At 38.6% G+C, this 288,358-nt stretch overlaps 14 protein-coding genes and 4 long non-coding RNA genes across 21 annotated transcripts in view; 5 read left to right on the top strand and 13 right to left on the bottom strand.

Moving 5' to 3' along the window:
• Positions 1-33,930, top strand: part of LOC108166091 (uncharacterized) — a 52,915-nt gene extending 18,985 nt beyond the window's left edge. For 2 of the 3 annotated variants that reach the window (XR_014084809.1, XR_001776373.2), the window contains exons 2-4: positions 15,381-15,471; positions 23,516-23,668; positions 29,912-33,930. This is a non-coding gene — a long non-coding RNA (uncharacterized LOC108166091). The remainder of the gene's footprint in view (positions 1-15,380; positions 15,472-23,515; positions 23,669-29,911) is intronic. The other variant, XR_014084808.1, reaches the window with a different exon arrangement.
• The window catches only part of LOC103481242 (dachshund homolog 2), a 102,961-nt gene extending 67,747 nt beyond the window's left edge, over positions 1-35,214 (bottom strand). The window contains exon 1 of the mRNA XM_081599813.1: positions 33,920-35,214. Within this exon, the coding sequence (XP_081455939.1) occupies positions 33,920-34,530 (611 nt within the window). The 5' untranslated portion in view covers positions 34,531-35,214. The remainder of the gene's footprint in view (positions 1-33,919) is intronic.
• Positions 35,215-75,907: 40,693 nt separating this feature from the next.
• On the top strand, positions 75,908-89,784 carry LOC103481235 (FERM domain-containing protein 7). Of its 2 annotated transcripts, XM_081599811.1 has the most exons (12): positions 75,908-76,234; positions 81,679-81,783; positions 81,857-81,899; positions 82,506-82,584; positions 82,810-82,907; positions 83,017-83,131; positions 83,611-83,758; positions 84,329-84,424; positions 85,309-85,472; positions 86,830-86,898; positions 87,172-87,247; positions 87,718-89,784. In XM_081599811.1, the coding sequence occupies exons 1-12, from the start codon at positions 76,106-76,108 to the stop codon at positions 88,912-88,914; spliced, it is 2,319 nt and encodes a 772-aa protein (XP_081455937.1). In that variant the 5' UTR covers positions 75,908-76,105; the 3' UTR covers positions 88,915-89,784. The 2 variants fall into 2 exon arrangements, with proteins under 2 accessions (XP_081455937.1, XP_081455938.1); XM_081599812.1 differs by lacking the exons at positions 75,908-76,234; positions 81,857-81,899 and adding an exon at positions 76,853-77,669 and having other exon boundaries at positions 82,528-82,584.
• Positions 85,206-89,370, bottom strand: LOC145548815 (uncharacterized). The gene is made up of 2 exons (XR_014084810.1): positions 89,278-89,370; positions 85,206-88,813 (listed from the first exon to the last, which is right to left on the bottom strand). It is a non-coding gene; the product is annotated as an uncharacterized LOC145548815 (long non-coding RNA).
• Positions 89,785-91,742: 1,958 nt separating the features above from the next.
• stk26 (serine/threonine protein kinase 26) lies at positions 91,743-127,300 on the bottom strand. The gene is made up of 12 exons (XM_008435744.3): positions 127,009-127,300; positions 105,318-105,386; positions 105,001-105,162; positions 103,386-103,442; positions 102,693-102,801; positions 101,283-101,440; positions 95,128-95,313; positions 93,900-94,042; positions 93,718-93,814; positions 93,538-93,600; positions 92,617-92,744; positions 91,743-92,277 (listed from the first exon to the last, which is right to left on the bottom strand). The coding sequence occupies exons 1-12, from the start codon at positions 127,027-127,029 to the stop codon at positions 92,262-92,264; spliced, it is 1,209 nt and encodes a 402-aa protein (XP_008433966.1). The 5' UTR covers positions 127,030-127,300; the 3' UTR covers positions 91,743-92,261.
• Positions 127,301-128,430: 1,130 nt separating this feature from the next.
• On the top strand, positions 128,431-140,450 carry LOC103480669 (palmitoyltransferase ZDHHC3-A). The gene is made up of 9 exons (XM_081599440.1): positions 128,431-128,595; positions 129,354-129,442; positions 130,097-130,170; positions 130,459-130,571; positions 130,948-131,009; positions 133,553-133,673; positions 133,756-133,828; positions 134,473-134,644; positions 135,779-140,450. Exons 1-9 carry the CDS (start codon positions 128,471-128,473, stop codon positions 135,868-135,870), a joined length of 921 nt encoding a protein of 306 aa, XP_081455566.1. The 5' UTR covers positions 128,431-128,470; the 3' UTR covers positions 135,871-140,450.
• A 126-nt stretch (positions 140,451-140,576) lies between these two features.
• On the bottom strand, positions 140,577-149,077 carry LOC103480668 (uncharacterized). Its single transcript, XM_008435716.3, has 11 exons — positions 148,626-149,077; positions 148,364-148,548; positions 147,910-148,050; positions 146,449-146,587; positions 146,190-146,367; positions 144,318-144,459; positions 143,597-143,740; positions 142,063-142,115; positions 141,877-141,956; positions 140,896-141,028; positions 140,577-140,811 (listed from the first exon to the last, which is right to left on the bottom strand). The coding sequence occupies exons 1-10, from the start codon at positions 148,740-148,742 to the stop codon at positions 140,924-140,926; spliced, it is 1,284 nt and encodes a 427-aa protein (XP_008433938.3). The 5' UTR covers positions 148,743-149,077; the 3' UTR covers positions 140,577-140,811; positions 140,896-140,923.
• A 2,226-nt stretch (positions 149,078-151,303) lies between these two features.
• Positions 151,304-161,063, top strand: LOC108167191 (uncharacterized). The gene is made up of 8 exons (XM_081599787.1): positions 151,304-151,475; positions 151,669-151,810; positions 152,125-152,262; positions 153,265-153,323; positions 153,411-157,379; positions 157,712-157,912; positions 158,214-158,290; positions 158,568-161,063. The coding sequence occupies exons 1-8, from the start codon at positions 151,358-151,360 to the stop codon at positions 158,661-158,663; spliced, it is 4,800 nt and encodes a 1,599-aa protein (XP_081455913.1). The 5' UTR covers positions 151,304-151,357; the 3' UTR covers positions 158,664-161,063.
• Positions 161,064-162,957: 1,894 nt separating this feature from the next.
• On the bottom strand, positions 162,958-167,610 carry LOC103480663 (uncharacterized). Its single transcript, XM_081600060.1, has 10 exons — positions 167,446-167,610; positions 167,175-167,362; positions 166,839-166,979; positions 166,436-166,574; positions 165,673-165,850; positions 165,267-165,408; positions 164,516-164,656; positions 164,114-164,172; positions 163,935-164,017; positions 162,958-163,830 (listed from the first exon to the last, which is right to left on the bottom strand). The coding sequence occupies exons 1-10, from the start codon at positions 167,560-167,562 to the stop codon at positions 163,735-163,737; spliced, it is 1,284 nt and encodes a 427-aa protein (XP_081456186.1). The 5' UTR covers positions 167,563-167,610; the 3' UTR covers positions 162,958-163,734.
• A 2,181-nt stretch (positions 167,611-169,791) lies between these two features.
• Positions 169,792-176,368, bottom strand: LOC103480660 (uncharacterized). The gene is made up of 11 exons (XM_081600065.1): positions 175,762-176,368; positions 175,489-175,676; positions 175,202-175,342; positions 174,548-174,686; positions 173,080-173,257; positions 172,628-172,769; positions 171,933-172,070; positions 171,134-171,192; positions 170,421-171,044; positions 170,259-170,335; positions 169,792-170,044 (listed from the first exon to the last, which is right to left on the bottom strand). Exons 1-11 carry the CDS (start codon positions 175,885-175,887, stop codon positions 169,949-169,951), a joined length of 1,908 nt encoding a protein of 635 aa, XP_081456191.1. The 5' UTR covers positions 175,888-176,368; the 3' UTR covers positions 169,792-169,948.
• Positions 176,369-176,577: 209 nt separating this feature from the next.
• Positions 176,578-179,690, bottom strand: LOC103480655 (uncharacterized). The gene is made up of 3 exons (XR_536135.2): positions 179,362-179,690; positions 177,671-177,804; positions 176,578-177,598 (listed from the first exon to the last, which is right to left on the bottom strand). It is a non-coding gene; the product is annotated as an uncharacterized LOC103480655 (long non-coding RNA).
• A 2,075-nt stretch (positions 179,691-181,765) lies between these two features.
• Positions 181,766-190,455, bottom strand: LOC103481229 (uncharacterized). Its single transcript, XM_081599921.1, has 11 exons — positions 190,145-190,455; positions 189,891-190,072; positions 189,168-189,305; positions 188,603-188,738; positions 188,020-188,197; positions 187,152-187,293; positions 185,922-186,059; positions 184,118-184,176; positions 183,892-184,020; positions 183,705-183,781; positions 181,766-182,966 (listed from the first exon to the last, which is right to left on the bottom strand). The coding sequence occupies exons 1-11, from the start codon at positions 190,250-190,252 to the stop codon at positions 182,874-182,876; spliced, it is 1,380 nt and encodes a 459-aa protein (XP_081456047.1). The 5' UTR covers positions 190,253-190,455; the 3' UTR covers positions 181,766-182,873.
• Positions 190,456-193,497: 3,042 nt separating this feature from the next.
• LOC145548906 (uncharacterized) lies at positions 193,498-199,158 on the bottom strand. Its single transcript, XM_081599993.1, has 11 exons — positions 199,014-199,158; positions 198,758-198,933; positions 198,406-198,543; positions 197,944-198,076; positions 197,127-197,304; positions 196,690-196,831; positions 196,331-196,468; positions 195,771-195,829; positions 195,179-195,685; positions 194,241-194,317; positions 193,498-193,962 (listed from the first exon to the last, which is right to left on the bottom strand). The coding sequence occupies exons 1-11, from the start codon at positions 199,119-199,121 to the stop codon at positions 193,867-193,869; spliced, it is 1,752 nt and encodes a 583-aa protein (XP_081456119.1). The 5' UTR covers positions 199,122-199,158; the 3' UTR covers positions 193,498-193,866.
• An 18,543-nt stretch (positions 199,159-217,701) lies between these two features.
• On the bottom strand, positions 217,702-225,182 carry LOC103480610 (uncharacterized). Its single transcript, XM_008435629.3, has 11 exons — positions 223,670-225,182; positions 223,389-223,570; positions 223,004-223,141; positions 221,719-221,851; positions 220,940-221,120; positions 220,545-220,686; positions 220,087-220,224; positions 219,379-219,437; positions 218,957-219,277; positions 218,676-218,752; positions 217,702-218,025 (listed from the first exon to the last, which is right to left on the bottom strand). The coding sequence occupies exons 1-11, from the start codon at positions 223,772-223,774 to the stop codon at positions 217,930-217,932; spliced, it is 1,572 nt and encodes a 523-aa protein (XP_008433851.2). The 5' UTR covers positions 223,775-225,182; the 3' UTR covers positions 217,702-217,929.
• Positions 225,183-225,280: 98 nt separating this feature from the next.
• LOC103480624 (uncharacterized) lies at positions 225,281-232,498 on the bottom strand. Its single transcript, XM_081599920.1, has 11 exons — positions 232,350-232,498; positions 232,092-232,264; positions 231,730-231,867; positions 230,741-230,873; positions 229,620-229,797; positions 229,171-229,312; positions 228,356-228,493; positions 227,154-227,212; positions 226,905-227,069; positions 226,073-226,149; positions 225,281-225,792 (listed from the first exon to the last, which is right to left on the bottom strand). The coding sequence occupies exons 1-11, from the start codon at positions 232,455-232,457 to the stop codon at positions 225,706-225,708; spliced, it is 1,398 nt and encodes a 465-aa protein (XP_081456046.1). The 5' UTR covers positions 232,458-232,498; the 3' UTR covers positions 225,281-225,705.
• Positions 232,499-233,223: 725 nt separating this feature from the next.
• Positions 233,224-237,614, bottom strand: LOC145548865 (uncharacterized). Its single transcript, XM_081599929.1, has 7 exons — positions 237,254-237,614; positions 236,858-236,999; positions 236,545-236,682; positions 235,887-235,945; positions 235,767-235,805; positions 234,292-234,368; positions 233,224-234,093 (listed from the first exon to the last, which is right to left on the bottom strand). The coding sequence occupies exons 1-7, from the start codon at positions 237,366-237,368 to the stop codon at positions 233,995-233,997; spliced, it is 669 nt and encodes a 222-aa protein (XP_081456055.1). The 5' UTR covers positions 237,369-237,614; the 3' UTR covers positions 233,224-233,994.
• Positions 237,615-270,606: 32,992 nt separating this feature from the next.
• Positions 270,607-277,533, bottom strand: LOC145548862 (integrin beta-like protein A). Its single transcript, XM_081599926.1, has 9 exons — positions 277,408-277,533; positions 275,824-275,959; positions 273,393-273,570; positions 272,997-273,138; positions 272,684-272,821; positions 271,869-271,927; positions 271,732-271,782; positions 271,580-271,656; positions 270,607-271,396 (listed from the first exon to the last, which is right to left on the bottom strand). The coding sequence occupies exons 1-9, from the start codon at positions 277,485-277,487 to the stop codon at positions 271,298-271,300; spliced, it is 960 nt and encodes a 319-aa protein (XP_081456052.1). The 5' UTR covers positions 277,488-277,533; the 3' UTR covers positions 270,607-271,297.
• LOC145548869 (uncharacterized) lies at positions 274,341-275,260 on the top strand. The gene is made up of 4 exons (XR_014084847.1): positions 274,341-274,434; positions 274,503-274,566; positions 274,638-274,704; positions 274,973-275,260. It is a non-coding gene; the product is annotated as an uncharacterized LOC145548869 (long non-coding RNA).
• Positions 277,534-288,358: the final 10,825 nt, after the last annotated feature.

Below are 288,358 nucleotides of genomic sequence, written 5' to 3'. Positions count from 1 at the left end.
AAATCACTTGAAATGATAATGAAACAGTCGTGGCCGATGCGTTCACGTGGTAAGAGTGAGATCACGGTTATGACTTAATCCCAGCGTTACAAAAGGTTTTCTGCAAATTATTTAAAAGCCCCTGAACTGCGTGAGTCAGATTTCCAGGAAATAAAACTTGACTGAAACTGATACCGGGACGACTGGACCGAGTTTTAACCGTCAAAAACGTAATTATGAAACAAAATGAACATAAACAATAGACTCAAGGTAGAGCAAAACATTTTTATGATTATTGTACCAGTTTCTTTTTAAACAGAAACCTTAAAAATAAGATTAAATGCTTAATAATTTATGAGGAATTGCTGTTACTATTGCTGTAATGAGGTGGTAATTAAACTAGAAGCATTTCAGACAATAATGAGCTGCAGCTTCCTGCTCAAAAGAGTTTAATTGATTACTAATATTTTATTAGGACCATTGTAGATAAAAAAAAGAAGAAGCAAGTTTCTGCCAGAAAACTTTCTAGAAAAAAATACAAGAAAATTATGACATTAATCTAAAACATTTTCTACAAAAATATGAAAATGTTTTGACTTTAAAAAGTCAAAAACCTTTAATTTTTTAAGTCTAAACAGTTGAAAATGTTCGATTTTTGAAATTTCCAGGGTTTTTCTAGAACATTTCTGAGATTAATTTCATATTTCCAGACTATTTTCCGAGCAAATGTTCAACTTTTCAACCTCAGACATTTCCAAATCCGATTTTTTTCATGACAGTCTGAGCAGCGATCCGATCCGATTCCAATCTTTTTAACCCCCCAACAAAAAAAATCCAATTTATGCCGCTTCCACCAAGTCAAAAACATTACAAAAGCAATTATGTCGCATTTTATTCGACTTTACGTAATTAATGTGAGACATGCAACATAAATCTATACCAGAAGAAGCCAAACCTGATAAAGACGTAAACAATGACTCAGCAACCGCTGATGACACATAACTTTATTTTTTCTTAGCTTCCTTCGTCTTGTTATGATTCTGTGACAATACTGTCTGATTCACAAGTTTGAAATCGATCTGTAAACATCTCAGCCCATCATTACTTCTGTAAACAACGTGCAGCTGTGTGACGTCAACGTTCTTTTTCATGTGAGTCGCTTTGGGGTCGTAAAACGTTCACACAGAAGCCTGACTGCAATCACATTTAATTAGCAGGACGAAGCCGCTAAAATAAATAAGAAAATATCAGCAGCAAATGGGAATCAGGCGTCAAGAACTGGTGTGTAAATGAATCCCATCTCCAGCTCTGATGCCAGTGGAATCAGAGAAAGATAATTTGATGTTTAGTTTGTCGTCTAAAGGAAGTAGAAAGGTAAAAAAAACAAAAAGTATCTTTATCTACTTTAACGGTGTTTTCACACGATAGTCCAGTAGATTCAGTTCAATTGGGAACAAAAATTGCAACATCAGTAAAGTTTTCAGCTGCTGTGGTTCACTTTCACTCTGCATCGATTCAAGCTAACTGAAATTCCCTTTCTCCTCCTCGCCTGCGGGGGCGCTGCACCAAGAATAAAAGGAGGAAACGACATAAAAAATTCAGAAGACGACACTGAGCGCAACTTCCTTCTTCACAAAATGTAAACAAGAATGGAGTACCAGCAAATTTTTGCGATTTACCCAGAATGCCGTGTGCTCCAATCCACTTCCTGCTTTTGGAGCAGTCGCTGGTCCACTTGGATTCACATGTGCATTCAAACTGTGCCACTTCAACCTAATAGAAACAGAGGTTTGTAGGCGGACCAGAGTTCACTCTTTTGGTTTTTTTTAGCATGTTCACATCATCATAAATGAAACAGATTTTCTAGACAAAACTAGATTTGGATTAAAGCGAACTAAACATTGCTGGTGTGAACGCAACCCGGATGATTTGAACTTTCTGTTAAACTTGATATGTTAAGAGAATTACAAATATGAACTGGGGTTAATTTTAACATATTGTTGTGTAACATGATCCATTTCCTCATAAATGTTTGTTTGTTGCCTTTAGTGTAAAGTTCAGTAAAGCTGAGAAAACAATTTGATCTGTTGTTTTCTACTTTTCACCAGATGTCTGTATGAGGCCTAAAACACGTTAAACTTGGTTTATTGAGCAGAGCTGATTTAGGACGCGACACAAAAACTGTCCAGAGCTCATCTGTTCAGATCAAGAAGAAAACAAAACACACATGAAAGACTTTGCCTTTTGTCTCAGTATAATTGATTTCAAGCTTTAACTTTAGCTCTTATTTCACTAAATATGACATTTTTATGATAAAACACAAGCTGCATCGTTTAAATCCCGACCCTCCTGGATGATTTAGCCTTTTTACAGCTAAAGCTTTGGCTCACTTTGAAAGGGAATTCCCAAAACAAATCTAATGAAGTTGACGCAGGTGTAGCGGGCAAAAAAGTTGCTGAGTTGAACCAAAGCAACCTAATATTGCTCAGTAAACCTTATTTACAGCAAGAGAAACCACAAACTCAACAAGCTCATTAAATGAAGATTATTTGATCTTTTCAGAGAGTTTGGAGGAGTAAATGTGAGCGTGATGTTCGACGCAGCGACATTTACCTTCAAACATTTTGGTTTTGCCTCATTTGCTGCTGTGCGGATCAGGACTTTCCATTAAAAAAGAAAAACTTTTTTTTTTAAACGATTTGTTTGGGGTTGACGGTGAGCTAGCCTGGTTAAAAATGTCGCTGGTGTCATGAAGCAGAGGAATGTCGGGTCTTTTTTTTTTAGGTCATTCTAAACAAAGCGCACGAGAACAAACCGCCAAACTCTTACACACAGGAGGCTGGCAACTAATCTACAAGCACTGCATTAGGAAAACACACACAGGTGCCCATGTTGCCGCTGACACACACCATGAAGAAAGCATTCACACAAACGCTGGAGCCTGTGGTATTTGTTGGCCTCAAGTGGGTCAGTCACACACACACACACACACACACACACACACACACACACACACACACACACACACACACACAGGACAAATAATCATGCAGCTTTCATCCTCAGAGGCAGGAAATGCTGCTTTTAAGCTCTGTGTGTTTGAGTTAAAAAGACCCTCAGACACACACACACGCACACACACACACACACATACACACACACACACACACAGCTGAAACTCATAATGAAAAGTCGTCTCACAAACTCGTAAAGCTGCGTTCAGGATGTTGATTTATTTTAAAACACGTTTATTCTCTCTTTACGCTCCAATATGTGAACAGAAGGCTCTAAAAACTACAAACATGGCTGGGATTTGGACGAAATCCTGAAGGAATCCAAACAACAACAGAGCAAAGATTTGATAATCCAAACACAGGAGAAATGGATAAAAGTTTTAAAACATAACAAAAAGGGGAAAAAAGTTGGGAATTTATTTTGTGTTTTCAACAGAACTTAAACTATCTGGTCCGTTTATTTCATACAACTCCACTGTGGGGAACAAAACTGGACCGTTTGATAAATTGTGTCCATTATCCTCAACCAGTCCAGAATGCAACCAGAAACAGTCAAATAAAACCAACACAGAATTAGCTTTAGAGTTTATTCACATCGTTTATGGCTTAAAAACGACTGTGAAGAAATGTGTAACCAGAACAAAGTGTTAACAGGAGAGAAAGCAACAGATTTCCAATTTTGAAAAGAAAAAGCTGAAAATTTTAGGGTAAATTCACACCAGTCATGTTTAAAACGCTTTAATGGAAATACATTTTTATTGCATAGAAAGTTTGATTCGTTTATGGAGGTTCAAATATTCAACCAAACTCCAAGAAGCGACTCTGATCGGCCTAAAAATCAAGGTTTCTATTGGGTTGAAGAGAATTCTGGTGCAGTTTCAATGCATATGTGAACGCCAAGTGGACCAGAGACTGCTCCAAAAGCAGGAAGTGGACTACAGCGCAAGGAATCCTGGGTAAATTCAACCAAAACAAAGAGTGTAGCGCTAGCAGGAGAAACGTCTCCTGGTCTGTAGCCAAAGACGAAAGAGAAATCCTACAACTGCTGAAATCTGATGTTTGTTTAGATTTTGTGACGAAGGTTCAGTGTCTTCTCCAGAGGTTTTTAGGTTGTTTCCTACAGTAGCTCTTGTTGCAGCGCCCCCACAGGCGAGGAGGGTAACAGGGTTACCAAAGAGTTTGGTTCGATTGACACAGTGTGAACCATAGCAGATAAAAATGTAACAAATGTTTTAACTTTGGTCCCCAATCGAACCAACTCTACTGGACACACATGCAGCAGCAGCAACCTTTCATAGTTCGGACACTCCAGGATTTTATGATTGTTTTTGTGATTTTTTTCCACACAAATTTGCTGATGTTCCTCACTTCAAAAGTCTGCAAGTAGCAGAAAAGCTATGAGGACAAAAACAACAAGCAAACGAATCTTTATAGTGATCGTCATGTCGATCACAAACTATAACTTGACATCAAGAAAGGCTGAGGCAGCAGTTAGAAACACTGCCACCTGCAGGTGGAAGTTAGAATCACATGATCCCAGGATTTTTGAACAATTTTCCACAAAATTTCCAATAAACTCGCAAAAAAAAAAAAAAGTAGAAACTTGTTGGTTTCACGTACATTTCTGCAATTGCAGAATCGAGAAAAACTGGAGGGACTGACAAACGCTGAAAGCAAAAATCTATGCTTCATTTATTCCACATCTCCAGTCAGATTAGCTGATTTTATTACTATAAAACATTTAAAATTTCTATTTTAATATTCTGTCTGCAAGCAACAACAAAAAAACACACTCCAATAATGTCATTTAAAGTAAATATCAATGTTACTGCTTTCCTAATTTGGCCATTTTGCGTATATTAGAGTAAAAGAAACACCGGGAAAGGTTTAAATTGTGGAAAAACAGCTAGAAAGAAGAAATTAGTTAAAAAGATTGGATGAAAAAGAAACAGAATAAACAGAATAAATAAAATGAAGAAAGCAGAAAAATGAAAGAAGACATCAGAAGAAGATTCACTACAGCAGGAACTGCCCTGTCTTTAAAAGAAGACGACAAGATTTTATCATAAATCTGTCTCCAGGTTCTCCTGCTTTCTTTCTCTAAGGCCAAAGGTCACCAGTGTTGAGGTAAAAAAAATCCCGTCTCGTGGAAACATCAAACGCAAACTCATCTGTGTTCAATATAACACTCAGACTCTGTCATCTCAACGAGGAAGCCGCCCCACCCTGTTGACTTTATGAAGCGCTCTCACTCACATCTATATATAAAATATCTATATATTGGATTAATTTTCCTCTGGTGAGCCAGATAATGTCGGCCGTGTTTTTGCTGGACGGTATTTAGGTACAAAAAGAAAATAAAGAAGTAAAATCCAAAGTAAGTGAACATATCTGGGTTTAAATAAAAGCGGCGGACTTTATCTGGACTCGCTGAACAGTTTCAGGCTCCAGCTAAAGAAAACAGTCCCAGAAGATGGATAGATTCATTTTAGGCTCGTGAGCCACACGCTGAGAACCACAACAAGCTACTTCAGGCTAAAGCAAAACAACTGATTATCTATAATAAACCACCTAATTCTTCGGAGGTCGCTTGGTTTTTTGCAGGTAGATGAAAACACTCTGCTGTACGTTTGTGCTAAGAGAAAAACAGAAACTACCAAACGAACATTTTGGTTTTAAAAGATAAAAATGACGCATTCAGACTGCTTTTAATCTTCTAATTTACCTGGAGTTGTTTTTATTTTCAGCCTGTCACGATAACAGATGTTACTGGATGATAAATTGTCCCAGAAGTTATTGCGATAAACGATAATATAGTTGCTTTGAGACCATTTTCATGTAAAATAATGGTAATAATGCAAGAACATTTTCTCACAGATCAATAAACTTGAATTTCTAATGAAAATTTAAAACTGAAACTGGAATAAATTTTAAATATACAAAACAACCAATAAAACGAAGTATGAAGCCTCTGTAAACAAAACTCTCCGTCAAAAACCGGTTTAGTTGAGACCGAAACACTTTTATCATCCAGGTTTTTGGTAGAAATCTTAAATCGTTTGTTTTAATTTATCATGCGATGAATTAAGTTATTGATCACTGTGACAGATCTAGGTTAAATTGTTAATTTAACTGAATATGTATGCTGGTGATGTAAAACTTCCTGGTTAGCGTTGCTTTTGTTATTTCTGGTCAAAAACAGGCAGTTAGATGAAACTGAAACTAAATTTGATCAAGTTTGGCACCAAATACGCAACCAAAAGAAAGAAAAAGCTCAACTAAAAGCGGAGTTTCACCTAATTGAGTATCTATCTTCCTGCCTGTCTGTCCATCAGCGTATGTGTAGCAGCATTGTTGTAGTTAACACAACCTCAGACAGGCTGATAATAGAGCAGCTGGAGCATGAAATCTCTGAGAAAGGAGGATGAGAGAGAAAGAGAAAAAGACGAGCCAGGCCAGGCAGAGACGCAGATAAGAAACAGGAGGATGAAACCAACATCTGAGTACAGAGAGAGAAACCAAAACGCACAAGAACAGAGGAGCGGGGGGTCGCCGTTTGGGCCCAAAGAGTGCGACTCGGGGTCAGAGCGAGAGGGCAAGCAGGATGGGGGCGGGCGGCGAGAAAGAAACAGACACCAAATTCATTGTTTTCATTGTCTAATTCGAAGAGGGAGACGGTTCTGGACGGACGGGGGAGGAAGAGGAGTAAAAGCCATTCGCATGTTCCCACTTCGGAGTTGTGGTTTTAAAACGTGAGACTGGTTCGTCTTCAGAGCAGCTGGATTCCCACAGCTCCAAATGCTCTTTATTTACATTCCTATAATTCAGCTGCTGGGTTTTCTCTTTTTACTGAAACTGTCCACGAATCATCTGATGACCTCCGAGGGTCAGAAGCATTTAGACGTTACAATAAAGTGATAAGAAGAAGGATGAGACCAACATCTGGTGACGAAAACTCAACTTTTAACCCGACTTTGCTTACGTGACTTTTTAGAGAAGATCCTACTGGGACTTAGTTTACTTTATTTAAGGAGGCGATTGTTTTTAGTTGCTATGGGAGATTTTTTATTTCCGCAGAAAGCCCTCCTCTCTGCCAGAAACCTTTTGCCTCAACAATTAGCCTGACATTTTCCATCACAGCTTTTATTAAATAATAAAAAAAAGAAATATACAATGTTTTTAAGATTACAGCTCACTATTAGACCTTCCAACTCAAAGGCAACAGATTCTAGTTTTTAGCATAAAATTAAGAGCCAATCCTCTAAAATATTTGCTCCATAAACATAAAACAGCTCAAACTTAATGCCAATATATGGACAAAATTCATACTTTTAGTGCAATTTTTAAATTTTTTTGGTGCTTCCAAAGCCTGAACAATTAATCATGATTTTTTAAATAACAGTCAACTAATCAAATAATCAATCGTTTGCTGGAGTATACAGACTCAACAACAACACATTTAGTCGTTATTAAACTAAAATTGTACAAAAAGTACATAAATTTTTCACTTAAAATAAAAACATAGTAAGTATGTTCTACAAAAACTCCTCAAGTAGCAGTTTGATCTTCACCTGGTTCAAATTTTGTAAAAAATAAATTAAAAAAAGAAAAGAAAAAGCACCTTTTGCTATTCAATTGTTAATCTGTTAATCCAAAGATTAATCCGTAGAATAATCTACTGAACTGACAGTAAGTCAAGCGGACATTGCTGAACTCTTAGAAATATTTTTGTTGCTACAAATTTACTACAAATGATCAAACTTACACTAAAGGACTGAAGGGAATTCTGGGTAAATTCAACCAAAACAAACACGCTAGTTTAGTGTTAGCGGCAGAACATTTAACAAAAGAGAAATCCTACAACCATTAAAATCTGACGCTACACCATTTTTGTTTACATTTTGTGAAGAAGGAAGTTGCGCTCAAGTGTCTTCTTCAGAGGGTTTTGTGTCGTTTCCTTCAAACAAAGGAGCAGCGCCCCCACAGGCGAGGAGGGGAACAGGTTTCTCAATTAGTTTGGTTTGTTTGACACGGAGCAGTTGAAAAATGTAACAAATGTTGCAATTTTGGTCCCACATCAAACCGGGTCTGCCAGTGTGAAAACAACTTCAGCAATTCTCTGGATTATTCAAAACATTTGATGATTAAGTATCTTGATTTATTAATATCCAGTTGATATTCAGAATAAAACTAATTTGTACTGTAAAATTAGTTTTTTTATGGTCTAGAAACTTGAGGTCCAACTTTTGCAAAAATCCTCTGCAAGTCGCCGGGATTTTGACTTAGACTGAAACATGAGAAAGACGGGATATGATAATTCAGTGTTATTGTGATCCATCATGAATCATGTTAGATTTAATGGAACAGTCTTTTCTGTCTGAATGAGCGGCGTTCATGGGAGTCAGACCCGTACAGACAGGATGTTGCAGCAGTAACTTGTTGCAGAAGAGCTAAAATGCGTCTCTTCTGGTCACATCATGAATGAAGCAAGAAGCTACAGTATGTCATAAAATGTTCATTTTCTGTGTGTTTCCGCTTTTCTCCTGCAATGTTACATAAACTTTTCAGACTGGTGAAGCAACCTGAAAACGGTGAGAAGAGTTTTAGTTAGTTTTGTTGGATTTGATTGCTAAACGGAGTTTAACTTTGCTTCCTGATGACCACAGCGCGCCCCCCGTCTAAATGTCCCAGGCAGAGGCTAAATTTATCCAGTCAGGGGGAAAAAAGGCTAAAAGCCCCTGACATAGTCTGCATAAACACACACCGCCTTTATTTCTGCTCCAAGTGCACTGACTCTTTAAGAATGGCGCTGTATATATATCCAGCAAAATGTTTCACGAACATGTTTACAACTGTTTTTTTTAATGACTTCCTGTTGCACGTTCTCACACTCCCACTCAGGCCCGGCTGGGCTGGGAGGTCGCTGCCTTGCCCACTGGCACGGCGGTGAACCTTACACAACAAGAGGAAGTCTTTCATTTCTACCCTCATTAAGAGAATTAGCTTTGGATTCCACTGCACACCACGGATGTAGGTAATAAACTTATTTTTTCCCACTAAAAGCCAACATTTAAAGCAGAAATTAAACTTTCTTCACTTTTCCACAGAAAACCCATGTCGCAAATGATAAAGCTCTAAAACTAAAAATATAACCATTATCAAGCCCAAAACATTCTTATCACTTAAAGTCTGTAAATTATTGCCAACTATCCCAAAGTTGGATGAATGGAAGAGGCAGAAAATGTAGGTCTGATATGCAAACCAGTGAACTTTTACCACCATAACAACCCTGAAAAAAACAGTCTGTTATTGGAATATCACTGGGAAAGCACTGTATTCATCCAGCTAATGGTTTGCATAATAACCTCTGCAAACAAGCACACAGCACTGCATTTATACTCGGTGACATTGATTAAAAAGAGACAAGATGCAGAAGGTAAAAATCCTTAAAACTCATGTATTGAAGTTTTATTGATGGATGAACATTAGTTTAAAGCAGAAAAGTTTAATTTAGTCCATAATTTCTACATTTGTGTCACTTCAGGAGAAAATTTTCTTTCTAAAATGATTTTTAGAAAAAAAACTGCAGTTCTTCAAATGGCCACAAGGAGCGAAACTCAACTCACCGCCTCCTCTATGGCAAGACGTTTTAACATTTAATAGCCATGCGGGTGGTCTTTAAATCAAAAAGTTAATAATCAATTATTTCTAGTTAGGATTAACAGATATCCAAATGGACATCAATCATCTCCGCAGTGAATATTTCAGTTTTCACCAACATTATTTGTCATTATTTCGCTACAATTATCCACAAATACATTCCACCTGCTTAGAATGAACATCATCATACATATTAAAGTAGAAACTGAATCTTTGCAACAAGAAACTTTCACTCAGTTTGGATTTAAATTGGAATTAGCGATCAGTTTGTTTTTGATTAAATTACAATCAGCTTGCCGTATCTACTTGTTGCTAATGCAGAGTCTTATGTTAGCGACCCAAACAAGCAACTGCATGAGATTTGTTGGGCTTTTTTCAATCACAACTTGACTGGCATGAAGAACAAGTTCTTCCTTTTGGAGCGGTCTCCGGCCCACTTGGCGTTCACATCCAAACCGCACCAGAGTCCACTTCAACCGAACTGATATCTAGATTTTTAGGCGGACCAGAGTTCACTTCAACCGAACCGATATCTAGATTTTCAGGCGGACCAGAGTTCACTTCAACCGAACCGATATCTAGATTTTCAGGTGGACCAGAGTTCACTTCAACCGAACCGATATCTAGATTTTCAGGCGGACCAGAGTTCACTTCAACCGAACCGATATCTAGATTTTTAGGTGGACCAGAGTTCACTTCAACCGAACCGATATCTAGGTTTTTAGGTGGACCAGAGTTCACTTCAACCGAACCCATATCTAGGTTTTCAGGCGGACCAGAGTTCACTTCAACAGAACCGATATCTAGATTTTCAGGCGCACCAGAGTCCACTTCAACCGAACCCATATCTAGGTTTTCAGGCGGACCAGAGTTCACTTCAACCGAACCGATATCTAGATTTTCAGGCGCACCAGAGTCCACTTCAACCGAACCGATATCTAGGTTTTTAGGTGGACCAGAGTTCACTTCAACCGAACCCATATCTAGGTTTTCAGGCGGACCAGAGTTCACTTCAACAGAACCGATATCTAGATTTTCAGGCGGACCAGAGTTCACTTCAACCGAACCGATATCTAGATTTTCAGGCGGACCAGAGTTCACTTCAACCGAACCGATATCTAGATTTTCAGGCGGACCAGAGTTCACTTCAACCGAACCGATATCTAGATTTTCAGGCGGACCAGAGTTCACTTCAACCGAACCGATATCTAGATTTTCAGGCGGACCAGAGTTCACTTCAACCGAACCGATATCTAGATTTTCAGGCGGACCAGAGTTCACTTCAACCGAACCGATATCTAGGTTTTCAGGCGGACCAGAGTTCACTTCAACCGAACCGATATCTAGATTTTCAGGCGGACCAGAGTTCACTTTTTTGGAGCTTTATTACACATTCAATCCTCTCCAAATGAACCGAACTTTCTATAAAGATGCACCGATCCAATATTAATATCGGTACCGATATTGAAAAATATTCTAGATTGAGCATCGATGACATCCATGGGGGCGGATCTGTTCAGTCTAGCTCTATTCGTTGAGCTCTGACTGACGTCACGTTTTATTATTTATTTTAAATTTAAAATTCCTAATTTCACTTTCTGAACCATCTGAAGGAAGATTTGTTGCAGTTTGAACGTGGGAGGCAACCCATTATTTTGATCAGTTTCTGCATCATTTCTTTTGCACTGGTTGCTACTGGGTTGAATGGTTTTAAATGTGTGACCAAGCTTGTGAAGCCACTGGTGTATCTTAGTGTGCTGTAGTGGGGCAGAGTTATCAAACAAACATGTAATTCAGCGTGTTTAAAAAGAGAAAGAAACGTTTTAAGGCAACTTAGCTCTATTTTTCTGTCCCAGATTGGCATCGGACGATACTAAACCTCCGATATCAGAAGCGAAAAAAGCGGAGTCTTACGTTTTAAACAAATAAACTACAGTTCGATTGAAGCGGATTAATCAGAACTGGTGTGAATGCAAGAAGAAGAAAAAAAAACAAAAAAGCTGCTCCTGCTCCAACATTTCAGACCATCTGGCTAAAGATTAATTTGTCTGGAGCGTTTCGGATCCTTTGAGAAAGTTTCCAAATGAAACGGGACGATCCACAGTGAGCAGAACCAAGCTGCACAAACACGGGACACAAAGAACCAGAGGTTACAAACACAAAGCAACAACCACAAAAATAAAAAAAATTAAAGAGAAAGTCAGGCAGAACACACACACGGCTCCCCGCCTCACACACAGATAGTAGTTGTTGCTTACATAGACGCTCTTACCATCCTGTAAACTGCAATAAAGCCAAACACACACACAGACACACCGTAAATCTCACCGTAATACGCCCTCCGAGTGTACGAGTGTGTGTGTGTGTGTGTGTGTGGATGTGTGTTTTATAGGTGTTGTAAATTTGGCTGCCGGCGTTGTTTTTATCAGCATATTCGCAAGCTGTTTAGCCAACGGTGCAGATGTCACTGTTACAGCCACACACACACGCGCACACACACACACACACACACGCACGCACACACACACGCTGTTTGACGCTGTTTATACAGTGTGGTATGTGTGTCTAATCCCATCTAAATTCACCTGGCTGCGTGTGTGTGTGTGTGTGTGTGTGTGTGTAAGCAACATTTGCATCTGCCTGCGTAAGCCCGACTCGTTTTCAAACTTATGCGTGTTCGCAGTGTGAAGGTCAGCGCAGGAGTGTGAGGAGAGTGTGTGCGCGCTCGCCGATGTGTGTGTGAGTGTTATTTGATTAATGCTGAGAACCGTGGAGTGTTTAGAAAGAGGTCGTGACCTTTCAGCTTCCATTCAATCAGACAGCCAGGCAGAGAATACCTCCATCCTCCTCTTTTTTTCCCCTCTTGCCCCTCTCTTTCTTCTGGCTTTTTTTTTTTTTTTTTTGGCCCCTTGAGAATCTGATAAGCCTTAGTCAGCACACACACACACACACACACACACACACACACACACACACACACACACACACACACACACACACACACTTCACAGATATGCTCACACCAAATGCTAATAAAACAGAGACACGTTTACCTGAAGTGCAGGGATGACGCCTAAACGCCCCGGGCTCAAAGGATTTTAGTGTTTCATGTGGAAATCGGGGGAAGATTTTAGTGGTTTGTTGGAGAAAACGAGAATAAACTGAAACATTTTAATTTCTAAATGTTCATGGACGATCACACTGCTACTGTTGGTGACCGATAATGACGAAGCACCTTGATAAAACCAGTCCTGATCAGAGAGGTAAGCGCAATAAACCCTCGGTGATTACCCAGGTTCAGGTTTAGTCCAATTAAGATGAATATCAAACTTTAATTTTGCTACAAACAGTAGAAATAGTGTTGACATAATTAAACACTTGACCCTAACCACGTTTTATCAGATTTTTTTACCCATTAAATGTTTGTTGCTTCATTGGTCAAAGGTCATAATGGTCAAATCGATCAGCAAAGCACATTATTACTGTCAATATAAAATCAATAATCGTCCCTCCAGGAACGTATGATGTTGCAATCACAACTTCTAATCTCAATTCAATTATTATTCACAAGTTTTTCACAGGTTTGCAAACTTTTCACCAGTTATCGCAACGTTTTTGTTTCCGACCAATCACTGAAACTCGGCTGAACTTCGACCAATCACCTTCCAGCTTTACTTCCTGTTTCATGACCTGAAAGTTTAACCTGAAGTATGAACGCATGTTTTGCTTTTGCTGCAAAAAAGCATTTTGAGATGATTTGTAACAAAGTGTAAATATTCATGTTCACTTGGATGACCAATAAAGATTCTTCTTTTGAACTTCAATGTAAATAAAATATCCTGAGGAGTTTTTAAAGTTTCCACTTCAAGAAGGTAAAACATTATTTTAAATTGAATATTAACGGTTTGGGGGCTGCACAGTGGCGCAGTGGCGTTCTGGGTTCGATTCCCGGCCTGGGGTCTTTCTGCATGGAGTTTGCATGTTCTCCCTGTGCATGGTGGGTTTTCTCTGGGTACTCCGGTTTCCTCCCACAGTCCAAAAACATGACTGTCAGGTTAATTGGCTTCTCCAAATTGCCCCTAGGTGTGAGTGTGTGTGTGCATGGTTGTGTGTCCTGTGTGTCTCTGTGTTGCCCTACGACAGACTGGCAACCTGTCCAGGGTGACCCCGCCTCTCGCCTGAAATGTTGGCTGGAGATGGGCACCAGCAACCCTCCCGACCCCACTGAGGGACAAGGGTGCAAGAAAATGGATGGATGGATGGATGGATGGATTAACGGTTCGATTCCTTAAGCTTATGTGCAGCAATTCCTACTTTTCATAAGACCAGATAACGGCAGAAATAGAGCTTAAAAAGAGTTGCAACATTTTGAAAATCAGTAATTTTAGGCCACAACAATGAAAAAACATTGCAACATGTTGGAGGGACTGATAAATGTTCTTTTAGACCATCTAGTCAATTTATTATTAGCTGCTATTTTGTACAAACCCCAGTGTCTTTCTTAAAGATGTATTCCTTTCTGCAGCTGTAAAAAATAAAAATCAATAGTCAGATATTATAGCAATTCCGTTTGATTCTCATCTACCTTCAGCGTTTCTCCCATTGAGCTAAATTTCTCCAGTTGAATTTCAACCACACCAATCAAAGAAAGAGAAGAAGTGAAATTGAAGACACTGAATTTTTAAAAAAGGAAACGTAATTTGCCTGTAGTTGTAGTTTGACGCTGCTGGAAGTGAACAAAGTTATTGAGTTCATGTTGGTCACACTTCCAAATACCGAGCAAATAAAGTCGGAGGCAGAGGAATGCTTGAGACGTTTTATTGCTGGCAAAGGCGTCGTTTGATTGGTCACTTCTGGCTTCGCAGTGGGAGATGATTGAACATGTCTGGTATCCTTCATAGCGTAGATTTCTTCACAATCGATACAAACTTCACAGTCAAACGTTTGCAATTTGGCAAAATTTATACTTCAAATTCAAATTCAAATAATACTTCATTGATTTCACAGGAAAATTAAACTTTTCAGCAAGAAATTGGAGTTTGTTCTAAGTAAATACTTCCTTATTGTCTTGTTTAATCTGCACTTTTTCATGCAAACTAAGTATTTATTGACTTAAACTCTTATATATTGTGCTGAAAAGTTAGTTTTAATCAGAGGTGGGCAAAGCAGGTCAAAAATTTAATCCAAGTAAGAGAAACTCTACTTCAACATATTTTTACTCAGGTAAAAGTAAAAAGTAGCCGACCAACAAATTACTCAAGAAATTAAAAAAGTATTTGGTAAAAAGTTCACACAAGAAGTGAGTAACTGGTCAAATTATCAGTCATTTAATATTTAAAAATTACATATTCAGATGGACCAAAATATAAAGTTAGGTGGACATTTTGGTATTTTAAGGACAAAAATTACAATAATTCATATGAGCAACAAAAAAATAACAAAATCAGGCAAAAGAAAAATGTTTCCAAATCAGTTTCTTTCAATAAACTAACAAAAACCGCAGGCGTGTGGTAAACGTTTGGTTAAAACATGTTTCTTTTTCACTCAGCGGGTAGAAAATCCAGAAATTTCACTCAAGAGTAAAAACACTTCATAATGAAATTACTCCAGTAAATGCGACTCAGCTTATAAGTCAGTTTTCTTATTCCAAGTGTACCAGGATGTTTGAAGTTCTAGAAGCTCTAGAAGCTAAACCAAAATACTTGGTACATCTTTTTGTTTTTACAGTGTAGAAATGACTGCAGCCAGAGAAACCGTCCAGATGAGCCCGAAACGTCTCCAGGTGATGAGATGTTCTACAGCCACAGAGTGGCGATAGGTGAGCTTTTATCCAACCATCTCGTCTGAGTCAACACTTTCTTTTTCGCTCACGTTTCTCCCTCAGTCATCTCTTTCCCTTCCTCCTCCTCCACTATCTGTTAATTTGCTCTCTCTTTGAACCTCTCCTTTAGCCCCTGCAGCCCCAGCCAATTACCCACTGTTTGTCCACCCGTTTTCAATAAAAACACCGCTTCCCTCCCTCTATTCCTTCCCCGGCTTCACTCCTTTTTTTTTTTTTATTTCCTTCCTCCCTTCGTCTACCCCTCCCTCTTCCGTCCACTCCTCCCGCGCCCCCTTCGTTCTCTTTTTTCATTTTTAATTAACTTCTTTTGTAAGTTAGAGGCGACCCCCCTCTCCGTTCCTTCAACATGCCTCTTGCACTCCCACACTCGCCTCGCCGCCGTTCTCACACACACACACACACACACACACACTCACACACACACACACACACACACACACACACACACACACACACACACGCACACACACACACACACTCGTTAGTGTGGGGCCGCGGCGCACAAAATGCCGCACATGTAAATGGAGGTTAAACATGCTATTTACATATCAATTACAGCCAGACACCGAATCAATGATTAATGCGATCTAAGATTAGCGCAGAGCCGCTGTCTGCCGCTGTGTCCAAACAGTTTGAGATTTCGTGAATTTGATTAAGATTTGAAGGGTTTATATTCAAAGCTAATGGATTTTGATTACTTTCGGTCCTTGAGTCGCTGACTTGTGTCAGCTGGTATCATTTAGGGATGAACTCAGTGTCTGACTGGAAGCTGGTGTGTCAAATGTGAAGATTTTACACACTAGATTAAGATTTTGTCAAACCAAGGGCGTTAAAAAAAAAAAAGCGATGCTTTCGAGAACAAGCTTTAAAAAAATAAATAAATATGAAAGTTTTTACTTAAATAGAAAAAAACGACCCAAATAGCTTTTATCCAACATTATCCAGGCCTGAATCAGTTTGATGAAGATCACAAATGAAGATAAGTGACAAAGTCCTCTTAAAATACATTTAATTATTTTCTTCAGACACTCCAGGAATAACAAAGTGGCCATAACCAGTTATGGCCACTTTGGCGGCCAGATGTTTGAATATTCATCAAATTATGCATAAACTGAGATCATCTACTGTTATTACCTATGAATATCCTTCATAAATAAATATTTTTAATGGTCATTTCTAAAACTCTGCAGTTCAGTTATGCTTAATTTTAAATTCTTTGTAATAAATGTGGTTACTTCAGATTAGATCATAAAATTAACACTTTAAAACACCTAAACTTCAAACTTAAATTCTTTTAAAGCCTTTTTTTGCCCTAAATGGTAGAAATTAACCAGGGTTTTGTTTTCTAAATGTTTTTATACTAATTGACGTGACATCCTAATGGGAAAAAGTGGCTTTTATAAATCAAATTGTTGCACCATTGGATTTAGCTGAAGTTAGCATTCAAGCTAACTGCTACATGCTCTATGAAATTTATTATTTTAGTGTTTCAGTCATGAATTAGAATATTTTAGTTAAATAATAGGTTACACAGGGTGTTTATAAGATAAAAGATGATTTTAAAAAATGCTTATTTTAAGTATTTTCAGCTTTTATCAGGTTAGCTAGGTCTAACCTAGCTAACCTTAGCTAAGTCTTTATGAGACATAAGAGACATCAAATCTATATTCAATGTTCAGTATAGATTTAAAATCAGTTAATAAAATGGAGCAACCATTTAGCAGAAGAAACTTTTGTGCTTGTATTTATGATTATTTGAACCTCCACGCTTGTAAAACAGGTTAGCTAGGTAAACCCGCTAGCTAGTTGTCAGAGTTAGCTTCTTACATCTGCCTGTAAATATTTACATTAACACATAATTAAAGCAACCCTTCAATCAATATGACTGAGCAAAATAAAAAATATTTCAAATTATTAAAAGTAGATATTTTTTTAGATTTGACATCAATCAATAAATCAAAAGGTTTCTATAATTTTATCAATAATTTGTGCTTCTGTTTATGGTTATTTTCACCTCAAAGCTAGTAAAAACCGTTAGCTAGGTAACACAGCTAGCTAGCTAGCTACAGGTAGCTTCTTATGTCTGCTTGTAAACATTAATATTTACACAAGATCAAAGCAACACTTAAATCATTATGATTTAGCAAAATAAAAAATATGAATCTTTGGCAAACAATTTGTACGAAGCAAGTATTTTGACTTATTTTTTCCAATTGGAAATTAAATTATCTGCTAAATCTGCACAATGTAACATCTAATTTTTTTTTTTAAATACAGTTTGATCTGCCAAACTTACAACTGAAACATTGTTTGTAAAAATAAAAATAAAGCTGGAAGCGGACTGCCAATTAGCAGAAAAAATGGTCAAACGAAACCATTTAAAGTTAAAACAACAGAACCAGACATTTCCTATATAAACCGGCCTGAGCCGTAATTAAAAAAACGCAGTTAATGAATGAACAGTTTGGGTCTTTATGAGTGACTGCTTTCATGTTACAGTATGTGGTTTTATTGGCTTCACTGTGCTTTTATGTCAGGTTGCACTATGTGACTTTACTGGCTTTACCTGTGGTTTAATTTCACTTTATTATCCTCCTGCAAGGAATTTATGCGTTATGTTTTTACTTTGATTCTTTATAACTAACACACTGGTGTGTGTTTTTTTTTAACCATCTTGTCAAAGAGCAGCGTAATTTCACTTAGAACAAACATTTTTTCCACGCAGATTCGTGTGACACTAATATGTCAAGGATGTAGAGAAATAGCAGGAACAGAAATAAGAAAGAGAAATAAAAAGACTCCGAAATGTTGCACAAACTGGGGCCAGTTGTATTGACACAAGCAGGAACACCCACCAAACAAACACACACACACGCAGCATGAAGGGGTTTTTTTTTATTTTTGACAGTGAAGTATGTATTGTTGCATTGTTTCCTTTGAGTAGAAAATTACAGTGGGCCGTATCGCTTCAATGACAAGCTATCAAAACGACAGCATGTCTGCCAGCGCGCACACAAACAGCAGCATTCAGTGGGAAATCACATATATGGGCGAGTTAAGATGCAAATACACTTACACACACATGTACCGCGCGGCTGCTGAATGACAAGCTCATGGCTAAAAAAGCTACGTCTTCACATATTCACACGACGAACCCTTCCTGCTGTTGACGACTGACAAAGCAACAGAGAGGGCTTTACTGGCTGCAAAAAAAATAAAAAAATAAAAATGTAAATGTAAGGACAGAAACAAGTCATTTTTATGCTAATGTGCAGGTGTGGGTAAGGTTTCAGTAAGTCGGGATGACATTTTAAAACACCGTTCCTGATTCCGGCATGGCAACGTTGAGGAAGAGCGTAAATGTTAACTTCAAAAGCGTTTCAAGGGTTCATTGTGTCTCATAATAGGACCACAGAGAGATTTGGGCTTTTAAAGTGAAAGGACGAGGCTTAACCAACCAGAGTGAAGCTCATCTACGGAGAAGACAATGGGGGATGTAAAACAGACAACTGTTGACCAAAACTAGCTCTTTATGTTGGCTTGGGGCTGAAGGGGGGGGGGGAGAAGTCCCAGCCCGTCATTCAGCTGCGGACAGGTCACCGCCGTCAGAGCGCCCACACACCACGGACAAAGGAGCAGCTCTACACCATCACTGAATCGGCAGTCGTGTTTCTGGACCAGCTATCGGTTCACCGCCTCGAGTTTCCGTCCCAAAGGCTGGACGTCCTTCGGATGAGATGCAAGAGAAAGAGGCAACGTTGTTTGGATGGTTCAACCGGATGAAGAAAACTCTGATGGTGCTGAACGTTTCCCAAGCATTTAGGCCACTCAGAAACACACTGAACAGCTTCAACCTTTCAGACTGAGGATCCCTTCACCCATCAACTCTCGCAGTCCACATAACTTTAAACTGTCCCACAAACACATGAACTGAAAATATTAGCCTCTTTCTTAACTCGCTGTCTTATTTGTTCATCTTAATCAGAAGGTGTTGCTGTTTTCTAAATGTTTTTACAGACTCTGAAAACGTAGATTCTAAGCTTTGCAATGAAAAGTTGCTCTTTAGTACCAAGTGTTGTGTGTATTAACCTTTTAGGGATATGTGTGATTTACAAGCATAACAAAAGAAAAATCGACTTGAAACAAAAGTCCTCTTCGGCACCATTCAATATAAAATGATCATTTCTGTCCATCGTATTCGCAGATTAAACCGTTTTAAATAAAAGCAACAAGAGCAGACGTGTGAGCAGAGCATTAAAGTGGTAAAAGCGAAGAACAGTTCTCCCCAGCTGAGACTCGTTCACAGCTTAGAGCCGTTTAGTTCATCTGTCTAAACCAGTGGTTCTTAACCTGGGTTCGATCGAACCCCAGGGGTTCGATGAGTCGGTCTCAGGGGTTCGGCGCCGCAGAGGTAAAGACACACTTGTGTAAAGTCGTGATGACGCCCCGCTTTGCCATCACTTGCTGCAGAAGACCACGTTACATTGCTTAGCCAATCAGAGGATCACGTTACATTGCTTAACCAATCAGAGGATCACGTTACATTGCTTAGCCAATCAGAGGATCACGTTACATTGCTTAGCCAATCAGAGGATCACATTACATTGCTTAGCCAATCAGAGGATCACGTTACATTGCTTAGCCAATCAGAGGATCACGTTACATTGCTTAGCCAATCAGAGGATCACGTTACATTGCTTAGCCAATCAGAGCTGCGGAGGAGCCCTGATTGAATTAGCTCCTCTCTCAGCATGGATTTGAACTTGTGTCTTTATTTACTTCAGCAAAGCTCACAGTTTTTACCACATTCTGTAGCTTTCGGTGAACTTCTAAATCTGCTCCATAGTCGCATCTTTTCGGGGTTGGTACTGCCTCTAGTGGTGTGGGGTGGTAACACAACTAATATAATTACATTACTAAATCAGAATACAGCAAAGTCTTTGTTATTTATTTTTTTTTTTCATTCTCTTAAGAATGTAGAGCTAACTAAATTATCTAAACAAGACCTTAAAGTGGCTCCAGTTTCTCTTGATGGCCAACCTGTTGATTCTGTGGCAGATTTTAAATACCTTGGGTCGTTCCTGGACAGTCAGCTCAACTTTGCTGAAAACACTGACTGTATTTTGAAGAACTGTTCTCAGAGACTCTACCTTTTAAGAAGACTTTGTGATCTTGTCTTGAATTTAGGGAAAAAAAATCATATTTTATTTATCACTACAGAAGGGTTCGGTGAATGCGCATATGAAACTGGAGGGTTCGGTACAAAAAGGTTAAGAACCACTGAACTAGAAAGTCCAGTTTGTTTGGGGAGGAGCGATCCAACTCTTACACATTTCTGTTTACATTTCGTGAAGAAGAAAGTTGTGCTCATGTCTTTTTTGAACGTGTTTGTGTCATTTCCTTCAGTGGCTCTTGGTGAAGCGCCCCCACAGGTGAGGAGGGGAACAGCAATGGGTGATTTTTACAGATTTGCGAAGGTGGATTGGATGGATGGATCAGATCGGTTTCCACATGCAGCCAATCGTCAAATTAATTCAGATCAGGGCTGATTTATCAATGAACTCAAACTCCCACCACTGAATTCAAAAATTTTATCAATAAAATAAGAAGCAATTATTCCGTCATGGCAACTAAACTTCATAATGTAAATATAATGACTGCAAACTGATTTCAGAGACAGTTTGTGATCCATCGTCTGAGAAAGTAGGAGAAACAGATCTAGTCACAAAAAGTTTGAGTTTATTTCACAGCTTTTGAAACTGAATGAATTCATAGAGAAAGTTTGTAGCATGTATTTCTCAAAATCCATGCTACAATGTTTTGAATCCATCCATTTTCTTGACACCCTTGTCCCTCAGTGGGGTCAGGAGGGTTGCTGGTGCCTCTCCAGCTAGCGTACCGGGCAAGAGGCGGGGTCACCCTGGACAGGTCGCCAGTCTGTCGCAGGGCAACACAGAGACACACAGGACACACAACCATGCACACACACACTCACACCTAGGGACAATTTAGAGAGGCCAATTAACCTGACAGTCATGTTTTTGGACTGTGGGAGGAAACCGGAGTACCTGGAGAAAACCCACCATGCACAGGGAGAACATGCAAACTCCATGCAGAAAGACCCCAGGCCGGGAATCGAACCCAGAACCTTCTTGCTGCAAGGCAACAGCTCTACCAACTGCGCCACTGTGCAGCCTTATTTCTCAAAATGCCGTTTGTAATTTTTATTACAATACAAACAGATTAAAACCACAAAACTTACACCGAATGACGGTTTTATTCCCCAAGTATTACATCTCAACCGGGACGTTTTTCAAGAATAACTTTCCCGTTTCTTTGTTTATGCTTCAGTAATCTAGTCAAACCACAGGGGGGCAAATAACGGCTCCAGAAAACCTGGAAAAGGTTCTTACAGTGGAAAACAAATCTGTACAAAGTCATTCACTGCGTCAAAACTAAAATGTTGGAAACCAGTTTTCCTAATCCAGTACACCAGTCCAACAAAAATACATCTGAGCCTCAAACGCAGGCCGTCAATATTCACAGTAATGAGAAACTTCACTGATTTTAACAGCATAATTTCAGTTTCGGGTCTACCGACTTCGATTTCCCAGATTCAGGTAAAGACTTCAACTCTTGATGAGAGAAATCTGTAATTTTCATGACTAACTTGTCAAATCCCGAGCTGCACTTGGCGGAGAGTGTTTGTTATAACTTCATTTTCTTGTCCCGAATCTTTTTATACGTAAACAAAAGAAGAAACAACAGAAGTTTGGAAAGTTGGCAGTCGACTGAAGCGCTAACATGTTTGTTTGCTCTCACTCACACACACACACACACACACACACTTAGCCAAACTGATGAGAACTCCTTCCTCCATAAACGTCTCAGTCGGTTTAACCACTGTTATTATTCTAATCATGATGACATGTTTCTAAATGGATTATTATACGTTTGCATTAATAACAAGCTGTCTGGGAAGGATTTTTGACGCGCGGGGTGGTGATGAACGCACACACACACACACACACACACCCACACACACGCACACACGCACACACACTCTGAAAACCAGGCGCTTTCTTAAAAACTGAAAAAACGGAGAATGTTTTGAAGGAAAAGCGTGTTAAATCCGCTACGAGGAAGAACACTTGTAGGCTTCCTGACATGTTCCTGCTCTCCTAATTACAAATTACAAAGTTTTAAGTGATAATTTGGTGAAGTTGCTGGTGGGCGACACACACGTGGATGTGCATGTATGCTCTTGTCATGTTTTTAATTGATTTCTGCTATAATTATGTTTGTAATAACACACTGACAAACAGACACTCTGCCTCTCTCAGAGTGGATGATAATTACGTTTTCTTCCTGTTTTTATTAATAACATGTTGTCTGTTGGGGGAGCACACACACACACACACATCACCCGTCATCCCCTCGCTGCCCTCTCTTTACCCTCTCTCAACTCTTCTCCTCTGCTCTCCTTTCATCTCCTCCTTCGCCTCTGACCTCCTCGCTCTCCTCCTCCTCGCTGCCTCTCTCTTTGATATCGCGGCTCACGGACGCCGCTCGCCGTAAACTGTAAATCTGTCGCCCGCTTTTCTTTTCCTTTCCCCTCTTAAAACGCGCGCACACGCGCACCTCTGACAAGCTGTCACAATAAATAGAGATAAGACCAGGTGGAGGGAGGGAGGGAGGGAGGGAGGGAGGGAGGAGTAAATGACAAGAAGATTGAATAAAAAACAGAACGGAGAGGAGGAAGAGATAAAACGAGCCGAACGGGGGAAGAAAGAAGAGGGGAGAAATGGGATTAAGCTCAGCGAGAAGAGGAGGTGAGAGGAAGAGTTGAGATATGACGGAGGGAGGAGGCGGGATAGAGAGATTACCAGGTGAACGAGAGGAAAAGCTGTTGCGACACTCCCTAATGCAATTTCTAAACCAATCTGCTAAGTGCACCTAAGAGACTGTGTGTTTGTGTGCTGAAGTGTGTGCTCACAGGAATCTAATAATCTTGTTGCAGACAACAACCCATCCTCCTTCATCTCTCACCTACTCCAAGCCTTCATCTCTCCCTGCTGCCTGGGCTGCTCCCTCTGCAAACCAGACACATCTGGGGAGGGAAGAAAGACGTTTCTGGCAGCAAACCGGAGCCGTTTTACTGGGGAAGATGGAGGTTTGTGAAAAACAACTTTAAAAAGTTCAAATAAACATTAAACTTTTGGCTCTCAGAGTTTTTGGTACATGAAAAACTCTGAAGATTGAACATGTAAGCTTGTTTTTCCAAATTGTGTGACGGTTTTTTAAATACTTTTTAAATATTTGAAGGAAATGCAGCTGAAATTCATTAGCGCAAAATTACTTGACATCCTATTGGTTGTTGCTTGAAAAGCAACCACTCCAAGACCGCCATTCATTTTCCTCGTCTCTGATTGGCTGCAGCCCTAAGGGGGAATAAGGAAGACTTCAGATATTCTGCAGAAGCGCTGAGACAGTTTCCACTGTGCGTATTGATGCATATTAAGCTATATTTGGTGATTTTAGATATTTACTCCCTAATCTACACAAAACCCCTAAAAAAATAAACATTCTTTGTGATAAGTGTGTATCAAAACATTTTGTTTAACTTCGCTATATAACTAAATTTAGCTTGTGTTTTATCTATATTGTGTTGCTGGGTATTTTTCTGTGAACAGATTTAAAGAAATGAACAACGTTTCTCTTTACGCTGATGATTAACTGCTATTTATTTAAAACCGCCAAAACTTTGCTACCATTTCTACCGTCGTTTCTTGCCCACGTTTCTAGGTATAAATTTGGACATTGGTGATTTTAGACCCCCTCGTTCTCCTCAACATCTCCTCAGCAACGTCTTCTTGCTTTATCGAAAGTTTCAGACGCACCTCGTTCATTAAAACGCCGTCGTTTGGACTAGCCGGGTGTAAAGAGCCTCACCAGTCTGACTAATCTTTTGCTGCTCCAAACCAGAAGGTTGAAGATTATTAACTCAAGACCAAAACATCTTATTATCAGTTTATATAAAAATTAAGATCATTCTGCTGGTGGATGTTGTTGTACTTTGTTTCTGTGCCTAATAAATGAGGCTAATAATTATCTCTGCTGGGGTTACCATGCAGCTCAGACTCTGCCCTGCAGCTGCCCAGATGTTGGCTGCAATAAATAATTTACATGTTGGCTCAACTAAAAAAAGAAAGATGAAGAAACCAAAAAGAAGCTGAGAACGCGCATTTTCTGAGGTTTTTTTTCTTCACGCAAACAAAGAGCAGTTTCAGTTGCTGAAAACTTGCAGACTGAAACAGCCTTTGTGAAACATTATCTATTTCCAACACACACACACACACACACTGACCTGCCTCTCCCCTCTCGATGTTTTGTTCAATCCTCACACACACACACACACACACACACACACACACACACACACACACACACACACACACACACACACACACACACGAAGAGGATCGGTTCTTTTCCATGGTGACAGAGGGTCATATTTCTTGCTTTGATCTTCACCTCTCCCTCTGTGATCCTTCACTCTCCTGTTTTCATACAGAAAACAGAGACAAGGGGGAGAGAGAGAGAGCATCTCCGCTGCGTCTCTCGCCCCGGCCGGTCGGTAGGACGGTAACTGAAGCATGAAACCACTTTTTCGGCCCCTGAGACACGCAGGCACACACACTCAGCCACCAGGTTGCAGGATGGCAAACTGTGAAAAACATTAAACTGAACACAAGATGTGAAAAAGCTGCTCACTTTACACCAGACATGTTGGTGATAACCCAGGATGAGCCGAGCGCGATTTAAAGAGACAGATTCAAACAACGAGTTGAGGCAAAAGCTTTTAAAAGGAGGAGAAGAAAGAATCTGGAGTAAATGTTAAGTTTCCTATCTAAACACTTTTTAACAGTTATTTATGCTTTTAAAGTTAAAGTCGCAACTTTAGTATTTATTGATCAAAACCAAATGCAACGGAAGAAAAAGTCAATCTGAACTTTTTAGACAATTAATATATAGACAATTTTTTATCCCGTGAAATTACACACTATGTAATCATAATAATTTTTGGGCACCCATTTAATTCTTATAGTATTACAGCTTTATTTTTTGTTGTCTTACAACTTTATTCTCGTATTACAACTTTTTCTCATTGTGTTACAACTTCATTCTCATAATATTTACCATTTTTGTAGAATTATAACTTCATTCTCAAAGTATTACAACTTCATTCACATTATATTACCATATTACGACTTAATTCTCAAATTATTAAAACTTTTGTCTAATATTATAACTTTATTATCATGTTATTACCACTTTATTCTTGTGTCATTCCAACTTTATCCTCGCACTATTGCAACTTTATTCTTGTATTATTACAATTTTAGTCTAATATAACTTTTTTATCATGTTATTACCACTTTATTCTTGTATTATTATGACCTTAGTCTTGTATCATAATTTTATTCTCATCACTTCAAAAACTAAATTCTCTTGGTCTGGCCCCAATACTGACCTGAGTTGCTTTAGCCAATCAAATCACTCCGTTTTGATCACATGACATCAGGGCGTTGGGCTGGGCCAGAGATGCCCAACCCAATGCTAACTAAATTAGCATCTCAGAACAGAAGCGTCTTCGGATGTGAGTAGCGCTCTATCAGCTCAGTCAAACATTTCACCCACTTAATACTCAAATGTCCGTCAAGAAGTACCTGCTGTTCTGATGACATCATCTTCGCTTACTTATCCTCATTAGCCATGCTAACCAGCTAACTGCTAAGAGCTAACACTGGCCTAGCTCAACGTACTGGTGTGGCATGTTCAAAGGAGCCTGATTTGATTTGCTAACAGCCCAGAAGGTCATCATCAGGTCAAGTTTTGCAGGTGTACTTGAAGTAAAAAAACAAAGTTAATAAACTCGATGTATCCGATTCTGAGGCTAGATTTCTTCCATAAAACACAAACAAGGACTTCATTAAGCTAGGTAGAAAGCTGCTGTATTAACCGAAAATCGTTTTCAAGATAATCCCCGACTTCAGCTGCTTCAGAAACGACCCGACGCGATCCGACCGGCCGGCTGCTGGCCGCCAACACACTCCGTCACACTGCAGCGGGGTGACCTCGGCTCCCCGCCGGCCAGCGCTTTAACCTTTATCAATTAACCAGCAGCACAAAGCGGAGCTGAAACCAGACACACGGACAGAAACGACGCGCACGAACCCCGGCGAGACACACAAAACCAAGCGCACACATGTAACCAGAGCCAGGGTGACAACTGATAGCTCTGTTTGTGCTTTCTAGATCGTCTCTCACACACACACCTCGACAAGCAGGCACAACAACTGACCACATTTCAGCCCGTGTGTGTTTTCACAAGCCACTGTGTTCCATTAAAAAAACTTAATGCTCCATGCAAAAGAATGAACAACAGCACAACGACGGAAAGAGTTCACGCTGCGTGTGTGTGGAGCTTCTTCTGCAACGCTTCAACAAACCAAAACGACTTCTCCCCCCCCTGAGTTACAGACAATACAACCTCCATCATCGGTGTGGGTGTGTGTGCACCGCTGTGATGGCTGTGTGTGTGTGTGTGTGTGTGTGTGTGTGTGTGTGTGTGTGTGTGTGTGTGTGTGTGTGTGTGTGGGCTCTAACAGCCTGTCGTGATAAGGAGAGCCCAGAATAACACTCCGACATCAGCAACCCTCCCTCCTGTCACTCACTATCGATTCCTCCTCTCACACACACCCGGACACACACAGCAAACCAAAGAGGTGACAAGGAAGCAGAAAACACTCCGTCGCTCCCGCTCAGATCAAAAGCGGCGCGTCCTTCAATTAAAAACTACGTGAACACGGGCCAAACTTTAAATCGGGGTTGCCACACTTATCGTACTTCAACTTCAGAACAGTTGACTTCAAATTTACATGATTTTAATGTATTTTTTAAACATAAAGAACAAACTTTATGTACAGTATTGCCATTCAAAGAGTCGAACGTGAGGGAAAGTCGTTGGTCTGACTGGTTTATGGTCCAAATCACAAGTTTCAGAGAAAGTCTGTCTATGCTTTATAGAAAAGTTTGTCTAGAAAACAAACTTTTCTCACCTTCTGGCCATTTGACTGCAGCCAGTCTTGGGAGGTTTTGCCCATTCAGAATGAGAGAAACATTTAATAAACTCCTGACATGTTTAAATCTTGTTTTATCTGCCTTTAGAATCGTCACATCCAGCTTAACGGTGTTTGGCACCACCGAGAAATTTAACTTTCTTTAATATAAATGTGGAAAGCTTATCATGTAGCTCAGTTAATATACTGAGATCTATTTTTCACCTTCTAAGATGAGTGGGATTTTTGTTTTTTGTGCATAATTTATTAATTTTGATCAGAGATCAACCTGAAAATCAAGCTAACAGAGCCCGATGGAACAAAGGGGCTCTGTTTGTGATCGTTTATTTGATCTTTTAGACAGCATAACATGGCGTACAGTCTGTTTTTTGTTCACTTGTCACAAATTTCCATCATTTTAAAGCTTTACCAGGAAATCTGTCACATTTTCCAATAAAACTGCTCCAATCATTATCAGCAGGGATAAACAAAATATAAACATAAATCATCTTGCTCCTGCTGAATGATTTAAACCGTGATCGTTGCAGGATCTGAGGCCTTATTGTGTCTGCGACACCTCTGAGCGTTCACACCTCTGCAGGAGGCCACATCAAAATTAGCCCAACAGTGTCCATCCAACGTCTGCGTTATATTTATTCAGTTCATTTTGGTTTGCGACTTTAAAATCATAATTGATTCAGGGTTAGTGGCTAATTGAAAATAATTCTAGTGGATTTGTAAACCAAATTGCCCCCAATGTATCACAGTTCAGACGTTACTTAAAGAACATAATCAGCTTCATTGAACAACTTTCTGCACACAAAGCCACAAAAAGCGTCGGAGGATCCTTGTTATATTGTTCATCTGGCAGGAGTTTGGTTACCTGGTAGAAAATAAAAACAACAGAAAAGATAAACGATTTATATCCACTTTAATTCAAATAAAAAGAAACTGTATTGATCCCAAAGGAAAATTAAATAAGAAGAGAGTAAGAACACATACAGTCACTGAATCGTGCATTAAGCTAATGCGCTAATAGGGTAGCTAATGTTTCATTTAGCGTTTTTGCTAACTTTGAAAAACATCGAGCACGGTTTGCATCTTCAGATTAATTCTAATTTACTGATTTGCTTTCATTTGAATAAAGTTTAACATACATGTTCAAGTTTTGGTTACCAACTCTTAAATTTTCTTCAAGATAAACTTTTACATTCATGCTTTTATTCTGAAGTGGGTGAAGACTGTTTACACAGCAGTTCCACTTCCTCTCCTCACGTTTATTCTATACCCAGCATGCATTGCTCCACAGTAGACAGTTGAAAATCTACTGATGTTCAGGGCGCTTCTGACCACAATGATCAGTTAGGCTAAATTAGCAACAGCATTAGCATTACTCCACAAATATAAAACTGAAACTATGAGTGAAAAGTTTGTTCCAAAGCGTCACTTCCTGAAGCCTAAACATGCGGATACAAGTGCAGTAACAAATTTGACCCTGTTGAGGGCGACGTAACGTATTGAAGTTAGCGTTTTAGCATTAGCTTCTGCTAAATTCCATGTTATGTAGCTCATTAGCGTTAGCAGATCTAATGTTTAGGTTTAGTGCTTTACAGTTAACGCAACTAACTTTGAAGCTAGCAGTGACGGCTTCTAATCCACAACTTTATATAAATGTCAAACTAAAGAAATATTTCATAATTTTCTAAGAAATCTGAACTGCGTTTTGTTGTTTTTAGTTCAGTCTCACTCAAAGATCCACGAAGGCTGAAGTTCTAAACCTTTTAGATGCTTCAACACATCAGATTTAAGTAACCAAGTCATCAACAAGACGTGGTAAAACTGGATTCCCCAATTATTCAGACTCCTACAAACCCATAAATGTTAAAAAAAGTGAAGAAAAATAAATCAGCGGACTTAATAAAGCCACTGAGATGACATCATCGGCTTTAAATTGCTCTCCTAATGTTTGGTTTCTCTTCAAGACGCGTGGGAATGTTGTTTTTAACGGCACAAATTTCTCACTTTTCCCCGTTTTCCCGCCCCGGTGACGCGGCGGATCCTTAATAATCCCGCATCGAAACCACTTCAAATTAAAAGGAAACAAAACACGGGTCAACGAAAACCGTCGTCGGGGAGCAAAAGTGGATTTAGGAGGTAATCGTGTTTACGCGCACAGAAACACAAACACTCGCATGGATTACAGAGGAGATGAAGTATGTTGGAGCACAGCGGGAGTTTTCTTTCTCTTCGTTTGTGTGTGTTATTATTTAATTTCTTCGCTTTTCTTTTCCCAGAGCTTTAAAGAGGGCGAAACGGAGGAGGAAGAGGAGGAGGAGGAAGAGGAGGCATTAGAAGAATGTCAATATGATTGGAGGAAGAGGAGTGTGTGTTCGCTGCGCGTTCAGCAACAATAGCTCTCCAGCCGTGTTGTTCCATGTGCATTCACATGATCCATTATTACCTCTGACATGTACCGCTGGGCGAGCGAGGGAGAGAGAGGGAGAAAGAGAGAGAGAGAGAGAGAGAGAGATGACTGAGAGGAATAAAGAAGAGACAGAGATGCACCTGTGATTGTGTAAGTCAGCAGAAGACAAAAATGACAACATTCAATCCTTTATAAACTGCAGGACAGTGTGTGTGTGTGTGTGTGTGTGTGTGCGTGTGTGTTTGTCTGAAAGCAGAGGTCACACACCAAGGATCCACAGCAACGCAACTCGGTCAATTATTAGCCGAAAACCGACCGTCTGTCGTCTGCAACAACAAAAAAAGCCCAACTGGGACCAGAACCAGAGTTCCCAACAAAAGGAGAAATTCCCAGGACTTTCCAGGACGATTCCAGGATGATTCCAGGATTACAGTGAAGCCTCATTATGTTTTACACCTGATTTATTTTATCAGGGAGGAAGAAAAGGAAGAATCTGCAGAGCATTTCTAAAAGATTCTCCAGATTTGAATGAAGGAAGAAAGAAAATAAAAAAATAAGGTTTGAGGGAAGGATGGACAAAGGAAAGGAAGGAAGGACAGAATGTTAAGGTATGATGGAAAGAAGAACTAAAAGATAGAAATGAAGAAAGTATGGAAGAATGGAAAACAAAAAGAAATGCAGAAGGAACAAAAGGAAGAACTAAAAAAGAAAAGAAAGGCAGGAAAAATAGAAAGATGTAGGAAACACTAAAGAAAGAATGGTGAAGAAAGGATGGAGGACGGGTTGGGTGAAGGACGGAACAGCAGCTGAAAAAAAGAAGGAAAGTCTGAATCAAGGAATAAATGATGGGAGGAAACACAGAGTGAAGCAACAAAGTATTGAAGGAAGAACTGATGAAAGGAAGGAGATAAAGTTCCTTCTCTTCTCTTTTCCATAACTGGAACAAATTTCCATCAAACTTCTCAGGAACTCTGAAGCGTTTCCACAGAGGAACAATCTTCAGCTCTTCAGGACTTCAGGACTTCGGGTCGTTTCTGATCCAAACGGCTGAATCTCCATGGCAACAGGTCGCCCTGTTCTGCCGATGACCCGTTTATTTAAATCATGTCTTTGTTAAAGCAGAGAAACACCTGAAACCTGCAGAAATCCGGTCCCTCCAGAACCAGAACCGCCCACAGACCTCTGGCCAGAGGATCACCAGAGGAAACAAGAGAACCCAGAAGTTACTCCAGTAAGAGTAAAACAGTATTTGGTAAAAACTCTGCTCAGGTACCGAGTAACTGGTCAAATTATTAATCATTTAATATTTAAAAACTACATAATCAGACGGACCAAACTATAACGCCAGGTGGAAATGTTGGTATTTTAAAGGTAAAAATGACAATAATTCATTTAAGTAATTCAAAAATAACGAAAACAGGTTAAAAAAAAAATCTGCAAATCAGTTTCTCTCAATAAAAAACTTCAGAAACTTTAACAAAACCTGCAGGCATGTTTGTGATGAAATCATGGTTAAAACATGTTTGCTTTCATTCAGTGGGTAGAAAATCCAGACATTTTACTCAAGAGTAGAAATAATACAATTACCCAAGTAAAAGTAAAAAGCACAGCGTAGTAAAAATATTCCTAAAAGTAAATGTAACTAGTTACTACCCAACTCTGCACATTACACTTAGAAGATTTCTCTCCAATATCTCAGACATGCATGAAAATAACCAACCAATCAAATCAAAAATCAGTGAAAATAAACCCAAAACGTTTCTCCCACATTTCTCCGCCCGCTCGACGTTTCGCCTGCTTCCTTTCCAGAGACGGAGCGACGGAAATATCCCGCTCCGGTGTAAAAATAAAGCCCGTTATCAGTTCTGTTAACGCAAACAGAGTCCTCTGCACGCTCCAAAAGCGACTCCTCTGCATCCTGCTGCCAAACACACGCTCTGCTAATTAGCTCTGTTCCTCACAGCTGACACAGAAAAACACCAAATCTGGAGAATTCGACAAATTAAAACACTTTTAGCACCAATTACAGGAAGACAGAAACAAAGATTTTGCTCTTTTTAACAAGAGATTTAAAAAAAAAACACTAGTTATCATCAGAAACAGAGGCTGCAGCGTGTGTTCGCACACTGACTCGCTCTCCAACGCTGCATTTCTGAGAAAACATCAACATTTTATTTGTTTTAAACATGCAAACCCTTTCTGACACTCACACGCACTCACATCCAGATAAAGTCTCCAAACTGCACCTCGTTTGCTTTCTGTGGTTCTACAAAAAGAAACAAACTCGATTATTTTCCTTCTTCCTTCAACGTCTCACACGACCAGCTGCAAAGTTCATCTAGAACTAAAGATACGGATTCGCTGCTCTCTTTGAGACGTCTCCTTTTTTCTAACGTCTCTAAACACACAAGAGGCAAACATGGCCGACCGAATCTCCATGTGATTTTTACTAAAAACAAAAAAAAGTGTTTTTAAAAGAATGCTGCTGGTTGATGTGTTTGTAGACTGAAAACAGTGGAAGTTTAATGCATTTAATTAACACTGGATACAATTTTATTGTTTGGAGTATTTCACCTGCTGATCAGCAATCAAAGCAATCGACACAAAAATGGCAGATTCTGAGCAGTTTTTAAAAAATAATCTGCACAAACTTTACTTAAATATCTCATTTATTAAAGATAATCTATTAAATGATATTATTACCTACAGAAACATGACAAGTTATATACAAAACTGTACTCAGATTTCAAGTCCCAATTGAGCAAAATGTTTTCTTAACAGCTTCTTTTCCAAACATATAACTCAAACTTGAATTGAATTACTGTAAAAAATAATTAAAAAAAGACTTTGATAGTGACAGTTTGGACTCTTTTACACATTTACTCTGCAGTAAAAACAACAAAAGCAGGAAAACTGATGCAACTTGGGTTCTTTTCTTTTTTCTTTTTTGAGCAGTGTAAAAAAACCCCACAACAAATAAACGCATAAGGACAAAATCCAAATGAAAAGTCAATTAAATGATTTTAATCTTTTACATAAAAGTTTGGACTCAGCTGACTTGGAAAATTATGACATAAAATTGCAACGCATATCAGATCTTTGAGTCCTAACAGGCAGATTGGGTCGAAATGGTGAACAGCTACTCCAATTGCAATAAAAAAAGACAGAAAAATGACTGAAAGTTGCGCAAAGTGCGTTTCTCCCGTCCTGAAACTCAATATGCCTCCCTGAACGTTGCGCTTTGAACCCAAACCGAGCCCGGTTCTCTGCAGGCTAATTGCAATATTTTTCCAGAATGAGTCGGAACCTTGATTTCGGTTTGGGTCGAAATGGATCATAAACAGCGCGGAGCCGCTTCCGCTGCAATAAAAACGACAAAAGAAAAACTTTTAAGTTGCGCAAAAGGCGTTTCACCCTGTCCTAAAAATCAAGTTGCATCCCTGAAAGTTGCGCTTCGAACCCGAACCGAGGCGGTTTCTCTGCTAGAAAACATAATTGCAATATTTTTCCCAAGCGGAGTCGGTCGGAACCTTGAGTTCAGATCGAGTCGAATGGATAATAAACAGTGCGGAGCTACTTCCCCTGCAATAAAAACGACCAAAAAACAAACTGTAAGTTGCACAAACACCTGAAACTCGAGTTGCATCCCTGAAAGAACCCGAACCGAGGCGGGTTCTCTGCTGGCTGTTTGCGATAATTTTCCAGATTGACTTCAGATTGGGTCGAAATGGATAACAAACAACTACTTTCCTCGCAATAAAAACCACAAAACAAAAAGTGCAAGTTGCGCAAAGTGCGTTTCTCCCGTCCTGAAACTCAAGTTGCATCCCTGAAAGTTGCGCTCTGAACCCGAACCGAGGCGGTTCCGCGGACTGACCTGGCGCTGGTGCAGTCCTGGTACAGCGTCTCGAAGTCCTTCCTGGAGATGAGCTTGCAGCGGTTCACGCCGGGCTGAATGGCGCCGAGCCCCCGCAGGACGCGCACCTGCTCCACGGTGCACACCACGGGCGTGATGTCCAGCCTCTTCAGCTTGGTGTAGACGGTGTGCAGCCCGCCCACCAGGTGCTTCAGGAAGAGGTCGAACACCTGCGGCAGGCAGATCAGCTCCTGCCCGTCCACGTTGAAGCTGGCCACCTTCACGCCGTGCACCTCCACCAGCTTGCACTCGCTGCACAGACCCGCGCCGGACGAGGTCTGCACCAAGCCCGGCGAGCCGGGGGTCAGGCCGCTCAGCGAGCCGAGCCCGCCGAGGGAGCCCAGGGCGCCGCCCGGTCCGGGCAGGAAGGCGCTCAGCATGCTGCTGGTGAGCCGCGGGGACGGGGACAGCGAGTGGGAGTGGGAGTTGGAGTTGATGTGCGCCGGGCTGGAGGTGCTGGTGGACACGGCGGAGGAGGTGTGGAGCGCCTCCGGGGCGGAGCGGTAGAGCCCGACGGGAGTTTGCGTCCCCGAGCTCGGGGAGAGCAGCGGAGGAGAGCCGGTGAGCGACATGGAGGCGCTGGAAGTGGGATGAGTGGGACAGTTCCCAGCTGGAAACCACTTGTTCCTCTGTTTTCCTTTTACTTTCCCACTCACTTTTCCTCTTCCTCTTTTATTCCTTTCCTCCTCTTCTTCTCAACTCTTCCAATCCGGGACAAAGTCTCGCCGTGGAAATCCGTGCGTGGACTGTCCGGTCTGTGCGTAAAGCAGCCTGGATCAGACTCCAGGTCAGCCTCCGCCTCCCGCGAGGGTAACAGACACGCCGATGGACCAATCAGAGCAGACCTGGAGAGGAAGGACCCGCGCGTATGTGCGCGTGCGTCTATTATCGGTCGCATCTCTCTCTTTCATAAACTTTCTCACGAGCCGCTTCACTCTCTCCAAAACGGGAAGTTTGTGTTTTTCTTCCGCATCATTTTCGTCCCGACCTCGAACAAACAGCACGTGTTTGCTGAGAGCGCGCGCACGCGCATGCGAGCGGCGCGTTTTGGTCAGTTGTTGCTCACGCGCGAGCTCTGGTGGCGGGACGGACGCACGTTCCCTAAATAACGACGATGAAGGCGAGTCAAAGTTTGGGAGAAGAAAAGGACGACGAAGCAAAAAAGGAAAAAAAGATGAAGAATAAAGAAAGAAAATAAACTAAATAATTATTTAGGATCATTAAAACATTGAAGCTAAAAGAAATTAATAAGTAAATTCAGTCAATTTACTTTTTAAAATGTATATAACTTCCAACACATTTTTATTTGAAATCTCTCATTTTTCCCCATCCCAGAAAGGCTAAAATAATGCCATGTTTGACTTATTTTGTATAAATACAAAAGTTTACTTTAAATATCTAGGTTCTGTACGCAAAACTACAAAAACTACAAGAGGGAAGGGAAGAAGGAAACAAAACAAGAAAGAAGGGAGCAAAAAGTGAAGATAAGGGAAGGAGGAAAGAAACAGATTGGGGAAATAAAGAGAACAAAGAAGAAATGAAAAGCAAACGAAGGAAGTGATTGAAGGACAAAAAGGGAGGAAAGAACGAGAGGAAATAAGAAAATAAGGATGGATGAGTGTCAGGAAGTCAAAAATAGAAAAGGAATTAAGGAAATACAAAAAGAAACTGAATGGAGGAAGAAAAGATGGAAATATGGAACTGGAAATAAAGTTTCCAGTTCATAAAATCCTTAAATCACTCTGTAGATATTACATATTCAGGAAGCTATAATATTTGTGAAAAGTTAATTTAGCTCTCCATCACACAGGGAAACACATTGCATCGACTTACTACAGACTTGTGTTTTAAAACCATTTGTTATGATTTTCTGCTTGCAGCGAATGAAAACATTACTTTTAACTTTAAAATATTCAAAATGTGACAAAATGTTCCTCAGAACATTTTCAGATTTATTGAATATGAACTACAGTGAGAGAAGTTTTAACCATTTATTACTGCAAAGAAAAATCCTAAATTAAAGTTGCTGGCCAATCAGAAACAGTGACAAAATGGTCAATAATTTTCCGCATTTTTAATTTTTGTGGTGTGGAAAATTAAATTTGCATCTCCATAAAATCTGGCAGCGAATGAAATAATAAAATAATTCACAAAAAAAAAAAGTGTTGATGTCATTTTCCAATTCAATAATACGTCTGCGTTTGGTGGCTTTACAATCCTCTCATAGCTGCAGTTACCACTCACTTTCTCCTTCCACTAAACTTTCCAGTAATTTTGAATGCAGTACTATGTGAACTGCCAGATATTTGTTTATCAAACAATAACTATAATCTGTTGGCAATCTTGACCCTAAATTGTAAAGATTACAACTTAAGATGTGTGTTAGAATCTGTTTTTATTTTGTCATATTGAAAAATATGTTTTTATTTTGTAATTAAACAATCATCTTATTTAACTGAAAAAGAGTGTTAAGTCAGTTTTTGTCATCTTAAATGACTAAAATAAATTACTTTTTAAGGTTTCCCTACTGTTCTAAACATGATAAAGACAAAAAAAATAAAAGAAAAAAAGAGATTGTATAACTGGAGAGAATAAAACTGAACTGGACGGAGAGTTTAGGATGAAAATGGAAATCTAAATGAGCCTGGGAGGATTTATACCACAGAAGAAGAAGATGAGGATTAGAGGAGAAAAGGCGACAGAAGAACAAAACCCAGAGAATTAGAAGTGAGCGTTTAAAGCAGTGAAATGGGATTGAGTGGTGTGGATTACAGGCAGACTGGGTTTCATAATCCAGTGTAATCTCATTACTCTGAGAGAGCCTGACTGAGCAGAAGAAAGGAAACAGAGTGGAGACTGAAGGAAACGTTAAAAACACATCAAGCAGGAAGTTGTTCTTTATCGGCTCAAATCAGTTTCACTGAAGTTAATGTAGAATAAAAATACTTCGAATACGACGTTTGTTTCCCAATAAGTTACTCAAGTAAAAGTAACTAGTTACTACCAAACTCTGCTCAAGTAAGAGTAAAAAAGTATTAAAATGCCTCATTAGAACAACCAATATATACCTTTAAGTGGAAATTTTGGTATTTTAAGGCCCAAATAAGAATAATTCATATAAGTAACAAAAAAATCAAGCAAAATAAGATTTTTCCAAATATGTTTCTTTCAAAAATAAACTGAAAACAGCAAATTTCTGGTTAAAATATGTTTTTTCTCAGTGAGTAAAAAATCCACAAATTTTTACCAAAGAGTAGAAATACTTCATAATAAAAGTAAAAGTAAAGAATAGTAAAAAAAATAAAAATACTCCTAAAAGTAACATTTATTTTCCAAAAACAAAAAGCTATTCAAGTAAATAAAACCAACTCTAGACATTTTCACTAGAAACTAGACCAAAAATACTTTTTGCAGTGTAACCTCTGACTGGAAGTTGAAGGAAAAGGAGAAGAAGGTGAAGGGTGGAGTTCAGGTCAGAGAAAGAAAGAAAAAAAGTAAAACAAAGAAGGAAGAGGGGCAAAAAGGAGAGTCGGAGGGTAATCATTTGTCTCTCAGGACTAATAACGATCAAACAGAAGCTGGACTCAGAGAAGACAGAGAGAGATGAGCTCTTAGTGGAGGTGAATATCTCTCAGTGGGGAAATAACGACCAGTATGAACTTGAAGCTGGACTTCCTGGAGTGGAGAGAGAAGAAGAAGAAAAAGAAGAAGAAGAGGAGCAGACAGAGAGGAAGAGGACTCTGAATGAGGATGAAGAGGTCAGAATGAAAAGGATCCAAAATGAGTCTGACTTTTTTTTCCTCTTCTCCAAAACAGCTGGAGTGGGAAGATGAAAAACAAAATCCACTTAATTAATTTTAATAAAGAACTTTAGTGATTTTGTTTTCACTTCCAACATTTTTTAGTCTTAAAATTGTTAATTTTTTTAACCTTTATTATGTTTCTCTTGGTTTCTTTTAAGATCATTCTGGCGTAAATGTCACATTTATTTACAGCAGCTGTTGACCAAAAACAAAGGAATACATGGCATTTCAAAACTTGAGAAATATATTTGGAGCAGTCTCTCTGGTTAAAAGCATAAAAGAGTAAAAGTCTTAAAGCGGGTTTTATAAATGTCTGATGTCGGGGGAGTTTGTTCTGTTTTAAATCTGCAGGATGTGACTTTTATAAACTAAATATTTTTTCACATATTTGTTAAAATTCTTACTACGTCATGACAGTTTCATATGAAACAGATAATCTGTCTCCACATCCTCCTGACCTACTATTGCAATCGGCAGAAAAAACAACCAATGAGAGCCAGGAAGATGATCTTAGTGCTGTCAATCAAGCACATGTACAGGCTGCTAAATATGCTAATGGTGTGAGAAACAACTTACCTTCATATTAAAACAGTTTATCCACCTTTATGGGTGGCAATGCTAACTAGCTTTAGCATTCCTACCTAAAGCTAGTTAGCTTTCGGTGGCTTCAGATTAGCCACCTAACCTAAAACTAGGTTAGCCACCCAGCTAAACTAGCTTCAGGGAGTTAGCTATAGCATGGCAGAGAGAAAGGCAGAGGTGTGAGGACTTTAGGTGACATACATTTATTTAATTTGAAGTTTAGTGAAAAGGTTTTAAAACAATGAGACGTGTTTGATGTGATGCGTTTTGTTTTCTTTCAGCATTGTGTTTTTTTTTTCTTGTGTATGGAAATGTTAAAAATGACCTAAATAAATAAATAAATAAATACATTTTAATCTATTTACTGTTAAAATTGTAGCTGAATTCTGGTCTGAATGCTTCTCACATTGCTGATATGTGCGGATTATTTTAAATCATAAACACCGTAAAGCACTTCCTTCAGATACACGAAGGACAGAAACTCTGTGCTGCTCCATGATAAATCCTGGACGTTGTAAACCAACAAGGTGGAAAACACAACAGATTGGATCTTATAAAAAGAAGATTTTATGTCAGCTGTGTCCAAATTAACAGGCATATAACTACCAGTCATTCAAAACGAGCCCCTCTGAATGACAGGAGCTTAAATCTTTATCACCTTCCTTCTTATTAAAGTAAAACACCTGATTTTGTACAAAGGTGTTGATAAAAATCTTGTTTCAAGTGGCTCAGAGTAAAGCATCCTTTTCCTTTGAATGGTGTCTTTGTTTATCACTCTGTCCCTTTAAGAGCATAAACGACAGCATGGAGGGGTAATAATGTCATTTATCAGTGCAGAAACTCTAAGGGCAGCTGCAGGATGTACAGGGCCACCTGACAATGATTTATGTTCAAGGAAAGTTACTTGGATTGAAAACGAACTAAAGTAGACGATGACAAAGTTATAAGCAACAAATCTACTTTAGCTGTTATTGATGGAAAAACTTTCTTCACTTAGTCTGTGCATAGTTGTAACACAAGTTCCTTTGTTCTGTTTATCAACATGGAAACGGATTTTTGGAAGAAAAAGCTGGTTTAACATTATTTAATTTGTGTTTATGACAAACATTTGAGCCTGTTTTGTTACACAGCTACAGATTTTACTATAATATCTGTACAAATTTCTCTGGTTTTTCAAAAATCTCCAGCTAATGTTTATAAATGTGTTGTTTCTACACTGTAAAAACACATTTACATTTTTCGGTCAAAATTACGGGTACAATTTTTTTTCGTGGTTAGATGGGTTTGTTATTGGTGATATGGTTAAAAATGGTGCTGAATCGGTGTTTTACTTTAAAAATATATTTTTATTTATATAAACACAAAAACAACATAAAATGAATATACTAATGTAAAATGTATAAATTACTGTTTATGTCAATTAATTTATTTACAGCAACTTCACATCAAATCAACAGTTTTAAGTTGTTTTATATCATTTATGGGTGTTTCCTGTCAATTTAACAGTTTATCAGCGCCAAAGCTATGGATATTTTTTACAGTGTTTTTACATTGTTTTATTTCCATAGAGTTTTGTCTTGTGTGTGTTTTTTTTTCTTTTTTGTGCATAAAAATATTTAAAAAATGACCAAAAGTAATAAATAAATAAATTAATTAATAAATAAATAATAAATAGTATTTTCAGCCATTGTTTACGTCTGGCTTCTTCTGGTTCAGAATTATGATGCATGTCTGTCGTCAATGATGTAAAAGTTGGACAAAATGGGACATGACCCGTCAGACTGCAGACAGCTTAGTACCACATGTGGAAATGGCACAAATCAAAATTTGTGGGGGGTGAAAAAGGTCAGAATTGGACAGTTCACACTACAGTGGAAAAAAAAAAAAACTGGATTTGGTTCACATTTGCCTGCTGTGTGAATGTAGCCTAAAACATTTCAGCTCCATTCACAAGTAGCAGCTTTTGGTTAAAACTGTGTTCATATATTCTGTTTATATTGAAACAAAAAAGTTATTTCTGTAAATTAACTTCTTCCCTGCACTCAGAATTGTTTTATTTAATTTTTTTTCGGTGGTCATCATACTTGATAGTTCTCACGTGTCGTCACAGTTCTGTGAACTTTGTAACTGACAGCAATCTCGGCTGCCGTTGCTATGACAACAATAAACAAGCTCTCAACTAGCTCTCACCTCATTCCTAACTTATAAACAATACAAAAGCATTATTGGTTGATTATTGAGTACTTTACTCACCTCTGTGTAATACTACAATAAATATTGGATATATTTACTGTAGTACTGCAGAACTAGCAAAATTTGCTTAGCTAATATAGCTTTTACCTGCTTGCTAAGACGGACATGTAGCCTACGTTTATGTTACTGCATGTACTCACTCTGTCAGTCACCAGAACCTTATTATTCACACATAGAGTTCGTACGTCCTCTATAAATCCACTTAATCATTGATTGCAAGGGTCCATAGATTACTTCCATGGAGTATGAACTCTAACTATATAGTACTATGAGATCAGAGGCAGCTTGTCCACATCGTCTCACGTGTTTTTCTTCTCTTGTCTCATTCGGGTCGATCACGACAGCAGCCATTTTATTTATGTTTCTGTCTCCCGCACATTGGTCAAGAGTGTCCTCATATTTAGTTTCTGTTGGTCTAGAAGCCATGGGCCCACCATGCATTACATGAGTGCTAGCCTACCAAGATGGCGCAGATCACTTCTGGTTCAGACTTGTGGGAACTATGTAGAAAACCATTCCTCGTTTTCTCTGTATGTCATCAGGTGGTTATTGTGTTGGTCTGCGTTTACTTTTTGTGGCTGTATGGTGAAAGAAAATGGAAACAGAACGGATATTTATGCTAGATGCTGTTGAGTGTTGCATACTGGACCAGTTAAGCAATTAACCGATACTCCAACATAAACACTCTTTGCATTTTGATTTGAAGGACGCAATTATTTCATCAACTCAAGCATCATCTGCTCCCGATTGGTCTCAACATCTACAAATCCATTTTCCACCCCATGTGAGCGTGAAGCAGGAGATTTTTATTGAACGTTTGAGATGTCCAGTGGGTTTTAATTTAGCTGATGATTGTTAGAGAAGATAAAACAGCCTGCGTGGAAACAAAGCGTCGCTGTCACGCCGTTCGGCCCTGAGACGCTCGCTCTGCAGCTTGACACTTGGTAATTGTGTTGTTGAATTAGATCATTAAAGAACACAACTTTGGCCGACCGTCGTCAACATCGGCGCTCGAGGTGCAGTGGAGGATGATGGGAAAACCCACACACACGCACACAAACCCAAAGTGTCATCAAAGACTTACTGTAAATCAACACAACTTGCTAACATGCACATGGTGTCATCTACAGCACACACACACACACACACACACACACTGTAATGAAAGCTTCAGGCTGTTATGTGTGAGATGGATGGTTTGACTTTAAGCTTGTATAAATAAAAGCTAAATAAATCCTGATGGCCTCGAGGGATGACTCACAAACAGCGGCTGTGTGTGTGTGAAGGAAATGATCGTATAGAGGAATTTTAGACAAAAAGTTTAAAGCGCAACACACACACTCAGCCTGAGGCTCCGTTTCCTTCATGTTTACGTCCCAAAGTGAAGTGAAAACATTTCAAAAAGCCAGCAGACCAATGTCACCCAGTTGAAAATATTCACTCTTCTGTTTTTCATCCGACTCACCCACTGTTTAGAGCCATTTATCCACTCTGTAACCTTCAGTTTCTTACATGTGGAGAGAACTAATCCTGTCTTTGGGTTTGGTTCAGGTATACCAAATATTACTCAATTTGTTTAAACTTCTACAAATTTATCTGCTGCTAAAGTCTTTACAGGATTCAAATATGTATGTACAGTGGCTAAAGTATTCTTACACCTTGAACTTTTTCACATTTTGTCTCAATACAGCCACAAACCTGGATGTAATTTTTTTGTGATTGACACAAAATGGTTCATAAAGATGAGGAGGAAGGAAAATGTTGGTCTTACAAACCTACAAATAAGATTCCTGGAAGGTAATTACATCTCCAAGCCTCTTATTCCTGGTTCACACAACAAGATAATTATGCAGGTTTTACCTTTCTGACTGTCTTAAAGCTGCAGTATGCAACTAAAACTATAACTATGTTGTAAAAGTATTTGACTGATAAACTGTGAAAAAACTGATCTAGGTCAGAAACAACCAATCAGAGCCAGGAGGAGGGTCTTAGCGCTGTCAATCATGCTCATTCACACCTTCCCCCTTTCTTTCTGCCATGAATGCTAAGGCTAGTTAGCATGGCCATTAATGACGGTGGATAAAATGTTTTCCAAGGACGGTAAGTTGTTTCTCCGCCATTAACACATGGAGAAGCGCATACACAAGGAAGATTGAGTTTCAAAAGTTGAAAATGTTCTACTTTTGAAACTCAGAAATTTCCAAGTTTTTGTAGAAAATTTCAGATATTAATCTCAACATTTCTGAGTTTTCTGGTTGAAATGTATCCTTTTTTTCCATCTATAATGGACACATACGCGTCGTATATATCAGACTGTCAGGACATAGTGACAGATATGTAAACCACAAAAAAAAAAAAAAGTTAAAAAACTGCAGTCTTAAGCTATTAGTTTTGTGCCACTAGATTTCAATATATTTAAAACTATATCCCACTTCCTGCTTCCGCCAATATAATTACAGGAACAAAAATCTCCTGTTTGGCCTGTAATGAATCTTGGGATACGGTGGTGAAGCACAAAAAGATACATTTGTGGGAACCTATGAATGTGGACGGTCTTCGCCGCATTGCTGTGACGTAATCGACCTTCAAATGTGACCTTCGAAGGAAGCAGCCTCCAAATTGGGACGCATCCAGTGTCATCCACCTGCATAAAATGCTAAAACTTAATTCAAAATTTCTTAGATGTTCCACAGTACCATTGGTTTACCAAGATACGACAGTTTAAAAATACTACTACAGAAAAATCCACTGCGTTTCGCACCGATGGCAGCCATCTTGGATTTAAAGGGAACCAGGGAGTTTCTGTTCGTGTCGCTAACCTGAAACTTCAGAGCACAAATTAAATGCACCATGTCCTTTATTGACTGCCCTCTAGTGGCCAAAATAACTTCTAATATTTTCTGCAAAGTTTGAAGCGTCAACAATTGTAAGATAAATACCTAAAGTTGAGCAAACCTGCGCTCTACCGACATTATTCAAGTTAGACCAGAGTACCGTTTAGGTTTCACAAAGGTGACTATACAAGCGACTGATTTTTATTAGAAACAGTTATTTAATATTGGTTCATTAGTAATAATGTAAATTTTCTAATGATTTTCTAATACAGAAGCTCAGCTAAAGACCTCTGTGGCATGTGCTTTGAAATGACAAAGGCATAAAGAGTCTGAAAAGGTTTTAATTAAGTATAGAAATTGCAAAGCTTTTATTTAGTGACATTACAGACGCCGTCTTGATTATGTCCTGTCGTCTCTTTCGCAAACGAGCCTCAAAGTTTCAACTCAGACATGAACCTTGAGACAGAGACGTTTTATAGCATAAAAAAAAATGTTGGGTAATTTCCAATCTGGTGTAACAAAGCCAGAACTAAACACCGTTTTGAGTTCAGTCTGTTCCTCATCTCTCTCTCTTTAACTTATTCTCTTTTTTTTATCTCCGTCCCCGTCTGTCCTCCACCTCTCCTTCCCTCTCTGCCCTTCATTCCCCTTCTCTTTATCACTCAGCTCATAAAAGCTGCTCATCCAGAAAGAACAGAGTTTAGGAGGAGGATGGAGAAGAGAGAGACAGAGAGAAATGAATGAGGGGAATAAGACAGATAACAGACGAAAGAGGGGAAAAAAAATCAGGGTGTCGTTCAGAAACTGGGGAGATCTCCATCTCATATTTAGTCATTTGTATACATTTTAGTAAAATAAGTAAATTTAATGTCATGAATCAGCCTTCAACTGTTTTACTGTCTAAATTTGATGAGCCTTGCTTTTAAAAATTGTATCAACTGCGTCCAGGTTGACCTCTGAAGGAGCAGAGGAAGCATCGTTTTGGGTGTTCGCATCATTTAACTTCACATAACCTGCTTCTCTGCACGATAAAATGCTCCAGAAAACAGCTGCAGGACGGTCTGCAGCCTCTTCAGTAACAAGTGTTCAAACCTAACGCATGTTTTATTATTTAACTCCATTTCCTCTCCTGAACAGTTGGTATACAAACAACCGTTTGATTGTATAAAACGTTACACAATTCATAACTAAACATAAACAGGTTGTTACCTTAAATTATTAAACTTTCTTTTCAGGAGGGAACACATGTTCCGGTGAACTGCTAGGTAACCACTCCCCTCTGTCACTCCTCTGCACCTTTCTGCAGCTCCTTTCTGCCTGTCGGTGAGGAGAACCAGGTGGACTCAATCTTCAATCTCCTAGCAATCAGAGTGCAGCTACTTTTGGTGTGACTGACTTGTCAGTCCTGGTTTGAGAGCATGAGATGCAAACAGTGCTGGAGCATTTAAGCTCAGAACTGTGTGAAAGTTTCAACAAGCTGTGAAAGACAGCCGGTAAGGCTCAATGCTGCTGCTCATGCTGGATTGTTTGTTGTATTAAGTTGTTTAGTCTTGTTGAGATCAAGTTACTAGGTTGAAAAGAAAAAAAAAGAAGGAAAATACACGTGGTGTTTATTGGTTAAAGTAGAAAGAAAAAGGAAATGTTGGCTGTAATGTTTGAGAGTATTTAACAAATATCGATAAAAATGCCAATTTATTTATTGCTGCTGAATTTACTATAAAATATTTTCTATTATTCTTTTGAAATAATTGGCTTGAAAGGGTAGAAATCTGATTTCACAATGTATTTACCTTGTTAATTTCATAATGTAATAGATGTGTTTCTGTTTCTTTTCAGGGTTTTCACATATGGACTATTGAGCTATTGAGATTTGAACTATGTGGACCATCATGAAAAATAAAGATGAGTCAATGAAATTAAAGTCTCTGAGTGAAATCCAGTTCAAAGATCACAATGGAAACAATCCCTTTCAAGTGGGGATCGCACAGTAAACCAAACCGGAAGAAAACTTGACATTTGGGGATAAATGAATCTTTTAATAAACATCAAACGATAATTGGAAAGTACAGCAGAAAATACGTGACTCAGAAAGGTCGCAGTAAAAATAAGCAGGAAGTCGCAGGTCGCCTGACCCACCCAAAACCGAACCTTCGCTCTGCTTTTCAAGCCATTCAGAAGAAAACTTGCTGATGTAGCGCAGTTGATTCTGCATATTTTAGTGATTCCCTGTCTGACTGTCAGACCAAGGCGACCCTGGATCTTCTCTGGCTGGAACTACGAAGCAGACGTGAGTAAGCGTTGTACTTGGTAGGAGCTCAGAAGTGCAGAACAAGAAGGAGATCATGAATCTGGGATCTTGTTTGAGCTTGCTCAAGACGATTCGACTTTCAGGCTGTTTTCACACCTGATCGTCCGGCAGACTCGGTTCGACTGAGGACCAAAATTGCAGCATTTATAAAATTCTCAGCTGCTGCGGTTTGCTTTCACGCTCTATTGTGTCAAACAAAACAAACTCTTTAAAAAACTTGTTAGCTAGGAGGTGCCATACCCTCTCCTAGCCACAGGGGGCAGAACCACTGACAGAAATGACAGGAAGCCTCTGAAGAAGACACTTCTTCATTTGTTTGAAAAGACATGCATGTTTGTTTTGGTCTGTCATTCAGAGGAACTGTACTTTTTTCTACCAACAATACATGTTTGTACACAGAACAGGTAACAGATCTAATCACTCGCCACATGTTTCAGATTTTACGGCCTGGACTGAACGTTCAAGTTGTCCCGTTGTGATTTCATCACCGCTTTTTACCATTAAACTTTGATCAGGACTTTTAAACCCAGTTATGTGTTCAGGGTGAACCACTAGGATGAAATTAAAGAGAGAACTCTTCATGACATTGAAAACTTCGGTATTGGGCTCAGCATACTTTTATTGATTTATCGTACTTACAGACGAATAAACCAACTCGGTTTTAGGTCGGGCTTCGAGTTTCTTCTGAAATGTTGCTCCTCTTCATGTTTACTTTCTACCTAAACTGAAAAATGCGCTTGGCTTTAGGTATACGAGGAACATTTCTGTGGTGTTTCACCAGGTTAGTGGACTCCTAGTTTCAGTCACTTCAGAGAAATCGGCTGCTCCTGCTTTTCATTCCTGCCTGGTTTATCCTGATTGTGCTACTTTTTGGCTTTACAGAGAAAGAGAAAGTCAGTGAAAAGAGAGAATCAGAGTCACAGCGCAGGTCTCAAGGTGACCAGTCATTGTCCTAATTCCTTTTTTAACACAGTTAAAGAGGCCAAAAACACAAGTTTTTGTTTCCCCCTCTCCTTCCACTCCTCCTACATCCCTTTATCCCAGCAATCCTCCTCGTTGTATTTATATTCAGCTCATACTCTTTCAGCATTCCCATCCCTTCATCCCGATGCTCCCTGCTCTCTCTGTTCCTGTCGTCTTTGCCAGCAGCGATGTCTTCAAACTCTGATTGATGATGGTTGCCGTCGGTTACTGTTGTGTCCTGCTTTCTGTTTATACTAAAATACTCCATTTACGGTTTCCACCTTTTTTTATCTCTCCTCCCAAAAACTTTTCAACTTTTTCTTTTATATTTCTTGAGCAAACATTTGAGAGTTGTGTCCATCCTGCTGGGTGATGTTTTCGCAGGACGGTGCATCAAAGTTAAGCAAAATCAGATCGAGGTGAATTGATTATATTGATACGATGAATTTTTATCATCTCTAACAGCTGTGTTTACTTGACCATATAAATTGCACAAATTGGACATCAGTGATTCTTGAGAATAGGGACAAAACAGGTCCAATGGATAAAGCACAAAATTTGAATAAAATATACACAAAACATATTTTTTTCAAATATCTGACTAAACTAACCTGGGTCATCTGAGCACAACAATGTATATTTCCCTGGTGTTGGCTGAATATTTTTTTATTTTAAACATTGTAGTCGGTGGATGATGCCTGTAAAATCCCTTGTCCTGGACCAGAACTCAGTACCTTATAATAGTTTAAAACAATTAAAGGAATACTAAAATTACCGTATTTTCCGCACTATAAGGCGCACCTAAAAACCTTCAATTTCCTCAAAAGTGCGTCTTATAATCCGGTGCGCCTTATATATGGACCAATATTGAGCCACAACAGGTCTAACAACTACGGTAAGCAGCCGCCGACTTCATTTTCGCCTGTAGAAGAAGAAGCGTGCGGTGCATGCTGGGAAAGTTGTCAAAAAACTGGTTTGTTAATAAAGTTTGACTGACCTGTCTACCTACGGACCTGATAATCAGGTCGTCTGCAGGTCATGTAGCACCACGTTCTCCACCAACATGCTGTGTGCGAACGGAGAAGGGTGACCATCGTCCGGCCACGCCCGGCCCAGTCTGGAAGGCTCTCCTCGCCGACCGGAGTCGGACTGTTTTGTTGACATTCTTTATGTCAACAAAGTGGCTTTAGATATTCATCCAGGGTGCTTCGACTAGGGTTACCAAGGGACCAGCCCTTATACATTTAAAGCCGGGGGGGTTGGGAGAAGAGAGACAGAGACTGCGGAGGCAGCGTGTCGGTTGGTCTGTGTTACCCAGAAAGCAGTTGGGCACAATATTGCAACACCAACACCGTGAGTGAAACAATGACTGGGGCAGACTACTATATAAAGTACTCGGGGACCACTTCTTTAATATTACACATCCACATTTGTAGAGTACGGAACAAATCACATCCCGGATTGCAGGACAGGTGGCAACCCTAACTGTAGCGTCTATTCTATGTGCCTTATAATGCGGTGCGCCTTATAGTGCGGAAAATACGGTATATATTATGATAATTAAGTATAAGTAGTCATATAAATAATTATAAAAGTATCAAATTGAATTAAAAATAATTTTTATATATTTTCCAACTCCATTGAAATTTGTCCCTAGTTTTTGTCAACACCGTCAGAAATGAAAAGAATGTAAAAAAATCAGGCATTATTGGGGGGCACCAGAACTTCTGAGGACCCCATGACCACTTCCTCTTTCTTTGCTAAGAGGGCTAGTTAGCTCTGGTTAGCTTATGTTATTCTTTAGTTTTTTATCTTCTTTTTATTCCTAAGTTGCTCGTCACAACCATGATGTGTCAACACCATAACTGACAATTTACAAAACTTTGATGAAATTTTGTGAAATAAATGCTTAATTTTGGTTTACTGTAAAGATTTCATGGACCTGAAGAGCTACAATATGGCCTCCTTCAGAATAACATCATATAAATTGAGGTAGTTTGGCATTTTGTCAACTCCGTCAGATGTCAATCCATCAGTTTTTGTGACTCTTTCAGTGAAATTGTTGACAAATCTCACTTAAATGTGCAATTAATTCATTTAAATATATTTTACATAAATTGCATTACTTCGCATCTATCAAATTTTTCTTTTTACTCATTAGTTTGTCACCACCTTCAGTTATGTCAACTCCGTCATGCACTGTCAACTCCATCAGATGGACTTTTTGTTGTATTTTGTTTTAAATAATATTTTTTTGTTTCGTGAGATGCATTTGTCTGTAAAATGAGTAAAAATATCACTAATAGGGTATTTTAAAAATCATTTTATATTTATTTTTGTCAGATGGTGACGACAAAGTTCTAGGTCAGGTCGATTAAAAATTAAATTTTTAAAAAAATGTTGCAACTCGGAGCCTGCACCTTAGCATCTTTACATTTCCAAAACATTATTTGCCAACCTTATACACCTTATGTGTATAAGGTTGAGAAATAATAAAAAAAAAATTAGGGAAAATTAAAACCCATTTTGTCCCTATTCTCAAGAATCACTGACTTATTAAAATAAAGTTGCTTAGTGGAAACAACAATTTTGAAAAAAACAAAATGATGTTTGATAAAACTTTTTGCGCTGTGACAAGGTGTGTTTTTTTTTTTTTTGGTTGTATTGAAATTAGTGTATTTTACAAAACTGCAAAACACTTTTTGAATCACAGAAGTCATGTGATCAACAATCGGATGTTACTACTGGAGGAAACGACAAACAAGACAACGGACATATTATGAATTAGGAAGAAGTGAATTTATTATATTGATATGATTAATTTTCAAATTCTCTAATACTGTTACTGTATTTTACAAGAAAGAGACCAACAGAATCAGACAGCGCAGACAATAATTGTGTAAACTGGACTTATGAAAATAAATTTGCTAAAAGGTTGATAAAAGGTTTCTGTGCCAACATGTGGTGACTTTTCACTTATATCTAAATTGGTTTATTTCACAAAATTTAAACTCTTTATTCGCATCACACAAGTCATGTGATCAACAACCGGATATTACTACCGGTGGAAACGACGAACAAGACGACAGGAAGGGGTAAAAGGATGTTTTTTTTAATGATTTATTGCATGAACAAACTTATTCACCGTTGATTGTTATTGTATTCCTTACTTAACAGAAACAACACTTTTTTTTTTTAGATTAACGGAATATCGTCAAAGTTTTACACACACTTGTGATGGAAACGCAGCTCGTAGAAAGCCAACAACTACCAAGGCGAGAATGCATGCAACATAAAAGAGACAAAAAAAACTGTATAGTTAATGACAACAACAGCAGCAGCAAGCATAATAATGAAGAGTAAAGAGAACAGGATGAGGAGAGGTGCTCAGTTCATCATAAAAACAGAGATTCTTTCAGAGTAAGACATGACTGATAGCTGATGGCTCTCCATACTATTTTAGTATGCTAATTAAAATACCAAAGCCTACTTAGACCAGGCATTTACTTTCAAGTCCTGAAAAAACTGCTTCAGCACAGATAAACTGTTGATGCAGCAGCTCTAACGGTCTGCCAGGGAACGGGAGAGAGTCATCATGACATAAAGCAAATGTAGCATGATGTAATTGTATCTCATTTTTATGTTTTTGTGTTTTAATATTTCCTATCATGACTCAGCAGGCGCTTTGGGTCAGTTCGTCTTTTCGCTAATCCCTTGAGAAACCTCAGTTTGAAAAGTAAGTTAGCCCTAATTGTTGTCATCCAACTATAATTACAAAAAAAAGCAACTGGGACACCCAAAGGGCCCATTTATCCTCAACATTACATAACGCACATACAGATGGTGACATTCTGTCCGTCTTCTGCGTTTATTTAGTGCACATTTCAAGCTGACATCATGTATTTCCAAAGGTAATAAGCTTAGCAAAACCACCTTGAGTTGGACACATGTGGGGGAGATTGGCAACGTTAGAAAGGGGGGGTCCTATTTACGCACGACGAACCAGGAGCATGAAAAGGCCTTTAGTTCTTAGCATACATTTGAAGAAATGTAGCAGTGAAGCTAAATGCTAAATTTTTCTAAGAATAAACCTTTGTTTTATGTTGGGATACTAAGGAAGTACAAACTCTTTAGGGGTGTTTTGGTTTGATTGGGGACCAAAATTGCAAAAATTTGTTATATTTTCAGCTTGTTGCAGCTCGTTTTCATACCCTTTGTAAAACCTGTTCCCCTCCTCTCCTGTGGTGGCGCTGCACCAAGAACCACTGATGGAACGACACAAAAACATCAGAAGAAGACATGAGTGCAACTTCCTTCTTCAAGAAACGCAAACAAAAATGTAGTGGCGTCAGATTTTAATGGTTGTAGGATTTCTCTTGTTTTTGGCAAAAGACCAGGAGCCATTTTTCCTGCTAGCGCTAGCCTAGCGTGTTTGTTTTGGTTGGAGTGTCTTTAAAAACAGCTTCTATGGATAATGCTAATATCTTTGTCATCAGGATATTTGTGGTAAAAATTGGTTAATGCCTAAAAAGTGTCTATTTTACAATTCAACAAGAACTTACTTTTGTAGCAGGTCCAACTGCAGGTTTCTAGCAGAATCGCCCGGCTGCTCATAATCCCACCGGCCGCTCTGGACTTTTATCAGCTAAGCATAAACATGTGCTGGTCTTGAACTCTTGCAGGAACCATGAATGACGTCTTCTCCGTAGAGGCCTGGGACTCTGTGCCAAAGATAAACCAGTTGTTACATTAGTCATCCAGATTGTTTTAAAATAGGATTTTATCTGTCACAATGCCTCAAATCCCCATTTTTGTTAGGAATCCATTAATGCTATGACCCCAGAGTGATAAAAACTAAAGGCTAAGACAGGGATTTTTATATATTATTACAAAAGTTTTATAAGAATTTACAGATATTTACCATTTCTCTCTAAACAGATAATATGCATAGTGTATCAAAACAGAAGGTACTTGAAAGCATTTTTCTTTACTGTTTATTTAATTATTAACACATAATCAGTGCCATCAATCACTGTGACAGCCACCTATTGTCAGCCTGGCTGTCATGCTGCACCACTGCTAGAGAGCAACTATGTGTGCATTTGTAAGGGAAGCACAAGCAAAAAGAGAGAAAGTGAGAATATTTTATTTTAAAAAATGAAAAAAATAAAAAAGTGAAGACGGAAGATGTAGTGGAAGGAAAGGAAGACAAAGGTGGTCAAGATTATCTACACAAACACAATCATGATGCCTGAAATGATTAATCGTGATTAATCGATCATTGAATAATTGATTAATTGACTCAAGTTGCATTTTTAGCTTCCTCTGGTTCAAATTCTGTTAAAAATATAATATTAGGCGCCTTTTGCAATCTACTTATTAATCCAAAAAACAATCAGCAGCTTAATGGACAGTATTTTTTAGCTGTTGATGCATCCTTTGCTACAAATGGACAAGCAAACATTCAAGGAATGTTATGTTATTGCATTTTAGGCATTACATATTTCCATTTTCTATAAAAAAAAAATAAAAAAAAAAAAGGAAAAAGAATGAATTATTTGCTTTTGTCTTTTAATGTATTTCTAGTGTTGCGCAGAAAAAGGCTCAAGTGGTTAAATGAAAAATCTGCAGAATGTGATTTTTTTATTTTATTTTTTTACAACCAATTAATCGTCAGAATTAATTGTCAAAACATTTTCCTATAATGTGCAGCAGTGACTCTAAAAGTGAGGCTGAAGTAAAACAGAACTGATTTCCAATCACAGTTGGAAATCGATGGTAAAAGCATGTTTTCAAATGATCAAACATTGCAAATATTTCAAATAAAGTTTCTATTTAAGATGACAATATTTCATAGTAAATATCTGCACAATAAAATAGATCTATTTAAACATTATAAAGCATGAATAGACTTCAGCAGACTGGCCATTTTCTTCCATGTATTTATTGAGCTGTGTCTGGAAACAGAGAGGTTTGCCTGCTTCAGGGATCTTCTTGAGTTTTTTTTTTTTTTGCTTAAAACGTCCTCTTAGCGCAACAAAGACTCCACAACTGGAGTCCTGCTGTGTGGGAAGCGTTTTGTGTCTTAAGGTCTTGATTTATTCGCATTTTGGTTCAACACCTGCTGCTTTTTATGCTGTGGATGTGCCCGTTTAGACACTGCTGCCGCTTTGTTATGCACTAAAGGTAGTTGTGAAGCACCGTTGTTTCTCATTTATTTCATAAATTGGGCATAAAGAATATGGGAAAGAGATAAAGAGTGTTTCAAGTGGACTATGGTCAATCAATCAAAACCTACAACAAATTTACCCTAGTTTTTGTTTAAATTCGTGATAAATGATCTGCACTTTATGAAGTCAGGCGACTCCAAAGACAAGAGAGGGTGAAGCGTCTTGCCCAAAAACACAACAAAGTGACTGAGACAAAATGGCGGCTTGAACCAGTAACCCAAGGTTGACATAACTTCACCCCCAGACAAATTTAGAAAAAAATCCACCAAGAGACACTAAGGGGCGTGGCCTGCAGTAGCCACCGTTCAACCCACAGAGGGCACCACTGAGACTGTTACCGCTTTTCTTTAAACAGATAATATATGCAAAATATTTCACAATTTTCACAGAAACATAGAGATAGCATCCTTAAAAACCAATTTATAGAGTTTATCGGCAAAAAAAAAGTTGATCTGGGGTTTAGTTGGTCTTTAAACCACTGCCTTGGTCACAATTTCCAATCTTAATGGGTATTGTTATTTCGTAACAATACCAATTGGATTTACCAATTTCTTGCTGGGATTTATCATATATTAATAATTTTGATAATTCTAAATGACCTAAAACAAGAAAATTATAGTCTAATTTAACTCGAGACATTGGGAACAAAAAAAAAACAAAACGTGTATTTGTCTTTTTATTAGGATGTGAAAATATCTGGTCTCAGCTGTCAATAATATTTTCTAAATTCAGGTTTTAAATCAAACGTTAGATTGAACTTTACTGCAAAACTGTGCAGTTTTTAATACCAGGCACTTTCAATCACTTTCCAAACCTTAAATTTCAAATATTTTCAAGGATTTCAAGCACCTGTACAGGCCCTGAAGAAGTTTTAAAAAACAGAAGGAATCTGTAGGGTGCAAATACTTTTCCAAAACATTCAAATCCACTTACGTTTTCCAAAACGAGGTAAGGAGCAGAAAGTCTTACAAACATTTGTTTAAGGAGATCGCCCTTGGTTGCAGCGTTTAACCTTGTCACAGAATTTCTTTAGAACCGCGGAAAAACAGTTGATACCAAACTGGGAACACTGGCCAAAAAAAAAAAAAAAAAGACGACTCCCTTCTGTGGAATAAATCAAAACCAAAGCTTGTTTACTGGGATCAGGTGGGGGTCACTGCGGGCCCCCAGGAGGGGGCTGCTGTTTTCATTTCCTCAAAACTACAATAATTAAATTAATAAAAACTCAATGGGGGACAGGGAAATGGCAGAGGAAGAAGGAAAGCATCTGGACGAAGGCTCGGATTTCAGATTTGCCTCGGAAAACGATATTGATCCGAGTGCCAAACGGAATTAAGGAACCGAACGTGGCGCGCTTTGAAGAGAAGTTTCTCTGTCGTTATCGTAAGCTGCTATAATCCATCATATCTGGGAATCAAATTAACATATATTTACATGAACACACACACACACACACACTCTTTTTAATGCCCACACGTAAGTTCTCCGTCTCTTTCTAAGACACGTGCGCTAACACACACAAACACAGGGGCCAAATCATTACTGTAGGTTAATTAGTGTTATAATTAATAACCCAGCAGACACGCACGTGTGTGTATGCGTGTGTGCGTGTGTGAAGAGAGGTCGGGAGTTAAATCATATTAATTTCAACATTGATTAAGCAATAAAAAAAGACTTTTAACTAGCGGGGGTGTATATCACTTCGCCAAGCAGGCATCGCAGTTTAAATCTATGTATTAATTAAAATGTGTGTGTGAGTGTGTGTCTCGCCAAGCTTGACGCTGTGGTTTCTGGAGCGAAAAGGGATCAACACTCTTTAAGTGAGATAAAGCAGATTTTGGGGGCAATGACAGCAAATCGTGGATCTGATTCAGAGAAAGGAACGGAGGAGGGGAGTGGGATCCCGGGAAAGTGTGAGAGGTGGAGATAAAGTGGAAAAAAGGAACAAAAAGGAGGGAGAGAGAGAGGCTGACTGCTGTGTGATTGGATAAGCAACAGTGACTCTTTGAAATTTTGATTTCCTCAGATATGCATTTCAACGTATAGCTTAACTTTTCTCATATAGATAACAGCTTCGTTAGCCGGTTACCAACTTGAAAGTCTTTCGGCTTTAATTTCTAAGAAGACAGGAAGTTGGGACTGATCAGCTTTGAAGAGGCGTTTTTTTTTTTAAGCTGCTGAAAGTTGGGCTCGTATGGCAGCAACTCTGAGGTTTCCTCCAGCGCTGCTGGGGACGTAACCGAGGCGAAAAATAATTGAGTCTTAACAATGCTGCTGGAGAGCCGCGGTGAGTTATTGGCTATGTGAGGCTGCCAAGGCTTTCCCAAGGCCCTGCAAGGCCTTGCTGAAGGTGAGCGCGATAAAACATGGCGGCCTGGAAGGTCACACCTGCAGCAGGTGAGATTTCTAAGTCATTTTATCAGCACGAATCACAAAGTCTGCAGAAAGGACAGGCTTTAAAGGTGACCCACTATGCTTCCTTGAACAGGCTGGGATTGTGGCCTATACAAAACATGTTCATTACAGATTCTGCACAATATCATTCTTTTGATTTTAGTCCATTTTGAGCTCCTTTCAGGAGCCAATTTAAATCCAAATAAGATGTTGTTGGTCTCGACTAAAATGGCTGCAAACAGACATGCAATTACACAACTGTACATCTTTGAAAAGCATAAGTGGAGCCTTCTGCACAACCACGAAGAATGCAGTAAGTTGCTTACCATCCTCCACTGCGAAGACAGAAGAGCAGAGCCAAATGTTAACTCAATATTTGTAAGCGATGGTAACACGGACTGAACGGCTTTGTTCATTTTCTCTGCTGCCATTTCTAAAACTACAGATGATGTCATCGTTGACAACGTCTCCTTCTGTTCGCCTACTGACTCAGTTGAAATTCTACATTAGGGAATCCAAGTAAATGAGTAAAAGGCCAGACTGTGATGTGAAGTGAGATTAGAATCAAGTGGAAATGCACAGGAAGGCTACAGGAAGGCGGACGCAATTTCTGGTAAGCTTCATAGCGTCATGGCCAAACGAGGAGTTTTTATGAGTGAGGCCCATCTCAGTTCCCGAGGTTCGGTGGTTTCTAAGAACCGGAGGCGATCCCGAACAGTAGTGGACTGCACCAGTGGACCAGATGATCCACTTCCTGTCTGCATGCAGAGGCATGGTTATTCTTCTGTTAGATTTACATGTTATTTTGGTTGTTATAACTAATTAATGCAAAACTGGAACCAGAGCTGTTTTCAAGCTCATTTTAATCTAGCTAGCTTGACTTGTATTTCTTAAATACGACTAGTTGTGTTTCCATCACAAATGTACTCAAATCTTTGTCTACAAATGTTGAAAAAACACAATTTCACAATTGCATTGTTTAAATTAAATAAAAATCCTATGTGAATAAAATTACTGATACAATAAGTCATTGAAAATCATGACAGTGACGACAGTAAACAGTTATATGTCCATAATTCAGCCATGGCGCTAGCGCTCATCTATTAGCCAATCAGAGAAGATGTCAGCTTAATATTCAGTATTTTGGGGAAATTATAGTCTGTGATTTTACAGAATACTCGACACATTACAACATTTTACAAACTGAGTAAAGCTGTGAAAGCTCTCGAGGAGCCAGCTAAACATTATATGGAAAATAAAAAACAACATTCTACTACTTCCTGTCGTCTTCTTTGTCGTTTCTGCCAGTAGTAATATCCGGCTGTTGATTAAGTAACTCATCTGATGTGAAAAATACAGTCGAAAAACCACCTCAGCTTAGTGAAAGAAATTTGTTTTTTTCGAATTTGGTATGTTTCCTTCAAGCAATTTTATTTTTCTCACTTCAATTTGCGCAATTTCATAGACCTTCATTCTGAAGCTCCCTGTTCTGGAGCAAAAGATGATATTACAACCTGAATAAGTTCAAAAATATGCATAACAAAGCCTAACTTTACGTCTTTTGAATCATATTTTCATAAATGCAAGTCTTTAACGTTAAGAATGCGAACGATTCTCTGCAGAATGAGAAGTGAAGTGAGGTTTAAGGACACACAAACACTTGCGGATTTCTCACTTTCACTCACGCATACACAAATAGTCACTGCAGGGTGTTGAAGGGAAAACTGATGAGAAGATCAATCATCAGCTGTCAACAGCAGCTAATAGAGTATGAGAACAACATATTAACAAAATTGGCTGGATTAACACTCACACACATACATACACACTTTAAGTGAATCAAAATATCAATTAAAGTGTCGATTATTGATCAGTTTAATGGCTGATTAGATTAGCAGCAAAAAAACCCCAAAGAAAACCCCAGAAAGAAACATTTAAAGTTAAAACTGGTAGGAAACATTCAGATCAAGATTTCCACCCAGGTGCAAAGATTCACTTAAAAATGCACCGAAAATCTACAAATCAAACTTCATTTTACTGCTGGTCAGTGTTTCATTTAGTGGAAAACACATTATTCTCCATGGAAAAATGACTGGCTCTCCTGCAGTGTTTTCTTTTCAAACATCAGGAGGGCGGTTCAGTTTTACTGATGTTCATTTTTACACTGGAAATGAAAGTCGTGCCGAAGGAAACGGTGAAGGCTCAGCGCAAACGGCAGCTTGTAAACAGAGTTGGAAAACTCTAAACTGAACGTTTAACTCAAGCATCGACATTTTTTAATGCAAAAATGTAGAAAAATATGGAAAAACAGTTAAATAATCCCAACCCCCAGTGAATATATGAAACAGAATAAAGCAAAAAATGTCTTAGCAGCAAATTTTTTATAGGTAAACATCTGGAGAAGTGATGTTTTGTCCAGAAATATAGATTTAGTAATAGTAATGTTAATGTTTTACATGAACTATTTTGCTTTTACTGATCATACCAGTCCTTTGGAAATGAGAACATGTTTTATATGCCTTCAATTAACATTAAACCAATTAAAATGTGCACGTAGCAGTGGGAACGATGGTGACAGATTTGATCTAGTTTCTTGGCTCTCCTATGATTTTTACACATCCTTACATATTTTACATACTTTATCAATATTTAATTCCTGCTTCATTCCATTTTGTTACTCCATCGCTTAATTTTTGGACAAATATACTTTGTATGTGTGAGTTTCTCTATGTGAATTTCATATCAATTAAAAACTTAGAAATATATTTCTTTTGTTATTGCTAAATGTATCATTTTATGTTCATTATTTTCAGAGGGATTTTAGTCTTTTCCTAGTTTATTTCGCATGTATATTAACATCAAACTGTTGAGGGAAAAGCAGATGGAAACTAGCCGTGGGCTATAATCTGGCATATTTACAAACAAATATGAACCGTCGCTGTTTTACATAAATAAATCTGAAAACAAGGATTATTTTTTGTTATCTTTGTCTTGTAGTGTAAAATACGAGGGTATTTGGTAAAACTCTGATAAAAGTATCCATTTAGTTTTAAAATGCAGTTAACTACAGAAATTAATTATTTTCTGCTTTTTCCTGTCAAGATTTTTAAAACAAATATTAGACTTTATAAATTATATCCTCATTTTCTTCTTGCTAAATGAAAAATGTGTCCATTTGACATCTGAGTTAGTGTGAAACTCGTTTTAATAAAGAAACAACGCACTAAAAATAGGACTGGGTCTTTAACAGCAAACTAAGGCAGATAGATCTCCTTTCTTTGACCTCCTTAATGATCCACCGTGTGTGTGTGTGTGTGTGTGTGTGTGTGTGTGTGTGTGCTGACCTTTCCCCAGTGTTAGCCAGTCTGAGCCATCACAGGAGGTATTAATGGACTAATCACATTAAACAGAGAATCATTAATCATCTCCCCTCAGCGCTGTCACTTCCACGCAACGCCTAATCAACTCTATTGTTTACACACACACACACACACACACACACACTCGCGCGCTTATGAACACGCACAAATACAGGAAACAAGTGTGCAGCTGTGCATGCAGAAAGACACAATGAGATGAAAACTATGAACTTCTTTTCTGTATCTTATCTTTTTTTATCGTTTTTACGGCTTTTTCCCCGTTTGATTCACTAAAATCTTCTCTTCTCTCCTCCCTGTCCATCTCTCCTCCTTCCATCATCATCCTCACTCCGTTTCTGCTCATTCAGCAAGGGGCGTCATTAAGATGCCAGCTAAAAGGCGAAGATGCACACACACTTTGCATCTTTAATGATCACACACATGGCTGGAAGTGACACAGTGCTGAACCAAGCTAAAAACTTTCATCGTAATCCTTCCTCAGAAGCCCATTCCTTCGCATGAATTTAATCAAATATCCAGCAGAGTTACTGATCAGCTGTCACAACTCTGAAGGGCCCCTGTTGTTTTCTAAGCGCATTATCAAAGATGCTTGATGAATGCGTACCGAGGTGATTTTGCTTAAGTAGTTTGACCTGATGTGGTTTTTAAGAATGTTTTACACCAAAACCTGATAGATATTTTCTGTCCTGACAGGAATTAAAAACGGTTCTGCAGAGGCTTATTTACTGTCATAGTTTAAAAAAATTAAACTTCATGACATGGTCAGATTGGAGGCTTTTAGGAAAATACTGGATAATAGAGTCAGACACATCTGGCAGAATTTTATTGATTCATTTATTGATTTTATTTAAATGGGACAGTTTGTATTAATGAACGTACAACGTTGTTGCAAATATACCAGATTTAGCAAAATGCTAATTTCCATCTGTAGCCCCATGAAATAAACTACACGCATACAATTTCATAGCAAAAAATAACACAATAAAAACTAGATATACAAATGGATAAGCTATATTAAGAAGGCTAGTATCTAAATACAATTTTGTTTTTTAAATGTTTGTAAAACTATGTAAACATAATTTTCTAAACTCACAAGAAACTCAAACTTTGCTAAAGCTAAATTATTAAATTTTAATTTACTGTTAAATACCTGCTAGTTTTTGTTTTACTTATTGTTATTATGACCCAAGAAAAAGACAAACTGAACCAAAACCAACAAGGTTCCAGCTGAAACCACAGCTGCATGAACAAATGACCAAGCCAGCTCCCTGCGTGGGCTAACAAGCTAGCAAGGGAGCTAACAAGTAAGCTAACAAGCTAATAAGTTGATTCAAAATAACAGTCGCTCAATTATTTCTTTAATGATGGTTCTGGTTCAAGAAATGTAACAAAGATGGCTTTGAAACTTTAAATTTCTCACTATTTGCTGTAAAAATCTAAAAATTTCTTGTTTACATCACTTTCCCAATTATGCAAAACATCAACTTTGTTGGCTGCACAGTGGCGCAGTTGGTAGAGCTGCTGCCTTGCAGCAAGAAGGTTCTGGGTTCAATTCCCGGCCCTGGTCTTTCTGCATGGAGTTTGCAAGTTCTCCCTGAGCATGTGTGGGTTTTCTCCGGGTACTCCAGTTTCCTCCCACAGTCCAAAAACATGACTGTCAGGTTAATTGGCCTCTCCAAATTGTCCCTAGGTGTGAGTGTGTGTGTGTGTCCTGTGTGTCTCTGTGTTGCCTGGCGACCTGTCCAGGGTGACTCCGCCTCTCACCTGGAACGTTAGCTGGAGATGGGCACCCTCCCAACCCCACTAAGGGACAAGGGTGTAAAGAAAATGGATGGATGGATCAACTTTGTTCTAAATGTTTAATTTTCTTGATATGCAAGTCCTAAACTGCATTTACATTTTCAAAAATTGAAAGTTGAACATTAAAATATCCCTTTGTGTAAAGAAAACAAAGCATAATCTCATTTACATACATAACTTTTTGTTTTTGTGCTGTTTTTACATAAGATGAACTAGAGACTCATGATTTACTTTTAATCTAAGTCAAGTTTAATTTAAAAGTCTCTAAAGTTTTCTGTTCTTTGATTGATTGCCCATGTGTGCAAGGAAACAAGCTGTACTTCTATGCATTTAAAGTTACTTAAAATGAATTTAAATTGGAAACAATATTGAATAATTTCTTTTTTAGAATCAACAGTGAGCATTTGGTCTCTGAAGCATTGTGACTGTGATGTGGCTGAACAGCTCCCTCTTCCTGTTTGTCACTGTAGTCATTATGATTTCAGAGTCCCGCCTGATCAGGAAAATATCAGTAGATGAATCTGAAGCACAATGTTACGACGAGAAACTGGAGGAAGAGTCCACATCAATCGAAATCACATCAAAGATTTTAAAGCTGCTTTTTCCAGATTGCAAAAACATTTTTCTCTCTCTAAATTCAGCGTTTGTTCACTTATCCTACAGTGAAATTCAAGCACTTTTCAAACATTTTCAAGGTTTGAATGGAAAAAACCCCCCGCAGATTTAAAAAATACAGTTTCATTTAATAGTTATATAACATCATTAATTACCGTTAACATCTTGTGATAGTATTCTACATTTTACAGCAAAGATAAACTAAACAAAGCAAAATGTTATTTAAACGTCTCTCACACCTTCTACACCTAAATGGTTTGAGAACAAAACATCAATTTCAATAACATTTTAAAATATAAGTCAAACTTTATATCAGTTATACAGATCAATAAATCAATACTCCATTAGGAATAATAAATATTAGCTACAATGAAACAATCCAACCAAACTGTAAGTTAAGTGATCTTCCTGCTTAACTCAATTAAATACCTTTACAAAATTCTTGTAAAGTTTTCTGGTTTTTACCTAATTGAAATAATTTTGGTAATTCTACCTGACCTTAATAACATTACAGTCTTTTTTAACTTTAGACAGAGAGAAAATAATGTATTTTTATTATATGTATGAAAATATCTGGTTTCAACTGTAAATAACGTTTTCCAAATCCAGGCTTTTAATCAAAACGTCAGATTGCACAACAATATCAAGCAGGAATCCAGAACTTTCCAAACCTTGAAAACATTTTTAAGGATTCAATCCACCGTATGAACGCAGAGGTGCCAGTTAGCTCAGCTCAGATATTCCACAATCTGTTTTCCTGGTGTCATCCAATCTGACCATCAAAGTCCTGGAAAGTGTGTGTGAAAGATTAGACATGGATAAATGGAGGAGGGAAGGACCAGGGGAAATTCCTTCGCTGCAGATGTAAAGTGGTTGCCCGGACCGACGCAGATAAAAATATCCACGGACGGAGAGACGTAATGAAATGAGTGATAGGAACAGACCGAGCATGAGAAAGGCGATGGAAACACAACACAGGCGCAGCAACCGGAGACGAGGACGGGGCGAATGACGACGCGCGACAATTACAGAAACAAAAACATGATTTAATCATCATCCTAATGGTTTTTTTCTTTGGGTTTTGATAGATTTAAAATACAAGTCATGAACTGTTTAGAAAGCAAAACATTAACATCTTGAAACAATTCCCCATGAAATATGTCTTTAATTCAAAACATAATGGTATGGCAGAGTAAAAGGGCCATACCAACAAAAAAATAACAAAACATAAGATTATGAATGTAGTCATAAAATTAAGAGAGTAAAGTCATATTACGAGAATAAAGTTGTACAAGAAAAAAGAGTCGAAATAATAAGAATACATCCATAATATTTTGAGAAAAGTCATAAAATTACAAGAATAAGATCATAAACCTACAATAGTCATAATTTTATAGGAACAAAGTCGAGAGAAGTCAAAATAATGAGAAAGAAATAATTTTAACATGAGAATAAATTCATAATATTATGATTTAATTTTCATATGACTTTGTTCTTGAAATATTATTACTTTATTCTTGTAATTTTATGAATTTATTTCCATAATTACATTTTTTTTATGTTTTAGAGTGGCATAATAGCCCTCCACAATTACCAAAAAATAAATAAATGTTTTCTCTTTTAGTGCTGACCTTCATGTTTCCACACACTTTAAGCACAAACATGCTTAAAGTTTGTTTATCTGACTGTCAGTTTCATTTCCAGCAGGTCAACAACCCTAAGCAGACACCCATGACAGTACAATGGCTAAGATAAACCATTATTATATGTATAAGAATTGTCCTAGTTAAAGTCCAGACCTAAATTTAACCGAATTATATGTGGCATTGATGCTCTCAATTCAGTACAACTGATGTCCGTGAATAATTTGTCCACAGAGGTCCAGGGTTCAGCTTTTCCATGTACTTACATCCTAAAGGAAATTCTGTATCGAATAGAGATTAAAACAAAACAAATTGAAGATAATCGGTCGTATTTCTTGGTGAAATTTTAATAAACAAGCATTTCAATAAAAGACAGACCCAAAAGCAGTGCAGAAAAACAGAAGAAGCAGCTGGGAGGAGCAGATCAGGGTGTAATAATAGCAGCCATGTCCTTATAGCGAAGGTCTAATTTGTAAGATGAGACACAGAGAGCTAACCAAGTGGAAAACACCATCTAGAAAACCATGATTAAACCCATCCACGGTAATAATGAAACGTGCTCCAAATCCTTTTAACACATCCTTCACACACACGCTTGAATCCAAGATGTTTCTTTTTTAAACCGTGAAAATCTGAGGTCAGTTGTATAATTTGGGTTTTAATCACTTCTTAGTGTGACATGACTGGTGTCTGGATCTCAAATGGTAAAATATGACCAACAACACCGTTCAACCTACCAATCTGTTTCCAAAGTCTGAGCCAGGTCAGAGAGCTGGATTATTTAATAAAATTATTCATTTCCACACAAAAGTGAAAAATACGGCTACATAAGAAATCGGATCTGTACATAAAAGACAAATTACAACCAACTGCACAATTTATACATTGCACATTTTCCCTACGACTGCAAGTAGCATTTTCCAATTCAATTAATGACTAAACAAAAATGGCCGCCAAGAAACCCAAAGGAACAGAGGGTTTCTGTAAACACTGTGACCATGAAAACCTCTTCTCAATGTCAGTCTGCTTGCCAACAAATAATTCAGCATCAAGTTTCCATTGACAACTTAACACAAGAACATACAATCAAGTAAATAACATTTATAGGAAGTGTGAATTCCTGGACTGACCTGAATTTGGGATATTGTGGATCAAATCCAAAAGTTCAAAACTCACAAAAATTTTACATTGAGTGCGTTTCCTCACCTGATAAAAAATTGTATTACATTTTTTAACTTGTGTGGTTCACTTTCACACTGCACTGTGTCAAACGAACCACAAGATTTGAAGAACTTGTTCCCCTCCTCGCCTGTGGGGGCGCTGCACCAATAACTATTGAAGGAAACGACATAAAAATCTCTGGAGAACACACTGAACACAACTTCCTTTTTCACAAAATGTAAAGAAAAACAGAGTGGCATGAGATTTTAACAATTGTAGGACTTCTCTACGTCTTTGTCAAAAGACTATGAACAATTTGCTAGTGTTAGACACCTTTTGTTTTGGTCGTTTTTACCCAGAATGCCCTGCGTTGTAGTCCACTTCCTGCTTTTGGAGCAGTCTCCAGTTCGCACTGCATTCAAACCGCACCAAAATTCACTTCAACCGCACCAAGACGTGGGTTTTTAGGTCTGCGCTAGAGTTAAATTACGTGTTCACACCTCACCAATAAACTGGACTTTCAAAACAGCAAACTAGAATTTAATTTTTTTTTTTTAAGATTTTTTAAAAGATTTTAGCCTTTATTTGATAGTTAATAGACAGAAAAGTGGGTAATGAGAGAAGGGAGAAGACATGCAGCAAAGATCGCCAAGGCCAGGAATCGAACCTGCGACGGCTGCGTCGAGGACTAAGGCCTCCATATGTGGGTTGTGCTTAACCCCTGCGCCACCACAGCACACCCACCTAGAGTTTAATTAAAATGGACAAAACAGGGCTGGTGTAAATGCAGCCTTATTGTGTACCTTAAAAATGCTGGATCCTGAAAGGCTAAATATTGGGGGGGGAATAACGTATTTTCAAAGAGTGCCCAAAAGAGCCAGGAAGAACAGCTTGTGTGAAATCTGACATTATTCTGCACATCAAAGCTAAACGTCTTGAAGAAGTCTCATTTCCTCAGTGTGAAATCGTCCGTTTGATTCCTCTAACTGGCTTAAAGATTAGTCTTTGGTGTCTCTTCTTGTCAGCTTCCAAAGAAAAGGAGAATAATCTCTGTGGCAATGAGTAAATTAAATCAAGTGTTGTGCCGACATAATTAGGGTTTTTCTCTCTAATCTTTACTTTCTGTTGTGACTGTGGCTCTATTTTCTCAGTGTGAAATAGGCTGTTTCAAACTCCTAACTGGCTTATGACTGCTCTCCTCTGAGTCAAAGGCAAATCCTGTTTTCTGCCCTTAAAATGAGAGAAAAGGATTCCACCTCCCAAATTAATGTCAGTTTTTGTCCTTTCTGCTGCTGCTAAATGATTTATGTGCAGTTTAAAGCACACTTTACAGGTTAATTTCATGGCTAAATTACACATTGGGCTAACATTTTCCAATGGTTCTTTCTAATGAGACACCATATCTGCTCAAAGTATAAACTTGGTTTCTTTTTCACTTATTTTCTCATGGTTTATCCAAACTTAAACTTGGCTTGGTTTAGTGGCTTCACTGCAAATTGCCAGTGATTAGGCCAATTCAAAACCTGACGACATACAGTAATATCTAAATTGCCCTTGATTACCTAACAAAAATGACAAACATCAATCCGTTCCATCTCTGGAGAAGGGATGGTGAAAGGATAAGTCCATATACCGAAGTCTAGCATTGTCCCAAACAGGCTACACTTTGTGTTTTGAGTCACTATCCTATTGGGACATCTAGTTGAGTCCAAGATTCAACTGAGATAAAATATGTTGCTTCAGCTGCTGTCACAATGTTGATTTAGCCACTTATGTTGGCACAGGTGGCAAAACAAACAAACAAACAAACAAACAAAAAAAAAAATTTGTTGGGTCTAATTATGAGGAGCTGAGATCCATCGTGTGAAACATCATCTAGTCGTCATCTGAATGTCTAGGAATGTTCTGCTATCATTCTATTAGTGCCCCCATGTGGTCAAATATTAGATAAATGTATCTGAAAACAGCAGGTGAGGTTAATATCGCCATGGCAGCAGTGCACTGCACAACGTAACTACATTTCCAAACTATATTGCATTTTTTTCCCCATACTTCAGCGACTTGTAGTCAGGAGCGACTTACGTTTTGCTTTGTTTTTTGTCATGACGCACTTGTTCAACTAATGCATTAAATATTAACCAATCATTAACCAGGGTTTCCTCCAGGTGGATTATAAGCCTGGCGGGTCACCAGGCTTTACTTCCCACCAGTTTAGTTTAAGTATAGTTTTTTATATACCAGTAACACTGACAACAAAGACAGATTAAGATAGGTTTATAGTTGACGCATTGAACTGGGGTGTGGACCAACTGTGGCATCCCTCATACATTATTATTTCCAAATTATGCTTGTGCACCTGTGAATTTTTGTAACTTTTAAAAAATGTTGACGCAAAGACACGATGGACAGTGTGCTTACCACTGGGCTTAGCAGGTTTTCTAGGAGAAACTATGCTAAGCATTGCAGTAAGTTACAGCTGGGGGAAAAGCAATCCGATCTGGTGACTCCATGTTCTATCAGCCGTTGCTACACAAACCAGCCACATTTTTTAATGCACATTTTGAAGTACCACTATAGAAAACACATTTTAGGCTAACTTGAGGTGGTTTTCAGCTTTTCCAAGAAAGAAAGAGAGTCAATGTCCTAAAGCAAAGATGGAAACACATTAGATAAATAAGTCTGATGTAGTGAACTTTTAGCTCTTACGACTGATCAGCTGTTTCTGTGTTAGAACTGCATTTCTTCCTCTAGGTCTCTGGACAAAGTATGACCAAAACAAGTTGACAAATCAATTACAACTTTCCCAATAGCAACACATTCCTGAAAACCTCTCTTCGTATTTGTGAGATTTCTGGTCCAAACTTCAACTTCCTGTTCATTATAGTCGCTAGTAACATCAACATCTGACAAAATGATGCTTTGCATAGCCTGGTTGATTCGCTCCAAAGCAATAGATGGAAACTGTGTGACTCTCACTCAGATCCCTGAAGGTTTGACAATCGGTAAGTTAACCAAAACTAAACATTTCACAGCGAGCTATGCTCTCTACTGTATTAAAACTGGTACCTTTTTATCTGTGTTCTCAGAGTGAAGCCTTTTAACTAATGTCTAACACCGACTTTCATTTCCTCCCTGTGAAATGGGTTCTGCAGTCATCTTAACTGGCTTACAGGCGTCCTCTTCTGTTTCTAACATAAATCCTATTTTCAGCCCTCATCAGTCAAGAGCAAACGCAAGGATGTCTCTGTTTCAGTAACTCATTTAGACACACACATGCAGCCTGTTGCTTCAGCTGCATTTGAAGACAAATCCCTTTTTCTGCTTTGCCCTCTCCGACAAAAACCATTTATCTCATTTCCTAAAGCTGCCTGTTGCATAAGATAAAGGACGACATTGTACCAAGACCTTTATGTGCTGCCTTTCATCTTCTGCGCCCCACTTTACATTTGATTTTACTCCTCTTCATGCTTTCGCGGTGCCAGATGGTTTACATGTTCGCTGCTGGAACAAAGTCTGAATGCTGCTACTGTAAGAAAGCCCTTGTTAATTCAATGACAGTCGCTGCGTTTCCATTACAAACATTCCACTAATGATAAAAAGAAAACACAATTTCGCAATTGCGGCATTTCCATCAAATAAGAAACGCAAATATGAATGAGCTTGAAAGTCATAAAAAAAAAAAACATGTAGCACCATCGTTGTCCAACTACTTCCTGTTGTCTTCTTCGTCTTTTCTGCCAGTAGTAACGTTTGGTTGTTGATCACATGGTGCAGCTTCGATGCACCACAAATCTAAACCAAACTTCAAGAAAACTGCAAACAGCTGGAATACTGAGTTCCTTTGAATCAAAACTAAAACCCACCAGTTTAGAGCTGCTTGGAACCTCAATACATGGATGATTGACCACCATATTTGATGTCTACAGATGTTTTTGATGATTGCACTGGACTAAATGTAATGTTTGTTGCTGGTTTCTCAAATTGGTGACTTTTTATTTTTTGTTTTCTTATGATGTAAACTCTTGGAACTGCCTTGTTGCTGAAATGTGCTGCACAAATGAACTCCACTAACTGACATGACTTATGTGATGTGAAAAAAGTGTTTCTGTTGCAGCTTTTTGAAATACAGGCGGAAAACCAAAGTGAGTTTTGTCGAAATTGGCATGTTTGCATTAAGCAAATTTATTTTGGTAATTCCAACTTGCGCAATTATATGGTCAATGGCAACACAGCTAGTGTTGTGAATGCAACCGATATGTACAATTTGAAGTAAAAATGGACAAAGGCTTCCATTTTCTTTGCAACTACATGTCACTGAAACAACAGAAGAGACTTTTCCAAGCAAATACCCATTTTGCAAGCTTTGCATTCAAGAAAGAAAGCTTGAACAGTGGTGGAGCAAGCTGGTTTTTCCCAGCAGATAGAATCTCGTTCAACAGCTTCCTCTCAGTTTTCCCACATCAGATCCATCCTGCAGCACATTACAATCAGACCTCTATTATCTCCCATTAAGCCGCCTGGAAACTCTGACTTTCTCTTCACCTTTTCCAGCCATTAACTCCTCAGTCTGGCTGCTGATACAAGCGTGTGACATAATCACATATATGTTTTAGAAACCAACTCGGCCCCGTCCATTCCCATTCAGAGCAGGAAACGATTCAGACGCCGAGGCTCATCCATCACTGCCACAGAAAAACATCCAATCACAGCCATTTAAGTTCAGGGACGGCAGTCGCATTAAGTCTATGAACTGCAAGTCATTCTCTTGTCGCCATTTAATGTCTGGTGCAACTTTCAGCTGTTATTAAAGCCGCTTTTGTCCAGCTAGTAATAAAAAACTAAGATAAAAATCCAGAAAGTGATTTTTTTTTAATAACTGTTAGATGAAGTAAACTCAACTTTAAAAATCAGGTCATGTCCAGTTCTCAAACTTGAGCTGTTATAAAAGTTAAACTGCAGTTTTTGCTTAACTAACAACCCTAAAATGATAACACAGACACAGATAGGACTGTCCCAATAAGCAATTTATCAATTAATTGCATAAGAAATTAAAACAAACTCAAAAAAAATTCTTTACATGATTTATCATTTTTTTATTTTCTCTTTCTACCAAAAACTGGATGACAAAAGTCCTCAGTTTGGTGCTTTGGTCTAACCTAGCCGATTCTTGAAGGACAATTTTGTTTAGAGATTTCATAATAAATTTAACTTGTTTCTGTTGTTTTGTTTATTTATCTTGGACATTTAAAATGTCTTCCAGTTCCATAGTTAAATGTCCATTAGAAGTTAAACTTTTTTTATATTTCAGAATACGTTCTTTTATTATTAAGCCACTACGATTATATCACTTGAAAATTGTATCAAAACAATATTATCGCAATAACTCCAGGGACAATTTATTGTAAGGAAGAATTCTATATGGTGAAGAGTCTAGACACAGATTTCCGCTGCTGGATTTTAAAGATGTAATATTTTTAAAAAGCGTGTGAAAAACTCCCATTAAGAGTCTTTTCACACCTGATAGTTCTGCAGACTTGATTTGATTGAGGATCAAAGTTTCAACATTTGTTACATTTTCAGCTGGTGTGGTTCACTTTCACTCTTCACTGTCAAACAAACCAAAAGAATCGCAAAACCTTTTCCCCGCCTCACCAGAAACCACTGAAGGAAACAACATAAAAACCATTACAGACACTGAGCGCAACTTTCTTCTTCACAAAATGTAAACAAAACTGGAGTAGAGTCAGATTTTAGCAGTTGATTTCTCTTTTGTCTTTTGCTAAAAACTATGAGATATTTCTCCAGCTAGAACTAGACTTTCGTATTATTTGCTTTGGTTGCATTTACCCAAAAAGCTCTGTGTTACAGTCCACTTCCTGCTCTTGGAATAGTGTCCAGTCCGCTTGACGTTCACATATTCATTCAAACCGCACCAGAGTTCACTTTAACTGAATCGAGACCAACGTTTTAGGCGAACAAGAGTTCGCTTTTTTGGTCCGCATCAGAGTTGGATTATACATGCACACCTCCTCAAACCAACCGGACTTTCTACAGAAACAAACTAGAGTTTGATTAAAGCGGACTAAGCATCATTTGTAATTCATAGAGCCTCCATACAAACGTTGAGTTATTAACGGTTTGAATACAATATGATCATAACCTAAGATATTGTTATCATCTCCAGAAACTTTTCTGGGAGGAAAACCAAACAGCTGATGAAACTGTGGGACGTGAATAAGTTCACTCTGAGTATCCCAGCAACAGCTGTCTTTCCTTCAGCAATTTCTTGTATATAAAGTACCCAGTTTCACTGAAATGCTACAGGGCACATTGTGTAGTCATGGCACCGGAACATATGACGAGATCTCATCTAATAAGGCTTTTTAGCAATATTTAATTCCATTACATGAAACATAAACATCTCACAGAAGACGTTAGGTAAAAAAGAATAAATAAATTAAAAACTCTTTAGGTTGTTAGTTGTTAGTTTTGTCAAGACAAAACGACTACTGCTTAATTCAGATAAATATTCCTATTATTTTACCATATTTGATGAGAATATCTATTTATATATATAATATATATCTAGACAAGAATGCAAAAATTCCACCAAATATTGAAATTACAATGATATACCAGCAGGGGACAATAACATATTTAATTTTTATTTTCCTCATTGTTATTCTTCTACATATTTTGAGATTTGCCAAGATAGACCAGCACAGATCAGTGCATAAAAGTGATATGAAAAAAAATATATCTCAAAAGTGACATTTGTATTCAGCCTTCTTTACTCTCATACCCCTAAACCACAGGGGTCAAATTCATTTTCATTTTGTGCCAAATCAAGATAATGAATGATTTAAAGGGCCATTTGTGTCAGAATGTATTGATGAAACCCATTAATCTGTTAAAATATCAATGAATTCTTAAAATTAAATAATATTATTGAAGATCTTTACAGTCCCTCTTATTTTTTGTGATTTTTTTTTGTAAGAAAAATCTAAGTGTTTGTGGTACTAATTTGGAAATATAAGTACGTTTATGACGGTAAATGCAACTTTTTATTACTCGCTGTATATCTGACATCAGTTAAGACTGAGGCAGCTGTTTAGTACAAAGATGTGCTCTGAACAATATCCTTAAAAATTACAAAATTAGCAAATAAAGCCCACCTGTGTGCCATTTATTCTAAATATAAATGACAAGATAAAACAAACACCAACAAAATGAAGACCAAGAAACGTAGCAGAAAATTGAGGGGAAAAGCTGTAGAGAAATTTTAAACGGAGCTGCACTAAAGCTAATTTTACTAAATATTTGCCAATGCAGATGAGATTAAACAATCTGAAGCCAGAAAGACAGGAAACAAAAACTGGAAAACCGGCAATGAAATGTAGAATCATAAATAAATCAAAGTACATTTTATCTCTTTACAAGCTTCTTTTTCATTTGAATAACGCTCCTAGCAGCTGTCTTAGTTAACACGGACAGGAAAATGCAACTTCCTGATCTACTGCATCACTCTCATTGGACAGTGGGTAAAATATGAACCTGCCAACAAGCTGCTGCTGCAGTCGAAGAGTGAGTGAGTGTGTGTGTGTGTGTGTGTGTGTGTGTGTGTGTGTGTGCGTGCGTGCGTGCGTGCGTGCGTCTCAGGAGAGAGGCAGCAGCGTGAAGATGCCAGATGCTTCAGTGCCAGCCAGGTTAGAAGTGTGTGTGTGTGTGTGCGTGTGTGTGTGAGAAGCAGAGAAAGTGAGCTGGTTGAAGAGGGGAGCTTGAGACGAGGGATGGAAAAATGAAAGGTGTGTGTGAGGCAGATGGTGAGTGGAAGACGGGTTCAAGTTTCAGCATCAGAACTACTCGAGTTAACGCTCCGCCTGTTTACCCCTGTGAGGAAACGTTTCACTCCCCCTGTAGCTTTAAACATCTAACCAACAAAAATGGTCATTTTGACCTCTTTTCTTTTTAGGGCTGAAATGATTAAACATAAGTCTTTAGTCATTAATCTTTTTCAGGAAAATAAACGACAGTTTATTTTTATCTTTAATTTTCTTTAAGGTCAAAATGAAACAGATGGGCTGAAATAAACACATACAACCAGAAGTATTTGTTAAATGTCTCGTATTAAGCTGCGCCTTGGCCACATGTTTTCTGTAGCGTTCAACCAGCTTCTGGGATAATTCTGGCTGATAAATTTGGCTTCTTGTCAGGACTACAAGGGTTCATTTAGTTCATTTAAGTTGGTAGATTTCCAAGTGCAGACTTGGCTTTTCACCATAGTTCACATTTATTGAGAAAAAGAGTAATATTCGCCTGCTTTATCCATCCCAAACCAAGTTTAGATTTTTACTTGGTGAACTATGTCCACCCTAAGAAACCCACAAAGAAAATTTTAAACCAGAGTTATTATTTTTGGGTTATCGCTGTGAGGAAAAAGCAAAAGTGAGGTTTTGACTTTCTTTGGAGATCGCACAACTATTATTTTTAAGCGACCACCAGTTTTTTATTTATTCTTTTAAAATAAAAATACAACATCAAGTTATTTTAAGCCACTTTCTCTGCTCAGCTTAAGCAAAAAATTATTATAATCACACAGTAAAACTCGCACATAAGAATTTATCATGCAGACAGATAACTAATTAAACATTAAGCTAATTAAACTAATTGAACACATGCTGAATAATTTGAGGCTAAATTTTGAGACAGTAGTCATGTGTTGCTTAGCAGCTTTAAGAACGTTTTAACATTTTATTTTCAAAGCATACAAAAGTCAGTTTTCACAGGGGTAAACGTTTAAACAACCCAACAAGCTAAACCTTCAGCGGTTGGCTAAAGCATTGGAAACGTTAGCTTAGCCAACGCTAGCTAGCTAACCGGGGTCAAATAACATAAATATTTAAATATACATTTAAATACTTCGTTTAATCTAGTATAAAAAAAACTCTAAAGTGAATAAATATAAACAAGCTTAATAATAAAGGATTCAGTTATTAGCTTACCTCTTGTGATACCCACCACCGGAAGTCAGCAGCTTCATTTACGGAAATGTGATGGAGAACGTGGAAGCTTCCGGTAACGGCTGCGACTGAATTTCTGTTCTTTCTTAAAAGTGACTCTTCTGTGGATAACTTCACGACAAAGATGTTCATCAACAAAGACAGTTCTTACCATAATATTTGTGTTTGTTTGTTTGTTTCTTTTTCTGTCTGCTTTTTTTCAGAAATCTCTTAAATGAACTGATGTGCTGGGTAAGCGGGTGGCTGCGCATGCGCTGCAGGTGCAGAGACAGAAGTCCTGGACTCGGTTGTCCCGAGTACGATTCCCGGTTTCTGCCCATGTGCAGCTTCCTTGTCCTTTCTCCATTGTATTTTCTGTCAATTTAAATATCGCTAAAGGAAATTAGTGGCATGAATATATTTGAAAGCATTTTTTTTTTTTTTGCTTATTAAAATGACTTTGTTCAAAAATAAATTCTAAACGTTTTGTACAGTCATCAAAACCCTAAAAACAAAGTGACTCAGTGGAAGTCAATGGGTATTTTGTCCACAAAGGTGTCAAATAGTTGCAAAAGGCACAATTATAGAATAAAATACAATAGATCTCAAAATTCAAAAGAAAAGAAAAAAGCAGGAGCACAAATTATATGAAAAAATTATATATATTTTAACTCTTTCCTGCAGCTACAGGTCCCCAAATGTTTTAAAGTTAACATTTATTATTGTTTAAATCTGCTAGCATGGATTACTTCAGTATCAGATTAGAGTACACACTGTTGGCATGTAGTAGCTATGAGTCATTACGTGCTTTATTCGGTATTTCAGACTTAAACAGGACATTTGGAACAGCATTTCCAAACTATTTTAAGGTTTTAGTTGAAGTTGCCAATTTCACATCATGTCATGCTTATAGAGGTAATCTGTTTAGATAGTTTTTTTGGTCTTTATCTCCATCTAGTGGCTTCACTGTGACACCGACAAAAAGAAAAAGGAGATTTTATTTTGGGACAGATTTCATGTGAGTGCGTCAGAAGAATTAGACCATTTTTTATGTATTTTTTTAAATATTTGATTTACCATCTCAAACATAGAGCCAGTGTTAAGCAATAAATATAATGACAGAACGCATATTAGATTATATTTATAGTCTAATTAGTAAACTTTTCTCACTTCCTTGGTAAAATAAATGTTGACATTGTTTGTTTAAACCTTCAGAACAAATCTCACACTGTAAATAAATGCAATATTTTCATCTTAGTAAGTCAAGAGTACTTGCAGACCAAGAAAATAATGATAATAAACAAGAAGTCTCTTCATTGTAGAGCCAAAACTTAAAAAGCATTATGCACTTTTGCTGTATTAAAAGAAAGTATTCTCAGTTATAAGAACAAAATTTGGGACACTTTTCTTTCAAAAAGCTTGTTATATTACATAAAAGCTGATTTGGATACAGTGAAGTTGGTTTTTCAGTAAAAATTTCCTTTTACTATAAAAGTTTGGCTGTGAAAAGTGTTGTATTTAACGTTTTCCACGGTAAGAAAATTATGTCTATAATAGTTTTATACTGATTAGAAATAAAAGTTAAACAAATTCGCATCTTTCTTGAACTGGAGCTGCGGGCCACAGAAATCAATCCGAGGGCCACAAATGGCCCCCAGACCTTACTTTGAACACCCCTAACCAAGACTTTGTCCCTATAAACTCCCAGTCAGGTTCCTATAGAAACTGCATTACCACAGTAGGACTGGGCTTTGCACCCAGTAAATACTTCTGCTCTCAACAAGGTCAGTAATCACAGAAGGAAATGTTCCTGTGATGTCACAAAAAAAACATCTACACACTCTCACACACACTCTCACACACACTCTCACACACTCACAGGCCCAAACATTAAGTGCTCAGTCGTCAACGCCGCTGCAGGCGGGTGAAGGATCTGCACTACTGGCCTACTTTTGAACAGGTCAGCTCTCTGAAAGCATCCAGCCACCGTGAAATTCATATTATTCTTATGGAGGACACACACACACGCACGCACACGCACACACACACACACACACACACACACACACACACACACACACACACACACACACACACACACACAGACACGCTGTGGCCTCATATAGATTTTTTCACATTCATACAGTTTTGGACACTACTGTACTAGTCAATATATGTTGAATATTTTAGCTTATTGGTCAAAATGGCCTCATTTCAGTGACATTCCTGTTTTTGTCTCTTGTTAGTTGTAAAGCAGTAACAGAATATGGCAGTGAAATAAATTAAACATGTTTCACTTTAACATGTAGTAATTAATTTGCTCTAATCTGTCAGTTATCCATAAGTTCTTGTGAATATTTGATTTACACAAATCAAACTGAAGAATATACACATTTTAGCATGAATGTATTATCATTATTGAGCTACATCTACTAGTTTTTTATTATAGAACATTATAATGATATATCACTCAATTTCATTCAATTTAACACAAATTTACGGTATTAAATGTAACAAAACAGTTTATTATCCTATGTTTGGACTGTAAGCTGGACCTTAGAAAGAGTTGCCAATAAGTCCAAGAAAATAAAAATATAAGGAAATGTATATCAAAAATATACGCTTAAAGAGTCTAAAGGTTTCTGCAGATTCATTAAATAAATCAGATTAGTGATGTAAGAAATACATACATAATAAGTAATAAAAAATTCAGTAGGGCAAAATTTCCATGTTTCTTGGTGGAGAATAAATATGGAACATGTCAAAAACGATAAATATCTATAAAAATCAATGAAAGAAATAGGCTAATGGCTGTCTTAGTTCGGGTTTAAATATATTTACTGATTTAAATTATAGGGGGTAAATGGGTTATTCTTATAAATTTACATTTAAACTAAAAGTTCATTTTGCGGTGCAAAGTTTACGTTTTTTTCCCGTAAAGTCTGATTTTCAGGGCGCCACAGGAGGAGGCTCTCAGAGGCTCTTCAGACTCTGATCAGCGGCTCAGGACAACATCTGCCGCGTGCCATGACGCATCCGGACAGCGCGCGCTCGCTCGCACAGCAGCTTCAGCAGCCGCGAGGATGACGAGGGTGAAGAGGAGCGCGTGAAGCCTTTCTCTTTCACTCTCGTGAAGATGGATTTACTGTCGTAGTTTGTGTTTGTCCTGAGAAAATCGGACGATGGGAGACCGACATCGGCGGACTCGAACTCTGGGAGGTCTCGCGACCAAGCCGCGGGTCTCCAAGGAGACCAAACTCCGGCTGCGCGTGATCTTCCTGGACGACAGCGAGCGCACGTTCGAGGTGGAGGTAAACACTAAATACCCTCATGTGTTTCAGCTCTGTAATAACTTTTATATATTTTTCTTTTGTTTTTTTAAAAAAAAATAATGGGTTGAAAAATTAAATCAGGATGATTTTTTCTACAATTTAAACCAGCAGTGCCAAACTAAATTAAATTTTGGGTCATATTAAGATCATAAATGTTTTCAAGGGCCGATTATACAAGAATGTACTGATGAAACCCATTAATTAATAGCTTCTCTGCATCAGATAAGTACTTCTAAAGTAGAAAGATTGATGTTAGAAGTAAACGAGTCACTGCTGTGTTTTTGCATTTTAATAAAGGAATTTGCATTTTTTTAAATTTATTTCCAGTAATGTATAAAAAAAGGCTTAAGAGGTTAAATGAAAAATGTGAAGAATGCGTCAATTTTTTTAACTTATTAATCAAATCATCAGAGTAAGATATAAAATAATCAGTTACTAAAATAATATCTATTGCAGCCCTAGTTTCTGCAAAATATATGTTTTCGTTGTCAAAATAAATACACGAGGGCGAAAATTCCACACACGTATTTATAAAATGATAAAATAAATAAATACAATTTTAATGTAGATTTTTCCTTTAAATGTCGGCTGTTAGCTGTTGTTTGATTACTTAAGCAACAGGATTATTTAGTGTATTTAGCTCTTTGGTCAGCAATGTTGCTCCTACAGCATGCGTTCCGTCTCCATGGTAACCATCCAAGACCTTAAGCGTTCCCTCCCACATTACTCCCTTAGGTGCTAGCTCTGATACGCACCACAGCATATTCAGGTTATATAAAGCAGAGCTGCCAGATGAGCATTAGCAAAAAGTTAAAAACAGCTTGAGAGGGAATAAAGTTAGACATTCAATCAGAAAAGGGATCAAGTGATGACTTCCTGTACTCTTGTAGCCACCTGATGCCTGGTCGGCTTTCATCCAGCCCATATGATCCAGGCCAGGGGATGAGGAGGAGTGGTGGGAAGTACAATTTTCGTGTATCTGCACTTTACTTAAGTAGATTTAATAATGATACTTTCTACTTTTACTCCACTACATTTTACAGTAAGTACCTGTACTTTCTACTTCACTACATTTCTACAAAACTGTCGCGTTACTCCTTACATCCAAGTCGCGTTGCTCTTTTTTTCTGTTAAAATGTGAAGTTCAGAGACTTATGGTGGCGCCGTAAAATTCAAGCAATAACGTGACTTAGTGTCTGTTGTCACCCATCGGCTCCACCTTTACTCGCACGCGGAGCTCCAGACATGCGCAGTGGTTTCCTCTGAGCGGGAGAAGATGTCTGTCTAATCGTCAGTAATATAATAGCGCTGCATAAATTGATATGGCGACATGTAAAATCAGCAGCGCTTCGCTTTCACAGACGGTGGGACTTCGTCCAACTTTTAGCCACTTGGAAGGAAAGCTTAAAGAAAGGTAAGCTATGTGGACGTGTTGCTAGCAAAGCTAGCTGTACAGAGACACGTTGCATCTGCCATGAAAAAAAGTGTGGAGGTGTTGACTGAGGTGTTGCATATATGGGACAACGCTGTGACCAAAGTGCAATATAGTGATATGACATTCAGGAACGATCCGATTCTTCTGGACGGATCTTTACTGATTAAATTTATTTAAGCTCCAAGTATTTAATATCAATTTTTTTTATGGGAATGTGGATCTTTCAGATCAATTTCAGAAGCAATTTTGATAGGTAAAACTTAATTTTTGTGTCATGTAGTGCGGGGTGCTGGTCTTGACTTGGTCTTGGGTTGGTGGTCTTGACTACAACTCTGCTACTGGCTCCTTGGTTGCCTGTCCTCTCCCACCCACCTTCTTTCCATCCCCTTTATGTTGGATTTCTTTAAAAATAAATGCCACTAGAAGCAAAAAAAAGTGAAGTTTATGCTATGTTAGGACAGGAGACAAGATGTTTCCATCCATGAAATTATGATGCATAGAATCACATATCTAAGTCTAAACTATGTTACAGAGTAAACTCAATAAAAACATGCTTTATCTGTGGCACTGTTCATTAAAATGGCACATTTCTGATGTATTAAAATGAAATACGATCGGTTCACTTAATGATATTAGTGATTAGGTAATCCATTCAGCAAGTACTTTTACTTTTAATACTTAAGTATTTTAAAAAGCCAGTAGTTTTTTACTTTTACTCAAGTACAAATGTTAATGTGGTAGTTTTACTTCTACTTTAGTACATTTTTTGAGTACTTTCTCCACCACTGATGAGGAGTAAACAGCGTGTATGTTTTTAAAACCAGCGGCGTCGCCTGCGAGGCAGCAGTGCAGTTTTAGATCCAGATTCTCAAGAGTGTGTATCCGTTTCAGCTCGCAGTGTTGTGTTTGCAAAGCAGCTCCATTTACCACGACCTCTGGGACATCAGTACAGGCTTAATGATAGGAGGCGAGAGGGATGAGGGAAAACCAAACAGCAGAAGAAGAATGGGTGGATGACGAGAAGTAAAAATAAAACAGTGATAAACACAGGTTATGTGTTTGCAACCCGTCTTTGTTTGTCTGAGCTCCAACATGGCCGACTTCACAACAGACGCACTGAATTTACGCCAAGAGAGAAAATCAAGTTGGTTGTTAACCAACAGCTTCTGCCCCGTTACAATAAATCAAACACAATAAATAACCCTAAACAAACTACAAAGCAACAGCTGAGCAGGTGACGACAGTTAATGGTTATAAAATTGACCAGCTAAAATTAACATTAATTATAACTGTTAAAAATGACATGACTAAATTACAAACAAATCCCTGAATATAAATGCCGTTTGTCTAAAATGTGTTAAAATATAGCACTTTTAAAGAAAACACAGTGTTACAGACGGCAACAGAAAAGGGGGAGGAGCTGTCGGTTACTGGTTGCTATGGTAACCACCAACCGTCAAGAGCAGCGCAGCACAACTTTTACACCAATAAATGTCAGTAGAAATAGCCATTTGACTAAATAAAATGAATCTGAAGCATAAATAAACCAATTTTGACAAACTTAACATCTATAATATTTTTAAAATAAAACCTTGTCACATGTATAAAGAGGATAATGAGAGCAAAACACACGTCCAGAAAGTGGAACTGGAGATGCAGCTTATTTTCTGTTGTTCTAATTACTAGTTTGAACTGCAAGAGTTGTAAGACCACTGCTCCTTCAATAACCTTTAACCGTTTTAAATGTGAGCTTAGAATCAGGTTTGTGATGTCAGAGACGGTTCTTAGAATCAGCTTACCTCAGAGATGTGCGTGTTAGACGAGAGGAAACAGGTTTTTTCCTCTGACCCCGATCCTTCGACCTCCAGGGCAAAAACACAATTAATGATCAGACAGGATGAAAAGGAAAAAAAGGCAGATTGATGTAAAGAACATTAGCAAGCTATGTTACATGTATGGGAGATCTTCTTATGGATGGCAGCTTTTTATTGTCTCAGAAACCATTAGAAAAAATAAAGATTTTTGGACGATACCAAAAATTATTTTGCATTTATGGCGTCTGACTTCTTTTATATCATGTTATATCTCAATTTTTTTTAAATGGATAATTATGTGAATGTAATACAACCTGTTCTGAATAGTCCACTGGTACTAAATATTGAAAACGTTCAAGCAAAATTATGTCAACATCCAAATGTCAGTAGGATTTTCCCAATAAAAAAGTAAAACAATCTATTAAATCACTTTTATTGTCAAAATACAAAACATAAAAACATCTGTACACATTGGTAAAGGGCTGGTAAATGACAGAACTTATCAGGAAACAGCTCTAACCCTACCCCGTCACCCCAATATCATAATCAGGCCTTGCTAGCATGCTGCTAGCCGTACTAGCTAACCGCTACGTTGCTGTTGTTTACCCTACTACTGGAACACTTATATGATTCAAGTAACATTTCATTTGTAAAAACTACTTTATATAAACACCCTGCAAATAAACAGATATCTTAATAGTTTATGCTTTATACATTTTCAAAAATAAAGCGCTTTACTGTAGCTAGCTGCTAACTAATTATGCTAACAAAACAAAAATGGTTTGGGTTTTTATTTCCACCTATAAAAGCATGAAAATAGTCTTGCTGCATTTAGCAAAGTTTAATAAATGGACATGACCAATCTGTTTATGAGCAACTTTTCCCTGGATGTTTAAAAAAACAAGGCTAACTAAAGGACAGTACGTTTTATTGTGCTTGTACAACCTACCTAAACTGTGCAGCAGATTTGAGGGGAAAATTGTCCAAATCTATTTTGTTGTAGTGTTTTACATGAGTAAAACCTGAGAGTACAAATTAGCAAATGCTCTACAGATGATTTCCCATCTTACACGTCATGTAACGTTGTTCCTGTCACCAACTGCTCCGAGGCTGGTCATTTGTTTCCAGTAATCATCACTTTGTCCTCTGATCTCTCTATAATCAGCAGCAACTCTTCCTCTTCCTCCTCCTCCTCCTCCAAGACAAGTTAATGAAGGTCTTCCAGTGAGCCACTCTGCAGAGTTAAACACCATGCAGCAGCCAGAGAAAACTAAAATAAACCTCGGCTGCTGGAGAAAGTGAACAATGCACAAACATGGCTTTTATATTTAGGCAAAATATAGATGTGCAGATGTAACACAAGCAGAAAAAAATGCATTTAAAAAGTTAAACTCAACTGTGAAGAGTCTATTTTTTTGGCTGAAAAGAGGTGTTAAAAATCCAAGCCATCCAGGATAAAACTGGAGTAAATTTGATAACTAAAAGCCCCATTTGCTTAATAAATAATATATTCTGCAGCAATTTGGAAGAACCGGATCTGCACAAAATATTGACTTACAGTTGTCTTCGCAACTAAAATGCACAACATTAATGATTATAACTGTTAAAAATGTAATATGGCAAAATTACAAAGCCCTGTACATAATTACAAAAAATATATTTTAAAATATAAAGAAAATGCAGTGTCTCACATTTGAGACACTTTAGATGAAAAACAAAAAAAAAAACAGAAATTGCTATACAAAACTGTCAAAACAGTAAAAAAAAAAAAAAAAAAGCTAAATGAAATAATCAGAACAAGCATCAGAAAACAGACTAAAATGACAATCACACCAGTAATATTTTAAATTTATCTTAGCCCTCTATACTTGATGAAATATTGTTTTTCCATCTATTATTGATTTAGGCTGTTTTCAATTTATCATATCATTTATCATAAGAATTTTGATTTATCGTTTTGATAAATTCATATTATTTTTAAAAACAAATATCCATATTTTCTCTCAATTAACTGCTACAAACATATTATAAACTCTCATCACGCATTAAGGCCTGATAATTAAAGTTGGTATATTTCACCAAAACACCCATTAAAAAAACTTCTCAATTATGAGAAGCCCAATTATTCCCCTTCTCTCTAACACTCATTTTAACTTCTGCACTTCTTTTGACAGCAAAATGTTTTAGGTGGAGATTTTTTCAACAAAGTTTGTGGACATCTGAAGCTGCTTGAGAAGGAATACTTTGGACTGGAGTTCAGACACCACAGTGGCCATTATGTAAGAAACACAAACTAACACAGACCCAAACATTTTAGATGCTGTTGAGTCTCTGAATAAGTTTCTGTTGCAGGTTTGGTTGGAACTGCTAAAACCTTTAGTCAAACAGATTAAATGTAAGTCATTTTCTCTTCATGTTTGAGACCACTGGGGGCATTAGAGCTAATTTTAGCACTTCAGGAACATAAAAATAACTAGTCATCCAGTTTCAGCAAAATTAAAAGCAGATTGTGAAGTTTTAGAGAAAATACATTTTAAGGCATTTCTATTGTTAATTGTATAGTCAGATTCCACAGTAAATATGACTAGAAAGAGTTGTAAACAGCTTTTTATTTTCTAAAGCAGCTAGCTAACTGGCTAGCTAGCTTGTAGCATGTCATTTCAGTTGGTGAAGTTATATGAAATCCTGGGAAGAAATATCAAGGGCAAGGTTACAACAAGTAAACAAATAAATTAAAGAATATTTTTGATAATTTTGGTTTTTTGTTCTCCATACAGCTAGCTAGCCATTAGCGCAGAGTTAGCTTCTAAGCTACAGCATTTTGATTGATGCTTTGGCTAGTCCTACAATAAGTGGCCTTTTACCACACACAATATGGTTATGAATTAAAAAAAATTAGGAAATGCCAGTTTAATTTTGCTCACATTAGCAATGCTTGTTATTTCAACAGCAAATTTAGCAAAAGTAATACATTTTCTCTCTCTTTTTTGTTATTTCTCAGACACCAATGACTTATTCTTTAGGTTTATAGTCAAGTTCTTCCCACCAGACCCTGGGCAACTAAAGAGAGGCCTTACCAGGTACAGTCTGAATCAACAGGAAGTTAAAATTATGAACATTAGCAGCAATTCAACCTTCTTAAATAGCTATGACTCAGGTTATGGTTAGCTCTCCATTGTATCCATATACTGTACATGTGTGAGGTCTCTCTTATGCTAGCAAGCATTTTATAAACAATATAAAATGCTTACAGTGAACAAATTCAAAATGCAGCTCCCACCTGGTTAACTGCTTTGTATGCGCAGGTATCTTTTTGCCTTACAGATCAAGCAGGATTTGTCCAACGGTAGTCTGACATGTAATGACAACAGCGCCGCCCTGCTGGTTTCACACATACTACAATGTAAGCATGAAAAGCACAAACTGAAGCAAACTTTAATTATTCACAGAAAATCTTATCCTTAGAATGGATTCAGTCAACATAGGAAGAAGAGCGTCTCTTTGTTTTACAGCAGAAATAGGGGATTATGATGAGGATCTGGATTATCAGCACCTGGAGATGAAGCACTACGTCCCTAACCAGGAGTATCTGGACCACAAAATAATCAAGCTTCACAAAAGACACAGGTATAAAGAAGCAGGATATCAATCTACTCTAAAATGTAATTTTCCTGGACAAAATCATTTCCAAAAACACAATACTGACATTATGCCTGAAATGATTAATCAGATTAATCGTGATTAAATGATTAATCAACTGGAGAATAGTCTGGAAAAAAAAGCCATCAAAAAAGTAATTATGCCAAAATTGGACAAAAAAAATATAAATTTTGCATTTAAAATAAAATCTTTTTATACTCAGAACTCTTCAAGTAGCATAATTTTAGCTTCACCGGGATTAAACTCCATTATTTTTTGCTATCAAATTACTAAGCAATTAATTTAAAAAATACTAAACAGATCCACCCTTCACTGTATTGATGCTAAATCAAATATAAAGAGCAGAGCTTTTCAAAATTTATAATTTTGAAAAAAATTTTAACTTAAAAAATGAAACTTTTTCATTCCTAATATAATGTGCTGTTTTTGTTTGTTCCTGTCCTTAGAGGAGCCTCTCCTGCAGAGTCGGACGTCCAGCTGCTGGAGGTGGCCAGGAAGCTGGACATGTACGGCATCCGGCCGCACGCCGCCAACGACGGGGAGGGAATGAGGATCAACCTGGCCGTCACTCACTCCGGAGTGCTGGTCTTTCAGGTAAACGCTTAGCGGTTTTCAAAATATCTCAACATTCAATTAAACTACGTCTTCATAAAGTCAGAGCCTACCACGAAGGGATTATTTTATCTCGTTATGAAGAAGAATTTGTTGAATATCTTGCAAAGTAAGCAGTTGATTGAATTATTTAGTGCCACAAACAGGTAAACATAGACTTTAAAATACTTGGTAATAACTAATAAAACACAAGACTTTGGAAAAGTTTTTATATTCCTGGAAGTTTTTATTATTTTGTGAGATTACAAACTATTGTGCACGGTCGGACTCTGTTTACTCTTGCATGGCATCTGAAGGCAATTGGTTGTAATGTGTTTTATTTATGGGTGTACAAGGGGGCTAAATACAAATGCAGGCCACACTTTTCAGATAATTATTCAATAACTATTCTTCCACTTGAAAATGATGCACCGTTTTCTGCTGCTTGGGCAGAAAACAAACATTTCTGACTAAAACAATACATGAAATGGCTTTAAATGACATCAAAACATCTTTGATCATAAATTGATGTGTAGTTATGCGGATATTTGTTTGTTTTTCATTTTTTTGCAGGGAAACACCAAAATCAACACATTCAGCTGGGCAAAGATCCGCAAACTGAGCTTCAAACGCAAACATTTCCTCATTAAACTTCACGACAGAGTTGGGGTGAGAACCTTCTGTATGTGTAATTTTTCTAGTGCTTTTCAGGTTATGATTGTCTTCAGGAAGAGCTGAACATTACGCTAATCTCTTTAAAAATGTTCCTATGTGAAAGTGATGTAGATATGTAGACTAAAGACTGACATTTGCGAGGAAACAGCATGTTGGAAACTGGCAGCAATGGTGGCCACCTGTTTGGATTCAGGAGAAACACGACAGGTTTTTATGCCAGTATGAGGAGGTTTTTCGGCTGCATCAAAATTTATACATTTTGCAAAATTGCAATGGAAAAACATTTTTCGCATCACACAAGTCATGTGACCAACACATGGATGTTACTACTGACAGAAACGACAAAGAGGAAGACAGGATGTAGCTGGAGGCTGATGGTGTGGCGTTTTTTAAACGACTGATCACATGAACAAACTGTTCCACGTGTGATTTTGGTTTAGTTTCTTATTTAATGAAACTCTGCAAATGCAAAATCGTGTTTTTTCTGCATTAGCACAATAATGACAGCTAGTTTTGTAATGAGATATTTGCACAAGAAACTAAACCCAATTTACTTGATGAGATTTTGTTTGCTGCACTTCAGTCCTAGTGTTGACTGATTGTTGGATACTATCAAACTACCGTCACCCCATTACTGACAGTTACTGGCTTAATGCCAACACATGCTGGGTGTTTTGGATGTTTGCAGTTCTTCTGTAGAGTCAACTTCCTAGATGCTGAGAACATCACTGAACAACAACCCAGGTGGCACAAACTATAAATGACGACACTGGAATCAACTAAAATCTTGATGGAATATTTATGTTTTTGAGGGATTTCAGAGTTAAAGTAGTTATTTAATGTTTGATTTATCAAAGCAATGTCTCCCGTCCATGCAGGCTTCCTGTAAGGACACGCTGGAGTTCGCCATGGCGAGCCGCGATGTTTGTAAATCGTTCTGGAAGATGTGTGTGGAGTATCACGCTTTCTTCAAGCTGGCAGAGGAACCGAAGCCCATTCACAAAACCCTGCTGTCCTGCAAAGGCTCCAGATTCAGATACAGGTACACCAGTGTAAACCGTCATGGATCCAGGTAATCCCACATGTTTGAACAGAACTCAACTGGACTTCCTGTCAGGTGATAGACTGGTGGTGTCAGTGTTGTTCATATATAAAATACGTAATAATAATTTAACCTTTTTGGTCCTTTGGACACAAAAATGTCTATTTTTAAGATTGTTAATTTAATATTCAGTATTAAGTTGTTGTTTTTTATAAATACCATCACTATTTTCATTTCTTTGAATACCTTGCAAATTTTTGTGAATTTGTTCTATTTTAAGCCTTTTAAATACCAGTTTAACAGTTAAAGTTATTTTATTTTTCAGAAAAATCCCAATGAAAGTGGATTTTTTTCCCCCTCATCAATATTTGCTAATCAGATTTTTCTAGTAGTCTGAATCTAGAAAATTCTTAAAATGAGTAATATTTCATCTTTTTGTTCAAAAGATGTAATTTAAAGTCAGTACATCAATAGTTCATTTTTCTTTTTAATCAGCACTGCAAAATCATAAAATCTCACCATGTATTTTTACCTAGTTTCTCATTCATGCAGTTACAAAACCAACTTAAAATTAACTCTTCAACAAGATATTTGAGCTCATTTTTAGTCAATAATTCTTGATTATATTAAAAATAAGGACCAATTCCACAGGCAAATTCTCACTTATAATTTTAGTTATAAGTGAACATTTGGAAATCCAGTCTTTTCCACTTTTCCCATTATAAGTGGAAAAGACTGCCAGTGGAACTAGTACTTATTTATAATCTATATTTAAGAATTATCTACTTAAAACAAGCTCGTATATCTTGCTGAAAAGTTGCTTTTAAATTAGTTTTGCCTTATTTTGAGTACACCAAGACATTTCAATAAGAAACTAGTTTAAAAATGATTGGTAACATTTTGTGTTGTCACAGTGCATCGCTGATGGATTGGTACATTTATAGTGTTTAAACAAACAGCTCCACCTAGTGGAAAACAATATGAAATCAAATTAATGTGATTGCAGAATTAAGAAATCTAAAACGATCAAATATTAAAGAACGGTTACAATGAAACAGCATTCAGAAATATTCTGAGATTGCAGAAGAAATGTTGAAGGATCACAGATTTATCCATTTAGATTAAGAAACAGATGAAAGGGATGAAGAAAATCAGAAACATTTACAATTAAACAAAATACATATATACCCTGACCATGTCTCATGGATCTGGTCAACCCAGTTAAAGTAATAAAAACAAAATAACCATGGTCACAGAAGAGTTAATGTAAGGTTATTGAAATTGTGAAGTACACCTGAGGCACCTGTGCAACTGATAATGACCAATATTTTATTTTTATTTTTTTGCTACCTTTCAGTGGAAGAACCCAGAAGCAGCTGCTGGAATGTATGGGATCCGGAGAAAAGAAACCGTCACGCTTTGAAAGGTGAAAATCAATCAGAAAAAAATATAAATATATATTTACATGACTTTTCCTCAAAAGTAAGGTTTACTTTTTCTGAATTTTAAATTTGGATGATCCTTCTCATAGAAAATACTTTAAAAGTAATAAAAACATTTGTATAGTAACTTAAAAAAGCAGATTTATAAAATAAATGAATGTTATTATGAAATATTTTTGCTCAGCATTTCACATGGCAGTGAAGAAAAAGGGATTTAAAAAAAAAAAAATCACTTTTGTTTTTTGTTGAATGTCCAGAACCCACGGTCAGTCGGACTATGACCCCAGACAGTGTCGATCTTCTCCGGATCTCCTCACTGAGGTTTCCAAAGAGGTGACCTGACTTTAATCTTTATTATATCACAACTTTATGAGACGTTAATAGTAAAATGATAAACAGAAAAAGTTAAACAAAAGACGTTCTACGTTCACACAGCAGGTCTTGATGCTTAATTGATTTGTGTGTGGTCGTTGATGCTACTTATTAAATGCGACCGGAATCCGACTTCTGTGCGACTCGCATGCGCAGGAGAACGTAGACGTCACCAAGTATTTTTGGTCTAGTTTCTAGAGATTATATTTTAGCACACTTGAAATAAGACAAAACTAAAAAGTAACTTTTTAGCAAGGTAGAGGAGCTTGTTTTCCTTAATACTGATGAAAAAGTTCTAGTGGCATTAGCAGATTGTCTTGTTGAAAGTGAAATAAATAGTACTGTTTCCCCAATTTTAAGGAATTACTTTAGAATAACTAATGATAACAAGTGGGTATAAAGCTCAGTTAAGTTGTGTTTTGCCTCCCCAGGTATACGAACAGACACGCCCGTTTCCTCGGACCACTCGGGCTCTGGCGGTTCACAGTAACGATGAAATGGACGTACGCCGGCGACGTCTAAATAACGCAGACCTCAGCGAGGGAGGGGCTAAACGCAGCCAATCATCTGTTGAGGTCAATCAGAGGCCACACTCCCTCGCTCAAGTCACCCCGCTCTCTCTGTCGCTCCACCAGTCGACCACTTCGCCGAAGTTCAGATCGTCCTCCGTGTCTTTAATGGAGGAGACGAGGGCGCATCGACAAGCTCAAAGGCTAGCGGGGGTCTACGCCAACCGCTCACGGCGCCGGCCCAACCCGCAGCCACATCCAGATGCCGCTCAGCAGCTGGTTCTTCTCTACCCCAACTCCCCTGCCTACCAGTACCACCCCGTCCTCCCTTCGTTTCCCTTCGTTGCGCCCTCGCCTCTAAACCGACACCACTACTTGTCTGACTATGTCGCCATTTCGTCGCTGGAGCGTTTCCCGCAGGTAGCGAGGCGGGACTATATGCCAATGGATGCCGGCGTCTCGCGGCCGGCTTTCTACCCCTTAGCCCACGATTCGCCATCCATATCGCCAATTAGGAGGAACTTTCGCCCTTGTGGATCAGGAGGTCTTGGACTGGCACGGGTCTACCAAACAGGAAGCAATGGAGGGAGGCTATTGGGTGTCGGACACACGGAGGCGGGGCATTACAGTGACGACTCCAACTTCTTGCCTGGGTTACCTCGCCGCGTTGCCAGCCAACCGGATGTCAAGTTTCACCTATCCAGGAGCGCAAACCCGGCCTTTAACCCCGCCTCTGAGTTCAGACCCTTGGGTTACTATCCTCACCTTACACGGCCCTCCAGACCCACTTACCTACCGCTCAACTCTTCGCCGCTGCCTGATCGGCCCGCCTCCATGTGCATGATCGGCGGTGCCGCAAGAAGCTACAGCGACTCCGATCCAGAGGTTTTCTACCCGTACTACTGCCCACCTCATCAGCTGGGGAAGATGGTGGGGTCCGCCGGGTTGGCCAGGATGAGGTTTTCCTCCGGAAGTCTTCAGCTGGACGAGGAGGATGAGGAGGAGGAAGAGGCTGTCGCTAAAAAAGAACCCAAGGTTGAGGTTGAACAGGACAAGAGACAGACCAGCGAAGGAGAGAAGGCAAAAACCCAAGCTAAGGTCACGCAAGTCTCTCTCTGAAATGAGAGACAGATGAGATCAAAGTCTCACCCTGCAGGTTGTATTTTCATACACATCAACTGTGGATTGTATTGAAGACACTAGCTGCGTTTCCATTAACCATGGAATTGTGCAAATTGAAATTACGAAAGTAAATTTGCTTAATGGAACACTTATATGAAATATTGTCAGTTTGGCCCTTAAAATATGAAAATTTCCACTTAATTGTATATTTTAGTCCAGCTGTTGATGTAATTTTTAAATATTAAATGATTGATACAAATACAAATTAATAATTTCTTGAACAGCTTATTTTTCACTTTTACTTGAGTAAAAATACGTTGAAGCAGCGCTACTCTTACTTGAGTATATTTGGCTACCCACCTCTGCCCAGGAAGCATTCTTCTTCGTGGTTTGTATTTTTGGGACAACTTTTAGCCGACTCCATCTTCAGCTCTCACATAACCGCAAAACCCATAAAAAGTTGTGTGCCATGTTGAATCCGTAGCCCTTCTGTAAAATGGCCGACTATAATTTCCCCAAAACGGCGCAAAGTGTAGCCGCTCCAACGTCTGAATGCTAATGCTAACGCTAGCACCACGGCTGGATTACGAATATCTCATGTAACCGTTTACATCCGTAACTGCCATGATTTTTAAAGACTTATCGCGTGATCTCGCGTATTCACGCGTGGTTTTAACATTAACGTAACGTAGACAAAGATTTGCGCTCATTTGTAATGGAAACGCAGCTAATAAATGTGATAAATGTTAAGGTGGAAACAAAATGCATTGTTGCCTTGTTTAGTGACACTTAGAAACGACTGATGTTTAGTAATTGTTTGATTCAATATATTCAATAATTAAGTAAAAGCTCGAGTTTTGATCATTTTTTTCTTTTGTTGATTGATTTTGTTGATTACAGTTGTGATGAATCTGGTTTCTAAAAGTGGTTTGTAGCTGATTCAAGGAGTTGGCAGTTTTCAAGATCAAGTTATCAAACATCAGTTTATTTTGCAAAAATATAAAATAAGAATCTGGGAAAGATTAAAGTTAAGTATTTGTGCTGCAACAGTTGACAAAAAGAAATCCTTGATGGTTGCTGCAGTTACGTTTTTCCTCTTCAGACTGGTAAATTTCACAGTATTGATCTACGTCTATTAAATAAAAATAACCGTGGTTGTATATTATATTATTAAATTTTGGATTTGTGTAAATTTGACTTGCTTGAATCCAAAACTCTGTCAGCGATCTTAAAATCTATAAAGTAAAAACCCATTAATTGTATTAAGACAGTCAAGACACTTTATAAACCTTTAAAACAAAAAGAGGTGAAAGGTTGTTTTTTTTTTCAATCAAGCTTAAATATTTATTCATAAAACTCTAAAGTCCTGCTACAAAAAAAAAAGTCTGTTACTGTAAAATCTTACATCTGTAATTTTACATTTCCCCCTTTAACAAACTTTGTTAAATCCCTTATGGTATATATATAAAAAGAAAGAACAAATGTACAGAGACCAAGTCTTATAGTGTCTTTGGTACAAACTGTCAGTAATATGTTTAATTACAGTTCCCAGGATTCTCTCAAAATTTTGTGGATTGTAGTTTTTTACAATTAAGTTTTCTTAGTTAGAATTTATTTAAGTTGGTTCAGAACCAAAATCTGTAATTCATTTTTATATTTGGAATTGTTTAATTACGTTGGTAATTGTTAAACCCTCCCATTAATTTGAGTAATTAAAAACACATGGGAGGTTTTGTAAATGTTTTTTTTTTATTATCACTTTTTAGAGCTTGAAAGGTCAAATTAAGATTATTTTCGTTTTCAAATAAGTTGCAAGACATTTTAGTCGATATTTTGTTGCTATTTTTTTCAAGAAATAAAGGATCTATATTTTTTACAAAACAATCAAGTCAGAAGTGCGTGCAAATCAAACCACCTGTTGGAGTTTTTGGTTCTGGAACATAAGAAGGTCACGACAGTATTTAACAGAATAAACAGTTTCTTAAAAATATAACTTTCTGACAATATTTGTCTACAGATCCAAACTGTCCATCCCGAAAGTCTGACTTTCCACGACTATGGAAGACGTTTCTTTCTGAACAACAAAAAGTTTTACAGCAAAATAATTATTTTACAACCTGAAGTGCAAACAAAGAAACACAAACAAAATAAAAACCAATTGGAAGTACCTACTTATTTTTACTTTATTTACAATAACATACTTACTAGTTAGCTTAAGAGGCTAATCTAGCAAATTGGTTAGCAAGCCACTAGCTGCCTAGCTCGGCTAGTTTCTGTTGGCTCCCAAAACACCTGGATTTTTAACCCTAATAAGTTTTTTAAATATGATGCTCCCTGGACATGAAACTTGCAAAAAGTTTGAATTTTTTTGTAGAATTAGCTTCATTTCTTTTTGTGTATTATTCTCCAACAACTTTGCTTTTTTTTCTTTCTCCTTCTTTCAAGTGGCCAAATAAAATGAAACAATATTGCTTTAGAATATTTTCAAACATCAATCCTTTTCACTTTGCCTGCATTTGCTGATTTACCAGTTAGCTTGAGATGCTACATTAGCTAGCTAGCATGTCGCTAGCTGCCTAGCTCAGCTAGTTTCTGTTAGCTCCCAAAAATGACTGGATTTTCAACCCTGGTAGGTTTTCTAAACTTGATTCTCCGAGGGGAAAAGGAGGACATAATATTTACAAATTTCAAAATTCATACAATTAAATTGCAAATTTACCTTCTTGAACGTTTCGGACAGCTCCGATGACAAAATGATCGTAATTGTGGGCAATTCTGACTTTGACTGAACTTTAGTTTAGGGAACTGTAATTAAACAACCTTACTGAGAACTCAAAGCAAATTTATTATTGGCATAAAATCTGTCTCAAGTGTTACTGAGCAAACATACAGACATTTACAAACTTAAAGCAAGTCATGAAACAAAAACAGAAGCTACCACTGCTGATGGACAAAAACCTTCATCTGAGTTGTATTTCTAGGAGTTTTGTTGAAACTGAAATCAATGAAGAAGCTGAAACTAGAAAATTATATAAACAAAAAGTAAGGCACATGGTGTTTTTCCCATCAATCTCCTTTTCTAGCAAATAAAAACATCTGTATTTCAAATTAAACTGGAAGAGGGGAAACGTCCTTAACCAGCAGCAGTAAATATATAAAACATAGTGTATATATTACATTATTAGTGTGTGATGAGACGTTTGTGTACAGGGAGGAGACATCGCACCGCAAATCTCCTGTTTTCATCATCCAGCAGCGTCACCCTACAGGGACAGTCTCTTCCTCATTTCCTTTTATTTATCCGCTCATCCATCCATCCATTCATCCATCCACTTATCAGTTTATCAGTTTGTTGTATACCTGCAACAGAAAGATTTCATAGTTTTAATACTTTGGAGTATTTCAACTCCAATTGTTTGTCCTAAGCAGTGACATAACCACACTTGAACACTAGAGCAAGAAATCCCAGGTTTTTTTTTGCTCGAGTGTAATAAAAGTGCCTGTTTGGTAGGGAAACGTCTGCAGACCATGAAATGAAGAAGACAATTTAATCACACATGCCTAAACAAAAAGCTAAGTCTGTGAAATGAGCAAGCTAACCACGAATAACACACAGCTAAAAGACAGCATGCTAGAAAAGAAAAGCAAATTAGTAAAGCAGAAAATAAATGAAATCTATGGTGAAGGTATTTTTGGTACCTTGCAATGATGTGTGTGACCATCCTGTCTGTGATGCCCGGACAAACTTTTTCAGCCATCTGGATGTTTCTCTCCAGCTCTTCGATAGCCTCTCGCTGCTCAGAGTGCTCCTTGTGCTGCAGCTTCAACTGCACGAGACAAGAGAGACACTTCAGTGTTTACATTTGGAGCAAGATTAAATATTCTGTAGGCACCACTGTTTTTAACTTTCTCTAAATTAAATCAAATATGAGTTAGCTTGACAGGCTAGCAAACTGGCTAGTTTCAGTTAGCTCCCCAAAGTAGCTGGAGATCATAACCCTGACAAATGTCCAATGAAAACTTTAACATGTTTTATGTTTTAGCCACAGTACTTAACTAGCTAGCTAGGTCAAGAGGCTACATTAGCAAAGTGGTTAGCAAGCTGCCTGGCTCAGCTAGTTTAGAAATCTAAGAATTAGAAACCTAAACCCTGATAGGTTTTTAAATATGAAATTTACAGAACATCTGACCAGTCAAAAAACAACCAGTGTAAGGAGGCGGGTCTTAGCGCTGTCAAACTCATATATTTGCTGCTAAATGTGCTAATGGCGGAGAAACAACAGAAAAACTGTTAATCTGCCATCAGTGTTTGCCATGATAAGTAGCCTTAGCATCCATAAAAGGCTATGCTAGTTGTAGCCTAGCAAGGGGAAAAAGGGGGCAGGCTGAAAAGCCCCACAACATTATGATTGACAGCACTAAGTCCCGCCTCCTGGCTCTGATCGGTTGTTTCTAGTTAGCAGAGAAGCTCAGTTTTTTTCAGATTGTCCATCTCATAGCATGCTGTCACAACATAGTGACAGTTTTGGCAGATATGTAGAAAATATACATGTTTTTTTTTTTTAATGAAAGTTAAATAATGCAGCTTTTTAAAGTTGTACCAACAGAGTTTATACAAACCTCAGAGAAGATGGGAGAGATGAGTGTGGACAAACTGGACGATTTACTCAGCTGATCCTGGGTCTGCAGAGATGAAAACAAAAGAAAAACAGAAGTTCATCCACTAAAAACTGAGCTGTTTAGAGTGATATAAAACTGAAATGATCATAAGACTAAATCAACAAAGTGAAGTCAGCTGACCGTTCCATTGAGGACCTTCCTGCCTTCAGGCTTCTTCTTGCGAACCGTGGTGAACGACCACTCCGGCGACTCGTTGTTCTCCTTATTGCTGGATTCGCTACACATGAAAACAATCAAACTCTTCCTGAGGGGTTCCAGCTCTCAGTTTGAGCAGCAGTGAGGTTTCTGTCTGCAGTGCTCACCTGTCTGAGTCGTCGGAGCTGCTGTCGCTGTGCCCCTCCTCCCTCCACCGCCTGTACCTGTCGATCAGCTCGCTGAGGTAGGACGTCTTCTTGCAGTGTTTGACGATGAACTTGTGTTTGAGCAGCTCTTTGGCTGTGGGACGCTGCGTGGGCAAACGGCAAACTCCAATAAAAGCTTCGCTTCAATTTAGAGAGGAATAAATACAAATAAAAAATCTAAAATGTATTTCATTTCAGAGCTACAAAAGGACAAAATAAACTCATTTACCAGTTCAGGCTTGTTTTGTGAGGATCATAAAAGAGATATTACAGGTTTAAACCACTAGATGGCAGCAAATTTAAACTCATTACACAAAAGGAAGCTGTACTATTATCAGTTAATGCATAATGGTACAACTTTATGCATTTAAAGTTATTCAAGGCAACTTTCAGTTACTTTAAATGTTAACTGAAAGTTTTCATATTGTACATAATTTACTCACATTTTAATTACGACAGAATATTGGGACAATAATAAAAAAATTTAATAAAACAAAATTATGAGAATAAAGTCATAAAACTACAAGACAAAAGTCATAATGTTAGAGGATTAATGTTGTAAAATGACTATTACTGATTATTTTTGACATTATTCTCTTATGAGTTTATTCTTATGATATTACAACTTTATTTTTGTGCTATTTTAACTTTATATTCATAACTAACTTTATACTCATAATATGATTTAAGACTATATTCTTGTAATATTACAAATTTACTCTCATTTTTATGATTTTATTCTAATAATATTTTGACTTTACTATGGTAAAAAAAATAATAAAGAATTTGGTCATTTTTTTAACTTCATTTTTGCAATATTCTGACTTTTTTCTGGTAATTTTATGACTATTTTTTATAATATTTTTATTTTCTTAGCATGGTTTTAATACCCTGTTATATTTAATAAACACATATATGAACATAATGTTTTTTATTATACTTAAAACACCAACTTTATTAACTTATGATTTTATTTCCAGCTAATAATTTGCTGTAAAATATGAATTAGCTGTAAAATATCCCCAAACATGGCCACTGAATTCAGTTTGTTCCATTCTAACAGTTGGACCTTAAACGCTGATAAGAAGCAAAACGTGTGTGTGCGGTGTGTGTGCGGTGTGTGTGTGTGTGTGTGTGTGTGCGGTGTGTGTGCAGTGTGTGTGCGGTGTGTGTGTGTGGTGTGACTTACAAAGGACGGGTCCTTGTTGAGGCAGGACTCTGTGAAATCTTTGAAGCTCTTTGAGAAATCTCCGGTCAGAGTCGGAGGAGGAGATTTGGGGATGTGGAACAGAACCCTCATGGGATGCATGTCGGAGTTCGGAGGCTCTCCTTTGGCGAGTTCGATGGCGGTGATGCCCAGAGACCAAATGTCCGCCTGCAGGGAGACGCAGAGGTCGGTTTGTTACGCCATGAAGCTTCACACAGAGTTCACAGAAAGAAAACACTTCAAAATTTAAAACGATACATTTATGGCAAATGTTTCTACAGCAGGAGGCTTTTAAAGGAGTAATCTGCAAAAATATTAAACTGGAAGGAAGGAGGAGCCAAGGAGAGAAAGAAAGGAAGGAAACAAGGAGCATAATGAGGTAGGAAAGAAGGTAGGAATAAAGGAAGGAAGGAAAGAAGGAAAAATGAAGGAAGGACAGAAAGGCATAAAGGACACAAGGAGGAAGGAAGAACAACGTAAACGAGGAAATGACGACAGGAAATCCAAACATGTCTTTACACTTTTCACGCCTTTTTCCAAATTAAAAATCAATTTCAGACTTTCATGCTGAACAGGAACCACAACCGTTTCACCGAAAGCAAAACTTAATTACAGCGCAAACACACGTCCACTCCTGCAAAAAGAAAAAAACAACTGCAGCATCCGCTTCTTAGATTTCACGCCTTCTCGTCTTGCTTCGACAGCAGGTGAGAAACACACACCTTCACACACACCATAACGACACCTTCACACACACCGTGACACCATCACACACACCGGCGAGCTGATCCAGGGTCACGTTACCGCAGGTCGCTCGGTTACTGTCTGATTCAACCGTCTGTCGGCTCTGTTACGACCAAACACGCCCACCATATGGCGCCGTGTCGTATGGAACACCAAACATGTCCAAACTAACATTAGTACAGCTAGCTAAAACTAACAAAAACTGAGAAATGTTTTTAACTGAAATAAAATAAAATTAAAAAAAACGGTAATTAATCTAGAAAAATTATAACCAATCAGAAATATATTGTGCATTTAACACAAAAAATACTGAAATTATCGATGTAGTACAGTCGTTTTTGTGTTTATGAATCCATTTATTAGCCTTTCAAACTCATGTGAAATAGATTTTTTCCTCACACAAGCATTTAACATCAGCTGCCTGCAAATTACAGCGTTCCATACTCTACATCCACAAAATGGCGGCTGCAATAGTTTGGCGAAAACACCAGAATGAGGTTTTGTTCAACAATAACTTAATATATAGACTTTTTTTAACTGTTGAGTATTTATTAAACAATCACAATACTTTAATCTTTTTGAATTGTGCACCTAAAAATTGACCAAAGTATAAAAAACCTAAAACTATTACCATAACTAACAAAAACAATACAATATTTTACTAATAAAACTGGCAAATACGTTCTAAAAACTAATTAAAACTAACTGAATTGGACAAAACAAACTCAAAACTATTATTTAAACACCTTCAGAAAATCAGGACATGAATGCATTTTATTTTTGTTGAGATTTTGCTTGAAAGCAGCCGAGAACCAGACAGACCAGTTTGCTACAGATTAACTACTAATTAGTGAGCGTTTGGGTGAGAAACAACATTAAGTTAATGCTAAGCTAAACATTAGATTCTTCTTACCGAGCAGACAAGAAACTCAAAGCTGTAAGTAAAAAAAACACACTAACCATTTTGTTTTTACAAAACATCTGGTGTTATAAATGTTTTATGACCTGCGTAGCTCCGCCGACATGTTCTCATGTCACTATTTTCCCCTTTAGAGTGCAAGAAAATAAAAATAAGAGAGCTAGCACAGCCAAATAAAAGCCCAAAAGCAACTTTCACAACCAGCTTTGTTTTTATAATGAAGCAGCCTGAATTTCAATCAGGTACGTCAACACCACTCAAGCAGGAAATCAGCTGACTTACTAAGCCTCCAGAGCATTAGAAAGTGGGAGAAATGAGAGTTAAACAAAATGCTGGGATTTTTACACCAAAATATGGCTTTAATTTAAGGAAAACAGTCGGGAAAAACACAAAATATCTAGTAAACGGCAGTTGTGTGGATGAAAATGCCTCAAGGTCGAACAAGGAGACTGGTTTAGATGATAGAGAGCACTTTTTTACAACCAAGGTATAAAAAATATATCTTTGAATGTAGAACATGTTGAGCCTTGAAATCGATGACCACACCAGGTGCCAATTCACGCAGGATTATTTTTGTTATTTTCACTGCAGCTGTTGTCATTTTTAAACCTTCAGTAAAAACTGCATTCATTGCCTCATTTGTTCGTACAGTCATGGCCAAAAGTTTTGAGAATGATTCAAATGTCAATTTTTTACAAAGTCTACAGCTTCAGTTTTTATAATGGCAATTTGCATAAACTCCAGAATGTTATAAAGAGTGATCAGCTTAACAGCAATTAATTGCAAAGTCAATATTTGCCTAGAAATGAACTTTATCCCCCAAAACACATTTCAACTTCATTGCAGCCCTAAAAGGACCAGCTAACATCGTTTCAGTGATTGCTCCATTAACACAGGTGTGGGTGTTGATGAGGACAGGGCTGGAGATCAATCTGTCATGATTAAGTAAGAATGACACCACTGGACACTTTAAAAAGAGGCTGGTGCTTGGCATCATTGTTTCTTTCTCTAAAGAAACATGTGCAGTCATCATTGCACTGCACAAAAATGGCCTAACAGGGAAGAGCAGCTAGAAAGATTGCACCTCAGTCAACAATCTATCGCATCATCAAGAACTTCAAGGAGAGAGGTTCGTTCCATTGTTGCCAAAAAGGCTCCAAGGCGCCCAAGAAAGACCAGCAAGCACCAGGACCGTCTCTTAAAAGTGTTTCAGCTGCGGGATCGGGCTACCAGCAGTGCAGGGCTTGCTCAGGAATGGCAGCAGGCAGGTGTGAGTGCATCTGCACGCACTGTGAGGCGGAGACTCTTGGAGCAAAGCCTGGTCTCAAGGAGGGCAGCAAAGAAACCACTTCTCTCCAGGAAAAGCATCAGGAACAGACTGATATTCTGCAAAAGGTACAGGGAGTGGACTGCTGAGGACTGGGGTAAAGTCATTTTCTCTGATGAATCCCCTTTCCGATTGTTTGGGACATCTGGGAAACAGCTTGTTGGGAGAAGACGAGGTGAGCGCCACCACCAGTCTTGTCTCATGTAAAGCATCCTGAAACCATTCATGTGTGGGGTTGCTTCTCAGCCAAGAGAGTCTGCTCTCTCACAGTCTGGCCTAAAAACACAGCCATGAATAAAGAACGGTACCAGAATGTCCTCCGAGAGCAACTTCTCCCAACCGTCCAAGAGCAGTTTGGTGATGAACAATGCCTTTTCCAGCATGATGGAGCATCTTGCCATAAAGCAAAGGTGATAACTAACTGGCTCAGGGAACAAAACGGAGATTTTGGGTCCATGGCCTGGAAACTCCCCAGATCTTAATCCCATTGAAAACGTGTGGTCAATCATCAAGAGACAGGTGGACAAACAAAAACCTAGGAATTCTGACTAAATGTAAGCATTGATTGTGCTGAATGGACTGCTATCAGTCAGGATTTGGTCCAGAAGTTGATTGAGAGCAGGCCAGGGAGAATTGCAGAGGTCCTGAAGAAGAGGGGTCAACACTGCAAATATTGACTTGCTGCATTAACTCATTCTAACTGTCAATAAAAGCTTTTGTTACTCATAATATGATTGCAATTGTATTTCTGTATGTAATGAAAACATCTGACATACACACACGAAAACCAGAGGGCAGCAGATCATGTGAAAATATAATATTTGTGTCATTCTCAAAACTTTTGGCCATGACTGTAGAACGTGGCGATATCAAATAGGATGAAATATTTCATAAAGTATATTAGCCATGGTCTGTTAAATTTGAACAGCGCCAATTATGTAAAATTAAACTGACACATTTGCTTAGTCCTCTCTTTAAATCGGGTAAGAAATAAGGACGCTACGACCATTTTGGTGACAAACTTCTGCTTATCCCGAATTGTAACGGTCTGGTTTGCGGACGTGACTCGGTAACTCACAGTAATGGCGCCTGCCGGAGCGCCGCTAGCGTTAGCGGCGCGCCTGCCGGAGCGCCGCTAACGTTAGCGGCTACTAGACGATGTCCAAACTAGTCAATGGAGAAATCCTTCAACCGCTAAAATCTGACGCCACTCCATTTTGTTTACATTTTGTGAAGGAGGAATATGCGCTGGTCTTCTTCGGCGGTTTTGTGTCGATTCCTTCAGTTGTACTTGGTGCAGCGCCCCCACAGGCGAGGTGGGGAACTGCTTTTTCATTTAGTTTGGATCGTTGACACAGTGCAGTGTGAAAGCGAACCGCAGCAACTGAAAATGTAACAAATGTCACAATCGAACCGAGTCCACCGGACAACAACAACAACGTGAAACTGACACAGGATGAAGCTTCTTGCATGCACACGCTCAGAAAATTAAATCTGAGCAGAAAGAGTTTTGCTCCTTCTGTCAACTTGTTCTGACAGCTCAAGTTTTACAGAACAGTGTATTACCAAACTACATGGTATTTCAGCAAGTTGCAGTTTGTCTCCCTGTGCTTTGGAAAGTAAACAACTTCGCTCTAATCAATGCAGAAATACAGCATAAGATTTAAAGCAAAAAAATAATAATAGTAAAAAAGGCAACAAAATAAAATGTTACTCTTTAAACCAGAGGTTCCTAAACTATGACATCATTATCTTTTTCAAACTCGCACTACAAAATATTTTAAAAATATATTGAATTCTACAATTGTTTTCTTCGCTATTCAATAATTATTACATCCATTTAGCACATTCTTTCATAAGAAAATATGTACTATTTTTATATTAAACCCAGCACATTTTATTTAATCTCCACAGTTTAGGATTTTTGCAGCAGAATCCTCCTTTGGTCTTTTTCCATTTCTAGCTTAAGGAGCAAAGCAACTTGCAAATTGAGCTGGTAGCCAATCAGAAACATAAATGTGGCAAATAACGTTTTCCTGACAGTAAATGTGATTTATTGACACATTTCCATCTTCAGTAACACATATTACATTTATAATTTAGAAATGTGTTGGATTCCATTGGTTTTTCAAGTGACACTGCTTTTAGACATCAGGTTAGGCACAGAAAACACACAGACAGCAGGAGATGATGATCCACACACACACTCACACACACACACACCCAGGTGGATTTGCCTGGTTTGGACACACCCTCTGCAGACGTCATCCTGCTTTGTAATGCCATTACTAAACCAATATTTACCCTGCTATTCATCAGAACCAGTTGGTGCATTTCATCCTGAGATGGACCGACTGTGGTGAAAATGTTTGAGTCAGCTGGATTCAGAGGCTGCCAGGGAATCCCAGTGAACAGGGGAACCTCTTTGTGTGGGGGGGTAGAGGTCAAAGGGCACAGAGTTTAGAGTGGGGGGGTCGGTACTTTCAACCATATGCAAATAAAACTGCAAGCGCTTCGGAAATAATGCAAAACGTCCTCAGGGAACTGCACACTGCAGCAGATTCGCAGGGCAGCAGTTACCACGGCAACAAGCAAACTAAGTGAAAAAGAAAACAGGAAACGCCCTCAACACACACCTCAAAAAAAGAAAAAGCTCAAAAACTCAACTTTGTTTGGGCCGAACGGACGAAACGCTGCGTCCGAGATTCAAATGAACTTCCTGGTTGGTGCAAAAAAGTTAACAAGGCGACAGTGTGAGGCAAACAATCAGCTTCTGATGTCACACAGAAGTTAAGCAAATAGCCTTCTGCTGAAACTAATGAATGCCGGCGGCACTGCTACCATATTTTGTTTTATTTACAACTGGAAACACCTAATTTGAAGGTGTCAAGTCTGATATAACACCTGTAATGAAGGAGTTTCCATGAATGGCCATGAAGTGTCATTTGGTAATAATAACACTTTTAAAGCAAAGTTGCATTAAAAGTGTTTATTTACCAAATGCACTTCATGACCACAGTCAAACATTTATGACGACTCCTTCCTGTTTTTGTCATGTCAGTCTTATGCAGAACCCTTTAAATAAAGTGTTACAAAAAGATCCAAACCAAACAAACACTGAGGCGATGAAGGTTTGGGGTGTCTGACCTTTGAGTCGTATGCGGACTGCTGGATGACCTCCGGCGCCATCCAGAACGGCGTTCCCACAAACGTTTCCCTCTTGATCTGCGTGTCGGTCAGCTGACCGGCCACGCCGAAGTCCGCCAGCTTCACCTCGCCGTGTTCGGACAGCAAGACGTTAGCAGCTGCAGAGAAACGTCAACGTCGTCGGATTTTTTTCTTTTCAGCAAAACTTACTTCACAGTCACAGTAGCAAGTTCCCAGAAGTCATTGCAAAAAAACAATATTGTTGTTTTGACACCATTTTCAAGTAATATAATGCTAATGACATTTTAAATATCCAATATAAAAGAAAACATCAAATAAAATTAATTATGTCTCTGTAATCAAAATTGTCCTTCAAAAAATGGGCTTGTTGAGACTTTTGTCATCAAGTTTTTGGTAGAAAAACAATAAATTATTCAACTGGAAATTATAAACCTTGTCTTAATTAATTATGCGATTAACTGATTTATTGATAATTGCGACAGGCCTAGTCCTAATGGATCAAGTTTCACAAAATTTTGGACGGTGCTTGAAAAAAAAAAAAAAAAAGTCACCGAATGATATAACATCTCTTAAGAACTTCACCAAAAGAAACAAATTTTAATTAGCTTTAATTTGTTGTGCATTGGACTTAATTTTCTATTGTTTTAATAAATCATTGTTTGTTTAGGATTTCTGTTTTATTTTATTTTCATATTGAATTTTTATGCTGTATTTATGTATACTTTATGTATATTTATACTTTAGTCGGAGTTTCTTTGTTCTTTAGAAGCTAAGCTAACGAAGCATCAGTTAATCTGATCTCATTTCATCTCCTATAATGAACCGTTAGTCATGTTTAACCCTATGCAGTCGTGCCCGATGTGGAGCGAACAAGCATGTGACGCATTTATAAGACTTCGTAATAACGGACGGCATGCCAAGTTTTCATTTCAACTCTGTTGGACAGCACAGACTTCAAACTTTATAAAAGTGGTGTTTTTATATTGGTTTTGTGGTTATTTACTTCAAAATAAAGCCAGAAATAAAATCGATCATTTCCGCCTTATTTTGTGGGGTCTAAACGTACCACATTTCGAAACAACCAATGAAAATTTGTTGACGGTCTGTTGCTAGGTAGAACGGAGAAACACGAAGAGAGGCGAGGGTTGGTGGGTGTGGATACGGCAAGAGACTAGGGCGCAGCGATGCTGTGGATTTTACTAGTTTTTTAGACTATAAGTGTGTTAGTTTGAGTTTGTGGAGTGTGTGCAGGGTTAGTAGTAGTTTTGCTAGCTATCGCTACATGGCTTCATAGCGAGCGCTGACACACTGAGAAGAGAGACTGGGATGGCCATTTAGACCTGCCTCCAAAGGGTTAATAAACCTCAAAGTGTTTAACTCCATCCAGACCTTTGATGTCTCTGTGGATCTTCTTCTCTGAGTGAAGGTAGTCGAGTCCCTTCAGGATCTCCTTCAGCATGGTGGCGATCTGCGCCTCGTCAAACGGACCCGCCTTCAGCTGCACAAACAGACAAGATGGCTGATGACCAACGTCCAACACCATCAGCTGTCGGCTCATCAGAGGCACTTCGCTTTCCCTCCAGGAAAATGGCTGTTTTCTCTGAATTCTGACTTTAATCAGAGATCAAAAGTCACAATTCCTAGGAAAAAAGTCACAATTCTGAGAAAAGTTTCAGAATTCCAAGAAAATAAGTGAGAATTCTGAGAGAAGTTGGAATTGTGGGGGAAAAAAAGGTCAGGATTCTATTTTTTTTCCCTGATCTTCTCATTTTAATCCCAGAACAAAATGAGAAAATTTCAGAGTTTTCTCCTTCTCCAGCTTGTATCTAAATATCACTGGTAGCATTTTTATTTAGAGCTTTAACTTGAAAAATCTTACAAAAGCAACAAACATCCAACATATCTTTAACTTTTAAGTCACTTTTAACAGGTTGTGCTAAAAGCAGAATGGTTTTATTTATAGTAGAAAACAGAAACATTTACTACACATAATAAAAAAAAACTATTTTTGGTTTTATGAAAATTAAAAAGCATGATTATATTCCAGAAATGACTCCGTCTGAAGTTTGTCTGCAGACTCACCAAATCCAGGGCTGAACCTCCACCCAGATACTCCATGATGATCCACAGTTTACTGCCCTGAACACAAGTTACAGAAAATGTTCAGTAAATACTGATTCATCTAAAAAACGCAGCAGTTATTTACAGTATTTCAGTAATTTAAAGAAAGAACAAACTACTATCCTACATAGAGAAATTACACCAAGAGTTATTTCCATTTCGGGCAGTCATTGACACATTTTATAAGGAGGTTAAAACATAAAAGCTTATTGTGACAGTGTTCAAGCATATAAACTGAAAATTGAGTGGAAGGAAAAAGCATAACATAAAAAGAATTTATCGAATCCAGTTTTGAAGAGTCTACCTTTTACCCCAGAGGCCAAAACTGGCAAATGTAAACTAGTGGTGGGTCACAAAATTCACAATATTAAAAATGCAAAAAATTGTTTGTGTTCCATTTTTTTGTTTTATATTCTCAAAAATAGAAATTTTTAAAATGGAATTTGTATATCATTAAACTTCTAAAACATAAAAAGGGCATTGGACAACAGACAACTTCCAGATTTTTGATGTTATTAATTGTTTTCCATCTTGTTGGCCAAATTTTGTACCATTCTCATCTTAAGATTGAGTTTTTCTTATTAATCTGTCTTCCGTATAAGTTTCTGTTTTTATCTAGTTCTTCAAATTTAAACTGACTTTAACCATTCATATCTCAAAAACTCACCTTCTAATGAGAAAAAAAATGCTATATCTCTTGGTAATTTCATCTTTTATGCTTTTTGTAAAATTGTAAGTTTTATGCAGTATTTAGTTCTATTGAAATACATTGGAAAATATACAGAATTTCACAAAATTCAGCAAAAAACCTTTTACTCTAACAGTCCACTACTTTTGACTACTTCAACCTGGGAACTCCATTCAATTTTTAAACAAGTCACAAGATGTTTGGCTATCTTCAGATGATTTAGCTTTTTGATATCTCTTACCATTTTTCTAAAATCACGATTGAAGTTTCATGAAGATTTTCGGCCGTTTTCAGTTTTCCAATGTAATCCAATGGCGGAATTCTTCAACTGACAGAGTGCGCACTCTAGCAGCTGACGCTTTTTCAAATTTGACAGATTTTTCCCCAAACAAAATGCTGCTGTTAATGCATATTTCACTGTACAGAAATAATTTATACATCAAAACCTTGCTAGAGGTGTCTGCTTTGAGGAAATATGAACAATTTTGCTGTAAGTCTTATGGGTTTCTTTCAAACACTTCTGGAGTGGAGCAATGTCACCCATCTTTCTCCATTGGGCTCCATATTAAATATTCTAATCTCCGTCTCGTTCTGCAGTTCTTTCTCTTCATCAGATTCTGGCGCTTCTTTCACCAGATTAGCGTTCTCACGACCGTTTCACAAGAAACGGCACTTTTTCTGTTTGTTCTAAAAGTTGGGGGAAACCAACAGCAGCCATTATCTGAGCTAACACACATTCCTTCCACGTTTCCCTTCAGCCGCTCTGCTTCCCGTCAAACAGCTTTTCACACTTTCATCATCGGCCGCTGACTGTAACTCCTGCAGATTTCCTCCAAGCTCTGACTCAAACCTGCCTGGCTGAGGGAAAACACGGCGACGTTTTATTACCTTCAGGTAGGAGCCGAAGTACTTGGTGATGTAGGGACTGTCGCACTGGCTGAGCACCGTGATCTCCTGCTGGATGTCCTCGATCTCATCTTCTGCCTCCTCCAGGTCGATGGTCTTGATGGCAACAACTTTCTGGGTTCGATTGTCGATACCTTTGAACACCTGGAGGAGAAAATGAAGAGAAGAGGAGGTGAAAGCTAAAACTGCAGGAAGTGCTGTGACAAGAACTGAAAAGTAAATAGGAAAAATTATCAACTGAGATAAAAAGAAACAAATAATTAAAAAAAACCTGAAGAGTGTTTGAAAAGCAGACCCACCTCTCCAAAGGATCCCTTTCCGATTCGATCCAGTTTAGTGAACAGCTCCTCTGGATCAATCTGGGAACTCTGAGAAGAGAAAAAACACAATATTAAATCTCTGCTGAAAATAAAATGGGTTCCAGTTATCTAAACAACCTGCATACAGGAGATCAGACTGGCTTTCCTAAATGCATAAAGGAGCGTCATTATAGATCCTTCCTCCCAGCAACCATCACCAATCCCAACAAAATCTACATCTCTGCTGGTATTGCGCAGGTTTTATTTATTTTAAATAATATTTCTGTTGTTATTGCACATGTAAAATAGTGGTAAGCTAATTATTTTGTTCTTGATTATGTATGCACATGTCTTCCCTCGTCTTTCTGGTTACTTGTTTTCTTTGTTTTTGGCGCTTTTTGACTATTTGTGTGAACCTATATGCCACAATTCTGCTGTCAAATCTGAATCTGCCGAAAGTGGGACAATACAGGATACATCCGTTAAACCCCTTCAAGGCAAACTCAGTGTTTTTCTATGGTGTGCATATTTTCAAGTAACTTTTTTATTTGTGCATTTATTACTCACTTTTAATTTATATCCAAGGTAATATAGGCTTTTACATCTCCAATGTTTAAGTTGATGATTGAAGTGTAAAAAGGAGCAAAAGAGGGAAAGCATATATTTTACTGTTAAAATTTCACCCCAACTATTACAACTTTTCATATTTGATTGCAAAAATACATCCTAAAAATCCAAAATTTACATTTTAATAATTTTTTTAAACTATGAAGTAATAAGCTAATTTCAAAATGTCATTTCTGCAGCATAAACAACAACAAGCCAAATGTTTTTCTCATAATCTTCAACTAGTTTCATCATGTGTGTTTTTCCAGCACAAACCACTCGGAGTTGTCGCACACAGAAAGCCCATAAAAACACAGAAGGAAATAAGTGTGACAGTTAAAGATAACAGGAACTGAACACACAGCTGTCTGACCACACACACACGCGCGCACTCACGCGCGCACACACACACCACACATCTCTAAGGAATCATACTCATTTCCCAAACAACAGCTGCAGGGGTTTTCGTCAAAGTGTTGCACTTTATCTTCCACATATGAGACCCTGAACGGTTTCTAAGGGCCTTTTAACAACCAGCGTTTGTTTACGTTGATCCAGATCATTTCATGAGGAAACGTTTTCCGATGCTTCAGTTTCCTTTCACACAGAGAAAACTCGCAAGTGAACCAAAGGCAGTCACAAAAACATTATTATTGGTCGGATGTGTTTGGGGCGGAGCTATAAAACGTAATTACAGGAAGAAGACACCATGTGCCATTCTTGCCAAGAATACGCAAAACATAATTATCCTTGGCTTGAAATTTGCTCAGGGATTTACACTTTAAGAAAAAGATGCACCGTCTTTGTTTATTAAGTTTGTCAGTTTACACTCAATGCAACGCACACCTAGCAACGGCCTTAGCAACGGAAACTCCTTACGTCCAAAAAATACAGCTGAAACATTTCTTTTTTTGATGGTTAGATGATTTTGGTGATTTTATGGTTGAAAATTGTGCTGGAGTCAGTGTTTTAATGTAAAAACATTTTTAACTTAAAAAAATAAAGTTTTTCTTAAAATGAACATGAAAACAACCTATAAAATGAATGTACAAATTACTGTTTTCATTTATTTTCTGCAACTTCACATCAAATCAACAGTTTTACATTAGTTTATAGTTTACAGATATTCCTTTTTAATTTTAGTGTTTATCACAGTTTTTACAGTGTTTGACTGCCGTAGGATCACATTCACAGTGAATCTAATCCAAACGGTTGTTTGAGTCTGACGGCTGTGTTTACTTCTAAACCAACTAAAAACGTGAAACAAGCCAGAGTTGGTTTTAAATAGACTAAACACCTCAAGTGTAAACATCCCCACTGAACTAATTATTACACCCAACAGTTTATCTCAAAATGAACACCAGTGTTGTACTACTAAACAGAAAGAACAGTGTTATTACTGCTGGCAGAGTTAAGGTGGAGAGATCGAGTTGAACTGAAGTAAAAGTGAATGTTTTCGTTTGAAATTATATTATCTGAACTGATACTGGATGCAAACTGAAGCAAAATATAATTAAACTAAAAAGAGTTTATAAACACACATAATAATAATAATACAGCTGAAATCAGACCTCCAGTGGATTACTGTGAAGTTTCTGTAAGAAAAACTAAAAACGTTTGACCCAAACGTCCTACACGGCAAAAACACAAAACGTTACAAAGTGTTTTTGTCCAGTTTCTAGTGCAAATATCTGAATACAGATAAAATAAAACTAACTCACAAATAACTTTTCAACAAGAAACAGGAGCTGGTTTTAAGTAAATAATCCCTTAATATTGATGAAACAGATTATTTCTGAATAAAAAAATGTCCTATAAGTGAAATAATCTGCCAGTGGAACTAATAGTATTTTAAAAATCAATATTAAGGAGTCATTTACTTAAAACAAGTGTTTTTATTTATTATAAGTTTTATTTCAAGTGTATTAAGATGCTCAAACTATAAAGCAGGCCAAAAATACTTGGTATAATTTTTTCAGTGTACGATTAAAGGTTGAGAAAATGAATGTAATGTTTTTATTTTGAAGACAATATGTAAATTTGACATTATTTCTCTGACTAGTCTGGAATTTAACAAAAATTATTTTGATCATCCTAACAAACCTAACACAAAATAAGTTTAGCCTCATTTAACTTCAGTGAGAAAAGAAAAAGTATTTTCTTATTCATGTACGTAAACTTCAAGATTCAACTGTAACTAAGCCTCATTTTTTTTACACTCAAAAAGAAAATAAACAGGCCGTCTATCAAAAGCAAACCTGCAGATCAAAATCCACCTGCAGAGGAAACAAAAACCTCTGGAAATCCAACTCAGAGTTCAGTGAAGCTCTTCGGTGTTGAGGATTGGTTTAGTCTGCAGATTCGCTCGGTGCCACCTGCGTCTGAATCGGTGCATTCTGCAGCTGTGGTGGGAGTTTCCTCCAGGTTTCTGCCAGCAGAGCTCTTGGTTCAGCCACACATCAGAATCAGCAAAAAGCTCCTCTGGATTTAGGTCAAAGCTCAGAGATCAGCTTTAAGACTCTGCCTTTCTCCTCTAAGAATGGATGGACAGGTTTGGGTTCTGTCGCTTCCCCCTCATATAAGTTAGAATTGGACAGTAGAATTTACTTTAATGTGCAACTTGTCAATGACAAACTGAAGTCAATGCGATAAATAATATTGTTCCGAGACCATTTTCAGGTAATATAATGGTAATAAAGGGATAATAATGCAGGAACATCAACTTTAACATTTTAAATAGATAAACAAAATCCTAAATAAAATGAATTATGAAGTTTCTAAACTAAATTATCCTTAAAAAAAGACAAGTAGAGACCAAAACACTAAACCTGAAGAGTTTTGTCATCCAGTTTTTGGTATAAAGAGAAAAACAATAAATCATGCAAGTGGAAATTATTGAGCACGTCTTAATTGATTTGTTGATTATTGTGACAAGCCCAAGATCCAAACAAAGGTCTTATAAAACATTTTTTATTTTATCATTTGGTGTATTTAAACGTCTTTGCTGCAATTTGTCTGTCTCCTCAGTAACAGCTTTAGGGCTTCCTGAAGTCTGAGAGAATTAAAATATCTTGTAAAATTTGGATTTTTTCTCATTTTAAAAGCCAGTAAAAACAAACTCACATTTTACCCCCCGACATCTAGAACTGGTGACAGAATATTTAATAAACAGCCTCACAGAAGCGTATGATATTCCTGTGATGCTGCATGAGTTTCCGCCTGGTGCTATAAAAAGCGCCGCGCAGCAGCCACAGCGCTGCCACACCCTGAGAGCAAATACAGAGGCTACTGTCTGCTGGTACTTTCAGCCCGGAGCGACGGGTCCAAAATAAAGACGCCAGATCCACGGCCGAACAATAAAACGCTCAACAATCAGATTAAATCACGACGATTCAGCAAGTTTACTGCGGACGTCGCCGACAGCTGGTGTGGCAGAATGAGATTCGCTTCAGTTCTGGATTTTTTAGGTGAGATGAACAAAATGGAAATAAGTTTTTGTTGTAGATTCTGTGCAAACTGACAAAAACGGTTCTGAACGGCAGACGACAAAACCCAGAGAGTCGGTTCCTCACAAACCAACGAGATGTTTGATCCGTCCGTCCGTCCATTCTTAATCTGTCCAAACATCCATCCATTTATCCATCCATCTTTAATCTGTCCACCCATCCATCCATCCATCCATCCATCCACCCACCCACCCATCCATCCATCCATCTGTAATATGTCCATCCATCCATCCATCCATCCCTCTTTAATCTGTCCATCCATCCATCTGTAATCTGTCCAAACATCCATCCATTTATCCATCCATCTTTAATATGTCCATCCATCTTTAATCTGTCCACCCATCTATCCATCTGTAATATGTCCATCCATCCATCCATCCATCTTTAATCTGTCCACCAATCTATCCATCTGTAATCTGTCTATCCATCCACCCATCCATCTGTAATCTGTCCATCTAACCATCCATCTTTAATCTGTCCACCCATCCATCCATCTGTAATCTGTCCATCCATCCACCCATCCATCTGTAATCTGTCCATCTAACCATCCATCTTTAATCTGTCCATCCATCTTTAATCTGTCCATCCATCCATCCATCTGTAATCTGTCCACCCATCCATCCATCTGTAATCTGTCCACCCATCCACCCATCTGTAATTTGTCCACCCATCCACCCATCTGTAATCTGTCCATCCATCCACCCATCTTTAATCTGTCCATCCATCCATCCATCCATCCATCTTTAATCTGTCCATCCGTCCATCTAACCATCCATCTTTAATCTGTCCATCCATCCATCCATCCATCCATCTTTAATCTGTCCATCCATCCATCCATCTTTAATCTGTCCATCCATCCATCCACCCATCCATCCATCTGTAATCTGTCCATCCATCCACCCATCCATCTGTAATCTGTCCATCTAACCATCCATCTTTAATCTGTCCACCCATCCATCCATCTGTAATCTGTCCATCCATCCACCCATCCATCTGTAATCTGTCCATCTAACTATCCATCTTTAATCTGTCCACCCATCCATCCATCTGTAATCTGTCCATCCATCCACCCATCCATCTGTAATCTGTCCATCTAACCATCCATCTTTAATCTGTCCATCCATCTTTAATCTGTCCATCCATCCATCCATCTGTAATCTGTCCACCCATCCATCCATCTGTAATCTGTCCACCCATCCACCCATCTGTAATTTGTCCACCCATCCACCCATCTGTAATCTGTCCATCCATCCACCCATCTTTAATCTGTCCATCCATCCATCCATCCATCCATCTTTAATCTGTCCATCCATCTGTAATCTGTCCATCTAACCATCCATCTTTAATCTGTCCATCCATCCATCCATCTTTAATCTGTCCATCCATCCATCCATCTTTAATCTGTCCATCCATCCATCCATCCATCCATCCATCTGTAATCTGTCCATCCATCCATCCACCCATCCATCCATCTGTAATCTGTCCATCCATCCACCCATCTTTAATCTGTCCATCTATCCACTCATCCATCTTTAATCTGTCCACCCACCCATCCATCCATCAATTTCTCAATCCATCTTTCAACCATCCGTCTGTTTTGTACTTAAAAATTGTGATGGAAACCAGTTGATAGTGTTTAGTTTTCATCATTCTGGTGAACGTCTGTCGTTCTCCTAAAAATAAAATCTGCACAGTAAAATAAAGCAAGCAACCGTAATGAACTGTTAACAGTAATTACAGCCAGTGTTTTACTGTCAACATGCTGTACTTAGCTACACTAAAACCCCATGATTACATCCAAAAACAAATCAGACAGAGTCCATCTTTGGGTATTTGTGTCCAAGTCGTTGAGAAACGACATAACGGGCTGGTTGTTTCATAACTCTCTCCAGGGCCATAAAGTACTGAAACCAGCTCATCAGACACCATTTATGAGATAATTAGCAACAATTAGTGCTTAAAAATCTGACAGCCTCTGGTTTAAATACAGACAGATATGCAAGAGACTGTGTGGATTTGGTTGTAGCATAAAACCTACTAAATACTGCAAAGTTGCAGTAATTTAGTAGAATCTATCCTAAAATATGTTCCCAAACAGATGCTTGGTCTGCGTTTTCACATTGATTTGTTTGGCTGAGACTGAATCAACAACTAACAAATTGAAGAACTATACTGAAGGTCTTCAAAACAAAGAGAATCATTTCATTTTCACTTTTATTTTCCTTTTCGGAGCTGCTAGGCTGTGGTAAATAAAAGGTGTTTATAATGTAAACTGAACAAAAACGAGAAACAGAAAACCAGGAAACTGCGCAGCCACAGGAAGTGATTTTTAAATGGAAACCTGAGGTAACACATTGACCTTTTAACATCACTGCAGCACAAGAGCAACACTTTGACAGGACCAGGAAGTTGTCAGTCATTGACTCTGTTGTTTTGGAGCAAAGTTTCTGTGGAGTTTAAAGCCCACCATCTTCCTCGGTTCCAGTTAATGTTTCACTGCAGGTCTGGTCAGAGTCGCAGTCTGGGAATCTTAACAACATTTCATCACTCAGACATTCAGCATCAACAACAACAGATGTCAGTCATTTAAGTCCCAGATTCAAAAACATAGCTCACTTTTCAGCAAACACACGTCTCTCAGATGTGTTTTAACAAAGTTACTCAAACAGAGTTTACTGTAAATTGTCAGGTAGTTGGTTTACTGGTACTGATGCAACGTGGACCATTAAACACTGGTGAACATCTGTCGTTCTCCTTCATGGTCTGTTTTATTGAGAGTATTGAAGTGAGTCAGAGCAGCTACAAATGTTTGAGTCTTACAGGGAGGTGTTGGGTGGTGTTGAAAGCATAGAGGGCTGGACATTAATACGTTATTTATATAAAAATGTGACTCGGCCTTAGTATATCAGCAGGGAAATTTCCAGCAAAACTCCATCCAGACGTTTTAAGGAGGATCACTTATGCAAAATTCAGACTTTTTGAATTTGGGTTTCTACTACTTCAGAAAACAACACTAAAGAAACGAACAGTCGATTTTGGCAATAAATCAATGTCTTTTTGGTGTTTGGAAAATGAGCCGTTTCTATAAGCAGGCACTTCCCATTGCCTAGTAACCCCAGTGGCATTCCGCCCGTCACTTAGCAACCCAAGCTGAGCTCCAGCACCTTTGGTTAGCTGGTTTTTACAGCAGTACAATGGCTGCTGGAAATGACAAGAGTTTTCTTGTTGACTTACCATCCAGAAACCACTTTCTGCATTTTTGTTGGTTGTGCAGGCGATTCCACTTTTGCTTTTCAAAGATGTGCAGTTGTACAACTGCATAATTCTCACGTGCGAGTGTAAAGTTGAGTTGGGGGCCGTGGCAAGCAGCAGCTTATTTGGACTTAAAGAGACAAGAGGGCCTAAAACAGCTCATTTTGAAAGGAGCACCAAATATTCAGAACTAATCTCATTATGTAAGATTAATTTTGTGCAAAAAAATATATTGAACACGTTTTGAATCGCCCATAGACCAACCCCAACCTGTTAAAGGAAGTATAATAGCTCACCTATTAGACACACAGGTTGTCAGTTCTGATGTCATCAGGAAAAAGATCCTCTGAGCTGATATGTTGGATCTGAACTATTTGGCAGAACTCCAGGCACCATTTCGAAGGAACGCCAGGTATTGCTGGTCGCATGCAGAAATTATCAGCAATTAGAGCCAATCCGAATTCACCACTCGGCTTCAAACGGCTCGGCTTCTTCTACAGGCTTCAACAGGATGTAGTTCACCGACTAATGCCAAGGAATCTTATGAATGCTTAACGAAACTAAAGCAGCCAAGCTTACCTTCACAAGGCAGGACTTGATGCTTAATTCAAATCTTTTGCTAAAATGTGATTTTTTATTTTTTCATGGTCGTTTGAGGTGCTAATTTAATCCGACCGGAGTTATGACGCGTGATGTCGTCTAGGGATCAATTCAACAGTTTTTTCAGCAATGAGAACCGAAAATATAGTTAAAAATAATAACAAGATGACACTAATAGCAAAAGAGTTTTGTCAACTGCAACTTCTGTAAAGAAATCCGTTCAGATGCTCGTCGGTGCCCAGAGTGGTGGGATTGTGATCAGTGGAACAAACTTCATTCATAATTTCTGCCATTGTTTACATCTAGTCTGGCTTCTTCTGGTGTAGAATTACGATGCATGTCTCACGTCAGTGACGTAAAAGTCGGATAAAATGCGATATGACGGTTCTGACTGCAGACGACTGTCGGATTATTTTTACTGTGCGCAGAAACTGAAATATTTGACTAGTGATTCTCTGGTGGCACCTCGACTTCTTTGTGACCCAGAGAAAATTCAACTCTATTAATTAATAAATTATTAATCACGATTATTAATAGTTACATGAGTCAATCATTGATGCATCCTGGTCTCCAAACACAGATAACACCAACACATGGCTGCTTTATTACAGCTGTTGCATAAAGCAGCGTGACTGAATCGTATTTTCCTATCTAACGATTTATTATGTGCTCTTATGAAACCAAAATTTGAGAAAGCGACTTCGAACAGCAAAAGAAACAATCCAAACCAAACTCCCAGTTTTTTGGGCTTTGATGTTCATTTCAAAATTGGTCTATAATATTTCAAATGCCAACTCTGCTTTCCATTAGTTTGAAGGTACCAAAATTATATTGAATTCAAAATAAACACATCAAGTTGTTGTAGAAACGTGGATGAAGCCGCATGGACAATTAAGCGACTCAAATCAGGGGCGTCTAAAGTGCAGTTTGCCAGCAATAGAAAGATATCCAACAAAAATGGGTGAAAATACTTTTTCATTTTGCAGGGTTTTCTACTGCCAACTTCTTAAAATTATAGAAAATGTTAGTTAAAACAAAGTATTTCTACTTTATAGGGTCATGAACGTGGATAAAAATGACGGTTTGGGACATACATCAGTTTTAAAGAAACAAATGTTTGTCTTTGACCTTTTTTTTTTAGCAGTGAACAAAGAACAATAAAATACGACAATTTGATTTTGTCAGAACGAATAATTGTTGTTGTTTTTTTAAAGTCGATACAGAAGTGACTGTAGTCTTGGTTACCAGTTGCCCCTGAATGCACCACTGAAGGGTAACTGTTGGGAAAGACCCTGTTGCTGGACCGACTCCCAGCCTGCCATCAAATCAGAGCCTGGTTTAATGCAACAAGCAGCTCGGTTTTTTCTTAAGTAATTAAGAACCAACTATCTCATCCTTGTTGAAAATCGCTGACATGACGCTTTAATTCAGTCCATGTTCCTTTAATACAAGCCTTTAGTGGTAGCTGGAAATGTAATCTATGCGTTTTGTTGTTGTTTTTAAAGTTAACTGCACTTTTGGTAACTTTTCATGGCAAACCGAAAGGCTGTGCTGAAAATATTCAGCACAAATATTTGAATCATTAGCACATCTAGTGTTTGACTAATTATGTTTTTTACTTAAACAGACTAAAAAGAAGATGACAAGAAAAAAAACACTGTTTTGTTGTAGTTTGAAGCTGTATAATGATTTTCAGATCACTTTTCTACAAAAACTTTGCTTTATTTCAATAAATTATTGAATATTTTTGTGGGGTTTTTTTGGACATTGGATACTTTAAAATTGAGGATTTTGGCTCTCTGCTGGTTTGGATGATGCCATTCTTGTTTGACAAGGTTCTAATGATCCTCAAAGCTACTTTACTTATTTAAACATCAGTGTCAAACACAGCTGTTTGTCCAGGTGTGACAACAGAAGACGTGAAGAAGCAGAGACTGAAGTTTTACAGCTGGAAGTCGGTTTCAGAGGTCAGTGAACTCAGCCCAGCCCATCAAACACGAAGCTCCTGGGGAAACCGTTTGTACCGGAGAGTAACGGAGCGAGAAAGACCCACGTTTCCACCAGCGTTCAAAAATCTGCACAAAAAGCTCTGTGTGCTTCGGGGGTCAGAGGTCACAGCTGCTAAAAGAGGAAACCCAAACAGAAAAATGACCTTTGCGGAGCAGCATCATGTGAAAACCTCACTGGCCTTTAACGCTTCCTGTCGCTTCAGCTTCATGTCATGACACGATGTGCCGAGTCATCCTGCATGACGAACTTCCCAAAACAAAAGGTTTTACTCATTCAAAGAGGAATTTGTCAGTGAATTATTCAAAACACTGAACTAAATGTTGCACAGAAATATCTGCTTGGTGGCAGTTTGGATGTAAGACACCAAGGCTGTAAGTTTTAGTAATGGATTTTGTTTGCTTGTTGGCTTAAAGTTGATGAAAGTACGCTTTTATATTAAATAATCAGCAAACAAAAGTGCATGTTTTTACTCTAAATTTGTGAAATTACAACATTTACTAAATAAAATTGTAGTTCTGGTTCATGCAAATTCAAAAAATGTCACCAATCTCCTCAATATTTAATCTTAAGCACCACATGTTGCATTGTGAACACGTACCAGACGTCTTGGTTCACATTTTTGGAGACAACCAGACAGTTTACTAATTCAGACTGAAAAGCAGAAGTCAGACCAGACAATATGAACAATAATAGACGGCTGGCTGACTGATAAAACTCCTTCTGCGTTTGCTTTGTCTCAGTTTCAAAGCCTCCAAGTGACACATTACGACAGGTAAGCACGGCACACTTTACCTCAGGTAAAATGTTAAAGTTCCGTTAAGGCCGCTTTAATCAAACTCCATTTCTAAAACGTTTGGTTTGTTTGGGGAGCCATGAATGAATAATCCAACTCTGGTCCGTTTACATACTGAGGTCTCGGTTCAATTAAGGTGAACTCTGGTGGTTCGAACGTAAATGTGAACGCCAAGCGGACCGAAGACCGCTCCAAAAGCAGGAAGTGCACTGCAGCGCACAGCATTCTGGGTAAATACAACCAAAACAAACGTGGGTCTTCAACTAGAGAGAGAAATGACTCGTTTTCTTTTACCATAAACATAAAAGAAATACTACAACCTCTAAAATCCAGCTTTGTTTACATTTTGTGAAGAAGGAAGTTGCTTCTTTTTTTGCAGCGCCACCGCAGGTGAGGAAGGGAACAGCTTCTTCAAAAAGTTTGGTTTACTTGGTGCAAATGTAAAAAAAAAATAAAAATAAAACAAAAGTTGCAATTTTGTCCCCCAATCGAACCGATTTTACTGAACCATCAGGTGTGAAAACTCTTGAGAAAGAAACTTTTATGTATTTAAAAACATACAGTAAACAAACAAAACTATTCAACTCAGTCATGAACAAGTGATTTATTATTTATCGTTCTGACTGCTTGTATGTCCAGATGTCATGTCGCTGTAATCCTGAACGCTGTGAGGCCGACAGAACCAACCGTTTGGATTCAGGATGGACTCCCAGTGGAGCTGCTGCTCCTCCGTCCAACACAGCAGCTACGTGTGCAGTCATGTGGTTCTACTTTAAACTGGGAGAACTGAAGAGCCGCATCTAAAAATGGTTCCCCAGCGTCTGATTCAGCCCACAGGAAAACTGACTCACCCACCATAATCAAAACTTGCCGGCAGCTGCTGATAATTTCTCACCCAGGAAGTCAGAAAACTCTGCTCGCTTTAGAGTTTGGGCTTGGCGGAGCCTATGATTATGTGTGTGGTGATTAGTAGAGGAGAGTTCAGGAGACAAGAACACTCCCTGGGTTTTGATCCGGTCCTGGAGCCAAACTGAACGGCTCAGAATCGGGCCGGGTTGGGAATATCGGGTTCTGGGTAAGAGCGCGGGAAAACCTGGCAGAAACCAAAGAGCTGATCCCCTGCTGGAGCTACACAGGATGTCATGTTTTCTTTATCAAGTGGGGTCGGAACATCAAGTCCAAATCCTGGAGAGTCAAGAGAGAGCAAATCAGCTGCTTCATGTTCTCGACAGTCTGGATTTCCGCTGCCGATCAAACCTCTGACAAACAGATTAATCTCAAATAAAACGTTTAAAAAAACAACTACACATATGTCTGTCACAATAGTCAATAAATCAATTATTCGCATGATAAATTAAGATGTGCTTGATCATTTCTATTTGAATGATTTATCATTTTTCTCTCTGTAGACTAAAAGCTGGATAACAAAAGTCTCAACTAACTGTGTTTGAAAGACAGTTTTGTTTCTAGAGCCTTTATATTTCATTTCATTTGTCGTTTCTGTTGTTTTGTTTATTAATTTTGGATATCTAAAATGTCTTCTGGTCCCAGTGTTAAATTGTCAGTAGAATTTAAAGTGTATTAATCTTTGAGAAAAAGTTCTTGCATAATAATGCCTTTATTACCATCACATTACCTGAAAATGGTCTCAAATCAACAACATTGTCATTTATCGCAATAACTTCTGGGACAATTTATCGTCCAGCAAAATTCATTATTGTGACAGGCCTACGTACCGTTTCAATACGCTTCTGAAAATCAATAAAAATACAATTAAACAGGTCAGGATAGGTTTGTGGTCTACACAAAACATGTCCAGGTCTGCCTACTTGAGCTCCTTTCACAAGGAGCCGTTTTAAAATCCCCAGGCAGGCAGAGCTCCGTAGGGTTGCTAGGTAACGGGCAGAGCTCTACTGTGGTTGCTAGGTAACCGTCTGGGCTTTGCTGGGGTTGCTAGGCGAGGTGCCGCGCCTGCTGATTTGTAGCGTTACATTTGGACGGTTTTTGGAACGGCTCATGTTCCTGAAATCTAAAAGTATTAACTGATTGCCAAAATACATCTGGGTGGTTTTTATTTTTAATTGTTTGGGTTGTTTTTAGAAGCAGCAGAGACTCAAATGAAAATGTTGCATGATGAGACCCCTTTTTGCATAAATTACTGGCTGAAAGAGTCAGTCACAGAACAGTTACTTTGCTTTTTCACCGTTTTAATAAATCTTATAGTTTGTTCCGGATGTTTTCAGAGGCCTCCTGCTGGATGTTAGTCAATTGTGTAAAATAAGCAAAAAATCAGGAAAGACCAGAGATATTTCCTCATAAAAACTTAATAAATATTGAAAGACACGAAGTAAAATACATATTGCAACAGATATTGGAAAGATATTATGATAAAAGCTGAATATTTGGGCTAAACCTGGTTGGTGATATGGCTTAAAAGTAAAATTTACTATATTTAAATTCAGATTTTAATTTTCTGCTTTTTTTTATATAAAGAAATGAAAAACAACTGCAAATATTTTCACAAAATGGCTTTCATTCCAATAATTCCTCCAGTAAGTAGATCTGAATTCAAAGTCCAAATAAACACAAGCTGTAAATCGAGCTTGTAAAACAAGATGGCTGACATCGCTCTGAACTACAGAAATCCAAGGTGGTGAAAACAAAAATCTAGGACTTCCCAAAAGTTAAATCTTCATAAACAAGAAAAAGGCAAATCGATGAAACCAAATCAACTTGTGAAGTTTGTGATTTCCCTCCACAAAACACAAGAAAGGTGATTGTGTGCAATTAGGAGTATTTATTTAAATCTTTTCTGACATTAATTGGAGATGTTCTCAAAGATACAGAAACAGGCAGCATGAAATTTCCTGTGTCTCTAATACAATCTGTTGTTTTTGTCCAAGCACAAAGTTGCAGACAGACTTTAACAACATTACGTGTGACAGACACAAATTCACAGAGGAAGCAGGAATGGATGAGACAAACAGGTCAGATGGTGCGACTGGCTGTTAATGTAATAACTGAACACACAGGTGAGTGATGTAGACCTAAAACACCATCATGATCTTGTGGTGACGTTAAAAACGATTATAAAAACACATCCTTTGCAGTCTTGTTTAGCTTAAAGGTGGCTACCATAAATAAACTGAGCATTAATTCAAACTGAGGCATTAAGGTCAGTTGGGCGTCACACATCTGGCGAAGCACATGGTTTATATACAAAGTGTGAATGTATGACAATTAAAAGGGTTTTCTACCAAATGTTGAGTCTGTAGTCTTTTGTAACTGCAGTGTTGCACACAATGATCCTGTAATGACTGAAAATATCTATATTCTGCAGGACTAATTTAGATCTGTGGTGCAAGTCAGACGTCTCATCACAACTTTTTATAAACAAAGCAAAAAAAAAAAAAACTACTACAAACAATCATAATCAAACCTTGTTGTATTTGTGATTTTCATGCATTTTAAGTTTAAAGACACAGTCAGTTATTCCACATGTGAATCCCTCTAACCGAAGTACATTAAAAAAAAATAAAAATCTGGCCCGACCTTCAGTTTTTTAAACAAACCATTCTCTGGGAACTGAACAGCAACACTGGTTTGATTTATATGATAAATCATATAGATGCAAAGAATGATTTCACATAAAAATCTCGAAAATTATGGACATCGTCTCCATGAGACAGAGTCTTCAGTCAGAGGCTTCTTCATATTTGATGTAAAATAGACTGCTACAGATATATCACCATTTCTTTGATTAATATAAGTTGCAGCAACATTTACTTTCTCTTTGCTACCAATGAAGGAGTTTTTAATTTTAGCATCAGCCTTCTGAAGCACAAAGTTTATATATACATTTAAAAAACAATTATAAAGTGAATAACAGTGCAATATTTGCCACCTTTTGGTTTTCTTTTTATATAAAATTTATTAGAAATGCATATTTCTAATGTAATAAAATTCTGGGAAATTTTGACGTAAACATGCAGTCAGGATCTCATGCTCACATGAGGCAACACCCAAGAGATGACAAAAAAGAAACTAAAAACAGGAAACTCCAGTAACCACTCCAATGACATCAGTAAAATTACCCCAACGAGTCAAATCACTGGGTTTCCTGCCAGCATTTCATCAATCAGTAACACAATCTGATCATCTCTCTGCATCAAATCAGCTGAATCGTCAAGATTTCACAGCCTGCAGCTAACGGCTAACAGCTAACAGCCATGCTTCCTGTTGGCGCCCTGCACAACCTGCAGCTCTACGGTAGTTTCACTTCCAGCAGACCGAAGCAGCACTTTTCCCTCGACCTGAGGGTTTGACTAGACAAACATCAGAGAGAAAAGGCGCTGAAGCGTGAAGACGGTATTTTGTGTTTGCTTTTTCACAGCGACAGGAAGCAGTGACATGTAATTCGCCTTGATGTGCAACATCTTCCAGGACTAGGGTAATGGCTGAAAACCGTTCTATTCAGGATGAAATTAACACATTTTCTCCTCAAAAAAGTCAACATTAACAAGTCGTTTTAACTTCAGCTTTACGTAAATGTTCGAGTTTCAGAGAGGAAAATTCAGTCACAGCATCTGAAGGGCAAAGGAGAAACGATGTGTGACAGAAGGCAGCAAATGTTACAGTCCAACAATAAAGCTATTGATAACAGACCATAAATGCATTAGAAGTCATGGAGTCAGATGGAAAACTTGTGCAATAATGTCACCCTTTATAAAATTACATCAAGCTAATTTCTCTGCATTATGTAATGTTCCTTGGAAAAAGGGAAGAGAAACACGGGGAACAGCGTCGGTCAGAGTTCCCTGATGCCTCAGCAAGGCTCTGCCATCTGACCTGCTCTATAAATAATCTGTTTTTAAACCAACATGTTGCTTCTTACTACTAAGCAGTGGTTCAAAACACCAGTGCAAAAAGCTGCTATTAATAGGGCTGAAACGATTAATCGTGATTAATCAACAGTTGAAATAGTTGTCAACTAATTTAGCAATCAAATCATCGTTAACTGGAGTATGCAGACTCAAATAAAAGGCCAGTTGCTGAAACGACATCGCAGTCAAAGAAGTAATTATATCAAAACTGTTAAAAAATATATACATTTGTATTTTGTCAGTAAGTATTTTCTACCAAAAACTCCTCAAGTATAGTCCTAGGTTTAAATTATGTAAAAGAAATCTACTATTAATCACCTTTATCCAATTAATAATCAGTTAATCCAAAAATGAATCAAACAAATATTTCTAAATGGATGTTAGAAGGATTTGTTAACTTCAGATTCATCCTTTGCTACAAAAGATAAAGTGTAAACCAAAAGAGTCTAATTGCATTTTAGGAAGTAAAATGTTTATTTACTTTTTACTCAACAAAGGAATTGAATTATTTGGTTGCTTGTTTGCATCTTTGACATATTTTTAATATTTTATAAAAGAGGTTTAAAGGAAAAAAACTGCAGAATATGCCAACTTTAAAAAATCTGATTAATCGATTAATCATCAGAATAATAGATTCATCAATAACTAAAAAACCTCTAGTTATTTTCCTAAATGCAAAACGTCATTCTCCCATTAAATGAGAATAACTATCCTTTATGTATGCGTTTTAGATTGCACTCCGTTTCCATTTGCTCTGGTTAAAATATGGCAGGTAAGTTTAAAAACTGCAACCCAGAAACAACAAGCACAGAATTTAATCTGATCTGTTCCAGAGAAGACACTGATCCTGCCAGACCTGAATCACCTCATTTGTAATCCACAGTTTGAAACCGTTCATGATGACGTCACTATAAACCACATAAACAAACAACTCGATCTTTAGGCTGTCTGATTGCCATCAACCACCTCACAGGACACCTTTCTTGGCTTTTACAGCAACCAGTCAGAAAAATTGAGGATTTCTTGGAGTGAAAGTAGCAGGAAACGCTGGGGATCAGTCTTTCACCGTCTTATTGTTACGATGGATTTTGTAACTTATTTAGGACTGAAACGATTAGTTGGATTAATCACGATTAATCAATTATTGAAATTATTGTCAACTAATTCAATAATCGATTAATCATTAACTGTCGTATAGAGATAGGAAAAAGGGACATTTGCTGACTTGCTAAATGATCAATGCATTTTAAGCAGTGAAATGTTCATCTTCTCATTTCTTCAAAAAGGAACTGAATTATTTATTTGTATCTTTTAATATAGTTCTAATATTATATAAAAAGGTTTAATTAAAAATATGTATTGTTTTATCTGAATAACTGGATAATCTTGACCGATAAATTGTCCCAGAAGTTATTGCGATAAACAATACTGTTGTTTTGAGACCATTTTCAAGTCATATAATCATAATAATGGCATAATAATGCAAGAAAGCATATTTAAGACCTAGAAACTTTAAATTCTAATAAACAGTTAACACAGGAACTGGAAGACATTTTAAATATCCAAAATAAATTAATTACAAAGTCTCTGTAAACAAAACTAAAAAAGGGTTAGTTCAGACCAAAGCACCTTGAGACTTTTGTCTATCAGTTTTTGGCAGAAAGAGAGAAAACTGAAAAACAATAAATAACAAATGTAAATTAAGCTTGTTTGAATTCATTATGTGATTAATTGAGGGTCAAAAATTATATATTCAATATACAGCTACAACTAATATTTGTTATGACAATCGATTAATCGATTATTCTGCCGATTAATCAGATTTTAAAAATGTCATTTTACAGATTTATCAACTTAAGCCTTTTTTACACTATATTAAAAATATATTAAAAGATGAAAATAAATAATTTAACTTCTTTATTGAATAAGAAACCAAACATTTTATTGTCTAAGATGTCATAACAGCTTTCCTGGAGTGAATTTGAATCAGGTGAAGTTATAAGGAGTTTTGGGTAAAACATGTTTACAGGCAGTGTTTTTTTTATCTTAAGAGTAAAGTGTGTTTATATTTTCTTCAACTTTGGTTTAATTATTGCTCTGAACATGTTGTTCTTCAAGTAAGCAGCCAGTCTCTATGCTCCAGTTAACGATTAATCGATTACTAACTTTCTAAATGTAATGTTTGTTACTGGTTTCTCAATAACAAGACTTTTTGTTTTGGGGTTTTTATAATGTAAAGCACTTCGAATTGCTTCATAAAATGGGCTTTGCAAATAAACTTGATCGATTAAATTAGTATTCATTGATCCAATTAATCGTTTAAGCCTTAAAATAATGAATCTCAATTTTCTTAAGTAAAAGAATATAAATATAGCTCATCAACGCCACAACAAACTGATTCTGATTGCAGAAAAAGTAAAGCATGAAGTATTTTTCTACTATTGTGTAAAAAAGTAAAATACTTGACCTTCATTATTAAGCTATATGTGTTCATATAACATTTTGTAATCTTTTCCAGTCTCCTGCTGCAGCCTGTTCATGCGTAACGAGCTCCAGATGCGGTCTATAAAAAGTGACTCCTATTATGATAAGAGCGAGTTACATCCTGACAGCAACGTTTCTGAACGTCAACGGTCGCTCAGATAAAATATTTATTGCGGAGACTCTCCGCTCATGTTGGCCTCAGTGTCCTTCAGATAACTTCAAACATCCTTATTGCATTTATAAAGAAATAAAGCAAAAACAATTACCACTTTCCTGTACATCTGAGTAAAAATACAAGGGAAAATGACTAATATCACTTAATTACACCCTGCAGCAGGCATGGCTGCTCTTCCTGGCAGGTAAACGAGTTGCTGCGCAGGCGTTGACGCTGCAGCAGCTGCCAGGTGTCAGGTGCGTGTTGACAGCACATTCGACCCACCCACCTGGAACAAACAGAGCAGGCAGCGCGAGCAGGTCCCACAGGTAGACACACCTGAAAGCCGGCCCAACAGGAGGCTCGTAAATAACTCCCATCCCTTCTTACTGGCAGAAACGCCCACATGCACAGTTGAAAAATAAAAAATATAAAATAGATTTTTCAGGTATCTGAACTTTACTTGAGTATTTTTTTTCCCTTACTTTTACTTCCTACATGTTAAGAGAAATATCTGTACTTTCTCCTCGTTATATTTTAAGATATGGCTTGTTAGTAAAAAAATAATGATGGAAAAAAATCCACTTTAGTAGCGGTAGATGCAACCACAGCAAAACAGAAGAAGAGCACACTGGGAAAAACAACATGGACACATCAACACGAGTAACATCACAAACAACAGAGGAGCACAGTCAGAGATGCAACACATTCATGCAGTTTTATTTAAATTAAAATCCTTCTTAACAAAATAAAGATGATTGTTCTTTCTTGACTCAAAGAACATTTAGCGACGTGTTTTGTGCAATTTAAATGATCCTGATTGAGATTTAGTTTGAAGAAAAACTAGATAGTATCAGTATTTTCTTTAAAGATCTCTATTCCAACACAGAGCATGTTGTGAGCAAAAGAAAACAAAAAATTAAAGTATTTTAAGTCATTTTGTATTCTTGAAATTCAAAATGACTTTTTGTGCTAGAGTACGTATCAAAACTTGTGCTTTTTTTTAACTTTTACTAGTATTTTTTAATACAAACATCTGAGAACGTGAGCAATACTTTTGACACCACTGATTTATGATTTATGTCCTAGAAAACATTTTGCGACCTACATCTGTACACTGTATGAAGAGATTGAGAACAATAAAACCCAAGAAGGTCCAATAAAAACATAACAATGCAGGAGATAAACATGGACACAAACTGGCTTTCCTCACCTCAGACACACCCAGAGTCTTATCTTTAACCCAGATCATGCTGTAGGATTCAGAGGCTGAGCTATTAATATCCCAAATGGTCACCGTGGAAACGTCACCAACAAATACCAAGCTGTCATGAAGTCACTTTAACACGAGTACGGGTTGAAACTTTAAACACAAGGATAATGGATAACTAAAGTTCAGATTACAGGTTCCAATAAGAAAATGATTGGTGTGACGTAAAATATTCAGGCGGAGAGGAAGCAAAGTCCAAACAAGCAAGGTCCAACCAAGAGCACAGAGCAAGGCTCACTGAGGAGCTTTAACAATCATTCAGGATCAACATGATAATACTGTAAATAAAATCTGTCTTGGAATAGTTTCCAGTAAAGTTGTAAAAAGTTATGATTTCAAAACCTCTAAAGGTGTTTTCACAGTCCAGTAGATTTGGTTCGATTGGGACCAAAATTGTAACATTTGCTACATTTTCAGATGTTGCGGTTCACTTTCACGCTGCACTGTGACAAACGAACCACACTAATTGAAAAACCTGTTCCCCTCCTCGCCTGTGGGGGCGCTGCATCAAGAACAACTACAGGAAACGACACAAAAACCTCTGAAGAAGACGTTAGTGCAACTTCCCTGTTCACAAAATGTAAACAAAAGTGGAATACCATCAAATTTTAGCGGATGTATGATTAACTTTGATGTTCTTCATAAAAAAAATTAACCAAGAGTCATTTCTCCAACGCACCTCTTGCGCCTACTGTGGTTGAATTTACCCAGAATGCCCTGCGCTTTAGACTGCTGCTTGCTTTTGAAGAGGTCTCTGGTTATACTGCATTCAAACAGCACCAGAGTTCACTTCACAGCTAGGTTTTTATTGCACCAGAGTTCACTCTTTTGGTCCACATCAGACTTCAATTACGCATTCACACCTCCACAAACAAATCAGACTTTCTACATAAACGAACTAGAGTTCAGTTAAAACGGACTAAACGAAACTGGTATGGATGCACCTAAAATGTTCCCTTGATTCCTACAGTTCAAAGTTTGTTTAAGGGGATGCCAGAGAAAATCAGCTGTTTGGAAAAACTTCTTTCCAAATGGTTGCTACACCAGCAGACAGCCTGACTAATTGACCAGCTAGTAACAGCTTGTGACTTTTTAGAGATTAAACCGACAGAAAATAACAATATTCTGCAAAATAATCATGAGAGAACCAATATAATTCATTAAATTAATATTTGAAGATGAAGATTAAACCCTTTAAGTAATATTTTAAACTCAATTTGGACACAATGAAGTAGCAATAAACGTCATCCAGGGCAGCAGCATTACTTAATAAACAGACAGCAAATGAGATTTTAGCGTTATGTTAGTAGAGATTATTCTGGAGAAATTACAACTCTACAAAGTCTAATGATTTAAACAGAATAATTTCTTTCCACTGTCCCCCTGTGCATGAACACGAGACTCAGAGGTTTAATACAAACTGTTTGTTTTCTTTGACAAATTGTTTAAAAATGAACATTTTAAGATTGAGTATTTACACCGAAACATGACTGGATGCAAAACTGTTTATATTTTAATATGAATCTGACTGTAATTTAGCAAACCGAGCTAAAACAAGGTGCTCTGGTCTGTATTGGACCAGTCCTGTCCAGCAAAATGCCACAACTTTTGTTGTGAATTGGTGTAAATGCAGCTAAAACGGAATACGCTGAATAAAAGTACAGATTTAAACCTTAAGATGGAGTTTAAAAACCAAAATATGAGCTATTTAAGGCAACATTTGGATTTATTTAAAGAAGTAAGCACACAGACGTCACCGCAACACCAAACGTTGAGGCTCAGAGTTAAATTAGCTTTAAGAGGGCAACCAAATTAGTATAAACACCAAAACAGTCTCTATGGAGAAACTCAGTCAGCTAACGTGAATGATGTCAATTACAGAGCCGAGGCAGAGCATAAAGGACATGTATGAATGGAAAGCTTTCTGGTCGTACTGGGTGTGGAGGCTGGAAGGTTTATTTGAATACAGGTTCTGTCTTCAGGTAATGACAGTGGAAACGGCCTGTAGTTGCACAACCCCTTCTTCCTCGTTGCCAAATTGCTTCTTTTTCCTCGTTTGAACCCAGAAAACAAACTTCTAAATAGTAAAAATGAGCCAAAAACAGAAACGCTTCCGTCCACCTTTAGACTTACCTGCATACCAGGGACGTCCATAGTTACTTCGACCTCTTTTCCTCCTCCTGGCTCCTCTGCTTTCTTCCTTTCTTTCTTTCTCTCTCCTTTCAGCTCCTGATGTCTTATTCCTTCTCTTCGTCGGGTTTTTACTCCACAAAGTTTCCTCTGAAACGGCTGAACCGGTTTGACGTCGAGGCGGAGAAATATTTCCGACACGCAGGCAGGTTTGTTTAGCAGCAGAATGAAGCGGACAAACTCCAAAACTCAAAAGTGTGACACAGAGAGTCTGCAGCGAGGAGGGGTGGGGAAAAAAAAAAAAAAAAAGAGTTGTTGAGCAAACAAACGAGGAGAAGGACGAGCCTGTCTGAGGGAGGAGCGACAGAAAGTTCAGTCTGAACAGGAGGGAGAGAGAATCTGCTGCCTCCCTCTGCTGGACCCCGTCTGGCTGAGAAAGCGCGTTTCTCATGTGTTTTTCACTGTGAAATATTTCAGATGATAAAAAAAAAAAAAAGACATTAATACACAAAAATAAGACGATTTGATATAAAATGTTAAAATAAATAAATAAAATCTTGCCAAGTAATTTTGGTTTCAATGAAATGTGAAGGAATTATTGACTTACAACTTGCTGAAAAGGTATTTGTGGGTTTGTTTTGTCTTATTTTAAGCGTATGAAGATATTTGCACTAAAAACTAACACTTTATAAGGTTTTGTGCTTTTGCAGTGTAATTTCATTTAAAGCTGCAGTACATGACAGTATGGTATGAGACAGATAGCCTGTAATAAAATGATCTCTGCTTTCTCTGCTCCCAGTGTAACTAAAAAAAAACAACAATCTGAACCATAGGAAGGTCTTAGCGATGTCAGTTATGCCTGTGTGTGTGGCTCCTCCCCTACTCTAAGTAGAGCCTGTTGGCAATGCTAATGCCAGTTAGCATGGCATCCAATGATACATTAGCACATATAGCAGAGCATTCACGAGATTGGTTTATAGCGCAAAGACCCTCCTCCCGGCTCCTGATTGGTTGTTTCTGACTGGCATGGTGCTTTTTTTTTTCACATGGCGATAGTAGCTAAAGGTGAAAGTGTAGAAGATCTATCTTTTCAGATTAGACGGGGTTTTCTCATTATATTATGTCTATGGTGGTATCAATCCGAGCTCTTGGGCTGTTAAATGTTACAGACACAAGCAAATAATTTTGAATCTAAATGTTTTTTTAAACTTGTATTTTTGAAACAAAAGAAAATGCTCTTTTAAATATTTTACTTATGATTAGGGATTTACTTGACACATACTTCAGTGAAGCAAAACGTATTTGTTGCGATGTTATTTTGGTACTTTTTGTTTTAACTTTTAAAACTAAAATACAGGTAAATACAGTTGATATTCTAGTTTCCTACGGCCCGCGAATGCACCGGCAGGTTTTCGTCATGACGTAATCGATAAACGTCCAGAAGGGGGCGGAGCCCGGCGGAAAGATGGCGTTTTTACGCTGTCGGAGAGATCCCTGTGGTGTTATCTGCCTGGTTTTAACTTATTTCAGCGTGTTTTACGCGGACTATGTGGTCATACAGTATGTTCTCATCCCTGCCTATGCTGACAGGTCAGTAATGGAAGCTTTAATCCCGTTTAAACCGTTTAAAACAGCCGACATGGCGTCTGTTCCTGTTCGCTGCCTCTCCATTCATTTAGCAAACAGGTCTGACAGCATCCCGAGTCTACTCCTCCGAAAACGGTCGTTTATTTATATATGTTTTACTTTTAATCACAAATATCAGTGAGTGGGTGAATTTAAGGTGGATATTTGTAATAATTAAAATCAGAGACATCCTTGTAAAATCTACCTTCGAGGCAAAAAAGACAAAAACATTAGCTGTTTGCTAACTGTGTTTACGCCAGCTGATGTCATCCTGTTTGTGTATTTTTATAGATCAACAAAAACTATTGAATGTGAAAAAGAAAAAAATAGTTTTAAAACAGTTTAACTTAAGTTTAAACTCGTTTCTGATGCAGTTTGTTGACGACAGCTTTGAACCTTTTTTAAGCGTTGATTAAAACCAAAACCAAAACAACATCGTGCTGTTTTCAGTTCTCTTCTTCTTTACATGTGATCATTTGACCCAGTCATGATGGAAACACTTTCTTTTATTTCCAATATACATAAAATGCTGGTTTATATACATAAAATCCTGGTTTATATACATAAAATGCTGGTTTTAAGTTAACAAAAACACTCAACAGATTGAACCGCACATTGTTTGTTACACAACAATGAAGCTGCTATATAAAATCCATGTTTTCAGTAAATGTTTGTTTTCTGAGACACTGAGTGAATCTTGTCCTGCTGCTTCTCCCCGGCAGCGTTTGGGGAATGCTGCATGGATCCTTGTTCAACCTGATCCTGCTGCTGCTGCTGGCCTGCCACTACAAAGCCGTCTTCTCAGATCCTGGTGGGTCGAAGTCACCAAAACCTTCAGCTACAGACTCTTATCTTCAGAGTTACTATTGCGATGATTGGTCGCCAGTCTGTCGCAGGGCAACACAGAGACACACAGGACACACAACCATGCACACACACACTCACACCTATGGGCAATTTGGAAAGGCCAATTAACCTGACAGTCATGTTTTTGGACTGTGGGAGGAAACCGGAGAAAACCCACCATGCACAGGGAGAACATGCAAACTCCATGCAGAAAGACCGGGGCCAGGAATTGAACCCAGAACCTTCTTGCTGCAAGGCAACAGCTCTACCAACTGCACCACTGTGCAGCCCCCGTCCGTCAGACTTACTTTATTTTTTAAACCAACTACTTTTATCTGATGTTTAAAATATTTGCATTAAAGAGAGATAATCAGGTTTTTCCTAGTAGTTTAATTTCAGGTTCAGCAAATTATCGGGTAAAACGTTAATATCGCTTAAAACTCAGCTAAAACATTAAAAGTGCTTATTTTAGACAGCACTGCAAAAACATACAATTTTACCAAGTATTTTTGTTTCTAGTGGAAATATGTTGGTACATTTAAAATAAAACAAAACTAACTCAGAAGTAGCTTTTAAGAAAAACCTGTCTGTGTGTTTGGTGTTTCATGTCCGTCTCCAGGCATGGTGCCGCTGCCGGACACGGCCTTGGACTTCTCAGACCTGCGATCTCAGCCGTCTCGGATGAACGAGCGGGTCGGTTTCTCAGCATCTGTTCAAAAGTGAAGGAGGTTCTGATGGCTGGATTTGATCAAGTTGAATTGTTTTCTTGTTTTAGCGTCTTAAATGTTGAAAATGTGTCGGTTTCTTAAATTCTGATTGGATCCTGATGGATCCGTTAGGTAAAAAGTTACTGAAGCTAAAGTGTTTCAGCTGCTGATGCTGCTGGGTTCTGCTGGGTGTATAAAGGTTCAGGGAACCCGGTCCGACTCGGTCGGTTCTGCAGAACCTCAGTGAGCCTGTGGTGGTTGTTGTTGTTGTCAGGGCTGTGACGGCTGGACGGTGTGCAGCCGCTGCGAGATCTACAGACCTCCCAGAGCGCATCACTGCAGGGTCTGCCAGCGCTGCATCCGCCGCATGGACCACCACTGTCCCTGGTGAGACCACACGCGTCCGGACGTCTGTCCAACCGCCTGTCTGTCCAACCGTCTGTCTGTCCAACTGCCTGTCTGTCCAACTGTCTGTCTGTCCAACCGCCTGTCTGTCCAACCACCTGTCTGTCCAACTGTCTGTCTGTCCAACAGCCTGTCTGTCCAACCGTCTGTCCAACTCAGTCCAACTGTCTGTCCGACCATTCATTAGTTTCATATCCATCCATCCATCCATCCATCCATCCATCCATCCATCCATCCATCCATCCATCCATCCATCCATCCATCCATCCATCCATCCATCCATCCATCCATCCATCCATCCATCCATCCATCCATCCATCCATCCATCGTTAAATCTTCCTCCTCCTCCATTTTCCAGGATCAATAATTGTGTCGGGGAGTTGAACCAGAAATATTTCATCCAGTTTCTCTTCTACACCGGTGAGTCGCTACAGAAAATCTGTTCTCTGCACATTTACTGTCATTTAGAAGTAAAAACCCAGCAGCTCTTCCCAGCTCAGTTACTGAAGCTAAAGTGTTTCAGCTGCTGATGCTGCTGGGTTCTGCTGGGTGTATAAAGGTTAGGGAACCCGGTCCGACTCGGTCGGTTCTGCAGAACCTCAGTGAGCCTGTGGTGGTTGTTGTTGTTGTCAGGGCTGTGACGGCTGGACGGTGTGCAGCCGCTGCGAGATCTACAGACCTCCCAGAGCGCATCACTGCAGGGTCTGCCAGCGCTGCATCCGCCGCATGGACCACCACTGTCCCTGGTGAGACCGCACGCGTCCGGACGTCTGTCCAACTGCCTGTCTGTCCAACCGTCTGTCCAACTGTCTGTCTGTCCAACCATCTGCCTGTCCAACCATCTGCCTGTCCAACCATCTGCCTGTCCAACCGTCTGTCTGTCCAACCGTCTGTCTGTCCAACCGTCTGTCTGTCAACCGTCTGTCCAACTGTCTGTCTGTCCAACCGCCTGTTCCACCGTCTGCCTGTCCAACCGTCTGTCTGTCCAACTGCCTGTCTGTCCAACCGTCTGTCCAACTGTCTGTCTGTCCAACTGCCTGTCTGTCCAACCGTCTGTCAAACTGTCTGTCTGTTCAATCATCTGTCTGTCCAACCGTCTGTCCAACCGCCTGTCTGTTCATTCACTAGTTTCATTATCCATCCATCCGTCCGTCCGTCCATCCATCCATCCATTGTTAAATCTTCATCTTCTCTCTCCTCCATTTTCCAGGATCAATAATTGTGTCGGGGAGTTGAACCAGAAATATTTCATCCAGTTTCTCTTCTACACCGGTGAGTCGCTACAGAAAATCTGTTCTCTGCACATTTACTGCACATGAACTGGCTCCCAGCTCAGACTGACTGGGATCTGACCCGAACTGGCTCCCAGCTCAGACTGGGATCTGAACTGGCTCCCAGCTCAGACTGGGATCTGACCTGAACTGGCTCCCAGCTCAGACTGGGATCAGACCTGAACTGGCTCCCAGCTCAGACTGGGATCTGAACTGGCTCCCAGCTCAGACTGGGATCTGAACTGGCTCCCAGCTCAAACTGACTGGGATCTGAACTGGCTCCCAGCTCAGACTGGGATCTGACCTGAACTGGCTCCCAGCTCAGACTGGGATCTGACCTGAACTGGCTCCCAGCTCAGACTGGGATCTGACCTGAACTGGCTCCCAGCTCAGACTGGGATCTGACCTGAACTGGCTCCCAGCTCAGACTGGGATCTGACCTGAACTGGCTCCCAGCTCAGACTGGGATCTGACCTGAACTGGCTCCCAGCTCAGACTGACTGGGATCTGACCTGAACTGGCTCCCAGCTCAGACTGGGATCTGACCTGAACTGGCTCCCAGCTCAGACTGACTGGATCTGACCTGAACTGGCTCCCAGCTCAGACTGGGATCTGACCTGAACTGGCTCCCAGCTCAGACTGACTGGGATCTGACCTGAACTGGCTCCCAGCTCAGACTGGGATCTGACCTGAACTGGCTCCCAGCTCAGATGACTGGGATCTGACCTGAACTGGCTCCCAGCTCAGACTGGGATCTGACCTGAACTGGCTCCCAGCTCAGACTGACTGGGATCTGACCTAACTGGCTCCCAGCTCAGACTGGGATCTGAACTGGCTCCCAGCTCAGACTGGGATCTGACTGAACTGGATCCCAGCTCAGACTGGGATCAGACCTGAACTGGCTCCCAGCTCAGACTGGATTCTGAACTGGCTCCCGGCTCAGACTGGGATCAGACCTGAACTGGATCCCAGCTCAGACTGGGATCAGACCTGAACTGGATCCCAGCTCAGACTGGGATCTGACCTGAACTGGCTCCCAGCTCAGACTGGGATCTGACCTGAACTGGCTCCCAGCTCAGACTGGGATCTGACCTGAACTGGCTCCCAGCTCAGACTGGGATCTGAACTGGCTCCCGGCTCAGACTGGGATCAGACCTGAACTGGCTCCCAGCTCAGACTGGGATCTGACCTGAACTGGCTCCCAGCTCAGACTGGGATCTGAACTGGCTCCCGGCTCAGACTGGGATCAGACCTGAACTGGATCCCAGCTCAGACTGGGATCTGACCTGAACTGGCTCCCAGCTCAGACTGGGATCTGACCTGAACTGGCTCCCAGCTCAGACTGGGATCAGACCTGAACTGGCTCCCAGCTCAGACTGGGATCTGAACTGGCTCCCAGCTCAGACTGGATCTGATCTGAACTGGCTCCCAGCTCAGACTGGGATCTGAACTGGCTCCCAGCTCAGACTGGGATCTGAACTGGCTCCCAGCTCAGACTGGGATCTGAACTGGCTCCCAGCTCAGACTGGGATCTGAACTGGCTCCCAGCTCAGACTGATTGGGATCAGATCTGAACTGGCTCCCAGCTCAGACTGGGATCAGACCTGAACTGGCTCCCAGCTCAGACTGGGATCAGACCTGAACTGGCTCCCAGCTCAGACCCGGCTGAGTGTTTGGTTTGTGCGCATGCAGGCGTCGCCAGCCTGTACTCCATGGTTCTGGTGGTGTGGGCCTGGGTGTGGCGGATCCGGAACGAGAGGGAAGGCGACGCCGACAAAGAGGGAGAGGAGTCGCCCAGCAAACATCTGATAGTGTGAGTTGAGTGGCCAGCAGGGGGCGCCCCTCTGGGTGTGGAAGCCTCCTTTTGATGCCGTTTCCTCTTGTCTCCGGGTCAGAGCTCATTACCTCATCCTGCTGGTGGAGTCGGTGCTGTTCGGGGTTTTCGTCATGGTCATCTTCTACGACCAGGTAGGAGCGACTCTGTTCACGGCCTCTGAACTGATCCTGGACTCGTTCACCTCCAAAGACACAACCAAGTCCAGTTTCTAGGAAGCATCATATTCCACTTAACAGCAACTTTTCACCAACATATAGGCACATGTTTTAAGTCACTAATTGTTGAATATTGATTAAATAAGTACTAGGTCCACTGGCAGATTATTTAAAAATTTTTAAAACATGTAACAAAATGTATAAAATGATGGTTAATTGCAGCTGTTGTATTGTTTTTGTCTCTAACGTTTGGAAACGTTTGAGAACTTGAAAATGCTTGAATGGTGCTTTTAATTTGAAATAATTAAGAAACAACAGTTTTGTCTGTCAGTATGTTATAAATTAAAAATCATCACCTGGTCCAAATTCTGTAAAAAAAAAAATAAAAAAGATAAAATAAATGTTGATGTTTGAAGCATTTATTTAATCCTTTACTACAAATGATCAAGTTTTCACTAAAGAAATTAGACAGTAAAATGTTTCATTTCTTATTTCAATAAATAATTGAATTATTTGTTTATTTGCATCTTTTCAGGCACGTGTTTCATTTTATATAAAAGGCTTAAATAAAAAGATAATTATTTGATTAACGGTCAGAATAATCAATAATCTCCCCTCAGCTGATCTCCATCATCACTGATGAGACGCCAATCGAGCAGATGAAGAACCGGCTGATGATCAGAGAGCGCGGCTCCTCCTCCTCCTCCTCGCCGTCCTCCGCCGCCCCGCAGCAGCAGCCGCCCGCCACCCGCAAGCCCAGGCTGGCTCTGCTGAGGGAGGTCTTCGGTCGAGGTGGGTCTCCGTCCGTCTCTGTCCGTCTCCATCCATCTCCATCTGTCTCCGTCCGTCTTCACCAGAACTGCTTCCCTCTGCTTGCCTAACGATCCGGCTCATCGGCTCCCGTAACGTGAGGCGAATTCCTACGCGCTCCGTATTTTCATTTGGAGGATAACCAAGATAACCCTCATCTATTGTCATGAGCTTTGGGTCATGACTGAAAGAACGTGATCACGGGTACAAGCGGCCGAAATGGGTTTCCTCCGCAGGGTGGCTGGGCTCTCCCTTAGAGAGAGAAGCTCGGTCATCCGTGAGGGACTCAGAGTAGAGCCGCTGCTCCTCCACGTCGAGAGGAGCCAGTTGAGGCTCGGGCATCTGGTCAGGATGCCTCCTGGACGCCTCCCTGGTGAGGTGTTCCGGGCACGTCCCACCGGGAGGAGGCCTCGGGGAAGACCCAGGACACGCTGGAGGGACTATGTCTCTCGGCTGGCCTGGGAACGCCTTGGGATTCCTCCAGAGGAGCTGGAAGAAGTGGCTGGGGAGAGGGAAGTCTGGGCCTCCCTTCTGAAGCTGCTGCCCCCGCGACCCGACCCCGGATAAGCGGAAGAAAATGGATGGATGGACAACCAAGATGGCGTCGCGGCAGAAACGCTCCGAAATATGTTTATATTTCACAGAAAAGGGAAATTATGGCTCGTTGCAGAATGTTCAGAACTTTAATCACCATAAAAAGACGAAATACCTTCAACGTCCTCAAACGGTTTACTGTATGATGCGTTGCTTAGCAACTCCTCCTCTTGCTGTGAACGACACAGGAGGCGTTAAACTTCTCCTCATCCTGGTTATTATTAATGTTGGCACCACACTGAATGAATAATCTCCTTCTAATATTCACATTTACTTTCATATTCAGTAAATAAGACACATTTTCCGACGAGGCTCATTTATTATGTTGGAAGCTCAAAAACTGTTTAGCTGCGTTTCACGTTGAAATGTTCATTTTGAAGGAGGGACAAGCTTTAATTTTCTCTGAATCAAATTCATCGCGTTTTGAACTAAAGAGTTTATTTCCCGACTCGGCGAGAATCGGTAAATCCCGTTCGATTCCCTGAGAACATTCCCGACTCACCAACTTCCCGCTTCGTCCAGGTTCGGTTTTCTGCTGGCTGCTGCCGCTCCACACAAGCCCGCCGTCGGCCGGAGGAATCAGCTACTCCGCCCTGCCCGACTACGACGTCTGACCTCCGGCCTCTGACCTCCGACCTCTGGCCTGCGAGCGGAGGAGCGAACGTTTGTGTGCGAAGGAATGACTTTGCTGCCTAAAAATGATGCCTGGTCTTTCAGCTGAGAGGTGAAAATGAAGGGATGACTGAGCAGAGCGTGTTTTAATTCACGTGATGAACGAATTAATGGATGGATGAATGGATGGATGGATGATGCACTGAGTCCTAGCGGTTTTACCCTGCAGGACCTGAAGAAGCGGATCAGCTTCAGACTTATTATCAAACACTTTTTACCGAAAACGGCTCTGAGCGTCTCGTGAAGTTTTCCGACCAGCTCGTCCTCAGATCTTTCTCTGTCTGTTTATAGCAGCGTTTCTCTGGAAACCGGGAGAATCGATCCGTTTTTAATGACTGCTGTCCTGGTTTCCACGGTAACCATGCAGAACTCATGCAGTTTGTACGTCAGGGATGGACCGAGTGTTTCAAACTTTAACTAACATTTCAGTACTTTACTCTTTAAAAGTCACAAAATGCAAAAATTAATGGGAAAATGATGAATTACTCAACAAAAACTACTATTTGGTATTAAATATTAATCTTGTTTCACTGCTAAAAACACTTTCCAATAACAATAAATCTAATCTAAATACTGATGATCCGTATTCCTGTCACAATAAAAAACTTTTCTGGACGATAAATTGTCTCAAAAGTTCTCACGATAAACGATTTTATCGTTGTTTTGAGACAATTTTCCAGTAATATATTGGTAATAATGGCAATGATGATGCAAGAACACGTTGGCCGAGATCAATAAACTTTAAATTCTGATGAACTTTTAACACTGGAATAGGAAGACATTTTAAATATCCAAAATAAATAAACAAACAAAATGATTCCTGACATTTCTGTAAACAAAAATGTTCCTCAAAAAAAGCAACCAGTTGAGATTAAAATCCAAGATTGCAAACTTTGATCGTCCAGTTTTTGGTAGAAAAACAATAAGCTGTACAAATGGATGCAGAATCATTGAGTTTGTTTAAATTTATTACATGATTAAATAATTTATGATCATCTTTTATGATAAATCTCCGTCGGTCCGTCCCTGGTTTGTTTTTCTGTATGATTGTTTCCAACAGCAAACCTTTAAACTCCCAACAAGCCTAAATATTTCAGTTTCATGTTTTCATAAATTAGTTAATTTCTCTTTTCAGCCACCAGACAGTTTGTGCTAAATTTCACTTCAGCATCAAGGTAGAAGAAAAACATTTTTCTCAATCAATTTAATTCCTTTCTTGTTTTACATTTTTTATGACATCATCAGTGAACGGAAAAATTATGTTTCATCGCCATGATTGACTTATTTAGCTGTTTTATTTATTTACATTGCTCAGCAGCGCCCCCTGCTGTTTGACACAAGGGTTTTTGGTCCCTATAGATAAATTTGACAAGTTCAGAAACTCAGGAAACTTCTGTAAATGTGGATAAAAAATGATTTACGTTTGAATATACATAAAATTAGCAGGTTGAATTGGGAATCATTTTGTATTTTAGTCGTTTAATTTTGTGTAAGTAAATTGATTAATCTGTCAAGTCTTAATGATTTAATAATATTTTCATGATAAGTCGATGTTTATGTTATATTTACAGATTTACATTAATGCTAAACACAAACAGGTGCAATTCAACGTTAATGAAGAGCTTTGTTTTCTACTTTTATTTTTATTTTTTATGACTCTCACTCAATAAGAATACACTCACTCTCTGTTTTCTGTTACACAACTGAAGAAACCATTACTTACATTATTTCTAACTGATTATAAATGTTTATTTTTATGTAAGGGATGAAGTTGCCTTTCCACACACAAAATACATTTGAATTTCTGCTTAATTTATGATAAAACAGTTCATCCTTTAAGGGTTCTGCTCATTTCAGCCCTTATTTGTACTTTTCCCTTTTTTTTAAATCTGATTCCCACAAAATGTTTCACAGTGTTAATTTATCTGACTAAAACTACAACACAAATATTTTGTCAAATTCTTTTTAGCAACTTGCAGTTTTAGCTTCAATTTAGGCTGAACTGATTCACAAAACATTACCAACTTAATACCAATTTTATTAAGATTTATTGTCTTAAACCAAAGATTTAGGTGTAGAGAATTAGATAGTTTGTGTTTTAAATGTCATAAAGAAGCTAATCAGTGTCTTAGAACTCAGCTAGCATTTCTAGCTAGCGCTACAGCTAACTGATTTACCTAAACAGCTTTTAAATATCCAGTATTTCAAATGTATTAGTACAAATAAGCCAACCAAAGATGGAAACCTAGCAAAAATAGCATATTATGTTTAAACAGGTTTATTTAATACAGTTGAGCAATTTTTTGCCTAGCGTAAAACTAGCCTAGTGTAGCTAGCCTTCAGTTAGCTATTCAGTCATTTTTCATTTAGTGATGAAGGCCAGTATCTGTTGTTGCTAGCCAACATTTGGGAGGTTTTAACCTGTTAAAATATGACAATATTTGTAATCATGTTAGAAAAATGTGGCAGAGCACACAAAGGGAACCTAAAAACTCAAATAGATAATTTTGAAAATGTTTTAAAACAAAGGCAACTTCATCCCGTTTGTGTTTTTATATAAATGTGTTTATAGTTATTTTGAATCGTGTGTCCAGCCTGGGTTCAGACACACAGGTGCTTTATTGGCTTTTAAATTATTCTCACATAAAGCATCACAAAAAGAGCTGCTAAATGAAAAAATAAAATGATTTGTAAAAATGTTTTCAGTGAATTATGTTGATTTTATCACTGCACCAATAATGCACCACTCAGTGTAAAAATGTGGTGAAAATATTGGAAGGAAATTATGAGAAACTTGCAGAGATTCAAATTTATACTATAGGTTAAGTTTTTTAAGGCGTGTTTCATGTTACATATTAGTTTCTTTCTGCCAGAGTAAAACCAGACATTTGGTTAAAATATGAATCAAAATGAGTCGGATCACTAAACTGGACCTGAATAAATTCCTCAGTTTAAGTTGTTCTGAACAACAATGAAACAAAACTTAAAAAACATAAAGCTAGTGAACATTATTTAACTGGAAACGGGTTTAAAACTGAACATTTTGTATGTTTCCATTCATTTTCCAGTTTTGGGACTGGGTGATGCTTTCTGAAGGTTTCTCATAACTTCTGTCTGCTGTGGTAAATCCTGGTCCGGTTCTGGTTCTGGGTGTGAAGGCTCATGTTTTATACCGACTCATTATGAAGGAAAACATCGATGAATCTCTGATATATTTATTATGACTTCTAACATTATTGTTGTGTAAAAAGGTTTGAAAGGGAAGAGAAAAATCAAAGTTTTGTTATTTGAAGTTGAATTTATTTTAGTGAAGCACCTGAAAACATTCCAGTTTTTGTGTACGTGTGTGTGTGTGTGTGTGTGTGTGTGTTTTATCAGGGTGCTGGTTTCCTTGGTTGTGATAAATGCAGTTGATCTGTTTCTCCATTTATTTTTCATTTTGATTCCTCTCTTCATTACACTGCAAAAACTCAAAGTCTTACCAAGTATCAATGTCTTAGTTTTGTCTTATTTCAAATGTACTATTTTACAGGTAACTTTTCTCCAAGATATAGGAACTTGTTTTAAGTCAGTAATTTCTTGATATTGATGGAAAAAGTTCTGGTAGATTATTTCTCCTTATAATGAGGGAAAATTCTGCCAGTGGAGCTGTTACGTTTCCTGAAGATTTAAGGAATGTTTTTACTTAAAACAGGCTCCTATGTCTTGCTGAAAAGTTATTTATAAGTTAGTTTTGTCTTATTCCAAGTGTGCTGAGATTTTTAAACTAGAAACTAAATGGAAAATACTTGGTAAGAGTTTGTTTTTGCAGTGTAAGTTTATTTTTTTAAGTACGAGACCATTTCACTTAACAATACAATTTTCCCATGTTATAAGTGAAAAACTCATCAATATTTAGGAATTATTAACTTAAATCAATTTCATATTTCTTGCTGAAAAGGTACTTATAAGTTTGGTCTTATTTCATTTGTACTGAGACGTTTGCACTAGGCGACATTTTTGTTTTTGCAGTGTAACGACCAACACAGGTGAACAAAACAAGCGCACTGAAGGGACGTCTGCACAAACAGAGAAGCTAACAGTTAGCCGCCACTCAAACAGTCTTTTGGCTCATAAAACTTGTTTTTTTTTATTTATTTAAATAAACCCAAAAGTGTCTGATCTAGAACTGCTGTCATTAAAACCCAGTAAAAAAAAACGTTTTTAAGCTTTTATTTTGAAAACTCTGAGGGAAACAACTTACTGTGCAGTTTAGAAGAAGTAGTAGTTTTAAAGCTGACAGAATGTCTTTTTTTAAATAAAGGTCAGCGTTTGTTTGTTTGTTTGTTTGTTTGTTTCTCCTGCGGCGGTTAGTTTCGAGTGTAAACTGAGTTTGATATCTTGTGGTTTCTTGATGATCAAGTTTACAAACGAACTCCGTTTGCTTTAAGATGATGTTACGATCTTGAACCTGTGTATTTTCTTTTTTCTTCTTGACATGCTGCTCGTTAAAATCCAAATAAAACCGATGTCTTTTAATCTGCTCCGCCTCAACTTGACGTGTTGACTTGCCTCATACATTTAAATATACAGAAAGTTAATATTTTTCATATAATCTGGTTCATTGAGAGAAAGGGAAACGAATGCTTATGAAATATTAAAGTCAGAAAATAGTCAAAATGTTTGATTTTATTGAGATTATTAAGTTACAAAGAGTGTCTTCCTAAAACTATTCAGCATGTTTTATCAAAAAGCAGAAAAACATACGGAAACCTCAGTAGAATCTAAAAAAAATACAAATATTGAGTAAATGGATCGAAACGTTAGGCATAAATTGTGGATAAAATCAGTAAATATATTCACTCCAATGATGAAACGTATAAAAGCTGCAGCAGTAAAAACCCCTGAAATGAGATCAGAAAGAGAAAGTTTAAGGAAATATGCTGGAAGATGTATGTAAATAAAAAAGTAAATAAAATCACAGTTACCTGTGTGGACACGTTGCACTTTCCATGATTAAACACCAGAGGCCGCTGTTGCATTGGCCAGCGCACTGCTGCTTTTCAGCAGAAGCAGAGAGCTGTTGGACGGCAGACCCAGACTCACCAGCTCATCTTTAACCTGGAAAATGACAAATCTGTCTTCAAAAAACTCAAATCTGTCACTTTGTTCAAACTCACAACGTTTTTGCTTTTGCTTCCAGACTAAACACAAAATAATTTGAGGAAAATTTTATTGAACTTATTAAATGTAGCAAATATTGACCCAATGGATGTTGGACTCAATTTGAAAATGAAGAGATTAACATATTATAATTCATTTCTTCACAAAGTGCATCAAAGATCATGATGTTTGATACTCGAGTAAAAGTAAAAAGTATTTGATGAAAAGTCGACTCGAGGCCTGAGTTTAAAATGATAGTTTTATTTAATATTTAAAAATTACATCATCAGACGGACCAAAATATAAAGTTAGGTGGAAATTTTGGTGTTTTAAGGATGAAAATGACAATAATTCTTATAAGTAACTAAAAAAAATAACAAAATCTGGCAAAAGAAAATGTTTCCAAATCAGTTTCTTTTAATAAAAAACTGATGAAACTTTAACAAAACTGCAGGTGTGTCTGTGTCTGCTGAATATTAGGTTAAAACATGTTTGTTTTTCATTCAGTTGGAAGAAAATCCAGAAATTTTACTCAAGTAAGACTAGAGATACTTCATAATGAAATAAATCAAGTAAAAGTAAAAGTACAGCGTAGTAAAAATACTCCTAAATGTACATTTAAAAAAACGTTATTTGCATCTATGTATTAAACTTGCATCATTTTTGAATTGCAGTTTGTTGGGCCACACAAAAGTCAGCCCACAGCCCAGTAACGGCCCCCGGGCCACAGTTTGGACACCCCTATTGCAAGTGACAAGAAACAAGGAAAACCAGCAACACTCTGTAGTTTTCAGACAAAAACTCACCTTCTGCAGGACGACTTCGTTGACGATTCCTCCCTGTGACAATGAAGTCAGAACCTTCATGTTGACTCGAACCACCATCCCTAAAGGTTGAAAGTGGAGATTTGATCACATGTTTAATAAACATAATTATCAGGTTCATCACAAAGTGAACTGACTGACCAAGATGAGATCAGGGAGTTTACTCACCAAGCTCGACCTGCACAATGACGCATCGAAGCTCAGAGTGGTACTTCTCTGAACTGTGAAGAGAGAGAATCAATGCAATAAACTGGAGGCCAGGGGTGTCCAAAGTGAGGCCCAGGGGCCATTTATGGACGAACAAAATGGATTGTTTGGCCATAAATGGATTTTGTTCGTCCACAAGTCAAGAATGATAAAATTTGGCCAATTCAACAGAAAACATTTAAGGTTTTTCTTTTTATAAAGCAACTGTCTACTAATAGTTTAGTCTTGTTTCTGTAGTGGGAATATGTTAGCACACTTGAAATAAGACAAAACTATGTTAAAAGTGAGAAATGGAAGATTGTTTAAGTTAATTTTGATGAAAAAGTACTAGTTTTACTGGCAGATAAATTTACTTATAACGAGGCAATTTCCACATAAGTGAAATAAGCTGCCAATGAAACTAGAAAATGTCCATTAATAATAAGAAATTACTGACTTAAAACAAACTCCTATATCTTGCTGATCGATTGGTGTAGATCATAGTTCACTTCCTTGCAAAAAGCTGAATGTAGATCTTAGAAAATTTTGAGAATTTGAGTCAATCGAGGGTTAATATTGGAACAGGGAACCAAATCAAACTGCATATATTGAACAAACAACCTTTGGTTTGTTGCAGATCAGATCATTGCCTTTCCATTATCCCACTGCTTACCTGCCTGCCTTTCACCTAGCTTGTTAAAAAATACTTTTTAACACTATTGGTTCCTTTATCCAGAGATTAAAACACACTTTCTTGTGTCTCAACATGCTTGAAACCAGACTTTCTCAAACTGTGCACTGGTTATTTGACGTAGCATGAGCTTAAAGTGCAACAGTTAGCTTATGAAAAGGGTTGTGTTAAAAAATAATAATGATAAGTGGCTTATCACCGGGTCATTCAGAAGAAAAGCTGAAGATAAAAATAAAACAATGCCAACGGCACACAGATCAGGAATGTTTATGTTAAGATTTGAGCGCTATGAGCCCAGCAGTCAGGTTTTATCTCATCTTGCTGGCCTTAGCGGGAACATGAAGCAGGAGATGGATGGATAAAAAGTAACGAATGCGATTTACTGGCATGTCGACGTTCCGACCCTGATCTGAGGTCAAAGGATCATGACCAAAAGAATGAGATTCCAGATAAAAGTGGCTTTAGTTGATTTTCTTCAGAAATCTACCAAACAAAACAGAACCAAGTTCAGTAACTAAACTATGTCTTCAGTGCAGGTTGGCATTCAAATACTTTCCTGTTTTTGAGAAAAATAAAAAAATTGCCAAACAACCAATCAAAACACAGTTCTGAGGATGGCGGAGCCACTGAGAGTGAGAGCTGAGCACCGAAAGGGAAAAAAGGTGGAAACCTGCTTATTTGACGGGAGTCGGCTCTTTTTGTTCACTATTATAAAGAAAAGATGCTCAGATTTAAATAATTTATGGGCTGTTTTATCCTAAAAAATAATTTCTGTATTTATCTAACATCACATTTCACATATTGGGGTTATGAGAAGATATTCACTTTAGCGTTGCCTGGACGACGAAGCAGATGGGGTGGCTCTCTCCTTCTTCACTAACTGATGGCGTCCAACTCAGAGTGAAGTTTCCAGATCCCGATGAATTCTTAACCACATTGGCCGGCCCGCTGAACAGCAGCTCAGAGATTCTTCAACAGAGAAAAGAAAATGTAAATTTCATAGAACAATGACATCAACAAGTTAACGTATGATTACAGCAATATTATCTGTCATATCTAACCTTTGATTCACATTTATGAAGTTATTGTTTGTCAAAAACAAACTACTTTGTTTGGTCCTTTGTCTTGATTTAACCTTTATTTCATTGAAAACAATTGAAGTAAATTTTTTTTACTTGATGACATAGACCTGTGATATTCTAATGACAGGTTGAATACTTAAGATTAAAAAAAATTCAAAGCAGTGAGAAGTTTCAGATGGCATTTTCAAAGAAACAGGGCTAAGCTATCACTAGGAAAAAAATTATTTCAAAAGTACCAATAAAATGTGCCAAATATATACCATCAGAGCCTGTTGATGCATATTTTACACATATGAAAGACTGAATTGGAGGGCTAATATTCAACTTCTACAAAATAGACATTAGTAATATTAAAACTTATAACTTGTAAAATAATTTGTACAAAAGGTACAACTGGATTGTGCATGAAGTATTTAAGGTTAAACCACATTTTTAATGGAGGAGATTATTTGGTTGTCACTCACGTAGCATTAGCAGCCTCGGCAGCGATGCTAATTTCCAGGGGTTGGTTCACCCTGGTGGACATCTTGGCTCTGTTTGCTGGAGTTGGAGGTAGAAACTTTGGAAGAAACAATCCTTCTGTGCAGGATGGTACAACAGGGTCCACTGTAAAGAAACAGAGAAAACAAAAATGCAGGTGATATGACCTAAAATCAATATCGTGATATACTGGGAGGATCACCTTGAACTTCCCATCAAATTGGTTCTTCAAATGTTTTATCTCAAATGTTTTATCAGACTGCTGGTGTTGAAAGTGTGAGGTTTTGTTTCTCCTCTTTGCTGAACATAATCTGCACTCTGCCGTATCTTTTGTCACCTTCGTTCACCGGGAAGTGCCTCCATACCGCTGGCTCAGCTCCTCCTCTTCTCCCCGGCTGGTTAAAGTCATTCTGCCGTTTTTATCAGCTCCTCTGCGTACATACTTGTCTTATCCTTTTTCTTTTTATGTGTCTCATTTGTGGGAAATGAAGCTCCCATCATGCTGGTATCAGGGTCAGCAGTATTTATAAATACTAGAGATGTGCCGATACCGATACTGATCACCCATGAGGGCCAATCACCGATATCGATCACCGATACCGATCACATAATTATTATTATTATTGTTATCATAAACACTACCGGTTACATTATGTGGAAAAAGGAACCATGAATTCACCTTAATTTAGACAGAAACTTGTTTTTAATAACTTTTTCCAAGAAGAAAACTAAACAAAACTGGCATTGTGCAAATTGTACTGCTATGGGTAAAACTATCTTTAACAGACTGATAACATATGGAGGCTCTGAAGAGGCTAAATAATGTAAAGAGTCAAAATAAAACCTCTCAACATTGCCAAAAAATTCAAGTATAAAACTTAACATTCAAAGGCAAATACAGGATCCCTTACAATAAACAATCCTGAGTTACTGAATGAAAACTTCCTGATAGCATGGCGGCTAGCTGATTACTGCTAGTTCTGAGTGGCTGTTTCTGACTGAGCGGAGTAATTATGCAGAGCAGGGAGGAGATTGATTATTTTTTTAGAGATTATGTGTCTCATGTTAGGACAGCGAAAGTTTTAATACGTATGTAAAATTTATTTTTTTAGGTTAGATGCTGCAGCTTTAAGCAGAGGTTCGGTGTGAGAGTCACTGCCAGGTGGAGCAGAAGCGGCGCTCCGTCTGTGAAATATTACTACCTGTATTGCGTAGCAGCAGTTCAACAGCGAGATCAGAACCAGTGTCTTACATCGCAGCTCGAAGACTTAAATAATTTTGCGGGTTATTTGTTTAGCTTTCTGACCGTCATGCTAATAATCCAGGTGAGTGTTTGTAGCTGTGTGCTGCTTTACCTGCTATCTGATCCTCCATATGTCTTTTTTACTGCAGTGAGCCTCGATGTAGCCAAACTCCGTCATGTGTGGCATTGTTTTTATGTCGTATTAGATTCATTGTGTTGATGCATTTTGACCTGCTTCAATTTTCTGCTGCAACACGCAAACTTCCCCATTCACTCAGTGCGTTATAGTTCCACATTACTTAGGATTTGTTGCTGCGAGTTTGCGCAGTGTGAAGGAAAGAGGAGACCAGCTGCACAGGCAGGCTGAGAAATGAGATGCAGGTGATCGGTATCGGCAACAAGAGCCAATGATCGCTAATCACCGATCATGCACTTTTTCACGAAAATCGGCCGATTATGATTGGTGACCGATCGATCGGCACACCTCTAATAAATACAGCACAACTTCACACACAGTATCGGACATATCGGACGTATCGGACATATCGGCGCCTCCCTGTTTAAAGTCACAGTACCGACCAAACTGCAGAGAGTTTAAGATAGAAACTCTTACCATGTAAAACAAACTGGAGTGGTACTTTGCTGATGGCCTGACTGGTCGTTTTGGTTGTTTGAACCCCGTGAACATTGGTCAATGTAATTGTTTTCTTTGGGAAATCCTCCAGCACCAGCTGCACTGCATACTGACCTTCACTGGTGCTATTGGTTCTGTTGAAGGAGAGAGTGCAGGACTGCACAGAAAAACATTGGTTCAGTCTCAGGAAGCATTTCATGCTGCATAAACCTGCAGAGAGGCAGAAGGTTTCACTCACTGATGACAGGTTTAGGATAGACGGAGGAGCACAAGGGTTACATTCATACAGTGAATCAGATCCAAATCTGCATTCAACATTGTCTCCGTCAGGGTCAAACGCCATCAAGTCGTAATCTCTTTGACAGTTTGAAGGAACCCTGAAAGACAAACGTCACTGGCTGTTATCTTCCCTCAACTTTCCATTCTCATCTCAGCTTCTGTCTGTCAGCGTCGACGTGGAACATAAACGTCTTTACAACTCGCTGAACCTGTCATCCTTCTGGTTTTCTCAAAGTGTCTGCCTTCTTGGCGCTCTGTGTTTTTCTGGCTTTACTTTCGATTTTTATTTAGGTGTTATCCATCTTTGTCTTTCTTCAAAGTCACACATTGTCACCCTCAAAGCAAAAGCACATTTTTGGCAATTATCCTCAATAAGATCAAAACAACATCTCAAATTCCAATCCACTGACTGATCTTGTAGTTGTTTTAAGTAAGTCGACTAGCAGGTTCATCAAGGAAGCCTCAGTAAACATATTTGAAGAGTTTGTCACATAATACTGCTCTTTTTTTTAGTTATTCTTAGTTTTCTCTGTAAACTTCATCCAAAAAACATGTACGCTGCAAAAAAGAAAAGTCCTACCAAGTATTGTGTTAGGTATTTTCTGAAACCTACATAGAAAAAGAGAACCACAGACAACGTATATGAGTTTTTAGCCAACTTCTGCAGAAGGAGAAAAACTCTGTCAACTGCTCCTCCGAGCCGTTCACAGAGCGTTCTGCCAATCTTTGGATACAGCTTGTCTTTTATTATCAAACTTCAAAGAGGGAGGAAAGGCAAGATAAGACAGCAGAGGAAACAGCTGAGGTCGTAAAACATTTTACCTAAACACAGCAAAGGTCGTAAAACAATTTAACATCTGACCCATTATCAAAGCCCGGTTCAAATCTCGGTCAAACTGTTTCACATGAAGATAACAGGCAGCTGTGACCTCCAGGTCAGTTCACACATACAGTTTAAAGAAGAGAACACTTTAAACTGACTAACATTAGACTGAATATGAACTAAAGTAACAACAAAATGATAATACCAAAAAATCCCTATCAATTGTTGGTCTAGTTTCTAGTAAAAATATCTTAATACACTGAAATAAGACAAAAGTTATAAGTTACTTTTCAGTAAGATACAGGATTATGTTTCCAGTTAGAATTTCCTTAGAATTGATAAGGAAATACTAATTTCATTGATAGATTATCATTACAAAACCTGTTTGCCTTGTTATAAGTTAAATAATCTGCCAATGGAACAAGAACATTTTCATCAATATTAAGGATTTACTTGCTTAAAACAAGTTCCGATTTCTTCGAAAGGTGACTTGTAAGTTAGTTTAGTCTTATTTAAAGTGTATTTAGGATATTTAGAAACTGGAGCAAACATACTTGTTAATAGTTTGTGTTTTTGCAGAGTAGAGACGATGCATACCTCACCGCTGGCATGATGGTGCTCTGAGGGGAAGCGTTTGGCTTCCTGGTATCCGATCGTTTTCCCAGTTCCACAAAAGTCAAAGCTCTCCAAGACACAACATTATTTTGGATGTAATATATCCAGTTGCCACCAGCAAACCTTTAGTGAAAAAAGAAACTCATTATGTAAAAGAAACATGGTATTAAGGCTTCTTCTGACTTGAAAATAATCATATCATGTTCTTGTGCTTCCTCTGAGAACTTTGTGGTTCCAGACAGGAGCTGGTCACAAAAAAAAGTCTGTTCACTGCTAGAAAAGTAACTAAAATGTTGTTTTTGGCAAAAGAAAATGAAATAAAAATCAAAACCAATCAATAAAAACACCATAACTCAAAATATGTCTGTCTATAATCCAGACAGTTTACTCTCAAGATATAGAGAAATGTTAAAAGCCTCTGTGTAAGCGTCCTTACACAAGCTGGGTTAAAGAGCTTGGAAAAATGACCGTAGTCACGGTTCCTTCTCGCTGACACCACTCTCCACTGGGCTCCATGTCGACCTCCTGCAGGGTGGGAACCAGGCTCCCACAGGAACCATAGCAGCTCCATATGTCAAAGTGGTAGCAGGAGGTGAAGCCCAGCTTGTAGCGTAAACTCACCTGCACAGGTAGAGGTGAAAATGTTACGATAAACCCAACCCCACCTGCAGATGCTAGTAAATGGCGTCATTACGCACCGTTACGGATCCATCTGCATGAGTTTGCTTTGGGTAGTAGGTCATCATTGTGCCCAAAAAGTGAGAGGCATGTGTGGCGCCGAGCAGCAGCAGCAGCAGCAGCACCAAGCGCAGCATCGTGAATGTTGGAGCTCAACAGGAAGAATGTCGAGTTAAATGAACACCTGGTTTTCTGCCACACCTCCAGGTGACAGTGAGCGGTCAGGTATGACGAGATGTTTGTCTTTTATCTGCTCTGCTTGCAGTTTTAGTTAAATTCACCAGCTTTTACTCTCAGGTGAAGCTCCCCAAACATCTGTACCCCTTGGTTTCCTCTTTACTTTGTTTGGTCCAAAGTTACTGCCAGGCAGTCCAAAAGTGTTTTTGTCTCCCTTGATGACAAAAACATGTTTGTTTTCCTGTCGAACTCGATCACTGCAGCCTTTTGAAGAAGCGTCAGCTCTGAGTTCTGAGAATGGTTTTACCTGGCAGACGCCACAGAGAACAATGAGGAGATAAGTTTATGGTACTCCACCCATAGAGGAGCTGTCAGTCTGGGCCACATACCATCCGAACCACAACGTTCTGCTACAAACACAGCAGAGAACTGAACCAGTCATAACATAAAGCTGCACCGTTTCACTGTGGTTCTGATATCAACCAGTAAAAACAAACAAACACATATTTAAATTTGTCTTGTATCCATCAATGTGCATCTCACTCGTGTGTATGGAAGTTTCCCAGCAGATAAATGTTTCCTTAAGTTTATTTTTACTTTTTTCAAATTTTTTTTACTAGATTTTTTTTAGGTTTAGGTTTACAAACACATTCGCATAACAATAGCAACAACCCACAGAGTTTTATTTTAACTGAACCTTTTTGATAGAGTATAAAATACATTAATGTGTTTTAATCAGGTGGAGGGCAGGAAAGAGGAGGAGTTTCTTAAAGAGACAGAGGCCCATTTTCAGAGTACTTTTAATGGACGCTACTAAGTATCAATAAGCTGGAAGACTTTAACAGTTTTATTTTAAAAATCCTGTTTACGTTTTGAATTTTGTTCACAGATAAACTCTTAATGGATTTCTGTTTCTAAACAAAATATTTGTGACCTTTGCAGTTACCTCATCCGACCATTTTCTGTTTCCCCTCATGAATATTTTCTCTCGCTTTCAGAGAGTTTCCCCAAACTAGGTAACATCCTGGTCATAATGCAAATCCAGACCAGGACATTTTCCAGGAACGGACCAGAGCTCGTCTGGTGAAGTTTAACTGCGTTTGGCGCTGAAAACTTTTGTTTTTCCTCTGGAGACTTTGACTCTGTCGACATGTTGCCGTCTGTGTTGCTGCTGCTGCTCATCAGTGGAGCTCAGGCTGCTTATTATGGGATAGTCTTTACCTACTCCGTTGGAAACGGTGGATACCTGGTAAGTTGAGCTTCCTTGTTAAACACTGTGTTAGATTTTATTCTGGTAAAAAAACGAGACGTATTTGGGAACTCTTCACTGTGAATCCACAGGCAGTAAAAGACTTTAAGGCGAGCTTCAGCTCATGTGACGAGTTCGACTCTCGGGTTTGTTATGGAGACTGCAGCGGGATGCCAGTTTATGCAGGTGATGAAGTCAGAGGTGAATGGTGTCAGAAGGGATACACCTGGAGTTACTACCCTTCATATCTGGGTGAAAACAATGGAGAGTAAGTGGAAACTTATTTTATTATGTTCATATTATTATGATGAAGAACAGTGTTTCCTGATTCATCAGTTGGGCTGATTAGGTTATAATCAGGTGATAGAAAGTATCTGGTTGTGTCTGTTTTTAGAGAGTGAGAGCGTTACATGCTTACATTGCAGAACTGTACCATCCACTGCAGGTTTGATGCTACAAACTGGATAGAAAACAGAAATGGGATCGAAACGTCAAAAGCAGTTTTGCACTTTGACTACAGAAAACGCTCCGACATCAACAAACCAAACTCATCGCCCCAAACCGCCGTCGTCCCCACATTCAGGTAATTCTGTTTATCATTATTAATTTGATTAAAAACAGACCATTTCATTGACAGCAGAGTATTTAGATGATTTTTGTGAATCAGTGATCCTGAACCAGAGACATGAAGCAACAGATTGATATCGTCATAAAAATTTGACAGTTGTTCCTATTTCTTTAACCAAGATCAGTTAGACGAGTTGATTCTTTAATGGGAAAATTCATTTTGGTTCAAAGTGAACATTAATCAATGTAAAACAAGTGATTGGATAAATCAGTGTAATATAAATGTAACTAAATGTGTTCTGTAGAAACAGCTCACTAAGAAACTAAAACATAAAACGATGAGGAAAATTACCTTTTTGTTTTAAATGATCAAACACACTCATGTAAATTATGTTCCGTGTTTCTTTTCTCTCAGAGTTCCTTCAAACTGTCAGAGAAACATCAACTTGTTGGTCTCTGACCCGGATGGAGACGTTGTTAGATGCAGATATGCAGCTGGATCAGAGTGTAACATCTGCACTCCTCCATCTGTCCTCAACGTTTCATCAGTGAGTATCAAATGTTGACATTAAAGAAATCAGATTTGCAGTCAGTAACATTAATTAGGCACCAGCAACTCTCCTGACCCCAATAGGGACAAGAGTATAAAAGATGGATGAGTATTTAAATTCATTTTTACTCCTTCCTGTTCTCTTCCAGTCTTGTTCTCTCTCATTCAGTCCCGCTAACAGCAGCGATGAAGGTCCGTATGCGGTTCAGATGATGGTGGAGGATTTTCCCAGACAGAACGTCACTCTGACTGACAGCAGTGGTTTACAGTCGGTGAAAACTGTCAACAGCGCCATCAGCAGAATCCCTGTCCAGTTTGTTTTCAGAGGTAAAGCTGCATCATTTGATTCACCCAAAGTACATGAAGGAATGAGAAAACAAAATTTAGCCACAGGTGAGCTGGAGAAATATCTGGTTATATTAAATACTCTCCTTCCAGCATTGTGATGCTTGAATTAATGACCAAACTGACCAGTTCCTTTCAGCTTGAATTAATTAGTTTCTTTGTTATTTTGCTCCAGTGGATCCTGCAGCTCCGTCCTGCACAGCAGGTGAATATCTGCCCAGGTTTCTGCCTCCAACTCCTGAACATGGAGCTCAGATCTACACCAACGTCAACCAGGCTGTGGAAATCAGCGTCAGAGCAGAAGCAACCCAGGCTGAGTGAGTGATCAATACATCAATACATACAACTTTTCAGACAGAGTTGAAGCTTATCTGGTGTATTAAATAAACCCAATTCATTTAAGTAACATTGATGCTTCAAAAACAAATTAAACTAGCAAAATATTTTTGGGTAAATTTCCTCTAACCCTAAAAAATATTATTAAAAAACCTATGAAACTTCAGGAATTGTCCAAACATTACTGATGTTATTGAAGACATGCTGCCAGTGGCAACAAAAACTTTTGTTTTTGCATGTAGAGATGCTTTGGAAATGTTAATGTAACAAACTGTTTATTTCCTGTTCATTAAAGGACCACTGAGCTCCTGTTCAGTGGACCACACAGATTAGCCAAGAGTTCATCAGGATCAGGAAACTTCAGCCTGACATGGACGCCATCAGCCATTGACGGAGGACTGAAACACACTATCTGCTTCGTTATCCAGGCAAAGTTAGTGTTTTATCTTATTAATGCAAGGAAAAAAGCTTAAATTATAAATCCAGCTCTGTGCAGCTTATTGAAATAAGGCTGATTCACAGCAGAGGCTTTACAGAACATGAGTCCCGTTAGGTCCAGCTGAGGGTTTGCATGTTTGGAACCAATGATAATCACTATGGTCTGTATGAAAATGAAGGATATTCTGACCCATCTGCTCATTTAAATTTCAGAAACACTGACTGAGTGTAGAGACACCAAGACATAAAGTTATGAGTTGGCTGGAAATGTGGTTCTCTATCAAAGTGGTCCAAGACTGGAACCCTGTGGAACCCCAGAAATAATTTGAATTCACCCAGATTTATTCTTGCCTAATGACAAATAAATCATTTTAACACAGTGTCAGAAAAAAACTCCCATTTTCATTAAAAATGCGGTGACCAGCTGTAGAAAATCAGCCCTGGATGCAAATGAACTGGGAACACTGCTTATTATGCTCCGGATCAAAACATAAGGAAAAAAAAACTCACCTAACTTGTTTTTTCTCCCCCGAAGGGGAGAAAAAATTCTAATGAGTAAACAAATTAGTACCTGTTTTATTACTTTGCATTTACTGTATAAAATAACAAATGTTAAAAAAACAGTTTTAATTAAAACATGAAGTCTCGTGTGCTGAAGCTTTTTACTAGGAGTTAAAATAAAACTTAAGTTGCAGGTTTCATGGATGTACAGTCTCATATTTTGACTCGTAAAGATTAAAACTTAGACTCAGCAGCAGTTTAAGCAGTTTAACATGTTAACCTGATTACAGCCAGAGATTAATTTGCACAAATTTAGATGCTGAAGCCAAGATTTAAAATTTTTACATTTTGATCACAACAGAATCATAACAGTGTTTAGCTAAAATATTGTATCTCTAGGAGAGATTTTTGCACAGTATTGATTTTGTTGAAGTTGCTGTTTTAAGACTTAAACTGAATTGATTAGTTGTTTTAATAGTAATAAATTTCCTCCCAGTTCCTCTGGCTCTCTGTTCCAGTCTGACCTTCGATGCGTCTGTGTGAAAACTGAGAACAGTGAGTGGAAATGTCTGTTTGGTCTTTAGATTGAATTCAATTGGATATTTCCTGAAATGATAAGATTAATCTGCTGCTCTGTTACAGCGCCTGTCCCCCCTCCAACTGCAGCTACACCCACACCACCACCCAGTTATAGAGACCACCCAGTTGTAGACTCTAGTTCAATAACCCAACCTTCAGTTACCCCTCCACCACCAACTACACTCCCAACAACAACTGCACCTCCACCAACTACAACTACAACCAGCCAACCTACAACAACAAGTACAACTACACTCACAACTACAACCAGCCAACCCACCTCAACTACAACTACACCTATGCCAACTACAACTACAACCAGCCAACCCAACACAACCCACCACAACAACTACTCCTCCACCAACTACATCTACGGCTATGCTGAAAAATACTACAAGTCTACTCCACCAAATATGCTCACAACTACAACCAGCCAACCTACAACAACAACTGCAACTACAACTACAACCAGCCAACCCACCTCAACAACTACAACTACACCTATGCCAACTACAACTACACCTATGCCAACTACAGCTACAACCAGCCAACCTACAACAACAACTACAACTACACTCACAACTACAACCAGCCAACCCACCTCAACTACAACTACACCTATGCCAACTACAACTACAACCAGCCAACCTACAACAACTACACTCACAACTACAACCAGCCAACCCACCTCAACAACTACAACTACACCTATGCCAACTACAACTACAACCAGCCAACCTACAACAACAACTACAACTACACTCACAACTACAACCAGCCAACCCACCTCAACTACAACTACACCTATGCCAACTACAACTACAACCAGCCAACCTACAACAACTACACTCACAACTACAACCAGCCAACCCACCTCAACAACTACAACTACACCTATGCCAACTACAACTACAACCAGCCAACCTACAACAACTACACTCACAACTACAACCAGCCAACCCACCTCAACTACAACTACAACTATGCCAACTACAACTACAACCAGCCAACCTACAACAACTACACTCACAACTACAACCAGCCAACCCACCTCAACTACAACTACGCCAACTACAACTACAACCAGCCAACCTACAACAACAATTACAACTACACTCACAACTACAACCAGCCAACCCACCTCAACTACAACTACACCTATGCCAACTACAACTACAACCAGCCAACCTACAACAACTACACTCACAACTACAACCAGCCAACCCACCTCAACTACAACTACACCTATGCCAACTACAACTACAACCAGCCAACCTACAACAACTACACTCACAACTACAACCAGCCAACCCACCTCAACTACAACTACAACTATGCCAACTACAACTACAACCAGCCAACCTACAACAACTACAACTACACTCACAACTACAACCAACCAACCCACCTCAACTACAACTCCACCTATGCCAACTACAACTGCAACCAGCCAACCTACAACAACATCTACAACTACACTCACAACTACAACCAGCCAACCCACCTCAACTACAATTACAACTATGCCAATTACAACTACAACCAGCCAACCTACAACAACTCCACATCCACCAACTACAACTACACCTCCACCAATAACAACTACAACCAGCCAACCTACAACAACTCCACCCCCACCAACTACAACCAGCCAACCTACAACAACTACACCTCCACCAACTACAACTACAACCAGCCAACCTACAACAACTACACCTTCACCAACTACAACTACAACCAGCCAACCCACCTCAACAACTACGACTACACCTATGCCAACTACAACTGTAACCAGCCAACCTACAACAACAACTACACTCACAACTACAACCAGCCAACCCAACACAACCCACCACAACAACTACTCCTTCACCAACTACATCTATGGCTTTACTGACAAATACTACAAGTCTACTCCACCAAATACGCTCCCAACTACAACCAGCCAAACCACAACAACTACAACCAGCCAACCTACAACAACTACACCTCCACCAACTACAACTACACCTCCACCAACTACAACTACAACCAGCCAACCTACAACAACTCCACCAACTACAACTACAACCAGCCAACCTACAACAACTACACCTTCACCAACTACAACTACAACCAGCCAACCTACAACAACTACACCTTCACCAACTACAACTACAACCAGCCAACCCACAACAACTACAACTGCAACCAGCCAACCCACCTCAACAACTACAACTACACCTATGCCAACTACAGCTACAACCAGCCAACCTACAACAACAACTACAACTACACTCACAACTACAACCAGCCAACCCACCTCAACTACAACTACAACTATGCCAACTACAACTACAACCAGCCAACCTACAACAACTACACTCACAACTACAACCAGCCAACCCACCTCAACAACTACATCTATGCCAACTACAACTACAACCAGCCAACCTACAACAACTACACTCACAACTACAACCAGCCAACCCACCTCAACAACTACAACTACACCTATGCCAACTACAACTGCAACCAACCAACCTACAACAACTACACTCACAACTACAACCAGCCAGCCCACCTCAACAACTACAACTACATCTATGCCAACTACAACTGCAACCAGCCAACCTACAACAACTACAACTACACTCACAACTACAACCAGCCAACCCAACACAACCCACCACAACAACTACTTCTCCACCAACTACATCTATGGCTTTACTGACAAATACTACAAGTCTACTCCACCAAATACGCCCCCAACTACAACCAGCCAACCTACAACAACTCCACCAACAACAACTACAACCAGCCAACCTACAACAACTCCACCTCCACCAACTACAGCTACTACCAGCCAACCTACAACAACTACACCTTCACCAACTATAACTACAACCAGCCAACCCACCACAACTACACCTCCACCAACTACAACCAGCCAACCTACAACAACAACTACAACTACACTCACAACTACAACCAGCCAACCCAACACAACAACTACAACTGCAACTAGCCAACCTACAACAACCACACCTTCACCAACTACAACTACAACCAGCCAACCTACAACAACTACACTCACAACTACAACCAGCCAAACCACAACTACAACTACGCCTATGCCAACTACAACTACAACCAGCCAACCTACAACAACTACACCTCCACCAACTACAACTACAACCATCCAACCTACAACTACACCTACACCAACTACAACTACAACCAGCCAACCTACAGCAACTACAACTACACTCACAACTACAACCAGCCAACCCACCTCAACTACAACTACACCTATGCCAACTACAACTACAACCAGCCAACCTACAACAACTACACTCACATCTACAACCAGCCAACCCACCTCAACAACTACAACTACACCTATGCCAACTACAGCTACACCTCCTCCAACAACAACTGCAACCAGCCAACCTACAACTACACCTCCACCAACTACAACTACAACCAGCCAACCTACAACAACTACAACTACACTCACAACTACATCCAGCCAACCCACCTCAACTACAACTACACCTACACCAACTACAACTACACCTCCTCCAACAACTGCAACCAGCCAACCTACAACAACTACACCTCCACCAACTACAACTACAACCAGCCAACCTACAACAACTACAACTACACTCACAACTACAACCAGCCAACCCACCACAACTACAACTACACCTATGCCAACTACAACTGCAACCAGCCAACCTACAACAACAACTACAACTACACTCACAACTACAACTAGCCAACCTACAACTACAGCTCCACCAACTACAACTACAACCATCCAACCCAACCCAACCCACCACAACTACTCCTCCACCAACTACATCTACGGCTTTACTGACAAATACTACCAGTCTACTCCACCAAATATGCTCCCAACTACAACCAGCCAAACCACAACATCTCCACCATCTACAACTATGGTCACAACTACAGCCAATCAATCCACCACAACATCTACATCGCCTTCATTCTCCATCCTAAAATCAACGCTGGATCCAGAATTGTGTAAGTGAAGCTGAAGTTAGAGAGCATCACAAACCTGGTAAATGTTCACTGTTTCCTGAAGCCTCTTTTTATCAACCTTCTGTCCGTTGGACACACAAAAGTATATTTATTAACTGCCAAAGAAACACATGCCTTGTCCTTTTACTGAGTGTCATTATAAATAATGAAAGACAACAATTGGGAGAAACATTGACTACGTTTTTGTTAATAAATGGACCAATCTTAGTCCCTGGATTACAAAATAGCCTCTATTCATGTTTCTTATTCAAATATTATTTAGCTGCATATTGTCTTTTCTACTTGAAAGTGATTAACTTCTGCTCTGTCCACAGTTGCAGCTCATGTTGCCCCTCTGACTCCTGCTGCTCCACAACCACCTATGTTTACATTCATGTCTAATATAACAACCAAATCTTCACTCGTGACCAAACATCCACCAAATAAGACAGCAGCCTTACCTACAACCGACCAAACAACAACAACTGCACTTCCTACAACCTCCATTCTAAACTCCAAGCTGGACGCAGGACCATGTAAGTTGATGTTAGAGAGCGAGAGCATCACCAAACCTGGTAAATGTTGACTGTTTCCTGAAGCCTTTTATTATCAAATTTATGTCCCTTGGACACAAAAATGTGTTTTGAAATTGTGTAAAAAAGATGGACAAAATAGCCACTATTCATAGTTCTTATTCAAATATTATTTAGCTGCATTGTATTTTCTTTTTTACTTTCATGAATGTGATGAACTTCAACCTGCTGCTCCTGTTGCCCCTCCTGTTACATCTGCACCTCTGGGTTAATTATCCTGGTGAAAACCTCTCTGTGCTTCTAGATTATGTTTTGGCTCTGAATGCAAAGATCTCCACCACACTGTCAATGGAGACTCATTCTGCAACCATTCTGAACCTGGTCAGTAACCTCCTTCACTTTAATATTAATGACAACAGTTTCATTCTAATCCAACAGGTTTAACTGTTGGACTAGACAGACAACTACTTTGTTTTCATCTTGTGGATTGAGTTATTTTACTTGAATAGGTAAAAATATTACTCTATCTTGAGAGATTTGTAAGTGTTGAGCCCATTTAGCTCAAAGCACCAAAGCACAAATTTTATTTTTAGCATGAAAATGTACTTTAGTTTCGTTCTGTGTGGCTTATTATTCATATAATGTGTTTTTCCTTCAGATCAAAAAGGAGCTGATGAGACAAGGACTGCCACCAGACATAATTGTGGAGCTGCTCAGCAGTGGAGCAGTGAAATTTACAACAGCCTCCCCCTAGTGGCCAAACATGAGAATGAACTTGATCCTGAAATATGATTTAATGTCACTTGTTTTTCTTTAATCTCTCATCTGCATCATGGAGTTATTCTTATTTGAATAGCTGAAAATGAAAGGCTATTATTCTAGAATACTCTGATAGAAATCGTTCACCAATTGATGCAAACAGTAAAATGTCCCTTGACCCAGTAATAAGCCTTTTAAGGGACAGTTTTTGGATAAATAAATGGTAATGTTATAATAATGACAGGACACATTCTTAAAGAAATGTAACATTTCACACTGTAACTGGAAAACATAATATCCAAAATAAATAAACAGCAGAAACAACAAATAAAATGATTTATAAAGTCTCTAAACAAAATTGTCCTTCAAAAAAAGGGTTAGTGGAGACCAAAACAACAGACTGGAAACCAAAACAACAGACTGGAAACCTTTCTTATCCAGTTTTTGGTAGAAAAAAAAAAGAGAAAAACAACAAATGGAAAGGAATTTGTTTTAATTTATCAAGTGATTAATTGATTTATTACTTATTGTAAAAAGTTTATTCAGGCATTTGACTAAAATGCAACTTGGATGTTTTCTAGTAGAGACTTTCTAGTTGGACAAACCATGGAATATATTAACAAATACCAAGTAAATGAGCAAATACCTGGTTTATTTGGTATGCCGCAGCAGTGACTGAACATGTCAACTTTAAATTGAATATTTGTAGACTCTGAAGCAGAAAACTGGTTGCCCATTGATCCAATGTTTGGGAAAAGGGGCTGCACATGACAACGGCCATTTTATTAACCATTCAGTCTAACAATACAATAAAGACACAACCAAAACCGTAACAGTCCAAATAGTGAGGTGTGTTTTTATTTTTTTCTTTTACAGAAAGTTTCTGTCATGTTTATGTTTTAAAGTTTACGTATGGATGGAAAGCCCATGTTTAAATCCATGTTTAACTTGTTTTATCTCTGGCATTTTGCACATCGGTTCATGGTGAATCTTTTTAATACACCAAAAGAAAACAATATAAAATTTCAGATGTCTCACAAATGAGATACATGCAAAAGCCTTACAAAAATCCTATTTGTATCAGAAAGTCTTTTATTTAAAGTAAGTATTGCAAAAGAACAATTTCCCCATGTCCCTATAGGGGGCAGCATTGTTTATGATCAACTCAGACACCTTCTCATCTGCCTCACCTTTCCTAAAACTGATATTCCTCATTAGTGTCAGTAAATAATCCATCATAACAAGATATTTGCATTTTTTGATGTCCTCTGTTTGCATGTTTGTTTAAATTTGCCTTTTTTATGCCTCCAAGGTGCCAAATGTGTCCCCGAGTACCTGAACCCCCTGCTTTCCTCTTTTCGTTACTCGGTCAGGTTAAATGCTGTGAAATCTGTCTTGATGACACAAACATGTTTGGTTTCCTGTCAGATTTCATCATTCATCATCATCCTTTTGAAAATGTCAGCATTAGTAGAACAGCTTCACATGACAGACGCCACAGAAAACAATGAAGACGGAAGTTCAGCGCTGTCCATGTTCTCCACCTGTAACAAAGCTTTCAGTCGGTGCCAAATACCACGAAGGACTCATTATGTTTGTGTTCTCTGCTGTAAAACTGACTTTAGAAATATTTACCGTCAGTAAATTTCCTTTTAATTATTGATGACTCTTGTGGCTCTTAAAAAAAAAACCTAAGGATCAAATGATTCGGTTTTTAAAATGTAAACCACTTTAGTTTTAATTTAATAGATTTTTGTGGGTGTCGTTCACAAAAAAAGTTGAATCATCTGTATCAAGTTGTTTTTCTGTTCTTACAGAAAAATTATGTATAAATTTTCATAAAATATAAAGTTTCTAAATCTGAGTGTCAAACACACACAATAAACGTGTTGTTTGAATAAAAAATATGTTTGTGCTATTTGTAAAATACAAGCAAAAGGAAAATGTAACAAATAGCAGAGGAGAAAAGTGGACTTGAGTTGCTTTGGCAGGAATAAAAATCATCTTCTGCACAATTAAATAATTAAGACAACGCACTAAAGGTAAACAACACTCAGCCAAAGAGCAACAAAGAAGAACGAGACAACACAAAACCGTCCTCATCTTTTCTCTCCAGTCTCTTCTTTTTGCCTATGTATTTTTATATGTGTCTTCTTTAAAGTGCTGTACCAATGCAGAAACCTTAAACACTATAAGACAATATCACTTTGTTGTATTTTTCCTTTTCCTCGTCGCAATATTTGCTCTTTTTCCTGCCTTAAGCCTCACCATTCATTCATTCACTATACTCATTTTGGTCATTTGTTGTATATATTTTGTACAAATAAAGATTCATGAAAAAAAAGAAAGCCTTTAAAAAAGAAATAATCTCAGTTCATTTCATCAATGTCCCGACAAAACAAGTTTTTCCCTTTCAGAAGAGTTTGAATAATTTTAGGTGACACAGTGAATGCTCATTTGTTCACCCAGAAAAGAATTCCTGGCTGGGAAATAACATTTTTATGTGGCTCAGGTTTACCTCTACCACAAAAAATAAATAAATAAATAAAAATACAATAAACGATCTGTTCCATTGAACGGTTGGCAGCAGTAAAAATTAAACATAGCTAAAATGCACAGTAATCAGTGGCGCAACTGCACATTATTCAGGTGGATGCGAAAACATCCCCCCCGCCCCCAAAGGAAGGAACGTAGAAAACTCGCTTCTTAAACACCAGCCAATCCAGTGTAATCCAGTGAAGGAGTGTAAGGCGCGCTGAAGTGTATGGGAAAACACCATCGGCGCGCCGCCCCCTCCAGACGGGGTTTTGGCGCCCCCTCTGGTGCTGCGCCCCTATGCGTTGCATGCGCTGCATACCCACTTTTTGCGCCACTGACAGTAATAATAATGTTAAGTTAAAAACACAAACAAAACGTAGCAAAATTACTGATGAAACACTTTATGAGATTAAATGTGTCTTAAATATATGTTAAAGATAACAGAGTCGAGTCTAATGCAGATCACAGTTACCGACAGCAACAGTAAAGGGGTGGGGGGGGGGGGGGGGGCTGTCAGTTACTGGTTGCTATGGTAACCACCAACCGTCAAGAGCAGCGCAACCAGAACTTAAAACACCAATAAATGTCTGGAGAAACAACTTATTGACTAAACAAAAATACATTTGAAGACTAAAACAATTTTTTTTGACAAACTCCACATCTATAATACAGTTAAAACCCTTTTAGAGTTACACACAGACAGACGTTTGAAAGCCTTTATTTTCTGGTAACTGTGAGTGTTGTAGCTAAACACAAAACACAACATTATGGTTCACTTCACACTGCACTGTCAAACTAAAGCAGACGCGTAATTAAAGTGTAGAAATATTACTTACAAAATATTATAAATACATATGTGTTAATATATTATACAGATATTTAATGTTTACATTGTAAAACATCTCTAGTAGAAATTAAAATGACACAAAGCAGTTTAAAATATGCAGCCTCCATCTGTCCCTCGGTTCTGGGTCAGCCACCTCCTTCACTTTGATTTAAGGAAGCGGTTCTGTAACTTTCACCTGAGAATCGCAGCTAAAAGTGCAGGATCGGCCTCGACTATGATGCTTTTTAGCACACAGGCTAATGAAGCTGCAGGGAAGATTGTATCACTGAGATACAATCAGTAATATTCAGAATCACATTGCTGTCACAGAGGACAATAATTATATTGTGTATATTGTGAATATATTACTACTGTTTGTAAATCAAACCTTATTTGTGAATGTCATAGTTCTACAAACCCTGAACTTCCTTGTTTTCACTTTGTCTCTTGAACTCACATTGTTTGGACTCAGACCTTTAATTCTGGATATTTTTTTGCATTGTGTCGTCTGTCTCTCTTTGCACATTCTTTTGTTGGACTTCTTCAGTCAGCTTTGATTTTCTTCAAACTGATTTCTTCTCGCCCTCAGGACAGAAGCTTTGTGTTTGCCAACATCTCAACCTGCTGGGAGTTCACCTGTTTTTGGGTTGGGTTCCTTAAAACCTAACGAGTCCAGAAATGTTCCACCTTCCAACCTAGTGACTCTTATGCAAGTTACAGTAACTGACTTGACACACCGTTTTTTCCCAAGATTAGAACCAGGAAATATTTCTACTTCTGTAAACTTTAGAATGAAGTTGAGATAATTTAATGGGTTTTGCAAATTAAGATATGCTTTTTTTTAGAGCTTCTTCTCAGCTGCCATTCCTCCCAGACACTAGGTCGGACAGTTCGGTAGGTCTTCTCTTGAGATGAGAACCTCGGATCAATCAATCAGTCAGGTTTATTTGTATAGCATATTTCAGAAATAAGGCATTTCAAAGTGCTTTACATCAAGAAAACACAAAAACATAAACACACCATAGTGAAAACCAGTAATTGACATTACATTTAGTGAAGTGCCATTGTTAGAATCATCGGTACACATCAAATATGTTGATCCATGTTCCATTTTTTATGGTTCAAACTCAATCCTAAACAGTGTCTTGATTTAAAGGAACTCATTGTTTCAGCTGTTTTGCAGTTTTCCTTAAGTTTGTTCCAGATTTGTGGTGCATAGTTGCTGAATGCTGCTTCTGCATGTTTGACGTGAGAGGTTCTGGAAGGCCGATACAACAACATCAGATCTTCAACGCATTGTGGTGCTAAACCGTTCAGTATCATTAAGTCTGTTCTCTCAGCTACAGAGAGTAACTGGAAGGATTTCATTCTTCATTTTACGGCTAATTCTGCTTAAGATGTCTGACCTTGGGGAGGAGGTTGAAGGACAGATGTTGAAAATTGCCACTGAGAAATTGTGAATATTGTTAATATATCTACTTAACACTACTGATAACTTTATTTAAACCCAGTACCTACAGCTAATGCCCAGTGTTTTAAAAAGGTAACCTCAGCTCAAATTAAAAACTGCATTAGCAGTTCTAACCACTGATCATTATCATTTATTTTTTTGGATAAAAATCATACCCCCCAAAAAAAGGTATTTCTGTCTTCTGAATATATATTTCCCTTTAGAGATCAGTTAGTTCGTCATGATGTTCCTCTAGGGGCTCGGTGTCGTGACGACCACTTGACCGCTGCTCAGAAGGCGAAGACTTATGGTTGAAGGCAGCCCTTCATTAACCAGTGTGCTTTTAATCTGCAGAAGAAAAGACATGATTGGCTGTTTGAGGCGCTGAGGACTTTACAGGACAATCAGCCCAACCTGCTTCTTTATTTTTTGAAGTCAAGAGGTTTACTGACCAGAGCCATGATGGCGTCAGAATCATCCTCCATTAACAGCGTGGTAGATATCATCATGTTCAGAGCCGTAATATATGGTGGGCCTGTAAACAGAAAGCCAGATTTACATTAACCTCAGGAATAGAGAAAACCCCTGATGCACTTTAAAACATGATGATTTAAGAGAGAAATTTACTCACCATATCCAACCGTCACGATAACACACCGAAGGTCAGAGTGCAGCAAAGTAGCAAAGTAACTGTGGAAGTAATTTAAAACAAAAGTTTTATTACTAGATTGTATATAAAGTATAACAGTGATTTCAGAAACAAAGTAAGTTTATCTATGAGAGCATATGAGAACATTTTTTCTCATGTGCCATGTTTTCTGCAGTTAATTCAGGATGCTAGCATAACAACGAGCTAAACCAATTACAACCACGTAACTCTAGTTTGTACCTTACTTACATCCTCGGCCTGTAGTGGGGCATGCTGGGATTGAAAATATTCCCAATTCAAGCCTGTCCATCAGACATCTCTAAGGTAATATAATTGAAATTTGAATTATTTTGTAATCATAATTGGTCATCACAAGACACTGACCTTGCCTGGACAACAAAACAGATGGGGTGGCTCTGTCCATCCTCACTGGCAGACGGCGTCCAGGTCAGAGAGAAGTTTCCCTGTCCCGGTGATGAAGCCTTCACCACGTTGTGAGGTCCACTGTACAGGAGGCGGGTGATGCTTTAACAAACAGAACAAACAGATTGGTTAGGTGTCTCTTCAGCTCTTAAGCTAAATGATCTGGAGAGTCAGATGAATTTCCTTGACTGTGGTTTTCTCATACTTAGCAGGAAGGAGTGTCACATACATTTCTTTTGCTTTTGTGACCTTCATGCTTCTGTTGTGGAGTTAAGTGACAGAACATGTAGAACTGAATTCCTGACTCTGAGTAAAACCTGCCAAGCTGGTATCCAGTTTGGAAAATGTTGTGACTTTCATAAACTGTAGGCTGGAAGTTTGGAAGGAAGCCAATGCAGGTCAAGTCTAGAGAAGCAACTTCAGATTTCTGCTGGGATCCATTTAGTTCATAGTTAAACTTTACTGTTTATGGTTTCATTCATTTTGGTTTTGGCAGAATAAAGTTTAGGAAAGCAAAAGAAGGGCTTAGTTTTTGGGTTGAGTACTTTGGTTTCTTCATCGTCTTACTTTAACAGCAGTAGGTTATTAACAAGTCTAAGCAAGAAAATGCCTGAAAGTAAACTTGTATGATAACCACTTTATTCGTCAATTATCTAGAATTCAAACTTTGCTCATCAGTGAACCTCTTGAAATGTGTTTTGATTTCTCTTACTTAGATTGAGTGGCCTCAGCTCTGATGTTGATTTCCAGAGTCTGACCAGCGGGGGCGTAGAGCTGAGCTCTGTGTTCTGGAGTTGGAGACAGAAATCTGGGCAGATATTCGCCTTCTGCACAGGACGGCACTGGTGGACCCACTGGAGGGACAAAAGAAAGAAACTGAGCTGAGATGTCAAGAATATCTGAAAAAAATAAATTATTTCTCTCTTTCAGGAAATGTAAATGTCACTTCAGAAAATCAATCTGCAAGTTCAACTCTTTGCAGCTCAACTTTATTTCCTGTCTCAGAAGTTGAAAATATATTGTATCCAAATTTCAGTGAGGATCATAAATTGACTTTTTGAACTCCAAACCAGCTATGTATGGCTGTAAAACCAGATGCCGTCAGTGTGGGCTCGGACCTTTCAAAACAAACTGTAGAGGTATCTTGCTGATGGCATCATTGGTAGTTTTCACCTCCTGTGATCCGTCAGTTTGAGTCAAATTTATGTCCTGGGTGGGAAAATCCTCCATCACCAACTGGACGGCGTATGGAAGCTCAGAGTTGCTGTAGGTGGGGCTGAATGACAGAGAACAGTTCTACAAGGAGATGGAGAGAGACAAACACATGAGGAAAAACTCATTTTATGGTTGTTATTTCAACGTGTAATAATTAAACAGTCCTCCACTCATACCTATGTTGTCTACATTTGTAAAACTGATTGCATACCAGGACATTCTATACACAGAGTTTTTATTCATTTATCAGTTGGTAACTTTTAAAACTCTACAACTAATGACCTGAGAGCATTATGAAAATCCAGTTTGTGCAGAAATCAGGATGTTGTATTTAGTATTTATTAAACATCCGGGTTTGGATGATGTTTTAAGTGACTTTTTTAGTTCTCATTGTTTTCTTGTTGCTGTTTTTAGATATATCTTCATTTTTGTTGTAGGATAAAAAAGAACGTCACAAATTTTTTTGATTTTTATCAACAACTAAGAACCGTCTGATAATGCTTCCAAGAGGGAATGACTTAATAACTGTGAGAAGGTTTGACGAAATACTTACTTTAAACTGCAAAGACGTTCACAACAGGATGATCATAAATGTGTAAAATTATTAAAAGATAATTAAAATTCACTCCAACTGTTTGGATCACCAATAAATAAATTGTTACTTACAGATGAGATGCTGAGGACAGACGGCGGTGTACACGGGCTACACTCTGAACGTGATGTGATTCCATATCTGCATCTCACTTTGTCTCCATCAGGGTCAAAGGCCAATAAATTAATGGTTTTTGCACAATTTGAAGGAATTCTGGGAGAGAAAAAAAATCCATATTAACATCACAAACCTAAATTTGTGGCCCAGTTGGTAGAGTTTTTGTCTTGCAGTCGAAAGGTTTGTCTCCAGATGTAAATTATTTTCCATAAGCAAATGTAATAAAAATTAGAAAAAGCACTTTTTCCCCCAAATCAAATCCTCTGTCCATTGTCTGTCTTTTGGGAAATGCCTGTATCATTTATGTACAAACATCCATATTTCCTGGGTTCAGTGAAGCATCCATCCGTCATGTCGTACCTCAGAGCAGGGAGGATGGTGGTCTGTGGGGATGTGTTGGGTTTTCCGATGTCGGACCGGTTCCTCACTTCAACAGCAGTCACAGCTCTCCAGGATACAATACTATTTTGTATGCTATTGATCCAGTTTCCACCAGCCAACCTGCAGTGGACATTAGTGATCAGGTTTCAGACATATCAGGTGTCTGAAACCTGGAAAAAAGCTACTGTGGATCCTGATCATATTTGTAAATATTTATTTTATTTTGATAGGAAGTGTTTTTTTATTGACTGAATAAAGTTGTGAAAACAGATTCTCAGATTTGGTTACTTCTCATTTTTAAAGTGGAGGACTCACACAGTCTCAAATCCGGTGTTATTTGGGAGCAGATGAGTTATCGCTCCTTCTCTCTGACACCATTCACCAGTTACTTCATCAACCACAGACAAAGCGAGTGTCTGGGTTTCTGTTCCACAGTTCCCACTACATTGCCATGTATCAAATTCTGAACATAAGACAAAATTCAGCTTGAAGCGAAGGATCCCCTGTGGATTTAAAGCAAAGAGATTTTGAGTACAATCAAACCCTAAAAGCCAAATACAGAAATTGACATAGAATGATGTCTTACTGAGACTGAGCTGTCTGCACGAGTTTCCTTTGGGTAGTAGGTCATCATGGTGCCCAGAAAATGAGTGGCTTGTGAAGCGCTGACCAGCAGCAGCAGCGGCAACAAGGAGAGCAACATGGTGAAGGAGTCGACGTCTCTCCGCAAACGCTGAAGACAACAGAGACGAGGAAACATTTATACTCCTGTTTCCCATCATCTCTTTGTGGTTTGAGAGAAAGATGGTGGAATGCTGTTAAACTTGTGGTTAAACCCTGTAAGACCTGAGGGCTGTAACACAAAACCAGGGCAGCGGATTAAGCCAGGGTCTTCCGCATATCCAGGATGAGCTGAAGCTATCACTAAGTTGTGACAATATGGTATGAGACAGGTGATCTGTGAAAATACTTCTCCCAGCTCTCCCAGTGCTCAACAACCAATCAGAACCATCCGTCCTCATCCTTCTGCCATTGATCAATATATTTTGGCATATTTGCCTGATGATTTTGATTATGGCATTTGGTTGAAGGTAAGGTTTATTGCTTGTTTCATGATTGGTTACTGTATTAAGTTTTTATGATTTGAAACACTTCGAACTGCCATGTTGCTGACATATTCTATACAAATAAACTCGGCTTGATTTGGCATCTGGTCCAGTAAAAGGAATATTTGCAAGGACTAAAGGTGTCCAGACCCAACTATCAAAAAACATTTTCCACCGTAAAGTCAACTGGATTAATATTCACTTTAGGAAAAGCATTTTTGTCCCATAATTAGATTACATTATCATTATTGTCCACCTGGGGTAGCTGTTGTAAATTTTATTGTGCCATCATGCAAACACTTAACCAGAGAATACATTACATGATTTTCACAGTTTTCACAGGATTTAAGTGTGGAGGGATCACAGATGACAGGATTTATAAAACCAACTAAAACTATTTGGAAAACATTAAAACTCTTGTTGAAGCTTTGTGTTACAGCCCAGGATGATAGTGTAAAGGAACGCCATGTAGGAAAGTGGTGAAACACTTTGTTAGATGTACTAAAAATATATTACTGTGAATTATTTTCATTCACCTGCTAAAAAATTAATCAACCCTCTCCCTGAAGCAACCCTGAAGCTCATTTTTGTATTTTGCACAAAAATGAGCTACACCTGGGTCTAGATCTATTCCTAGACCTAGCCCTAGGTCTGGGAAGACATAGGGAAGACCGAGACCTCAATGGAAGAGGTCTAGGTTTTCTAGTGAAGACCTTGTAGAGGAGAAAACTTTCTAGGGAAGACTTAAGGCAGGGGTCCTCAAGTCCAGTCCTTGAGATCTACCGTTCTTCAGCGTTTAGATGCATTCTTACTCCAACAGGCTGGGATCAAATGGATGAATTCCCTCACCAGCTGTCATTCAGGTCTGAACAGGCTTGGTAACCAGCCATTCATTTGATTCAAGTGTGTTGGAGCAGGGATATATCTGAAAGTTGCAGGAGGGTATCTCTGGACTTGACTTGAGCTCTGGACTGGATTGAGCACCCCTGACCTAAAGAAGACATAGACCCTTTAAGTCTATTGAAGACCACAGGCTTCTCTGTCTTTTGTAGTGAAGAGTCTAGGTCTAGTGAAGATCTGAAGACATAGACCCTTAAGGTCTAGGACCTTGACCTTCTGGGTCTTCTGTAGTCAAGGGTCTAGGTCTAGTGAAGGTCCTTAGGTCTTCCCTAGATTATCTAGGGTCTTCCCTGGACCTTAAGGGGTGTAGGTCTCCACTGGACCTACACTCCTTAGATGTTCCCTTATAGACAGTCTAGGTCTTCTAATGATGACCTAGACCGTCTGATTAGGTCTTCTAGTGAATACCTATTATCTCTTCCATTGAGGTCTAGGTCTTCCCCAGGGCTACATCCTCAAACCTAGGTCTAGCTCATTTTTGTAAAGACCTACATCTACGTCTAGGTATTCCCAAGACCTAGAAGTCAAAGCCTAGAAGACCCTAGGTATAGAAGACTAGGTATAGTCTATACATAGAAAGTCTTCCCTCCATTGAGAGCCATGTCTTCCCTCAGTCTTCCTCAGGACTAAATCCTCAGATGACTCTTTTTAATTTGGAGAGATAGTAGTTCATTTCTCCCCACTGTAACTCCAAGACTTCAAGATCAACAGTCTGAATGTTGACTGAATAGCAACATTCAGACTGTTGCTCAATAGCTAAAGTTATTGAGCAATAACTGTAGCTATTGCTCAATGTTATGACAATTGATCCTCACCTGACATTATTCTACATCCAGAAGGCAACTGCCTCTTTATTGGGCAAAAAATTTAAATCAAACCATAAAGAAATAAAAATGACATTACTATATTAACAGTTTTAACCACTAGTCATTTATTTCAACATATGAATCAAAGTAAAGAATTATACAGGTTGACTGATTGTTTTACAAATGCAAGAAGATGAAAATCATCCCCTTAAAAATATATTTATGTCTTCTGAATATATTTTCCTGTAGCGATCAGTTAGTTCTTTGTGATCTTCCTCTAGGGGCTCGGTGTTGTGACGACCACCAGACCGCTGCTCAGGAGGCGAAGACTTATGGTTGAAGGCAGCCCTTTCTCAATCAGTTTGCTTTTAATCTGCAGAAGAAAAGACAGGCTGTTACCATGACTCATTGAGCTCAATCGAAACTGCTCCTGAAAAATGTAAGTCATTTCCCAGTTGGCATGAGCTGCTCATCTCAAGATGCAAAGGTTCAGAGAAGGAAGACGAGGAAGACTTCACGGGATTATCAGCCCAACCTGTTCGGCTGAAACTGCTTCCTTATCATTTGTAGTCAACAGGGTTACTGACCAGAGATAAGATGTAATCAGAATTGTCCTGTATCGACAGCGTGGTAGAGATCTTCATGTTCAGAGCGATAACATATTCTAGAAACAGAAAGAATCAACTTTATGATCTGGGCCAGTAAAATATAATTCACTTTGTGACAGAAGCTGCAAACGCCCAACTTACCAGGTCCTGGAGCAGAGGTTGTTACGTTTGCTACGGCTGAAGCCAGAGTGGTGGGGGTTGGTGTAGTTGTAGGTGGAGTTACGGCGGTTGTTTGGTTTGCGGATTCTACAGGGGAGGTTGGTGAAGTTGTAGTAAAAGTGGTTGAAGCCAGGGAGGTGGGGGTTGTAGTGGTTGTAGTTGTAGTAGTTGTAGGTGGAGCTACGGTGGTTTGCAGAGTCGTTTGGTTTATGAAAACTACAGGGGAGGTTGGTGTAGTTGTAGTTGTAGTAGAAGTGGTTGAAGCCACGGTGGTGGGCGTTGTAGTGGTTGTAGTTGTAGTTGTTGTAGGTGGAGCTACGGTGGTTTGCAGAGTCGTTTGGTTTGTGAAAACTACAGGGGAGGTTGGTGTAGTTGTAGTTGTAGTAGAAGTGGTTGAAGCCAGGGTGGTGGGCGTTGTAGTGGTTGTAGTTGTAGTTGTTGTAGGTGGAGCTACGGTGGTTTGCAGAGTCGTTTGGTTTGTGAAAACTACAGGGGAGGTTGGTGTAGTTGTAGTAGCAGTCGTAGTTGTAGTTGCTGTAGTTTGGAGAATGTTTGGGATTGCGGTTGATACGGCAAGGTTTGGTGTAGTTGTAGTCGTTGTTGGGCCTGCAAATAGAAAACCAGTTTTGTTTTAACCTTGGGAATGAAGAAAACTACTAACTCACTTGAAAACATGAACGGAGAAATCTACTCACCGTTTCCAACCGTCACGATAACACACCGGAGGTCAGAGTGCAGCAAAGTGTTCGAGTAACTGTGGAAGTAATTTAAAACAAAAGGTTTATTATTCTATTTTTACAAAAATTACTATGAAAACAAATTAAGTTAATCTATTATAGGGTGTGAAAAAACTAAATTGTTCTATTGCATTTGCACTTGAAAAAGTCATGAATTTTTGTCATCCATCCATTTTCTTTACACCCTTGTCCCTAGTGGGGTCAGCAGGGTGCTGCTGCCTGTCTCCAGCGAGACATTTCAGGCGAGAGACGGAGGTCACCCTGGAGACGGACAGGACAAACAACCACACACACCTAAGGAGAATTTAGAGAAACCAATTAACCTGACGGTCATGTTTTTGGACTGTGGGAGGAAGCCGGAGTACCCGGAGAGAACCCACCATGCTCAGGGAGAACATGCAAACTCCATGCAGAAAGACCCGGGAACTAGATCTTTTTAATCAATACTAAGAAATTACTGACTCAAATCTACATTTGGCTGAAAAGTTACCTGTAAAATAGTTTTGTCTTATTTCAACCATACTAAGATATTTGAACTTGAAAATGGATCAAAAATACTTGGTAAGAATTTGTGTTTTTGCAGTGGAAGCGGAAAATCTTTCTGGAAATATGTTTGCTCTGTTAAATGTGAAAATGCATTGATAAATTAGCTGATTTTCAAGAAACACTACTTTACTCTAACAGCAGCACCGGACACATTTACAGCACTGGTTGAAATTACATCACAGTCATAAAGTAAAAGAGAAGAGACACTGACTTTGACTGGACCACAAAACAGATGGAGTGGCTCTGCCCTTCTTCACTGGCAGACGGCGTCCAAGTCAGAGAGAAGTTTCCTGAGCCTGATGAAGTCTTCACCGCGTTGTAGGGTCCGCTGTACAGGAGGTCGGTGATGCTTTTAACAGAAAACAGACAGGTTAGGATCAGTTCTTATCAGATTATCATCTAAATGATCAGGAGAGTCAGGTGCGTCTCCTTCATGGTGGTTTTCTCACGATTTGTCCAGCGTTCATGTGTCTGTGACCCAACAGATAAAAACCAAATTCCTGGCTCATCAAGCTGGAATCCAGTTTGACAAGTTTTGTAACTTTCATGAACTACAGACTGAAGGTTTGGAGGAAAAGCTAATTCAGGTCAATATTTAGAAGAAACTTCAGGTTGCCGCTGGGATGCATTCGATTCATAATTAGACTTTGCTGTTTTTTTTATTTAAGTTTCCCCAGAATAAAACTTAGCAGAAGAAAAGAAGGGCTTCGTTTTTGGGTTGAGTGGTTTGCATATCTTGTCAGTAACCTGCAGCTGTTAAAGAAGACAATGTTACTTTGAAGCCTAAGCAGCAAAACGTCTACATTTACGTAAAGTGACTCTTTGTAGGACAACCAGGTTTATTCTGTTGAAACGTACATCAGTGATCTAGAATTTAAACTTGAAATGTGGTTTGATTTCTCTTACACAGACTGAGTCGCCTCAGCTCTGATGTTGATTTCCAGAGTCTGACCAGTGGGGGCGTAGAGCTGAGCTCTGTGTTCTGGAGTTGGAGACAGAAATCTGGGCAGATAGTCGCCTTCTGCACAGGACGGCACTGGTGGACCCACTGGAGGGACGAAAGAAAGAAACTGAACCAAGATGTCAAGAACATCTGACAAATATTACATTCTTTCTCACCATCAGGGAATTAAAATGTTATTTCAGAAAATCAATCTGCAAGTTCAACTCTTTGCAGCTCAACTTTATTTCCTACATTATTCAATATATGAATATTTAATTCCCTGCACTAAATGTCTATCTCAGAAGTTGCAAAGATATTGTATTCAAACTTCAGTGAGGATCATAAATTGACTTTTTAAACTCCAGAGCATCAGTTCATGGCTGTAAAACCAGACGCCGTCAGTGTGGGCTCGGACCTTTCAAAACAAACTGTAGAGGTATCTTGCTGATGGCATCATTGGTAGTTTTCACCTCCTGTGATCCGTCAGTTTGAATCAAATTTATGTCCTGGGTGGGAAAATCCTCCATCACCAACTGGACGGCGTATGGAAGCTCAGTGATGCTGTTGGTGGGGCTGAATGACAGAGAACAGTTCTACAAGGAGACGGAAAAGAGACAAACACATGAGGAAAAACTCATATTTTATGGTTGTTATTTCAACGTGTAATAATTAAACAGTCCTCCACTCATACCTATGTTGTCTACATTTGTAAAACTGATTGCATACCAGGACATTCTATACACAGAGTTTTTATTCATTTATCAATTGGTAACTTTTAAAACTCTACAACTAATGACCTGAGAGCATCATGAAAATCCAGTTTGTGCAGAAATCAGGATGTTGTATTTATTAATGGGTTGGACAATGTTTTAAGTGATTTTTATGGTTTTTATTGCTGTTTTTAGACACATCTTCATTTTTGTTTTAGGATAAAAAATAGTTTCATTAAAATTTTGGTCATTTATCAACAACTAAAATATGTCCGACAATGCTTCCAAGAGGGAATGACTTAATAACCCTGAGCAGGTTTGACGAAATATTTACTTTAAACCACAATTCGACAAGGAGACGGAAAAGAGACAAACACATGAGGAAAAACTCATATTTTATAACTGTTAGCTCTAGTGGATTGTCACATAAAGGATTAAATATATTCAATAATTAGCTGTGCATTTTTACAGTGTTTTTGTACATTTCTAAAACTATAATTACATATCTAGACATTATATACAAACATAATAAAGTAAAACATTTTTACTTTCATGGTTAGAAAGAAAAAGTCACCATAAAGTCGCTGGTGATTTTATGGTTAAACATGAAAACAACCCAACAAATAAATGTAACAAACCAAACACTAATGTTTTCATCGATTATTTAATTCACGGCAACCTTAAATTGTTTTATAGTTCACAGATGTTGTCATTTTTACTGTTTATCACTGCTAAATATATAGATATATTTTTTACAGTGTATGTCTAACATTTCTCTAGTGGTGATGTTGGTTGACTGTTAAATTAATGTCATGGTCTTAATTTACATAAGCTACTAAATTTCTATTCAGGTACTGTCTTTGAGACAGGAGGTCTCACTCTGTAAAAAATGAATTAAAGTAAACAATAACATGCTGCAGGAAAACCTAATTATACTTTATACTTATACTTTCATTATACATTTATTTTGGTTTAAAGACCAAAAAAACTTTTATTAAATGTTTGTAATATCAACAGGTAAAAAATGTTAAAGTTTCCCAGATGGAATGACTTTCATTACTCGATGAAAGTAAGAGAAAAGTTTATTTTAAAAATAAAATGTGTAAAATTATTTAAATATAATTAAAATTCACTCCTACTGTTCAGATCACCAATAAATAAATTGTTACTTACAGATGAGATGCTGAGGACAGACGGCGGTGTACACGGGTCGCACTCTGAATCTGATGTGTTTCCATATCTGCATCTCACTTCGTCTCCATCAGGGTCAAAGGTCAATAAATCTATGTTTTTTGCACAGTTTGAAGGAATTCTGGGAGAGAAAAAGCATCCATATTAACATCACAAACCTAAATTTGTGGCTCAGTTGGTAGTTTTTGTCTTGTAGCTCAGACACTTAAAGTTGCCGACTGATCTGCATGATCGATTGAAGATGATTTTACTATAAAGCTGCAGAAACAGTTTCCCAGAGTTAAAACCAGAGGATCTGTGGAGGAACCTAAAGATTAGGGTGATGGCAAAGACCCTCAACCAAGATCTATAGTGCTAATTGTCAAAGATAAACTTTGAAAATTGAAGTCATGCAAAACTCTTGTCAGAAATTAAAATACAAAAACAAACAGGGCTTTTCCATCGGTAATTAGGAAGAGTGTGAATTATTTTCCACCAGCAAAGTTTTGCCAAATGTAATAAAAATGAGAAAAAGCACTTTTCCCCCCAAATTAAATCCTCTGTCCATTGTCTGTATTTTGGGAAATGCCTGTATCATTTATGTACAAACATGAATATTTGCTGGGTTCAGTGAAGCATCCATCCGTCATGTCGTACCTCAGAGCAGGGAGGATGGTGGTCTGTGGGGATGTGTTGGGTTTTCCGATGTCGGTCCGGTTCCTCACTTCAACAGCAGTCACAGCTCTCCAGGAAGAAATCCCATTTTGTATGTTATTGATCCAGCTTCCATTAGCCGTCCTGCAGCAGACATTATTGATAAGGTCTCAGATGCTCCTTACTAGTGAATGATGTTAAGAGTAGCAGCAAAACTTTGAATAACGTTTTGAAAGTGAATTTTTAGATGTGGTTAATTCTCAGTGATGTTTTCGAAGTGGAGGACTCACACAGTCTGAAATCCAGTGTTGTTGGGGAGCAGATGAGTTATCGCTCCTTCTCTCTGACACCATTCACCAGTTACTTCCTCAACGTCGGACAAAGCGAGCGTCTGGGTTTCTGTTCCACAGTTCCCACTACATACCCATGTATCACTATATACGCATGAATCATAATTCAGCTTGTATCGAAGGATCACCTGTGGATTTAAAGCAAAGAAGTTTTAATTACAATAATAAATACTAAAAGCCAAATATAAAATTTGCCATAGAATCGTGTCTTACTGAGACTGAGCCGTCTGCAAAGGTTTCCTCTGGGTAGTAGGTCATCATGGTGCCCAGAAAATGAGCAGCTTGTGAAGCGCTGACCAGCAGCAGCAGCAGCAGCAGCGGCGACAAGGAGAGCAACATGGTGAAGGAGTCGACGTCTCTTCACTGGGGGACAACAGAGACAAAGGACATTTATACTCTGTTTCTTATCTCCTCACGGACTCAAAAACGGTGGAATGTTGTTAAACATGTGGGTAAAACCAGGAAATCACCTGGTGTGTGAACATTTGTGGGAACTGGGACGTAAAGATCAGAGATTTTTACCGAACACTAAGCAGATATGAAGATTATGTTTCTTTATACACTCAGAGAACAAAACTATTATCTCTGATTAAAATAAAGCTGTTTTTGTCTTATTCTTTTTCTACTGATAGGTGAAACTATTCTCATTTTATTTAGATTTAGAGAAGACAAAGAGAATGCAGGTTCTATCCAACTTAAAGATAATATCATTTTGTGTTTTTACGTAAATCTCTGACGTGCATTTTTCTTTCTGCATGAATAGTTTTGTTCAATGTTGGTTTAGAAACAAAATCCACTTCCTCATAACTTGACTCTGAAAAATCTTCCCTTGCAAAATTAAAACAACACTCTAAAGTTTCTCCAGCACCATAAAATTAGTTTTTTTTTACTGTTTTAAGTAGTAATAAGAGGCAAAAAATGAGGGTAATAGAAGAAAACATATTTTCTTTCTTGTTTTATATTTTTCATTTACAAAGAAATACATTTAGGTGAAAAACTATTTCACATAAGAAACAAAATCAAGGTAGATACAGGTAAATGTAAAAATAGTTTATTCTGGCAAACCTAAACATTTAGCTCCCTCACCTGGAAAAGTTTTTACCGCCCTCAGTAGTTGTCTTTGATTTATTTACATCATGAGAGAAGTTTACAAACATTCTTTAGAAATATTAGAAATTCTTCCAGGTTAGGAAAAAAATAACAAAAACCATTTAAACTACCAACTTTCTATATAAAACACTTTAAATATTGATTCAACAACCAGAAATAAAAGTCAACTATCCACATTTTATTCACATGTGATTTATAAATAAACAAGCTAAATGTATGTATAAACTTCAAATAAAATATAGTCAACAATATACAGACAGGAGATGAAACAGTGAAGCTGAATAAAAACATCTGGAAACTCATTTCCTGCAGAGTTCAGTAACATTCCGCTTTTTGGCCACTAGGGGGCAGCTGTTGTCATTTCCAGTGCACCGTTTGTCCGATGACGTTTTGCGGTAATCCTTGATCAGTCAGTTCATTTTTAATCTGTAAAAGAAACAAAAGGGTTAGTTATGATTCAGCTATGTTTGGATTAGACAGATTATCCAGTTTTTCTTCACCAAACTGGTGGATCCGTCATTAGACCTTAGAAACTATCTCATCCATTCATCAGTTTGTCAGCTTATGTCACAGTTTAAACATTAAGTAACTTTAAATATCTTTTGCACACAAACAGATGCATGAATACTGCACAAACATACAAAATGCTTTTGTTCATTAATTTTTACACGTAGACATGAGTTTCTGAAAATACAGTGATAAACAGTAAAATTGACAAAAAGTTTCCATGAAACTATAAAACAATTTAAAATTGCTAACTTGATGTGAAGCTGCCATAATGAAATTAACAACAGCAATTTGTACATTTTGTATTTGTACTTTCATTTTATAGGTTGCTTTTCAGCTCCACGTCCGCCGTCTCACATCCACGGTTGCCGCTGCAGCTCCACGTGTCGTTGGCTGTACAAGAAACGAAGCTCAGCTTGTAGCGAACGTTTACCTGTGGATTAGCAACAAGAGGCGTGAGGGGAAGTTAAAGTTTGGAGGGTTTTTTTAGGGAGTCTCAGCTTACCAAGAGAGATCCATTGGTCGTCATTTCCTTTGGGTAGTAGGTCATCACGGTGCCGTAATAATGGACGGCTTGTGGTGCGCAAACCAGGAGCAGCAGCAGCACAGAGAGTAACCTGAGTGAAGTTGCCCCCCCACCTTCAAATCAGACAAAATTGGTGTCAAACGTTTGTGCTGGTTTGTGCAGCAATCATTTTAAAGATATAAAGAAATGTTTCTAGAGGTCATCCAAGGTCAACCACACCCCCACCTTCTTCAAATCAGACAAAATGGGTGTCAATCAACTCGGCTACGTTTGTGCAGCAAGAATTTTCGTTTGTGCCGCTATCATTTTAAAGATATAAAGATATCCAGTTTCTTAGAACATTTTGAAATGGCAACGTCGTGGTTTAAAGGTTGATCTACTGAAGAAGGGATAAATAAATAAAAATAAATGTGCACTCACTTTGTTGGCTCCTTTTACATAAATTACTGCATCAGTGCAGCGTGGCATGGAGGTAGAAATACTTCATGATACCATTACTCAAGTAAAAATAAAAAGTACAATTCAGTAAAAATACTCCTAAAAGTAATTTAAAAAAAAAGTTACTTAAGTAAATGTAATTAAATAAACCTAACTAACAATCTGTCCCTTAATCTACTAAACATGCACATATTTTTAACCTGAGCACCAAATCACAGCTGAATGGATAAAATTATATGAATTATTTATTTTACATTAGTTGCTTCCACCCATTTGGTTTTTTTATGAATATTTGACGTCAGAACATAAAGTCCTGTCTTCAAATACCTCACTTAATATCTGACATTTACCTCGTCGCCTAGCAACACATCTTTTACTTTGGTCACGTAAACAATGCCAAGCCTTCAGGGTAGCTGCTTTTACTTTCTGTTTGTTACAAGGAAATATTTTGCATGATCAGATTAGGCGAACGACTGCAGAGTGACCAAAGTACAACATTATTTAAAATATTAAAACAGATTCAGTTCAGTTTATTTTTCTAGCTTCAATTTACAATTTGTCTGTTTACAAAACAGGTCGATCCAAATAAATCATACAGATTCATCCTGACCATAAAACACTACAGTAAAGTCGTAAGGTTTTTTTATTCAGATTGGTTTAAGACCTTTTCTAAGGAAATTTGCAACATTCACTCCTGGAGAATCGAGCAGCGACAGTTTTACTCAACGTAGAAACTTTACATAACAGAACAAGCGGTGGAGTAAACATGAGGTTTGATTTAGCAGATAAAATCAGACGAGTATGTAAGAGACCAGTCCTGTTTATCAGAGCTAATATTAAAATAGACACAGAGGAGAAGAAAGCAGGAAATAAAAGAAAAAAACCATGAAGTTGTCTTGGATGTTTTCGTGAAGCCTGCCCGGACCAGTTCAACCAGGTGAAACCGTGACGGTCTGTTCATGAAGGAGGCGGTGACCCGATTCACAACAGCCTCATAGTTTTAGACTCTTAGTCATTTTTAAACTGCTGCTCTTTAGTTAGAGTAAAATATGAGGAAGTAGACCAATTCTTACTTCAGCACAATGTTTTGGTTCTCTACCTTCCTCTGACAAACACAGGAAGTCATCGTTAGATTAGTCTAAGACATATAAAACAACCTCTGACAAAATAAACAGAAATTCCCAATGAGCTGATGGAAGATTTCCAAACATTTCCTTCATTTTTCTTCCTACCTGCAACAATGAAAAGCTGCCAAGCCTCCAGAGTTACACGTCATTAACTTCCTGTGTTACTTCACGTGAAGCAAAATGGCAGCAGATTCATGTTCTGCAAAATAAGCAGATTTTTTTTGCAACTTTATTGCTTGAGCCCTGCTTACATGTAACATGTCTGATTTTCTTTAGTGGTTTAGTTTAATTTAAAAATTTTTTTTAGATTCATGCATGTCTCTTTGACTTTGAAGACACAAAAGATATAATTAAATTTCTGGCTTGTTTACCTTAATTGCTGCTAAATATTGCCAAACCAGAATCTTTTCTGAATACCAGCAGCTGTTTATTGGCATCCAGCTTTTAATCATGTTTTTTTTCATGTTTGTAGATGGATTTTCTTCTGCTTTTACTTCACTCCACAAAGTCTGAAACATTTAAAGGTCATTTTAAAAAAGGGAAGCATCCGTGAGATTCAGTCCATGCAACAACCGCAGGGTTTCACACAAAGTAACTTTAAAAAACTCAAACACAGATCTGAATGATCATATTGTGTCACTTACTGTATGTCAACCACAATCAGATGTGTTTCGAGTGGCCAAAATGGAATAAAAGCAGAATTACTTAAAACATATTTGTCACTGTAAGTTCACAGGGGAAAAAATGAAGAATCTAAACAACGACACAAGTAGAAACTTGTTACATTTAATTAGTTACAATTAGCTGAGAAACCTTTTGGAAAAAATTCAGCTTTAGGAGTATTTTTACTTTTTGTTATAACTTGAAATACTTTTATTGTGAAGTTAGGGTTAAATTAGGGTTTGGGTAAAATTTATGGATTTTCTACTCAGTGAATGAAAAGCAAACATGTTTTAACCAAAAACTCACCAGACACACACCTGCAGTTTTTGTTAAAGTTTCAAACATTTTTTTATTGAAAGAAACTGATTAGAATTTTTTACTTGATTTTGTTATTTTTTTGTTTCTGATATGAATTATTGTCATTTTTGCCATTAAAATACCAAAATGTCCAAATGACGTTACATTTTGGTCCGTCTGATCATGTAATTTTTAAATATTAGATAATTGATCATTTACTCAGTACTTGAGCTTTTTACTAAATACTTTTTCAGTTTCTTGGTCAAATACTTTTTACTTTTACTTGAGTAAAAACATGTTGCAGTACTTCTACTCTTACTTGAGTAAAAATTTTTAATACCGAGTAAAGAAAAGTATTTGGGGAAACCAGTATTCAAGTATTATGTAACTGTTTGATCTGAACTGATTTGTAAAATTCTGCAATTGTGTTGTAATAATTTTATCATTATAATGACTCATTTCCAACAACTTCACTTTTAATTTCTACTTGTATAAAAAAGTTTAATTAGCAAAGTTATGAAACACATTGAGGGCAAAGATGGTGGGAAAAAAGCAAAGTTGTAATTTATTCTCCAGTAATTCTGTGTTTTGTTTCTGTTAGGGTGTTTCACCTTTCACCTTTCACCTTTCACCTAATGACTTCTGCAGATTTTCCCCAGCTGCTTCACGCCCGTAGAAATGCTTTTAGAAGTGGTAAAGTAATCAGGAATTAAGTAATTATTTTAAGAAGACCAATAGTTTATTATGCGCCAGTAAATCTGAATCATTCGGCTTCTATTATGCTCATTAGTTTATACTCTCACCTGTTCTCTTTTAATTGACCAATTATAATCCTCTGTGACATGATTTTAGATCATTTAGTGTTTATTACTGTTTTTGACGTCTATTATATCAACTTCTTTCTGATAATGTGATGACAAAGGCATATTCCCAATTCTAAAATTACAACTAGTCATTGAGAAAGAAATCATAATGCATCAAAATATGGACTCATTATTTCACCGTTTTCACCACAATGTCGACTTAATTTCCTTTGAATTTTGATTCTGATCAGTTGATGACAATGATTGATTATTGGGGTCTTTCTGCTGATTTTAAGTGATTTTGAATTAATTTTTTATGTCAAGATGAGTCAATCTAATGTTTCAAGTTAAACTTTTATGTATTTTCATAATTTCATGTATGTTATCAGCTGATCGACTCTTGCATTATGGGAAATGTTTGTTTATAGTATGGCTCTTAATAGAGTTGTTTTATTATCAGTTTTAATTACAACTGTTTAAATTCTGACCCTTTATTAAAGAGACTATTTTTGTGTTTGTTCCAATTGTGTGGATTTTACAGAATCTATGTTTCTTTTCTAGAAACAAAATCTCCTTGTATTAATTTTTCATATGTACTTTGTTTCTCTGTCTGGGTATTTAATGAGAAACAATATGCAAGACAATTTTCCTCCATCTTCTGGTCTCATTTTTAAATTATATCTTGTGTTTGCTCCTGTCATTTTAAGCATAATTATCTTACTGCATCATAAAAATGAGAAACAATGTAAATGTGAAAGTAAAACCAAACTTCATGTTTTAATTTGATGAAAACTTCAGGAATAAGTTTAAGAAATCAGAAAAGCAAAACATTTTCCTGCAGGAATCAAGCTTCATTCTCACAAGTTTCCACTAGGGGGCAGCAGAATAGGCTAGAGCAAAAAAGTCTGAACTGGTCTGGAAGGTTAATAGAACAACAACAAACAACAACAACAACAACAACAACAACAACAACAACAACAACAGATCAAACCATCCAATGATTTATAAACTAAGTACTTAGCTTTTATTTCTTACAAAATACTTGAATAATTCTGCCTTCGCTATTACGGCTGTGCCATGCAAGCATGTTTTCAATTAGGACAAATCTTAAAATTAGTGCTTGAATATTTGAAATATTAATCTTTAATACATGAATAGTTTATATTTCAGACCAAGTATTAATATCAACCTTTCTGAAGATGCTGCTGGTTCCTCTTGGAAAACCAACAGATATTGTTACCTATCGGTTGATTTTAAAGCTAAAGGTAATTTTATTTATATAGCACATTTTCAGCAACAAAGAAATGCAAAGTGCTTTACAGGAATTAAAAGAAAATACAAACAAAGTAACAAACCAACAAAAAAGAGCAAAAGAAGAAAAAGCTAATAATGTTGATCCAAAGTAAATAAACTAGAATCTCCTATTCAGGGTTGGTAGATCAGCATCAGTAAGTTTTATACTTTCTAAGAAAGTGTTTAAGTTTTCATATGTAAAAAGAAGTTCCTTCTTTCTAAGAAGTAGCTTCAGCTGCATCAGAGAAGCTGTGGAGTTCACCTGGTACGAGGAAATGCTCTACAAAACAATCGGATCAAAATCTTACACATCACTGAAAACAGTGAGAACCTCATGTTTTTAGATCACTGGACCAATATTTCCTACTCTGAAAGTTGATACTTCATTACTTTGTTTAATGTTATTTCAAATAACAGAAAATAAGAAGAGAGAATAAAATATTTTGATGTTTAACATCCTGTGCAGAAAGCTTCATAAATGTGGTTGATTACAAAGAGTGTGAAAAAATAAAATCCTGAATCAACGTGTCACTAAAACCATTTTCCTGCAAGAAGTCGCCACTATGTGGCAGCTGTTACTTCCAATGAACCTCTGGTTAAGATCCTAACGCTGATGGTTGGTGGCAGCCCATAGCTGATCAGTTCTTCCTTAATCTGGAACAGAAAACACAAAGTTCAACTGAGATACTATCAGTGAATTATCATAAACATTATTGATTCGTTTTTGTGCGCAGAACAAATTTGAAATGTGCTTAAAGTTTAATAGATCACAGTTAATGTTATGATGCGGGCTTTGGTAGTGGACTGAAATGCAAAATGGCAGAGAAGTCAAGTAAAAAAACGTTTAATAACAAAAAATGATGGAGAACCTTTTTCAAAAACAAAAAACTAAACAAAACAAAAAATGGGAAAGCCAGCAGGGAACCAGGGACGAATGCAGACAGTAAAAGGGTTTAACACGAGGAACCAGCAAGGAGTGACTGAAAATGAAGTGCTTAAGTACTGGGAGGTTGAATTATGAGCAAAAGACCAGATAAGCTGATGAGTTGCAGGTGAGGAGAGAAAGAGGAAGAGACACATTGGGGACAATCAGGTATTGGAAATAAAACTAACAAAAATAACTGAACGTAAGAGACAATTAAACTAGAGTAACAAGGAATAGACAAAACTAGAAGCCCTAATAAGGACTGAGCTAAAGAAAAACAGAAACTAGATTGATCTAATCAAAGAAAGATACTAAAAAATAGAAAATAATCAAACGTCAAAAACAGCTTAGAACTTCTTGAAGTCGAAATTATTGTTGTCTAAATTCGTCCAAAACAGGAGAGAAAATAAAATCACAGAAGGTCGTCACATAAAAAACCAGCCCAAGTTGTGCCTGTTGTTACTCACCAGCTGTGCCAGGGCCTCCTGATCATTTATCAGAGACACGGCGGCCGAGATCTTTGCGTTCAGGGCGATAACATAATCTAGAAGATCAGGACACAAATTTAGCACAAAATAGTTCAGATTAAAACCTATTTCAGATTAAACGTCCCAGTTGCAGCTCCCTCTGTAAAAGTGAAACTCTCGCACTCACATGGTCCGAGATCAGGTGTTGTTTGGTTTGCAGAGGTACTGATGGATCTGGTGCTGGTCGTTGCTATGGTCACCGAGGGTGTTGGTGCACCGGTAGGGGGTCCGGTTGTAGTTACGGCTGCAGCCGAGTCTGACAAAACATGAGATCAGCAAAACATAATCAGAGGAATTGGGGAAAAAATGTCAGCAAATTAAAAACAGGATAAAGATTGAAGGTTCCCACTCACTGTTTCCAACCGTCACAACGACGCAGCGAAGGTCAGAGGTGAACACGGAGCTGGAGAAGCTGTGGGAGAAGGTCAGAGACACTTTAGCAACATTTTAAATGCAGCTTACAATCAATCACAGCAATCTGCAGAAATAATTACACTGTTTTATTATACATATTTAGTCACATTGCATCAAATGTCAGTGTATTAGACTGAAAGTAGTTCTGTTGTCTTTACAATGATCAGTTTTTCAAACTATTGAAAGAGATTCTATAATAAAATCCTTCAAAAGTTGATATTTTTAACGGTTGGGAGGTGATTTGGAGTTTGGTGTCTAATGGAGCAAAGCCAGGAATAAAAATAATGCTTATATTAATTAGGTACTTATTACCTACTTTAAATACAAGCTAAATCAATTAATAGAAAATGATTTAAAGTGATATTAATTCTTTAATTTATCAAACAATGACATCATGTTGTTCTGTAACAATTTAAAGGTAATTAATTGCAGTAGTTAGAGTTAATTACAGTGATCAATGTTAAAGATTATTGAAACAGAATAACTTACTAGCATCCTGCAGATCTTTAATAGTGTCTTGTTGCGATTGCTGATGTTTGCATATTTTACACATAATAGATAAAAATTTCATAGATATAATAGAAGCTGTTATGGTCACAGCTTCTGAAGAGGACAAAGATATGATGTAAATGTCATGTTTTAATTGTTCACTGTTGTGTTTTTGTGATCTAAAGAGCTACACAAATAAAATTTGATGAGATTTTTTATTTGGTTTCAAAGCTTTACAGTAACTTTCTTCAGTTTCTTCAGCGTCAGTGAAGACATGTTGGACGGCCGAACATTAGAGGTGAGTCCAACCTGAAATCATCTGAGATGATGATAAACTGCTTTTCCTCTCATCTTGTGAATATTTTGCCATTAAAAAAAAAAAAATTACTGAAAATCACAAACTGCGGATTGTTTGTCCACAATTTGAAGGCACATTTTACTGAGATTGTCCCTTTTAGGGTGCGTTTACACTGCAGCCTGAAGTGACCCAATTCCGATTTTTATGACGTAATGCGACCTGTATCCGATCTTTTCATGGCAGTGTGAACAGCACAGATCAGATTCTTTTTCGAATGCGACCCATATCTGTCTGATACGTATCCGATTCAAATGTGACTGAACGTTCAGGTCGCATTCATCTGAACTGAACGTCACTGATTCTCAACAAATCTCACTATTCTGCTTCCTGATACGCGCAAGCAGGAAGAAAAACAACAACCATGACGGACTATATGAGGATTAAGTTGTTAATTTGCTGCTCCAGCCGGACAACAACTGCAAATATATAAGCTAAGCTCCACCGTTAGCCTCCATGTTTACTTCCGCAAACACTGAGCTCTTCTTCTTCTATTTATGGCGGTTGGCAGAACACTGAGAACGCTGACGCTAGTGCGCCCTCTACTGCGCATGCGGGACACTTTCAGGTCGTTTGCCCGTTCAGACTGCAGAACACATACAGGTCGCATTTACTGGCAGTGTGAACGACCCGGCAAAAAAGAATTGTCAAAAAATCGGAATTGAGTCACTTCAGGCTGCAGTGTGAACGCACCTTTATGACTCTCTGCCACATAGAGTTTCTTTTCTTTTTAACGGTCTTTTATTTTAGCACTAGTGACCTTTGTTGACAGCTATCAGACAGGAAATGGTCAGAAAAAGGAAGGGGAGACATGCAGCAAAGGTTTCAAGAATTAAATCAAAGATTAATTTTGCAGACTTTCATGTTATAGTACAATATTAATGAGAGTGAATACTAACTTTGCCCGGACGACGAAACAGATGGGATGGCTCAGTCCTCCTTCGAGGTCAGACGGCGTCCATGTCAGGGTGAAGGCTCCTGGCCCTGATTCGCTCCTGATCACGTTGTGTGGGCCGCTGAACAGAAGGTCGGTGATCCTTCAGACACAAAAATCAGACATCTTGGGTGACATTTCCAGAATTTCCACACAACTTTACATTTTAAATGGGCTCCTTGGTCCATCCATCCATCATATATACACAGTTATGCTTGTAGGGCTGCAGACAGGAGACTGACAGCTGGAAGGAGTGATTTTGTTTTTCCAGCGGCCATTGGGTGAGAGGCAGGGGACATCCTGGACATCACAGAGACACACAGGACAGACAGCCACACACACACCTACAGACAATTTAAGTCAGGGGTATCCAAACCTTCTGCCACCTGGGCCAAAAGTAATCATGGGCCAAACAAACCTAAAATCAAGCAAATAAAGTAGCTTGATATTTATTGTTAGTCCAAAACTTGCAAGGAATTTTTGCATTGGTTTATTCGGGCCGTTGTAGATATACAAAAAAGGATTATATTTCTGCCGAAAACTTTTGTGATTAATTTTGTGATTAATCTCAGAAATTTTCCAGAAGAAAATTCAAAGGAAAATTAAGTTTTTGTGGAACTTTACTACTGTAATTTTGCATGTTTGCTGGATTAAAAGAAACACATCTAGTTTTCATTTCCTCTTGGGCTCGATTGAGTAAATTCATTTTAGTAATAAAAACAGGATGTGGGTCACTTTCTTTCAAAATATTTGCTATTTTTAGACAAATTCAAGAAGGAATAAAAGCTGACGTGGTTGGTTTTGCTGCACCCACTGGGTTTTACCCTTTGTTAAAACTTGGTTATAAAAACATAATTACTTTACATTTTCCTGTGCAAAAATTATGTTGGTAGCAATTTTTACCCTGATTACAAATTAAAAAACTCCATCTGCAGTCCAAGAGCCACAAACGGCCCCCGAGCCGCACTTTGGACACCCCTGATTTCTGCACCACCCTGGAGATCTTTACATCTTTACAGTGAAACTAAACCTGCTGAATGACTAATAATGGAAACAGTCTAGTTCAATCCTGCCCCTTGTTTCTATTTTAAGATCAGTCCCGTCTCAACAAACCCGTCTAACTGAAACCAGTTCTTCCTACCGGCTTGTTTGTGTTTAGCTCAGCCTCTTTGAAACAAGTTTTGCTTTCTCTTACTCAGACTGCGTTGCCTCGGCCCTGACACTGATTTCCAGGGTCTGATTGACAGAGGCGCTGAGTTTTGCCCCGTTGTCTGGAGTTGGAGGCAGGAATCTGGGCAGATAGACGCCTTCAGAGCAGGACGGTGCAACAGGATCAACTGCAACAAAAACAGCATAAAGTGCATCATTAGAATCACTTCAGGTGTTGGTGTGTCAGTGTAGATCAGTCTTTCTCAAACTGTGGCACCCGAAACCCTGGTGGTTCGCAGGTGCCCCCTAGGGGTCCTCGACATACTGCATATACAGTAAATGACCGTTTATTTGAGCTCAAAGTGTGACGCTGACAGGTAGCTTACCAGAGAATTGTGTTTAAAAATAACAAAGGATACTTAGCGTAAGGCTAGATCAGTCAAAATAAAAGCTAAAGATACCAGGATTTGTTATACGATCAGAGGAATTTATGTCTGCAGGAATATTTTTCAGTTTCTCAGGGTGAACGTCTGTTTTTAGGACACTATTATAATACAAAGCATGCCACCAGCACCGCTGCACCCCACGCTGACTAGCTGCATCTTAGCAGATTATTTACGGCAGGCTTTCTTTGACTGACTGACAATTTTTGTTTCTGCCGAAGCAGTTCAAGTCTATCTTCCTTTTACTATGCTTCTAAATTACAAATATGCTTGTAGTAGAGAACTTGTTTTTTTATTGCCATGTTTTCCATTATAGAAAAACTTAGAATCTACACTTTCAAAATTGGCAAAGAACTTCAAAAGTCGACTTATTCATGGCTTACAAACCAGCACCACCCATCTCAGTGCAGTGAACTAAGAAGACTTGAGTAACTTTATATGAAATAGTTTAATAAAAGCCCAACATTGTACCTTTGAAAACAAACTGGACGGGTATCTTGTTGAGGACGTCTCCTGCGTGCCTCTGTGACGTTCCACCGTTTGCTTGAGTCAAGGTGATGGTCTGTCCAGCAACGTCCTCCATCATGAGCTGCACAGCGTACGAGCCTTCATTACTGCTGCTGGTGGGGCTGAAGCTCAGAGCACACAACTGCAAGAAAGCAGAAAGAGACGAAAGGGTCTGAACTAAAATCACAACAAAATGCTTACACAGGCTGGAACTCTAAAGGCCGAACACACCGAGGCGTGCTGATTCTGTCAGCGCGCAGATAATGCAGATTTCAGTCATACGTAACAATTTTCCTGCAACAAATTCCTTTATTTCTCTCAATCTGATAAGGATGCTGGGAAGTTTGATGAGCTCCCAACTCCACAGACTGAAAAAGATGAGCTGTTTGTGTTTCACAGTGTTCAGCCGAGTCAGGATCAAGTTTGGTCGGTTGATCATTTTTACCTGAGTGAGTTAGACTTGTTTGTTTGACCTGTCATCAGTTATCATTGAAGGATAATTAGTTATCTGTTGTTTTGCTACAGACCTGATCCAGGTGTCACTTACGGATGAGAGGTTGAGGACAGGTGCCGGTGTGCAGACGTCACACTCGGATGCATTTCGTGCGTCTCTGCATCTTATTTCATCTCCGTCTGGGTCAAATGCCAACAAGCTGATGTTTCTCTGACAGTTGGAAGGAACTCTGCAACAACAAAACCAACAAATGTTTTACACCCACATTTTGATCCCATCAGTTCAGAAAACCCCCTCAGTTTGATCACAGTTTAAAGGAAAAATGCTGTGTTCTGCTTCAAGTATCTTGAAGTTCTGCATTTCTTTCGTCCACATTGTTTTGTTTTTGCCTAAAAAAGCATTTTCCTTTAAGGAAAAACTCAGTCATGGGACTAATCCTAACAGAACCCATTCTCTCCTTCAATACATCATTTATGTCATAAAACATTTCCTTGTGCGTACTTTAAAGAAAATACGCATGTACGTGCCTAAGTACTAACTTTTCATGGTTTTTGTATGTTAACATTTCTGTTAAGATAAAACTGATTTAGACGTAATCAGACTGAGGTTTACTGATGATATTTGACGCGAATATCAAGAAAGGAAAGAGAGAAACCACCTGAGAACAGGAAGGACTGTGGTCAGTGGAGATGTGTTGGGTCTGCCGGTATCGGAGCGGATTGCTGTCTCATCCTGCATTTGGACTCTGAACGAGACAATCCCGTTCCTGTTGTCTGTCCAGTTTCCACCGGAAAACCTGCAGAGGGACAAATTAGAAAGTTTTCAGGCGTAACTGGGTGTCAGAGAATCCAAAAAACATTAAGTAACAGAAGCACTCAGACATTGAAGGTATAAAGGATCCATACAGGAAATTACTGAAGCTAGAGTAAAAAATGTGTTTGGTAAAAAGTCTACTCAAGTACTGATCACATTATCAGTAATTTAATATTTAAAAATTACGTCATCAGATGAACCAAAATATAAAGTGAAGGGGAAAGTTTGCTGTTTTCAGGACGAAAATGGATATAATTCATGTAAGTAACAAAAAAATAACAAAATCAGGCAAAAATAGTTTTTTTTCAAATCAGTTTCTCTTAGTAAAAAACTTATTAAACTTTGATAAAAAAGCTTTTCATTCAGTGCAGAAAATCCAGAAATGTAGTCAAGTAACAGTAGAGATACTTCATAATAAAATTACTCAAGTAAAGGTAAAAAGTACAAAATACTCCTAAAAGTACATTTTTTCAAAACAGTTTCTCAAGTAAATGTAATAGAGTAAACCTTCAGGAGCAGAAATTCAGTTCTGAGTTTATAATCAGGTGTTACTCTGAGGTGAACTCACCCAAACTGACTCAGCTGGCTCCCATTGTTCACACTGGTGACCAGCCTTTCCTTCTGACACCATTCGCCACTGATTTCCTGGATTTTGTTCAAGATTATCCCAGAAAAACTGCAGCTGTTCCCACAAACCTGAGCATCAACCTCTGCACACGTGCTGAAGCTGTACAGGTAGCGAGCCACGGTCTGTGGATTGAAAGGAAGACAGTTTAATAAAATACAAAAGGAAAAAAGAAGCTATGAAATGTTTGAACTCACCGGGAATCCACCCGCCTGGAGGTCTTTGGTGGAGTAGCTGTAGACGAAGCCATAATAATCAGCCTGTGAGCCGCTGATCAGCAGCAGCAGCAGCACAGAGGACAACATGTTGACTGAATCAATGCCTCTATGCACAGACTGGATGTTGTTGGAAACAAACGGCTTTATGCTTGAAGAGACTCCACTCCTTCCCTCTTTGTCCGCTAAGCATCACAGATACTGAAGGTCAGACGGGATGAAGTCACACAAAGGAAACGGACTTTACCTGGAATGAGGAAACGTCGCCGTCTGCTGCGTCTTTGGGGCGGAAGGTGTTGAAATACAGCAAGAATAAATTATAGCTCATTTACAGGGGAGTTTAATTCAACATGGGGACGAATTTTAAACTCTGATATTTGTGAAATTGTACGCACAATATTTCTGTTTGTGTTTTAGGTTTACGATTTTATTTTTTTGCTGGTGTTTTTCCAAATGTTCACTGTATTGATAGACTTTAAAATATTGTTGTTAGTTTATAAACCCCTGGTTCTGGTTCTGGTTCTGGTCTGCGTCCCCAGAACCAGAACCAAACATGGAGAACCACAAATCTTGAGCAAACCTCCAGAAAACTGCAAAACAGCTGAAACACTGAGTTCCATTAAATCTAGACTAAAATCCCAGCTGTTTAGAGTCGATTTTGAATATTAATAAATTAAACATTGACCAACATTTTCATGTGCTACAGATCAAATTGTTTACTGTGCCTTTTATGACTTTATATTTTTGTATTTTTAGGACTTTGAACTGCCTTGTTTCTGAAATGTGCTACACAAATAAACTCTGTTGATTAAATATTTGTTTCTTGGTGAATTTATTGGAGTTTCTTCTGCTTCGCCTTTTCTTCTTGCTTGCTCCATCTAGTTTAACGTCTACATTTCTCAGAACAGGTTTCTGTTTGTCTCTGTTGTTGTTCTGCCAGCACATATGTTAGCATAATGAGTCACACAGTCTAACCTCTTACTGGGTCACATTCATCACTTCACCTCCTTTAAAACTTGTCTGAATGTGCCAACAGAGCCTGATCCAGCTCAGACCTGCCCACAGATTTAGTTTTTTTTACTCCTATTACATAAACTTTTGATGATTCTTGTCACATGTGGGGAAGATTTCCAGGAATTACTTCAAAAGATAAAACATTATCTGAACAGGGACACATTTTTCATTTGTTTTTCTTCCCCCCACACGAATACAAGATAGTCCATTTTATTACACAGAAGAAGCCATAATTTGATACAGATGTTGAAGGATTCCTCTGAAACTCATCATGTTTTGCTCATAAACCTTATTGTCTAAACAAAGGGAAAACAGAAAACCTGTTTTCCCATTTTCTCTGTTTTTATTCTCACATGGTCATGCTGCTGCATAAAATGCAAGAGGGAATATATCAAATGATTATGTAAAGCTTCTAATTCTTCACCTGCATGTTGATGGTGAAACTTCTGAGTTGAACAAAACTCATCAGCCTTTCATATTTTACTTTCATTTGGAGCTTCCTGTCATGCCGAGTTTTGCTCATAACCACAACTTTTCACCTTTCACCTCTTCAGCTTTTCACATTTCTTTTTTTTTTTACCATGACAGACTGAATCTGCATGAAATACTTTTAACAAAACTTCATTCTGCACAAAAACAGAAATTTAACGCCGTCAGCAAAATATCCAAGGATCATATATAAAACATTAATCATGTATTCTGAGATGAGTTTGAGGTTTTTTGTCATCTTTTCCCCCCATTTAAATTTTTAATATTCCTTTTAAACCAAATGCAAAAATAAGTGTTTCTTTGTCCATTCGCTCCCATTTGAACTCCATTTAAAAAAAATGCAATTTAGTTTCTGTTTTCCTGTTAAAACTCATTATATACGTTTTATAAATGTATTTATTCATTATTTCCCTAAAGTTAACAGTGATAGTAATGATCATTTTTCACATAACAAATAATGTATTATTATTATTATTATTATCCATCCATCCATTTTCTTGCACCCTTTTTCCCTCAGTGGGGTTGGGAGGGGTGCTGGTGCCCATCTCCAGCCAACGTTTCGGGCGAGAGGTGGGGTCACCCTGGACAGGTCACCAGTCTGTCGCAGGGCAACACAGAGACACACAGGACACACAACCATGCACACACACACTCACACCTAGGGGCAATTTGGAGAGGCCAATTAACCTGACAGTCATGTTTTTGGACTGTGGGAGGAAACCGGAGTGCCTGGAGAAAACCCACCATGCACAGGGAGAACATGCAAACTCCATGCAGAAAGACCGGTCTGGGAATCGAACCCAGAACCTTCTTGCTGCAAGGCAACAGCTCTACCAACTGCGCCACTGTGCAGCCCACTATTATTATTATTATTATTATTATTATTATTGTGCTCGTATTGCCATAGCAACCAGTAACTGGCTGGTTGCTATGGTTTCCTGCTTTTTTCCAGCTTTTTGTAAAGTAAACTGTACTCATTACACAGAAACTCAAAGTTCTCTGTAATGATGGAGAGAAGATGCTGCTCAGGATGCAGCATAACAGTTTATGATGAATATTATACTGTCAAACAATATGTGGATGGAAACTTTCAAAAGGCCTTTTTTAAGTTCCAGGGACAAAAACAAAGCACTTTATGAAGAAGAAGAAGAATGTGACCATAAATGTTGCTCCCTGACATTACTTATAGTAAATCTGAAATATGAATGACGATTTGTAGTATTAGCAAAAGTCACAAAACCTTTGCTTAGAAATACAAATCAAACAGCAGAGAGAAGATTTTAAGGATGAACAGATTTAAAACTCAAACAGCTTCTTTTATAAAAATATCAATCTCTTCCAGCATATATTTATACCAACACAGCTCAATATTTAGTATCATCCATTGAAAACCAGCACACAGAGTATCTGCCTTTGTTACATGATACAATCTTTGATTATTAAAAGCATGAATTTCATCCATCCATCTATTTTCTTATGCTCATCTGAGGCTGGATCACAGGGTCAGCAGCCTCAGCAGGGAGACCCAGACTGACTGAACCACATGAAGGTTGTGGTTGATGAACACAGTAAATTATTAAGACACAGCCATACAAAAAGGGATTAAATCTAATGATTATTTAAAGCCCCAAGTTTTATAAGCGTATGTAAACTTTAGAGTAGAATCCAACTCTTCAGCATCTGTATAATAATGTTGACTTATTTAACTTTGGTTTGTTTAAAACCACAACTCTTCAGCTTTTGCATCATGACAGGATGTATCTGGAAAACAAAGATGTAAAAACTGCAGCCACTGTCATCAAGAACCATCCAAAGAGTAAAAGCAAAGAGCCTTTTAGTGCAAGGAAAGCAGAAAAACTTTATTGTAGCTTCATGAAACAAGTCTATGATTCAGAGACATGAATGATATGAAAGATCATCCATGTCTCTTTTTAAAAAGTTCATATTATTAGGCCAAGAAACAGTTGTACCATATATTATTATTTTGTTTATTATTCTGTTTTTTATTGACAACATTTTTTTAATTATAGGCTGAAGAACATTTTGATTTTACAGTATTTGTTCACATTCATTATAATATTAACTTTTCATTTGCATTAATTAAAATAAGTTTTACCCCATGATAGATGAAGAAAGAAAGATGAGCAGTTATAGAAAACACATTTCCCAGCAAAGATTGTATTTATTATATCCTTTGACCACTAGGGGGCGGGAGTTGTAACGTTCACCGTGCTACTGCTCAGCAGCTTTACTATTATGTCAGAAGGAAGTCCTTGTCTTCTCAGTTCCTGTTTGATCTGGAGAGGAAAAAACATGACATCAGTTCTACATTATATAATCAATAAGTCACACAGAACAAAACTAAACCACAGTTTTATGCTAAAAATCAGGGTTGAGCTTTGAATCATTTTCCAGCTCATCTTTGATCTGCAGAGCAAAACACAGTTCCCTAAGTTAAAATAATATTTTGTCTGGGAAGAATAGCAATGCACAAAAAAAAAACAAAAGTAAAGAACTGCAGGAGCAACAAACCTAGCAGATTAGGATAAAACTGATTATCATCAACGTTACTGACCAGGTTCATGATGGTTTCAGAGTCAGTCTCCAGTGACAGCGAAGTGGAGATCTTTGCATTCAGACCCAAAACATAATCTAGAAGAAGCACAGAGTCAGCATTACTACCTAAAACAGGTTCATTAATCAATAAGGATCATTGATCATGTATTCTGGGATGAGTTTGAGGTTTTTTGTCATCTTTTCCCTATTTAAATTTTTAATATTCCTTTTAAACCAAATGCAAAAATAAGTGTTTCTTTGTCCATTCGCTCCCATTTGAACTCCATTTTTTAAAAAAATGCAATTTTGTTTCTGTTTTCCTGTTTAAACTCATTATATATGTTTTATAAATGTATTTATTCATTATTTCCCTAAAGTTAACAGTGATAGTAATGATCATTTTTCACATAACAAAAAATTTATTATTATTATTATTATTATTATTATTATTATTATTATTATTATTATTATTATTATTATTATTATTATTATTATTATTATTATTATTATTATTATTATTATTATTATTACCATAGCAACCAGTAACTGGCTGGTTGCTATGGTTTCCTGTTTTTTTCCTGCTTTTAGTAAAGTAAACTGTACTCATTACACAGAAACTCAAAGTTCTCTGTAATGATGGAGAGAAGATGCTGCTCAGGATGCAGCATAACAGTTTATGATGAACATTATACTGTCAAACAATATGTGGATGGAAACTTTCAAAAAGGCCTTTTTTTTAAGTTCCAGGGTCAAAAACAAAGCACTTTATGAAGAAGAAGAAGAATGTGACCATAAATTACTTATAGTAGCACTCCTAAAGAAAAGACATGTTGGTACGTAACATTTCTACAACAATCTATAAATATATCTGTGGACGCAGAGAAACTACAAATTTACCAGGTTTGGTGAAGTTAGAGGTTTGGTGACGCCTCTAACTTCAGCTTCAGTCACACTTACATGGCCCTGGTGCAAATGTTGTGGTGGGTTGGTTGGTAGTTGGTGGGAGCACAATCGTAGTTGTAGGAGGTGCAGTCGTAATTGGAGGAAGTGCAGTCGTAGTTGTAGGAGGGGCAGTCGTAGTTGGAGCAAGTGTAGTTGTAGTTGGTGGAGGTGTAGTTGTAGTTGGAGGACGTGCAGTCGTAGTTGTAGGAGGTGCAGTCGTAGTTGGAGCAAGTGTAGTTGTAGTTGGTGGAGGTGTAGTTGTAGTTGGAGGACGTGCAGTCGTAGTTGTAGGAGGTGCAGTCGTAGTTGGAGCAAGTGTAGTTGTAGTTGGTGGAGGTGTAGTTGTAGTTGGAGGACGTGCAGTCGTAGTTGCAGTTGTAGTTGGAGCAAGTGTAGTTGTAGTTGGTGGAGGTGCAGTTGTAGTTTGTGGAGGTGGAGTAGTGGATGGAGGTAGGGTTGTCATGAATGTAAACATAGTTGGTAGGGGTGCCGTTGAGGTCAGAGGGGAAACGGTTGTTGGACCTGTGGATTAGGCAGCAGATCAACATTATCACTTCAGGAAAATGTTGAATTTAACCTGAAAAGAAAAGCAGAGATTTCCACTCACTGCTCCCAGCCGTCACAAAGACGCATCGAAGGTCAGACTGGTACACAGAGCCAGAGGAGCTGAGGAGGTAATGAGAGAAACAGCTTAGATATTAAACTATTACCCATCGATTCAGTTTAACAACGTATTGAAAAGGTTGATTATACAAACAGAAAAAAAGCAGATGTACAACAAAAGATGCTAGTTTTTAGAAAAGGTGATGATTCAGTTCTCATGAACCTAAATGTTTCCTCACTCCTTTAAAATATTTGTCTATAAAGCACTAAATGATTTTGGACTTTCTCAGTAATTAACCATGCAGAGCCCTTTGGTGTTAGGAGATCTGAATTGTAACAAGACCCCAAGTAAACAAGACGAAGCAGCATTTAGCTTTTATGCTCCTGAAAACTTGAGATATGCAGAAATTGTTGGTTCCTTAAAATGAGAACGGAAAACATTTTTGCTAATTGTGCTTTATAAACATACTTGCCATTTATAGTGAACCAACCCCAGTTCAATAAGCTGAACAATATTAAGAGTCTAAGCTTTTTTTCCATACATTTATAAGATAAGACACTAACTTTGCTTGGACAACGAAGCAGAGAGGATGGTTCAGTCCTGCTTCACTGGCCGATGGCGTCCATGTCAGGCTGAAGTTTCCTGACCCTGATGAACTCTTGGTTAAACCTGGTGGTCCGCTGAACAGGAGCTCAGTGGTCCTTGAATGAACAGGAGATAAACAGCTTATTACATTTATACTTCCAATTTTTTCCAACCTGCAAAGACATCAGTGCCATTTTTAAAGTTACAGACTCAGGTTATAAAATGTGGGTTCAACCTTCAAAGTCATATTTTTACAATGTTGCTAGACTTGTTTGGAGTTATTTAATACATGAGGTTAGACTAAACTCCAGACTCACAAAGGGTTAATTTCACTCACTCAGCCTGGGTTGCTTCTGCTCTGACGCTGATTTCCAGAGTCTGGTTGACGTTGGTGTAGATCTGAGCTCCATGTTCAGGAGTTGGAGGCAGAAACCTGGGCAGATATTCACCTGCTGTGCAGGACGGAGCTGCAGGATCCACTGGAGCAAAATAACAAGGAAACTAATTAATTCAAAATGAATGAAACTGGTCAGTTTGGTCAAACAACGTGAAGCTGTTAGTTGATAGATGAATATTCAATGTAACCAGATATTTATCCACCTGGTTATATTTATCTTTCCTACATTCCTTCTTGTATATTTTGCAAAATGTGTAACTATCTGTACTAATCTGCAGTTACTGATACTTCAAATCTAAAATACGCAGAACAGAAGCAGATTCTTCCAATTCGGTTCGGCTCTTTTTGGGTTCAATCAGGTTCAGAGTTTATTTTACCTCTGAAAACAAACTGAACAGGGATCTTGCTGATGGCGTCATTCTGAGGTTTCACCTCCTGTGAATTGTTGCCGTTAGTGAGAGTGATGTTCTGCCCGGTAAAATCCTCCAGAACCATCTGAACCGCATACGGACCTTCAGCGCTGCTGTTAGTGGGACTGAATGACAGAGAACAAGACTGGAAGAGAACAGAAAGGAGAAGAAAATGAATTGCAACAGTAACTTAAGCTAAAAGCAGTGTTGGGTTGCCCTCACAGCTCTGCACCGCCACGCCGTTGGACTTGTTAACGCTCTCTTGACATTCTCGGACCCGACCATTTGGCAACGCGATTTTACAAATCTTCCAAATAACTTTTCGTCCACATTAATATGAATAGATCAAGTCTTTAATGTTAAACTGAAAACTAACTTCCCACACCAGAGTTATTGTCATTTTCTTGTTTGGTTGCGAATGATTGGTGACTCACGTCGTGTCATGAATCTACCAGAACAGACAGAACCAGAGCAATGCTCTCTGATGACTCACTAAAATGTGGTAACACTTTATTTGAAGGGGTGTGAATAAGACTGACAAAACCTCTGTCATGAACATGAAGAAGTCTTTATGAATGTTTATGATTTGTGTTATCATGAAGTGTGATTCGGTAAATAATGACACTTTTAATGCAAAGTTGCTATAAAAGTTGCATTGAAACTCCATTAAAAATGCCAGCTTTGCATGATTTTGTAAATTACGATAAATTAATGCAAAGTTGGCATTTTTAATGGACATAAATATCAAATATCAATAACATATCAAATAACATTTGATACTCACAGATGAGACACTGAGGACAGACGGTGGAGTGCAGATGTCACACTCTGATCCGGCTGCATATCTGCATCTAACATCGTCTCCGTCCGGGTCAGAGACCAACAGGTGGATGTTTCTCTGACAGTTTGAAGGAACTCTGAGAGAAAAAGAAACATTTCGTAGAGCATCACAACCACACCTCTATCAAGTGCTTGTTTCATAATTGAAACCTGTCTGACTGGTTGTCCAAGGTTTCTTCTCGTAAAGAATTTGTTTTTAATTATCACTGTGTTTCTTTATGGAACAAACTACAAAATAGTTTCACTTCAGTTTTCTAATGATGAACTTTCTACAGAACAAACTCACCCCGATTTATTTTGCAGTGATTTTTCTGATCAATTGTTTCAAACAACAGTTTTCTAAATATTTTGCTGTCAGTAAAAAGCTGTTTGCTAATAAAATATTTCAAATGATGAACAGAATTACCTCAACAGAGGGATGATGGTGGTTTGGGGTGATGAGTTTGGTTTGTTGATGTCGGAACGGTTTCTTATTTCAATGAGCGACGTAGCTGTCGACAGTTCAATCCCATTTCTGTTTTCTGTCCAGTTTGTAGTGTTAAACCTACAGTAGATGATGTTGAGATGTTTAGGAAAATAATGCAGCAAGACCAAATCTCCAAAGAGCAACAAAACTAGAAAATCAGCTGATTATGTCAGGTTTTCCTCCTTAGGAAGCAGGAAAATCCAATCCAAGCTGTCCTGTTTTCAGAATCAGTCCTCAGTTTGAATCTGAACATGGCAAAATTACATTTCCATTAATGTTGAAGTGGACTTACAGATAATTCAATGTAGACAGGAATGTAACTGGAACAGTCACAATGTAGGCTCTCTGACACCATTCACCTCCTCTTTCATCCACTGGATAAACTGCGAACCCGCTGCAGTCTCCATCACAAAACCAAAGGTTGAACTCTTCACAAGAGTTGAAGCTCACCTTGAAGTTAGTGGTTGCCTGTGAAATTTCAGTGAGGAAGTGTTGAGTACACTCTTTAAAAAACCAAGTGTGATATTTTACAAAGAAGCTCAACTTACTGGGTATCCAGCTGGCTGAAAATCTCCAACCGAGTAGCTGAAGACGACGCCAAAATAAGAAGCTTGAGCTCCGCTGATGAGCAGCAGCAGCAACACAGATGACAACATGGTGACAGAGTGAAGGTTTCACAGAGAGACTGAAAGTTATCAGAGACAAATGAAGTTATTCTTCCACAGACAGCCTCTGGTCCACACCCTCTGCTCCATTCACAGAAGAATTAATGTTATGCATTGGAATAGTTGGCCTGAAGGCTAAAAGGTAATGATGAAAACATCTGATGGCTGAACGTTTACATTCAGAAGTGCAAAATCTGAATGACGATTTGGAAAAGTCACAAAACCTTTGCTAAGACCCGAGTTTTTTATTCAGAGAGCATTTTTGTCCCCATATGAGGACGCAGGGTCTGAGGAAGTTAGAAATACAAATCAAACAGCAGGAAGAAGATTGTAAGGATGAACAGATTTAAAACTCAAACAGCTTCTTTTATAAAAATATCAATCTCTTCCAGCATATATTTATACCAACACAGCTCAATATTTAGTATCATCCATTGAAAACCAGCACACAGAGTATCTGCCTTTGTTACATGATACAATGTTTGATTATTAAAAACATGAATTTCATCCATCCACCTATTTTCTTATGCTCATCTGAGGCTGGATCACAGGGTCAGCTTTTCCATCATGGCAGATGCATCTGCCAAATAAAAATCAAGAACCATCCCCAGAGTAAAAACAAAGAGCCTTTTACTGCAAGGAAAGCAGAACAACTTTATTTTACCATCATGAAATCAGTCTGGGATTCAGAGACATGAATGATATGAAAGATTATTCGGGTTTCTTTAAAAAGACTTGATGTTATTTGTCCAAGAAACAGTTGTATCATGTCATTTCATTCTGTTTGCTTTTATTGACAATTAGAAACTACAGCCTTAATAACATTTTGATTTTACAGTATTTGTTCACATTCATTATAATAATATTAACTTTTCATTTGCATTAATTAAAATAAGTTTTACCCCATGATAGATGAAGAAAGAAAGATGAGCAGTTATAGAAAACATTTCCCAGCAAAGATTGTATTTATTATATCCTTTGACCACTAGGGGGCGGGAGTTGTAACTTTCACCGTGCTACTGCTCAGCAGCTTTACTATTATGTCAGAAGGAAGTCCTTGTCTTCTCAGCTCCTGTTTGATCTGGAGAGGAAAAAACATGACATCAGTTCTACATTATATAAGCAGTAAGTGACACATAACTTTCGTTTAGCATCAAACTACAGTTTGATGCTAAACAGTTTGATGTAGCCTCAAACTACAGCTTGATGCTAAATGTCAAGGTTGAGCTTTAGATCAAGTTTACAAGTCCTTTAAAGATCCATCCATTTATTTTCTTCCTCTTATCTGGTGTTGCAGCCCAAAATGTGTATTCTCAGCAATGTCTAGGATATTTGCTCATTTTGTGACCCTTGTTGGTTGAGGATGTTGGAGAATCATTTATTTTCTACAGCCTGTGAAAATAAATTATTCAATCAAAAGTAGATGTTAAGTCTGTGTGTGTGTGTGTGTGTGTGTGTGTGTGTGTGTGTGTGTGTGTGTGTGTGTGTGTGTGTGTGTGTGTGTGTGTGTGCGTGTGTGTGTAATGACAATTGTAATAAGTGTAGCAGCATAAATGGTACGCTGCCACTTTAAGAGTAATTTCAGCGGCTGCATATAAGCAAGCGTTCACCTGACATGAGGCTGCTTGCGTCGTGACGTCAAATTGAAGTTGCTCCTTTTGTTTGCGCCGTTCTGGGTAAGCGTGGCTGTTTTATCATTTGTCAGCTTTAGGAATGGCTATTAATGTCAACTGGTCTGTCTGCTTAGCCTCCTTCGCTGCACCTTTAATATCGGGGTCGATCTGTCCATTCATTTCTGCTGATAGGAAGGTAAGAGCTTAGCGTGGCTAAGTAACACCTGTTTCATGTAAACAAAACCTTCACATACCGTGTTTTTATTACAGTTGCACTGCATCTAGGTGGTACTGAGGATCTGATTATTGGGCATTTATCAGGTCACAGGTAAACGGCTGCTGCAAGTTATAAATTTTGTTGTAGCAGTTGAATTAATTTGCTATATTTTTTTTTTAGCCACCTGATGACTCTTCGGCATTGCACCTGGATTGACACTCGCTGCTGTTTTGCCTAACTCCAAATTGTTTTAAACAGACCAACTTGAACTTGCCCTGCTTCTGGGAGCAGTGATGGCGCTATTGAAGGAATGAACTGTAATATTGTAGCGCCATTGTACCACTGTTTTACTTGTATTGTTTCATTTTTTTGTCTTTCTTTTAAGGACTGAGGCTTCTGTGGTGGCGGTGGTGACCCCTGGTGGCGGTGTCTTGTCTCGCGTGTTTTGTTGGAGCACCTTTTCTTTCTTTGCCGTGTTTTTGTAGTGTCTAGGTGATTCCCTTTTTCTGCACTGGATGTTGCCCCTTTCCCTCACTACTTCCCCACTGGTAAGCCTCAGTTTCCTTTGCAATTTAGACGTTTTATGATAAATCTTGTTAACTGCAATCACTGTTTTAACCATTCAATTTCAGATCATTATTTTAAAAAGAGATTATAAAGACGAATAAACGTTGTAGAACTTCCTGAATCTTGTCTCATTTTCCAGCAGAACGTACTTGCGTCCTTTCATTACATTTTCCTGGAATTATTCCAGGTGGCGTTGTTGGTCATTATAACCTGTAAGAGTTTATATCTTGGGTTCATAATTAAAAATAAAGAAAATCCACCCCCCAGGTTGCCACATAAGGTTCTGTTGCACATCCCTGCTCTAGATCTAAAGCTGGTGAAGCGTTGTGTTGTTACTCTGTTCTCCTTGCATGCGAGTACTTTGACACATTGTCAGCCATCTTTAAGGGTTTCCCACCATCTCATTCTTTCAGACACTAAAGTTTCCCGTCATAAATGAGGGAAGGAATGCAGATCGACCGATAAATCAAGAGCTTCACCTTTCAGCTGTTTTTACATAACAGTAAACATGTAGAGTTCCTGCAAATCAATCCCCAAGATGACAACAAAAGTCTAGTTAAACCTGCTAGACTGGAATGAACCACGTTGCTGTCTTTAACATTGACGTCACTGAGGTTACTGACCAGGTTCATGATGGTTGCAGAGTCAGTCTCCAGTGACAGTGAAGTGGAGATCTTTGCATTCAGAGCCAAAACATAATCTAGAAGCAGAAAGAATCAATGTAACTATTCAAAACATGTCATCCATAAGCAACACTTGGTTGTGTTTATGTAAACATTGAAGAAATTCATCAGGTGGTGAATTTTCATGCAAGTCTTAGATTTTCATATTTTCCCCCCTTTAAGTCTTTAATGCACCTTTTCAATTAATGCAGAAATCTGTGTCCCTTTGGCAGCTTTTTGGTTGTTAATTCCTATTCAGACTCCATTTTGTTCATCATGTAATTTAGTTTGTTTTATCTCTGGTGTTGAAATCCCTCAGAAATAACATTATTTTTCACTTGATGAAGGTGTTTTATAAACTATATAAGCCAATTTACATAAGCCAATCTAAATAAGTCTAAAATAATGTCCTAAAGTGTAATTTATTTTGCCAAAAGTGTATTTTCCTCTCTTTTTTGTTGTTGTGGTTTGTTTTTGCCTTAAACATCTTTAGGATAGGAAGAGGTGGTGTTTTTTTTTTCTTCTTGCCAAAATTGCATAGGCCATTGTGTTAAGAAGGTGAGAATATATGGGATAGAATAAAATACACTTTTAATATTTAAAATTATTACAAAACTACAATGTGTATCATGAGGAATGAAGTTAACATTTGTTAAAGAAAAGATAATGTTATATTTCTAAATAAAATTCTGATGAGAACCTTGAAAAGATTCTTTATGCTCCAGGGACACAAATGTATATATGAAAATTGCTAATTGTTGCTTCTATTATTTATAAAGCCATTTGTGAAGAAGAAAACATGAATTTCTATGGCAATTTTAGAACATATTTTTGGTCAAGAGCAGATTGAAGGGATCCTTAATAATACAAATACTTCAGGTAACAGTTGTTGAGGAAAAATGACTATTTTAGTGTTTAACACAGTTTAAACCTTTTAGAACAAATTTCTTAATTTGAACAGGTTTCTGTTAGTGATTTGAAACAAATACTATTGCTGGGTAAGTATTGAATAGAGATCTACAGGAGAGTTTTGGCTCAGACCCCTGGGGTCTTATCATTAAAGACAGCAGGTCATAAATCAACATATGCAGGAAGGTGGAGGACAGTATCACTTGAATTACTGAGAAAGGGAAATTTGGTCAGTTCACGTAACCAGGATGAGAAGTCTTCCAAAACTAACATCTGACATGGTGTAAAAAACTGAATATAACATAAAATGTTTTAAATCACTAACATTTAATTTGTAAGACATTTTTCTTAGTTATTAATAACATGTTTTGACTGAAAATTCTATTATCCTTTTTTAGAATTAATTTAGTTAATGATGAATGTATTTGAAATTGTATTATTTCTGACTATATTAGAATCAAATGAAAATGTTTTGTTTAGTATTAGAAAAATACTTAGGTTTATGGTGAATGAATGTCTTAATTCTTATTTGTTTTTAATTCCTAATTAGAAACAGGAATTGTACTTTATTATTTTCTGTTGATATTATATCTATTGCTTTTGTTTGATATCAGGACTAAACTTTGGAGATGCTGAGTGCAGAAGAACAAATTGGGTTTTTGGAGATAACTTTTTATTGAATTAAAAGTACAGAATTAAAGGTTTGTTCCTGGCAGAGCAGAAGAGAAACCAGAATTTCACAGCTACCTGTGAGGTTCCTGCATCTGTTTCTCTTGGCCCAGATGGCTGTAGAGCCACAGGAGGCCGGATAGTGTTAAGAAAATAAATTTAAAATAAGTTAGTTTTAGAATTTATCATGACTTGATTGAAATACTCTAATATAGTTTTAAAATGTATAACATACTGTATTCTGACCTATTGATCTATATTTTACTGTAGTTAAAGCAGATTGTTTGCCAAGATCTCAGATCTGCTCTTTGTCTGTCTGGAAACAATCAGTAGGAAGTTCAAGCTTATCACACTGATTTGTGAAAACCATAAACCACCATGAATTCGGAGAGTCTGCTTCTACCTTATTTAACAAAAGGTGTTTGATCTTGTGAACAAATTGCAGGGACTTTTCTAAAGAGCCAGAGATGTCTTCCAGTTGGTCAAGTAGAGATACGCCTTATTTGAATACATTAAAGAGGAAAACACACCTACATGTATAAAAGTTTGTGCACAAGGGAAACAATTCAGAAAAAGCTGATTTATTTTACTTCTGCACCAGCTCTTTCTCCAAGGACGTCCTTGATATTTCTCTGTCTTCTTGTCTCAGGTAAACATGTTTGTATCTGTGTTTCTTCAGTTTCCTGTTCTATTTTATACGTTCTTCTGATTGGATTAAAATTCTGTAATTCTGTGACGTCAACACGCATTGTTGTGTTTCTGTTCCCACACGTGGTCACGCGAGAGAACCCGGGATCAACAGGAAGAATCAGAGCCAGATTCTTTTGCTAAATTTAATTGTATAAAAATTCTTCCTTAACACAGTCTACATTTATTCTCTAACATGAACTTCAGTCACACTTACATGGTCCTGGGTCTGGGGTTGAGTTTGTGATGGAGGATGTAGGAGGTTCAGTTGGTGTGTTGGGTTGGTTGGTTGTAGGTGTGAGGGTAGTTGTAGCTGGTGGAGTTGGAGTTGTAGTCGGAGGGGAAACAGTTGTTGGACCTGTGGATGGAGCAGCAGATCAGCAGCAACATTATCAGATCAAGAAAAAGCAGACTGACTTCAAACTGAAGACCAAAGCAGAGATTTCCACTCACTTTCTCCAGCCAACACAAAGACGCATCGAAGGTCAGACTGGTACACAGAGCCAGAGGAGCTGAGGAGGTAAATAAAGCCACAGCTTAGATATAAAACTGTTAATAAAATAAGCAGACAATTCAGTCTAATGAAGACTTTAAACAACAGTTTGTGTAAACTCAGTATTAAGCTGATAAAAAGCAACTATCAATGCCAGAGGTGCAGGATTTCTGAAAATGAGATTATGATTCAGTGGTGATGAACCCAACAATCACTACTGCCCTCTTTTATACATCTTTGTTCTATTATGACTTTAAATAACAATTAATTATTCAAATTAGATTAAAAATGTTCTATGTAAGGAAACCCAGCAGATTACATCAAGTCATTGAGTTGCAACATTCATTCCTCCTGGATGAGCATGTAGCTCTTGTATCATTGACTCTATAGCAGGGGTCTCAAACTCAGTTTACCCGGGGGCCACTGGAGGAAGGGTCTGGGTGAGGCTGGGCCGCATAAAGGATTTCACAAAAAAACATAAAAAAAAATATCCTCAAATGTCATCAACGTTTAATTATTTATCCAATACATGAACTGCAGTTTTTGGCTTTGACAAAGACATGATGAGGATGTGACAAAATTTAGGGTGCGTTCACACTGCAGTCTGAAGTTGTTGGTGTAGCCCAGTGGTAAACTGAGGTTGCTGTAATTACTGTACGTTGAGGTTAATAGAAATCTTACATCGTCAAGACACGATACAAGTATATTAAAAGTAAATTCTTGTTTACTCAGGCATACATTGATGAACAACTAAGTGTTTAGTATCCTTCTTCCTGAAAGAAATACATTGGTATTTTCCTTCACCTTAATAGTTAAATAATATAAAGGTCATTATTGAGTAATTACCTTATTTGGTGATTAAAACTATTGTTACTCAGCTATTATGTAAATATTGTAAGAAAAAGAAGCAGTGTGACGCAAGCTGCACTGTATTTTTCCTGGTCTCACCATTTTATTGGTAAAGGGGACAGTTCGTCCAAGGCAGGACTGGGGAGTGGTTGGGAAAAGAGAGAGAGAGTCGGGAGGGTGGAGAAGGGAGACGCAATAAGCGAAGGAAAGAGGGAGATAGATAAAAAGGAATAAAGACAGACGAAAGGAAGAGACAAAGGGACAACAGGACGAGAGGGCACGAAAGTCAGGAGAAGTTGAAGGAGTTCAGTCGACGTTGGAGGGACGACCCAAGAGGACCCTAACCCTAACCCTAACCCTTCACTCTTAACTCTTTATTTCTCAAAGTTAGCACAGGGATGCATTTTTGGGCAATATGGATTTCCAGCCTGCCAAAATATGCATCCCTTCTCTATTCCCCTCAAATATTATCCTATTGATTTAAAACTTATAACAGCAGTTCTTGGAACTACTCTCATTATGTAGAAAAAGTTATTTCACTATTAACTCTGTGTTTCTCAAAGTTAGCACTGGGATGTGTTTTTGAGCAATATGGATTATTGTGGCAGGCTGGAAATCCATATTGACCAAAAAAGCATCCCTGTTCTAACTTTGAGAAATAAACAGTTAAGAAGGAAATAACCTTTTCCACATAATCTGAGTAGTGCCATGAACTACTGGTATAAGCTTTAAATCAATAGGATACTATTTGAGGGGAATCGATAACGGATGCATTTTTTGGCAGGCTGGAAATTTTGCCCAAAATGGCATACCTGTGCTAATTTGAAGAATTAAAGAGGTATGAGTGAAATAACTTTTTCTACATAATGAGAGTAGTTCCAAGAACTGCTGTTATAAGTTTTAAATAAATAGGATAATATTTGAGGGGAATAGATAAGGGATGCATATTTTGGCAGGCTGGAAATTTTGCCCAAAAACGCATTCCTGTGCTAATTTGAAGAATTCAATAGTTAAGGGTGAAATAACTTATTTTTCTACATAATCTGAGTAGTTCCAAGAACTGCTGGTATAAGTTTTATATCTATAGGATAATATTTGAGGGGAATAGAGAGGGGATGCATATTGTGGCAGGCTCAAAATCTATTAATGCCAAAACATGCATCCCTGTGCTAATTGGGGGAAATAAAGAGCTGAAATGATTTAATCTCTTCTACGTAATGACACTTGTTCTCTGAGCTAATGCTATAAGTTTCATATCAACAAGACGGATGCAAATATTTTCAGGCTCATAAATTAAGTTGCATTTCCTCCCACATTAACAGACTAGAAGTGAAGCATGATATAAAATGTTCTGCATAATGGGTCTCTGTTGTAATGCTTTTGAGCTATTATGGTATCAAAAGACAAAGCAGAGAATTTCAAACCATTTACGGAGAACGTTTACAACAGACACAGACTGAAAAAAAAGTTCGACTCGTGTCAATAAAAGTGTAAAAACCGTATCTATTTCAAATAATTTGCGAAATAAAACCCACCGTATTAGGGATTACATGGTTAGGAAACGTGATAATGTTACAAATATCTTTAAAATTTCCTCTTCGGTCATATTTTTATCCGTTTCCTCGTCAATATGCGAGAGTTTAGAGCGATGCGCGCTCCCGCGACAGGGGATGCAAATTTGGGCAGGCGTGCTTTTCTGGGCATAACACCTGTGCAAGTGGTCACGATCGACGGACTTTGTGCTAAGCTAAGTGGGCTAACGCTTTAGCACCACGGTTCCGCTGCAGCCGTTGAGCCTCTGTGAAGTTGAGAGGAGGGAGTGCATCGCAGCATTTCTATGTTTTCCCGGAAATGCAACGCTCTCAAAGTGTGTTTTGTTTTCCTGGTCCTCCCTCTGGGATTTAAACATCTACTCCTCGTTGGTCACAGGCCTGCAACGTTTTTCCGTTCTTCTCATCACTTTGGAGGTCGTGAGTAGAACTGACTATTGGTTCAGGACTATACACTAGCTTGGACATTGCTTGGGGTGACCGGTCTTAGGGAATTGTGCACGTTAATAGTTTAGTTGGCCTGCCTTATGTGCTGCCTTATATGAGAAGTATATGTTGTTGTTTTTGTTTTGTTTTCCTTAAATCTTAAAGAGTGTTTACAGCTTACCGTTCAACGGGTGATTAACCGTGAGGGTTCCCTGTCACCTTAGTTAATAAAGTGAAGCTGAATGATTTTGCCTGAAATTCTGTTTCACTGGGTCATATTCGTTACAAACCAGGTCAGTGGTATTGTATACATAAGGGTGTACCTGATTGATGTCGAACCCAAGCACCCACCATTTTAGTTTTCCTCATAGAGTGGTTTAGGGTGCTACATTGGGATCTGGAGTTGTTTGTTTCATCCTCCAGGGCGCTGGAGGCTGTTTTCCACCCGAGGGCGTCTGCGGACCCACGCACCTGGAACCATTCTGCCATCAGGAGCTGTATAACTAGAGGAGGCTGCCGACACTTCTCTGCCAGATTGTTAGCCAGTGATGGTACAGGCTCACCTCAGGTCAAATCCTTCTGATCCCTTCCTAGATCCTGATCCTTTGTGTCTCTGACCTGTTACAGCTGTTTGTCCTGTGACGTGCTGGAGAAAGCAGATTCTGTCAAAGACCTTCCTGGACCTACAGATTGGCAGCCTCCCTCCCAGCGGAGCAGTCCCAGCTCCCGAACTTACCTGTCTGTCCTCCAACGCCGCTGCAGCCCGCAGTCCTCCACACCTCAAACCAACTCTGGATTCCCCAGGATTTCCCCCCAGTCCTTTCCCCTCCCGATTGGAGGTAAGCTCGCCACCAGCACCATCTCCAAATTTCCAACGACCTCAAACTTACCGTCTGTTTCTCCCTTAGTTGACCCAAGTTCCAGTCCCGACGCACCCGGACCGTTTACCTGTGTTTCTTTCCCAACTTGTTGCAATAAATCACTAAATCATTCTCGGTTTCTGGAGTTGATCTGCATGTGGGTTAGAAAGTTAGACCACAACATGACAGAAGTGACCCAATTCAGATTTTTTTGTCAAATCGTTTTTTTTTTTTTTGTATGTGTTCTGCAGTCTAAACATGCAAACGACCTGAAAGTGTCCCACATGCGCATTAGAGGGCGCAATAGCGTCAACGTTCTCAGTGTTCTGCCAACCGCCATAAAAAGAAGCTAACGGTGTAGCTTAGCTTACATATTTGAAGCTGTTGTCCAACTGAAGCAACATATTAACAACTTAATCCTCATATAGTTCGTCATGGTTGTTGTTTTTCTTCCCACTTGCACATATCAGGACGCAGAATTTGTTGAGTATCAGTGACGTTCAGTTCGGATGAATGCGGCCTGGACATTAGGTTGCATTTGAATCGGACACGTATCGGATATGGGTCACATTTGAAAAGAATCTGACCTGTGCTGTTCACACTTCTATGAAAAGATCAGATACAGGTTGCATTACGTCAATAAAAATCTGAATTGGGTCACTTCAGGCTGCAGTGTGAACGCACCCTAAGCTTATTCCACTTGGCGTTGCTCTTGTTCTAAATTTCATAGAAGTCTTTAGCCAGCTGACAACGTATGGAGAACGTCTAGACGTGTGACATCACTACCGCTTCTACTTGTCACAACTGCGTTTGATCGTGGCATTTGTTAATGGTAGAAAGTACCAGAATGTCGACTGCAGGGAAGGGACACTGGTACCGGACTGTTATATTATCTGCCACACTATTGTTACAAGCATAGTGTGCATAAAGTCAGTGTAGCTTAGCCTAGCACTGAATGTCAGCCAAGATGAGGAACGGCGGGCGGGACTTCCCTCAGAGGTCCGTTCACCCTGTGGGCCGCACTAATATTATACTTTCATATCACGGTGGGGGCCATGAGACATCATCCTGCGGGCCGCAATTGGCCTTCGAGCCGCAAGAATGAGACCTCTGCTCTACAGCAATCCCTCATGCCGAGCATGCACATAGCGAGAGGAAAAACTACCCTATCGCAGGAAGAAATCTCTAGCAGAACCAGGATCTGGCTCAGCACAGGTGGCTGCCTGCCAACAATGGAGGTTTGAGAATAAAGAAACAGATGAATTAGGTGATTTAGGATTATTTTTGATGTTCAGGAAAGTAAAATGTTAGGGGGAGATTGATTATTAGACAGCTTGGGTTATCACAGCTGATGTCATCCAGGGAGGAATCAGACTAAATAAAATGCCAGGCCAGATGTAGCTTCTGTGGATGGGAAAATAACTGAGAGGAAACAAAAAGTTGACAGTTGAAACAGTAAATTAATAAAACACTAACTTTGCTTGGACAACAAAGCAGAGAGTTTTGTTCCATCCTCTGTCAATGGCAATTGGTGTCCATGTCAGGGTAAAGTTTCCTGATCCTGATGAACTCTTGGTTACACCTGCTGGTCCGCTGAACAGGAGCTCAGTGGTCCTTTAAGAAACAGAAGAGTCACAGTTTGTTAGATTGATATGTCCAAAGCTTCTCCACCCGCAAAAACAGGTGGGGTTTTTTATTGATACTGTAAAATGAAAGCTGATCTATAGCTAAGGACATGTGCTGTGCCTTTAAGATGAGCTGTTTGCTTCTTCTTCGTGGGTTTTCCATTTAGGAGGGCTCTGGTCTGTTAACTTGAAGGCTGAATAAAAGTCTGGACAGCTACGCTATTCCTCTCAGTGTTGTACTGTTTCTCTACCCATACTCCTACTTTATGGTAACACAAATTTACCCCAAATGTTAGCGTTGCAATACCATAATGTTTTTACGTTATTCATTCTTAGAGAAATTTAACATCAGAAAATGCTGGTCCAATCCAGCTGGAATTTGCCTTAGTCACTCACTCAGCTTGAGTTGCTTCTGCTCTGATGCTGATTTCCAGAGTCTGGTTAAAATCGATGTACAACTGATCTCCGTTCTCAGGAGTTGGAGGCAGAAACCTGGGCAGATATTCACCTTCTGTGCAGGACGGAGCTGCAGGATCCACTGGAAGAAAATAACAAGGAAACTAATTAATTCAAGCTGAAAGGAGCTGGTCAGTTTGGTCATTAAATCAAACAACATGAAGCTGTTGGAAGGTTAAATTTAGTTTTGTCATGCTCTTTCATGAACTTTGGACCAAAGTTATGATTGTGTATTTTAATCTTTAGTAGTTACTGATATTTCAAATGTTTTCTAACAGATCCAACATCTTCAGCTCAGACACAAACACCTCAAGTCCAGAGCTACTCTATGAGGTTCAAATCAAGCTCATAAACTGCAGTTTTACCTCTGAAAACAAACTGGACAGGGATGCTGCTCATGGCATCGCTGGGAGTTTTCACCACTTGTGAATCAAAGATATCAGTCAGAGTGACGTTTTGTCTGGGAAAATCCTCCATCACCATCTGAACCGCATACGGACCTTCATCACTGCTGTTAGTGGGACTGAATGACAGAGAACAAGACTGGAAGAGAAGAGAAAGGAGAAGAAAATTAAAACTTAATCGGGATTATAGGTTAAGTGAAATATTTTTCATTGTCATTTTATTGAAAATCAGATTCAACAGATAAGTAAGTAAAAGTAAACTAGATAACACAAAAATAGAGTAAATTACAAATAAAAATATAAAAAAGTTCACTGTTAGAAAGTGGATGGGTTGCATCTTTCTAATTCACTCATTGGTCACGTTTAATAAAATGTGAGGTAAATCCAGCCTAATCCAGTTCCTGCAACTCCAACATTTGATACTCACTGATGAAACGTTGAGAACAGATGGAGGAGTGCAGATGTCACACTCTGATCCAGCTGCATATCTGCATCTAACATCGTCTCCATCCGGGTCAGAGACCAACAGGTTGATGTTTCTCTTACAGTTTGAAGGAACTCTGAGAGAAAAAGAAACGTATACTAAAACATCAACCAGACCTCTATCAGTCCCTTCAGGTGTTTGTTTTAAAACTTTAACCTGTCTGACTGGTTCTTTCTTCTTGTTAAGAATTTGATTTTAATTACCACTGTGTTTCCTTATGTAACAAACAGCAGAATAGTTTCACTTCAGTTTTGTAATGATAAACTTTCTACAGAACAAACCCAAATTTATTTTGCATTGATTTATCTGATCAATTGTTTCAAATACAGTATTATTCACTTAGAACAAACTGCATCAGCTGGATTATCAAATAAAAAATCTACTTTTGTAATCAAGCTTGTATTTTTATGATCTTAAACATTTTTTGCTTCTAATTCACAGTTTCATCTGCAAATGCTGATGAAACATACAATATAAAATATAAACAATGGTCATCTCAATATGTTGCAGTCAGTCAAAGGCTTTATAAATGGATAAAATATTGTAAATGATGAACAGAATTACCTGATTAGAGGGATGATGGTGGTCTGGGGTGGTGAACCTCGGTCGTTGATGTCAGAACGCTTTCTATAGTCAAGGAACATTGGGATTTTTGGCATTACAATCCCATTTCTGTTTTCTGTCCAGCTTAGAACAGTATTCCTACAGTAGATGAAAAGATCTACATTGTTATGGTGAAATAATGCAGCATTTAAGGTAAAATCTCTATATAGTACAAACAAAACTATTTTTTCATCAGCTGACAACGATAGCTTTTCTTCTTTAGAAAACAGCAAAACCTAATCAGCCCAACAGATGAAGCTGTCCTGCAGAATTTTAGGATAATTATCTGCTCTCATTTATAATTTGAACATAATAAAATATATTTCCAGTTATTTGTGATGTATACGTACACAACATTGAATATATGCGGGTATGAAAAATAGTTCCAAATAAATGCTTTCTGACACCATTCACCTCTGCTTTCATCGATTAGATGAACTGCTGACCCACTACAGTCTCCACCACAAAACCAATAGTCCAACTCTTCACATGAGCTGAAACTTCCCTTTAAGTCTAGGATTATCTGTGGAATCAAAGTGAAAAGTTGGTAAATACATCTTATTTTTCCCTGGAAAAATCTAATACTTTATTATACAAATAAGTTAAACTTACTGCAAATTCACCTGACGGAACGTCTCGAACAGAGCTAACAACAATACCATAATACGAAGCTTGAGCTCCGCTGATGAGCAGCAGCAGCAGCAACACAAACAACAACATGGTGACAGAGTCAAAGTCTGTAGAGAAAAACTGAATGTTGTTAGAGACAAATGAAGTTATTCTTCCACAGATAGACTTTGGTTCACACCCTCTGCATTCTTTACTGGTATGCCACAGCATAATGGACCAGGATGTTCTTTACCTGCTATGAGGAAAAACTGATGGCTGGACGAAACTTTAAATGAGTTAAATATGATTGACAGTAACTGGAAAAGTCATAAATTTATGACTTTTATTTTAATAAAAAATAAAATAATTTACTTTATGAAAATAAATTCACTAAGTGAGAGGAAACTATTTGATCCGTGAACAGATTTTAAAACTCAACCAGCTTCATTTGAAAAAACTTCAAGCATTTATATCAACACAGCTCAATATTCAGTAGCATCCATTAAATCCAGCTCACTGCCTTTATTTAATATAATGGTTTGATCATTCAAAATTGAATTCATGTCAACATAAACTTGTTGGAAAAAACATCAGCTTAGAGATTAAACTAATGACAATTTATATTGATAAACAATTAATGACTTTAAAACATTCTTATATTAAATGAATTGTGTCAAAAAAAGTTAATTTAAAATAAAAATGTTGGTTTTGTGGTTGCTATTTGTAAACTGTTACGACCCGGCTCGGGAAAAGGGAAGTAACATTAAAGAAACCTAGGTGGTAAGGTTTTACAATTTAGGAGTTTATTGTTTGGGTTTTGACAAAAAATAAAAAGGTAAAAAAGGCAAAAATTAACAATAAATCAAAAGGTAGGGACTTGCAACAAAATTGTACTAAATAAGACAAAATCCACAAAACAATCAGGGTTGTAAACCAAATATCTTAACCAAACAAAAATGGCCTTTCCATACAGGCCAAACAATAACAAACTACAAATCTGTAGCCAAAATACAAAAAAATCCCCCACAGGGACAAAGTGAGTTACACAAGCTATCGTGTTTACAGCAGTCAAAGAAAAAAACAAAAAAAAACACCCAAAGTGGCAAGCTGTCTAAACAAAGAATCAGCCGCGCCTTCTCCCAGGAAGTCCTTGGTTTTTAAAGGGGAGGCCTCTTCAGGGATTGGTGGAGCTGGCAATTGATGAGCCAATCGCTGTAGGCCTCAGGGAGTGGCACAGGAAGGCAGGGCTGCATCCACTTCCAAGTGGAGTCAACTTGATTAGAAGCTGCCGATGGTACAAAAAAGGAAAAGAAAACATACACAAGGCCACTGGCCGTAACATAAACCTAAATACTATCCAGCTGTTGGTTGGAAGGTAAATATTTTAATATGATATTAAATTTAGTTTTGTTACATTCCTTCATATATTTTAGATGAAAAGTGTCTATATTAATGTGTAGCAATTATGGATATTTCAAATATTTACCAACAGATTCAACATATTTAACATTAATATCATTTAATCTTTTGCAAAGCAGATTGATGGGTTCAAATCAATCTGATCAATCTGTGCAGCTTTTCCTCTGAAACAAACTGGATTCTGCTGATGGCGTCGCTGGTGGTTTTTACTTACTGTGAATCGTTATTGTCTGTCAGAGTGAAAGTCTGTCTGGGAAAATCCTCCATCATCATCTAAACCGCATACGGACCTTCATCACTGATGTTAGTGGGACTGAATGACAGAGAACAAGACTGGAAGAGAACAGGAAGGAGAAGAAAAAGATCCAAATTAAAACTGAATCAGACGATTACAGATTAAATGAAATATATTTTATTTTCAATTTATTTTTAAATTAGATTAGATCATTAGATTGGATCATTTTAACAATAATTCAGCTGCTTAAAAAGTTGAAACCGTCTAGTGGTTGTTAGACTTATATCTGTCTGAAACCAGCATTTGAAAAACTGATTGTGTCAGGAAGTTCAGAGCTCTGATCCTGCAGCAGCTTGCAGAGAGATCCTGGAAACATTCAGCAAACCTCAAACAAATATTTTATTACCAACATTTTTATTTTAAGGTTGAAAACCACTTTCTCTCAGGTTTTACATAATTGTAAGAGTTTTAAAAAGTTGTGTAATGCATTTCAGAGAGGAACTCTTTCTAATCCAGACTAATTAATGAAGCCGACTGAAAATCCAGATTCTTTATAATCAACATTTGATTCTTTCTGATGAGACGTTGAGGACAGACAGTGGATAAAACCCTCTATATCAGCTGCATATCAGCATTTAATGTCGTCTCCTGGGTCTAAAACCAACAAGTTGATGTTTTTCTGACAGTTTGAATAAACTCTGAGAGAAAAATAAACACAGGACAAAAGTTATGTGCAGTTTGTTTTTTCATGTGTTTGTTTCATAATATAAAACCTGTTTTTTCCCACAACTTTTTATTTCTACTAAAAAAAAACATTCAGTTTCATCAAATAATAACTCAACTACAGTATACACATAATCACATTTATTTTATGATGGATTACCTGATTAGGTATTTAAAATAAAATAATGTTCACTTTGAAGCAACAGCATCAGATTAACTTCCCCATCAAAGAATCGACTTTGTGATCAACATTGTATTTTAAGAAAATAAAAGTTGCTGACAGGTGATGATGATGAACACAAATCATAAAATCCTAAATAATTTCAGTCAAGAAAGTCTGAAAGAGTTTATTTAAACTTCAGGAAACATATTTCTCTGCTGGGCTAAAATACATTCCAATAATCAGACGCTAGGTGGTGCTGTTGTAGCAACTAAGAAACATCTCAGCAGGTGAAAGAGTTTGAGTCAGTTCTGGTTTAAACGGCTCATCTTCAGTAAATCAGAGATACATTATCAAGATACCTGATATAAGAATAACTATAATAACTTTTTGATCAGTTATTATGAAAACCAAATACTTTAATAAAAACGATAACTTTTGTTGTGGTTCAGATAAGGAAGGATTAGACTGGGACAAAACAAATCTTGTTTTGGTCACAATCTTTATTGTCTAATGAATTTCAAAGAATAAAGAAAATGATTTTGCTTTCACACATTCTTTATTCTTGTGCTGTTAGTTTGATTCTGTGTTTGTGCTGCTAATGTTGGTGGTTAATGATCACAGCAGAGGTTTCTGGAAATCATTAAATCATAATATCAATGCAAACAGGAAAATAATGATTGTTGAAAACCTCAGGTTTTCTGATCTTCATGTCGATGGTGAGCGTATGTAAACTTCTGAGTGGAACTAAACTCTTCAGCATCTTTATAATAATGATGACTAATAAAACCTTGGTTTGTTTATAGCCACAAATCTTTACCTTTCACCTCTTCAGCTTTTCCATCATGACAGGATGTATCTGCCAAAAAAAAAAGCTAAAACCTGCAGCCACTGTCATCAAGAACCATCTTCAGTGTAAAGAGAAACATGAAGTCTGTGATATGATAGCAAAACAGACATAATTTTTTTTAAAATTATTTTACCATCTGGAAGTGACTTTGAGATTCAGAGACCTAAATGACATGAGAGATCTTTGTTTAGGTCTCTAAGATTTCATCCAAAATCTTAGAGACCTAAGATCTCTAGGTCTTAGGTCTAGATAATAATATGTTACATAGCATATGGTTATGCCATGTAACAGTTTTGGCTAGAGGTGTACCGATCGATCGGTCACCGATCATAATCGGCCGATTTTCGTGAAAAAGTGCATGATCGGTGATCGGCGATCATTGGCTCTTGTTGCCGATACCGATCACCTGCATCTCATTTCGCAGCCTGCCTGTGCAGCTGGTCTCCTCTTTCCTTCACACTGCACAAACGCGCAGCAACAAATCCTAAGCGATGTGTAACTATAACGCACTGAGTGAATGGGGACGTTTGCGTGTTGCGGTGAAAAATTGAAGCAGGTCAAAATGCATCAACACAACGAATCTAATACGACATAAAAACAATGCCATACTTGACGGAGTTTGGCTACATCGAGGCTCACTGCAATAAAAAAGACATATGGAGGATCAGATAGCAGGTAAAGCAGCGCACAGCTACAAACACTCACTTGGATTAGCATGACGGTCAGAAAGCTAAACAAATAACCCGCAAAATTATTTAAGTCTTCGAGCTGCGATGTAAGACGCTGGTTCTGCTCTCGCTGTTGAACCGCTGCTACGCTACAGGTAGTAATATTTAACAGACGGAGCGCCGCTTCTGCTCCACCTGGTAGTGACTCTCACACCTAACCTCTGCTTAAAGCTGCAGCATCTAACCTAAAAAAAAACATTTTACATGCGTATTAAAACTTTCGCTGTCCTAACATGTGACAAATAATCTCTAAAAAAATAATCGATCTCCTCCCTGCTCTGCATAATTACTCTGCTCAGTCAGAAACAGCCACTCAGAACTAGCAGTAATCAGCTAGCCGCCATGCTATCAGGAAGTTTTCATTCAGTAACTCTGGATTGTTTATTGTAATGGAACCTGTATTTGCCTTTGAATGTTAAGTTTTATACTTGAATTTCTTTGGCAATGTTGAGAGGTTTTATTTTGGCTCTTTGCATTATTTAGCCTCTTCAGAGCCTTCATATGTTATCAGTCTGTTAAAGATAGTATTATTGATAGCAGTACAATTTGCAGAATGCCTGTTTTGTTTAGTTTTCTTCTTGGAAAAGTTATTAAAAACAAGTTTTTGTCTAAATGAAGGTGAATTCATGGTTCCTTTTTCCACATAATGTAACCGGTAGTATTTATGATAAAAAAATTAAAAAAAATAATTATGTGATCAGTATCGGTGATCGGCCCTCATGGGTGATCAGTATCGGTATCAGCAGGAAAAAAACTTGATCGGGACATCTCTAGTTTTGGCATATAATTTTATTATGTTTGTTTTTATTGACAATTAGAAATTATGATTGAGAGCATTATGACTTTACAGTATTTGAACATATTGAACACAATACTATAAAATTTCCGTTTGCATTGATTGGAAAATCAATGCAAATGATTTTGCATAATAAATTTGATCTTTCCTGGGAAGTGTGTTTCCACATTTCCCAGGAAAGATCAGATTTATAATATTTTAGCCACTAGGGGCCTTGAGTTGTAACTCCCACTAAAGTACTGCCTAGCAGCTTTAGCGTTATGTCAGAAGACAGTCCTTGTCTTCTCAGCTCCTCTTTGATCTGGAGAGGAAAAAACATGAAATCAGTTCTACATTATATAATCAATAAGTCACACAGAACCAAACTAAACCACAGTTTTTGCTAAAAGTCAGAGTTGAGTTTTGAATCAGGCTTACAAATCCCTTAAGTAAAGATCATGTTTTGAGTAACATTATACAAGGAAAGCAAGTACATCTATTCTTTTTCTTCCTCTTTTCTGGTGTTGTGACTTATGAAGGGAGGCCCAGAATGTGTCTACTAAGCCTTGTCTAGGATATTTGTTCCTTTTGTGACCTGTGGTCAGTAGAAGATGTTGTTCTGAAGCCTGTGTAGAAGTGTGTGTTCCAGGTCAGAGCTAAAGCTGGTGAAGCGTTGTGTTGTTACTCTGTTCTCCTTGCATGCAAGTACTTTGACATATTGTCAACAATCCTTTTTAAAGGTTCCCATATCACCACCATCTCATTCTTTCAGTTTTTACCCAAAGCTTGTGATCATAGATGAAGGAGGGATGCAGATTGATCAATAAATCAAGAGCTTCACCTTTCAGCTGTTTTTCACCACGATAAATGTGTAGAGTTCCCTCAAATCAGAAACAAAACTCCAGCTAAACCGGTTAGACTAGAATGAACCACATTGTTGCCTTTAACATTGACGTCACTGAGGTTACTAACCAGGTTCATGATGGTTGCAGAGTCAGTCTCCATTGACAGTGTTGTTAAGATCTCTGCATTCAGAGCCAAAACATAATCTAGAAGCACAAAGAGTCAATATTACTATTTAAAACAGAACAATAACTGAAAAAACAATGTTTATACATAATATGTTATCCTCTGTATCCTTTTGACATAGTCTATACACAAAATGAAGGAAGACATAAGGTTAGGACCTTGGTAACAGTTTATATTTAACAAATATGGTGATGTTCTCTAACATGAACTTCTGCCACACTTACATGGTCCTGGGTTTGGTGTCCCATTTGGGGTGGAGGATGTAGGAGGTGGAGTTGTTGTCATGGGTTGGTTGGTTGTAGTTGTTGTCAGGGGTTGGTTGGTTGTAGTTGTTGTCATGGGTTGGTTGGTTGTAGTTGTCATGGGTTGGTTGGTTGTAGTTGTTGTCAGGGGTTGGTTGGTTGTAGTTGTTGTCATGGGTTGGTTGGTTGTAGTTGTTGTCATGGGTTGGTTGGTTGTAGTTGTTGTCAGGGGTTGGTTGGTTGTAGTTGTTAGCGTAGTTGTAGTTGACAGAGGTGTAGTCGTAGTTGGGCGGGAAACTGTTGCTGTACATATGGACAAAGCAGCAGATCAGCATCAACATTATCAGTTTAGGGATAAACTAACTGTCTTCAAACTCAAAACCAAAGTATTGATTTCCACTCACTGTTCCCAGTTGTCACAAAGATGCATCGAAGGTCAGACTGGTACACAGAGCTGGAGGAGCTGAGGAGGTAAATAAAGCAACAGCTTAGATATAAAACTGTTAATAAAATGACCAATTAATTCAGTTTAATGGATACTTAAAATGACAGCTTCTACAAATTTGACATAAAGCAGCGATCAATGCCAGAGGTGCATATTTTCAGAAAACATGATTATGATTCAGTTGTGATAAACCAACTGTTTCCTCCTTCTCTCCTTTTGTCAAAGTCTAGATTTTTAAAATACGACAACTGGTCTGTAAAGCTCTAAGTGGCTTTGGGTCAAACTGTGTTTTAAGGGAGATGAAAGGCGATTTATTTTATTCATATGGGGCCATTTTATACCATAATCAATTAACTGTTACCTTCAGTTGATATGTAAATAGTGTATATAAAAAATAACTTAGAAGAAGTTTGACTTTGCATCTTAGCCATATCTAAAATTGCCCTCCGTCTCTTTAAGAAGCTTTTCTGGCACTTTCACTTCATCACTGCAAATCTTCTCCATGATGCTGTTTACAACTGCTCTTCAAGGGAAGCATTATGGCATTTTATAGTAAACCCTGTAACTGTTACCTTTAGTTATAAAAATGGTACACAATATGACTTAAACTGAATAGGATTTATTATTTAAGTCATTTTTAAATGCATCAATAAAATAAGACACTAACTTTGCTTGGACAACGAAGCAGAGAGGGTAGTTCAGTCCTCCATCACCAGCAATTGGTGTCCATATCAGGGTGAAGTTTCCTGATCCTGATGAACTCTTGGTTACACCTGGTGGTCCGCTGAACAGGAGCTCAGTGGACCTTTAAGAAACAGGAGGGACACAGTTTGTTACTTTGATATTTCCAAACTTTAACACCGACATAAAGTGCAGGTTTTGTTGCCATTGGCAGCATGTTTTCAATGTAATGGTTGGACAGTTAATGTTCCTGTTTTTAGGGGGTTTTTTTGCTGTTGTTAATTTTCAGGTTCTGAGAAAATTTACCTGAAACAATTTGCTTGTTACATTTTAAGCAAAATTGGATTTGAGTTAATACATCAGAGTAGCTTCAACTCCAGACTGTTTCTCCTGAGAATGTGGACAAAACCTTTATTTCTGTAAGTTCCTGTATTGATCACTCACTCAGCCTGGGTTGCTTCTGCTCTGACGCTGATTTCCAGAGTCTGGTTGACGTTGGTGTAGATCTGAGCACCATGTTCAGGAGTTGGAGGCAGAAACCTGGGCAGATATTCACCTGCTGTGCAGGACGGAGCTGCAGGATCCACTGGAGGAAAATAACAAAGAAACTAATTAATTCAAGCTGAAAGAAACTGGTCAGTTTGGTTATTAAATAAAACAAATTTCAGCTGATATCGGAAGGAGAATATTTAGTGTTATATTTATTTGGCTCAACATTGATTAAATTTAGCTTTGTTACATTATTATTGATATTTCAAATGTTTACCAGTAGATTCAATGTATTGAGCTCAAAAACAGAGCTGCTCTATGTGGTTCAAGTCAAGCTAATCAAATTTTACCTCTGAAAACAAACTGGACTGGGATGCTGCCGATGGCGTCGCTGGTAGTTTTCACTTCCTGTATACCAGTATAGCCATCAGTCAGAGTGACGTTCTGTCTGGGAAAATCCTCCACCATCATCTGAACCGCATACGGACCTTCATTGCTGCTGTTGGTGGGACTGAATGACAGAGAACAAGACTATAAGAGAAGAAAAAGGAGAAGAAAAAGATCCAAATTAAAACTGAATCAGATGATTAATCTATAATTTAATGATTAAAATTAAGTGAAATCTATTTATTGTCACGTTATTATGAACCAGATGCAAAAAAAACCCCATCAGTTATTCTGTGATCATTCAATAAGTAAATAAAAATATAAAATAGATGACACAAATAGAAAATACAAGAAAGTGTATTCAGACTGAAATGTTATTTTAACAATAGGGAGACCAAGACATTTTAATACAGCATAAAGTGCATGAATTTAAAACAGGTCAGTGTTTTAAATGGTTCAGGCAGTCTGATTGCTCTATGTATGGTTGTTCTGTCTGAAAGCAGCAGCTTAGAGAGTTATGAGATGTGTGTGAGGAAGCTCAGGAAATGTTCAGAGCTCTGCTCCTGCAGTGTCTCTAATACAGATACAGGACACTTTCAGCACATCTCAAACAAATAATTTTTTACCAATATTTTGATCTTGACTTGAAAACCACTTTGAGCTCAAGTTTTAAGAAAACCCAGACTAATTATTGTTCCTGACTGAAAGCCCAGATTCTTTATTGTCAATATTTGATACTCACCGATGAGACACTGAGGACAGACGGTGGAGTGCAGACGTTACACTCTGGATTAGCTGCATATCTGCATCTAAGGTCGTCTCCATCTGGGTCAGAGACCAACAGGTGGATGTTTCTCTGACAGTTTGAAGGAACTCTGAGAGATAAAAAAACATTTCATAGAACATCAACCAGACCTCTATCAGTCCCTTCAGGTGTTTGTTTCATAACTTTAACCTGTCTGACTGGTTCAAGGTTTCTTCCTGATAAGAATTTTATTTTAATCATCACTGTGTTTCCTTATGTAACAAACTACAGAATAATTTCAGTTCAGTTTTGTAATGATGAACTTTCTACAGAACAATCTTACCCCAATTTATTTTACATTGATTTATCTGTTTAATTGTTTTAAATACAATATTTTTCACAGTATTGGCAAAAGAAATAGCATCAGCTGGACTATCAAATTAAAAAAATTACTATTGTAATCAGTAGGGGTGCACCGATTGCAGTTTTCTGTCCGATTGCCGATTACCAATCTTTTAAAAAGCTTAACTTAAATAAAGTGAGACAAATCCACACTGTGTCATTATACGCCGATGACCTCCTCCTCCTCTTTCTGGATGACCCATGCAATCCATTCCTAAAGCTATAAAGTGCATTGAGGAATTTGGTAGGATATCAGGATACTTGATTAACAGAGCAAAATGTCTTATTTTTTCTGTTAATGATAAAGCCAACCAGTTGCCCCGAAATTCTCTTCCATTTACAGTGAGTTCTTAAAAATTTGTATATTTAAGAGTGAAGATAACCAGAAATTATACAGATCTGTTCAAACATAACTTTTATACTGCCTTCAATCAGTTTAAGCAGGATATGGACAGTTGGTCATCTCTCCTTCTCTCCTCCCTCATCAACGCTTCAGACTCCAGCATACAGCTGTTCTGGGAATGCCAGAAACTGAAGACCGTCTGGAGGACTGTCTTTAAGACCCTGTCCGAGTCGTGGAATATTAATATCCCCCCCAAAACCCTCTCTCGGCAATATTTGGGGTTGTTCCTCTGATATGTCGTGTATCCACCTGGCAAGCTTCAACTGTGGCCTTTTCCACATTGATTGGCTGTTTTGTTTTGTTTTTTAAATAACTTTGGCTTCATGTAACTCTCTGGTCTCTGGTTCTACATGACTGGCTCACAGAATTTAATCTTGAAATGTTGAATAAGTAACAAAACACAATCATTTGCAAATGTTGCAATCAATACTATGCTCAGTTTATACATGAAAAATTGCAAATGATAAATAGAATTACCTGAGTACAGGGAGGATGGAGATCTGAGGTGTTGAGTTTGGTTTGTTGATGTCAGAACGGTTTCTGAAGTCGTTGCTTATTCTTAATATCGGTGTTACAATCCCATTTCTGTTTTCTATCCAGTTTGAAGAACCAACTCTGCAGTGGATGATGAGTTCAACGATGTTATGAGGAAATAATACAGCAAGACCAAATATCTAAAGACTGACAAGGCAGAATATGTTTCCACCAGCTGATGTTTTAGGTTTTCTTCATTAGAAAGCAACAAAACCTAATCAGTCCAAATGACGAATCTGTCTTGGAGGATTTCGGGATTTGGATCAGTCATTGGATAAAATCTGAGCAAAGTGAAATATATTTCCATTTAATGCTGAAGTGGACTTACGAATGTTGGTATGTAAATGTTCTTGGGCCATAGCTGTAGTGAATACGAACTTCTGTTTTTTGACACCATTCATTCCTGCTTTCATCAACTGCATAAATTGGAGGAGTGGTACAGTTTCCACCACAATGCCAAATGTCCACCTCTTGGCATGAGCTGCCGCTCTCCTTAAAGTGATAGGTTAGCTGTGAAAATAAAGTGAAAAGTTGGTAAAAACGTAATTTTTCTGAAAAAAACAAAACAATAAAAAACAAAAACATATTTTGCAAACAAGCTCAACTCACTACGAAGGGCTGAACGTCTCCAAAGTAGTTGGTAATGACCGCACCATAATAAGCAGCTTGAGCTCCGCTGATGAGCAGCAGCAGCAGCAACACAGACGGCAACATGGTGACAGAGTGAAGATTTCAGAGAAAGACTGAAAGTAATCAGAGACAAATGAAGTTATACTTCCACAGAGAGCCTCTGGTCCACACCCTGTGATCCTTTCCTGGAAGACTTAAAGGAATGCACTGGCACAACGAGGTAACCTGGAATGAGGAAAACGTCTGATTGGTGAAAGATTACTGGAAATGCAAAATGTGAATTATAATTTGTAGTAACTGGAAATGTGACATACCTTTCATTGAGAGGGAGGAATTTATCTGTGAACAGATTTCAAAGCTCAGCCAGCTCCACAAAGTTAAATGTTCAGCAGCGTCCATTAAAACCAGCATGTTTTATAATGCAGTCTTTGTGTCTTTAAAAAGGAATTGTTAAGAAACATGTTGGAAAAATATAAACTGAGAGATTAATTAAACACATTTTATCGCATTTCACTTTGATTAAAAAAATCATGACTTTAAAAGTCAAAGAATTCTGCTCAGGTTCAGAAGTGCAAGTGAGATGTTTTGTAACGTTTCAGGCACTCATGAGAAATTTGACATACAAGTTTAAGCGTAGTTTGTGCAGCTCAATGAACAATCTTTTTATGTTTTCACATCCCTCTGTCAGTGCGCTAAGATACCAGTCGGCTCTGTGGAAACAAACGCAAGTCTTTTATAAGATTTTATTTTTTTATTTTTATGTGTTGTTGTGTGTCATGTCTTGGTGAACGATGAGTCTGTTGAATAAAGCAATCAATCAATCATATATTGTGTCAAAATGTAATTTAGAATAAAAAATAAATAAGGTTTAGCTTGGTTTCTAATGCCTTGTGAACACATTTGTAAACCTAAATAATTTCAGTCATGAAAGTCTAAAAATTGTGAAAATATTAAACTTCGGGAAACATATTTCTCTGCTGAACCAAAATACATTATAACATTAAAACACTAGATGGTGCTGTTGTACCAACTCGCAACATCTCAGCAGCTGAAAGAGTTTAAACAGCTCATCTTTAGTAAATCAGAGCTACATGATCAAGATACCTGATGTGTAGAATACCTTTTTGCTCAGCCATTTTGAAATCAAAAAGTTAATGTGCACATTGAGCCATGTTGTGGTTCAGATGAGGAAGGATTACACTGGGAGAACTCTTGCTTCGGTTATAATTTTTATTGCTTAAACAAAGAACAAACTGTGATGGAGCCGTTTCAAAATCTCAACAAAAAAAAATACCAGTGCTTGCACAGATTCTGTTTCTATCCTATTGGTTTGATTCTGTGTCTGTGCAGCCAAAGGTTGTGGTTGGTGATCACAGCAGTGATTTCAGCAAATTATTAAGCTACAACCATGCAAAAAGGAATAGATCTAATGAGTAGCACAAAACTCTTCAACATCTATAATGTTTATTTTTATAAATTTACTTTGCAGCCTTCGTTCGTTGCCAAGTTTTTTGGCTCTTGCCCTTTCACCTTTTCAGCTTTCACATTATGACAGCCTTTGTCTGCTTCAGCAGTTTTTTTCTAAAAAAAAAAAAAAAAAAAAAAAGCGAAAACCTGCAGCCAACAACATCAAGAATTATAACCAGTGCAAAGAAGAACAAAGAGTCATTGATATAACTAAAAACTTTGAATTTAACATCTTGAAGCAAATCTGGGATTATGAAGTCAACCTATGTTACATGGAAGAGCCCAGTTATCAAATTACTCTGAAAATTAACAACCAAGATTTTATTTAGAAACTGCCTCTTAACATACTTTATACTCTTATGAGGCCAAAGGAAAGTATTAAAATTTTATTTCACTCAGTTTGGCTTAATTGCTGAATAACTGAGAATTATCTGACTCCTTATGATTCATTAAAATAAGTATAACTCTATGAATCAAAGGTTAAAGAAAACATTTTATATTAAAACACATTTCCCAATGAGGAACAGATTATTTCTTTTGTTCAGCCACTAGGGGGCGACTTGCACGGCACCACTGTTTAGCAGCTCTACGATTATTCCTGCTGGCAGTCCTTGCCTTTCCAGCTCCTCTTTAATCTGAAGAGAAAAAAAACATGAAATCAGAGCTTCATTATATAAACAGTAAGTCACACAGAACAAAACTAAACCTCGTTTTTATGCTAAAAACCTTGGATCTAAAGAGGCTCTTCACTTAGAAATCCCTTAAGTTAAAATAACATGTTGTCTAAATCTGTTCAAAGAACAAAACCAGTGCAGAAGATGAAAGTTAAGCTCATAATGACGCAGCTGAACCTGTTAGACTGGGATGAAGCTGATTGTTCTCATTGTTAACATTGAAGTGAAGGAGGTTACTGACCAGGTTGATGATGGTTGCAGATTCATTCTTCAGTGACAGTGAAGTGGAAAGCTTTGCATTCAGAGCCAAAACATAATCTAGAAGCACAGAGAGTCTGCATTATGATTTGAAGAAAAAGAATGATTAATCTATAAGAATCACTTGGCTGTGTTTATGCAAACTTTGATCAGACTTTGATCATTTTGATTATCAGCGGATGTCTTCCTGCGATTAGCAAAACCATCAGGAATGCAACAAGTGGATTCTGGAGTAAGTCATCAACAAAACATTGTCTCTTCCAGCAGCCGTTGTACAGTGGTAAACTAGCTGACCAAACACTTTGGAACTCTCCTTGGGTTGCTAGGTAACGGGTTGTGGTTGTTAGGAAATGGGCAAAAGTATTACAAACAGTTCATTTTCTACACATGAGAAAACATGAACTTATTGTCAAATAACAGTTGGATGTTTTTATTTTTAAGCCTTGGGCTGTTTGCAATTTGTTTAGAAAAAACATAAATGATACATGGTCTGCATCTGTACAGCATTTATCTATTTACTCACATATTCACATGCTGATAGCGAAAAGCTACTGGATTGTAGCCACAGCTGCCCTGCAGCAGTTTGACAGAAGTGAGGCTGAGATTTAATCAGCGCCACCGGACCGTCTAAACACGACCAGCAAACAATTCAGGTGAAGAGTCAATGACTGAGCTGGATATATTAATATAAACCTAATTTAATTTTTATGACCAGGGGACTGAGAGAAACCACAAGATGAAGGGACCATAAGACTTGGACTTATTTCATTGGTTAATAATAAAATGCTTCATTTTTCTCTAACAGCAACACTTACATGACTCTGAGTCTAGTGTCGAGTTTGGGTTGAAAGGTGTTGGAGATGAAATTCCTGTGGGTTGTGGAGGTGTAGTTGTATTTCTTGCTGTAGTTGTATTTGTAGTTGTAGTTGTATTTGTAGTTGTAGTTGTATTTGTAGTTGGAGGGGAAGCAGTGACTGGACCTGTGGACGGTTCAGCAATGTTATTAGATCAGAAGAAATCAGATCGACTTCAAATTAAAGACCAAAGCAGAGATTTCCACTCACTGCTCCCAGCCGTCACAGAGACACATCGAAGGCCAGACTGGTACACAGAGCCAGAGGAGCTGAGGAGAATTAGAGAAACTGCTTAGATATAAAACTATTCATAAAACGACAAATCAATTCAGTTTATCTAAGTATTAAAATAGCAATTTCAACAAATCCGTACAGAGCATCTCTGTTAGAAATTCTGAATTATGATTATGAATCCGTTCTTACTATTTTCCTCAGACTTCTTCTCTTTCATTAAAATGTCCAAACTTGAATGTCTTTGACCTCAGAAATATTAGCTTTAGCATCTAAATCAGATTTGTGTTGCAATAAGAGTCGGTTCAAATGGCCAAAAAGATGATAACTGTAAAAAAGCTTCTCTACCCTTTAAACTTTTCACATTTTGTCAAATTACAATCTCAAACTTTAATGTGCTGTTTGTATAAACAGCATCTAAAATGGATGGTTTAAAAGTTTTCATCACTTTGAACTTCAGTTTTTAGTTTATTAAAACTGAAGGACCTTTAGATTTTATGGTGGAATTGTAGATATTTTCCAACCGTTCATTTGATTTCTTAAAGCTCCCACACATTCAGACTCTGTGAACAAATTAGATTTCACAGTCAGTGTATCAATTGTTTATTATCCACTGCAAAAACACAACATCTTATCAAGTATTTTTGGTCCAGTTTCTAGTTAAATTATCTTAGTACACTTGAGATGAGACAAAACTAACTCACAAGTACCTTTTCAGGAAGATATAATAGCTTGTTTTGAGTCATTTTTTTCTAAATTTGATGAAAAGTATTTCTTCCATTGGAAAATTATTTAACTTATAACAAGACCTTTTCCTTATGTTAGAAGTAAAATAATCTGCCAGAGGAACTGGAAGTTTCTCATCAATCATTCACTCAAAACAAGCTCTTACTTCTTTCTGAAAAGGTATTAAGTACTGCTGCTTGGTAAGTTTTAGTGTTTTTGCAGCGGTTCTTGTGCCAAATGGATAAAATCAGGTTTCAGGAGTTAGCTGCGTGCCTTTGCACCGGTTCTTCTCCACCAGACCTTTTAGAGCCGCATTCATCCATGCAGATCTTTGAGCTGACTCTCAACCTTTTCAGCTCAGTGACGGATACAAAAATGTTTGCTAAGAACTCTGTTTCCTGCTGTATGAAACCAAATATTCTTTAAGCTGTTTATTAATGAAATAAGACACTAACTTTGCTTGGACAACGAAGCAGAGAGGATGGTTCAGTCCCGCTTCAGTGGCCGATGGCGTCCATGTCAGGCTGAAGTTTCCTGACCCTGATGAACTCTTGGTGAATCCGCGCGGCCCGCTGAACAGGAGCTCAGTGGTCCTTTAACAAACAGGAGAGTTATATTGATATTTCCAACACTTCCCCACCTGATAGGCATGACAGAATCCCAGATAGCAACAAATGCTAATTCAGTGTTGAGTTATTGGTCAAAAAGGTCGATTGATTCATAATTGATGGTGGATCAATCGTCAAACAATCATACAATTCTAGCCAATCAGCTCATGTTGACTGAATTAATGTTGTTTTGCTTTTGAATACTATTTACTAAAATTCCAACACCTAATCAATGTTGAATCACTGTTTAATGCTGTTTTGAGTGTTTAATCACTGGGCCAGAGTTTTATCACATTTTAAATTAGGCACCAGTACTGATTCCTTAACTTTGGTTCAATATGAAATCAACAGATATACTGTATATATTTATATTCAAATTTAGATTATGGTTCAATCAACTTTAATATAGCAACAGTTAACTGATGTTAGTCACCGACCACTTTTTGCATAATTTAAATGTCCAGCTTCAACACAGATTCCATATTTCTGTCTATTTCACTCATATTTTGGTATCTGGGATTGTTCATTTACATCATGGCAGCTTTAGGTAATTTATTTTAGCTTTCTAACTGTTTATATCCAGGGTAAAAACAAAGAAATGTAACTTTTCTGGAGACTGCATTTTCTGAAAACATTAAGAAGTTCCTGTATTGATCACTCACTCAGCCTGGGTTGCTTCTGCTCTGACGCTGATTTCCACAGCCTGGTTAACGTTGGTGTAGATCTGAGCTCCATGTTCAGGAGTTGGAGGCAGAAACCTGGGCAGATATTCACCTGCTGTGCAGGACGGAGCTGCAGGATCCACTGGAGCAAAATAACAAAGTAGCAAATCAATTTAAGGTGAAATGAGCTGGTCAGTTTGGTCATTAATTCAAACATGAAGCTGTTAGTTGGAAGAAGAATATTTCATATAACCAGATATTTCTCTGGCTCATCGGTTGTTAAATTGAGTTTGGTAACATTACTTAATCGGTGAAAAGTGTGATTCTCTGTGTTAATTTGTAACCCTCATTTATTTACCAACAGATCCAACATATTCAGCTAAATCAAACTTTTATAATTCATTCTAGCTCTATGTGGTTCCAAACAAACACAAACTCTGCAGCTTTACCTCTGAAAACAAACTGGACAGGTATGGTGCTGATGGAGTCCCTGCCAGTTTTCACCGACTGTCCACCAAAGCTATCAGTCAGAGTGATGTTCTGTCTGGGAAAATCCTCCATCACCATCTGAACCGCATACGGACCTGCATCACTGCTGTTAGTGGGACTGAATGAGAGAGAACAAGACTGGAAGAGAACAGGAAGGAGAAGAAAATTACAGATTGTCTTTTCATTTATCAGATTCAACAAAACATGGCAGTTTTCCTCTGGGATCAATCATCAGATCAGTAAATGAAAACTTTTTATTCACAGACTATTTGAACTGCATCTCCCAGCATTCATTGGTGCTGGAGAAATCAGGGGCGAACATGCACTGTAATCCACATGTTTCTTCTGACTTCCTGGTCAGGAAAGACAATTTTTTAAAACCTTCAATCTGTGAAATGGAGGAATTTTAAAATGCTGCCTGTGTTTCCAGCTTCATCATTTTTGCCAAATCTCTAAACATCATTTGATCAGAGAGCCTGAGATCAACACACAGTTAGAAATTGTTTTAAAGTGTTTGGGCTGAAATAAGTAGCTAATTAAGACAATTTATTCAGAAAATACATTCCTTTTGTATTTTTTATCAGTAGCTAAATTGCATGTTAGCGGTTAGAGAAAGAGGGTTTTTACAGGATAGTTCAGTTTAAGATGGCCTGTTTTGTTAATTCTCAGATCTAAGCAGAGTTGGGTAGTAACTAGTTCCATGTACTTGAGCATCTTTTTTTGGAAAAATTTACTTTTAGGAGTATTTTTACAACACCGTACTTCAGTAATTTTATTTTGAAGTATTTCTGCTCTTACTTGAGTCAAATTTCTGGATTTTCTACCCACTGAATGAAAAACCAACATGTTTTAACCAAATATTCACCAGACACAAACGCACACCGGCGGTTTTTGTTAAAGTTTCATCAGTTTTTTCTTTTAAAAAAAAGCTATTTCTTCTGCCTGATTTTGAATTTCATAATTATCTTATTTATATGAATCATTTCAGTCTTTAAAATACCAACATTTTCACATAACTTTGTATTATATTTTTTTAAAAGTAAGAAAATCCAGACTAATTAGTGTTAAATTTAATACTTACAGATGAGACACTGAGGACAGATGGTGGAGTGCAGATGTCACACTCTAATCCGGCTGCATATCTGCATCTAACATCGTCTCCATCCGGGTCAGAGACCAACAGGTTGATGTTTCTCTGACAGTTTGAAGGAACTCTGAGAGAAAAAGAAACATTTCAACACAGGCGGGAAAGATTTAGTTATGTAAAAAAGTATTTGGTAAAGGTTTATTCAAGTACTGAGTAACTGATCATGTAATATTTAAAAAGTACATCATCAAATGAACCAAAATGTAAAGTTAAGTGGAAATTTTAGTATTTAAGGATGAGAATTACAATAATTCATATAAGCAACAAAATCAGGTAAATACATTTTTTAAAATCTGTTTCTTTCCATAAAAATCTTATGAAACTTTAACAAAAATCCAGATGAGTGTCTGGTGAAAATTTTGTTAAAGCATGTTTGTTTTTAATTCAGTAAGTAGAGAAAACAGAAACTTTACTCAAATAAGAGTATAAATAGTTCATGGTAAAAGTACTCAAAATACAATATTGTAAAAAAAATTCTAAAAGTTTCTCTTTTTAAATAGTTACTCATGAAATTGTTATAGAGTAGTTTCTGCCAACTCTGCATACAACATGTTGCATAACCACGTCTCTCTCCGTCCTTTCATTTTAAACCCGTCTGGCTGGTTCTTCAGGGTTTATCTTCCCAAACCACTTTGTTTCTAATCTGTTTTCTTTAAAGCTGTCCCAGTTTAATTTTCTCTAAAGATGAACTCTCTCCTCAGAACACACATAATCAAATGTATTTTATTACAATTTATCTGGTTTGAATTGAAACCCTTTGAAACAAAAGCATCAACGTCCAATACAATTTACCAATCTTGTATTTTTTATGGCAATAATCATATTTCCTTCATGTAACTCTTTAGTTTCTTGTTCTGGATGACTGATTCTAAAATGCTCTGTTTTTAATCTATGAAAACCTTATAAACGATAAACAGAATTACCTGACTACAGGGAGGATGGTGGTCCGGGGCGATGAGTTGGGTTTGTTGATGTCAGACCGGTTTCTCGTGTCAAACTTCAAAACTGCTTTCGATGATACAATCCCATTTCTATTTTCTGTCCAGGCTGCAGTACTAACCCTACACAGGACGATATTAAGATGTTCTGAAAGGTTACAGAAAAATAATGCACAAAGACCAAATCTCTAAAGACCAACAAGACAGAAGACGTTTCCATCTTTCTGGAACAATCTTAAAAAACCCAAATGAGCTCAGCTGATGGAGCTGTCTTGTTGGTGTTTAAGACTAGATTACAATCTGAGTAAAAGAAATAATATTTCCATTTAAAGTCAAAGTTGACTTACGGTTCATCTAATGTACCCATGTATGGATAAGAGAAAGAGTCAGCATATCCTTTCTGACACCATTCACCTCCGATTTCATCGATTGAATAAGTTGGCCCAGTACAGTATCCATAACAAGTCTCAGTGTTGAACTCTTCACAGGAGCTGAAGCTCAACTTAAAGTCGTAGGGTAGCTGTGGATTTACAGCGGAGAGTTGGTAAATACGTCTGTTTTCCTGGAACAAACTAAAACAATATTTATAAAGCAGCTCAACTTACCAAGTATCCACCTGGGTAAAAGTTTCCGAAAGCGTAGTTGAAGACAAAACCGTAATAAGAAGCCTGAGCTCCGCTGATCAACAGCAGCAGCAGCAGAAACACAGACATGTTGACAGAGTGAAGGTCTGCAGAGGCAAACTGAAAGTTATCACAGACAAACGAAGTTATACTTAGACAGACAGCGTCTGGTTCACACCCTGTGTATCATTCAATGACAGGTATGCAATAGCATAATGGAGCAGGACGTTACCTGGTATGAGAAAAACGTCTGATGGATGAAAGATTACATTCAAAACTGTAAGAGTGAATTGTTATGTGGAGTAACAGGAAAGGTCACAGTTTGTCTAGAAATGTGAATTCATTAAGAGAAAAGAGAAATAGTTTAATCTGTGAAAACAAACATCTTAGATTCATACTGATACAGAAAAATAGTAGCATCCAGAGCAGCTTCCTCTGTTACACAACACAATGTTTATACCAATAAAAACATGAACTCAAAAAATGAACTGAGACACCTTCAAAGTAAGTTACATTTAATTTATTACATTTATTTAAAACACACTTGTTCAAAAATAAAATATTTATGTTGCATATTTGTAAATCTAAATAATTTCAGACAAGAAAGTCGTGGAAAATGTTAAACTTCAGGAAACATTTGTCTTCTGGGATAAAATACCTTCCAATAGTTAGACAGTAGGGGGCGCTGTTGTTGCAACAGTTTCAGTCGCTTTTATTCAGGAAGTTTTTAGAAACACTGGTGATGGATTGATTAGAGACCTTTTACTTTTTCAGCCTCTATTTGCATCCAAATGAAAAGGGAAAACCTGCAGCCAATCAACCGTCCGCAGAGAAAAGAAGAAGAAAGAGTCTTTGATATCATTCCAAGACGAGCAGAAACCTTTATTTTCTCAGGGATTTAGGGACCTAAAACGACATGAAGTATGCTTGACAAGATTTTATCCAAAAACTGTCTCTTAGAAGACTTGATGCTACTCATTGGTATCATGTAATTTTATTCTGTTTTCATTCTTTGATAAATAAACCATAAATAATATGAATCAGAGCATTCTGACTTAACAGGATGATGAGAGATTGAAGAATATTTTAAATTTCAAACCACATTTTCCTCCATGGAAATCAACCAGGATAAAGAAGTCGCTGTTTTCTTTCCCAATTTTTACAGATAAAAGAAACTAATGCAAAAAAAACTTCCCTGTTATACATAGTAAATATACATCTTAATTACTTATCAATAAGTGTAGAAAATTATATGATATTAAGATGAATAAAAACCTCAGAGGGATTAATTTCACACATGGAAAACAGTAATAAATAAATACCAAACGCTCAGTAAATACCGACTTAATAAATAGTTCAGGTGACACCAAATATGTATTTTATTCACATTTTCTTCTATCCATTATCTTATTATTAATAACTGATAATCAATTATATTTTCTTTATGAAATTATCTGTATTTTATAAAGATTTTCACACAAAGATAAAAATTCACTCTACTATTTCTGCTTATTGTCATAACTGAGTTTAGTCCCACTACATAAAACAACCATAAGTCCCTACATTTAAAACATATAAACACAGTAACATTTACTGCAGGGATCAGATTCATTCTCATGTTTAGCCACTAGGGGGCAGCTGTTTCTTTAACCTGCACTGAACCGTCGCTCAGCAGGCGGACCTTTATGTCTGCAGGCAGCCCTCGTCTGATCAGCTCATCTTTAATCTGCAGAAGAAAACATGAGATGAATGTGAGATACAGTCAGTGGAGAATTATAAAATATACTGAACAGAATCTGATCAACATTAAAAACAACAACAGAATTTAACTGCATCACTGCAGCTGAGTGATCACTTTGGGTTATGATTTGACATTTGGGGTAAATTAGTTTGGGCTGAACTCAAAGTCCAGGACATCACTGACCGCTTTCTCGATTTCATCCTTGTTGTCTTTCAGTGGCAGCGTAGTCGAGATCTTCAGCTTCAGAACCGTAAGACGAGCTGGAAGAACAAGAGATCAACATGGTATAAATGTAACCCAGTCTAAATTAAAGGTATTTTGTTTTGAGTTAAGTTCATGGAAGGTGTAATAATTTAGAATGTATTAAACATGTTTGCTTAAATATGTTAAAATTGTTATAAATAAGTGTTAACGAAAAGCTGTACTTACAGGTACTTGAAGTAATATGGTTAAGTTAAAATAATTTGGAAAAATGTAGTTAAAACTGTTTTATAGAAAAGTAATCTTCAACATATTTTATTTTGAAGGGCTCATGTTTGAAAGAGGAAGTTGTATAGAGCAAAGCAACTTTGCTCGTCCGTGATTGGCTGAGGATTAGGAAGAGATAGGAAAGTAGGGGGAGACACAGAAAAACGAGAGAGAGAGAGAGAGAGAGAGAGAGAGAGAGATGAAAAGAAAAGAGATGAACCGCGCTGAAAAAAGCGTGGCGGACTTATTAATGAACGAGTGTCTTGCAGATATTTAGACTTTCAACTCGACAGTCTTTTAATAGATATCGACACTACACTTTTGTTGCAGCTACTGTGATAATTTCTGACCGGAATTCACTGTACAGTAGGTGAAAAGTCATATGTAATGCTCGCTAACGCATTAGCATTCATTAGCACAGTGAATGGACTTGAATACTGTGAGCTAACTCGGCTAACAGAAGACTCAACTCATGTTGCCGTCGTGGGAACGTTCAAGAGTTAAGTCTAGTGCAGAGAGATGAGCTTACGCTGAAAGTTTCTGTGACTGTGCTGGAGGATTGTGTCTGCGTTGGACTTTCCTGCTGTTCCTGAATTCTGTGGACCGAGGGACTGGGGAAGGAGCGGAAGACATCTTGCCGACTGGGACCAAGGACAGGTTAAATTCTAAGAAGGTTCAAGATTTTCCTTGGAGTAAGGTATCGCAATTCCACGCTTCATCACATCAGGCCTGCAACGGGGTTTTGTTTGGGACTATATTTTAGTTAATTATTGCCGGCATAGGTGGACATTGAAGCATAGGCCCACATTTATTAATATAGGGTTTGTGAAACTAAAGACTGAAATATTTTCATTTTGTGAATCTATTATTGTTTAATATATGTTCAAGAGTTCAAATCTCATAAAGGTGTGTGTGTTTGATTTTTTTTTTTATATGATAGTATGTAAAGTATATTATTCTTAATCAGCACTACATGATTGGGTGAGAAGAATAGAAAAGTACTGGAGTATTGTTACTTTAAGGTGAGTGAAACTCAACATAGGTTTTAAACACGAGAGTGTATTAAGTTATTATTCATAAGTTACTGGGTTTAACGAACTCAGGGGCCCGTACCTACTTTAGAGCGGTATAACTGGGCTACATAAAGAACTACTTCCTGTTACTTTCAGTCCTGTTTTCATCCTACTTACATGTTTTAGGAGGAGGACTTGGAGGTGCTGTGGGGGGAACTGGGATAACAACAGCAGAAACATCATGAGGTCAGGAAATAAAATATATAAATCACTGATCAAAAAAGAGATTTGACTCACTGTTTCCAACCCTCACAAGGACACATCGAAGATCAGACTGGTAGACAGAACTGGAGGCACTGTGGAGATAATTCAGCACCAAAACTTTAATATTAAACTCTTTTTAAATGCCCATTAAATACTGTTCAAAAAAACCATAAGAGACATATCCTGCAGAATCCACTTTTTTAGTCCACACACATATTTATGTGTATTTTGAGTGTCTAGGAATGCAAAATATGTACAAGATTTTGTAGTCCAAGTTCAGTTTTGTATAAATGTTGAGTAAATAAGTTAAAATCTTTGGTTCTAGGGTTTATTAATGCAGAGGATTTCTTACATCGCCTCTCGGCATCAGATCTGGTCAAATTTTATTTTCATAAGGAAAGTCTGTTTTTGGAGCCCTTATGGATCACTGCTTCAGCAACCTCTGTCAGAATCAAGGGGGATTTTCAAAAAGACATTGTCACTGGAGGTGAAAATTATTTTTTTACTTTTTTACTTAAGTAAAATTTTAAGTACATTTTAAAACTTAATTAAATTTTAAAACGTGTGCTTTTTTACTTTTACTAAAGCAAACTAGTTATTTTTATTAGTCTTTTTCAGATAAGTATCTGTATTTCTATTTATGTAGAGGATATGAGAACATTTGACATTTCTGATCAGATCAGATACTGACTTTGCCTGGACAGCAAAACAGATGGGATGAGTTTCATCATCATCAATGGCAGACGGCGTCCATGTCAGGGTGAAATATCCTGAACCAGATGAACTCTTGGTCATGTTGAACGGTCCGCTGAACAGGAGCTCAGTGATCCTTTAACACACAGGAAACACATCAGTCTCTTTGGTTATATGTGCTAAATGTCCTGAAAACATCTGTTATGATTTTATGTGTTTTGGATCAGTTAGAGTTATGGTGCTATTTTAACACAATAAAGATTACATTTCAGATTTTCATCATGCCAAAACAATATTTATTTTCTACTCACACAGACTGAGTCGCCTCTGCTGTGATGTTGATTTCTATCGTCTCATTAACGTCTAAGAAGAACTGAGCTCCATGTTCAGGAGTTGGAGGCAGAAACCTGGGCAGATATTCACCTGCTGTGCAGGACGGAGCTGCAGGATCCACTGGAGCAACGCAGGGAAAAATAATGCAGATTAAATCATGAAACAGCAGAATTAAACTAACAACTGCTGTCAGTTTAAAGATAAATTCAGTAAATTTACACAGTTGTCCATCTGAGTTGTTCTAATAATGTGGGATTTTCTTGAGTTAAATTCTTAATTATCAACTTTCAACAGATAATTATTGAATGCTAAATTTATTTACACCAGTGTTTCTCTTTGCAGTGAAGCAACATAATTGAAACATGAAATCAAACCTTTGAAAACAAACTGGACAGGGATTCTGCTCATAGAGCTGCTGGAGTTTATCGTCGTTGTTGAACCATCGTATCGAGTCATATTGATGGTCTGTGTGGGAAAATCCTCCATCATCAGCTGAACTGCATATGAACCTTGACTGCTGCTGCTGGTTGGACTGAATGACAGAGAACAAGACTGGAAGAGGACAGAGAGAGAAATAATTATTACAAATCAAGTTTAATAACATTATATTTACTGAATTTCATTATGGATTTCATTTGTGTTTGTTCACAAATAAAACAAATGCAAATAATATAAAATTATTAATATTTTAATAACTTAAAATATTAAGTCCTGAAATTTTATATTTGAGCATGAAAACAATTTTTTTATTAATTTTTGGCAATGAGAAACAGGTTCCTGAATCATTTTATAGCATAAAAATGAAGTACTGTTATACGAATATTTCTACAGAAAAATACAGTGAACTAATTTCAGATTAGTTTTTGATCCTATTTTAAACTGCTTCCAAAAAATCCTGGGTCACAATACGCTAAAAAGTATTTTTGCCAAATAAATTATGTCACCAATAATAAGTATGTGCATTAAAATACTGGTAACCTCTTATTTTTGCACAAACTATTTACTAAAATCTGAGATTCCAATAAACTACAAATTTCTGTATTTGGACAGAACCTGTCAGGTTCTGTCCTGAAGCCTCCAGCCTACCAATTTGTCCACCAGGGGGCAGTGTTCACACATCTGAGTTTCAATTAACCTTTTGTTAGTCTGTAGCTACAGTGTAGCTCATAATGTGTTTCATGCAGGGGTCAAAGTAGCTTTGAATTCTTGGCGTTGCAATAACTGAAAACCATCAATGGCTCATTGTTCTCTGTCTCTCTCTTCGTGTGTTTTGCAAATGTAGCAGCATAAATGGTACGCTGCCACTTTAAGGCCAATTTTGCATACAAGCAAGCCTTCACGTTTCATGAGGCTGCTTGCGTCGTGACGTCATCTCAATCTGCTTCCTTTCTTTGCACCGTTCCGGGTAAGCGTGGCTGTTTTATTGTTTGTCAGCTGTAATGGTAATTAATGCTAACTGGTCTATCTGCTTAGCCTCCTTTGCTCCGCCTCCAATATCTGGGCCGATCTGTCCGTTCATTTGTTTGCTGACAGGAAGGTAATGGTTTAGCGTGGCTAGGTAACATTCACCCCATGTAAACAAAACCTTCACATACCGTTTTCTTACAGTTGCATTGCATCTAGGCGGAATTGGGGATCTGTTTATTTGGCGGTGCATAAATTTATCAGGACACAGGTAAGCAGCTGCTGCAAGTTGTATGTTGTTGTTAGCAGTTGTATTAATCATTTGCTCTATTCTTTTTAGCCTTCTGACTCTAATCAGCATTGCACCTGGAGTGACACTCGCTGCTGTTTTGCCTACCTATAAATTGTTTTAAAAGACCAACTTGAAAGTCTGCAAATTTATGTATCGTCACATAATATGCTGTTCTGAATACCCTGGCAACCTGTAACTTTCCATGTGCACACACACACCTCTTCATCTCTGTATCAAACCCTAAACTAAACCAAATCTCAACTTACACATCAGTCTTAAACTTAACCTCTAACCATAAACTGCATCTGTCCTTGTTGTTCAGACCTTCTGCTTTTTCTCCCTCCAGTCAAACTGTCACTCAGTTTGACTGAAGCATATTTACCTCGTCTCTTCTACCTGTGAACCTCACAGTTTCCTTTCCTGTAACTTGACACCAACATTTATTACTTACGGATGAGAGACTGAGGACAGACGGAGGTGTGCAGGTGTAGCACTCATCGCTGTTTGCTCCATGTCTGCACTGAACCTTGTCTCCATCAGGGTCAAAGGTCAACAAGCTGATATTTCTCTGACAGTTTGAGGGGATTCTGAAAGAAACAGAAGACAAACATCACATGATCACACCTGAGAACAAATAATCTGATAAAATGATTAGATTTACATCAAGGAGCTTCAGGATATTGACTGATTTGTGCTTCAGTGTTTCTCTTCCATCATTTTTTAGGTTCTCATTGTTTCTTGAGAAATTACCAGAGGATTCCCATATTCAATATGTCTAATTTAATCTGTATTTTACAGATTCAAATATGTTTGGAAGATAAATCTTATCCTCCTGACCGGTGTCAGAGTCTGGTCCACATTGCCGGCAGTAAGTCGGGCTCGTTTCCAGTGAGAGTTGGACTCCGCCAAGACCCTTTGTCACTGATTCTGTTACTATCATGGACAGAATTTCTAGGCGCAGCCGAGGTGTCGCGGGGATCCGTTTTGGTGACCTTAGGATCGCATCTCTGCTTTTTGCGGATGATGTGGTCCTATTGGCTTCATCATGTCGTGATCTGCAGCTCTCACTGAAGCAGTTTGCGGCCGAGTGCGAAGCGGCCGGGATGAGGATCAGTGCCTCCAAATCCGAGGCCATGGTCTTGAGCGAGAAAAGGGTAGAGTGTCTTCTCCGGGTCTGGGGGATCGTCCTGCCTCAAGTGGAGGAGTTTAAGTATCTGGGGATCTTGTTCACGAATGAGGGAAGAACGGAACGGGAGATTGACAGGCGGATTGGCGCAGCGTCTGCCGTAAAACGGGCACTGTACCGGTCCGTCGTGGTGAAGAGAGAGCTGAGCCAAAAAGCGAAACTCTCGATTTACTGGTCGATCTATGTTCCCACCCTCATCTATGGTCATGAGCTTTGGGTCATGACCGAAAGAACGAGATCACGGATACAAGCGGCCGAAATTGGTTTCCTCCGCAGAGTGGCTGGACTCTCCCTTAGAAATAGGGTGAGAAGCTCGGTCATCCGGGAGGGACTCGGAGTAGAGCCGCTGCTCCTCCACGTCGAGAGGAGCCAGTTGAGGTGTGTGACGGAGTTGAGGTGTGTCACGTTTTTACTGGCCATCAATGTACAATGACGTTAATACCTTATGCGCTTCTTGTCCCACATGTCAGAAGACTCGTCCCGTTCGGAAGTCAGATCGGGCGCTCCTCCAACCACTACCCGTCATCTCCACTCCTTTTCGTAAGGTTGCAATGGACATTGTTGGACCCCTAGTGAAGAGTGGACGTGGTCATCAGTACATCCTGGTAGTATGTGACTATGCCACCAGATTTCCAGAGGCTTTTCCACTACATACCATTACTGCTCCTGCAATAGTTCGAGCTCTGGTCCAGCTATTTTCAAGAGTTGGAATCCTAGATCAGATTTTGACAGACCAGGGAACTAATTTCACCTCTAATCTCCTAAAACTCTTTCATAAACAGCTTGAGATCTCAGCCATCAGGACGACACCTTACCATCCGCAAACTGATGGACTGGTCGAAAGGTTCAACCAGACGCTGAAGAGGATGCTGCAGAAGTTTGTGAATGACAATGGCAGAGATTGGGATTGCTGGTTACCATTCCTTCTGTTCGCCTATTGTGAGGTGCCGCAAGCGTCAACCGGGTTCTCCCCATTTGAACTCCTGTATGGATGGGATGTTCAGGGACCACTAGACCTGCTGAGGAAAAGTTGGGATGCGACAGAGCTCATCCAGTGCCAAAGGTGTGGTCCAGTATGTGCTGCAGATGAGAAGTCGACTTGCTGAGTACCAGGAAGAAGCTGAAAAAAAACCTACTGCAGGCCCAGCAGAAACAAAAGAGGTGGTATGACCAGCAGGCTCGGCAAAGGGTCTTAAGTCCTGGAAGGAAGGTATTATTTCTCCTGCCTTCATCCACCAGCAAGCTTTTGGCAAAGTGGCAAGGGCCCTATACCATCAGCCGACAGCTAGGACCCACCACCTATGAAGTCTACCATCCTGACAAAAAGAAAGCTACACAGGCGTATCATGTGAACTTGTTGAAGGAGTGGAAAGAATCAGCATGTCCAGCTCCAGAAACATCATGCCTGGTGAGGCCAGTGGAAGAAGAAGAAGAGGTTCCTGGTATTGAAGTGATGGCTGAACAGTCAACCCCTAATCTCAGCCACTTGACCTCACACCAAGCCTTACAACTTCAGCAAATATTCCGGAGACTGTCTCCTCTCTTTTCTCCTAATCCGGGCCGGACAAAGAGAGGATGCAATTCGTTGAGCATGCAATTCGTCTGAAAGAGAAGCAGCCAATTCGTCAACGCCCATATAGAGTTCCACAACAGTTGGTGGGTGTTTGGTATTGCTTTCATAAATGAAAATGTAAGGAGAAGAAATGTATCGGATCACAGACTGAAACTGTGCTTTTGTAATCTTCTCAATACCTCAAAAATAAAGAATTAAAAAAAAAAGAAATTTCACCAAAGTGATCTCTGGCCTTGGGCAGTCATTTTTTTGTTTGTCCAAGCATAAGTGAACCCCGTCACAAGGTGGCTCGAGCATCTGGTCAAGATGCCTCCTGGACGCCTCCCTGGTGAGATGTTCTGGGCCCGTCGCACCAGGAGGAGGCCTCGGGGAAGACCCAGGACACGCTGGAGGGACTATGTCTCTCGGCTGGCCTGGGAATGTCTTGGGGTTCCCCCAGAGGAGCTGGAAGAAGTGGCTGGGAGAGGGAAGTCTGGGCCTCCCTTCTGAAGATGCTGCCCCCGCGACCCAACCCCGGATGAAGTGAAGGAAGATGGATGGATACAAATCTTATTTGTAAATAATTTTTAATTAATTACTTTTGTTTTTGTTTTCATGTAACTCTTTGTTCTCTCTTATAGATCAAATTAATTCAGTGTCTGGATTTCCATCCATCTTTTGTACACACTTGTCCCTTAGTGGGGTCGGGAGTTGCTGGTGCCTCTCCAGCTAATGTTCTCTGCAAGAGGCGGGGTCACCCTGGACAGGTCGCTAGTCTGTCGCAGGGCAACACAGAGACAAACAACCATGCACACTGTAACGCTTCAGGTTGTGTTTAAGGGAGGAGAGGAGGCGGTGGACTCGACTGGACGGTTAGAAACTCACAACTTCACTGGTACTGAGAATTCCACAGTGTTGTCCTTTAATAAGACGCTCTTCACCAACCTTACAAGCCCGGTTGAACGGCTGCTATACATTCACACATGAAATAAGCAGAGTTCAAAGCAACCCATAACGTCACTAACATAAGAGAGTTATATGTCCGTCTCAGTCCAGGTATTGTAACAATTTGTAACGACTGTTACAGTATCCAACTGTAGCAGGTTTCTCAGACGTTCTCTAAAAAGAAACAGCGACGCATACATGACGTCATCTGAGATACTAGAATGTCTTAAAGAGATACTACACAATTACGACTGTTACATATTCCCCCCAGGTCAGAATAGGCTGCCCTCAGCCGAACACAGCAAAGGCACAGTCAATACTTAGCAAACCTCCATACATGGATAAGTTGTTAAAAGTAAACCGGGAATATACAGCATAATATTGAAAATCCGACATACATGACAGTTTTCAACAACGGCAATATCTACTTTGACGAGTACTGTAAAAACAAAAAAATAAGGCAGGCAGGACGATTACAAAAGTGGAATTCCTTTTTTTTTGTCTTTTAAAAATGCTAGAACCCTTAGCATAACATGTGTTAAACGTTTGAACATGACCCGAACAAAACGTAAGTGACAGTCACAGAACACTACTGAAACTAGCAAAACAAAGTTCAAACAAGGTCACTTCAGGTTAAACCTGGAGGTATGAAAAGGGTTGGTCCATCTATTGACTGACCAGTCAGTGGTGACCCTCGGAACACGTCTCGGTCTAAAATTATAAGAGACACCAGCAGCACACCCATTGTCCGCAGGGGGCAAACTGTTAAGAGCCGTCTCCAAAGCAGTGTCAGTGTCTTGGACAGGGTCGTGGTCCAAAAAGGCTGGAACAGGATCCGCATATTCCCCATCAGTTTTGACTGGGACGTCATCAGAGACGTCATCAGAGACGATATCAGCGTCGACATCATAGTCAGGCTCTGGGTCCAAAAGAGCCGGGGAAAAACTGGTGGTTGGCACTTTAAACTCAGTCACAGCTCTCACCTTGTCAGGGTCAGGATGAATGCCAGATGGTGTGACACGGTAGCCGAGGAAGGTGAGTTCCGAAAGGCAGAATTGACATTTGCTCAGTTTCAATGAGAGGCCAGCAGATTTAAGCCTGTCAAGGACCTCCTCTAGGTCAAGTAGATGCTGCTCAAAAGTTGGTGATGCGACAACAATATCATCCAGATACACTGCACACGACTTATAAATCAGGCCAGCTAGAACATTGTTCATAAGTCGCTGAAAGGTCGCAGGAGCATTACATAGACCAAAAGGAAGGACCTTGAAGTGAAACAGGCCACAATGCGTGATGAAAGCAGTCTTAGGTTTAGCCTGTTCGCCAATGGGGACCTGCCAGTAACCTCGAGCAAGATCTAATGTTGTCAGGAACTTTCCTCTTGATAAAAAGTCCAATGACTCATCCACTCGTGGTAGTGGGTAAGAGTCTTTCACAGTCAGCTGATTCAAACCCCGGAAGTCAACACAAAACCGTGGTTCACGGGTGGTTTGGTCACTATGACCACAGGAGCCGCCCATGGTCCAGACGCAGGTTCAATGTTGTCATCCTTTAACATCTTTTGTACTTGCTCTTCAATGATTTGCTTTTTAGCTGGGGAGGTGCGATAGGGCGGTAAGTTAACTGGCTTTGCATCCCCAGTGACAATGACATGTTCTGTCAGAGAAGTGCGACCTAGATGACCATCAAACAGATCACTGTAGTTATCTATCAACTTTAACAGTCCATTTTTTTCCTCAGGATTCAAGTTAGCTTCTTCAACTTTTTCCTTAAGTGAGAGCTGTGGAGTGTTCTGTAGAGTCATCGTTCCACACTCAAGATCAGCCTCCACAAAGTCATTTTCACAGGGTTCATCCAGAAATGGGGAATTGTCATCCACAATTACTGTTCTGGTTGGGACATGAATTGTTAGTGAAGTGCGAGTCATAAAGTCCATTCCAAGAACTAAGGGGGATGAGAGGTCCTGCACTATCACAAATCGTTGATAGACTGACTTGCCCATAAATCCAATGGTCAACCAGGTTACACCTAACGGATTGCAGTCTGTGCCGTTGGCCAGTCTTATGGGTGGGGAATGCCACTGATTCTTTAACGACATATTTTGGGTCTTTTCGGGTATCAGGTCTGCGTTTACTGCTGAAAGCGACGCACCTGTGTCAAGTGTGGCCTCCAGAGCTGTTCCTTTAAAGTTCACTCTAACTCTGAAAGGGGTATTCCAAGATGATTGTGAAGCTCCATCTTCAACGTGATTGAGCATAGGTGGTGAACTTGGAACTGACACAGGCAATGAGGGCGGAGTTACTGACTGGGAGGAGGGTTGGCCCTGTGAAAAACTCTCCCCCCTCTGAAGTTTTCCTGCTTTCTACTCGCTGGTTGTGTTTCTCTCATCATGTTAGCACTTTCTGGTTCTGCAGGTGCAGTTTGGGGATGCTCTCTAGCAGGTCTTGCAGACTGTCGAGTTCCCTGATACTCAGTGGAACAGTTTGGGCATGTGCGAGATGTAACACCAGGCATGGAACATCTAAAACAGTAGAGACCACCATCATTTTATTTTTCATCTGGACCCTTGATGGTTGTGACAGGCTGGTGCCGAGAACAGAATGGAGCTCATGGGCACGCAGCACCAAGTCCATTACTGACCTGACAGGTGTTCCATATAGTGCCACTCTGTACTTCTCTACTGCATGTTTACAGATAAGGTCAATCTGCTCCTGCTCAGGCGGAGGGTTCCTCAGTCTTTTGAACTCACTGACCATATGGGCCACAAATGTAGGGAGAGGTTCTTCGGGGTGCTGGAAACTGTCTAGGATACCCTCATAATATTTTCCTGGTTGTCAGCAGGTAAGAACACAGTTCTGAAAAGTCCACAAAATTCAGCCCACGTACAGACATGAGAGCTGAGAACATTAAACCACTTCCTTGGTGCCTTAGCTAGAAAATGTGGTAGTTCTCTGAGAATCTGTGTGTCTGTTAAGTCTAAAGAAGTCTTGTAAGCATTGACAGACTGCAGCCATTCCTCTGGGTGAAGACCACCATCATTAGTGAACACAGGGGGCTCCAATTTTGTTTGGTGCAACGCAGCAGCGAGCACTCTGGTAGTATTAATTAACTCCAGCGAATCCGAATGGGTCTGAGACGAAGCCCTTGTTGTCTGAGTGGGGTCGGGTGCTGAGTCGCATTGCTCTTTTCTCCTGGCATGTAGACTAGGCACATATGGAGTAGATGATGCTTGAGGAAAAGGCTGAGTAATCTGAGTAGCTGGGACTTTAGGAACAGTTTTAGTTTGAGTCCAACGTTCTAAAATATTTTTCTGGAGATCCAATGAATCATGTAAACATTGTTGAAGCATGTCCACCTCTTCTTTTAGACTTTGTACTTTGAGTTCTAGGTCAGGGGTTTTGCGCCTGACGGTATTTTGGTTTGGGAGCAACCTAAAGTCCAAATCATCACACAGGTCAGCCAAGTCAGGACGAGTAGCCATCATGCACACTTAAGTGAACCCGAGTCCGTGCAATGCAAGTTGTGCTAGGATGAATTCAGTTCTGTCTTTTCCTTTTATTTATTTATTTATTTATTTATTTATTTATTTATTTATTTATTTATTTTTCCAAGTACTCACGGCTTCAGTTCGTATTTTCTCTGATGGACTTAAAGGCTCGCAGCCCTGATCCGGTACAGAGTTGACTCCAGTAAGAAATTTCCGAAGGGAGTGTTCAGAAAAAAAAAGGTCTGCCGCGCGCTTAGCCGATGAGGGGTTTTCCGCTTCGCTTCGCCGTGCCCACAGGCACATTCAGAAATTATAAAGCAAAATCCATCTCACGTCTAGGCGGTGCAGTTGTTCCAAGTCGTCACGGTAAAGGGTTTAAACCTGGGACCGTGTTATATTCCAAAAACGGCGTTGAAGATTCCGCTCATTGCCGTTGAAAAGCTCCGAAGTCCGCGCCTGGCCTAGCTCGGTTCGTTCGGACGTCCACTATACTGTAAAGTACTTCTTCCACGTTTCAAATATTAGCTGGTAGAAGATACTGCATTCTGAGGTCCAAGAGAAATTGTTCGGGCGCCATTTGTAACGCTTCAGGTTGTGTTTAAGGGAGGAGAGGAGGCGGTGGACTCGACTGGACGGTTAGAAACTCACAACTACACTGGTACTGAGAATTCCACAGTGTTGTCCTTTAATAAAACGCTCTTCACCAACCTTACAAGCCCGGTTGAACGGCTGCTATACATTCACACATAAAATAAGCAGTCCAACATAAGAGAGTTACATGTCCGTCTCAGTCCAGGTATTGTAACAATTTGTAACGACTGTTACAGTATCCAACTGTAGCAGGTTTCTCAGACGTTCTCTAAAAAGAAACAGCGACGCATACATGACGTCATCTGAGATACTAGAATGTCTTAAAGAGATACTACACAATTACGACTGTTACAATACACACACACTCACACGTAGGGACAATTTAGAGAGACCAATTAACCCCAATCAGTCATGTTCTTGGACTGTGGGAGGAAACCAGAGTACCCGGAGAGAACCCACGCATGCACAGGGAAAACATGCAAACTCCATGCAGAAAGACCCTGGGCTAGGAATCGAACCCAGAACCTTCTTGCTGCAATGCAACAGCTCTACCAACTGCTCCACTGTGCAGCCCGTGTTTAAATCTCATTTTTCTTTAAAATAATAAAGTAACATCAGAATCAAAATACAGTTTATGACCAACTAAAGACACTAAATGTTTCAGGTATTTATTATCAACATGAGATAAAAACTGGATTACCTCACAAGAGGAAGGATGCCGGTCTGTGGTGATGAGTTTGGTCTGTTGATGTCGGATCGTTTTCTACCTTCAACAAACATCTTAGCGAGGCCAAGTGTAATGCCGTTTCTGTTGTTTATCCAGGCTCTTGTATTATATCTTAGAAGATATTGGGAAAATTTCTTATGTTACTTATAGTTTCTAAAACACAGAAAACCTTACAGAGCAGCAGACCAGAAAACTGACAGGAGGAAATTTAGACTTCTTGAAAAAAACAGATTATTAGATATATTTTTGCATGACGTTGAGATTCAGTCACCCATTGCTGTAAGTGTTGAAGTTCTTAATCTCCCGCAAGGTGAAATCTCTCAGACACCATTCACCGCTGCTTTCATCAATCTTCTTACTACAACCAGAGCACAGCCAAGCCTCAAGCTCCTCACATGAGCTGTAGCCAAACTTCAAGCGACGCAGAGCCTGTAGATTTAAAGCGGAGAGGTGTTGAACACAAGAGAATAATTTTTTAAAAGGAAAAATGAAAGAAACTTTAGACAATCTCAACTTACTGTATAAGTGTCTCCTTGTACACCTTTGGTGGTGTGGGAAAACACAGTGCCATAATAACCAGCTTCTGTACGGCCGATTACCAGCAGCAGCACAGAGAGCAACATGATGAACGAATCAGTTCTGCTAAACAAAGATCGAATCATCAGGTAACCTTTGTGGTGACCGCTGTCGTAAGGTGCTTTGGTTATGCAAACGCCTGAAGACCGGAGAAGACAATGTGATGCTTTATAAATATTTAAAGGAGTTTGTAGGACTGAGCTGCTATTTATTTTTGCACATAATTTTCTCTTCATTTTATTTAGGAAGGTACATTTTTGTCATTTGGTTTATTTACTTTCAAATAGTAAGTCTTAGTTAATTTTAACATAGTTATGTTCTGCATTAAAGCTCACTCTCCTATTTTTGCAACATCTCATGTCAAATGCATTTAAAAACAAAACATCAGATGTTAAAAACAAGGATGGCCACACCTTGGCAGATTGTAAAACTACACTCACTCCCTTACTCATTCAGACCTTTTATTGTTTTTATGGACTGCATCAGACAAACTTTTCTTTTAAGAAGATAATTGCAAATTATAAAAAACAAATCTATTACCTACAGGGTTAATTATTCATCTCTTCTGGACAGTTTTTGGGTCTCAGTGGATTTTTAAATTGTTCACTGATATAAGCTGAGCATTCCAGCTGAATACAAACACAAAGTTTACTAAAACTGCTATATAAAATTTAAACCGTATTCCAAAAAAGTTGGGACACTAAACAAATTGTGAATAAAAACTGAATGCAATGATGTGGAGATGGCAAATGTCAATATTTTATTCGTAATAGAACATAGATGGCAGATCAAAAGTTTAATCTCAGTAAATGTAACATTTTAAAGAAAAATATGTTGATTCAAAGGGCTGCACAGTGGCGCAGTTGGTAGAGCTGTTGCCTTGCAGCAAGAAGGTTCTGGGTTCGATTCCCAGCCCCGGTCTTTCTGCATGGAGTTTGCATGTTCTCCCTGTGCATGGTGGGTTTTCTCCAGGTACTCCGGCTTCCTCCCACAGTCCAAAAACATGACTGTCAGGTTAATTGGCCTCTCCAAATTGCCCCTAGGTGTGAGTGTGTGTGTGCATGGTTGTGTGTCTCTGTGTTGCCCTGCGACAGATTGGCAGTCTGTCCAGGGTGACCCCGCCTCTCGCCCGAAATGTTAGCTGGAGATGGGCACCAGCAAACCCTCCCGACCCCATTAAGGGACAAGGGTGCAAGAAAATGGATGGATGGGATGGATGTTGATTCAAAATTTCAGTGTCTACAAATCCCAAAAAAGTTGGGACAAGTAGCAGTAAGTGGCTGGAAAAAGGAAATTGAACATATAACAAATAGCTGGAAGACCAATTAACACTAATTAGGTCAATTGACGACATGATTGGGTATAAAAAGAGCTTCTTAGAGTGTCAGTGTCTCTCTGAAGCCAAGATGGTAAGAGGATCACCAATTCCACCATTGTTGCACAGAAAGATAGAGCAGCAATACCAGAATGGTATTACCCAGCGTAAAATAGCAAAGACTTTAAAGTTATCATCATCAACCGTGCATAACATCATCAAAAAATTCTGAGAATCTGGAACAATCGCTGTGTGTAAGGGTCAAGGCCGTAAAACTCTACTGGATGCTTGTGATCTCCGGGCCCTTAAACGTCACTGCACCTCAAACAGGAATGCCACTGTCAAGGAAATAACAGCCTGGGCTTAGGAATACTTTCAGAAAGCATCATCAGTGAACACATTCCACTGCCATCCGCTGCTGCCAGCTGAAACTCTGAAGAATTACTGATATCATTAAGCCATTTCTAAGCAAGTTCCACAGGCTCATCCATTTGCACTGGGCCAGGAGTAATTTAAAATGGAGTGAGGCAAAATGGACGACTGTTCTGTGGTCAGATGAGTCACGATTTTAAGTTCTTTATGGACACTGGGACGCCATGTCGTCCGGACCAGAGAGGACAAGGATAACCCAAGTTGTTATCAACGCTCCGTTCAGAAGCTGCATCACTCATGGTATGTGGTTGCATGAGTGCTGGTGGCCTGGGCAGCTTGCATGTCTGGAAAGGCTCCATTAATGCAGAGAACTATGTTCAGGCTCTAGAACAACATATGACGTCGTCATCTCTTTCAGGGAAGACCCTGCATTTTTCAACAAGATAATACCAGACCACATTCTGCAGCAATCACAACATCATGGCTACGTAGAAGAAGGATCCGGGTACCGAAATGCAGGGCCGTGCAGAGGCCACTAAAGGGGCAAGTGCTCAAAAAAAAAGGGCACATCTAACCGCATTCTAGGACAGAATATTAACAAAGCCACTCAGCTTTCAGAGTTTAATAAACAATGATAACACAATTGTGAGATACACAATCAAAGGTAAGGAAAATCTCTATATAGAGCATACAACTATGCGTATGTAAGATATTTTATTAGTAATTTCTTTCTGCAGGTCTATTTCGTTACAGGAAACTATTGCCATATTCAAACCTGCAATTTAGCAAGATATGTAAATCAGAGCTGGACCACCAGACATATTTTGTCTTTACAGAATTACACTTTTAAAAATATAAACAAGGGCACAATGCAACCTTTTAGTGGACTGTAATCTATAAAACAGAGCTGCCTGTTTGCTGCAGTGGAGATGACAATGGTCCATTCAGGAAAGCAGAGCTGCATCAAACTTTGACGTGGAACTGCAGAAAAACGAAAAAAACAAAAGTAGGCTCAGTAGAAAAGCCTACTGAGTTTAAAAAACTTTTTTCTCACATGACGTCTGGGACAGGGCCTAAAATCACAACAAAATATTTCTGATGTGTGCAAATAAAAGTTTTGATTACAATTTTATTTTACTTAACTGAGGTTAATTATTTTTTTTAATTGAATAATTGGGGGAAAAAAAACAATACGCTGCGAACCAGACCCTAAACTTAAAGTCTGGATTGAGTTTTTTCCCCTTCATTAATGACACTTTTATTACATACATTTATATCTATCATGGTAATTCAGGGTGAGTTATTTTTAATTCTAAATGAATATCCTTGTTGGACTTTAACTTAAGTGCTATTCTCCTTCAAGATACATTTTCCTAACGCTAGAATAAATGAAATGTACATTATGCAGCTAAAGAAATGAGAAGATTGGACATATATCCATTATGGAGATGATCGGTTTTGGACGGGCGATGTGCCCATATTGCATAAGCGATACTGAAGAATTACTGATATCATTAAAGATACAGGGGAGAAGCTTTTTAGTTATCTTGCTTTGCAAGCAAAGTCGTTAGCTAGCAGCTAGCTAATAGCACATCAACAACAGCCTATTGTCTGTATGATAGAAATACTGAATCGATAGATAAGAACAGTTTGTCCTCACCTGGCTGTCTCCTCCCCTCAGTAGTTCTTCAGAGAAAGGCAGACGCAGAGGCCTGTCAGTGTCTGTTGTATTTCATTATCTCTCTGCTTAAACCGCGACTCCGAGCTGAAGCAGAAACGATACTTCAACGTTTTCCGTCATCTGACAAGTAACAAGTTACTCCACTTTATTCACCAAAAACGTTTTTTTTATAATTCACCAAAAACTGTTCTGTAATCTGGAACGTTCGCTACATTGAGCTCTGCAGTTAGCCGCCTTACCTCACTGCGCGAGAGGCAACTGCGTCATGCGTCACGGGCAAAAGGTTAAAGGTAACAAGGTGACCAGAGGGCTTATTATGTTGTACAAAAAACCCCCCAACAAAAAACAAATAATTTTAGTACATGTTATTATGTGTCAGAAGAGGGCTTAGGAAATAATACCACCAAAAATAATTTTTTTTTTTTTTATTTGACCAAAAGGGCACTTGGGGGCAAGGAGCAAAAAGGGCAGGTGCTCAAGCACCCCCAGCCCCCTTCCCCCTCCCCCTCTGCATGTGCCTGCCGAAATGGCCAGTCTGCAGTCCAGATCTTTCACCTATAGAGAACATTTGGTGCATCATAAAGAGGAAGGTGCGACAATGAAGGCCCAAGACGCTTGAACAGTTAGAGGCCTGTGTTAGACATGAATGGGAGAGCATTCCTATTTCTAAACTCCATGGGGTCTAAACTTTGAAGCTTGTAAATTGCATCTCTAAGGAGGAGCTGTGCCTCGAAGGCAGGGTTGGGTCCCTTCGAGTTTTGCACAGCTGAACGGTTGCCATGGAGATTAAAGGATTTAAATTTGCATGAAAGAATCAAAGGAACACTCAAGGTATGTTTTAGACAAGGGAATAATATCATAACATGATATAAAGCTCAAAAAGGTTAACTTACAAAATAATTTCTCTTCAACAAATGTTAATGTTTATTTTACTTTCCATTAAAAACTATTTTGTACCTCTTGGTACAATTTCTTTCATCATATCATATCCTCACATGTACAAATGTGAAAGTTAGTCAGGATTTTAAAATGAACCAGTTCAAAGACATGAAAACAGGAAAATATGAGAGCTCTTCTGTTTGTTTCTCTTTAGAGTCTTGCTGCAGGGATTTGGATCAAGTGACAGATCTTTTTTTTTTATTGATGAAGGTCAGAATTACCTTAGAAAGAGGAAAGGAGATAAAAGCACTAATACCTCATCTCTTATCTGTTGGATGTCAATGTCTGCATTTAACAGTTAAAATGTGGTTTGAGGATTAATTACGTGATGTGAACTAACTTTATTTATCCATCCATCCATCTTCTGTACACCCTTGTCCCTTAGCAGGGTTGGGGGGGGGGTTGCTGGTGCCTATCTCGTTTTGGGCGAGAGGCAGGATACAGGTCGCTAGTCTGTCGCAGTGACACACAGGACAAACAACCACTCACACCTTGGAGAGGCCAATTAAACTGACAGTCATGTTTTTAGACTGTGGAAGGAAACTGGAGTACGCAGAGAGAACCCACCATGCACAGGGAGAACACGCAAACTCCATGCAGAAAAACCCCAGGCCGGGAATCGAATCCAGAACCTTCTTGCTGCAAGGCAACAGTTCTACCAACTGCTCCATGCTCTACCAACTGCACCACTGTGCAGCCCACTTTGTGTTTATTTAAATTATTAATGCAAATTGTGAACATTGTGGTAGCTCCCATAGTTTGCTTTGCAAATAGCTAATTACCATACTGGGAGGCCGTAAATCATACTGAGTTACATCTTGCATGGTAACAATGTTGGGTTTATTCCAGTTTCAGTGTCATTAGCATTCAGCTAACATTCAGCTCTAAACTGCTGCTGATTTCATTTTCTTGAATAAATAACTAAATTATTAATCCTGATTTGTGAAATATGTTTGACTAATCAAGCACTAAGAACATTACAATCATTAAGGTTTGATAAACCTGTTTAATACATCAAGGTCAGTGGTGAACAAACTTTTTGTAAAGTGAAATAAAACTTTTCAGAAGTGGGGGCCACATATAATCTTTTCAGATTAGGCCATAAATTAACCCCACACCACACTGTAGACACCCATTATGTAGGCAAAACCCTTCCCTGAGAACTCTGAGAGAACCAGAAAACAAACATCACAAAGTCACACCTGAACAACTGAGAACAAACAATTTGCTCAAATGCTTTGATTTACATCGCAAAGTTTGTTGTTTTGACTGATTTGTATTTCAGTGTTTTTCTTCCAAGCTTTTTTATGTTTTTAAGACGTTAAAGCTTTTTTCTTTGAGAAATGACTGAGTGGTTCCTATACTCAATGTAGTTAGTTCAATATATGTTTTACAGCTTCACATGTTAAGAATAAAATCTAAAAGTTGTTTCTTATCTCTGACTAGTTTTACATTGAAGAGCTGAATCACAAACATCTGAAAAACAATAAATATTAAATCTGCTTTTGCTCCCTGTAACTTCTTATGAAATCAATTCACAGCATTTAGACACAATTTGGGAGTCATTTCTAATTATCAAAGCTTTATGGTTAGGCTTTAAAAGAAAAACAGACAATATAAAATGTTGGCGAGCCAGCCAGGAGATAAAATAAACATTCTGAGAGAATTTGTGTTGTGAGATGTGAAAACAAAGTGGTCATGGAGCAAGAACTGGAAGAGATCATCGCAACACTATGGACCTTAAGGACGTCAGATCTCACAAAAGTGGTTCCACTATCTAAAGCGCAGTGAAATGGCAGGTGAAGGATTCGATGAACAATAAAGATGGAGGGGATGACAATCAGTGAAACTGAGGATGGTGAAAAGCCCCAAGTGTCCCAGCAGTTTTTGAGGACCTACATTTAATTTTCCATTCGCTGGAAACTCATTAAGTTGGTGAACCTGTGTATCATACGTCAGAAAACGCTGTCATAGAAAAATGTTGATCAATGCTTCATTTATTATGTTTCAAATTCAACTCTAATCAGGTGGGTTTTAGTCTAGATTTAAAGGAACTCAGTGTTTCAGCTGTTTTTCAGTTTTTTGCAAGTTTGTTTCAGATTTGTGGTGCATAGAAGCTGAATGTTGCTTCTCCATGTTTGGATCTGGTTCTAGAGATGCAGAGCAGAACCAGAAGACCTTAGAGGTTCTGGAAGGTTGCTATGACAACAGCAGATCTTTAATGTGTTGTAGTGCTAAACAGTTCAGTGATTTATTAACAAGCAACATTATATTAAAGTCCATTCTCTGAGCTACAGGGAGCCAGTGAAGGACTGTAGAACTGGGTGATGTGCTTTTTGGTTTTAGTCAGAACTCCAGCAGCAGTGGATCTGACTGATTTTTTTAGGCCGAACTGTGAAGACACGGGTGCAGTAATCGATACGACCAAAGATTAACGCATGGATGGGTTTCTCCAGATCTTGGTGGGACATTAGTCCTCTAATCCTGGAGATGTTCTTCAGGTGATAGAAGGCCGACTTTGTAACTGTCTTTATGTTGCTCTGAAGGTGCAGGACTGAGTGCATCTTTAATAACTGAAGCTGTGTATAGATCATTCCTCTTTAGGTAATAACTTCTGTTAGAATTATTATGTTTTGTTATCACTCTTACATTAGTAGTTTCAGGGCCGGCCCAAGGGATGAGCAAACTAAGCAGCCGCTCAGAACCCCAGGGCCACTAAGGGGCCCCCTCAGTGGAGCTGATTTTTTTTAGTAATGATTTCTGTCATGATGGGTTTAAGTGACTTTACCCACATACAAGAACACCACCAAGAGAAGATGTAAATAATAAGGATTTATTGCAAAACACAAAGCAAATCAGATGAGTCTCTGGCCCAGGGAACAGACGCTGCAGGCAGCGCACTGAAGAGAACAACAGGGGAGAGGGTGAGTTCAAGTCCGTGGGGTCCATGACATTTTCAAAGTCAACCAGGATAAAGAAGTCTCTTGTTTTCTTTCCCACGCTTTGCAGATAAAAGAAACAAAAGCAAAGAAAAAGAAATATCCCTATCATACATAAATAATATATTTTCATTATTTATCAATAAGTGCAGAAAATGACATGATGTTGAGGTCAATAAAAACCCCACAGGCATAAATGTTACACATGTAAATGGAAGTAAAGAAATACCAAATCCCCAGTGAGCACCTGCCTTACTAAAGTCCGTGTGACACCAAATATTGATTTTATTTACATTTTCTTCTGTTTATTATCTTATCAGTGAGTTATAAACAATTATAATTTATCCTCATAACTGTATTTATAAAGGTATCTGTATCTGTATTTTATAAAGGTTTTCACACAGACATAAAAATTAATTCTACTATTTTTGATTATTGTCATAACTAAGTTTAGTCCCACTACATAAAACAATGCAAAATCCCAAGATTTAAAATAGGTAAATCCAGTCATATGTTCCTGAAAGAATCAGATTTATGTTCGTATTTAGCTCTTTCTTTGACTTCTACTGAGCCGTTGGTCAGCATGTGGACCTTTATGTCTGCAGGCAGCCCTCGTCTGATCAGTTCATCTTTGATCTGCAGAAGAAAACATGAGATGAACGTGAGACACAGTCAGTGGTGAATCATGAAATACAAAAGTATTGGAACTGCAATGCAAACCCACTGAAGGCATTTGGGTTTAACGTCAAAACACGAGCATGACACAAGACTTAAGAATGTCAGCTTTTAGACTTGATGCAGAGATCATCAAATGAAATAAATTAATAAAAAGTCATTTCTGAATTTCATCTGATGGACACTGAACTAAATGCGTCTTTCTGACTGAGAGTTGACAGCGTTTTGAAGAGAAATGGTCACCGGACGCTTTGGAGTGTGTTTGGTTCAGAAGCGTATTCCAAACCTTTGGTTGAAATGGAACCTTTAATTCCAGTTTCCAGTTCAGACCAGAGAAAACTAAAGAGAATACAATGTCTTGAGGAAATAAATAAATCAATGCAGACGCGAAGAATTAAGCTTAACTCATCCTGCGGCTTTAACAAATGGAGCGGAGGACATTACGCTCTTGCGCCCAGAAGGAGAGCAGCGCTCAGGAGAAGCGCGGCAGATGTAACATCTGTCCGTTTCGGAGAAGTGAAACCACGCAAAAAAAAAAAAGAAAAGAAATCCTGTAAAAGCGCACACCGGACCACGCACAAGGTAAAAAAACTCATAGCGTTCGATTGATCGGTTTGGATCACACCGATCCAGCTGACTGATGAACCAACGCAGATTTATCTGCAGATGTGAACCAGGAGGAATTGCTGGGTTTCAGTCACGTGACCCGGATGATACGCGAAATTCCGATGGAAGTCCAGGAGGGGATTTCCTCCAATTCAAAACAAAGCAAAATTGATCACAACTAGCTAATGCCCTAAATAGGCTGGAGTTTAGTTTAGTTTAGTTTAGTTTAGTTTAGTTTAGTTTAGTTTAGTTTAGTTTAGTTTAGTTTGTTTTGCTCTTGGACTGTTTCTAGAATGGAAGGACATGCAAATAGTGAAATTTGCGTAACAGTCGACCTTCAAATCATCCTTCATGCTTACAGGTCTCACCGAGGATTTGAATAGATTAGACAGAAGGAAAGGACAGGAAAAAGAAACAAACAAAAACTGAAATGTAAAAAGTAACTCATATATTTCAGTTTGTGTAAAGAATGATTGATCTAACATCTAGCAGAATTACCTCAGAGCTGGGAGGATGGTTGTCTGCGGTGACGTGTTTGCTTTGCTGATGTCAGATCGGGTCCTTAGTTCAACAGTAGTCACAGCTCTCCAGTTTACAATATTCTGTATGTTACTTATCCAGTTTCCACTAGCAAATCTACAATGAAAGTAAAGTTAATTTACAACAATCTGATGCATTTTGGTGTTTTATGGCTTTAATTAGAGGAATCCAACAGCCAAGTTCTTTCCAGATATCTTGTGATTAGCCGAGTCACTGATATTTTAGAGTATTGTGTCAGATCTAATATTTCCTCAGTGATATTGGAAGAATAAAGTGTCCAGAAGGACTTACACAAGTGTAAGTGGAAAGTTGCTGGTCAGCTGTTGAGACGTCACTGCTTCTCTCTGGCACCATTCACCAATGATTTCATCAACTTTGGTTAAAGGAAGGATCTGGGTCTCAGTCCCACAGTTTCCACTGCAAGACCAAGAGTTAATGTATGCGCATTGGTCATAGCTCACTTTGTAGTGAAGCTCAACCTGCAGATTTAAAGTGAGAAGGCAGTAAGTACATGATAAAAGATTAGATTTCAGAATCCCCAAAGATTTAACTTACAGAAGTAGATCCGTTTATGTAAGCATCCTTTGGGTAGTAGGTCATCATGACGCCATAGAAATGTGAAGCGTAAGAATCGCTGACCAGCAGCAGCAGCAGAACCACAGAGAGGAACATGATGGCTGTGAAAGTGTCTCCACACAAAGTCAGAGTTTGTTAGGAACCAGGAGGTTTGATGGTTTGACAGCATGTGATTCACGCCCTCTCACTGCTTACTGTCTGTCCCGGAAATTTGACTTTACACAGAAACCTGGCATGAGGAACGCTTATTTGACTGAAAGATAATGATCAGAGATAAAGTGAGGGAAGTGAAAACAGGGATGTGCAGTAAGTATTATTTATGAATGTAGATCTCTACAAAAAATGAAGAGCCCACTGCACTGAGTCCCATTGAAAACCTGATGATTATTCCACCAGATATTGATTTCCGAACGTTTCCTGAGTTAAAACAGTAGTATTGTTGTTTCTAAGTGAATATAAACTTGTTTTGTTGCGTTATTTGAGGTCTGAAAGCACTGCATCTTTTCATTATTTTGACTATTGTAATATTTTGGTAATCCTAACTGGCTTTAAAAAGAAAATGTATTTGCTGACTTGCCATCAGCTCATCTGTCCTCTGAAACAGTGGATCTAAACATCAGGTTTCCAGTGAAACCTTTATTTAAAACGTGGGTCTAACAAACAGCTGTAGTGTGAACCATAATTTGTTTGGCTGCTATTTTAAATGTATTTTGCCTGTTCAGATGATTTGCTTCTGCTCTGATGGTGATTAAAATAGCCTGATTGATGCAGGTAGAACTGAGCTCTGTTGTTTAGTGTTGGAGGCAGAAATAGGAGGAGCTCTGTGCATGATCATAAGATAAGATCTACTGGAAAAACAGAAAAAGTGTTAAATAAAATCATTCGATCAATTAAGTTTAATTGTATAGCACATTTCAGGAACATCAAAATGTTGGTCAGTTTATTATTATGTTTCAAAAGTCACTCTAAAATTTTGGGTTTTAGTCTAGATTTAAAGAATGTCGGTGTTTTGGCTTTTTTTGCAGTTTTCAGGAAGTTTGTTCCAGATTTGTGGTGCATAGAAGCTGAATGCTGCTTCTCCGTGTTTAGTTCCCCAGAAAGCACAGAATGATTGAAACAAAATTGAATCAATGTCAGCCAGAAACATTGAATCAACGTTGAACGCTGACATTGAAACAACATTGAAAGTGGTCGGTGACTTGAATGTTGAATCAACATTAGGGTTTCAACCATAACTGACATTATATCAATGTTGATTCAACCATCATCTGTATGTCAATTTACATGCATATTTGTGTTGATTCTACATTGAATCAGTCAGGAATCAACGTTGATTCAATCATCATCTGAACGTGCATCTGGACACATATTTCTGTTGATTTTACATTGAATCAGTTACGAGTTGATAGGTATTTTCCTAGAACCTACATAAAAGAACCACAGACAACGTATATGAATTTTATGACAAACTTTGCAAAGGAGAACAAACTCTATCAATTGCTCCTCCGAGCTGTTCATAGAGCGTTCTGAAAATCTTTGGGTAAAGCTTGTCTTTTATTTTCAAACTTCAAAGAGGGAGGATAGGCAAGATAGACAGCAGAGAAAAAACAGCAAAGGTCGTAAAACATTTTACCTAAACACAGCAAAGGTCGTAAAACAATTTACCTAAACAACTAGCAACCCAGTTCCAGATGCGATATCTGATTTACGGCCTGAGCCCGGTTCAAATCTTGGTCAAACTGTTTCACCTGAAGATGAACAGGCAGCTGTGACCCCCCAGGTCAGTTAATACACACACTAAAGAAGAGAACATTTTAATCTGCTCTAACATTAGACTGAATATGAACTAAAGTAACAACAAAATGATAATACCAAAAAATCTCTAACATTCCCCCCTTTTTATCATTTTACCACGTGTGTAAACCCTATTCAAAAGCCAAGCATAGAAAAGAAAAGAAATAAAATAGAACCAATAAATGCAAGAATTTTTTTTTTTTTTTTTTTTTTCCCTAGTCTAAACATAAAAATGACACAATGACTAAATTAATATAATGAATAAATGAAATGGACAAAACAAAAGAAAGAAACAGCAAAAATCAAATGCAGTTTTCTCATCTCTAACACCACTTGTTTTCACATTTTCGGTGTAGGAATCATTCAGCAAATGAATTAATCTGTTTATTGATTACAGAACATCATCATTGTTCAGAAAATCGTCAGAACCTCGAAACAAGTCATCTTCATTGTCTCATAGGATGCCTTTGCTAGCTGATAACTGACAACAGTTGTGTTAATTGTTTTAAACAACATACTTCGTAGGCAAGGAATAATGCAACCCGTAAAAGACAGAACAGAACCAAAACAATCAGAATAGGTGTCACGAGCTTTAACAATAAAGTCCACCATGGACCAGACGTGAGCCATGAAAACAAATCAAAAAAGGATGAGCCGCGTGTTCCACTCTCCACATATTTTTTAAGATCCTCCAGCTCATATAGAGCATCAGAAATAGTTCCTCCAGTGCCTGTTTCATCCGGCACAAAAGTGCAGCACGTTGGGCCAATAATTTTGCAGACCCCTCCCTGAGGGGCAGTGAGGAAATCCAGAACAACACGATTTTGCATGACCATGTTTCTCAGTTCAGTCAGCTCCTTCGCGGTGCCATTGGCCAGCTGGTATGTGATGTTGATTAGTCGCAGTAATCCGTACCTGTTTATCTCTACGTGGTCCCGAATCTCACCTACTCCAACCCACGGAAACAAACCTTGCATGAATTTTTCTCCGCCGTTCCAAATCCTGAATTCCCATGGAACTCCAGTGTGTGTAGTTAGGCCTCCCCATTTTTTGACCTCTGACATAACTGTTCGTTTGGAGCGGGTACGTGGATCATCTTGTGCTTTCCTGATGAACGCAATCGGGTTGATTAACGGAACCACAGCACACAGTCCTCCCCAATTTTTTGGTAAAAACATGTATGCTTCATTTCCACATATGAAGTACCAATCTGCCAACATACGTGAACCATAGTCTCCTGGCACTATGGCACTGCACAGCGTTGTCTCCTGTTTCCTCTTTGTCTTATGCGTGATGTTGAAACTCCTCTCCTGAAGCAAGTTGTCACAGTCTGGGTTGTCCTTCCAGACTTTGCAGTGTGGAGTCATCCTTTGACCCCTGCAGGCTGTGCAGTCGATGAAATCCTGTGTCGGTTCGCAGTAGGTGTAAACTCTGTTACACAAGTTCCAGGGCAACGTCCCTAGAATAACATGTCCATTATTGTAGACACAGTTCCCCAGAGATCCTGGTTTAGCTCCTGCTAATGAAATGATCTCTGGTATCTTCCATACAGTTTGTTGAGATGATGCAAAAGGAAGTACATCGTCTGCGAGTGAACAATTTAAAATCCAAACAGACCTTGCACAGCCTCTCCCATTCGGAGGTCAGCTGAATAGTCCTTCTCGCGCGCTCTGTCTCCCCGTAGGGGTGGGACGCGCCGTGGTCTGGTGCTTAGAACATAGAGACACATCTGTTTGTTGTCAGTAATGTCACCTGGTCGGAGGCCTGAGTTGTGAATAGAAACCGGCAGCTGCGCACACACGTAGCAGTTCACAGCATGTCCCTCGTACGCGGTTCTATTCATTAGTTTCCACCACAGGTTGGTGCTGTAGTCGTGTTTGTGGAACTCAGGCTCACGTCCTTCTCCAAACATCAAACATGCTGCAGTCACAGCGCCGTAGAAAATCCATCTGGCATATGGAGTCCCATTGTTGCTCGGCACACAGAGATGTCAGAACCCCCAAACTAAAAGAGTGAGAATCTTAAGCGTTTCTTCACCGGGTTTGAGACGAACCACACTAAAAGTAGCACCCCTTTGCAGCCCGGAGGCAATAAAGCCCACCTTCCTCTCTACTCCGGATTAGGGGTCCAACACTCTCTGCAGCTTACAGTGACTGAGATGAATCCAGCTGGGTCTTTCAGCGATTTTTACAGCTGTTGGTGTGGTCATCAACACCTGGAATGGTCCTTCCCACCGTGGACTTGCCCAGTTCTTCCGTTTGATGACCTTTATGTAGACCCAGTCACCTGGCTTAATGGGAGGTGCCTCCTGTGGAGGAGAAGAGTCAGAAGGCAGTAAATTCGCACTGGACACTTTCTTCAGTTTAAGAGTCCTGATCATATAATCTGCTAATGTTTGTTCTTCATCAGCTTTCTGTAAGTCAGGAGCAAACAGAGGCAGTCTGTAAGCTCTCCCATGAATTATTTCAAAAGGTGTTAGACCATCTGCTGTTGAGGTGATTCTCATATAGAGCTTCACCAAGTCTAAACATTCTGGCCAGGGTCGGCCAGTGTCTGCCATGCACTTTCTTAATCTGCTTTTCACCGTGCCATTTGTTCTTTCCACAAGCCCTGCACTCTGTGGGTGATAGGCACAGTGGTTTTTCAATGTCATTCCCAAGTGAGATGCCATGTTTTGTATCACTTGGTTTACAAAATGTGGTCCATTGTCACTGTAAACAGTCTGTGGGATGCCATGCGTTGGGATAATAGTTTTGCAAATAGCCTTCGCTACTGTCAAAGCATCTGCATACTTTGATGGTACTATTTCAACCCATTTAGAAAAAGCATCTATCATCACCAGACAGTATTTGTATGGCCCACTTTGTGAAAGCTCAATAAATCCATATACATAGTTTGAAATGGATAAGATGGTTTCGGGAACCTGCCTCGTTTTGGCCTTATGTTTCCCTGTGGGTTATGTTTCACACAGACTGGACATGCAGTACAAAAATTTTTTAGGTAGGAATTTAAACCATACGTTGTGAAATGTTGCTGTATTATGGCTTCCATCCCCCCTGTTGACACATGGCAGCGCCCATGCGTCACAATTGCTGCAGCTTTAAATAAAGATTTAGGTAGAACTGGTTTGTCCTTTACTTCAAAAATGCTCTCATCATTAATTTTCGCACCCTTAGTTATCCACATCCTTTTTTCGGCCTGTGGTGCATTGTCCTGCATGTCTTTCAGCACTTTTTTGTCTATCAGTTGTTGTTCTCCTTCAGTCTGTGCTGAGAAAGTTCCTTTCCCATGCTTCCCTGCTGCAGCTTCTTTAGCTATTTTGTCAGCTAGTCTGTTCCCATTTGAAACTTCATCCGTCCTTGTTGTATGAGCCGTGCATTTACATACAGCTAGTTTAGCTGGGAGTTGTATTGCTTGCAAAAGATTTTTAAGTAAAGATGCATGTGTCACTGGTTTCCCAGTTGATGTTGTCATTCCTCTACGCTCCCATTGTTTTGCAAAATAAAACAAAGTAGAGAAAACATACTGGCTATCTGTGTACACCGTCAAATGCATGTCCTCTGCCAGTTCACATGCCCTCGTTAAAGCAATCAATTCTGCTGCCTGTGCAGAATGAGTGCTGGAAATTTTTCTGCTTCTATTATTTCATTTGGCAAAGCAACAACCGAATAACCTGTCTGATTTTACCCGTAGGCTCCTTTGAACATGACCCATCAACAAACCAGACCTCTCCCAATGCTAATGGGGTGTCCTGTAGGTCTGGCCTTGGAAGCTGCAAGTGCTCTGTAGCTTCTATGCAGCTGTGTGGCGTTCCATCATCTGGTAATGGAAGCAAAGTAGCTGGATTTAGAATCGTACACCGCTTTATTACAATGTGTGGTTGTGACAAAAGCGTTGCTGTATACGAAAGGTGTCGCGCTGGTGAGAGCAAATTCATTTTGCTCTGCAAAAGTAGAACATCTACCGCGTGTGGAACTAACAGCTCCATCTTGTGAAACAAGACTATGTCAGCCGACATGTGTACAGCTAATGTTGCTGCACAGACTGCTTGGACGCAGTCTGGTAGAGACTGTGCTACTGGATCTAATTTCTTTGAGTAGAAAGCCAACGGCTTTAGCTTATCACCATGGTTTTGTAGTAACACAGACGTCATAAATCCATTCCTGCAATCTACAGTTTGAATAAAAGTTTTTCATAGTTAGGAAGAATCAAAGTTGTTGCCTGCATTAGTGCTTGTTTTAGTTCAGTGAATCTTTTTTCAGCTTCTGGATTCCAAGCTATTTTATCAGTCATGGCCATTGGGGTGCCATGAATCAAATCCTGTAAAGCCTGAGTTTTCTCAGCATAGTGTGGAATCCAGGCTCTACAGTAATTGCAAAGTCCAAGAAATGACATCATTTGTTTTTTAGTTTCTGGTTTAGGTGCTTCAGAAACAGTCTCCTTTCTCGCTTTCTGTATCTGCTTTCCCTCAGCAGACAGTGTGTGTCCCAAATAATTTACTTCTTCTCTCACCCACTGCAGCTTATCTTTGTTTACTTTGTTCCCTGTCTGACAGAGATGGTGCAGCAGAGCAAGTGAGTCTGTTCTGCAAGCTTCCTCGCTCTCTGATGCTATTAATAGATCATCAACATACACCAAAAGTTGACTTTTGTCTGACATTTGGAAATCAGATAAGCAGGTCATAATTGCCTCACAAAATATGCTTGGACTGTCTGCAAAGCCTTGGGGTAATCTGGTATATGTGTACCCCTGACCTCTGTAGGTAAAAGCAAACCAGAACTGTGAATCTGGGTGAATGGGTACAGAGAAGAATGCGTTGCTGAGGTCAATTACTGTGAAGAATTTATTGCTTGGTTTAAGCGAGTTTAGCAGTGTGTGTGGATCTGGCACATTAGGTGCTCTTGTTTGTACTGCTTCATTTACTGAACGTAAATCCTGAATCATACGCCAGTCTTTTTATTTGCTTTTTGAACAGGAAAAATAGGTGTGTTACAAGGAGAATCTGAACACTTTTTTATGATTCCTCCTTTTAACAAACCTTCAATTACTGGTTTAATCCCGTTTAGTGCTTCTGGTTTTATAGGGTATTGTTTTACTCTAGGCCTCCAGCTAGATTTTGCTTTAATTTGCACCGGGGGAATTGAACCAAGCAACCCGACATCAGAGGGACCTTTTGTCCACAAGTTTTCTGGAAGTTCAGCTAGTTCAGCTACATCCTTTCCTGTCAAAAATATGTTTGTGTGTCACTCAAACGCGTGGACTTGAGCTGTGCCTGTGACTACTTCACATAGTGATTGTTTCCAGACGTCACAGCTGGGGCTGTAGCTCCAACCGTCTTCACCTTCTTTGAAATCAGCGGCTTCACCAGCCATTTTAGTTCTATTACCCACATCTACCCATGTGATATTATGTGGCTTGAATAATGAAATGTGTGGATTAGCCGGTAACTTATACAGCTCTATTTGGCTAGTCGGAAGGAGCACAGTCACAGCTGCATAAGACCGTCGGTCTGTGAACATTTCGGTCACAGCCAGTGTCACAGGATTTGTTTCTAAAAACTTTTTAACATAATCATCCTGTGGATCATTTAGGATGTTCATTGTTACATGCAACTGATTGTAGTTCATTTCCGTTTCAGGTGAGTCCAACTGTTCACGAGCTTCTCTAAGAAGCTTTCCTGGGACATGAGGATTGTCAGCTGGCTTTAAATCATATGAACAGTAGATTTGTTCATTTTTTTTTTGAACTGTGTACATATCAGAATGTTTTAATCTGACAGCTCTCATCCCATCTTGTACAGGGACTACTGCTATTCCTAATTTTGTCATTAGGTCTCTACCTAACAGATTTATTGGACATTTAGGTGACATCACAACAGAAGCTTTTACATTAATTCCTGTCTCAGGGTCTTTAAAAAATGTACTTTTTGACATTTTTTCTCTATGCGTTTGTCCATCGGCAGATTTTACCCAAATAGACTCGTTTGTGGGGTTTACACCTTTTATTTTAGTTTTAAGAACCGTTTTGCATGCACCGGTGTCACATAGAAATTCAACTTCTTCCCCACAAACATTCAGTGTGATGTAAGGTTTTCTTTTAATGCATTTAACATATCCCAAGCTGCACATATGTCCACCATTACACCAATTTGATCTGGTGGTGTGTTTTGTTTGGGTGTGGCAGAATCTAGTCATACTGAGGAGTTAGGCTTTTGTTTTTTCTCCCATCTGCTACTTCTATAGTCCTTTACGTTCTTTGCTTTGCAATCTTTTGCCCAATGGTTTGACTTGCCACAACGCCAGCAGACATCTTCGTCTTGTGTGGTGTGATTTATGGGTCGCTGCTCAGGGTGACCTCTCCTGCCTTTGTTTCTCCCTCGGCCTCTCGAGGGCCACGGAAAAAGGCAGAGGTTTCTATTTCTCCAAAATCCTCCAGATGAAAAACATCTGACCCTGTTTTTGGTTTTTTTACTACTTTTTCTGCATGACGTGCCCATGTCATCAGTTGTGGGACTGAGGCAGCATCATATTCGACCAGGTGTTTTCTAATCCAGCCCTCAATTTCAGGGCGGAAACTTGACATTAAAGCGTTTTTCAGTTGTTGTTGATATACGCTGTCGGGCCCTTCATCATAGGTAATCCCACTGTGAACTTTGAACTCTTTTTCAAACCGCAGACGAAAGTCGTCTACGTCCTCTCCAGTTTTTTGTCTTATCCCCGCTAAGTGATTGTAGTTTGCCTTTTACGGAAAACTGTTCTAACTCTTTCACATACTGGATCCCACTGTGCTTTGTATTCGTTACTCAGCTCTGGGTTTTCTCCATCAGGGTATAGTATTGGGCCTATTCTATTTTTCCCGTATAGTTTCCCCTTACTTTTGCCCAGTCTTTTCCTAGCGAGGTCATGGCTGCTGCCCCCGCTTCAACTCCGTTCAGTCTATAAGAATGAATTAATCCAGTCATGTCCTCTATCCATTTATTGGGATCCTCTGCTGCAGGTGTTATTCCTTCCACAGCTTTCCGGACTTCCTCTAAATTCCAGGGTCTAAAAACATATGTATGTGGTGAATCATCCGCACCAGCATTAGGGTTTGGTACCTGTATCATGGGGTACTCTTCAACATGTCCCCCGTGGAAATCAGGACTATATTGGATCTTCTTTTTAGGATTTAACCTTAAATTGTAATGTGGCTGTTCAATTGGCATATGTTCTGTTTGACTTCTGTCTCCCGCATACGGGGTGGATCTAAACCTTCCAGTGAGGGATACAGACTACTTTGGGGCTCCTTACTGCCAGTAGCGGGCGCGTCCGGAAGACTGTCTGCCGGGGCTGTTGCTACTGGGACAGAGGCAGACGAACTTGCTTCAGCGGTTGGGGGAGGAGCAGTCGGCCGTACCTGCTCTCCCTGCCCCGCTGGAGCATTCCGTCTGGATAGCACCATTTCATTGTCTTCTGGTCTTACAAATAAGTTATTTGATTCTACAAGCTTTTTGTCTTTAATCTTTTTAATTTGTTCTTTCCGGTCTGTGGCTGCTTTTAACCATATTTTAGCACATCTCAACTCATCCTCCTTTTTAATCTTTTTTATCCCCGTTTTTCTTGCTACACTATTCTCCAAAATTCTCACAATTGCTTGCCATTTATCGATTTTTAGCTTTCCGTCTATTTTATATTTCTTTCTCCATTTTTCCATGTGTACAGTGCTACCAGGAAACCTGGACAGCATGTACTTTTCATCTCCATCGGGGCCCTCAATAAGTGAGGAATTACAAGAATGTTTATTTCCCATATTTAAAACACTTGCAATTTCAGCTTGAAAATATTATTTATTTGAATTTATTTAAATTTGGTCCAGGTTCGTTGACTCCTAGGGAGTCCTATGAACTGGAGATCTTTTCAGTGGGCCAGCAATTAAAATACCTTGTTGTGGTATTCCCCGCTTCGACTCTTTCGAGTGGGAGAATCTTGCCTGTTGCATCCACAAGAGGTTTGCTGCTTAATTCCACTGTTTTATATGAGGTAAAATACAAAGCGGTATTTAAACCTCCAACCACTCTCACACTACTCTTTCACGCACACACACACACACATCAAAGTAGCAGCAAACCAGCAATACCAGCACAGTAATGGCAACATTATCTGTTTTTGCCTTGTCAGATAACTCAGCACCAGTGATATTTTACCCATCAAAAAATCAAAACCACACAGCAATGACAAGCTTCCTATCCGCCTGAGGACTTGCCCTTATGGGTGCTCCTCGAACAGAGTTTTAGCAGAGCGACATCATACAAGGATTCTCAAACCACTGAGTTTTAGCAGAGCGACATCATACAAGGATTCTCAAACCACTGAGTTTTAGCAGAGCGACATCATACAAGGATTCTCAAACCACTGAGTTTTAGCAGAGCGACATCATACAAGGATTCTCAAACCACTGAGTTTTAGCAGAGCGACATCATACAAGGATTCTCAAACCACTGAAATAGCCATTTTAAAATTCACCTACGTTTCTGTAGTTTTCGGGTTGTCCAGTCGGATCTCGTCACTCCGCCGTTGGCAGACAAAGTCGGACCTACGTCGCTGGCCCAGCGAAGAATTCTACTTCCTGGGTCTTTCTTTCCAGGTCCAGTTGACTCTGGCCGTGCACGGATTCAGCGCGTCTTCCTCTGCCTGACAGCGGTCGGTATGAGAGATCCCGGGTTTCGGCACCAAAATGATAGGTATTTTCCTAGAACCTACATAAAAGAACCACAGACAACGTATATGAATTTTATGACAAACTTTGCAAAGGAGAACAAACTCTATCAATTGCTCCTCCGAGCTGTTCATAGAGCGTTCTGAAAATCTTTGGGTAAAGCTTGTCTTTTATTTTCAAACTTCAAAGAGGGAGGATAGGCAAGATAGACAGCAGAGAAAAAACAGCAAAGGTCGTAAAACATTTTACCTAAACACAGCAAAGGTCGTAAAACAATTTACCTAAACAACTAGCAACCCAGTTCCAGATGCGATATCTGATTTACGGCCTGAGCCCGGTTCAAATCTTGGTCAAACTGTTTCACCTGAAGATGAACAGGCAGCTGTGACCCCCCAGGTCAGTTAATACACACACTAAAGAAGAGAACATTTTAATCTGCTCTAACATTAGACTGAATATGAACTAAAGTAACAACAAAATGATAATACCAAAAAATCTCTAACACGAGTCAATGTTGATTCAACCTTCATCTGAACAAGGATCTGCACACATTTCTGTTTATACTACATTGAATTAGTCAGGAATCAATGTTGATTTAACCATCATTTGTATGTCAATTGTCATGCATATTTCTGTTTTTACATTGAATCAGTTAGGAATCAACATTGATTCAACCTTCATCTGAATGTTGATCTACATGCAGATTTGGGTTGATTTCATATTGAATGAAAGATAAGGATTTATGTACATTTTTAGGTCAGATAGGTCTACATAACATACCACTAAAAGTTTCTTCACTGGTAAACACTATTATTGGCAGATCATGGGTAAACTGTGTACAAAAGTTTAAAAATGACAACATAGGTTTGATATAACATTTTATTTAAGAAAAGAGGGACAGATCTTTAAACATATTTGACTCCTTTTTGACTGTCAGAATAACAGTCTATTGTCCACAGAAGAACAGAGTCCATGAGGTTAAGCTTTGTACTGTATGAACCAGGGAAACAGTACAAGTTGTGGTAACCCCAGTTAGACTCTGGTTGGCATCACTTTGATTCCTTGCATGTCTTCCTCTCATTCTGGTGTGTAATGAAGCCACTTCTTGACAGTTTTACTGCAGTCCTCAAGAGTCAGTTTTTGGTCAAACTGCAGAGCAATGGCTGAAAAACACAAAAATAAAAGTGAGGAAGGTGCCGGTTAGAAATATGATAAACATTTGAAAAGTTCTGAAAGACATTGAAAGATTAAACAGTGTACTGGTTACAGGTCTGAGAACAAATACAAACCATATAGTTCCCCATGTACACTCACTGTTAACATTTATCTTAATTGTTCATTAATATTTATCTTAATGTTTACGTATACAACTACATTTACCTATGAAGCTGCAGTCTAGTGTAGGATTTATGATGCTGCACTCATGTTAAAATGAGGGAATCAATATTTAAAATAAAGGCTGTTTATCAGAAAACCTAAAGATAAAACTCAGGGAGGATCAGGGTTTATTTAACACCAGAGACAGATAAAGAGCAAAAGGTGATTTATACTGTAGTTGGAAAAATTTATAATTTATACAGAATAAACTTCCATCAAATAGCTGGTTTAATCTTCAATCAACTACAAATATTTCCAAATAAGTTAATTCATTACAAAATGTCCACGTGCTGATAAAGATCCCACACCAGTAATAATAGACCAGTTCAGTTTAACAGGTTACCAATCCAGACACAACAGACAGAATCAGCCATTTGCAGGTTTAGTTCAGTGTTTCACCTGCCTTACATGTTTTAAGTGTTTCCTTTCTGCCTCACCTGGATTTAATCTGTGGATGATTAACAACCTTCTGCACTTCTTGATGGCTGCAGATGGTCATGCAATCATCTAACTCAGCTGTTCTGGAACAGAGACACATCTAAGCACGTCCCTAAGCACAACATAATAAAAAGTTAAAAACTAGTGATTATCATCACAACAATTTAAAGCCCACCTGGAGCAGCCAGCCTTACACTTCCTTGTCCACCACATGCTCTCCCAGACCAAACAATAGGCCCCGCCCTACATTTTAAAAACTCAAATCTCACAAAATCTCGCAGGATTTCATACTTAGTCCTGGAGCAGTGGGCAGGATGAAAATAATACAAAATGAGACATGACCTCAATTATTAAAAATATCCGTTTTGCCCCAAAATAAGCAGGATTACTATGGGCACAAAACAATGCCCTTATTTTTCAATAAACACATTTAAGATCAAATAATATTGAAAAACTTACCATAAAACTGCTCAAAGGAAAATTCAATTCAGAAGCTGGTTGCAAACAAACCAGCAGCAAAATGGCTGTTTGGTTGAGACAAACCACTAGTGCAAAAAGGGGGAGTCGGACTGTACAACTCCTACTAGAGACTTGTAGATGTTTTTGTGTCAACACATTATGCACAGTCAGTAATAATATTTACAAACAAGGTTTTGGGATGACCTGTGAAGACACGGTTGCAGTGATCAATGCGACTAAAGATAAACACATGGATGAGTTTCTCAAAATCTTGCTTCCTCTAGCCTCTAATCCTGGAAATGTTTTTCATGTGATAGAAGGCCGACTTTGTAACCATTTTTACTGTGAATGTTTAGGTCAGAGTTATCCTTATGAAAGTATTTGTATTGTATAAAGGTTTTCACACAGATATAAAAATCCACTGCACTATTTTAGTTTATTGCCATAACTAAGTTTAGTCTAACTACTATTGAGACGAGATATTTCTACCTGTTGCTCGTTGTCACTTCTCGTCTCTCCAGGTCTGTAGATGCCAAACGTAAAAGTGAAACTCAGACAACCATCACAGATCAACAAGTATTTTATTCAATAAATCAAAAGCAAGAAATCACACCAACATCCCAACACGATCACTGATCACCACCAACAAAAGGAAACATTAACCACCTTGATAAAGATACGTCTTCAGAGATCACCGTGTCTCACCCAGTGATCTGATTGACTGTTGTAGCTCACATACATTTATACCTCACAGTGTCCAGGTGGATTTTCTACCTGGGCCATCCTGCAGTGGCAGTCAGGAGACGTACGCTCTCCTTCATAATGATTTGATGATTTTCTCCCCAGAGATAATCCAGGTGTTATTTTGAACAAAGTATTCTTCTCAAGTACGTGGGGCTGCGTTTATCAGTATACAGGTGATTTCCACTAAGTTGTCCTCCCTGCCGTCCTAATCAGCCTCAGACTGGTTTCTGAGACTACACTGCGCTCTCCTTGACCCCTGAATGACCCCTCGATGACCCCACAAGTCACAGAGTAAAACAGAAGTTTGATTATAAATAATTAATGCACATACCATAGTAAGACTAAGTACTGTGTAATATTACTTAAAAATCACTCAAATCAAACTTGTATTTCCACACTACCTAAAACAACCAAAAGTCCCCAGATTTATTAAAAAGCACAAGAAGTAAAACCACATAAACCCAGTAATATTTTCCTGCATGGATCAGATTCATTCTCATGTTTAGCCACTAGGGGGCAGCCTTTTCTTTAACCTGCACTGAACCGTCGCTCAGCAGGCGGACCTTTATGTCTGCAGGCAGCCCTCGTCTGATCAGCTCATCTTTAATCTGCAGAAGAAAACATGAGATGAATGTGAGATACAGTCAGTGGAGAATTATAAAATATACTAAATAGAATCTGATTAGGGCTGTGCAGTTGGTGGAGCTGTTGCCTTGCAGGAAGAAGGTTCTGGGTTAGATTCCTAAACTCAGGTTGTGATGGTTTGTGTCAAAGTCCAGGACTTCACTGACCGCTTTCTCGATTTCATCCTTGTTGTCTTTCAGTGGCAGCGTAGTCGAGATCTTCAGCTTCAGAACCGTAAGACGAGCTGGAAGAACAAGAGATCAACATGGTATAAAGAACTACTTCCTGTTACTTTCACTCCTGTTTTCATCCTACTTACATGTTACATGTCCTACTACAAGAGGAGGACTTGTAGGTGCTGTGGAGGGAACTGGAATAACAACAGCAGAAACATCATGAGTTTGGAATCTAACAAATAAGAATAAATTAAAGACGTTAAAGAAAGAATTGACTCACTGTTTCCAACCCTCACAAGGACACATCGAAGTTCAGACTGGTAGACAGAACTGGAGGCACTGTGGAGATAAATTAACACCAAAACATTCATGTTAAACTCTTTTTGAAATGGCCATTAAATAATGTTCAAAATAACCATAAGAGAGACATATCCTGCAGAATCCACTGTTTTAGTCCACACAAAAATTATTTATGTGTATTTTGAGTGTCTAGGAATGCAAAATATGTAAATATATTCTGTCCTGGTGCTGCATAGATGTCTTTATATTCGTCTTGGGTTATAATTTTCAGTCTGTTTAGTTTTCCTGATTTATTATAAAATTATCTCAGTTATGACACCACAACATTTTCTGTGGAACTGATAAATGAGGTCATGACTTCCTGCTAATCAGTTTTGTGAATCCGCCTTTTTTTCCCTCACAAGATTTTGTAGTTCAAGTTAAGTTTTGTCTAAGTTTCGAGTAAAGTTAAAATCTTTGGTTCTAGGGTTTATTTTTTATTAATGCAGAGGATTTCTTACATCGCCTCAGATCTGGTCAAATTTTATTTTCATAAGGAAAGTCTGTTTTTGGAGCCCTTATGGATCACTGCTTCAGCAACCTCTGTTGGAATCAAGGGGGATTTTCAAAAAGACATTTTCACTGGAGGTGAAATTTTTTTTTAAACTTTTTTACTTAAGTACATTTTAAAACATGTACTTTTTTACTTTTACTAATCAAACTAGTTATTTTTATCAGTCTTTTTCAGATAAGTATCTGTATTTCTATTTATGTAGAGGATATGAGAACATTTGACATCTCAGATCAGATACTGACTTTGCCTGGACAGCAAAACAGATGGGATGAGTTTCATCATCATCAATGGCAGACGGCGTCCATGTCAGGGTGAAATATCCTGAACCAGATGAACTCTTGGTCATGTTGAACGGTCCGCTGAACAGGAGCTCAGTGATCCTTTAACACACAGGAAACACATCAGTCTCTTTGGTTATATGTGCTAAATGTCCTGAAAACATCTGTTATGATTTCATGTGTTTTGGATCAGTTAGAGTTATGGTGCTATTTTAACACAATAAAGATTACATTTCAGATTTTCATCATGTCAAAACAATATTTATTTTCTACTCACACAGACTGAGTCGCCTCTGCTCTGATGTTGATTTCTATCGTCTCATTAACGTCTAAGAAGAACTGAGCTCCATGTTCAGGAGTTGGAGGCAGAAACCTGGGCAGATATTCACCTGCTGTGCAGGACGGAGCTGCAGGATCCACTGGAGCAACGCAGGGAAAAATTATTCAGATTAAATCATGAAACAGCAGAATTAAACTAACAACTGCTGTCAGTTTAAAGATAAATTCAGTAAATTTACACAGATGTCCATCTGAGTTGTTCTAATAATGTGGGATTTTCTTGAGTTAAATTCTTAATGATCAACTTTCAACAGATAATTATTGAATGCTAAATTTATTTACACCAGTGTTTCACTTTGCAGTGAAGCAACACGGTTGAAACATGAAATCAAACCTTTGAAAACAAACTGGACAGGGATTCTGCTCATAGAGCTGCTGGAGTTTATCGTCGTTGTTGAACCATTGTAAAAAGTCAGAGTGATGGTCTGTGTGGGAAAATCCTCCATCATCAGCTGAACTGCATATGAACCTTGACTGCTGCTGCTGGTTGGACTGAATGACAGAGAACAAGACTGGAAGAGGACAGAGAGAGAAATAATTATTACAAATCAAGTTTAATAACATTATATTTACTGAATTTCATTATGGATTTCATTTGTGTTTGTTCACAAATAAAACAAATGCAAATAATAATATTAAATTATTAATATTTTAATAACTTAAAATATTAAGTCCTGAAATTTTATATTTGAGCATGAAAACAATTTTTTTTTTATATATATATATAGATTTTTGGCAATGAGAAACAGGTTCCTGAATCATTTTATAGCATAAAAATGAAGTACAGTGAACTAATTTCAGATTAGTTTTTGATCCTATTTTAAACTGCTTCCAAAAAATCCTGGGTCACAATACGCTAAAAAGTATTTTTGCCAAATAAATTATGTCACCAATAATAAGTATGTGCATTAAAATACTGGTAACCTCTTATTTTTGCACAAACTATTTACTAAAATCTGAGATTCCAATAAACTACAAATTTCTGTATTTGTGCCTCTCCACCTTCAGACAGGATGGTTCTCACCTGTCAGGTTCTGTCCTGAAGCCTCCAGCCTACCAATTTGTCCACCAGGGGGCAGTGTTCACACATCTGAGTTTCAATTAACCTTTTGTTAGTCTGTAGCTACAGTGTAGCTCATAATGTGTTTCATGCAGGGGTCAAAGTAGCTTTGAATTCTTGGCGTTGCAATAACTGAAAACCATCAATGGCTCATTGTTCTCTGTCTCTCTCTTCGTGTGTTTTGCAAATGTAGCAGCATAAATGGTACGCTGCCACTTTAAAGCCAATTTTGCATATAAGCAAGCCTTCACGTTTCTTGAGGCTGCTTGCGTCGTGACGTCATCTCAATCTGCTTCCTTTCTTTGCACCGTTCCGGGTAAGCGTGGCTGTTTTATTGTTTGTCAGCTGTAATGGTAATTAATGCTAACTGGTCTATCTGCTTAGCCTCCTTTGCTCCGCCTCCAATATCTGGGCCGATCTGTCCGTTCATTTGTTTGCTGACAGGAAGGTAATGGTTTAGCGTGGCTAGGTAACATTCACCCCATGTAAACAAAACCTTCACATACCGTTTTCTTACAGTTGCATTGCATCTAGGCGGAATTGGGGATCTGTTTATTTGGCGGTGCATAAATTTATCAGGACACAGGTAAGCAGCTGCTGCAAGTTGTATGTTGTTGTTAGCAGTTGTATTAATCATTTGCTCTATTCTTTTTAGCCTTCTGACTCTAATCAGCATTGCACCTGGAGTGACACTTGCTGCTGTTTTGCCTACCTATAAATTGTTTTAAAAGACCAACCTGAACTTTCCCTGCTGCCGGGAGCATTGATGGCACTACTAAGGGGATAAAGTGCAATATAGTAGTGCTATTGTATCACTGTTTTACTCATTGTTTCAATTTTTGTCTATCTTTTAGGGGCTGAGGCTTCTGTGGAGGCAGTGGTGACCCCAGGTGGCGGTGTGTTTTATTGGAACACCTTTTTCTTTGTTTTGCTGTGTTTTTGTAGCGTCCAGGGTGGTCCCTTTTTCTGCACTGGATGTTGCCCCTTCCCTCACTACTTCCCCCATTGTTAAGTATTGGAAATTTAAAAAAAAAACAAACATATTGAAGTTTAATTTTTTTTTTGTAGAACTTTCTGAATCTTGTCTCCTTATTTCCAGCAGAACTTACCTGTGTCCTTATTACATTTTCCTGGAATTATTCCAGGTGGCGTTGTTCGTCATGGTAACCTTTAATATTCTACATTTGGGTTCATAATAAAAAGAAAATCCACCCCCAGGTTGCCACACAAATGAAAGTCCAAACCCAAACACAAATATATCAATGTTTTACTTTTCTGCACGCTATGCATTTCTGCTATTTCTATGGCAGAAATTAGACCTTAATATGAAAAACTAAGATAGGCAGCTGATATGTATTAATTAGCTTGCTGTAGTTAAGTCTTTAAAAGTCTGCAAATTTATGTATTGTCACATAATATCCTGTTCTGAATACCATGGCAATCCCCTGTAACTTTCCATGTGCACACACACATTTATTCCTCCATCTCCATACTAAACCCTAAACTAAACCAAAACTCAACTTACACATCAGTCTTAAACTTAATCCCTAACCATAAACTGCATTTCTCCTTGTTCAGACCTTCTGCTTTTCCGCACCAGTCAAACTGTCACTCAGTTTGACGGAAGCATATTTACCTCGTCTCTCCTACCTGTGAACCTCACATTTTCCTTTCGTGCAACTTGACACCAACATTTATTACTTACCGATGAGAGACTGAGGACAGACGGAGGTGTGCAGGAGTAGCACTCACTGATGTTTGCTCCATGTCTGCATTGAACCTTGTCTCCATCGGGGTCAAAGGTCAACAAGCTGATATTTCTCTGACAGTTTGAAGGGATTCTGAGAGAACCAGAAAACAAACATCACATTATATCTGAACCCCTGAGTTCAAATAATCAATTATCATTATTTGATTTACATTGAAGAGCTTCAGAATATTGACTGATTTGTGCTTCAGTGTTTTTCTTCAATTTTTAGGTTCTCATTGTTGAGAAATTACCAGAGGGTTCCCATATTCAATATGTCTAATTTAATCTGTATTTTACAGATTCAAAATTGTTTGGAAGATAAATCTTATCCTCCTGACCGGTGTCAGTCTGGTCCACATTGCCGGCAGTGAGTCGGGCTTGTTTCCGGTGAGAGTTGGACTCCGCCAAGGCCCTTTGTCACCGATTCTGTTCATTACTTTTATGGTGAAGAGAGAGCTGAGCCAAAAAGCGGAACTCACGATTTACCAGTCGATCTAAGTTCCCACCCTCATCTATGGTCATGAGCTTTGGGTCATGACCAAAAGAACGAGATCACGGGTACAAGCGGCCGAAATGGGTTTCCTCCGCAGGGTGGCTGGGCTCTCCCTTAGAGATAGGGTGAGAAGCTCGGTCATCCGGGAGGGACTCAGAGTAGAGCCGCTGCTCCTCCACGTCGAGAGGAGCCAGTTGAGGCTCGGGCATCTGGTCAGGATGCCTCCTGGACGCCTCAATAGTGAGGTGTTCCGGGCACGTCCCACCGGGAGGAGGCCTCGGGGAAGACCCAGGAAACGCTGGAGGGATTATGTCTCTCGGCTGGCCTGGGAATGCCTTGGGATTCCTGGAGGAGCTGGAAGAAGTGGCTGGGGAGAGGGAAGTCTGGGCCTCCCTTCTGAAGCTGCTGCCCCCGCGACCCGACCCCGGATAAGCGGAAGAAGATCAATGGATGGATACAAATCTTATTTGTAAATAATTTTAAATTAATTACTTTTGTTTTTGTTTCCATGTAACTCTTTGTTCTCTCATATAGATAAAATTAATTCATAGTGTTTGGATCTCCATCCATCTTTTGTACACCCTTGTCCCTTAGTGGGGTCGGGAGGTGCTGGTGCCTCTCCAGCTAATGTTCTGGGCGAGAGGCAGGGTCACCCTGGACAGGTCGCCAGTCTGTCGCAGGGTAACAGAGACAAACAACCATGCACACACACTCACACGTAGGGACAATTTAGAGAGACCAATTAGCCCCAATTTGTCATGTTATTGGACTGTGGGAGGAAACCAGAGTACCTGGAGAAAACCCACGCATGCACAGGGAGAACATGCAAACTCCATGCAGAAAGACTGGGGCCGGGAATCGAACCCAGAACCTTCTTGCTGCAAGGCAACAGCTCTACCAACTGCTCCACTGTGCAGCCCGTGTTTAGATCTCATTTTTCTTTAAAATAATAAAGTAACATCAGAATCAAAATACAGTTTATGACCAACTAAAGACACTAAATGTTTCAGGTATTTATTATTAACATTAGATAAAAACTGGATTACCTCACAAGAGGAAGGATGCCGGTCTGTGGTGATGAGTTTGATCTGTTGATGTCGGATCGTTTTCTACCTTCAACAAACATCTTAGCGAGGCCAAGTGTAATGCTGTTTCTGTTGTTTATCCAGGGTTTAGTATTATTTCTTTAATAGAAGATATTGGGAAAATTTCTTATGTTACTTATAGTTTCTAAAACACAGAAAACCTCACAGAGCAGCAGACCAGAAAACTGACAGGAGGAAATTTAGACTTCTTGAAAAAACAGATTATTAGATATATTTTTGCATGACGTTGAGATTCAGTCACCCATTGCTGTAAGTTTTGAAGTTCTTAATCTCCCGCAAGGTGAACTCTCTCAGACACCATTCACCGCTGCTTTCATCAATCTTCTTACTACAACCAGAGCACAGCCAAGCCTCAAGCTCCTCACATGAGCTGTAGCCAAACTTCAAGCGACGCAGAGCCTGTAGATTTAAAGTGGAGAGGTGTTGAACACAAGAGAATAATTTTTTAAAAGTAAAAATGAAAGAAACTTTAGACAATCTCAACTTACTGTATAAGTGTCTCCTTGCACATCTTTAGTGGTGTGGGAAAACACAGTGCCAGAATAACCAGCTTCTGTACGGCCGATTACCAGCAGCAGCAAAAACAGCAACATGATGAACGAATCAGTTCTGCTAAACTAAGATCGAATCATCAGGTAACCTTTGTGGTGACCGCTGTCGTAAGGTGCTTTGGTTATGCAAACGCCTGAAGACCGGAGACGACAACGTGATGCTTTATAAATATTTAAAGGAGCTTGTAGGACTGAGCTGCCATTTATTTTTTGCACATAGTTCTCCTCTTCATTTATTTAGGAAGGTACATTTTTGTCATTTGGTTTATTTACCTTCAGATAGTAAGTCTTAGTTAATTTTAACATAGTTATGTTCTGCATTAAAGCTCACTCTCCTATTTTTGCAACATCTCATGTCAAATGCATTTAAAAACAAAACATCAGATGTTAAAAACAAGGATGGCCACACCTTGGCAGATTGTAAAGCTACACTCACTCCCTTACTCATTCAGACCTTTTATTGTTTTTATGGACTGCATCAGACAAACTTTTCTTTTAAGAAGATAATTGCAAATTATAAAAAACAAATCTATTATCTACAGGGTTAATTATTCATCTCTTCTGGACAGTTTTTGGGTCTCAGTGGATTTTTAAATTGTTCACTGATATAAGCTGAGCATTCCAGCTGAATACAAACACAAAGTTTACTAAAACTGCTATATAAAATTTAAACCGTATTCCAAAAAAGTTGGGACACTAAACAAATTGTGAATAAAAACTGAATGCAATGATGTGGAAATGGCAAATGTCAATATTTTATTCGTAATAGCACATAGATGGCAGATCACAAGTTTAATCTCAGTAAATGTAACATTTTAAAGAAAAATATGTTGATTCAAAGGGCTGCACAGTGGCGCAGTTGGTAGAGCTGTTGCCTTGCAGCAAGAAGGTTCTGGGTTCGATTCCCAGCCCCGGTCTTTCTGCATGGAGTTTGCATGTTCTCCCTGTGCATGCGTGGGTTCTCTCCGGGTACTCCGGTTTCCTCCCACAGTCCAAAAACATGACTGTCAGGTTAATTGGCCTCTCCAAATTGCCCCTAGGTGTGAGTGTGTGTGTGCATGGTTGTGTGTCTCTGTGTTGCCCTGCGACAGATTGGCAGTCTGTCCAGGGTGACCCCGCCTCTCGCCCGAAATGTTAGCTGGAGATGGGCACCAGCAAACCCTCCCGACCCCATTAAGGGACAAGGGTGCAAGAAAATGGATGGATGGGATGGATGTTGATTCAAAATTTCAGTGTCTACAAATCCCAAAAAAGTTGGGACAAGTAGCAGTAAGTGGCTGGAAAAAGGAAATTGAACATATAACAAATAGCTGGAAGACCAATTAACACTAATTAGGTCAATTGACGACATGATTGGGTATAAAAAGAGCTTCTTAGAGTGTCAGTGTCTCTCTGAAGCCAAGATGGTAAGAGGATCACCAATTCCACCATTGTTGCACAGAAAGATAGAGCAGCAATACCAGAATGGTATTACCCAGGGTAAAATATCGAAGACTTTAAAGTTATGTTATGCTCAACCGTGCATAACATCATCAAAAAATTCAGAGAATCTGGAACAATCGCTGTGGTAAGGGCCAAGGCCGTAAAACTCTACTGGATGCTTGTGATCTCCGGGCCCTTAAACGTCACTGCACCTCAAACAGGAATGCCACTGTCAAGGAAATAACAGCCTGGGCTTAGGAATACTTTCAGAAAGCATCATCAGTGAACACAGTCCACTGCCATCCGCTGCTGCCAGCTGAAACTCTACACTGCAAAGAGGAAGCCATTTCTAAGCAAGTTCCACAAGCTCATCCATTTGCACTGGGCCAGGAGTAATTTAAAATGGAGTGAGGCAAAATGGATGAATGTTCTGTGGTCAGATGAGTCACGATTTTAAGTTCTTTATGGACACTGGGACGCCATGTCGTCCGGACCAGAGAGGACAAGGATAACCCAAGTTGTTATCAACGCTCCGTTCAGAAGCTGCATCACTCATGGTATGTGGTTGCATGAGTGCTGGTGGCCTGGGCAGCTTGCATGTCTGGAAAGGCTCCATTAATGCAGAGAACTATGTTCAGGCTCTAGAACAACATATGCTCCAATCTAGACGTCGTCATCTCTTTCAGGGAAGACCCTGCATTTTTCAACAAGATAATACCAGACCACATTCTGCAGCAATCACAACATCATGGCTACGTAGAAGAAGGATCCGGGTACCGAAATGCAGGGCCGTGCAGAGGCCACTAAAGGGGCAAGTGCTCAAAAAAAAAGGGCACATCTAACCGCATTCTAGGACAGAATATTAACAAAGCCACTCAGCTATCAGAGTTTAATAAACAATGATAAATAACACAATTGTGAGATACACAATCAAAGCTAAGGAAAATCTCTATATAAAGCATACAACTATGCATATGTAAGATATTTTATTAGTAATTTCTTTCTGCAGGTCTATTTTGTTACAGGAAACTATTGCCATATTCAAACCTGCAATTTAGCAAGATATGTAAATCAGAGCTGGACCACCAGACATATTTTGTCTTTACAGAATTACACTTTTAAAAATATAAACAAGGGCACAATGCAACCTTTTAGTGGACTGTAATCTATAAAACAGAGCTGCCTGTTTGCTGCAGTGGAGATGAAGATGGTCCATTCAGGAAAGCAGAGCTGCATCAAACTTTGACGTGGAACTGCAGAAAAACGAAAAAAAAAACAAAAGCAAAAATGTAATTGTTAATGCATGTCACTATGAGAAAAGCCTACTGAGTTTAAAAAACTTTTTTCTCACATGACGTCTGGGACAGGGCCTAAAATCACAACAAAATATTTCTGATGTGTGCAAATAAAAGTTTTGATTACAATTTTATTTTACTTAACTGAGGTTAATTATTGTTTTTAATTGAATAATTGGGGGAAAAAAAACAATACGCTGCGAACCAGACCCTAAACTTAAAGTATGGGTTGAGTTTTTTCCCCTTCATTAATGACACTTTTATTACATACATTATATGTATCATGGTAATTCAGGGTGAGTTATTTTTAATTCTAAATGAATATCCTTGTTGGACTTTTACTTAAGTGCTATTCTCCTTCAAGATACATTTTCCTAACGCTAGAATAAATGAAATGTACATTATGCAGCTAACGAAATGAGAAGATTGGACATATATCCATTATGGAGATGATCGGTTTTGGACGGGCGATGTGCCCATATTGCATAAGCGATACTGAAGAATTACTGATATCATTAAAGATACAGGGAAGAAGCTTTTTAGTTATCTTGCTTTGCTAGCAAAGTCGTTAGCTAGCAGCTAGCTAATAGCACATCAACAACAGCCTAATGTCTGTATGATAGAAATACTGAATCGATAGATAAGAACAGTTTTCCTCACCTGGCTGTCTCCTCCCCTCAGTAGTTCTTCAGAGAAAGGCAGACGCAGAGGCCTGTCAGTGTCTGTTGTATTTCATTATCTCTCTGCTTAAACCGCGACTCCGAGCTGAAGCAGAAACGATACTTCAACGTTTTCCGTCATCTGACAAGTAACAAGTTACTCCACTTCATTCACCAAAAACGTTTTTTTAATTCACCAAAAACTGTTCTGTAATCTGGAACGTTCGCTACATTGAGCTCTGCAGTTAGCCGCCTTACCTCACTGCGCGAGAGGCAACTGCGTCATGCGTCACGGGCAAAAGGTTAAAGGTAACAAGGTGACCAGAGGGCTTATTATGTTGTACAAAAAACCCCCCAACAAAAAACAAATAATTTTAGTACATGTTATTATGTGTCAGAAGAGGGCTTAGGAAATAATACCACCAAAAATATATATATATTTTTTTAATTTGACCAAAAGGGCACTTGGGGGCAAGGAGCAAAAAGGGCAGGTGCTCAAGCACCCCCAGCCCCCTCCCCCTCCCCCTCTGCATGTGCCTGCCGAAATGGCCGGTCTGCAGTCCAGATCTTTCACCTATAGAGAACATTTGGCGCATCATAAAGAGGAAGGTGCGACAATGAAGGCCCAAGACGCTTGAACAGTTAGAGGCCTGTGTTAGACATGAATGGGAGAGCATTCCTATTTCTAAACTCCATGGGGTCTAAGCTTTGAAGCTTAGAAATTGCAGCTCTAAGGAGGAGCTGTGCCTCATAGGCAGGGCTGGGTCCCTCCAGGTGTTTTGCACAGCTGAACGGTTGCCATAGAGATTAAAAGATTTAAATATGCATGAAAGAATCAAAGGAACACTCAAGGTATGTTTTAGACAAGGGAATAATATCATAACATGATATAAAGCTCAAAAAGGTCAACTTACAAAATAATTTCTCTTCAACAAATGTTAATGTTTATTTTACTTTCCATTAAAAACTATTTTTTACCTCTCGGTATAATTTGTTTCATCATATCATATCCTCACATGTACAAATTTACAGCAACATTAAAAGTTGAAAGTTAGTCAGGATGTTAAAATGAACCAGTTCAAAGACATGAAAACAGGAAAGTATGAGAGCTTTTCTGTTTGTTTCTCTTTAGAGTTTTGCTGCAGAGATTTGGATCAAGTGACAGAGATAATTTTTTATTGATGAAGGTCAGAATTACCTTAGAAAGAAGATAAAATCACTAAAACCTCATGTCTTACCTGTTTGGATGTCAATGTCTGCATTTAACAATAAGTTAAAATGTGCATTGAGGATTAATTATGTGATGTGAACTAACTTTATTTATCCATCCATCTTCTGTACACCCTTGTCCCTTAGCAGGGTTGGGGGGTTGCTGGTGCCTATCTCGTTTTGGGCGAGAGGCAGGATACAGGTCGCTAGTCTGTCGCAGTGACACACAGGACAAACAACCACTCACACCTTGGAGAGGCCAATTAAACTGACAGTCATGTTTTTAGACTGTGGAAGGAAACTGGAGTACCCAGAGAGAACCCACCATGCACAGGGAGAACACGCAAACTCCATGCAGAAAAACCCCAGGCCGGGAATCGAATCCAGAACCTTCTTGCTGCAAGGCAACAGTTCTACCAACTGCTCCATGCTCTACCAACTGCACCACTGTGCAGCCCACTTTGTGTTTATTTAAATTATTAATGCAAATTGTGAACATTGTGGTAGCTCCCATAGTTTGCTTTGCAAATAGCTAATTAGCATACTGGGAGGCCGTAAATCATACTGAGTTACATCTTGCATGGTAACAATGTTGGGTTTATTCCAGTTTCAGTGTCATTAGCATTCAGCTAACATTCAGCTCTAAACTGCTGCTGATTTCATTTTCTTGAATAAATAACTAAATTATTAATCCTGATTTGTGAAATATGTTTGACTAATCAAGCACTAAGAACATTACAATCATTAAGATTTGATAAACCTGTTTAATACATCAAGGTCAGTGGTGAACAAACTTTTTGTAAAGTGAAATAAAACTTTTCAGAAGTGGGGGCCACATATAATCTTTTCATTTCAGTGTTTTTCTTCCAAGCTTTTTTATGTTTTTAAGACGTTAAAGCTTTTTTCTTTGAGAAATGACTGAGTGGTTCCTATACTCAATGTAGTTAGTTCAATATATGTTTTACAGCTTCACATCCATCCATCTTCTTTCACCCTTGTCCCTGAGTGGGGTCGGGAGGGTTGCTGGTGCCCATCTCCAGCTAACGTTCCAGGCGAGAGGCGGGGTCACCCTGGACAGGTCACCAGTCTGTCACAGGGCAACACAGAGACACACAGGACACACAACCATGCACACACACACTCACACCTAGGGACAATTTTAGAGAGGCCAATTAACCTGACAGTCATGTTTTTGGACTGTGGGAGGAAACCGGAGTACCCGGAGAAAACCCACGCATGCACAGGGAGAACATGCAAACTCCATGCAGAAAGACCCGGGCCAGGAATCGAACCCAGAACCTTCTTGCTGCAAGGCAACAGCTCTACCAACTGCGCCACTGTGCAGCCCTACAGCTTCACTTGTTAAGAATAAAACCTAAAAGTTGTTTCTTATCTCTGACTAGTTTTACATTGAAGAGCTGAATCACAAATATCTGAAAAACAATAAATACTAAATCTGCTTTTGCTCCCTGTAACTTCTTATGAAATCAATTCACAGCATTTAGACACAATTTCAGAGTCATTTCTAATTATCAAAGCTTTATGGTTAGGCTTTAAAAGAAAAACAGACAATATAAAATGTTGGCGAGCCAGCCAGGAGATAAAATAAACATTCTGAGAGAATTTGTGTTGTGAGATGTGAAAACAAAGTGGTCATGGAGCAAGAACTGGAAGAGATCATCGCAACACTATGGACCTTAAGGACGTCAGATCTCACAAAAGTGGTTCCACTATCTAAAGCGCAGTGAAATGGCAGGTGAAGGATTCGATGAACAACCTCTCCGTGCCGTAATAAAGATGGAGGGGATGACAATCAGTGAAACTGAGGATGGTGAAAAGCCCCAAGTGTCCCAGCAGTTTTTGAGGACCTACATTTAATTTTCCATTCGCTGGAAACTCATTAAGTTGGTGAATCTGTGTATCATACGTCAGGTGGGTTTTAGTCTAGATTTAAAGGAACTGAGTGTTTCAGCTGTTTTTCAGTTTTTTGCAAGTTTGTTTCAGATTTGTGGTGCATAGAAGCTGAATGTTGCTTCTCCATGTTTGGATCTGGTTCTAGAGATGCAGAGCAGAACCAGAAGACCTTAGAGGTTCTGGAAGGTTGCTATGACAACAGCAGATCTTTAATGTGTTGTAGTGCTAAACAGTTCAGTGATTTATTAACAAGCAACATTATATTAAAGTCTATTCTCTGAGCTACAGGGAGCCAGTGAAGGACTGTAGAACTGGGTGATGTGCTTTTTGGTTTTAGTCAGAACTCCAGCAGCAGTGTTCTGGATCTGACTGATTTTTTTAGGCCGAACTGTGAAGACACGGGTGCAGTAATCGATACGACCAAAGATAAACGCATGGATGGGTTTCTCCAGATCTTGGTGGGACATTAGTCCTCTAATCCTGGAGATGTTCTTCAGGTGATAGAAGGCCGACTTTGTAACTGTCTTTATGTTGCTCTGAAGGTGCAGGACTGAGTACATCTTTAATAACTGAAGCTGTGTATAGATCATTCCTCTTTAGGTAATAACTTCTGTTAGAATTATTATGTTTTGTTATCACTCTTACATTAGTAGTTTCAGGGCCGGCCCAAGGGATGAGCAAACTAAGCAGCCGCTCAGAGCCCCAGGGCCACTAAGGGTAAAATCAGTGGAGCTGATTTTTTTTAGTAATGATTTCTGTCATGATGGGTTTAAGTGACTTTACCCACATACAAGAACACCACCAAGAGAAGATGTAAATAATAAGGATTTATTGCAAAACACAAAGCAAATCAGATGAGTCTCTGGCCCAGGGAACAGACGCTGCAGGCAGCGCACTGAAGAGAACAACAGGGGAGAGGGTGAGTTCAAGTCCGTGGGGTCCATGACATTTTCAAAGTCAACCAGGATAAAGAAGTCTCTTGTTTTCTTTCCCACGCTTTGCAGATAAAAGAAACAAAAGCAAAGAAAAAGAAAAATCCCTATCATACATAAATAATATATTTTCATTATTTATCAATAAGTGCAGAAAATGACATGATGTTGAGGTCAATAAAAACCCCACAGGCATAAATGTTACACATGTAAATGGAAGTAAAGAAATACCAAATCCCCAGTGAGCACCTGCCTTACTAAAGTCTGTGTGACACCAAATATTGATTTTATTTACATTTTCTTCTGTTTATTATCTTATCGGTGACTGATAAACAATTATAATTTATCCTCATAACTGTATTTATAAAGGTATCTGTATTTTATAAAGGTTTTCACACAGACATAAAAATTAATTCTACTATTTTTGATTATTGTCATAACTAAGTTTAGTCCCACTACATAAAACAATGCAAAATCCCAAGATTTAAAATAGGTAAATCCAGTCATATGTTCCTGAAAGAATCAGATTTATGTTCGTATTTAGCCCTTTCTTTGACTTCTACTGAGCCGTTGGTCAGCATGTGGACCTTTATGTCTGCAGGCAGCCCTCGTCTGATCAGTTCATCTTTGATCTGCAGAAGAAAACATGAGATGAACGTGAGACACAGTCAGTGGTGAATCATGAAATACAAAAGTATTGGAACTGCAATGCAAACCCACTGAAGGCATTTGGGTTTAATGTCAAAACACGAGCATGACACAAGAGTTAAGAATGTCAGCTTTTAGACTTGATGCAGAGATCATCAAATGAAATAAATTAATAAAAAGTCATTTCTGAATTTCATCTGATGGACACTGAACTAAATGCGTCTTTCTGACCGAGAGTTGACAGTGTTTTGAAGAGAAATGGTCACCGGACGCTTTGGAGTGCGTTTGGTTCAGAAGCGTATTCCAAACCTTTGGTTGAAATGGAACCTTTAATTCCAGTTTCCAGTTCAGACCAGAGAAAACTAAAGAGAATACAATGTCTTGAGGAAATAAATAAATCAATGCAGACGCGAAGAATTAAGCTTAACTCATCCTGCGGCTTTAACAAATGGAGCGGAAGACATTACGCTCTTGCGCCCAGAAGGAGAGCAGCGCTCAGGAGGAGCGCGGCAGATGTAACATCTGTCCGTTTCGGAGAAGTGAAACCACGCAAAAAAAAAAAAAGAAAAGAAAAGAAATCCTGTAAAAGCGCACACCGGACCACGCACAAGGTAAAAAAAATTCATAGCGTTCAATTGATCGGTTTGGATCACACCGATCCAGCTGACTGATGAACCAACGCAGATTTATCTGCAGATGTGAACCAGGAGGAATTGCTGGGTTTCAGTCACGTGACCCGGATGATACGCGAAATTCAGATGGAAGTCCAGGAGGGGATTTCCTCCAGTTCAAAACAAAGCAAAATTGATCACAACTAGTAGCTAATGCCCTAAATAGGCTGGAGTTTAGTTTAGTTTAGTTTAGTTTAGTTTAGTTTAGTTTAGTTTAGTTTAGTTTAGTTTAGTTTAGTTTAGTTTAGTTTAGTTTAGTTTAGTTTAGTTTAGTTTAGTTTTGCTCTTGGACTGTTTCTAGAATGGAAGGACATGCAAATAGTGAAATTTGCGTAACAGTCGACCTTCAAATCATCCTTCATGCTTACAGGTCTCACCGAGGATTTGAATAGATTAGACAGAAGGAAAGGACAGGAAAAAGAAACAAACAAAAACTGAAATGTAAAAAGTAACTCATATATTTCAGTTTGTGTAAAGAATGATTGATCTAACATCTAGCAGAATTACCTCAGAGCTGGGAGGATGGTTGTCTGCGGTGACGTGTTTGCTTTGCTGATGTCAGATCGGGTCCTTAGTTCAACAGTAGTCACAGCTCTCCAGTTTACAATATTCTGTATGTTACTTATCCAGTTTCCACTAGCAAATCTACAATGAAAGTAAAGTTAATTTACAACAATCTGATGCATTTTGGTGTTTTATGGCTTTAATTAGAGGAATCCAACAGCCAAGTTCTTTCCAGATATCTTGTGATTAGCCGAGTCACTGATATTTTAGAGTAGGCGTGTCCTCAGTGATATTGGAAGAATAAAGTGTCCAGAAGGACTTACACAAGTGTAAGTGGAGAGTTGCTGGTCAGCTGTCGAGACGTCACTGCTTCTCTCTGGCACCATTCACCAATGATTTCATCAACTTTGGTTAAAGGAAGGATCTGGGTCTCAGTCCCACAGTTTCCACTGCAAGACCAAGAGTTAATGTATCCGCATTGGTCATAGCTCACTTTGTAGTGAAGCTCAACCTGCAGATTTAAAGAGTAGATGATAAGTACATGATAAAAGATTAGATTTCAGAATCCCCAAACATTTAACTTACAGAAGTAGATCCGTTTATGTAAGCGTCCTTTGGGTAGTAGGTCATCATGACGCCATAGAAATGTGAAGCGTAAGAATCGCTGACCAGCAGCAGCAGCAGAACCACAGAGAGGAACATGATGGCTGTGAAAGTGTCTCCACACAAAGTCAGAGTTTGTTAGGAACCAGGAGGTTTGATGGTTTGACAGCATGTGATTCACGCCCTCTCACTGCTTACTGTCTGTCCCGGAAATTTGACTTTACACAGAAACCTGGCATGAGGAACGCTTATTTGACTGAAAGATAATGATCAGAGATAAAGTGAGGGAAGTGAAAACAGGGATGTGCAGTAAGTATTATTTCTGAATATAGATCTCTAGAAAAAATTAAGAGCCCACTGCACTGAGTCCCATTGAAAACCTGATGATTATTCCACCAGATATTGATTTCTGAACGTTTCCTGAGTTAAAACATTAGTATTGTTGTTTCTAAGTGAATATAAACTTGTTTTGTTGCGTTATTT

The sequence above is a fragment of the Poecilia reticulata genome, chromosome 18 (genome assembly GCF_904066995.2).
Source record: "Poecilia reticulata chromosome 18, P_reticulata-male-v2, whole genome shotgun sequence".
Classification (NCBI taxonomy): domain Eukaryota; kingdom Metazoa; phylum Chordata; class Actinopteri; order Cyprinodontiformes; family Poeciliidae; genus Poecilia; species Poecilia reticulata.
The sequence above is the reverse complement of the archived record's forward strand: the minus strand, read 5'-3'. Positions and strand labels throughout refer to the sequence as shown.

Bases quoted from the DNA above. Each gene is read 5' to 3' on its own strand.
- LOC145548862 (XM_081599926.1), bottom strand. From the start codon at position 277,487: ATGTTTGTTGAAGGTAGAAAACGATCCGACATCAACAGATCAAACTCA. The intron at 273,571-275,823 runs GTAAGTAATAAA...GTCCTCTTCCAG, and splicing joins CTGTCCTCAGTCTCTCATCG to TCTTGTTCTCTGTCATTCAG. The intron at 271,397-271,579 runs GTCAGTGAAGTC...TTTCTTCTGCAG, and splicing joins AGGATGAAATCGAGAAAGCG to ATTAAAGATGAGCTGATCAG.
- LOC145548865 (XM_081599929.1), bottom strand. From the start codon at position 237,368: ATGATGGAGGATTTTCCCACACAGACCATCAATATGACTCGATACGAT. The intron at 237,000-237,253 runs GTTTGATTTCAT...GCGTTGCTCCAG, and splicing joins TGTCCAGTTTGTTTTCAAAG to TGGATCCTGCAGCTCCGTCC. The intron at 235,806-235,886 runs GTGAGTCAAATC...TTGTTATCCCAG, and splicing joins CCTTGTGAGGGTTGGAAACA to TTCCCCCCACAGCACCTCCA.
- LOC145548906 (XM_081599993.1), bottom strand. From the start codon at position 199,121: ATGTTGTCATCTGTGTTGCTGCTGCTGCTCATCAGCGGAGCTCAAGCT. The intron at 198,934-199,013 runs GTAAGTTGAGCT...GAAATTTCACAG, and splicing joins TTCAGCCAGCTGGATACCCA to GCAACCACTAACTTCAAGGT. The intron at 198,544-198,757 runs GTAAGTCCACTT...CATCTACTGTAG, and splicing joins CTGTCTACATTGAATTATCT to GTTTAACACTACAAACTGGA.
- stk26 (XM_008435744.3), bottom strand. From the start codon at position 127,029: ATGGACGTCCCTGGTATGCAG. The intron at 105,387-127,008 runs GTAAGTCTAAAG...TTCTCTTCTCAG, and splicing joins TGGACGTCCCTGGTATGCAG to AGTTCCCAGATTGATCCAGA. The intron at 93,601-93,717 runs GTCAGCTGACTT...TCATCTCTGCAG, and splicing joins GGAAGGTCCTCAATGGAACG to ACCCAGGATCAGCTGAGTAA.
- LOC103481235 (XM_081599811.1), top strand. From the start codon at position 76,106: ATGGGAGACCGACATCGGCGGACTCGAACTCTGGGAGGTCTCGCGACC. The intron at 85,473-86,829 runs GTACACCAGTGT...GCTACCTTTCAG, and splicing joins GGCTCCAGATTCAGATACAG to TGGAAGAACCCAGAAGCAGC. The intron at 86,899-87,171 runs GTGAAAATCAAT...TTGAATGTCCAG, and splicing joins AAACCGTCACGCTTTGAAAG to AACCCACGGTCAGTCGGACT.
- LOC108167191 (XM_081599787.1), top strand. From the start codon at position 151,358: ATGATGGTGGAGGATTTTCCCAGACAGAACGTCACTCTGACTGACAGC. The intron at 151,476-151,668 runs GTAAAGCTGCAT...ATTTTGCTCCAG, and splicing joins TGTCCAGTTTGTTTTCAGAG to TGGATCCTGCAGCTCCGTCC. The intron at 152,263-153,264 runs GTTAGTGTTTTA...ATTTCCTCCCAG, and splicing joins TGCTTCGTTATCCAGGCAAA to TTCCTCTGGCTCTCTGTTCC.
- LOC103480669 (XM_081599440.1), top strand. From the start codon at position 128,471: ATGGCGTTTTTACGCTGTCGGAGAGATCCCTGTGGTGTTATCTGCCTG. The intron at 130,572-130,947 runs GTGAGACCACAC...TCCATTTTCCAG, and splicing joins ATGGACCACCACTGTCCCTG to GATCAATAATTGTGTCGGGG. The intron at 134,645-135,778 runs GTGGGTCTCCGT...CGCTTCGTCCAG, and splicing joins GAGGGAGGTCTTCGGTCGAG to GTTCGGTTTTCTGCTGGCTG.
- LOC103481229 (XM_081599921.1), bottom strand. From the start codon at position 190,252: ATGTTGTCCTCTGTGCTGCTGCTGCTGCTGATCAGCGGCTCACAGGCT. The intron at 188,198-188,602 runs GTAAGTGACACC...GCTTTCTTGCAG, and splicing joins CTGTCCTCAACCTCTCATCC to TTGTGTGCTCTGAGCTTCAG. The intron at 186,060-187,151 runs GTAAGAGAAAGC...TTGTGTCTGAAG, and splicing joins GCCGAGGCAACGCAGTCTGA to GATCACCGACCTTCTGTTCA.
- LOC103480624 (XM_081599920.1), bottom strand. From the start codon at position 232,457: ATGTCTGTGTTTCTGCTGCTGCTGCTGTTGATCAGCGGAGCTCAGGCT. The intron at 232,265-232,349 runs GTAAGTTGAGCT...GTAAATCCACAG, and splicing joins TTTACCCAGGTGGATACTTG to CTACCCTACGACTTTAAGTT. The intron at 227,213-228,355 runs GTTAGTGTCTTA...AATTCTCCTCAG, and splicing joins TGCTTCGTTGTCCAAGCAAA to CTCCTCTGGCTCTGTGTACC.
- LOC103480668 (XM_008435716.3), bottom strand. From the start codon at position 148,742: ATGCTGCGCTTGGTGCTGCTGCTGCTGCTGCTGCTCGGCGCCACACAT. The intron at 141,957-142,062 runs GTGAGTAAACTC...TTCAACCTTTAG, and splicing joins CATTGTGCAGGTCGAGCTTG to GGATGGTGGTTCGAGTCAAC. The intron at 141,029-141,876 runs GTGAGTTTTTGT...GTCATTTTCCAG, and splicing joins ACGAAGTCGTCCTGCAGAAG to GTTAAAGATGAGCTGGTGAG.
- LOC103480660 (XM_081600065.1), bottom strand. From the start codon at position 175,887: ATGTTGCTCTCCTTGTCGCCGCTGCTGCTGCTGCTGCTGCTGGTCAGC. The intron at 172,071-172,627 runs GTAAGAGAAATC...TTCTGTTAAAAG, and splicing joins GCTGAGGCGACTCAGTCTGT to CATCACCGACCTCCTGTACA. The intron at 170,045-170,258 runs GTCAGTAACCCT...TTTCTTCTGCAG, and splicing joins CTGATTACATCTTATCTCTG to ATTAAAAGCAAACTGATTGA.
- LOC103480663 (XM_081600060.1), bottom strand. From the start codon at position 167,562: ATGTTGCTCTCCTTGTTGCCGCTGCTGCTGCTGGTCAGCGCTTCACAA. The intron at 166,980-167,174 runs GTGAGTCCTCCA...TGTCCACTGCAG, and splicing joins AACACCGGATTTGAGACTGT to GTTGGCTGGTGGAAACTGGA. The intron at 165,409-165,672 runs GTCCGAGCCCAC...TTGTCCCTCCAG, and splicing joins TCTACAGTTTGTTTTGAAAG to TGGGTCCACCAGTGCCGTCC.
- LOC103480610 (XM_008435629.3), bottom strand. From the start codon at position 223,774: ATGTTGCCGTCTGTGTTGCTGCTGCTGCTGCTCATCAGCGGAGCTCAA. The intron at 221,121-221,718 runs GTGAGTATCAAA...CTTCTCTTATAG, and splicing joins CTGTCCTCAGTGTCTCATCG to TCTTGTTCTCTGTCATTCAG. The intron at 219,278-219,378 runs GTGAGTGGAAAT...CCATATGTACAG, and splicing joins CTTTGTGACAACTGGGAACA to CAACAGTTTCCCGCCCAACT.